General features: G+C 40.6%; 2 protein-coding genes and 1 non-coding gene across 3 annotated transcripts in view; all 3 read right to left on the bottom strand.

The window, feature by feature from the left end:
- LOC124721187 (adiponectin receptor protein) overlaps window positions 1–27,842 on the bottom strand; it is an 82,434-nt gene extending 54,592 nt beyond the window's left edge. The window contains exon 1 of the mRNA XM_047246027.1: window positions 27,654–27,842. Coding sequence (XP_047101983.1) covers window positions 27,654–27,677 — 24 coding nt within the window. The 5' untranslated portion in view covers window positions 27,678–27,842. The remainder of the gene's footprint in view (window positions 1–27,653) is intronic.
- Window positions 27,843–28,240: 398 nt separating this feature from the next.
- LOC124723942 lies at window positions 28,241–28,347 on the bottom strand. Its single transcript, XR_007006589.1, has one exon. It is a non-coding gene; the product is annotated as a U6 spliceosomal RNA (small nuclear RNA).
- A 96,047-nt stretch (window positions 28,348–124,394) lies between these two features.
- LOC124721883 (myotubularin-related protein 14) lies at window positions 124,395–272,768 on the bottom strand. Its single transcript, XM_047247033.1, has 10 exons — window positions 272,605–272,768; window positions 237,245–237,301; window positions 211,612–211,853; window positions 206,517–206,762; window positions 193,626–193,848; window positions 192,434–192,969; window positions 178,010–178,171; window positions 161,829–161,933; window positions 153,062–153,148; window positions 124,395–125,107 (listed from the first exon to the last, which is right to left on the bottom strand). Exons 1-10 carry the CDS (start codon window positions 272,689–272,691, stop codon window positions 124,945–124,947), a joined length of 1,908 nt encoding a protein of 635 aa, XP_047102989.1. The 5' UTR covers window positions 272,692–272,768; the 3' UTR covers window positions 124,395–124,944.
- Window positions 272,769–288,358: the final 15,590 nt, after the last annotated feature.

Here is a 288,358-nt window from a genome sequence, read left to right as displayed (position 1 = left end):
TTCATGTTGCAAAATTATCACTTCAGGCATTTGTGGTATCATCTTGTATGTATCTGTTTCTGCTTGTATCCACCGTGCATGCCTGTTATGTTTGGTGGATTGTCTATTTTAATGTGTGTGTTATCTATTGTCTGGTAAAATTTCTTTTGGTTTGTGTTGAATGTTTGGTTTTGTTTCCTTCTATTTTCACTTTTTTTGTATCTTCTAAGTCGTTTGGCCAATGCTTGTAATTTCTGCTTCTTTTCATCTAATTGCTCTATCACTTCTTGTTGTGAGATTTTACCTAACCTTTTTCGTTTTTTTTCTGACATTTCATTTCTTATAAATTGTGTTAGCTGTCCGATGTCTTTTCTCAGTTTTTCTATTCTGATCTGTAGCCTGTGTTGCCATGCTGGTTTTGTGGGTTTCTTCTGTGTGTTGGTCGGTTCTGATCTCTGCCTAGTGTGTATATTTAGTGTAGTGAGTGCTCCTATATAAACCAGTAGTTGTAACCCTTCCATAGTTGTATTTTCATTTATTTTGTTGTGTATGATTCTGTTGATTGCTGTTGTTGTTGTTGTTGTTGTTGTTTCGACTTGTGGTTATTTGGTGGTCTATGCAAGAATGGTCTAATGTCTGTCTGTGTGTCTTTATATTCTATATATGTCAGCTGAAATTTTTCTTCTATATCTAACGTTTGTCACTTCGTGTTCTATTTGCGCTTGTTCTGGTGGCTGTCTTAAGATATCGTTTTCCTCTGATTGTTTAATTGATGTGTGTTGTTCTTTGTTCGTTCACTCTGGGATGTTTGAGTCCATTACTGTATTCTCTTCTTCTTCTTCTTCTTCTTGCACATTATTTTGTTCCAGTATTTGTTGGACTTGTTGTTTCATGTTTTCTAATTCTGACTGGGGTATCCTGTTATTTTTGATTATTACACGAATCTGATCAGCTAGTCGTTGTTCTGTTAAAAATTTTAATTCTGGGTATCTGGTAATAAATGTTGTGTATACTTGTGATCTGTATCCAGTTGTGTTGGTTCCTAAGTTTGTTGCTTGGAAATCACAGAACATGAGGTGTCTGTTAACTTCATCTGACCATCTCATCCTCTGTCTCTGTTTTTCTTCTAGAGTGGTTGCAGGAAGCATATCCTGCAAAACACCTCTATTTGGATTTAAATCATTTTCCGTGTGGCTAGCACTGTCATTACCATTGTGGACAGGCATACGGTTCAAGCATCGTCCCCAACCATGACAGCGCTTGTCCGAGACTTCATTAGTTCTGTCCTGAACCAACTAATCACACTAAAAGGGGGGTTAGCCCTATTAGTAGTTTGTTCTTTTCATTGCCTTTTATGACTGGCAGAACGTACCGGAGGCCTATTCTTTTCCTGGGCCTCCACGGGGTTTATTATTATTATTATTATTATTATTATTATTATTATTATTATTATTATTATTATTGAGAAATGTAAATAAAATTTGGTGTTCTAGTTTCTGTAATGGGCTGGAATGAAACCAATTGTAAATTTCCCTGAACCCGAAATCTAGGTTTTACAGGAAGCACTTCAGCTGCCTGTGATGCAGCATTGTAAGCTAAAAGACAAATGCACCAAGTTAGTTGGATTTTATTATTGTCTTTTCTGCATACAGCAGAAACTGAATTCCATATCCCACATAAATTGCTACCACTGTTCGTTCCCATCACCAGCATTTTATTTACATCTGTTGACAACTTTTGCGATTACAACTTAAGTGCTTCATACAAAATCACAGCCATTGATTTCTCGACCTCTAGTAACCCAAAAAAGTCTACATTTATTGTCTCTTTTCCCATGCTGGACTATCTCTCACAAATACATAGATAATCTGTGTCCTCCACAGTGGTGCTCTCATCTGTAATTAATGAGTGGGGCTCATTACCAATGTCATGCAATAAAACATGAAGCAAATATGGTGCAATAACGTTTGATGAGAGCACAGCATTTGGGTTTGAATTCTTGGTGTTTTCTTTAGTCACTTGATTAAGACTCCTAGACGATAAACTGTTTTTATCGATGAGTGCACTGGTATATGAACAGCTACTAGTAACACTTTTTCTTCCCAGCTTCATTAATGACTTATACAAAATTATTTAATTTCTGCTGTTCCTTTTGAGGGTACTGGGCTTTCATTTTTGAGACTTAAGATTTCCTGGTTGCATGCTTCTGCAGATCCGTCTTGAGGGAGCATGGATGTTTCCTACAAACTCTGCGATAGGCTTCTTTGAAGCTGTTGGCATCTTTTGAACTATCTGTGAGCCAGCCAAATGATACAATACTATATATTATAGATGAAATTGATACTTAGTAGTAAAGTTGTTTACTTTAACTATAATTATGTAAGGAAGAACCGCAATTGAAGAATTGATGAAATATGCAATCTTCTGCTTCCCATCCTTGGCAATATTTTCTGAGGACCATTGTTGCATGAATTTGAAAGTGCACTAATCATAACCCTCAGTCCACAATTTCTTTGCTTCTCTTTATCAGCACATACAATTTTTAATTAGTATGTCAGTCCAGTAACAACAGGTGACGACAGTGAGATCTGGAGTTAACTTTTGCTGTGCCAAGAAATAATACAAGACCAGTGCAAGTAAGAAGGGAGTACTGTTATTTTGGTAGCAGAGTGTCAGTTTTTTTCAGTCATGAAATAAGGCAACATCACCCATGACGACGACATATGTTCAATCAGTACTGTTAACAATGATGTCCCAAGAGGGAATGTTTTACATTTGCCTTATTTATATTCAAGTAAAAGAAAATAATCATCAGCCACCAAGTAATTCTTTTACTAACCAAATATAATCACAAGTCACCAGAAAGTTGCAGTGATTACTATTCTAAAAAGAATATAGCCAAAACCACACAAAAATCGCCAACCCTAGCATTATATATGAAACAATCAGCCTGCCGGCTCCAAATAGGTAATACATGCAACACTAGATCGCACCATCACATAGATTTGTGACTTTCAAATCTGTCGACTCAGCGCAAGAAATTTATATGTGGGACACACGTCCCGCCTGCCATGAAAGGATTTATTTAGTACTGATTGGGTTGGTGTATAAGTTCATAGTGTTTTCCTGTAAGTTTAATAAACACAACGGATTCAATTAACAGAGACTTTGGTCATCATCAATAATATATTCTCCTCCACTATTTACAGCAGTTTCGCAATGCTGGGTGTATGGTGACTTGTGGGGTATGTATAGGGCAGTTTGTTGACATTAGACATTTAAGTGAGTTATGAGTCTCCTGTGCTGAGTATGAAGTAGGCTTATTTGTTGAGCCATAACACTCAAAATAGTGGGCTCATGGCTCACTTTTATCCGATGTTAAGCAATTGTCCTTCAATGCCTTATTTCCAGTACTTGTGAACTTGATGATACTCTATGACAAATTACTCCAAAATAAAAGATATAACAGGCTTTGGCAGTTTGAAAATGTCATTCGTGAATTATATCACCACCTTTCTCTCATACAGAAATAAAAAGAAATTCTCTTTAGATAAAGGTAATATAAACCATACACCAAAGTATTCCCCCTCCTTTTTTACCATACTTTAAACATTCTATGAAATATTAAGAACACCCTTACTGCGGGAGAGTCATGTGTAATATGTATGTGACAAGCAATTATCTTAATAGTCAAAAGAATAAATGAAAGCTCACAATTTATTCCTTGAAAATGGCAAACCCTCCAACCCCCCTCCCCCCCAAAAACGTGACAGTGAGTGGCTAGTGGACAAAAACCACCGGCTATTTACTAAATAAAATCTGAACACTCCAAACAAGCAAATTTTGATGGCTGTCTTAGAACAAAAGACCTATGAGAAACTAGTGAAGATGATATTGTTATTATAGCAAGGTTTCCTGCTTACCATTCAACAATTAGTAAATATTGTTACTAATAAACTTTCAAATACAGGTATTTTGTTTGTACAAATGGACCTCCTTGCCAGCAGCAGCCAAATTAAAAATCTGAAGTTTCCTTCCCCACCAATATTGTGAATCACCAGTGTGAGAGATGGCAGTTTTCCCCACTTTCTCATCCACTAAAAGAACACAACCTCCCTATTTTGTGTGTGCTTCAAAATTGCTGCTGAACCTTTCATTGCATGATTTTCAGAGTACAGTCTTTGCCCTTTGGAGTCCTCTTTTGGGTACTGCAGAAGCAGTGGCATGAGGTTAGGCCTGAGGCATACAAGAAATCAAAGTATAGCAATGCCTTTCATGATGAAATTGTTTAATAGCTGTCACCAAGTGAGGTTGCACTTTGAAGGAGCTTCCACTGGTGACTTTTTTTTAGGTTACAGTTTATCTGTTATTTAGTTCTAAACAAATTGGTCATAATGTTATCATTGGATTTGAGAGCTTTCTTGTACAGCTTTCCATAAAACAAAAAATGTTGGCAGCAAACTGTAGTTTGACGAATTTTTTAAATAATGCTTTGTCACACAAGATCTTCCAAAAATTTGGGCTATTGCTTTGTAACACCCTAACCCTCGACCCCCCCCCCCCCAAAAAAAAAAAAAAAATCATTATCTGTTACCGAAAATGGAAGGAAAGGCATTACAAAATTCTAGAAATGCTGTCCTATCAAAAAAGGACAGTTGAATACAACGAGTTGTGCCAATAATTCCCCACCGTAATTAACATATGATACTGCATTTTTCTGCCACAATCGATGTCCTGTGTGATGCATAGTAATAGTAAGGTTTTTTAATCTATGTGTGGAAAGAGGTCTACTGTAGCCTAACCATTAGCTTCATCAACTTTAGTTAATTATTCTGTCTCTCCAGGCTTATTTCTACATTCTACTAGACCACACCGCAACACCGCACCGCAACGCAAAACGCAACACCGCAACGCAACACCGCAACGCAACACCGCAACGCAACACCGCAACGCAACACCGCAACGCAACACCGCAACGCAACACCGCAACGCAACACCGCAAAACGCAACACAAAACGCAACACCGCAAAACGCAACACAAAACGCAACACCGCAATGCAAAACGCAATCTACAGCTCTTTGACAGTGATCAGCAGATGAGAAACTTTCCTGGAATACTTTCTCAACTGCTCCAGAGTACTCTCAATGGTATTCAGCTCTCAATTATATATGCTGCATGTAACTGTAAGTGTCTTCAGAACATCAAATTTTGTAGAACCCCTTAAAAATCTGTATACATTTTGAAAAATAGTTATGTTAATGTTCTGAAATATTATTGCACACACATTCAAAACAAGTTAAGTGTGATATTTATTCTACAAACTCCCATACTGAGCCTTCTAAAGTGGCCACAGTGATTATCTACTCCAGACCTACATAATAATATTTATACACTTTCCAGTCACAATGTGACCACCTGTCAAGAGCTTGCATACCACCTTTCGCAGTGCAGATGAGCAGGAAGAGAGCGATTATGGTTGTGGCAGATACTGACAGGGATGTAGAGCCATGCCAACTCCAGTGCTGAGGACAGCTGCTCTAAGTTTCTGAATTGGAGGTCAATGGCATAAACAGCCCAACTGATGTGGTCCCACGGTTTCTTGACTGGATTTAAACCTGGATAGTTTTAGTGATCAAGCGAGTACAATCAACTCATCCTAGTACTCTTTGAACCATCATGTACACTGTGAGCTGTGTGAAATGTTGTATTATCCTGCTAGCAGATGCCATCGTGCTGAGAAAAACAAACTGAACAAACTGTACGTAGAGGTAGAATGAACTTCAAGGATAGATGGATACTTATTGATACATTGTACCTTTCAGGATGACGATATCAAAGACTGAATGGCACAAAAACATTCCTCAGTCCATAATGCTTCCACCCATTGCTTTACAGTGTTTGCTATCAGACGTTTCATGCTGTACACAACAATGTCCATCTGTTCAATAGAGCATAAAATGCGAATCATCTGAAAAGGCACCTGCTGCCACACAGTGGATGTCCAGCTGCAGTACTGGAATGCAAATTCCAGCCATTATCGCAGAAGAACAGCAGTCAGCATGAGTACATGAGCCAGCTGAGTGCTGCAGAAGCCCATGCACATCAACGTTTGCTGAACAGTCATTGAGAAGACACTGTTAGTAGCCCTTGTTTGATCTGGGCAGTCAGTTTCACAACAGCTGCAGGTCCATTCACCCATACACCTTTCTGCACTCGTCGTTACCCCTGTTATCTATGGCTCATGGTGCACCACAGATGCCTCGACGCCGGTTTTGGATAGCGCCATTTTGCCATGCACGGCATTTTTTAACCACGGCAACATGCAAACAGTTTACAAACTTAGCCTTTTTGGAAATGCTCCCACAATCGGTTCGAAAGCGAATGATAATGCTCTTTCGGACGTCAGATAAATGCTCTGTTTCCACATTATGTCTACGATTGCACTCTTTTTTTTGCACTGCGCATGCACGCACGCACGCTCTCTCTCTCTCTCTCTCTCTCTCTCTCTCTCTCTCTCTCTCTCTCTCTACGCACTTCACTGGTACCGCCACCTGCTGTCCGAGTGATTATTGCACACTGACATCTAACACAAGCAGTAGTCACATTGTGATTGTACTGTATATTTACCATAATCAGTTAGAAAATTTACTATTTTTCTCAAATTCAGTTTTGTGGATGTAAGACAGTTAGCAACCTTAAGAAACTTCTAAAATGTCCCTGCAAGTGAGCCAGTGTATTAGGGAAAGAAACTTTCAAGCTTGCTACATAAACAGCATTTGACACTAACAGGCATGACATGACACCTCACCAGCTTCATCAGTTTACTCTGCTGTGTGTTGCAGAGTGGCTGCCTTTTTATATTATTGTGGTCAGCCAGCCACATCCATCCGCTATATTGTTTTAGCTCCCTCATGATGAACTTTCAGTATTTTCAAATAGGATGTCTTGATGAAGCTCAAACTGTATAGCAAGTCAGTTTCAGCTCTAACAAGTGCCTCAGAGAGAGAGAGAGAGAGAGAGAGAGAGAGAGAGAGAGAGAGAGAGAGAGAGAGAGAGGGGGGGGGGGGGGGAGGGGGTGGAACAAAAAACACCTGCCCTGTGACATGTTGGTATGGGCACACGACAGCAAGGTCTTTAGCACCCATGCCCCCACCCAAAAACGGATTGAGACAAGTATCAGTAAAATACACAAAACAGGGAGATAAAACAGCACGCAAAACACAGGAAACAAAAGTTGGACAACTGTGAGTGTACCCGCACAGAACCACGGAACAAAGTATTGCGTCAGTAATAAAAGTGGTATAAGGAGCTAAAACAATATAGCAGATGGATGTGGCTGGCTGACCACAATAATATAAAATGGAGAAGCCAGCCACTCTGCAACACACTAAAACCTCTAGCCTAAAAGTTTAGGCCAGAGTCCAGGCACATCACAAAACTTTAAAATCTTACACTCGTCTGATCATCAGCTAAATTAGAGGGCCAATCCCCACCAATATTTACTTCTGCCTTTGCATCATGATATAAAGTGCACTCTGTTAAAATATGGCGAATAGAGATGTGCATGCCACAAGCATCACAAAACATAGCCTCTCGCCATAGTAAAAACCTATCTATGTATTAGAGGGCAGTGCCCAATTCTAAGACGTGTGAGGGTCACTTCATCCCGCCTGAGCAACTGGCAGAAGGAACGCCACGGCCTGGTTGTTGACTTCACCAACTACAGCTTATTGGCTGTCACCACCACCCATTCCTCATCCCACAGCTGCATGCACTTCCTGTGTAGTGCAGAAATGGCAGCCTGCAAGGGAATAGGGCACTGTGCCACATCCTGTCCTCTGCAAGCCTTCTCAGCAGTCCGATCAGCCTGTTCATTTCCCCATATCCCTACATGACCTGGCACCAAGCAGAATGACACCTGCTTACCCTGCTGTTGGAGCAAGTACAGTTGGTCATATCTCAGCTAGACCAACTCCTCAGCTGGGTACAAGTTCTGTAACTCTTGTAAGGCACAAAGGGAATCTGAACAAACGACAAACCGTTTCCCCGAATACGGCTCATCGGCTCCAGTGCCTTCAGGATAGTGCGGAGCTCTGCTGAGAAAACAGTATACTTGTCAGGAAGGCGAATCCTGGTGACATGGTCTGGGAACATGTCAGAGCAGCCAAGGGAAATCCCTTGCTTGGAGCCATCAGTGCACACTATTGAATTCATCTAGTCTAAAACAAGTCTAGCCCTTTGGAGAAGCCAAGTTCGAAATCTGCTCCCACCGCAATGTAAAACATGAAGACCGGCCACACCCATCTCTAGAAGTAATCCTGTGCACGAATCCCAAAGGGCTTCGTTGCCTGTTACGAGAAAGCTTTTCCAGTGGGGCTGAGCAACAGTATGGTAGGTAGGTGTGTATGGTGTGGACAGTGTTTTATACGCCTGTCGCCTGATGTTAAAAGACGGTTCACCAGCTTCTGCACAGAGGCTGGGTATGTGGCTTGTTCTGAATGCCCTAGTGGCCAATCGAATCCCTTCATGCTGCACCAAGACCAACATCTTTAAATAAGAGGGTCTCGCAGATCCACATACCGTGCACCCATAATTGAGCCAAGATCGTACAAATGACCTGTAAACTGGAACAGACAAGTCCTGTCTGCTCCCCATGTACTGTAACTAAGACATTTTAAAATACTTAAAGCCTTAAGTGATTTTTTTTCCATCTCCAAGATGTGGTAACCACATAAGCTTAGAGTCAAATATGAGACCCAGAAGCCTCACTGTGTCTTTCCAAGTAAGGACAGTGTCCCTCATCCTTAACTCAGGAAAGTTTACAATGGAACGAGAACAGTTAAAAAGAACAAACAGACTTCTCGGTGGAAAATTTAAAACCACTCTTCTGCACTCATTCATTCATGCAAACGTCGCAGAGAGAGTTGCAACTGACATGTTGTCATTGCAAGGCTTGAAGAAGAGCAAAACAGAGAGAAATATCCACAAACAAACAACACAGGACAGGACTTTTCACTACAGACGTAATTCTATTAATAGCTATGGCAAAGACAGTTAAAACGCTACTTTGAGGGACACCACCGACTTGGTATCTAAAATATAGTGGCGAAAGGAAAGACTGAATAAAAATGGGAAAAAAAACTGCAAAAACCAAATTCGTGAAGCTGCTCCAGCATAAAATGCCGCCACGTAGTATCGTAGGCCTTCTCGATGTCAAAAAATATACCTAGAAGTTGATGCTGGCATAGGACAGCCTGTCGTGTAGCCGCCTCTGGGACGGCAAGGTTATCAAAGATGGAGCGATATCTCCTGAGCCCACATTGAAAGCTATGGAGTTGTCTGGATATTAAGATCCAGACAAGGTGGTAGCTGACCATCCACTTCAAGGTCTTCCACATGCTGCTAGTGAGGGCAACACTATGGGAACTACTTGGGCATGTACGGCCTTTCCCAGGTGTTAAAAGAGAAATTCACACCACGAGTCAGGAAAGTGACCTGATGCCCAAATGGGATCAAAAAGTGCGAGGAGGATATCTTTGTTTCGCTTTATGAGGCACCACAGCACACTAATGGATCCTGTCATGACCAGGGGCTGCATCACGAGCCACAGACACTGAAGAATCCAGCTTCCACACGGAAAATGGGCAGTTCTAACCTTTATCAGAGGTGGACCGGACGTCCAACAACCCCATCTCGGCAACTACTCTATGGTGCTGGAAACCTGGATCCTGACTGGCTGTTGCAGTAACTGTAGCAAAATACACCGCCATAGTATGGGCAATGATTGGTTGGTTCGTTGGTTTAAAAGTGGTGGGGGGTGGTGGGGGCGGAGGGAACAAACTACAAGGTCATTGGTCCCTTGTTCTGATGGAAACAATGCCACAAGGGTGAGAATGAGACTTACAACACAAAACAGAATGAAAGGAAAAACCACAACAACGACTGAAGGGCAACAAACACTTAAATAGACAAAACGGGACAAGAAAACCACGAAGATGCAAGAAACAGGTAAAGCGGTTAAAACAAGAAAGCAGGTTACCATGGCTGGCTGACCATGAGGATAAAAAGGAAAAGCCAGCCATTCTGCAACATATTAAAACCTCCACCCTGAAAGCACTAGGGTGGAGAACACACAGAGACAAATGGCATGTGCTACAACTTAGAGCAAACGATAAAACTCACTTTCACGAATAAAACGTGAAACTAAAGATGCTGTTGAGGCACTCTCACCCAACACTGAAGGTAGGGTGCTGGAAAAGTTAAAAGTCCATCGCAGAGCGACTAAATGTGAGCAGTCCAGCAATAGATGGACGACCATCATTTGTGAGCCACAGTGACATCAAGGTGGGACCTCACGACGGAGGAGGTAACCATGTGTCAGCCACGTATGGCCAATGCCGAGCCGACAGAGAACCACAGACTCCCCGCGAGAGGCACGCAGGGAGGTGAACCACACAGTCATAGTTTCCTTAATGGCACGCAGCTTCTTGTGCGTACTGAGGTTATGCCATTCTGTCACCCAAAGCCGAAAAACATTGCAGCCTAATACTGAACACAGGTCAGTGTCAGAGAAGCTGATTTCCATAAGCGGTTACTGCGTAGCCTGTTTGGCCAGCCTGTCGGCAAGTTTGTTGCCTGGGATTCCAACGTGACCTGGGGTCCAGACAAACACTACTGAATGACTGGACTGTTCCAGAGCATAGATTGACTCCTGGATGGTCGCCCTCCTGGGCAGGAGGGGACACACTCAAGAGCACGAGATATGGCTGCCAGCTCTGCAGGGAAAACACTGCAGCCATCTGTCAAGGAGTGCTGTTCTGTATGTCCTCCATGAACATAGGCAAAGCCAATGTGACCAGCAGCCACCAATGTAAACCACTTCATGGAACTGGTATACGTCAAGAATCCAGAGGAAGTGACAGCAGAGGGTTGCAGCGTTAACAGAGTCCTTAGGGCCATGTTAAAGGTCCAGGCGAAGCCGCGGTTTAGGTGTACACCATGGAGGTGTTCGTGAATGAACTTCATGTATAGGTGGTAAAGACAAGGACTCTAGTTCAGAGAGAAGAGATCAGACACAAACTGCAATTGTTGGTTGGTTGGATTAAAAGAGAGGGAAAGGGAGCAAAGTACGAGGTCATCAGTCCCTTGTTCTAAATAAAACAATGCCACAAGTGTGAGAATGAAACAAACGAGACTGACAACTCAAACCGGAATTAAAGGAAAAATCACAAGAACGATTAAAGGGCAACAAACATGTGGAGGACACAGGCATGAAGGACATGCGCTAAAACTTAGATCAAATGATAGAACCTGCCCCATGAATAAAACTTAAAACTAAATCAGCCGATGAGAAGTTGTCAGATAAAATTAGCAGCAACGAGTTCGTCGCTGGGCAGTCAAACTGGGACAGTGCACCAGAATATAGGCCACTGTCAACCGGGTGCCACACTGACAGACGGGTCTTCATGGCGCAGGAGGTAACCATGGATCACCCAAGTGTGGCCAATGTGGAGCCGGCAGAGGACAACTGATTCCCTGCAAAAGGCCTGCATGGAAGTCTTCCACACATTCGTGGTCTCCTTAATGACACACAGTTTGTTGTGTGTACTATTATGCCATTACGTCTCCCAAAGTCAAAAAAACCCTATGGCGTAAATCAGAACGCAGGTCAGATTCAGAGATGCCCATCTCCAGAAGCGGTTTCCGTGTAGCCTGTTTGGCCAGCCTGTCAGCAAGTACGTTGACTGGGATGCTGACGTGTCCTGGGGTCCACACAAACACTCAACGATGGGACCAGTCCAAGGTGTAGATGGACCCCCGGATGGACACTACCAAAGGATGGCGACGGCAGCAATGGTCGATAGCTTTTAGGCTGCTCAAGGAGTCAGTACACAGAAGAAACGATTCCCCAGGGCATGAATGGACATACTGAAGTGCAGAAGAGATGGCCACCAGTTCTGCATTGAATACACTGCAGCCATTGGGCACTGGATGTTGTTCAAAATGGCCTCTGTGGATGTAGGCAAAGCCATCTTGGCCATCAGTCATTAAGCCGTCAGTGTAAACCACTTCAGAGCCCTGGAACACGTCAAGAAAGGAGAGGAAGTGACAGCTGAGAGCAGCAGGATTAACTGAGTCATTAGGGTCATGCGAAAGGTCCAGACAAATCTGCAGCCTGGATGTACACCATGGAGGTGTATCTGGAGGGATCTGGATGGGTGATGGCAAAGGGAAGTACTCCAGTTCAGACAGAAGGGATCGCACGCGAATCGTCGTTAGCCCTGACCTGGGCCGCCGATACGGGAGATGAACTGCCGTGGGTGGAAAAAGGAGACGGTAATTCGGATGCTCAGGAGAACTACAAATGTGTACAACGTAACTGGCAAGCAGTTGTGTACGTCAGATCCGCAATGGAGAGACTCCAGCCTCCACCAGGACACTCGTCACCAGACACTCTAAAAGATCCGTTGCTAGGTGAACGCTACAGTTGTGCACTGGGTTGAGTACATGCAACACTGAGGGTGCTGCTGAACCATAAATCAGACTCCCATAGTGAAGGTGGGATGGAACAAGGGCTTTGTAGAGCTGCAGCAGAGTAGAGCGATCTGCACCCCAGTTGGTGTTGCTCCGGCAGCAGAGGGCATTGAGGTTCTGCAAGAAGCACTTCCACGTAAGCTGACAAAGGTGAGATAGCCAAGTCAATTGGGTGGCGAAAACCAGTCCTAAGAATCGATATGTCTCCACTACAGTGAGTGGACCATCATAAAGGTAAAGTTCTGGTTCCGGATGAATGGTACAATGGCAACAGAAGTGCATGACTTCTGACTTAGCGGCCGAAAACTGGAAACCGTAGGCGGGAGCCCATGACTGCACCTTGTGGATGACTCCCTGTAGATGCTGCTCAGCAATGCCAGTACTGGTGGAGCAGTACAAAATGCAGAAGTTGTCTGCATACAAAGAGGGTAAGATGGATGGGCCTACACCTGCTGCTAGACTGTTAATGGCCACTAAACATAGTAATATACTCAATACAGAGCCCTGCAGGACCCCATTCTCCTGGATATGGAGGGAAATATGGCAGGCACCAACTTGGACATGAAAGTATGGAGTGCCAGGAAATTCTGGATAAAAATTGGGAGCGGGCCTCTGAGACCCCACCAGTATAATGTGGCAAGGATATGATGTTGCAAGGTGGTGTCATACGCTTTGCATAGATCAAAAAAGACCACAACAAGGTGTTGGCATCTGGAAAAGGCTGTTTGGATGGCAGACTCTAGGGACACAAGGTTATCAGTGGTAGAGCGACCCTGGCGGAAGTCGGCCTGACATGGAGCCAGTAGGCCACATGACTTCAGGACCCAACCCAACCACTGACACACCATACATTCCAGCACCTTACAAAGAATGTTGTTGAGGCTGATGGGCCAATAGCTATCCACTTCAAGCGGGTTTTTACCAGGACAATGTTGCTCTCCTGCCATTGCAATAGAAAGACGCCGCAACACCAGATCTGGTTGAGGACGACGAGGAGATGGTGCTTGTAGTCAGACGAGACATGTTTAATCGTCTGACTGTGGATCCGATTCAGCCCAGGAGCTGTGTCTGGGCAATGTGCAAGTGCGCTGAGGAGCTCCCACTCTGTAAATGGAGCGTTACAGGGTCCACTGTGGCGTGTAGTGCACGAGAGGAATTTCCGTTCCATCCACCGTTTGTGGGTGTGAATGCCTGGGAGGGGGGTAGTTCTCCGATGCATAGGCTTCAGCATAGTGCTCAGCAATCACGTTTGCGTCAGTACATAACTCACCATTTATGGTAACGCGAGGGACACCTGTTGGGGTCTGGTACCCAAAAAGACATTGATCTTTGTTCAGACTTGGGAAAGTGACATATGGTACCCAATGGTTGACACGTACCTCTCCCAACACTCCTGCTTCCATCACTTTATAAGCTGGCGTACACGGGCACGGAGCCGCTTAAAGGCTATCAGATGCTCTAGGGAAGGGTGCTGCTTCTGTCACTGCAGAGTTCACCGACACTAATTGCCACAGTGACTTCCAGCAACCACCAAAGGACTGTCTTTTGCCGGGTGCACCCTAAAGAGTGAGGGAACGTGTTTCCTGCTGCAGAAATGATTGTGGTAGTCACCTGCTCAACTGTCACATTGATGTTACCATGTGGGGGAGAATCAATGGTGACATCAGAGGTGAAAGTTTCCCAGTCCGCCTTGTTTAAAGCCCATCTGGGCAGGTGCCCATGGGCCTGACGCCGGGGCCATGACAGGAAGACGTGGAAGTGGTCACTACCACACAGGTCGTCATGAGCTCTCCAGTGGCTAGATGGGAGAAGTCCTGGGCCGCAAATTGATAGATCAATGGATGAGTAACTACCTTAAGCCACACTGAAATATGTGGTGGCCCCAGTATTTAAGAGACAGAGATTGAGATGTGACAGTAAATTTTCGACATCTCTTCCTCAGCCAGTAAGCACGGTACCACCCCACAAGGGGGTTATGGGCATTAAAATCTCCCAAAAGTAGGAAAAGTTTAGGGAGTTGATCAATCCGTGCAGCTAATATATTGAGGGATACTGCACCATCTGGAGGAAGATATACACTGCAGACCGTTATTTCCCGTGTCGTCTATTCTGACAGCCACAGCTTCAAGAGGGGTTCGAAGGGGCACGGTTCACTACAGACTGTGTTAGGACATAAACGCAAACTCCACCTGACACTATTATAGTTGCTACAGTTCCTGTAATACCCCTTATAGCTGCAGAAGACAGGTGTCCGCATTGCCGGGAACCAGGTTTCCTGGAGGGCAATGCAGAAAGCAGGTGTGAAGCTTAACAGCTGCCGTAACTCAACCAGGTGGTGTAAAAAAACACCGCAATTCCACTGGAGGATGACATCATTGTGAAACTGGGAAGGCATGGAACATTCAATGAGGCAGTTTACACCTCTGGTTCACCTGCTGCCACCAACTTTTTGCCTAAGCAACCTATATCCATTGTGTTTGAGGGTCCACCGAGATACAGGTCCTCAGCGGACGCCAGAATTTCCACCCCATCCTCAGATGCAGAGCTTGTAGGTAGCAGTGATGTGGGTGCCCTGCAAGTTCCTTGTTCTTGGGGGTCTTCTTTTTCGCTTTCTCGCACTGTTCCTTGGGTTTCCCTGGCTGGGTGGACATCATTGAATCAGTCTCTGGAACTGAGGATGATTGTGAAGCCCTACGACCAGCCGCTTTTGGGCACTTGAGCCACTGGCAGGCGTCATCTTTCCCATTAGCAGAAATCTGGGGAGTGACCAAAGGGACCCCTTTTTGGTGAGAGAAGCTGAAGAAGCCTTACACTTCTCTGGCTGAGGAGTGGGGACGAGTGTCCCCAATGGTTGGGGGGGGGGGGGTGCAGTGCTCCAGAGGTAGGTCGTGCAGGAGCAACAGCAGGGGGGGGGGGGGGGGGGATGGCCCCCACCATGAAGGGGGCAGGTGTAGCCTTCTGGCTCTGAGAGCTGACTGGACTTCAACGAACTGATGGGGCTACAACTGTTCTCGTAGCAGTGGCATATCGTGAGGTCACAGCCACAGGATGTAGGCACTCACATTTTCTCTTAACCTCAGTGTAGGTCAGACGGTCCAGGGTCTTGTATTCCACACTTTTCCTCTCTTTCTGTAAAATCCTGCAGTCTGCCGAGCAAGGTGAATGATGCTCTCCACAGTTGACACAGATGAGAGGTGGGGCACATGGAATATTGGGATGTGATAGATGTCCACAATCTCGACATGTGACGCTCTAAGTACAGCAGGAAGACATATGGCCGAACTTACAGCACTTTAAGCACTGCATTGGGCGAGGGATATAGGGCTTTAAATCACAGTAGTAGACCATCACCTTGACATTCTCAGGTAAGGTTTCACCTTTAAGGCCAAGATGAAGGCACCAGTGGCAACCCGATTATCCCTTGGATCCTGACGAACGCACCGCATGAAATGATCACCTCACTGCTCTAAATTGGCATGCAGCGCGTTATCAGACTGCAAAAGAAGGTCCCTGTGGAATATAATACCCTGGACGATATTTAAGCTCTTATGTGGCATGATGGTAACAGAAACATCTCCCAACTTGCTACAAGCGAGTGAAGTCAGTGACTGGGCCGAGGATGCTGTTTTTATCAAGACTGACCCAGATCACATTTTGGACCAGCCCTCCACCTCCCCATACTTGTCCTCTAAATGCTCAACAAAAAACTGTCGCTCCATCAAAACAAAGGAGTCCCCATCAGTTCTTGTACATGTGAGGTATCGGGGCGAATACGTTTCACTGCCATCCTTAGCCTGGCGTTCCTCCCATGGTGTGTGGCCAGGGAGGGTAACGATTTAGGATCACACTTCCTTGCATTGTACTGAGACTGAACGCTTAGAGACTTCTGGTGTCACCAGCAAGTGATGACATGGTACACTTCATCGCGTGTCATCCGCCCTGATGCTACCCACTCTGACCAGGGGTCCTTCCCACGGGTGCCACCCAGCCGCAGCAAAGGCCACCTGGCAGGATGGCCATTGCCGGGAGTCCCGATGCCCCAGGGTGACAGGCATCTACTCCTTGGCATACATGGGGAATTAACGGCGCAGGCATCAACAGAGTAATCCCTGTTTTGTCAGGGGGTTACAACCAACAGGGTACATGGTGGTGCCACCATAACGAACTGGCTACCATGCTGGATATGAGGTGCAAAAAAGTCCATGGTCATCGTCAGTGCAAAAAGTGACACCGCATAGTGCACAGTGGAAAATGCACCGAGGAATGCGTCCTCATCCAAGAGATGGAGAATGAGCTGGACTGGAGTGCGACGACGAGAAAGTGGGCGAAAGATCAAGGCACCGTGGACATGATGCACTATACAAGGCGCCCTTCCCCAATTTGCTCACTCTTCGGGGAAAAAATTGAAAAATGGAGGTCAAAACCAACAGGGGACCATCACAAAGGCCAAGTGAGACTCCTTTTAGTCGCCTCTTATGACAGGCAGGAATACCTGGGCCTATTCTAATCCAGGGACTCGCAGGGGGTTATGGACAATGTCTCAGGGATTGGTTTGGAGAGTGCTGTTCCCCATTAAAGCAGCCATGGGTGACCCACCTCCTCTCTCAGAAATTATCCTGATGCTCTCCCACACAATGGAACTTTTGGTGGAACGATTAATGGTTTTCATAAACTGTTGTCATGACCTCTTCTTGCTCTCTTGAATAATTCTGCAACACTTTGCCCTCGACACCCAAAAGGCTGCAAGATTCTCTGTAGTTGACCAACACATGAACCTACACAGAGCCGCATGCCTGGTCCTGAATGCAGAGTGGCATTCGGCACTCCACCAAGGGACAAGTTGCCTCTTCTGTTGTCCCATGGACTGTGGAATAGATGCTGCAGTGGCATGGTGGGTCACTTGGTAGTATGACCCACCCATGCCTCGACATTTGCACAATGTTCAAACTGGGCCAACTGGCTACAACGTCTCCCGTTGACTCTTCCGAGCACCCATCGCAGCAGTTTCCTTTAGGGTTCCACACCATCTGGCAGGTAAATCCAGACCGAGAAGTGATCACTTCCGTGCAAGTCATCAACCACTTCCCATTGAGCGATGAGAGCAAGATTGGGACAGCGAAGTGAGAAATTAATGGCAGAACGACCCAGTTGCTGTGTAGGAGTGAGTGCTCTGTCCTGCATTTACCAAGTATGTACATGATGACCTGAGTAGCCTCTCAACTGCTCTACCCCTGGGGCAGGTAGTTACGGAGCCCCTAGGCACACTTGTCCATTAAAATCACCACAGAGGATGAAGGAGCAGGGGAGCTGTGTGACAAGGTCCATTAGGGCCTCTTCATCAAGTGCATCATGTGGGGGCAAGTAAAGGGAACACTGTCAATGAATGACGCACATGCACTGATACAGCAACTGCTTGTGAAGTCTGTCTTAAGTAAGAGGCGATTAGTGGTAGTCAGTACTAATGAAAATACCTATGCCTCCTCTAGCTATCTCTCCACTCAGCTCATCCTTTTTGTGGAGTACATAGCCTCGTAGCTCAGGGGTGTATGATTAATGGAAATGATTCTCCAGGAGACACAGACACAGTTTTCTACCCTGAGAAGAGAGAGTTCCTCCACAAGCATCCTGAACCCCTGAAAGTTCCACTGTAGGATGGGAGCCATTTCATAGATGTAATTTTAATTTACCCCTTTCTTTGCACTGTGGAAGTGAAACACTTGTAGAGCGAGGGAGAGTGGAGGGGCTGTCTGGGCCCAAGGCATCTAACTCCACTAACTCGATCATGTCCTCATCAGTCAGACGTGAAAGAATGACATCTGATGGCACTCTGAACAGCTTTTGACCCAAATGTTGTGAATCTTTCCCTGCATCCTGTCCCTTCAAGAATGAGGGGAAATAGGGGTGTTAGAGGCTCTCTGCTTGTTGTACGCCTTCTTGACAGTCACTACGGAACTCTTGCTGGTCTTTCCTGTGGCAGCTGCTTGGATTGGCTTATCCTTACCTGTTTTGCCTTGGCATGTACACATGGAAGTACAGCTGGTGGGGGTGGTGGATAGTTGTACACTGGATGATATCTGCGTCGAGGTGTTGACCTTAGGAACAGGTTACTGGACCATGGAAGCATAAAATGGTAAAGATGGGAGGTTTCGTCGCCTTATATTCCGTTTTGGCTTCAGCATAGGGGATGTGCTTGGTGACTTAGTTCCTGAATTTTTCGTTCCTCTGCAAAAACAGGGCACTCTCGGCTCCAGACTGGGTGGCTCCCAGAGCAGTTAACGCAGACTGCTGGAGATGGACAGTCAATCCCAGATCCATGGGCTGCCTTTCCACATTTCCCACAGGTCACTTCATCCCTGAAACTCATCATTGTGAGACCAAAACACTGGCATTTGCAGCACCGCATTGGGTTAGGTACGTAAGGCCTAACTCTACATCGAAGGAAACCTGCAATGACGTGGTCAGGCAATGCTGGAGAATTAAAGGTCACAATGAAGGTGGCAATCTTCTCAATTTCTCCATTATTCCTATGCATCCTTTGATCTATGTCCAACTATCCCCTGTAATGCCTATTCCTGTTTAAGTTCAGCTATGTCAATATCCACAATGCCACAGCATGTGACCACACCCTTGTTAGAGTTAAGGGAGTATGCAGTTCAACAGTTACATCATATTCATCCAATTTTTTGGTCTTCGTAAGTCATTCCACCTGCTTTCCCCTGTTAGTCTCGATCAGTAGGGAAACATTCCACAGCTGCTTCATAGACTTCAGGTTTTGGCAAGTCCTTCCAACCATCTAAGAATATAGAAGGGGGACACTTTTTCAAACATCCCCTCCTTCCTCTTGATGACCAAAAACACATTTTGATTTATGACTCCTTGAGCCCTGTTACTATAATTCAACTTATGCAAGTTACCAGGAGGTCCAGCCTCCCTCATTTGTTTGGAGGATTGAGTGTGAATACTCCCAGGCAGTACACCCTTCCCACTGGGAGGAGAAAATGATGATTTCAAGGGTTCCATCTCAGTCCCATGAGCAGCTAGGGAAAGAACGATCCACTCAGATGGGGGCCCGTGTGCCTCAATAAGCCTTATATAACTGAGGTGCAGCTGGTTCCCAGAGGTTGCCTGCTAACGACTGTTCCACCAAAACAGCCATGCATCAGTTTGCAGCACACCTTGAGACAGAGCTTTTTTATGGAGGGCTTTACCATATGTGTGATCCGGGAGGTCAAATGAAGATCCCCATTCCATGCAACACACAACATTCCACTGCCGCACCATACAGTGGTCGCTGAAGCATTCCCCGAGCTTACGGTAACAGGAGACGGGCAGCGCTTACCAGTCCCCAGCTCAGGAACCCCAGAGTCACCAAGCCCGTACTGAGCAAATGAATGCTGATACCCTGAGGGCTATTTCCTAATGGTACACTTATCTTGGAAGGGAAAAAAACAACTAGATAACTCATTTTAGAGTAAAAAATGTGAGTTTTGTGAGGAAGGATCACAACAGCGTGGATATCTTCCCCCAAGGACCCACTCGTGGAGTTTGCAGTTTGCATTAAATTTATCATGAGGTGATAATCTAAAACTTTTTAGAATAAAAATACTGCCATCAGTTGGCACTTATGCAATAATAAGTTCTTTTATGGATGCTTCCAACACGGTCAAGTTCCAAAGGGTTAGACCATTATTACACTGAGGTTTCAAAATTGAATATTTTCAGGAGAGCAACCATTACTGCTTCTTCCTATAAATACAGTTCTACATTTTACTTGAATCAAGGATGATCCCTTAGACTGGTGACATTGTCACTTCGTGCTGCAGTGGAAAATATCATGCCATGGTGCATAATTTTTTACTTGCCAGGCCACTGTTCACCTCCACACATTAAGGACAGTTGTCCACCTCAGAACTCTAAAATTTCAACAAATGGGATATTTTACAAGTTCAGACGGCTTTGCAGAGAATGCATTCGAATAGCTGCCTTTTTGTTACAATGCTCAGAGTGAGATAGATCCATGCAATCAAATTATTTTTTGAGTGTGTAGCGGCCACCTCCAATCAAATAACACACAAGAGGGCAAAAGAGCAGAAAGAGCAATCACAGATGGTGACTGTTACTGTGCTGAGACAAATGAATTGACCACAATCATTTGTCTGTTGTCTGACTCAGTTCCTAGGGTAGGTGTGCAAAGAATTCCAAGTACATTATGTATACTGAACTATCCTTGGCATAGAAATGGGTGGGGACCTACCTTTATCATTTCCATGGTACCCCTTATGATAAATACTTGACAGCTGGCAGAAAAAACTTGGTAAACAGCAACACTATGTGGGCCATAGATTGGAACAACAACAACTGCTCTAAGTTCAGTACAAGAAGTACAAACATGTGGTAACAGGCCCTAACCGTTGTTCCACCCACATAACCAATGAGGTGGTCATTTATGTAAAAATGTTAGCTTCTTCATGCAAATCATAGCATCCGAAATGTGTTTGCTGTCTAAGCACACTAAAGGGTCTACATCTGCATCCATACTCCACAAGCCATCATACAGTGTGTGGCGGAGTGTACCCTGTACCACAACTAGTCATTTTGTTTTCTGTTCCACTCACAGATAGAGTGGGGAAAAAAATGGCTATCTATATGCCTCTGTACAAGCCCTAATTTCTATGATCTTCATGGTCCCTACGCAAAATGTATGTTGGCAGCAATAGTATCATTCTGCAGTGTTCTCTAAACTTTCTCAGTAGTGTTCTTCGAAATGAACATCATCTTCACTCCAGGGATTCCCACTTGAGCTCCTGAAGCATATCCGTAACACTGCATGCTGATCAAACCTACTGTTAACAAATCTAGCAGCTCGCCTATGAATTGCTTCAATGTCTTCTATCAGTCCAACCCGGTGCAGATCCCAAACACTTCAGCAGTACTCAAGATAGGTTACACTAGCATCCTCTATGCTGTCTCCTTTAAAGAAGAACCACACTTTCCTAAAATTCTCCCAATAAACTGAAGTCAGCCATTCACCTTCCCTACCACAATCCTGAAGTGCTCGTTTCATTTCATATCGCTTTGAAATGTTACACCCAGATACTTAAACAACATGCGTTAAGTAGGACGATACTAATGCTGTATCCGAACATTATGTGTGTGTTTTTCCTACTCATCTGCATTAACTTACATTTTTCTACATTAAGAGTCAGCTGCCATTTATCACACAAACTAGAAATTTTTTTCTAGGTCATCTTGTATCAACCTACAGTCACTTATCTCTAACACCTCCCTGTACACCACAGCATCAGCTAACAACCAGACTGCTGCCCACCCTATCTGCCACATCACTTATGTATACAGAAAATAGCAACGGTCCTATCACACTTCCCTGGGCACTCCTGATGTTATCCCTGTCTCCAATGAACACTCATTGTTGAGGACAACATATTTGGTTCTATTACTTAAGAAATCTTCAAGCCAGTCACATATCTGGGAGCCTACTCTGTATTCACATACCTCTGTTAACCATCTGCAGTGGGTACCATGTCTCATGCTTTTCAGAAATCTAGAAATATGGAATTAGCCTGTTGCCTTTCATCCATAGTCTTTCCTGCAACTCTATAATTACAAAAATCTACACTTTTTGAAGATGCCTAACACTTCTGTAAATTAAAGCACGAGACCTTGGCAAAAGAAACCACTTTAACCATTAAAATCATTCTTTATTACTCTTTACAAACAACCAGTCATTTCCAGTCAGCACAATTATTTTCAGTTCTTTTATAATTAATTTTTTTTACATGCTCATTCTGACAAAGACACTAGAAAATGACCCTCCTAGCTCAAACTGTGTAAAGATTAATATGTGAGGAATATGTATATGGACACAGCCTTTTGGACAAGGTGCTGCGTGTTTTTAAATTTTTTAAATATTTTAGCAAAGACAAACATTTATAATATGCTGAGTTTTATCTACTTGACATCTTGTGCATGAGGTTCAGCATAAAATGAACGTTTTACAACAACAAAAATGTTTCAAGACCTGAAGATGACAGCTAAGACTGGTTAAACCTGTTGTCTTTAATTAAAAAATTGTGTGAGCTTGGTGTTTGCACACAAAGGTACTCTCATACAGAAAATTTATGCAGTGATGCATAAATAAAGCAAGGTTTCTACCACCTCTGTGTCCCAAGTAGTTATGCTAACAATCTCACTCTCATAAAAGAATGATGCATCACTGCCAAACTAGCCGTTGCCCAGGAACTGTGCCTGAGTTTGCCAAGTCTGCCCCTAGTCATTACAGGCCAAAGTCAACTGGGGGCGATTTAAAGACCTCTGACTAATAACTCATATTGTACCTATCTCTCTGCCCCCACTTCATTTCATATGTACATTTCCACCACACACTGTATTGGCAGAATTGAAAGCAACAGACTTAACATTTTAATACTTCTAACAATGTGATTAGCGAGAGCAATGTTAATAACCCTGTGCAAGTATGCTAGTTCCTCACTTGAAATTTAACTGTGTTTCAAGTTTATTTCTACGTGATAAAAGTGTAATGCTTACAGAGTCTCCTCAGAAAACAAAGTAAATTTTATTCTGAAGATAATTATTGGTTCCCTTAATGTAAAAAAATTCCAGTTTATCACAATTCTGTTTGAACTGAAAATCAACTCTCCAAGAATGTTGGCACTATTAGTGAAGCAGAATTCACAGGACAGTGTAGGCGAAACCTCCTGTGGATGCTAACTTCAGCTAGCTTTATCATTAGAATATTGTTGAGTCATCAGTAGTTAAATACTCTAACTTGTCAATTCCACATACTTCAATTCCTTGATGTGTAATGGGATAATATTTTGAGTCAAACCAGTTAAGGTATAAAAATATTTTTTAGTCAAAAATGACTGGTCATCAAAGCTGTACATGTTAATTCACAAACCTATGCACACCTAATTAAGAAGTTAATTCTTCAACTGGCCTAACAGGATCTACCAGCTAATGATAGTTGCGGATGACAATATGAACTTCCTCAAAAAGAAAGGTAGAGTCAATCCTGTAAACACCAGACTGTGCCTGGAGCAGTAAGATCTGAATACATCTAACAACTCTTCAACTACCTACGTAAACTTTAAAGCGTACATTTTCAATAGACTTCCACAAAAGGCTACGTATGTTACTGACAAAACACAAGTTTTCAAACCCTATTTGACAGTTATTCTGACAGCAAACACCTATTCCCAGCAAAAATGCTTAAAATCCACTTACTTGCTTATGAATAAATAATTACTGAATAGCAGAATAGCTGACAACAGTGTACTACCCAAATGCTTCAAGTTCAGTGTTATAACTAAACTTAGTGAAATAAATGCACAAATAAATACAAGGCATTGAAAATCATGAATATTGTTTGTTAAATAGTATTCAGCGTTGTATAACTGGTCCAGACATATAAATTTGGGTTTTGTAAGCTGCTCCAATAAATGGCTGAATGGTTCCCACACAGACCGTGGGCAGTATACCTCTTCCTTGGCCATCGCTAAGATTTGTACAATGAAGTAAACTGGAACATTGGGATTGTTATATTCTGACACTGATCCTGGAATTTCATAGTTAAAAATTTTATGATTTTTCTCTTGAAAAGTTCTGTATATGTTTTCTGTAACTTTATACCATTGACAGATGCCTCATCAAGTAAAAATAAAATATGAAAGTGGGGAGTAGTTTTTGTACTATGTACATTATCCCTGAAGACAGGCAAAGTATCAGCAGTACAAAGAAATTTCTCCACTTTGTTTCTAAGACAGTACTACTGTATGATCAACAACAAATGTGTTCACACTTTAGTTTATCTAACCAATCATAATTAAGGTACTTTGTGAGTATATTACCTAATGAAATTTAAACTGAAGGCAATGGCAAGGTCTACTGTGCAACATGAAAAGGTCTTCCATGAAAATGAAACAAAGAAACTTTTTTTAAAGACTAAATGAAATTCTCTCAGCAAGACAATCCACAATTACTTTGTTCATTATTAAGTCATAGACTTAACGTTTCAATTGTGGAATAAATGGGTAAACATAAAGCAGTCACATTATGAGACCAATAAGAGCAGGCCTACATGATGATAGGTGTGTTTTTGACTACAGGGCAATGAGAAATTCACAGATACAATGAGACTGCATTTCTTCTGATAAAACCAAACACTGTTCCCACAGAGTGTTACCACAAATTTCACAAAACAAATCAGGAAAGGTAGCATGTGCTTAGAAACAACACTGTGTAAAATAAAAACTAAACTTCCTAATGCGATGTCATTATACACAAGACCACTGTATTAACATATTTAGCTGATTGCAAGTCAAAGTATCATTACAACAAAAACAGGTGGCAACGTAAGCATAAAAGCTTTCATGATATTCCATATATTTTAAGACTGTCTTAAAGTAACAATGAATAATAATGATTGCTACAGTAAGAACATTGTTCTATCAAATCCTTAAGCAATGTCCATGGAACATATTTTCTTCTATGTACAAGACATCTCTGCAATAAGCATTTCCCAAAGCTTAGTTTCACTATTTCTTGTTTGCACTCCTTAAGGTGGTACTTTGAATACTTTTCTGTTACCACTGATAACTTGGGTCACACAATACTGTATGTGACTTATCTATAGCTGATACATTATAGTGAATTTGCTCTAATTTTGGAACGTTCAATTAACCATAGTACTACTATTCACGTAGTCCAAGCTGACGCTTAGCAAAGCAGCTGATGGTAGCCTTCACAATTGCTCGTATTGCCCACTACGTCAAGCTACAGTTTGAATTACACCAGTAATTCTAGCAATGTAGCATAATCCAGATACCTACACAAACCAACAGCTGTTGAACTTTATATCTCAGACAGAAAACTAAACTGCAAAAGAACTTTTCAGGCAACACACACATTTATGCAATAGTCATAGTTGGTTCCCCCTCCCCTGCCCCCTTGTGGAAATGTTGCTTGCAGTGACAGTTACCTGCAGCATAACCCGAGTTCTACTTTAGGTTGTGAAATGACAATGTACGTTCATGAAGCCAACAAATATGAACGCAAAATTTTTGTTAAAATATTGATTTTAGTGTAGCCCGATGTCTACGTTCACACAGTATGATTACACTGAGTTATAAAAATTTGAACTGATTTTTTAAAGCCTGTATTAGTTCATAGACACATTTCCATACTAATACTTTTGGGCGTATCACACATACGTTGTATGTATGCTCTGATATACACTAGGAGTGGAGGGGGGGGGGACGGCTAACATCCTTCCTTACGTAGGCTGCATGATAAAATTAACCAAAGGTATTTATGTACTCTAAAAATTTACTGTACCCTTCGAAATAAATCCACTGTACTCTTAGAAATAAATGCTCTCTCTGATGTCTGTCTTCACATGTCTATATAGATGTCCGAACCTTCTTATGGCTGTCATTTTTACTATGCTTTGACACTTTTCCCCAAAGAAGCAACCTATTTCAGAGAGAGAAAGACAGATGGTATGTTGGGCCACTGTCATTTGATGACTATACTGCATGCACACACTATTACACTATTTTCTGTCTATTACATCTGTATGTATTACATTACATGCCTCGAGTATGTGCACGTGGCTGAGCATAATTTAATATCAATTTGTTTCTTATTCTTCCTTAATTAAGCAGTCATTTTTAATTTCATTAGTACCGTGTGTTCAGCTGTATGCATAATTGTAAGCACAGTACTGTGTAAATTTCTTATGTTTTGTAAGTTTTCTTGATAAATCGTGTATCAGTGTCTTGGTATCACCAATGCTCCAATGGGAAGCATCATACTTTACTTACATTATATGTACTTAGCATGCATCAAAATACTCAGATCATTATGTAATACACATGCTTGGAATGTACCTCAGAGTTTTAGTTTCTATGGTGGAAAGTATTAAACACAGCATGAATGTAGACATCAGGCTACATTACAGATCAGTGTTACCACAACCTTTATTCCATATTAAAATCACATCCAAGCGATCATCTTCCAACATAACTTACTCAGGCTGCATTAAAAATTAATGTCACCAAACCCAAGATTTCGGGTGGGGGGAAGATGGTGTACACTATCATACTTTCGCCAATGAGTCATTTACACTGACATATGCATACACATAGTTATTTAATGAGGATAGGGCAAGTACAAATACCCCCTATTACACATCTCATGCTGTAAGTGGAAAGGTGCCAAGTAACTTGACAAGTATTAGCAGGGTGCAGTCAATTAGCAGGGTGCAGTCAATAACACAGAACACAGACACTGTATGACACACATAACGAAAACACACACACACACACACACACACACACACACACACACACACACACACACACACACACACACACACACACACACAACTCTGAAAACTTGTTGCACATTTTTAGTGCAGTAGACATAACTGTTTCCATTCGACAAGGTAACACTAACCAACGCGCACATTCTTTCTAGATCTGATGCAAAGTGAAACCATAACTAACCATCTCTCAAGATGTTCAGTTGTAGAATTCGAGCACACGGAATGGTTTATGTAAGGTATGGTAACTAAATCAGTTAACCATACCAATTTTCCATATGACATTATGACTCTTTCTGTAATAAAGGCAGAAAAAAATTCAAACCTAACATACGTTTCCCGTGTGTTATTCGCCCAAGTTAACATATAATTTCATCCTCGAGGAGTACATATGGGTTTCACATAGTTGACAGCTAAACACTTCCGTAACTAGAACAGGAACCTGACAGGAAACTCTACCTCCTCAAGAATTTGAATACTGCATATATTTGTAAAGAGAAATATGAAACAACTGGGACACACTATTTGTGTGTATACGCACATCATAATCTGACAATAGCATTTAAAATCGAACACTTGGAAATTATTTACGACTACTAATTTTTTTGTCCGCCGAAGAAAAAACAGAATTAATTAGTTTGGAAAAACTTAAAAACAGTTAACACTGTCACCTGAAATTACATAACTTACGGAATTAAAGAATAACGTGAGCGCTCACGGAAAAATACGTAAACTACGGGAAAAACAATCGCAGGCAAATGATTTTTGACACCATACCTTATTTTCTTTGCCATCGGGCATTTTGATTACTTTTGCTCACCACTACCCAACTTAATAGTTACAATTTCCAAAATGTCAATTGGAATCACTGAACAGAACTACATCACAGACAATTACTTCAAAAACAGCAGCGTATCTGCGATGAGATGGCCTCTGCCCTTCAACAAATTTCAAGCTTCGACATGTGATGCGCTCTTCCGTGTCAGAGGTGAACATCTGTGAAGCGTATTAAAGTAGCACTATTTTTAGCACTTTTCAAGTAATTAGTATTCTTTCATGTAATCTCAAATACTCGTATTCTTATTTTAAAATGGTAATCCATTGCCTAAAAAGGTTTTCATGAAAAATATATTAAGTAAGACGGGGCATTATGGCAGTTTTGGTAAAATCGGATATTCCCACATAGTTTTATTATAAAAACTGTGGGTCAAGTACGATCAGTAGGTATGTATGCTACAACGTATATAATACAATATTTAAATGAGAACAATTTATCCTTAGGAATATAGATTTGAATACGACGTGAACCCCTCACAAGAGGTACCTGTAACTTTATGAGTGGATCCAGAAATTTCCCAAGTTTCATTGCATGCAAGCATTTTTTTTTTTTTTTGGACTTCCTTGCGCAAGAGTCATGCTAATCACCTCTACATTGTTCATATTTTAGTGTGTATACCGCCGAAGCGAGCACTGAATAAATACTAGTCACAGTTCCTGTTTTGATTGATTGATTGATTTTTTTATTGGTCCAGTCTTATCATATAGCACAAAGTGGACAAATGATACTCTACAATTCAAAGAAAAGTTGCAATAATGCATAGCATCCGTACATAGTAGGCAAATTAAAAGTAGGTATCTATTTTTAAATTTTAATTTTTAGCAACTTTTTTGTCACATATTCAGAAATTATTTTACGCCCTGAAATCAGCGCTTTATTAGAAACGCCATTAATTTAATTTTAAATATTGGATATGTAACAATTTTAATTTTCTCTGGTATCTTATTGTGTAGTATTACACCAATACCAATTACGCTTCTCTGATAGGCTATTGTTCTGTGATGATTCGGTGTATGTTTGATTTCTCTCTGGTACGATAGATGTGTAGATCTTCGTTCTGTAGTAGTTGCTTGTTTTCAATAGGTAGTCTCTAGTGAAAAAGTTTCGTAAATGAATAAACTTGGAACATTCAGAACACCAAACTCAGTAAAATGAGATCTACAGGACTTCATCTTTTTAAGGCCACGAATTCTTTTTACAGTTATTTTTTGCATTCTAAAAACATATATGCTGTGAATTGAGTGTCCCCAGAAAATGATCCCATATTGCACCAGTAAGTGGAAATGCGCATTGTATCCCTGCAGTACTCTCGTTTTACTTGTTGTAGACTTTAATATTCTTAGACCATGGCACGTGGATGAGAATTTCGTAGATAAGTTATTTATATGTGCGTCCTACCTTAAGTCTTGCTGAACCTACAGACCCATAACATTTGTGACACATTTTGTAAGGGATTATTTTTTTAATCGTGCTTGAATAGACATTTGATTAGCTGAAGGAAATAAATGAGAGTTCACGCACACAGCTCTTTCATTATTTACAATGAGCTTGATTTTATCGAACCACTCAGAAACGCTTGTCATGGAACTTACTGCCGTTGACTTCAAAGGACCTGGGCTGGATCCAGTAAGCAATATGCTGGTGTTATTGGCAAATAGAATATTTTTTTGGGGACTCGTATATTCAACAAATTCGTACACAAAACTCAAGAACAGTAGTTGACCTGAGCATGATCCCTGCAGTAAACCACATTTTACTGGTAATTCGATAGAAAGGAAGAAGTTATTTCTTGTTTTTTCCTTAGTATTGAATTCATACTGATGTAATACCTTCTGCTTGCAGTTTTTTTTAGGAAGGAAGGAAAAAAAGAAATGAGCAGAATAAAACCATATGTCCAAATTAATTTGCAAGGTGAATTTGAACTAACTCATTCCACATCATTACAATCTGTCATACAGAATGATCTATGGAACATATAACCAAATAACTAATAACTGTGTGCTACACCTCTTACTCCTCGTCTTTCTAATTTTTCGAGTAGAATGTTATGGCTCAGGATGTTGAAGGCTTTTGACAGTGCAGCTAATTTATGTTGATCAAGGGATTTTAACGCACAGTCTGAGAATTCAACTGACAACTTAAAAACTGGCCATGGCATGGAGGAATTTCGGAATAGGCACTTCAAAGTGGTAATGGAACGATTTGAGACCACTAGTCAACATCTACATCTACATTTATACTCCGCAAGCCACCCAACGGTGTGTGGCGGAGGGCACTTTACGTGCCACTGTCATTACCTCCCTTCCCTGTTCCAGTCGCGTATGGTTCGCGGGAAGAACGACTGTCTGAAAGCCTCCGTGCGCGGTCAAATCTCTCTAATTTTACATTCGGGATCTCCTCGGGAGGTATAAGTAGTGGGAAGCAATATATTCGATACCTCGTCCAGAAACGAACCCTCTCGAAACCTGGCGAGCAAGCTACGCCGCGATGCAGAGCGCCTCTCTTGCAGAGTCTGCCACTTGAGTTTGTTAAACATCTCCGTAACGCTATCACGCTTACCAAATAACACTGTGACGAAACGCGCCGCTCTTCTTTGGATCTTCTCTATCTCCTCCGTCAACCCGATCTGGTACGGATCCCACACTGATGAGCAATACTCAAGTGTAGGTCGAACGAGTGTTTTGTAAGCCACCTCCTTTGTTGGTGGACTACATTTTCCAAGGACTCTCCCAATGAATCTCAACCTGGTACCCGCCTTACCAACAATTAATTTTATATGATCATTCCACTTCAAATCTTTCCGCACGCATACTCCCAGATATTTTACAGAAGTAACTGCTACCAGTGTTTGTTCCGCTATCATATAATCATACAATAAAGGATCCTTCGTTCCATGTATTCGCAATACATTACATTTGTCTATGTTAAGGGTCAGTTGCCACTCCCTGCACCAAGTGCCTATCCGCTGCAGATCTTCCTGCATTTCGCTACAATTTTCTAATGCTGCAACTTCTCTGTATACTACAGCATGGAAAGCCGCATGGAACTTCCGACACTATCTACTAGGTCATTTATATATATTGTGAATAGCAATGGTCCCATAACACTCCCCTGTGGCACGCCAGAAGTTACTTTAACGTCTGTAGACGTCTCTCCATTGATAACAACATGCTTTGTTCTGTTTGCTAAAAACTCTTCAATCCAGCCACACAGCTGGTCTGATATTCCGTAGGCTCTTACTTTGTTTATCAGGCGACAGTGCGGAACTGTATCGAACGCCTTCCGGAAGTCAAGAAAAATAGCATCTACCTGGGAGCCTGTATCTAATATTTTCTGGGTCTCATGAACAAATAAAGCGAGTTGGGTCTCACACGATCGCTGTTTCCGGAATCCATGTTGATTCCTACAGAGTAGATTCTGGGTATCCAAAAACGACATGATACTCGAGCAAAAAACATGTTCTAAAATTCTACAACAGATCGACGTCAGAGATATAGGTCTATAGTTTTGCGCATCTGCTCGACGACCCTTCTTGAAGACTGGGACTACCTGTGCTCCTTTCCAATCATTTGGAACCTTCCGTTCCTCTAGAGACTTGCGGTACACGGCTGTTAGAAGGGGGGCAAGTTCTTTCGTGTACTCTGTGTAGAATCGAATTGGTATCCCGTCAAGTCCAGTGGACTTTCCTCTGTTGAGTGATTCCAGTTGCTTTTCTATTCCTTGGACACTTATTTCGATGTTAGCCATTTTTTCAGTTGTGCTAGGATTTAGAGAAGGAACTGCAGTGCGGTCTTCCTCTGTGAAACAGCTTTGGAAAAAGGTGTTTAGTATTTCAGCTTTACGCGTGTCATCTTCTGTTTCAATGCCATCATCATCCCAGAGTGTCTGGATATGCTGTTTCGAGCCACTTACTGATTTAACGTAAGACCAGAACTTCCTAGGATTTTCTGTCAAGTTAGTACATAGAATTTTACTTTCGAATTCACTGAACGCTTCACGCATAGCCCTTCTTACGCTAACTTTGACATCGTTTAGCTTCTGTTTGTCTGAGAGGTTTTGGCTGCGTTTAAACTTGGAGAGAAGCTCTCTTTGCTTCCACAGTAGTTTCCTAACTTTCACAGTTTTACTCGGCACGTACCTGTCTAAAACGCATTTTACGATTGCCTTGAACTTTTTCCATGAACACTCAACATTGTCAGTGTCAGAACAGAAATTTTCGTTTTGATCTGTTAGGTAGTCTGAAATCTGCCTTCTATTACTCTTGCTAAACAGATAAACCTTCCTCCCTCTTTTTATATTCCTATTAACTTCCATATTCAGAGATGCTGCAACGGCCTTATGATCACTGATTCCCTGTTCTGCACATACAGAGTCGAAAAGTTCGGGTCTGTTTGTTATCAGTAGGTCCAAGATGTAATCTCCACGAGTCGGTTCTCCGTTTAATTGCTCGAGGTAATTTTCGGATAGTGCACTCAGTATAATGTCACTCGATGCTCTGTCCCTACCACCCGTCCTAAACATCTGAGTGTCCCAGTCTATATCTGGTAAATTGAAATCTCCACCTAAGACTATAACATGCTGAGAAAATTTATGTGAAATGTATTCCAAATTTTCTCTCAGTTGTTCTGCCACTAATGCTGCTGAGTCGGGAGGTCGGTAAAAGGAGCCAATTATTAACCTAGCTCGGTTGTTGTGTGTAACCTCCACCCATAATAATTCACAGGAACTATCCACTTCTACTTCACTACAGGATAAACTACTACTAACAGCGACGAACACTCCACCACTGGTTGCATGCAATCTATCCTTTCTAAACACCGTCTGTACCTTTGTAAAAATTTCGGCAGAATTTATGTCTGGCTTCAGCCAGCTTTCTGTACCTATAAAGATTTCAGCTTCGGTGCTTTCTATCAGTGCTTGAAGTTCCGGTACTTTACCAACGCAGCTTCGACAGTTTGCAATTACAATACCGATTGCTGCTTGGTCCCCGCATGTCCTGACTTTGCCCCACACCCGTTGAGGCTGTTGCCCTTTCTGTACTTGCCCAAGGCCATCTAACCAAAAAAACCGCCCAGTCCACGCCACACAACCCCTGCTACCCGTGTAGCCGCTTGCTGTGTGTAGTGGACTCCTGACCTATCCAGCGGAACCCGAACCCCCACCACCCTATGACGCAAGTCGAGGAATCTGCAGTCCACACGGTCGCAGAACCGTCTCAGCCTCTGATTCAGACCCTCCACTCGGCTCTGTACCAAAGGTCCATAGTCAGTCCTGTCGACGATGCTGCAGATGGTGAGCTCTGCTTTCATCCCGCTAGCGAGACTGGCAGTCTTCACCAAATCAGATAGCCGCCGGAAGCCAGAGAGGATTTCCTCCGATCCATAGCGACACACATCATTGGTGCCGACATGAGCGACCACCTGCAGATGGGTGCACCCTGTACCCTTCATGGCATCCGGAAGGACCCTTTCCACATCTGGAATGACTCCCCCCGGTATGCACACGGAGTGCACATTGGTTTTCTTCCCCTCTCGTGCTGCCATATCCCTAAGGGGCCCCATTACGCACCTGACGTTGGAGCTTCCAACTACCAGTAAGCCCACCCTCTGCAACCGCCCGGATCTTGCAGGCTGAGGGGCAACCTCTGGAACAGGACAAGCAGGCCGAAGATCAGTATCAGCCTGAGACAGAGCCTGAAACTGGTTCGTCAGACAAACTGGAGAGGCCTTCCGTTCAGCCCTCCGGAATGTCTTTCGCCCCCTGCCACACCTTGATACGACCTCCCACTCTACCACAGGTGAGGGATCAGCCTCAATGCGGGCAGTATCCCGGGCAACCACAGTCGTAGTCCGATCAGGGGATGCGTGGGACGAGTTGGCCGTCCCCGACAAACCCCCATCCGGACCCCCACAGTGATGCCCATTGGCAACAGCCTCAAGCTGTGTGACCGAAGCCAACACTGCCTGAAGCTGGGAGCTTTGAAAGCTAGTATTGTTGAACGGTTGAACAGGATGATCAAAACTGGGTGTGAAAGCAACTGAATCTTCAAGGGTCATATTGATAGCTAAACGTTCTACCACAAGTCATCGACGAGTATGATCACAATAACCATCATACAATTAAGAAGAAACCTATTGCTGTTCATGATAATGGGCCTCTAACTACAGCATACAATCATATTAAGGTGGTGCATTCACACAAGCAAAAGTTCAACATAGGGGATTCGAAAAGTATTTCTAAATGCAAAACTGCATTTGAGAAGTCCTACCTACCAAACTAGTCAACGGGGATATTTACAGCTTTCAAGGGACTAAGTGCAGCTTTCAAGCTCAACAACTTACATCTTAAAGGACAGTGATGGTCAAGAAACTGCAGAGAGTTCTTACGCAGAGGAATTACAGAAAATCTCTGAAATGGACATGTTCCTCAAAGAGTGGGTCATAAAAGTCAAGAGAACACGGCATTAGTGAAATGGCTCGGCTTCCCATCATGGCACAACAGATGGGTGAATGCTTGCAGTTTTCTATATTATAAGACACGGAAACCTCAAACCAAACAGTAGCACAGCATGGGTGCTAGGAAGTGCATAACACAGGTGAGGATGGTGTTCTCGAGAACATATCAGTCAAATTTCATATCCTTGGATATAATCTTTGTCGACCTGGAGCGAAGCTGAAAAAGTGTTTAGCTTGTGGCGATAAGGGAATTAATATCCTCGATGACACATGGAAGGAGCATGATATCACTTGTGGTACAAATAAAGTTCGTCACACTGCAAGCTGGATATTATATGATAAAGCTTGACAGGTGTGCCAAAGAAAGGACATTGGTACAGGACAACATACTGCTGCATTTGATAAGCCATTGTGTGTAAAATTTAAATTGGGCACTGGAATAACTTTCCAGAAAATTATGCACACAGCTAATGGTACACTAAATAAAGAGAAAAAAATACTATGGGGTGTTTAAAAATAGCATCCAATCAGCAGTGGTAGCGGAGAAAGGTGCCTTGAGGCAGAAAGGAAGAAGAAAAAGATGCGTTGAAATGCCTAGCATTCTGCCAATATCTGATCTGTGTATTTGCTGGGCTGTCAGCCGTTGGCTCATTAGCAGTGGTAGCTGCTACCATAACTGAAGCAGTAAAACTAAACTAAACTCTGCCGGAACAGGTCATGAAGGCCCCATGGTACCAACTGGCCACGGTGTCATCCTCAGCCCACAGACATCATTGGATGCGGATATGGAGGGGCATGTGCTCAGCACACCACACTCCCAGCCACATGTCAGTTTACGAGACCAGAGTTGATACTTCTCAATCAAGTAGCTCCTCAGTTTGCCTCACAAGGGCTGAGTGCACTCCACTTGCCAACAGCGCTCAGCAGACTGGATGGTCATCCATCAAAGTGCCAGCCTGGCCCGACATTGGTTAACTTCGGTGATCTGATAGGAACCGGTGTTACCACTAACTGAAGCAGTAAAAAATGCAGGAAATGCAGGGAACCAATTACAGGAGCCTACAAGACATAATATGTCAATTGACCCCATCGATATCGTTAAAGGACTACATTTAAAACCATACAGGAAAGGTCTTGGACTGTACACAATAAAAGCTTGTAATGATACTACTGGACAGACCAGTTACAAGTATACACTATATGACAAAAAGTATCCGGACATCCCAAAAAACATACGTTTTTCATATTAGGTGCATTGTGCTGCCACCTACTACCAGGTACTCCATATCAGCGACATTGGTAGTCATTAGACATCGTGAGAGAGCAGAATGGGCTGCTCCATGGAACTCACGGACTTTGAATATGGTCAGGTGATTGGGTGCCACTTGTGTCATACGTCTGTACGCGAGATTTCTACAATCCTAAACATCCCTTGGTCCATTGTTTCCGATGTGATAGTGAAGAGGAAACCTGAAGGGACACGTACAGCACAACAGCATACAGGCTGACCTCGTCTGTTGACTAATAGACACTGCCAACAGTTGAAGAGGGTCGTAATGTGTAATAGGCAGACATCTATCCAGACCTTCACACAGGACTTCCAAACTGCATCAGCATCCACTGCAAGTACTATGACAGTTAGACGATAGGTGAGAAAACTTGGATTTCATGGTTGAGTGGCTGCTCATAAGCCACACATCATGCTAGAAAATGCCAAATGACGCCTCGCTTGGTGTAAGGAGTGTAAACATTGAACTATTAAACAGCAGAGAAACGTTGTGTGGAGTGACGAATCACGGTACGCAATGTGACGTCCGATGGCAGAGTGTGGGTATGGCAAATGCCCCGTGAACGTCATCTGCCAGCGTGTGTAGTAGCAGCAGTAAAATTCGGAGGCGGTGGTGTTATGGCGTGGTCATGTTTTTCATTGAGGGGGCTTGCACCCCTTGTTGTTTTGCGTGGCACTATCACATCACAGGCCTACATTAATGTATTAAGCACCTTCTTGCTTCCCACTGTTGAAGAGCAATTCGGGGATGGCGATTGCATCTTTCAACACGATCAAGCACCTGTTCATAATACAATGACCTGAATCCTATAGAACATCTTTGGGATGTTTTGGAACGCCGACTTTCTCGCCAGGACTCACTGACTGACATCGATACCTCTCCTCCGTGCAGCACTCCGTGAAGAATGGGCTGCCATTCTCCAAGAAACCTTCCAGCACCTGATTGAACGTATGACTGCGAGAGTGGAAGCTGTCATCAAGGCTAAGGGTGGGCCAACACCAAATTGAATACCTGCATTACCGATGGAGGGCGCCACGAACTTGTAAGTCACTTTTAGCCAGGTGTCCGGATACTTTTGATCACATAGTGTATGAGGAACGTTCAGTAAGTAATGTAACATTTTTTTCTCGACTAATTTCTGTTAAAATAATCGGAATTTATTGTAGGACATCGTGGAATATTCCCGCTTCAGCTCCAACATTTCATCAAATTTCTGTTGGTGACAGCGCTATATGCAGCCTTCTCAATTTTATCTGTAATGGAGATGCGTCCCAAGCAGAGAGCTGTCATTGATTTTCTTTTGGCGGAAAACCAAGGCACTACAGATACTCATAGGTGCTTGCAGAACTTCTATGGAGGTCTGTCAGTGAACAAAATCGTGGTGAGTCATTGGGTGAAGCATCTGTCATCCTGACAACAAGATCTTGTAAACCTGGCTGATCTCCTGCGTGCCAGCCAGTCCAACACAGCTGTGAGTTCTGCAATGTTGGAACGTGAGGACACACTCATTCGAGGTGACTTGCAGATCACAATCAAACATGTCGCTGAACTGGACATCTTTGTTGGTAGTGATGACACACTCGTCCACCAGTCACTGGACTATTCTTCCTCAGCCACTCTACAGCCTAGTTCTCTCCTTTTCCGTCTTCCACCTGTTTGGTCCAATCAAGGATGCACTTCACGGGAAGCAGTACATGGAGCTTATTCATCCAGCAAGACATTGGCTATGATGTCGACTAGTAGAGTGGTACCATGTAGGCACACAGGCCCTCCCAGTAAGGTGGTGTAAGGCCGTCACATTAAACAAAGATTATATTGAGAAACAGAGTTTTGTAGCTGAAAGAGTGGGGAATAATATGGTAGATTGGAATCCTGAATAAAACCAACCTCAAACCTGCTTCAAGAAAAAAAAAGTATTGCAGTACTTACTGAATGCCCCTCATAGATCTACTCAAACTCTTCAGAAAGCTCAAAATCTCAAGATTTCATGGTATGCTTATTTGGGATACATTGCCAAAGACGATGTAGAAACACCAGAGAATGTGAGGTCGTCAATCTAGATCTTGCAGGCGGAAATGGAACTCACTGGGTTTTGTATGCTAAAAAAAACCACCTACTAGTTTGATTCATTTGGCGATTTTAGACCACCAGGAGAAACGTATCGTCACTTCACCGACGAGAACCAGGTGTTCTACAATATTCGGTAATACAAAGACTACAATTCATATCTCTGTGATCGTCTACACCTAGTGTTTTCCTGAAGATTGCATAACAACAAGCAGTATGCATTTCAATGTATCAGTTGAGGTCTTGATGTGATGTGTTGTACTCTAACTTTAAAAGAACATTCGACTGTATTAAAAGCGAACTAGTTTTCTTCAATAGATCTAAGCAAGGGAGAGTTAAGTATTGAACTGAACAGTCTGGATATGTCACCGAGGCAAACAATAAACTGTATCTAGCAAGTTGGGAAGTTGTGGTAATACTTCCTGGCTCCTATTACACTGACAATTTAAATTCTTGTATAAAACTATTTGTAAAACGATTAGAGTCATATACAAATGTTAATACGTTTAAAGCAGAGATAAAAACAGTAGAAGAGACAGTGGACCTTATCCATGAAGGTTCAATAGGATCGCTACTTGGTTTCTCAAGGGGCCAAATGCTGGAGCACAATATTGATAAAATTTTTGAGTCAGATCAGTCAGTGGATATACTGCCAATCAATAAAATTCATGCTGAGTGTAATATCACGATGAATTTGAACCTTAATGACAGATTAGTCCATACTGTATACTCATTTTTTCCTGCAGTGGATCCAGGTTATAAGACTGCAGAGGTTCCCAGCAATCCAGTATACCTCCCAGTTACTGTTCAGACATTAGACCATTTCAAGCCCAATATCATAGATCAGAACGTGAATATAATCCATTTTCATGCTGAGGTAACTATAATATGTCTTCTATGAAGCAGAATTTTGGGTACAAAATATAAATACTGCTCACACAGCCACCAAAGGACCACTTTGCAGCGGAAGCAAAACGTGATAACAAGTGAGAATTACGAATTTCTTATATTGCTAGGATTGAAACTTCACAATAACATCACTCGATGTAACAACACTAGTTCAGTATGACGAGCATATCATTAGACAGGAGTATTTTTCGCACAAACTGTTTGCCTCAGCAGTGTTTTATAATAATGATGAGATACGAATTATTATTCAACATCAAAATGGTTAGACACTTCCAAGCATGAGCTTTCTATATTTGAAAGGGAGATTTATACCTAGGAAGATTCCAGCAACAATGGTAACATCACACCTTAGCTGTAATTCATTCTCCTTTCTGTTTCAAGAAATAAGATACAAACTTAATGGCGTTCAAATGGGCAGCATCAGAAATGTTGAAATCACATCGACTCTTCACATCGACTCTCAAGACGTATGTCTCTGCATCTACATCTGATCATTGGATATGAATGCCCTACAAAACGCTGGATGGTCCATAGATGGATCGATAGATGGCTCCTTTAGTGAGTCTATTTATTTTTTATTTTGTTTTATTAATTAACAGTACAGAGTCATCCACCATCTTGTTAACTATAGTGGATCGTTTGCTACAACAAAGTAGACAATTTTCAGAATTTTAGTATTTTTCTTGTTGGTTGCATAATTAAATTGTTAATTAAAAAAGAAAAAACAAATTATAAAAGAACACATGATACGTACAGTACATTTGGGAAAGGAAGGGAAAAACAAATTTTACTGTATTATTAAGTAAAAAATAATACACGAAACGAAAGATTTAGATAGCAAAAGGGGTCCCTTTACTCAGGTATTTCAAGTTGGAGGGCTTCAGTAAACACTTCTAGCCTGTCTCACCCGAATTAGCATATTCTGTTCCACTATAGCTAATACTATGTTTATGTATGGTGTGGTATTAACTGTACATGACCTGTGTATAAAGTATGACAGCACTATTTGTTACAATTGCTTCCTATACTTAACCACACTATAAGCGGGAGAGGAGCCTCGAGAGGGGACATCGTGCCTCGTCTCCATGGAGGGCGCTTCTTATCTACATGTGTTGTGCACTTGTGTTTGTGTATTTACGTCTTATTATAATGCATTGTAGGTATATACACAGTTTTATAAATTTCACATGTTTTACAGTTTGCATCTTAGACATTTCACAAATTACAGAATCATATGTTTGAAAATAATGATCCAGAAAACTACATCATCCGTTGTTTTACTTACACAAACAGTAAAATTCGTTGTTTTATTTCTATTACTAATTTATTTCTAAATTCCATGTATGTATCACTTGTAGTATTGTCGCAATCTTGTGATCTGCAACTTTACTCTATATGTATCTGGTGATATTGGAGTGTTCATGTCATCATCTGTGTCTACATGTTCATTAGATTAGATTAGATTAGATTAGATTAATACTAGTTCCATGGATCATGAATACGATATTTCGTAATGATGTGGAACGAGTCGAATTTTCCAATACATTACTAGGTTAATTTAACAACATACTTAAGTTAATATAACAACTTTATTTTTTTGTGTTTTTTCTTTATTTTTTATTTTTTTTTATTTTTTTTATATTTTTGTTTTGTTTTTTTTCTTTTTTTTCTTAATTTATATCTAAAAATTCCTCTATGGAGTAGAAGGAGTTGTCATTCAGAAATTCTTTTAATTTCTTCTTAAATACTTGTTGGTTATCTGTCAGACTTTTGATACTATTTGGTAAGTGACCAAAGACTTTAGTGCCAGTATAATTCACCCCTTTCTGTGCCAAAGTTAGATTTAATCTTGAATAGTGAAGATCGTCCTTTCTCCTAGTATTGTAGTTATGCACACTGCTATTACTTTTGAATTGGGTTTGGTTGTTAATAACAAATTTCATAAGAGAGTATATATACTGAGAAGCTACTGTGAATATCCCTAGATCCTTAAATATATGTCTGCAGGATGATCTTGGGTGGACTCCAGCTATTATTCTGATTACACGCTTTTGTGCAATAAATACTTTATTCCTCAGTGATGAATTACCCCAAAATATGATGCCATATGAAAGCAATGAGTGAAAATAGGCGTAGTAAGCTAATTTACTAAGATGTTTATCACCAAAATTTGCAATGACCCTTATTGCATAAGTAGCTGAACTCAAACGTTTCAGCAGATCATCAATGTGTTTCTTCCAATTTAATCTCTCATCAATGGACATACCTAAAATTTGGAATATTCTACCTTAGCTATATACTTCTGATTCAGGTCTATATTTATTAATGGCGTCACACCATTCACTTTACGGAACTGTATGTACTGTGTCTTATCAAAATTCAGTGAGAGTCCATTTACAAGGAACCACTTCGTAATTTTCTGAAAGACAGTATTGACAATTTCATCAGTTAATTCTTGTTTCTCAGGTGTGATTACTATACTTGTATCATCAGCAAAGAGAACTAACTTTGCCTCTTCATGAATATAGAATGGCAAGTCATTAATATATAATAAGAACAACAAAGGACCCAAGACTGACCCTTGTGGAACCCCATTCTTGATAGTTCCCCAGTTTGAGGAATGTGCTGATCTTTGCATGTTACGAGAACTACTTATTTCAACTTTCTGCACTCTTCCAGTTAGGTACGAATTATACCATTTGTGCACTGTCCCACTCATGCCACAATACTTGAGCTTGTCTAGCAGAATTTCATGATTTACGCAATCAAAAGCCTTTGAGAGATCACAAAAAATCCCAATGGGTGGTGTTCGGTTATTCAGATCATTCAAAATTTGACTGGTGAAAGCATATATGGCATTTTCTGTTGAAAAACCTTTCTGGAAACCAAACTGACATTTTGTTAGTACTTCATTTTTACAGATATGTGAAGCTACTCTTGAATACATTACTTTCTCAAAAATTTTGGATAAAGCTGTTAGAAGGGAGATTGGACAGTAATTGTTGACATCAGATCTATCCCCCTTTTTATGCAAAGGTATAACAATAGCATATTTCAGTCTATCAGGGAAAATGCCCTGTTCCAGAGAGCTATTACACAGGTGGCTGAGAATCTTACCTATCTGTTGAGAACAAGCTTTTAGTATTTTGCTGGAAATGCCATCAATTCCATGTGAGTTTTTGCTTTTAAGCAAGTTTATTATTTTCCTAATTTCAGAGGGAGAAGTGGGTGAGATTTCAATTGTATCAAATTGCATAGGTATGGCCTCTTCCATTAACAGCCTAGCATCTTCTAATGAACACCTGGATCCTACTATATCCACAACATTTAGAAAATGATTATTAAAAATATTTTCAACTTCTGACTTTTTGTTCGTAAAGCTTTCATTCAATTTGATGGTAATACTGTCTTCCTCTGCTCTTGGTTGACCTGTTTCTCTTTTAATAATATTCCAAATTGTTTTAATTTTATTATCAGAGTTGCTGATTTCAGACATGATACACATACTCCTGGATTTTTTAATAACTTTTCTTAATATAACACAGTAGTTTTTATAATTTTTGATAGTTTCTGGGTCACTACTCTTTCTTGCTGTCAGATACATTTCCCTTTTCCGGTTACAAGATATTTTTATACCCTTAGTAAACCATGGTTTGTTACAAGGTTTCTTACGAGTATATTTAACTATTTTCTTGGGGAAGCAGTTTTCAAATGCATTTACAAAAATGTCATGAAATAAATTATATTTTAAATTGGCATCAGGTTCACGGTACACCTCATCCCAGTCTAACTGCTGTAGGCTTTCCCTGAAATTTGCAATTGTTAAATCGTTGACCGAACGTACTACTTTGGAGGACTGTTTAGTATTGCTGAATGGAGCTATATCATATATTGTAACTAGCTGTGCACCATGTGCATCAGAAAGACCATTCTCAACAGGCTGAGCATTTATCTGGTTAAACTTATCTTGGTCTATAAAGAAGTTATCTATCAGTGAGCTGCTATCCTTTACCACCCGAGTAGGAAAATCAATAACGGGTGTCAAATTGAAAGAACCGAGTAATACTTCAAGGTCATTTTTCCTATTACCCTCTTTCAGAGAATCTACATTGAAGTCCCCACAAATAATAATTTGCTTCCCCCTGTCTGACAGATAGCACAACAAGGAGTCCAAATTTTTCAGAAATAGATGAAAATTTCCTGATGGGGACCTATATACAGTTACAATTATAAATGTGCCTTTATTTAATTTAAGCTCGCAGGCACATGCTTCTATATGTTTCTCTACACAAAACTTTTTTGTTTCTATACTTTTTGCACAATGATAACTTTTGACATATATAGCAACTCCTCCTTTCTCCATATTTTCTCTCATTACATGTGCAGAGAGCTTATAACCACTTACATTTACCTTATCCGTATCGGTAACAATGTGATGCTCAGACAGGCATAGTATATCTATTTCATTCTCAGCTTCTAAATCTTCTAAACAAACCAGAAGCTCATCTACTTTATTCTTTAAACTCCCAATATTTTGATGAAATATACTTACATTATTTTTAATTATACTTTTATGAGAACCTTTCCTTATTTTAACATTTGCAGTACTCTCCTGTCTGAGTTTCTCATTGTGCTTAGGCCTAGTTCCTATACCAGTGGTCACATGGTGTTCAGAGAGGCAGATTATGTCAACTGGGTTGGGTGACTTTAATTCATCAATGCAATTACCTAGGACTGAGATACAACTTGGTGGAGATAAAATTTCTGGTGATTGGTGAAAATTTATAATTGGTAGCTGTGATTGGTGATCCAATGTGCTAGAATTGTGCTGTTTAATTTCTTTCCTAAACTGAAGATTTGTTTCAATCCTGACCTCTCGTAGAACTTGACATCTTTCTGTCTTACCTACCCTAAAAAAGGTGCTGCTCCAACACCTGTAACCACTGGTATTTTGCCATTCATGGCAGTGCCTCCCCCCCTTAAATTTCCTGCTATTACCCCAGCCAGTTTCCCCTTCCCTTTCCTGTTGAGATGTAGGCCGTGCCTGGTATAGTCCCACCTACTGAGATAATCAACAGGAACCACACCAATATGAGCCCCCGCACCCGACCCAAGCATCCGTTCCAACTCCAAATTAACTCTCCCAACAGAAGAGTTCTAATGAGGCCGGTCATGGCGTCTCAGGACAGATACAAATTCAACATTGGTGTGTCTCGATGCCGACGCAATCTTTACCAGGTCACACTCTATACTGTACCCAGGATCTCTGTCGATGCTGTTCCCTGGCCCTCCCACAATAACCACGGTCTCTTCCCTGGTAAATCCTTTACAGAGTGAACCTAAATCCTCTGTCACCTGATCCAGACTAGCACTTGGTTTGAAAAAATTTGTGACCTGGTATTCTGGTCCTAATTCCTCCTGCAGAAGTTGGCCTACACCTCTGGCATGAGAACTGCCTAACAACAAAACTTTCTTCCTTTTCGATGACTTTCCTACATTCTTTTTCAATTTCCTATTGAAAGTTTGTTGTGTCCTGTCTACACCTACCTCTGCTTGAGGCTCATCAGTTTCTAACTGAAGCAACAGGTCAAACTTATTTTTGACATTCACCACAAAACTGTCAGACTTAGTTCTAGGCCTGTTCCTTCTGCTACCTGTTGCCACTTCCCACCTCTCTTTGCCCTTCTCCCTCCTTAACCTGTCCAGATCTTCCCTAGCCTGATTTAGCTCAGCCTGAAGGGCAGCAATTTTCCCCTCCTGTTCCACTATCTGTTTCCATATCAGTGTTTGAATCTCTGTTGTCTCGTGCACCCTACTGTGGTACAGGGTGTGATTCGGGTCGTGATCTTGTATATGGTCGTTGCTACTTATAAGTCTTGCGTAGTGCTTTTGATATTTCATCAGAGATGTGGTTATGGATGGTCTCTTAATGCTTGCTCGATGTCGACCTTACGTGTGTGTGTGTATGTGTGTGCCACATTTTAGTCTTATGTGTTTGGGGTATCCATGTTGACCACATTCACACATATCACTTTGGCTAAGGCCAAAGTAGTGCATGTGCGTAGAATAAGGACCATGGCCTGGCAGGTAATGTACCACACTGAGACTTGGGTCAATGTGTCTGAGCCTCAAACGTTCCTGGATGTTTGGGAATAAGGAAAAAACCCGACGGCCCTTGTCAGATGTTTCCCATTCTCTTTGTCATGTCTCGCCTTCCAAAGATTTAATTGGCGTTTTTCTTTAATATTTTCCCCTGTTATCTCATATACCTTATCCAGTCTCCCCGTTTTGATTCAGTATGCTGCTGGTCTGTGTCTAATGGTTATGCCAATTGGGTTTGTTGCAAGTGCAATGCATAGGACTTCCGTGGACGTGGTGCCAAATGCCCCTGATATTCTGAGCAACATACCTCTTTGTCCACACCTCACAATCGTTTTTTGGGTCATGAGTGACAGTCGATGTGCCTGGGCACTTGCTGTGAAACACATTATAGATTCAAAGAGTGCTGTATGATACATTCACAGTGTCTGCAATGGTAGGCTGTAGTGAGTTGAGTTTAGCATGGCGAGTTTGTTCATTACACTTGCCTCTTTTTCAGCTGTAAGCCTTATGTGCTCGTTGAATGTCAGTCGTTCATCGAGGTGTATCCCTAGGTATCTTGCTGTTATTTTCCTCTGTTTGCTAGTGTTGTTCAGTCTAATGGTGGGGTTTCTCTTCAAGGCCCCTTTGATCAGTAAATATACTGTCTTTTGTGGCTGCACCAGTCACTTATTTTTATAAGGAGATGTGTAGCCTTCCTTTCGAGTAGCACGCTCGAGTTTGCAGTTATTATTACTAGCAAGTCGCCAACATAGGATACTACACCCATCACCTTATCATCTTCGTCCAGATTGTTTAGGAACAGTTCTATGGCAATGGCCCACATATTGAGCCTTGTAGGCAGCCTTTTGTTATTTTCTTGATAACCTTTTGTGTTCCAGCTATCCATTGCAGCGCCCTATCTTTGCAGTAGTTGAGTAAGCTATTGTATAAGACCGATGGTGTCTGCATCTCTCGTAGCCTTGAGAACAAGGCAGGCCACCAGAGATTATCGAAGATGCCTGTTATATCTACTGCTATTGCCACTGCATATTTTTCTTGTTTGCCCTGTATCATTTCCAGCTCGCAGTTAATTGCTTCGTCTATTGAGCTTTTCGGTCTAAAACCATACTGATGTGCACTGGGGCCGAAGAGCGTCCTGTGTGACTGCAGTCGATTACCTTTCTTGCACCTTAGCCAAAGTGTTCAATAGGCAGATGGGCCTATAAGTCTTTGGGTCTGCTGGATCCTGATACTCTGATTTTTTGATGAATACTACGTTCATTGTTTTCCACATGGCAGGGACCCTACCTTGCAGCACTGCTTCAGTCAGTAACTCTGTTACAAAAGGGGTGACCTGTACAACAGTATTTTTTAGTGTTTCTGAGTGAATGCCATCTGGACTGGGAGTCTTCTTATTCTTTAATTGTTTTATTGCTATCGCTACTTCTTGGGCAAATGGGACAGTAATTAAGCCATTTGTGTAGGTGTCATCCATTTGTCTTTGTAAGTCTGTGTGATGTTGCTGGTCATTCGCCTTTTCGTCATCAGGGAGAAGCTTGTTCAGCAGGCACTCTGCTGAACATCTCCAGCCCCTTGTAGTGGTGCTGTCTGCGTGTGTAAGAGTTGACAGTACTGTCTGCGTCTGTTTTTGCTGAATTTTGATAAAATTGTTCCAGTGACCCTGTTTGGTCTTGTATAATTTGTTTTTATATTTTTGCTTTGCATCACGGTATAGTTCCAATCTTAAATCCCTCTCTTGTGCTGTTTTTGCTTTTCAGTTTTTTTAAATTCGTGTCAGAAGCAAACTAAAACATTGTGGCATGCATTACTGCATTACATTACTACATACAGTATGGTTTATAAATTAAACCAGTCAAAGAATTATATATATATATATATATATATATATATATATATATATATATATATATATATAGATAGATAGATAGATTATATTAACAAACATTGGTTAATTTAACTATACAATGGATGCCCAAAAATTAGCAATGTCCAGTGCACTTTGTGTAGCATTTACAAGATCTTCCATAGTGCACACAGTTGGAGGTAATGTACATTGTAGCAGATGTAATGATGTCTGCATGTGAGCACCACAGTAGCACTTGAGAGATTCCACCTGGAAGCCCCACCCACCTCTGCAGGTTGCTATTCGATATTGTGACACAGGACAGTAGGTAATTGCGTGATTTCCGTGTGGACCATTTCTCTGTGTGGCCTTGTAGAAGAACTTCTTGTGGAATCAGCCACTCCTCCAGATGTTGGCATCTGGTTGCCATCTCTTCTCCCGGTGTTGGTGTGGAGTGTCAGCGAGTGCTTCTGTGCTGTGAAGAATTATCTTTCTAGACAGAAGTCTTAGCTGTGCCGGTTGATGGCCAGGTAGTGGGTAGGCTTTGGATGTTAATGCCTTTTTCATTTCATTTTGTCCTGGTGTATCCCATCGGATATCCAGGGGGACTATGCCAGATAAGCAGTGCTGTTTTTCCACGAGTGTGGCTCTCAGACAATCCGTGATGATACGACATGTCTTACTCAGAGCAACATCAACTTTCTTGGTATGTGTGGATCTGCACCATACTGGGCAAGCGTACTCAACTGCAGAGTAGCATAGGGCTAATGCGGATGTCTGCACTATATTTGGCTGTGTTCCCCATGTTGTTCCTGTCAACATCCTAACAACATTGTTCCTGGCAGCCACTTTTTGCTTTGTTTTGAAGCAGTGCTCCTTGTAATGGAGAGCACGGTCCAGAGTGACCCTGAGATATTTTGGTGTCTTGCAATGTTCTAGAGATGTTCCTTCCCAATCTATCTGTAAGGTTCTGCTAACCTGTTTGTTTCTAAGATGGAAAGCGCAGGTATGGGTTTTAGATGGATTTGGTTTCAGCTGATTGTCCCTGTAATAGACATACAATTTTTTCAAAGCATCGGTGAGCTTCTGCTCCACACTCTCAACGCTATATCCTTGAGCTGCGATTGCACAGTCATCTGCATATATGAAGCTTTGTGTTCCTTCTAGTAACGGCTGGTCGTTAGTGTATATATTAAACAGAGTGGGTGCCAACACACTGCTCTCTGGCAACCCGTTTTTCACAAAATATGTTCGATTCTGCAGTAGATTTCTAATCGTACAGGTTAGTTAGTAGTCCTTGGTGACGTTGTATAACTTCAGCAACGAGAGTCTATGGTTGACAGTGTCGTAGCCTGCTGAGAGATCTGTAAACACAGCTCCGGTATTTCACAATCGTTGCTTCATCGAAATATGCTATCCTATCATGTACACATGCAGATATATGCGTATTGTACAGACACTGGCGCCACCCTTAGGCATGCTAATGGTGTGTGGTGTGCAGCATTGGTGGATCTGATTGCTGAAGACTACTTGAAGCCCATGTGCAGCGGTATTGGTGATGCTCTGTCTCCCGCCCCACATATGGTATAGCATTCAGTATTCAGCTGCGAAGCCATGAGGTGCACACTGTATCATAACTGAGAATCAGGGTGTCATGACATGATGATAAGTGTGCCATTTGTACTGATAGGATCGAAATGCTACTGAATGCACACTAGGCTAAACACGGTTGGCGGAGGCTTGTTTGTTGCTGCCAGAAGTAGTTTGACTTGTCGCGAAATTGAAGTAGATACTTCCTGTGAGTTAGTATGGGCAGAGGTCATTGTTGGCAACCGGAATAAAACAATAATTGGATCCTTTTACCGACCTCCCAATTCAGATGATACAGTTGCTGAAAGGTTCAAAGAAAACTTGAGTTTGATTTCAAACTCGTACCCGACTCATACGCTAATAGTTGGTGGTGACTTTAATTTACCCTTGATATGTTGGCGAAAATACATGTTTAATTCCGGAGGTACGCACAAAATATCATCCAAAATTGTGCTAAACGCATTATCTGAAAATTATTTCGAGCAGTTAGTTCATGAGCCCACGCGAATAGTAAACGGTTGTGAAAACACACTTGACTTCTTAACAAGAAATAATCCTGAGTTAATAACGAGCATCAAAACCGATTCAGGGATTAGTGAACACAGGGCTGTCGTAGCGATATTGAATATGGTAATTCCCAAATACTCGAAAAATAAGCGAAAATATACCTATTCAGAAAAGCAGATAAAATTCACTTGACGCCTTCTAAAGAGATAATCTCCACTCATTCCAAATTAATAATACAAGTGTAGACCAGATGTGGCTTAAATTCAAAGAAATAGTTCGCCAGCGATTGAGAGATTTATACCAAATAAATTAACAAACGACCGAGCTGATCCTCCTTGGTACACAAAACGGGTTAGAACACTGTTGCAGAAACAACGAAACAAAGATGCCAAATTTAAACAGACGCAAAATCTCCAGAATTGGCGTTCTTTTACAGAAGCTAGAAATTTAGCGCGGACTTCAATGAGAGATGCTTATGACAGTTTCGACAACGAAACTTTGTCTCGAAACCTGGCAGAAAATCCAAATAGATTCTGGTCGTATGTGAAGTATGTTAGCGGCAAGAAACAATCAACGCCTTCTCTGCGCGATAGCAATGGAGATACTACCGAAGACAGTGCTGCCAAAGCAGAGTTACTAATAAACACAGCCTTCCGAAATGCCTCCACAAAAGAAGACGAAGTAAATATTCCAAAATTCGAATCCAGAACAGCTGCCAACATGAGTAACCTAGAAGTAAGTATCCTCGGAGTAGTGAAACAACTTAAATCACTTAATAAAAGCAAGTCTTCTGGTCCAGACTGTATACCAATTAGGTTCCTTTCGGAGTATGCTGATGCATTAGCTCCACACTTAACAATCATATACAACCGTTCGCTCGACGAAAGATCCGTACCCAAAGACTGGAAAGTTGCACAGGACACACCAATATTCAAGAAACGTAGTAGGATTAATCCACTAAATTACAGGCCCATATCGTTAACGTCGATATGCAGCAGGATTTTGGAACATATATTGTGTTCGAACATTATGAATTACCTCGAAGAAAACGGTCTATTGACACACAGTCAACATGGGTTTAGAAAATATCGTTCCTGTGAAACACAACTAGCTCTTTATTCACATGAAGTGTTGAGTGCTATTGATAAGGGATTTCAGGTCAATTCCGTATTTCTGGATTTCCAGAAGGCTTTTGACACTGTAGCACACAAGCGGCTCGTAGTGAAATTGGGTGCTTATGGAATATCGTCTCAGTTATGTGACTGGATTTGTGATTTCCTGTCAGATAGGTCACAGTTCGCAGTAATTGACGGAAAGTCATCGAGTAAAACGGAAATGATTTCTGGCGTTCCCCTAGGTAGTGTTACAGGCCCTTTGCTGTTCCTTATCTATATAAACGATTTGGGAGACAATCTGAGCAGTCGTCTTCGGTTTTTTGCAGATGACGCTGTCGTTTATCGACTAATGCAGTCATCAGAAGATCAAAACAAACTGCAAAACGATTTAGAAACGATATCTGAATGGTGCGAAAAGTGGCAGTTGACCCTAAATAACGAAAAGTGTGAGGTCATCCACATGAGTGCTTAAAGGAACTCGTTAAACTTCGATTACACGATAAATCAGTCTAATATAAAAGCCGTAAATTCAACTAAATACATAGGTATTACAATCACGAACAACTTAAATTGGAAGGAACACACAGAAAATGTTGTGGGGAAGGCTAACCAAAGACTGCGTTCTATTGGCACGACACTTAGAAAATGTAACAGACCTACTAAGGAGACTGCCTACACTACGCTTGTCCGTCCTCTTTTAGAATACTACTGCGCGGTGTGGGATCCTTATCAAATAGGACTGACGGAGTACATCGAAAAAGTTCAAAGAAAGGCAGCACGTTTTGTATTATCGCGAAATATGGGAGAGGGTGTCACAGAAATGATACATGATTTGGAATGGAAATCATTAAAAGAAAGGCGTTTTTCGTTGCGACGGAATCTTATCACGAAATTCCAATCACCAGCTTTCTCCTCCGAATGCGAAAATATTTTGTTGACACCGACCTACATAGGGAGGAACGATCACCATGATAAAATAAGGGAAATCAGAGCTCGTACGGAAAGATATAGGTGTTCATTCTTCCCGCGCGCTATACGAGATTGGAATAATGGAGAATTGTGAAGGTGGTTCGATGAACCCTCTGCCAGGAACTTAAATGTGATTTGCAGAGTATCCATGCAGATGTAGAGGTAGACTAACTTGAGCGATAGTGTGTGTGCATATGTGTATGTATTTAGTACACAATATGGCCATTTCCAATCGTAAAGCTACAAGTATGCAACTCTGCACAATTGGAAGATTATGGAATGACAGTGTCAGCTAGAACTGTAAGGAGAGTCCTGCGTAACACAGATCCTCCAACTCGTTGACCCCATCCTAAGCCCAAGATCACCCCAGGAATTGCCTTAAAAAGGTTAAACTGGGGAAAATCCCTACAGCAGTGGACTGTTGAGGACTGGAGAAAGGTATTTGCAAAAAGAATGTGCATCAGTACAAATTTCATTAAATGAACTCATGCCCAAACGTTGCTCTTGAAAAATTTGTGGATATGGTCAAAATGGCAAGCAAAATTTGCCCATGAATATCACTAAATTTTTTAGTAATACTAGCATAGCCTTCAGCTAAGTCAATTGCTACGACCTAGCAAGGCGCCGTATTCAATTGATATTTATTATATGAAGCATGTATCATCAAGAGCGATGTTCTACAATTATGGATTAAAGTTAAGTATTCCAGAAGCTACGTACTTTTCTTTATAGCATTCATTACGTATCCTGTTTCAGACCTCACGCCAGCCTGTGTGAGTTTAAGCGTGTGCCTTTCGGCTTCCTCTCATTGTGTCTAGGCTGTCTTGTCTAGACACAACAAATACTATGTGTGGTGGCTTAATATTTACTTCCAGGTGTGTTTCAGTGATATATCAATGTTCTATGTCACAGAAGAAAGTAGCCAGTATGCGTGGAAGAGGGAATCGGAGGAGTTTCATCACGATTGTGTACGCCATACTGTGAAGCATCCCACTTCAGTTATGGACTGGAGCGTTTTTTCCTGTAAGAGTACAGGAAATCTGTACATTATTGATGGTTCTATGAATCAAGGCCAATATTTCAAAGTGCTAAAAGAGATACTTCTGCCTCAGACCAGGCGATGTTTTAAAGGTGAAGATTATGTTTTCAATCATGATGGAGCATCCTGTGATATGGCTAAGAGTGTGGGAAAGTTTTTGGATGAAAATCGTGTTACTGTGCTTCGATGGCCTGGCCAGTCATGAATCTGTGAGCAAGAATTAAGAAAAAAATTAAAACACGTAAGGCCACAACAAAGAATGGTTTGATAGACTTGCTGACACAAACATGGCTCTATGACCCAGATATTCAAAACAGTAGTAGAAAACTCCACCCCATGAACCATGGACCTTGCCGTTGGTGGGGAAGCTTGCGTGCCTCAGCGATACAGATGGTCGTACCGCAGGTGCAACCACAACGGAGGGGTATCTGTTGAGAGGCCAGACAAACGTGTCGTTCCTGAAGAGGGGCAGCAGCCTTTTCAGTAGTTGTAGGGGTAACAGAGTGGATGATTGACTGATCTGGTCTTGAACACTAACCAAAACAGCCTTGCTGTGCTGGTACTGCGAACGGCTGGAAGCAAGGGGAAACTACAGCCGTAGTTTTTCCCGAGGGCATGCAGCTTTACTGTATGGTTAAATGATGATGGCGTCCTCTTGGGTAAAATATTCCGGAGGTAAAATAGTCCCCCATTCGGATCTCCGGGCGGGGACTACTCAAGAGGACGTCGTTATAAGGAGAAAGAAAACTGGCGTTCTGCGGATCGGAGTGTGGAATGTCAGATCCCTTAATCGGGCAGGTAGGTTAGAAAATTTAACAAGGGAAATGGATAGGTTGAAGTTAGATATAGTGGGAATTAGTGATGTTCGGTGGCAGGAGGAACAAGACTTTTGGTCAGGTGAATACAGGGTTATAAACACAAAATCAAATAGGGGTAATGCAGGAGTAGGTTTAATAATGAATAGGAAAATAGGAATGCGGGTAAGCTACTACAAACAGCATAGTGAACGCATTATTGTGGCCAAGATAGATACGAAGCCCACGCCGACCACAGTAGTACAAGTTTATACGCCAACTAGCTCTGCAAATGACGAAGATATTGAAGAAATGTATGATGAAATATAAGAAATTATTGAGATAGTGAAGGGAGACGAAAATTTAATAGTCATGGGTAACTGGAATTCGAGAGTAGGAAAAGGAAGAGAAGGAAACATAGTAGGGGGAAAGAAATGAAAGAGGAAGCCGTCTGGCAGAATTTTGCACAGAGCATAACTTAATCATAGCTAAGACTTGGTTCAAGAACCATAAAAGAAGGTTGTACACATGGAAGAATCCTGGAAATACTAGAAGGTATCAGATAGATTATATAATGGTAAAACAGAGATTTAGGAACTAGGTATTAAATTGTAAGACATTTCCAGGGGCAGATGTGGACTCTGACCACAATCTATTGGTTATGAACTGTAGATTAAAATTGAAGAAACTGCAAAAAGGTGGGAATTTAAGGAGATGGGACCTGGACAAACTGATTAAACCAGACGTTGTACAGAGTTTCATGGAGAGCATAAGGGAACAGTTGTCACAAATGGGGGAAAGAAATACAGTAGAAGAAGAATTGGTAGCTCTGAGGGATGAAGTAGTGAAGGCAGCAGAGGATCAAGTAGATAAAAAGACGAGGGCTAGTAGAAATCCTTGGGTAACAGAAGAAATATTGAATTTAATTGATGAAAGGAGAGAATATAAAAATGCGGTAAATGAAGCAGGCAAAAAGGAATACAAACGTCTCAAAAATGAGATCGACAGGAAGTGCAAAATGGCTAAGCAGGGATGGCTAGAGGACAAATGTAAGGATGTAGAGGCTTATCTCACTAGGGGTAAGATAGATACTGCCTACAGGAAAATTAAAGAGACCTTTGGAGAAAAGAGAACCGCTTGTATGAATATCAAGAGCTCAGATGGAAACCCAGTTCTAAGCAAAGAAGGGAAAGCATAAAGGTGGAAGGAGTATATAGAGGGTCTATACAAGAGCGACGTACTTGAGGACAATATTCTGGAAATGGAAGACAATGTAGATGAAGACGAAATGGGAGATACTATACTGCGTGAAGAGTTTGACAGAGCACTGAAAGACCTGAGTCGAAACAAGGCCCGGGAGTAGACAACATTCCATTAGAACTACTGACGGCCTTGGGAGAGCCAGTCCTGACAAAACTCTACCATCTGGTGAGCGAGATGTATGAGACGGGTGAAAATACCCTCAGACTTCAAGAAGAATATAATAATTCCAATCCCAAAGAAAGCAGGTGTTGACAGATGTGAAAATTACCGAACAATCAGTTTAATAAGCCACAGCTGCAAGATACTAACGCGAATTCCTTACAGACAAATGGAAAAACTAGTAGAAGCTGACCTGGGGGAAGATCAGTTTGGATTCCGTAGAAATATTGGAACACGTGAGGCAATACTGACCTTACGACTTACCTTAAAAGAAAGATTAAGGAAAGGCAAACTTACGTTTCTAGCATTTGTACACTTAGAGAAGACTTTTGACAATGTTGACAGGAATACTCTCTTTCAAATTATAAAGGTGGCAGGGGTAAAATACAGGGAGCGAAGTGCTATTTACAATTTGTACAGAAACCAGATGGCAGTTATAAGAGTCGAGGGACACGAAAGAGAAGCAGTGGTTGGGAAGGGAGTGAGACAGGGTTGTTGCCTATCCCCGATGTTGTTCAATCTGCATATTAAGCAAGCGGTAAAGGAAACAAAAGAAAAATTCGAAGTAGGAATTAAAATCCATGGAGAAGAAATAAAAACTTTGAGGTTCGCCGATGACGTTGTAATTCTGTCAGAGACAGCAAAGGACTTGGAAGAGCAGTTGAATGGAATGGATAGCGTCTTGAAAGGAGGATATAAGATGAACATCAACAAAAGCAAAACGAGGATAATGGAATGTAGTCGAATTAAGTCGGGTGATGCTGAGGGAATTAGATTAGGAAATGAGACACTTAAAGTAGTAAGGGAGTTTTGCTATTTGGGGAGCAAAATAACTGATGATGGTCGAAGTAGAGAGGATATAAAACGTGGACTGGCAATGGCAAGGAAAGCGTTTCTGAAGAAGGGAAATTTGTTAACATCGAGTATAGATTTAAGTGTCAGTAAGTCGTTTCTGAAAGTATTTGCATGGAGTGTAGCCATGTATGGAAGTGAAACATGGACGATAAATAGTTTGGTCAAGAAGAGAATAGAAGCTTTCGAAATGTGGTGCTACAGAAGAATGCTGAAGATTAGATGGGTAGATCACATAACTAATGAGGAGGTATTGAATAGAATTGGGGAGAAGAGGAGTTTGTGGCACAACTTGACAAGAAGAAGTGATCAGTTGGTAGGACATGTTCTGAGGCATCAAGGGATCACAAATTTAGCATTGGAGGGTAGCGTGGAGGGTAAAAAATCGTAGAGGGAGACCAAGAGATGAATACACTAAGCAGATTCAGAAGGATATAGGTTGCAGTAAATACTGGGAGATGAAGAAGCTTGCACAGGACAGGGTAGCATGGAGAGCTGCAACAAAGCAGTCTCAGGACTGAATACCACAACAACAGTAGAAAACTATTAGAAACTATGCCTAAAAGAACAGAGATGTTAATAAAAGCTAAGGGAATGCAAACAAAGTATTAAAACATTTGTAATCTTACACTGTCATGTAGTTACCTAAATTTTCAATAAAAATGAGTTTAAAGCAGTTTTACCATAATAATTTGGCCTCCTCTGTATGCAAAATACACACACACACACACACACACACACACACAGACACACACACACACACAGACACACACACACAGTCACACAAGTTAATAGTCTGAATAATGTAGTTTTCGGTCCCATCAGCACAAATGACTCACTTATAATCATGTCATGACAGGCTGATTCTCAGCTGCAATACGCTGTGCTCCTCATATCTTCACAACTGAATACTAAACTGCTATAGTATATGTAAAGTGGGAGACAGAGCACTGCCAACACAACTGCACAGACACTTCAAGTAGTCTTAAACCATGAGAGCCATTGATGCCAAATACCACACACCTCTAGCACGTCTAAGGGTGGCAGCTGTGTCTGTATGGTAGGCATACATTTTGGTGTGGAGACCAACAAATTCCACAATCAGTGACCCATTCGCCTCGTATTTCACCAGGCCAATAACCTCATTGTCGGCAGACATTTCAGGTGTGTTGGGGTGGCACCTTATTACTTCATATGGATTGCAGCCCTTCACCCAGTAGATGAAGCACTCGGTATCCATATAAAGTAACTTTTGATTTGCAAAATGAGTTTTTGCAAACTCATAATGGAAGTGATACTTGTGCAGTTGGGATAGGTCTAATGTACACATGCCTACTTTGTGTTTTGATGGTTTAACTACTATGTGTTTATAGAGATTTCATGAACTCTATGGAAACCTCAGCCACCTCCAAGGCAACGAAATCTTTGTTGAAGATTGTGGCTCATTTAAAACTTCGCCTGGTGATATAATCTGATGCACGTGAACGCCCCTTCCAAGTAAGTGATTTCGTGATGCTCTGATATTTTGCATACTTTGGCCGAAAATTGCGTTATTCATAAGTTGTAAAAAATCTGTCTTGTTCTTCACAAAGTTGCCGCTTCCATATCAACAAGTATTGATAGGCAGATGTGGGGAAGATGTCGAGGGATTCAGAGGAATTTAATGTCAGCTAGAATTTGTGCTAAATGAGGAGCAGGCAGGCATCAATAGACGTAGCGCGAGGCAACCTTTGCGTACCCGCGAAATTACAATAACCAGGGCAATTTCAAGAAGTCAGACAGACGTTGACTGTGGATATTGTATCACAGACAGTCCCTTTGACTGTTCAGAGATGTCAGTAAACCTGCCCAAAGACATAAACAATCTTCCATGAGCAGCGCATATTAGACGGAGGGGGTCTGACAGCCGATCAGTTCCAGTCATTCCAACAGGAAGGAGGTACACGGCTCGTGTTGTCTGTAGTTCAACCATGCCTAGACGGTCAATACCACGGTTCGATCGCGTCCGCATTGTTACTTTGTGCCGGGAAGGGCTCTCAACAAGAGAAGTGTCCAGGCTTCTCGGAGTGAACCAAAACGATGTTGTTCGGACATGGAGGAGATACAGAGAGACAGGAACTGTCGATGACATGCCTCGCTCAGGCCGTCCAAGGGCTACTACTGCAGTGGATGACCGCTACCTACAGATTATGGTTCGGAGGAACCCTGACAGCAATGCCACCATGTTCAATAATGCTTTTCGTGCAGCCGCAGGACGTCTTCCGACGTCCACTGCGAGGTCCATCTTTGCAACCAGACAGCATGCAGCGCGGTACAGATGGGCCCAACAACATGGACCGCTCAGGATTGGCATCACATTCTCTCCACCGATGAGTGTCGCATATGCCTTCAACCAGACAACCGCCGGAAACGTGTTTGGAGGCAACCCGGTCAGGCCGAACGCCTTAGACACACTGTCCAGCGAGCGCAGCAAACTGGAGGTTTCCTGCTGTTTTGGTGTCGCATTATGTGGGGCCGACGTACGCCGCTGGTGGTCATGAAAGGCGGCGTAACGGCTGTGCGACACGTGAGTGCCATCCTCCGACCGATAGTGCAACCATATCGGCAGCATATTGGTAAGGCATTCGTCTTCATGGGCGACAATTCGCGCCCCCAGTGTGCACATCTTGTGAATGACTTCCTTCAGGATTACGACATCGCTCGATTAGAGTGGCTAGCATGTTCTCCAGACATGAACCCTACCGAACATGCCTGGGATAGATTGGAAAGTGCTGTTTGTGGGCGACGTACCCACCAACCACTCTGAGGGATCTACGCCGAATCGCCGTTGAAGGGTGGGACAATCTGGACCAACAGTGCCTTGATGAGTTTGTGGACAGTATCCCACGACGAATACAGGCATGCATCAATCTAAGAGGACGTGCTACTGGGTATCTGAGATACCGGTGTGTACAGCAATCTGGACCACCACCTCTGAAGGTTTCGCTGTATGGTGGTACAACATGCAATGTGTGGTTTTCATGTACAAGTTCCGGAATTCTCGGAACCGAGGTGATGCGAAACTTTTTTTGATGTGTGTATAACGCATATTCAAAGAATATGAACATGCCCACATTAAAGGTTCAGAGAACCAAAATGTCTGGCATAATATTAGGATAATATATTGAGATCAGTAGGCATATTAGATTGGAATTTATAAAGGGCACAGACTAGAAGCAATCTTCTTCGTGGAACGTAAATTAGCCACAGGGATTATTATAGGAATGGACTTCTTGAGTTAAAAAAAGCAATAATGAACATTGGATGTGGCCAGGACACATTAGGGGAGAAGGGCAATATCAATATTTGATTTGAGGAGCAAGCTACGAAAGGAGAGCTCGAGCTGTATCAAATTGTAGATCGAGAACACAGTTAAAGCCTCAGTCGACTAACATCTGAGATATAACGGAACGAGTGACGGGGACAATAGATATGAAATTAGCCTGGCTTGCCAGGATCGCAGAGACAAAGAAGGCGGAACTGGAGGTTATACTGTGGCGCAACGCCGAATATTCTGGCCAAAACCTGGCTCTGTTAAGTATGTCTGGTACTGGTTTAAGATAAAACCCCACAGACCTATCCGAGTGCCGCATACGCATTTCCACTAGCTTACAGAAAGAAGGTTTTTCTGGAGCTGCACAAGATGATAGATGATGGAGTAACCGAGCAAGCCACATCTGCGTACCACAGTCCATTCCTAGTAGTGGCCAAAAAGGACTATAGTATCCGGTTAGTCCGTGACTCACGACAGATTAATACAGTAGTTGTTGAGGAAATCGACAGACTAGAAGAGCTTGAGGAACCCACAAAATTTTCATGGCCTATTAATATTTTCTTCGATCGATCTGAGATCAAGTTTCTGACAAATAGAATTGTTGCCGGAATGCTGTCAGTACACTGCCTTCATAGCTTTCAGCAGGTGTTTTCAGTTGAAAAGGCTACCCTTCGGGCCTGTATCTACCTAGCGGCATTAACTGGAGGTTTAGGCACAATACTGGACGATAAACAGAAAGAAAGAAGCACATGTTTCGAGGGTGACACTCTAATGGGGGAGATTTCGTATGCACAACACAATGATGTGTTAGGATAGCTGTTAGACAAACTGAGACAGCACAGCATCACAGCAAATATCAATAAATCTTATGTCAGGACGAAGGAGGTTCACTTCTTTGGGCATGTTATTTCTGCAGAGGGAATAACTTCCAACCCAGAAAAACTATATGCCACATTGCAATTTGATATGCCGCACACATGTAAGCCACTGCGTGGGTTCTTAGGAATTTCTGTAAGCGATTCATTTACATTGACAACCTGGCCACACCAAGGCTCTGCACAGTGATGGGGAAGAATACTCCATGTGTTAGGGATGAGGTATCAGATCGGGAGTTTCACAGTTTAAAGGCCGCACTGCTCGCGGCACCGATTCTATCACAGTCAAACCTCTCTGAAGACTTCAACGAATAACGCCAAACGGGTCTTGGCGTGTTGGTATTTCAGGAATATGAAGAAAATGGGCAAATGACTCATAAAACAATAGCATTTGGGAGTCGCATTCTCTCTGGTAGTTGTCTGAGGCTTCCAGAGTTTTCGTTATTTCCTCTATGGGCGCAAAAAGAGGGCAAACATGGACCGTAAAGTTTCTCGACAGCTAAACTCACGCGCGGGTGACTCGGGCAATGAGTTTCATTGGTTCAAGAATGCAATTTCACAACTGTCTATGTACCAGAATACACAAATGTGATCGTCGACGTGTTGTCCCACTCACCTTTAGCAGGGACAGACTATAGTGGGAAAGAGTTCGAAGAGGAACATTTCTCAATATACTATATAAAGAAGGTGGCATTTGAGAACTTCATTACGACCTCAATGAAGGACATAAGAACGGAGCAAGATAAGGATCCACATATTCTCTCAATCAAAATGAACTGCAAAGACAAAACCTAGGCACATATCCGAGATCACTACGTTTTGTGGATGGGCGTCCTATTTTCCAGAAGAAATGTGGGCGGCTCCTTGTGGGTAGTGTGTTTGTGTCAGAAGTACTAATAAACAATGTGATATAGTAGACACATCTTAGCCAAGCACATTTCGGTGTGAAGAAGTGTTTCTTTAAGTTAACGAGCCTATGTCACTTCGGAGATATGGAGAATCGTATCCGAAACGTACTGACTACCTGTAAGGACTCTTAGAGGGCACAACCGACCACAGTTGGAAAACATGCACCCACATACCCTACTGTGCCAACTGAGGCAAAAAGCGGCATCTGACCTGATCGGCCCATTACAAAAAACATCAAGAGGTTTTAACTACATAATGGTAGTGATTGAGTTAACCTCTAAATACTCTACCTTCTCGCTACTACATAAGGTACTAGTGTCGTCTCTGTGCAGAGATTTTTTCACACAAGTGAGTTGAGTTGATCGAATATTTTTAGGTAACGGACCACAATATAGGTCACAGGAGTGGCAGGACATACTGAGAAAATATAGGATAAAACCTATGTACAATTAACAGCAAAAAAGTGGGCCACTGCTGAATGCAACAACATAACATAGCTGTGTCGCAGGTCCTCTAAACGCCGAAACCCCGTAGTGTACAGTCGCTTGATTACACACTATGGTTAGCACAAGAGACCACTAGAGAATACTGCTCTAGATGTAAACTAATACCGCGGTACAACAAATATCAGAAAACCAGTTATTAGATATGAGACAGTTTTTAACGCTTGTAAATTAAACTTCGCTACAATAAGTGACACTGCAGAAGTTTTACGACACGCATTAAATGACATGACAAGTTGTTCGTGATCCGTATTCGAACCCACTCTTAACCAAACAGAACTTGCGTGTCTGATAAAGACTCGACTAGGCATAAAGAGACGTAAAATATCGAAGTGTTCACCAGTACCAGTTTACAAGATCGAATGTCAGCCTCCAGAAATAAATGACGATACGTTTAGCACTACACTAGGAACCCTGTAAAGATTATATTGCAGTGAGAAGTAACCACTAAAGGTATGTAATAAAGTGCAACGCCCAAGTAAAGTTGTGGTGATGGACAGGAAGTAGAACCCAGTATCTATATGAATTGTTAACCAAGTACAATCAGATATCAGACATTAAATACACTACTGGCCATTAAAATTGATACACCACGAAGATGACGTGCTACAGACGGGAAATTTAACCGACAGGAAGAAGATGCTATGATATGCAAATGATTAGCTTTTCAGAGCATTCACACAAGGTTGGCGCCGGTGGCACACCTACAACGTGCTGAACGAGGAAAGTTTCCAACCGATTTCTCATACACAAACAGCAGTTGACCGGCGTTGCCTGGTGAAACGTTGTTGTGATGCCTCGTGTAAGGAGGAGAAATGCGTACTATCACGTTTCCGACTTTGATAAAGGTCGGATTGTAGCCTATCGCGATTGCGGTTTATCGTATCGCGACATTGCTGCTCGCGTTGGTCGAGATCCAATGACTGTTAGCAGTATATGGGATCTGTGGGTTCAGGATGGTAATACGGAACGCCGTGCTGGATCCCAACGGCCTCGTATCACTAGCAGTCGAGACGACAGGTATCTTAAACCGCATGGCTGTAACGGATCGTGCAGCCACGTCTCGATCCCTGAGTCAACAGATGGGGACGTTTGCAAGACAACAACCATCTGCACGAACAGTTCGACGACGTTTGCAGCAGCATGGACTATCAGCTCGGAGACCATGGCTGCGGTTACCCTTGACGCTGCATCACAGACAGAAGCACCTGCGATGGTGTACTCAAGGACGAACCTGGGTGCAGGAATGGCAAAACATCATTTTTTTCGGATGAATCCAGGTTCTGTTTACAGCATCATGACGGTCGCATCCGTGTTTGGCGACATCGCGGTGAACGCACATTGGACGCGTGTATTCGTCATCGCCATACTGGCGTATCACCTGGTGTGATGGAATGGGGTGCCATTGGTTACACGTCTCGGTCACCTCTTGTTCGCACTGCCGCCCTGGCCAGCACAGTCTCCAGATCTCTGTCTCACCAATTGAAAACGTCTGGTCAATGGTGGCCGAGCAACTGGCTCATCACAATACGCCAGTCACTACTCTTGATGAACTGTGGTATCGTGTTGAAGTTGTATGGGCAGCTGTACCTGTACACGCCATCCAAGCTCTGTTTGACTCAACGCCCAATCGCATCAAGGCCATTATTACGGCCAGAGGTGGTCGTTCTGGGTACTGATTTCTCAGGATCTATGCATCCAAATTGCGTGAAAATGTAATCACATGTCAGTTCTAGTATAATATATTTGTCCAATGAATACCCGTTCATCATCTGCATTTCTTCTTGGTGTAGCAATTTTAATGGCCAATAGTGTATGTTCACGAACAGTGTTATATTGGAACCTGAAACGACGTACAAATGATTTTTGTCTGGCGAGGATTCGAACCCGGTACCTTCCGGTATTGTCTAATAGCTACGAATAAATATAAAATATTTATTGTTTCTTCACTAGTAGCGAGATGTGCACATGTTCGGCTAGAGGTAACGCAACGGATAGTGCTGTGGTGCTTGGGATTTCAACCCCGCGCGTATCATTGTTGTTGACCCCACACAAAGAGGTCTCAACTATCAAATTATCTTTCACTAGTAGGTAGGATTACGCCGTTCGTAGAGGTCTGGAGGAATTTGGCATCGTAAGGAGATAACGAAATGATGGGGCAGTGTAATCTCGAAGGGTTCAAATCCAGAGAAAAATTGGAATCGAAGTTCGAATCCCAGTCCAGTGCCAATCTTTTCAACATCTCAAGGTCACTTAAAATAAGAAATGTACATCCCATGACCTCATATGATGACTGATTCGTGAACAAAAAAAAAAATTGCTAGTGTAAGAAAGCTTACTAGAGACAATTTCTGCAAGCAGCGATTTCCGCCTCTGACAGCCAAAAGTAATCCAAATCTGTTCCGGTCAGTAGCGAATGGACATGTTTAATGTTGATTTGGAACCACAGCACAGACCTGCATTCTTTACTTGGCGTTACTGGAGGTAAAGAGGGTATGTTTGTGGCTGTTAAAAATTGGTACCTCGAGCGGGACTTGAGACCACACCTTAGCCATTACAAGCTAGCCTCAGTGCAACGAGCCAGAGAATTTCACATGTGTTAGCATTCTGTTTCTGTCATAATGGGGTATGCAGCACACGGTATGAGAAGTGTTGACTTCCATTTGAGCTGATACTGTGAATAAGCTATTCGTGGTCTAGTAGTCAACAGCATGCAGAGCGAACACAAAGCCGTGATATCAAACCCATCCTTTTCGTTTCATTTTTTGAGCGGTATTCCATCTGTCTGTTAAGAGCATCAGTCTGAGAGAAGGCCAGAGACAATTTCGTTCATTTTCTAACCATCCAGTAATAGAAGTGTCTTGCAGAAACATATTTGTGAAAAACCTTGTGGGTGGCTGCCATGGTAAGATCAATTTCAGAGCCATCAGCCAGCGGCCGCTTGATACAGACTGGCGTCCGCCCAAATGACTGCGGCGCACTGGACATAGATCTCCAGCCGACTTTTCTGCGCTCAAATTAGCAAGTATAACATTACTTAGCGTTGCGTATGATATAATACTATGCTCCGTGAGCAGTTTTGAAACAGTGAGAATATTAGCCAATGCAAAACCGCCGAAGAGTAATATAACTGTGGGTGAGAGAAGAGCTTTAAAACTCCTGAATGACGACGATAATATTTCGATTCTCCCAGCTGACAAAGGAATCGCAACGGTGGTTATGGATGTGGCCGACTATCAGAGTAAAATTACTGGATCCGCAAGCATATAGGAAGCTGAATAAGGACCCCACTAGCAACGTTCTTAGAAATGTGTCGCGGTTGATATAAAAGTCCTCCATTGAGGAGAGTGTACAGAAAGGTCTCTGAAATTCGGTTACGCTACCACCGAGGTTTTAAGGATTGCCCAAAATTCATAAAGAAAATGTATCGTTAAGACCGATACTAAGTGCCATTGGTTCGCCCACCTACTCGTTAGCCAAGTTTTTGACTACGCTGTTAAAACCACATGTGGGCCGTTCGGGCTCTTATATAAAGAATTCGACACATTTCATCAGCAGATTGAATGGCATAGTGGTCCAGCCGGAGGACATATTGGTCGGCTTCGATGTGGTATCGCTGTTTACCATGGTTCCACTTAATGATGTATTGGAACAGCTGGATCGAATTTTTCCTGCCGCTATTTCAGAACTGTTTAAGTGTTGTTTGACGATCACATACTTCAAGTGGAATGAACAGTTTTATGAGCAAACGGATGGCGTGGCTATGGGAAGCCCCCTAAGTCACGTAATTGCAAACTTCTTAATGGAGAAATTCGAAGAACAGGCCTTAGGTACTGCCAGCAAAAAACCAAATGTATGGTTCCGATACGTGGATGACACGTTTGTGCTGTGGAGACATGGCAGGGAGGAACTAAGCCGGTTCCACGAACATCGGAATAGTATAAACTCGAGAATTCAGTTTACAATGGAGGAGGAGGTAGACGGCAAATTACATTTCCTCGATGTGCTGGTTTTTAGAAACGAAAATGGTAGTTTGGGTCACTCAGTATACCGCAAACCCACGCATACGGACCATTATTTGCACCGGGATTCGAACCACCACCCACAACAGAAGCGGGGTGTTATCAAGACGTTAGCGGACAGAGCTAGAAATATTTGTGAACCTGAGTTGCTCGACGCGGGGATGGAACATCTCCACAATGCACTAACGAAGAACGGATATTCGTCCGCCGAAATAAAACGTGCGTTGAGACAGCCACTCAGAAATCATAGTGACATACAGGCTACTGCAAAATCTAATGTTTTCCTGCCGTTTGTTAAAAATGTAACGGAAAGAATAGGGAAGATCTTGACGAAGCGGAATATTACCGTAATTTACAAGCCCACCAGGAAGATACAGGAATACCTTAAGCCTGCCAAGGACTCTCGCAAACCATTGGAAAAAGCTGGAGTGTATAGGATCCCGTGCAGCTGTGGAGATGTTTATGTGGGTACCACTAAAAGAACTGTTTCAAAGCGTTTGGAAGAGCACAAGGTCAATTGTAGAAGAGGAGAAACGGAACGATCAGCTGTTGCGGAGCATGCTTTCCAGCCGGGGAACCACCATATTCGTTTCGAGGAGACGCAAGTGCTAGCTGCCACAAGCGGATATTACGAAAGTCTCTACAGGAAGGCAATCGAAATCGCTAAACACCCTAATAATTTCAACCGAAATGAGGAGGGCGTGAAATTAAACGGTATATGGATGCCGGTGTTAAAGAAGATGTGTACAACGGCATTCGACGGCAGCGGACAGCGGCCAATTGCACTGACGTTTTCAAAACACGTGACGTCACGCCGCGGCGCGGGAGCACGCGGAACGGAATTCAGAGGCAGTCAGTAGCGAGCCAGCGGGTTTGTTGGACCTTCCATCGAGCTACAGACCCCCTTGAAGATATCTCCCGTAGACGGGGACGAAACGTTGGGAATTCAGACAAAATTCATCAACCGAGCATGGCATGGGATGTGTCCTACTCAGTTGACACTTGTTGCCAAAAAATGAGATGCCCTGCAGTCGCAGAGTAACAAATGTGACCTGGAAGACGGCACCAAGGAGCTTGGTTGTCAAACGTCTTCTAAAATGCCACCCGCATGTGTTTACCTTTCTCGCCCCCTATAGATCAACCACCGCGAAAGTTAGTTTTTGTTTTCTTCTGTTTGTTTTTGTTTGTTTTGTTTTGACGACTGCGTGTTAAACATGGCTTAACTCGGAATCAGTAAGTCGCTACATGCGTGGGATCGAAAAACTACCTGCACATCATCAGACGGTTTTCGATAACGAGGAGGAATACATTGTTGACAACATTTTTGATATTTGTGTCTATTTTGTTTAATAACCTAACAGGAAACGCTATTAATAAGCGCTACACTAATACAACTGGTGTCCCATCGTAACATCAAACAACGAACGGCTATCATAACTAAATGTGACGTCTTTTGTCATACTCAGGTAGCTTTATCGGACTACGACGTAAATACGACAATGTGGCTGTGAGAGTAGTTGCTGAGTGGAACACGGTTAACACAGAGTATTCAGCGATACGATTTAACAGATTTGTGTATTTTCAGTACCAGTTCTGCAGTATTTTATGTTTCTTACCCCTATATCTACATGTTACTGAACGTAGCGAGACATCTTATGACGCCAAAATTTCTAAGGAGGTCGTTTGGAGTTCGATATTGTTGTTTTCAGCTCTCTCTCAGAGGAGGTAAAATGTTACTGTCACGCTAGTTTGGAACTGAGAGCTACTGCCTCTTACTCTTTACAGTGCGTCGACATTTTCATGGAGAAAGCGACCAACTGCAACGTTTATCGCCCCCTCATTGCCCTTGCGATGGCTGATACAGATAATTCGCAGCGTAGACAACGAGATTAATTGTAGTTGTTGCGTGAAAGTAATCTCCCGCGTCTGTAAACACATACACTACTGGCCATTAAAATTGCTACACCAAGAAGAAATGCAGATGATAAACGGGTATTCATTGGACAAATATATTATACTAGAACTAACATGTGATTACATTTTCACGCAATTTGGATGCATAGATCCTGAGAAATCAGTACCCAGAACAACCACCTCTGGCCATAATAACGGCCTTGATACGCCTGGGCATTGAGCCAAACAGAGCTTGGATGGCGTGTACAGGTACAGCTGCCCATGCATCTTCAGCACAATACCACAGTTCATCAAGAGTAGTGACTGACGTATTGTGACGAGCCAGTTGCTCGGCCACCATTGCCAGATGTTTTCAATTGGTGAGAGAGAGATCTGGAGAATGTGCTGGCCAGGGCGGCAGTCGAACATTTTCTGTATCCAGAAAGGCCCGTATAGGACCTGCAACATGCGGTCGTGCATTATCCTGCTGAAATGTAGGGTTTTGCAGGGACTGAATGAAGGGTAGAGCCACGGGTCGTAACACATCTGAAATGTAACGTCCACTGTTCAAAGTGCCGTCAATGCGAACAAGAGGTGATCGAGACGTGTAACCAATGGCACCCCATACCATCACACCGGTGATACGCCAGTATGGCGATGACGAATACATGCTTCCAATGTGCGTTCACCGCGATGTCGCCAAACATGGATGCGACCATCATGATGCTGTAAACAGAACCTGGATTCATCCGAAAAAAATGACGTTTTGCCATTCGTGCACCCAGATTCGTCCTTGAGTACACCATCGCAGGCGCCCCTGTCTGTGATACAGCATCAAGGGTAACCGCAGCCACGGTCTCCGAGCTGATAGTCCATGCTGCTGCAAACGTCGTCGAACTGTTCGTGCAGATGGTTGTTGTCTTGCAAACGTCCCCATCTGTTGACTCAGGGATCAAGACGTGGCTGCACGATCCGTTACAGCCATGCGGATAAGATGCCTGTCATCTCGACTGCTAGTGAGTGACACGAGGCCGTTGGGATCCAGCACGGCGTTCCGTATTACCCTCCTGAACCCACCGATTCCATGTTCTGCTAACAGTCATTGGATCTCGACCAACGCGAGCAGCAATGTCGCGATACGATTAACCGCAATCGTGGTAGGCTACAATCCGACCTTTATCAAAGTCGGAAACGTGATGGTACGTATTTCACCTCCTTACACGAGGCATCACAACAACGTTTCAGCAGGCAACGCTGGTCAACTGCTGTTTGTGTATGAGAAATCGGTTGGAAACTTTCCTCATGTCAGCACGTTGTAGATGTCGCCACCGGCGCCAACCTTGTGTGAATGCTCCGAAAAGCTAATCATTTGCATATCAGGGCATCTTCTTCCTGTCGGTTAAATTTCGTGTCTGTAGCACGTCATCTTCGTGGTGTAGCAATTTTAATTGCCAGTAGTGTACACATGAAGCCGTCTGTTGCAACGGCTCATGGAAGAGATCAACTCGAGACAGAGTCGGCGCTCTTATTGAAGAAGGTGGACATCAAAGACGCTGACAAAGATATTGCGCGCCACTTACCACTGCAGCGAGATAGTGGAGGAACTGCCTCGAAAGAGGCAATACCGACAGAGCTCTTGACTCAGGCAAGAAGAGTGTGAGCTCACAGTAAAAGGACAGGGAGCTAGTGTGTAAGAGTAGAGAAAATCACTTTTTGAACGTGAAGCAGTTGCGGCGGCAGACCAACTCCACTGACTCCAGCGACATGATTTGCCGACGGCTGCACTGTACCCACGATGATCCGTCGTGAAACAAGAGCTCAGGAAGGAGAAGGTTCTATAGCGGCTGGCTTTTGCGGAGATCTACCTGAGTGCGTCATGGGAAAATGTCACTTTCATTGACGAGAAGGTGTTTTCCACCAGTAACGACTGTCCAAGAGTCGTTTACAGGCCACAAGGGACTCGCCATCGACCCAAATATGTAACCAAGGCGAGAATAAGTGGGTGGCCATCTGTTTCCTGCTGGGGATGGATTTCTGAAAGAGAGCAGGAATTCTGCACGGGATAGATGGAACTCTCGACAGCGAGCAGTACACCCACATATTCGAAAATGTGATGCTGTACAGAGAAGGACATCAGACACATCCATGCCCCTGGCAGGATTCGAACTTGCGACCGTAGCAGCCGCGTGGTTCCGGAATGAAGCTCCTAGAACCGCTCCGTCACCGCGGCCGGCGGCTGTTACGTCCGACGGCTTATAGATTCTCTGCCAAGGCGCATGATAAAAGTGTAAAATAATGTGAGAGTCTGAATAAAACATTGGAGTCCTTAAACCGTTTTCTTATGTTGTCTTCTTCTTTATTTTTCCTCACTGAGAGCCAGTGGAAAATCACTTGCCAACAGTTAAAATAGAATTTGAGTTAGTTTTCCTTTGAGATTCCTTCTTAATTGAAGTTAGTTTATTTTGCGTATACAGTTTGTTAAATATCCTATTTTTATTTCATTTATTCCCTGTCTAGATACTTACACACTAATCAGTTTAGATGGACACTTTAAAAGTATTTTGTGTTATTTCAAATACATCTCTCTCTTCTCTTCATTCATTAATACACTCTACGTCCTCCAAAAATGGTGGAAACGATTTCGTCTCACATTCATTCAGTGTTAATTTCTCCTCCGTTCTCTCTCTCTCTCTCACGCCTCTCTTACATTAGCATCTCAATCGCCCTTCTACTCCATTGTCCAAAACGTTACAAACAAATATAGCGGTTTCCATTGAAACTACTAGTTCTCGTTTAGTTTCTGCTTAGTTTACTGTCCTCTGTCATTCCTTCTAAAACCTATGAAACTGTATTCTTTTATATCCCCTTACCTACAACCCAGTCTTCGTTCTGAAAACATTCCTTCTTTTTCTCTCTGTCCCAAGATAAAACAAACTGTAGCATATGTCAGAGTAAGGAGTATTCTGCAAGCTTTTCACTCTTTTATTTTGCTCTTTTGCACTCTAGATCCCTCCCTCCTTTCTGCTACCCCTCCGTTGACATCTTCATCCACATCTACATGAATACTCTGCAATTCACAATTAAGTGCGTTTCAGTAGGTTCTTTGAACCACAGACACATTATTTCTCTACCGTTACATGTTACTGCGTAAAGTCAGCGCCGGCACGCCAGTCAGGAACGACAGTGAAGAGACAGCTGTGAAAAGAGGTCAGCCAATCGCACGCTGACCGACATCTCTCCAGGACGACAACGCTACAGCAGCGGCCCTTAGGTGAAGAGGACATAAGCGCCGTGCCCGACTGGTTCAGAATGGTTCAAATGGCTCTGAGCACTATAGGACTTAACTTCCGAGGTCGTCAGTCCCCTAGAACTTAGAACTACTTAAACCTAACTAACCTAAGGACATCACACGCATCCATGCCCGAAGCAGGATTCGAACCTGCGACTGTAGCGGTCGCAGGGTTCCAGACTGTAGCGCCTAGAACCGCACGGCCACTCCGGCCGGCTACTTCCTTTGTTTTCGGATTGCATTTCCTTAGGATTCTTCCAATGAATCTTAGTCTGGCATCTGCTTTACCGACGATTAATTTTATATGCTCATTCCATTTAAATCACTGCTAATGCCTACTCCCATATAATTTATGGAATTAATTGCTTCCAGTTGCTGACCTGCTATACTATAGCTAAATGATAAAGGATCTTTCTTTCTGTGTATTCGCTATGGTCATGTCTCCTCTGTATGTCGCGGTAAACAAAATATTATGGAATTCAGCGGAGGAGGTTGGCGATTGGAATTTATCGAAAAAACCTTGCCGCAATGTAAAACGCCTACGTTTCGATATTTCCATCATGTCTCGTTTGCCATATCTGTGACACAATCTCCCTTATTTCGTGATAATACAAAACACACTGTCCTTCTTTGAACTTTTTCGATGGCTTCCATCTGTCCTACCTCATAGGAATCCCATACCACGCAAGAGTACTCATGAAGAGGACGGACAAGTGTGCTGCAGGTGGTCAGTTTTAATTGATTTGTTGCATCTTATAAGTGTTCTACCAATAAAACGCGGTCTTTGGATTCCCTTCCCCATAATATTTTCCATACGACGGTTGCAATTTAAGTTGGTCGTGATCATATCGCTTAGATAATTAGTGGAATTGACAATCTTTCAATGCGACTGAGCTGGAGGAGAGAGACGCTGTTGGATTTTCATAGTTACGTCGATCCTGGCGGGGGTTCGAGTCCTCCCTCGGGCATGGGTGTATTTGTTTGTCCTTAGGATAATTTAGGTTAAGAAGTTGTAAGCTTAGGGACTGATGACCTTAGCAATTAAGTCCCATAAGATTTCACACACACAGTTACGTCAGACTACAGTCATCGATAATAATAAAAGGCTACTTGGATGGGTACAAGGGAATCTTACGACGTGACATTGTTGCAGATGTAGAGCTGGTCTCTTTCTCACCTAGGTCTTGCAGCCAAACACAATGATGCAAAGGCAGGAACATCTGTACTTGGGGAGTAACCCTCCACATCGGACAGTGCCACCCTGAAACCAAATATGGTCCCCAAAACAAGAAAAGAAGATTTATAAGATTCCAGTAAGGAGATTTGAAGGCAGGAGAGAAGAAGAAATTCAAGGACGCAATCCCAAAACGCAAGGAATCAAGAGATCAAGAAAAGAAAGACATCAAGGTGAAGAAGGGGTCCTATTCTATATCACCACTTGACATACACGGAGAGTTCTGTCACAGAACCTTAAGCAGCCACGACTTATAAACGTAATAGAAGAGGTCTGTGCAATGCATACACAATCAAGAAGCGCTTAGTACACAAAGAGCAGCGGTTAGTCCTCTACATATGAGGCTGTTCAGGCGCAGTCACATACTTCCTTCTGCCACAGTACCATGGGGTCTGATCAACATGTCATCCAGGTGTCAAAACTGATGATAACCATGACTTCGAGAATCTACAGCTCCGCCAGCAGTTGATCAACTGCCATACCAGGGTCTTCGAGAATTGGTATGTACTTAAATTAGTGCATTAGCTCCTCTTTCAGTTGGGAGAATGCATGCACCACAGCAGCGCGATAGTATGAAGACCTATCTGATTGTAGTGTCATGTCCTGCCAAACTAAAACAATGGTCCTTCACGCAGAAAGTGTCTTACCTTAGCGAATAAGTGTGAATGTTGTATGTGATGGGACTAGTGTATCCATTACCCACAACGTCAATAAGAAACAACTGTCTTCTGAACATGGCAAGTATTTTCCCCTCTTTAGCCGACAGCAGCTTCTGATGAGCGCATCGCCCACTTCACCCTTTCTGTCAGTGCTCAGCTCTAATTAACTCCCAGACCTGTTTTGCAGTACTACAGAAATTGTTAGTACATGGTGCCAGCCAGTATCAGCCAATGAAATGGTTAATCCAATTGTGCATCGTATACAGTGGTCTAATAGAAATATACTGAGGTGCCAAAGAAACAGGTATAGCCAAGCGTATTCAGATAGAGAGATATCTAAGCAGACAGAATACGGCGCTGAGGTCGGCAACGCCTATATAAGACAAGTGTCCGGTGCAGTTTTTAGATCAGTTACTTTTGCTGTAATGTCAGGTTATCAAAATTTAAGTGAGCTTGAACGTGGTTTTACAGTCGGCGCACGAGCGATGGGACACAGCATCTCCGAGGTGGCGATTAAGTGGGGATTTTCACGTGCGACCATTTCACGAGTGTACCGTAAATATCAGGAATCCGGTAAAACATCAAATCTCCAACATCGCTGCGGCCGGAACAAGATACTGCAAGAACGGGACAAACGACGACTGAAGAGAATCGTTCAACGTGACAGAACTGCAACCCTTCCACAAATTGCTGCAGATTTAAATGTTGGACCATCAACAAGTGTCAGCACGCAAACCATTCGACGAAACATCATCGATATGGGCGTTCGGAGCCGAAGGCCCACTCGTGTACCCTTGATGACTGCACGACACAATCCTTTGCGCCTCGCCTGAGCCCGTCAACACTGACATTGGACTGTTGATGACTGGAAATATGTTGGTTGGTCGCACGAGTCTCGTTTCAAATTGTATCGAGCAGATGGACGTGTACGAGTATGGAGACAACTTCATGAATCTGTGGACCCTGCATGTCACCAGGCTACTGTTCAAGCTGGTGGAGACTCTGTAACGGTGTGGGACATGTGCAGTTTGAGTGATATGGGATCCCTGATACGTCTAGAAACAACTCTGACAGGTCACACGTACGTAAGCATCCTGTCTGATCACCTGCATCCATTCATGTCCATTGTACATTCTGACGGACATGGGCAATTCCAGCAGGACAATGCGACATCGCAAACGTCCAGAATTGCTACAGAGTGGCTCCAGGAACACTCTTCTGAGTTTAAACACTCCACTGGCCACCAAATTCCCCAGACATTAACGTGATTGAGCATAGCTGGGATGATTTGAAACGTGCTGTTCAGAAGAGATCTTGACCCCCTCGTACTCTTACGGATTTATGGACAGCCCTGCAGGATTCGTGGTGTCAATTCCCTTCAGCACTTTTTCAGACATTAGTAGAGTCCATACCACGTCGTGTTGCGGCACTTCAGCGTGCTGGCGGGGACCCTACACGACGTTAGACTGGTGTATCAGTTTCTTTGGCTCATCAGTGTATAATGACAACTGGAACTACCTTCTTCAGTTCCTTTGAACTGAGCGGGCATCTCTCGTTCTCTTCACTCTCAAGGTACGCAGTACTAAACCTTAGATACATATCATAAAGCAGGCTGTATACATCATTACACCAATCTTGTTGTTAGTTGTCATAAGGGTAAAATTCAGCATTTAAGTATACTCAAGCATTTGTTAAATTGTAATTGCCAAATTCACTCGAATCACGTTTGAGCTCCCTGCCACAAATAGCTGTGTGCATGGTTCATCTGTTCCTATTTTAATTCCGATCTGTTGGATACATATAATTCCAGTTATATATGAGTGTGATTCGTCATGCATGTTTGTTCTTCTCTAAAGTGTGTAACGGCCTTCATCGTCTTGGTAGGATGATAATTCCAACTGATGAACGCTTTGAAATGTGTGTGGTACATTTAACAGCGATCAGTGTGGCAGATTCTTTATGTTCATTTCTGTCAAGACTGAAAAACCATTTCTTCTACTTGGGGTGGCAATGCGATAGCAGGAGGAATACTGGGTTAACTGACAAGAAAGCGTCTAAAAGGCCAACTATCTTCCCACATAAATTGGAGTTGCTAATGTTAAATTGATCTTACATTTCAATTGGTTCTTCTACACGTTGTTTAGTATAATACTTTCCCTACAGCCTATGCTTATTGTTCTTAGAATTTCAAACATCTTTTCGCTACCTCTTCGGAAATTTAGCTTCTTACTGTCGAATGTTGCAGACTGTTCCCACCACTGCAGGAATATGACAGGAAAATACCCGGTAATGATCATAAGTTGGATAAACGGCGAGATGCTGTACCAGAAAATCTAGCTCTTGGACCTCTCGTTTCATGACAGCACATATACAGTGACGTCTTGGGTATTATTTATCAGAATACTTGAAGATTTATTCTGCAGCATTACAAGGTGTACTTGGGGGCAGTGCTGATCTAACTCAGTAGTTAAAGTGCACTTGGCGGAGACTGACTTATGCTGTCATTACAGTGGAACTATGACACTTTGAGGGAACGGGTCCGTGCAGGTTATTCCTGTATGGTAATATAATAGAAATACCATTACCCTGCTTAGTGGTTTATTGTGTTACACTCCAGGAGAGTGAAAAACGTGTCTGTAGACTTGAAATGGTAGGCCTATTAGCGCTGGACGAGACAGCTTCCAATAAGCGGTAGAATGTGAGTCTGGTTTAGACACGCTCACGCTGGTTACTACCTGTAGAGTAACGATGTAGGGGAATGCAGACTAGAAAAAGCATGTTTCGTCAAAACAACGTCTGAGAACAATCTATATGTCCTGCTCCATTCTATCTTAAGGCTCGTCTACAACCAGTTCTGTGTGCTACTCTAATATATCAGACGTTGCATCTGCTGTTTTATTTTACTTTTTTAGTTATTCTTCCTATATCACGAGCCCCAGGAACTATGTACGTTGCCATAACACTAGATACAGTACTTCTACACGCTTCTAGTAAATCCGTGACCTTTTGTTCCTATTTTACCCTTGTTTAAGTCTGTTAGTTCTGATATTACGGGTGGCAACATTCGTAACAACAGTTGCAGGATCAAGTGTATGCCTAACTGGTGATCTGAAATTTTACGGCAGAAAAGAGGTCGACTATAGCCAGCTGTTGTAACTAGAGGCCGGATTTTCATGTAAATGCATATTTTTCTATTGTTCAAGATAATATCTACTAATTACTTTTTTTCTTACGTTTTAGGCATGGTTTTGTAGTGCATGTAAATGAACTTTTGCCTGTTCTCTGAATAAGCATAATGTTTTCGAAAATATTTAACTGTGCTGCACATTTTGCGTGTTTTTTAATTAAAATATGGAAATTTTAAATTGTGTGTTCACTTGTTCAGTTGTTGTGAAGGCTTATCTTTATGTGATTATTAATGATTTTCTTTTCTTCCCGATTCGCTGCTAGGAGCTACCCTTCACCATTGCCCACGTAGTACGCGGCCTGGGTTGCAGAACTTCCCCGGTCTCCCTGCAGAGTTGCACCAACATGGGTATTAATGGATTAGTTTTAACAGCGTCTTTTGGAGCTGCTTGCAATGTAACACCAAGCAACAGTTTTAACGTTATTATTTGTCTACGATTTTTTAAAATGTTGTTGTAGTCTTCAGTCCAAAGATAGGTTTGATGCAGCCTTCCATGCTACTCTAGCCTATGCAAGTCTCTTCATCTCCGAGTAACTGCTGCAAACTACATCTTTCTGAATCTGCTTCTGTATTCATCTCTTGGTATCCATCTACGATTTTTATCCTCCATGCTTCCCTCCAATACTAACAAGGGAACCTCCCCATCGCACCCCCCCCTCAGATTTAGTTATAAGTTGGCACAGTGGATAGGCCTTGAAAAACTGAACACAGATCAATCAAGAAAACACGAAGAAGTTGTGTGGAACTATGAAAAAATAAGCAAAATATACAAACTGAATAGTCTATGTGCAACATATGCAACATCAAGGACAATGTGTAATCAGGAGCGCCGTGGTCCCGTGGTTGGCGTGAGCAGCAGTGGTACGAGAGATCCTTGGTTCTAGTCCTCCGTCGAGTGAAAAATTTAATTTCTTTATTTTCGCAGTTATGATCTGTCCGTTCGTTCATTGACGTCTTTGTTCACTGTAATAAGTTTAGTGTCTGTGTTTTGCGGCCGCACCGCAAAACCGTGCGATTAGTAGACGAAAGGACGTGCCTCTCCAATGGGAACCGAAAACATTTGATCGCAAGGTCATAAGTCAACCGATTCCTCCACAGGAAAATACGTCTGATATATTCTATACGACACTGGTGACGGCATGTGCGTCACATGACAGGAATATGTTGTCGACCCACCTAACTTGTACACTTGGCGAATAGGTAAAAAGATTCTTCTACCTTGCCCGATTTAGATTTTCTTGTGGATGTGATAATCACTCCCAAAAAAGTGATGAAAACATAAGAGTTTGTCACATAAACTGCAACAAATGACTGCAACAGTCGTACAGTTTTCCCTGTGCTCTGTCAAAACATATGTTTTTAACGTTTTCAATTTTTTTCGTGTGTAGACCGTCAAATCCTGCATATGTCCAAGAAAATATGAACATGGCCTGGAATTTTGGAGAACGAAGTTGATTGTGTGAGTGTGTGCCTGAACTTTGATAATTGTCTGAAAATAAAAAATTAAAATTTTCACTCTTTGATAATTGTCTGAAAATAAAAAATTAAAATTTTCACTCGGGGGAAGAATCGAACCAACGACCTTTTTTTATTTATTTCCAAAATAAAGAAAATAAATTTTTGACTCGAGGGAAACTTTTTTTTTTTTTTAAGGTGGTGGGGGAGGGCGGGGAAGGCAGAGCGATCAGGGGTCGTAACCCGAGGCCTGGTCACAGTGTCCCCCTCGTCCGTCAAGGAATCAGGGATGGGAAGGGGAATCTTTTGTGGGAATTATTATTTATTTATTTATTTTTATTTACTGTTTTTAATACATTCTTAATGTGGTTTTACTTTATACCACAACAAAAATAAATGTATCTAGCACCGCATCGTGCTCTGAGAAAAAGAAAAAAATATCTCGGCACGTTCCTACACCGAGGTAATGTATATGGGGAAAACGAAAAAAAAGTGCTTCATACAGGATGCAGAAGGGTGTGTCGCTACTCTCCTTACGCTTCATCATCCAGGTACGTCTTCACGTATATCATGTTGTTCCACCGAGAATCGAACTTAGTCATGTCAGCTCACTCAATGGGTATCTTCTCCTACCTGTTGATGATCCAGCTGCGTGGAGGGTCGCGTAGGACACTCCCTAAGTAATTAGAAAAATACTGTCTGTATTTTGGGTTCCGTACGATCTTGCAATGACGTTCTTGTAGGTAGTTCCAAAAGTCTAATACATCTTTAGGTCCATCGTGAAATAAGTAGTGTACCGCATGCGCACGGATCCACGTGACAGCGTTGGTCTTGGCGCGCGGGAAATACTGTTGATCCGGAAATAGTAGAAACTGAGATGTAATGTGTTCCGGAGTCACTCGTTGAAAATACGACAAAATTTGTCGCACCAAGCGCCATACGTCTTCTGCCGCGCCACATGTGAGACGGTGTTCGTCCGTGTCTGGTCTCCCGCAGTCTACGCAGAGGCGATTCCGCCATGTTTATCTTGTGGAGGCGTGATCGGGTGATCTGTTTACCATTGACTGTGATGTACCATGTGGATCGGACGGCTGTGTCCAGTGGAATCGCGTGAATCGTCTTCCACACCACCTTCCAATTAACCTGAGGGCTTTTGGTCTCCACGATGTTTGGTGGGCGCCTCTGCTGTAGGACATGATATATATATCCCGCGCCGACGCCTGTTTCGTCGGTGGTACTGCGATACGGACATAGCTGTGTTCAATGTAAAAGTTCCCGAAGTAGTAGAATGGTGGGGGTATGTCTTGCGTCGTCAGTGGGGGCATAATGGAGGGCGGAGCTAAGGACTCCAACAGCAAACCTGTCAAACTTTCCGGGTGGTGGCGCCACAGCTTCATGTGTGAGCTGACATACAGGGCCACAGCTCTGTCGTGGACATGGACTAGACCAAGACCTCCCCTTTCTGGGGGATGGGTCAGTGACTCATAACTGACTTTGAAGAGCATGCTTGTACTGACGTAGGCTCCGAATGCCGCTAATAGACGTCGAGCCATCAGTAACGGTATTGGGAGAACACGCGCTATGTGTGGAAGGCGCGATGCGAGGTAAACATTGACGAAGTGTGTCCTTTGGAGAATGTCGAGGGTCCGCAGACGAAGGTTGAAGATCTCGACCCGAATTTGTTATAATAAGCGGCGGTAGTTAAGAGCCGCGGTGCGCCGTATGTCGTCGTGAAACTCTATTCCGAGACATTTGATAGTGCCACGAAGCTGTAGGGGTTCGACACACGCTGGGGTCAACCCGTCTCCTATGGCCATGGCGACCGATTTGGCGACGTTGAGACAGCTGCCGGAAGCTACACCGTACGTGGTAATCCATTCTAGTGCTCTGTTGACATCGTCGCGATTGCGGAACACGAGAACCAGGTCGTCTGCATATGCTGTACAGCGAAATGTGACGTCACGTAGGGTAAGACCGGTGAGGCGTTGACGGAGAGCACAGAGGAGCGGTTCCAGTGCCAGAGCATATAGTAGCGTCGACAAGGGGCAGCCTTGACGCACGGAGCGGAAAATCGGGAGGGACTGCGAGAGACGCCCGTTGACGAGCACTTTGGAAGTCGCCCCTCGGAGGAGGCGCATCACGACGTCTGTGTTGCTGTGGGTACTGCATGTGCTGGAGAACGGACGTTAGGTACGCGTGATCCACTCGATCAAAAGCTTGGCTAAAATCTAGTGATGCCAGCGCTCCCAGGATGCGGCGTGCCCTGGCTAGGGCTATTAAGTCACGGTATCGACACAGTGCTGTGTGGATGTTGTTGATACCCCCTGGGGAAGTCTGATCTGGCGAGATGACGTAAGGTAGGGTCGGTCGTAGACGGTTTGCTAATAGTCTGGTGAATATCTTCATGTCGCAGTTGACGAGTGTTAGCGGGCGGTAATCTTGTATTCGAGCCCCACCTTTAGGCTTGTGAACCGGTATATTTATTCCTTCTACGAAGGTCGCAGGGAGCGGCACCGGGGGGACATAAGCTCCCGACAGATGTCTGTTAACTTGGGAGCCAGTAAATACTGGAAAGTTCTATAAAACTCCACAGGGACCCCGTCGGGGCCAGGAGACTTATTCGTCGCTCCTTTACCGATGGCGTCGATAACTTCGTCTTCCGTAATGTCGTTCAATAATTCAGTTTGTAAATCCTGTGGGACAATGCCGTAAACCAGTTGTGAGACTGCTGTCACCGTCGTCGGGTCGGAACATTGAGCAGAATAAAGTCGTGCGTAATGGTCGAAGAAGGCTGCAGCAATATCGCGTTGTGTGGTGTGATGATGGCCGTCCTCAGTGGTGATGGCATGTATCAGCGCCCGCCCTCGCAATGTACGTTCTCGGATGACGTGGTACATGGTGGGTCGTTCCGTTGCGAGTCTGTCTTGTGTCCGCGCTCGGACGATCGTCCCTTCGAGGTGTCGGCGCTTATGGGCTACGATCTATGCTTTCGCACGCTGAACTGTCAGCTGTCGTTCCGGTGTGGGTGGCAAGGAGGCGCATTCGCGAAGGACGGTGAAATAAAAATCAAGGGTCTGCCGCCTCCAAGCAGCAGTCTCACGACCATACGTAATAAAGGTTCGCCGTAGGGCCGGCTTGGCGCAGGTTAACCACCAACTAATCGACGTAGGATACGTTGGGAGGCGGCGGACGCACAAACTCCACGTGTCTTCGATGGCGCGTCGAGAATCCGGAGAAGCGAGATGAGCAAGGTTTAATTTCCAGGGATGTCGGCTGCGCCACACCCGTTGGCGACGAAGGGTGACGGCACATATATAGGCCTCGTGATCAGAAAAGGCTACTGGCCACACCTCCGCGTCACTCACCGTTGCCGCGAGAGAACGGGAGACGTAAATCCTACCGATGCGACTAGACGAGTGACTCGTGAAATGGGTGTACCCCGGTCTATTTCCTCGGACATGTTCCCATGTATCTACTAGCTGGAGATCGCCGATGAGTGTCCCAAGTTCGGGGCACGGTGAATGGCGTGGCAGCTGATCTTTAGGTGCGTGGGTGCAATTGAAATCGCCCCCTAATATCAAGTCATCGTGCCTGCCCTGAAAAAGCGGTGCTATTCCTTCTGCGAAGAAGAGCGATCGGTCACGACGGCGATTCGTTCCGGAAGGGGCGTACACATTGATAAACCGGACGCCTTGCACCGTTACGGCCATTCCTCTAGCGTCGGGGAGATATCGAACTTCGTCCGCCTCGAGGCCCTCTCTGAGGAGAATGACGACTCCACTGTTAGTTGGCGAGGCGTGGGACACATGAGCCGTATAACCATACATACCCGGGGAATCGGCGACGAAGACTTCTTGGAGAAAGACAATGTCAACGTCTGCTGCATTGAGCATGTCTTGGAGCAGCAACAACTTCGTACGTGTCCGAATGGTGTTAATGTTGATGGTCGTTAAGCGATAGGTTTGTAGATCGTCTCCTCAGGTGGGGGCTGCCGTCAGTGTCGCCGTAAAAGGTGGGGCCTGTGTTCTGCTGGCCGCGTCCGCGCCGTCATCTGTTGCTACTCGGGAGGGGCCGAGGTGTGGGAGGAGAGACCCCTCTCCTCATCCACCACAGCGGCCGTAGAATCGTCTTCAATGTCATCCGCCCAAGGTCCGTAAGTTAACGGTGGCTGCGGTAGAACACTTGTGGGCTGAGTGACTAAGGGTGAATCCGCAGTTGTTTCCGGTTGTGTACCAACGGCGGGCGCTGTGCTGGCCATCCGTTTGTCCGAGGGAGCGGAATCGGGTTTGTCAAAATAAGACAAAGTGACAGGTGAGGGTGATCTCGTGTCATCCATTCTCCTCGTCGTTTCGTCGGCCTTCCGGTCGTCAACTGGAGAAGACGTCCGCCGGAGGCAATCGTCTGAGGGTGTGCGACGTCGCTTTTTATGTTTTCTCGGTGACCTTTGTTTGCGGACGTGGGTTTCTGTGTCCGAAAGAGTTTGTGGTTCCCGTATAGCATCCCCCTCAGGGAGAAAGGCAGAGGTCGGTACAACCTAGCGTCGAGTTCCATTCTCTCGTCCGAATCTTCATGTGGAGTCGATGGGCGGCGTTCTTCAACCTCTGCAGACACCGTAATGGTGTTGGTCAATCCAGGACCGGCGACAGGTGCGCATTCTAACGCTTCCTGTCTTCTGGGGGGGTTGTCGTCTGTCATGGCGGTCGATCGTGTCACCTCTGCGTAATTGAGGGGGAGGGCAGTGAGCGTAGGAGGTGGTGTCGTGTCATGCAATGGAAGTTGTGTAACCCGACGTTGAATACACGCCGAGCGCACATGACCCTCCTGGCCGCAACCAGAACAAGTACGAGGTTGGCCGTCGTACATTATTATTGCTCGACAGCCACCAATGACCAAGTAGGACGGCACATGCTTCTTTAATTCAATTTTCACTTGTCGGACGCCGTTGAGGACTTGGTACGTCTCGAAGGTGTTCCATTTTTCGGCCACGTGGCTAATTACCGTCCCATAAGGGCGGAAAGCTGAGGTAACGACGTCCGGTGGTACTTCGAAAGGGAGTTCGAAGACTCTTAGTGTGCGTAATCCTAGTCCAGCATGGTCAACAGTAACCTCTCCGATGTGACCATCGGAGTGTTTGAACTTGAGAGTGTTCGCGCATCTGTTCACAACTGCGTGACATAACTCGTCATCGACCATCTTGACGTAAACGACGCTGCTTGTGATGGATAGGTGGATACCGATGATGTGCTGTGTTGGTATTTGAACTTCGTCACGGATGAATCGTTCGACTTCAAAGGCTCGTGGTCGTGCGTAGTCGGGCTGGAAGCTGATCTTGATGGTAGCTTTTCTGTACGAATGAGCCATGGCGACTCAGTGTTAACGGACGCGAGTATTAGCTGCGGCGAGGAAGTAAACAAACTACGCGCGCTCGCGACTCTGCGGACGGGACGTAAACAAGACGTCCTCGCCGCTCACCGGCCGAAAGCAGACTGACCTTTCGTTCCACAGCTGTTCACGCTAACCACAGGACCACGGCGCTACTGAGGTAATGTTATCCGTAATGTTACATATCTTGAGCATGGACTACTCAGTTTGTATATTTTGCTTATTTTTTTCATAGTTCCACACAACTTCTTCCTGTTTTCTCGATTGATCTGTGTTCAGTTTTTCAAGGCCTATCCACTGTGCCAACTTATAACTAAATCTGAGGGGGGTGCGATGGGGAGGTTCCCTTGTAAGCTGGTGATCCCTCGATGCATCAGAATGTATCCACCAACTGATCCCTTCTTCTAGACGGGTTTTACCACAAATTTCTCTTCTCCACAGTTCTATTCAGTGCCTCCTCATTATTTATGTGATCTACCCATCTAATCTTCAGCATTCTTCTCTAGCACCACATTTCAAAAGCTTCTATTCTCTTTTCGTCTAAACCGTTATCGTCCATGTTTCACTTTATATTGTGGCTATGTTCTGTGCATCGTTGGTCACTCTCGTGTTTCCGACAGACATTTTATCTCGATGGAGATGTGCCTCTGAACTGTATGTCTTCTCCTATTGTAAACCTATGACACTTATCCCTGTTTATCTAGTATGAAACAAGGTATGAATTTCACCAATAAGAAAGCCTAATCTATCACATCTACAGCTATTTGCAACACATAAGTACGAGGCTTTATGCTTCTGCTAAGCTACTACCTATGACCTTAGAAAAGCGAGTGTATGGACTGTTATAGGTGATTGTATCCCACCTAAAGTGAACAACTGGAAAACCTTTTCGAACGTTAAATTCCTTGAGTTTCAACACAAAATTGGAAAATCAAATTGCATTTCCTGCTGAAGTTAGAGTCTGCCAAGTGAAAAAACGAATGGGGGGATATAAAATGTACCATTTCTCTATCACATCAGGTATACTTGCACAGCGTTGAGGAAGTCCACACATATGATCGTTTGGCATCGCATCTCCTGAGGCTCATACCACTGAAACTACAGAGAAAATACAATAAAATTTCGTAAATGTGTAGTAAAATTCGCTGCATGTGCTATAATGTGTACGGCCATTGAGGTATGACTGGAGTCACTCCTACAGGTGGTGTCTTTGTTCCACCCTGATATTCACATCGTCTTACCCATCATAGTTTTTGAGAGCTAAATTGTCATTCTTCCATGGAATTCGATTTAAGTTCCTGGAACATATCTCTCACACTTTCATATGAGGTCGTGTTATAGCCAATATCATACAATTTATCCTTTGTTTTCTGAAATTCCTTACGATCTTCCTATGATTCTACTTCCCTCTACACAACAGCTTTGTCACTGAACATATTTTAGTGCTATTTGTCATGTATGCTAAATCATTTATGAGTAGTGAGATGTGTGGCATTCGCCATTCAGTATAGTGCATTGTGTTCTATTATTTAAACATCAATGGACTAAAGACGTCAATTCTTCAGATAAGGTAGTTTTATAATGCCTGAAACTCATTCCATACACTGCACACCAAAGGAAATTTGAATAGGTGTTTCAGATAACACCATAAGATTTTTTCACCTGACTTAAGGGTTACCCGGCGAGATTCTGTTTTGGTGACATGTATGACAACCAATCTTTGTACACTACTTGCCATTAAAATTGCTACACCAAGAAGAAATGCAGATGATAAACGGGTATTCATTGGACAAATATATTATACTAGAACTGACATGCAATTACATTTTCACGCAATTTGGGTGCATAGATCCTGAGAAATCAGTACCCAGAACAACCACCTCTGGCCGTAATAACGGCCTTGATCCGCCTGGGCATTGAGTCAAACAGAGCTTGGATGGCGTGTACAGGTACGGCTGCCATGCAGCTTCAACACGATACCACAGTTCATCAAGAGTAGTGACTGGCGTATTGTGACGAGCCAGTTGCTCGGCCACCATTGACCAGACGTTTTCAATTGGTGAGAGATCTGGAGAATGTGCTGGCCAGGGCGGCAGTCGAACATTTTCTGTATCCAGAAAGGCCCGTACAGGACCTGCAACATGCGGTTGTGCATTATCCTCTGAAGCGTAGGGTTTCGCAGGGATCGAATGAAGGGTAGAGCCACGGGTCGTAACACATTTGTAGTGTAACGTCCACTGTTCAAAGTGCCGTCAATGCGAACAAGAGGTGACCGAGACGTGTAACCAATGGCACCTCATACCATCACGCCGGGTGATAGGCCAGTATGGCGACGACGAATACACGCTTCCAATGTGCGTTCACTGCGATGTCGCCAAACTCGGATGGGACCATCATGATGCTGTAAACAGAACCTGGATTCATCCGAAAAAATGACGTTTTGCCATTCGTGTACCCAGGTTCGTCGTTGAGTATACCATCGCAGGCGCTCCTGTCTGTGATGAAGCGTCAAGGGTAACCGCAGCCATGGTCCTCGAACTGATAGTCCATGCTGCTGCAAACGCCGTCGAACTGTTCGTGCAGATGGTTGTTGTAGTGCGAACGTCCTCATCTGTTGACTCAGGGATCGAGATGTGGCTGCACGATCCGTTACAGCCATGCGGAGAAGATGCCTGTCAACTCGACTGCTAGTGATATGAGGCCGTTGGGATCCAGCACGGCGTTCCGTATTACCCTCCTGAACCCACGATTCCATATTCTGCTGACAGTCATTGGATCTCGACCAACGCGAGCAGCATTGTCGCGATACGATAAACCGCAATCGCGATAGGCTACAATCCGACCTTTATCGAAGTCGGAAACGTGTTGGTACGCATTTCTCCTCCTTACACGAGGCATCACAACAACGTTTCACCAGGTAACGCCGGTCAACTGCTGTTTGTGTATGAGAAATCGGTTGGAAAGTTTCCTCATGTCAGCACGTTGCAGGTGTCACCACCGGCGCCAACCTTGTGTGAAAGCTCTGAAAAGCTATTCATTTGCATATCACAGTATCTTCTTCCTGTCGATTAAATCATCTTCTTGGTGTAGTAATTTTAATGGCCAACAGTGTATTAATAGTGGGTAGCATTCCGAACATGAAAATTGTTCAGACGGTCATGGCAATAGAAAGTTTGTGCACTATAAATAGCGTTAGCTAAATATATATTGCTGGAAATAGCTACTGCAACAACTACATCGTATTCACTCCAGCATAGAGGACCGTCGTCCAATACTGCTTCTGTGTTATGACCTGATTTCAGACTAAGGCGCCGCGGTTTATAGATGAATTTATAAAGTACTATAACCAAAGGAACATATTATTAAGGTGCCATCTGCAGCTCCACGGTGCTGCTAGGTATTTTTCACACTAAGAAGCAGTATTTGTAATTCTTCCTATGTAATATGCTTCTGTATGGCGTAGACTGTGTAACAGTGTTCTGTGGCGTGTCCACTGGGTTATGAGAAGACCACATTGTGCATCTAGAAGCTGGGAATCAGATTGCAGAGATTTTATAACTGGCGGAATAGCTATATTTAACAAGAATTCGTTTGATATAGTGGTTAAGTTGTATGCAGACTACGTGGAAATCGATTACAAAGACTCCAACACTAATTATGATTCTATAGCCATCTTATCGAATTTATTAACTACCTCGACTAAACAACGTAGTATTAAGCTGATGTTTACAGCTGCTTGGTATTTATTAGACATAGGATCGGTATTTATAATGCATCCCACGCCACATGCTTCGATGTGATGTAGACTGAATGACGTCTGCCGGTTTGTCGTGCAACAGCGGAGAGGACGTCTGTGGAGGCACTCCAAGTTAGCTTTCCTATGGCCGCAAGCATTCGACGCACGATCGCGGCGATCTCGTGTCTGTACATTAAAGGCTGCTGCGGACAGCTGACGTCCTCTCCAGTTGTTTAAATATATAAAAAATCCTTTTATACACAAATGACAAAATAACTTGGGCTGTGTAGCAGGACTTTGCAGTAGCCAGCGTAGATGGTGTAGCGATCTTGACACATGGTGCCTGTTTAGAGAAATAAACGTTCCATCCCTGTTCTACCCTACAACAAACACACACACACTGATAAGTACGTATTCTGTAAACGAATATGCTACTACGACCAGTTATAGACAGCATGACAGTAGATATCAAACGTAATCATAGACATCCTGCTAGGATAATAACAAATATACATAGTTCAGACGAATGGGTAGCGGTATGAAGCAAAATTCACTTTTATGTACAATTTTCATCGACTTAAGCACAAAGTTGGGCAATTTGGCTTGGCAGTGTGCTGGATGAGTGAAAGAGTGTGTTGCGAGCTGTGTGCTTAGTTCTCCCTTCCTGCATCTATGTTATTGCTCAACTTGTAATCCATACATATGTGAGATAGCATTACTTGTGTGCAACCGTCGATTGTGCCTTTTTGCGTCCCTATTCACTATCTAATCGTTTTCAATAATGTCTCGTGAAAAGAACATCTGCAGAATTCCAAATTGTTTCGATGTCTTCCTAACTGATATGAAGTGAGGTGCTGTGGTGCACTATAAAGGGAATAGCCCAGAAGACTCTTAGTATAATCCGTTCTAAAGGTGTGTTTGGAGTGATTGAGAAGCAGTCATGATATCCGGGGGCGATCGAAAACAGAGGCATCCTAATTTTATGACATGTTTTCGTTGTACATACGCACTATTTTGCGTGTATCTCCCACATTGCTAATAGAAGCACCCACTCCAGGCCATTCACTTATGAGCACAATTCATAACTATGGCTGGAAGGGTGTGAGCTGTCAGCAGTTGCCAGTTGTGTGAATCACATAACTGTTATATTTTTATAGAGGTGCCCAGCATCCACTTGTCCTGGAATGCGTCATCCTCGACTGCATATTATGCCCAGTAGATTGTGACCCCCAATGAACCATGGACCTTGCCGTTGGTGGGGAGGCTTGCGTACCTCAGCAATACAGATAGCCGTACCGTAAGTGCAACCACAACAAAGGGGTATCTGTTGCGAGGCCAGACGTGTGTTTCCTGAAGAGGGGCAGCAGCCTTTTCAGTAGCTGCAGGGGCAACAGCCTGGATGATTGACTGGTCTGGCCTTGTGACATTAACGAAAACGGTCTTGCTGTGGTGGTACTGTGAATGGCTGAAAGCGAGGGGAAACTACAGCCGTAATTTTTCCCGAGGGCATGCAGCTTTACTGTATGGTTAAACGAGGATGGCGTCCTCTTGGGTAAAATAGTCCCCCATTCGGATCTCTGAGCCGGGACTACTTAGGAGGACGTCGTTATCAGGAGAAAGAAAACTGGCGTTCTACGGATCGGAGCGTGGAACATCAGATCCCTTAATTGGGTAGGTAGGTTATAAAATTTAAAAAGGGAAATGGATAGGTTAAAGTTAGATATAGTGGGAATTAGTGAAGTTCGGTGGCAGGATGAACAAGACTTCTGGTCAGATGAACGCAGGGTTATAAATACAAAATCAAATTGGGGTAATGCTGGAGTAGGTTTAATAATGAATAAAAAATAGGAGCATGGGTAAGCTATTATGAACAGCATACTGAACGCATTATTGTAGCCAAGATAGACACGAAGCCCACGCCTACCACAGTAGTACACGTTTATATGCCAATTAACTCCGCAGATGAGGAAGAGATTGAAGAAATGTAGGATGACATAAAAGGAATTATTCAGATAGTGAAGGGAGACGAAAATTTAATAATCATGGGGGACTGGAATTCGATAGCAGGAAAAGGAAGAGAAGGAAAAGTAGTAACTGAATATGGAATGGGGGTAAGGAATGAAAGAGGAAGCCCCCTGGAGGAATTTTGCCCAGAGAATAACTTAATCATAGCTAACACTTAGTTTAAGAATAATGACAGAAGGTTGTGAACGTGGAAGTGGCCTGGAGACATTGGAAGGTTTCAGATAGATTATATAATGGTAAGACAGAGATTTTGGAACCAGGTTTTAAATTGTAACACATTTACAGGGGTAGATGTAGGCTCTGACCACAATCTATTGGTTATGAACTGCAGATTACAACTGAAGAGCCGGCTGGGGTGGCCGAGCGGTTCTACACGCTACAGTCTGCAACCTCGCTACCGCTGCGGCCGCAGGTTCGAATCCTACCTCGGGCATGGATGTGTGTGATGTCCTTAGGTTAGTTAGCTTTAAGTAGTTCTAAGTTCTAGGGGACTGATGACCTCAGAAGTTAAGTCCCATAGTGCTCTGAGCCATTTGAACTATTTTGAACCAAAACTGAAGAAACTGCAAAAAGGTGGGAATTTAAAGAGAAGGGATCTGGATGAATTGAAAGAACCAGAGGTTGTAGGGAGTTTTAGAGAGAGCATTAGGGAACGATTGACAAGAAATGGGCAAAGAAATACAGTAGAAGATGAATAGGTAGCTTGGAGAGATGAAAAGTGAAGGAGCAGAGGATCAAGTAGGTAAAAAGATGAGGGCTATTAGAAATCCTTGGGCAACAGAAAAAATAATGAATTTAATTGATGAAAGGAGAAAATATAAAAATGCAGTAAATGAAGCAGGCAAAAAGGAATACAAACGTCTCAAAAATGAGGTCGACAGGAAGTGAAAATGGCTAAGCAGGGATGGCTAGAGGACAAATGTAAGGATGTAGAGGCATATAGCACTAGGGGTAAGATAGATACTACCTACAGGAAAATTAAGAGACATTTGGAGAAAAGAGAACCACTTGTATGAATATCAAGAGCTCAGATGGAAACCCAGTTCTAAGGAAAGAAGGGAAAGCAGAAAGGTGGAAGGAGTATATGGAGGGTCTATACAAGGGCGATGTACTTGAGGGCAATGTTATGGAAAGGGAAGAGGATGTAGATGAAGATGAAATGGGAGATATGATACTGCGTGAAGAATTTGACAGAGCACTGAAAGACCTAAGTCGAAACAAGGCCCCAGGAGTAGACAGCATTACGTTAGAACTACTAAGAGCCTGGGGAGAGCCAGCCCTGACAAAAGTCCATCATCTGGTGAGCAAGATATATGAGACAGGTGAAATACCCTCAGAATTCAAGAAGAATATAATAATTCCAATCCCAAAGAAAGCAAGTGTTGACAGGTGTGAAAATTACCGAACTATCTGTTTAATATGTCACGGCTGCAAATACTAGCACGAATTTTTTACAGACAAATGGAAAAACTGGTAGAAGCCGACTTTGGGGAAGATCAGTTTGGATTCTGGAGAAATGTTGGAACACATGAGGCAATACAGACCCTACGAATTATATTAGCAAATAGATTAAGGAAAGGCAAACCTACGTTTCTAGCGTTTGTAGACTTAGAGAAAGCTTTTGAGAATATTGACTGGAATACTCTCTTTCAAATTCTGAAGGTGGCAGGGATAAAATACAGGCAGCGAAAGGCTATTTACAATTCGTACAGATATCAGACGGCAGTTGTAAGAGTCGAGGGACATGATAGGGAAGCAGTGGTTGGGAAGGGAGTGAGACGGGGTTGTAGCCTCTCCCCGATGTTATTCAATTTGTATATTGAGCAAGCAGTAAAGGAAACAAAAGAAAAATTCGGAGTAGGAATTAAAATCCATGGAGAAGAAATTAAAACTTTGAGGTTCGCCGATGACATTGTAATTCTGTCAGAGACAGCAAAGGATTTGGAAGAGCAGTTGAATGGAACGGACATGTCTTGAAAGGAGGATATAAGATGAACATCAACAAAAGCAAAACGAAGATAATGGGATGTAGTCAAATTAAATCAGGTGGTTCTGAGGGAATTAGATAAGGAAATGAGACACTTACAGTGGTAAATGAGTTTTGCTATTTGGAAAGCAAAATAACTGATGATGGTCGACGTAGGGAGGATATAAAATGTAGACTGGCAATGGCAAGGGAAGAGTTTCTGAAGAAGAGAAATTTGTTAACATCGAGTATAGATTTAAGTGTCAGGAAGTCATTTCTGAATGTATTTGTATGGAGTGTAGCGATGTATGGAAGTGTAACATGGACGATAACAGTTTAGACAAGAAGAGAATAGAAGCTTTTGAAATGTGGTGCTAGAGAAGAATGCTGAAGATTAGATGGGTAGATCACATAAATAATGAGGGCGCACGTAATAAAATTGTGGAGAAGAGGAATTTGTGGCACAACTTGACTAGAAGAAGGTTGGTAGTACATGTTCTGAGGCATCAAGGTATCACCGATTCAGCATTGGAGGGCAGCGTGTAGGGTAAAAATCGTAGAGGGAGACCAAGAGATGAATGCACTAAGCAGATTCAGAAGGATGTAGGTTGCAGTAGTTGCTTGGAGATGAAGAAGCTTGCACAGGATAGAGCAGTATGGAGAGCTGCATCAAACCAGTCTCCGGACTGAAGACCACAACAACAACAACAACAGATGGTGGTGGGCTTCGTTGCTGATGGCAGTTCAGTTCTTTCTTCTTAAAATGGGGTGTACAATTAGAGTATTTCCCACAACTCACGTATTTCTCATCACATGTATTTGTCACATTTTTTATGATTACTATTCGACTTGTAAATAAGTATAAGTGCATTTCATTGTCAAATGTTGGTTTGATATCTGGTTGTATATAATAACAATGAGTTCATAGCAGTACTGGGTGTTTGCTACAAACGGTGCATAGACCAATTACTGCTTGTTTCAATAGCTAGCACCTATCCCACACAATCTTTTTTGTGGTGAATTTTGAAAGCATTTTATCTGAACATACAGTGCACGACATTGCCCAAGTCACACCAAGAAGACAAGTGCGCATCACCTCTCAGATTTTTAAATTTCTCCAGCAGAAAATGTGTGTGACCTACACATCATTTTGAACTTGCCATTGTTTTCAGTAAAGTTCAAAGCATATGTGTGATGCTTCTATTGACAAATGTCCCTGCCATTTTAACTTAGATCACATCAGGCTGTGGCTGCAGCAGCCTCACAAACAGTATACAAGTGGTGTAGGAATTATGTGGTCATACCGTAATTTCTGAACCACAATCCAACGTGGATTTTGCAAGTGGGTGGTGTTACATTCCTCCAGAAACCTGTAAATGATTTGCGCCAGGCTGAATCGATTTTTTTTTTATGTGTTGGGTAGTAGTTTTACTGCCTTAAAGTTTGCAACCATTGTGGTTGGATCTCTGTACAAGAGAAACTTCCTAGGTGAATGTATGTCAGGACTTGGAACTAGATCTCCTACTATAGAGCACGCAGATTGTGGCAGGGATACATAGCCTGTATTGGACAACAGGCGAGCATTTGCTTGCATTCAAACTGTATAGGAGAATGCAGGTAGTCACAACTGGAGACAGAGTGCACTTCATGTCAGACACCTGTAGTGTTAAGTACAATGCCAGCGGGCCTGTCGAGTCATAATACGGTGCGGTTTGTTGCATACATGGAACCACATGACTTCATGCAGAGCTCCAAGCAGGCTGCTATGCTACTCCAGCTATGTAATGTCAGAACTGTTCCATTGCCTTCCTGAAACATAACAGGGTGCCATCCTGTTCTAAAATTAGACTACGTTTAATTGTAAAAGCATGTAGTCTTGGCATATGCCAGAAAGCACACAAAGTGTGGTGTGAGCACACTGCCTTGATGGAAAACATGCGAGTATCTGTCTGCATTCCTAACTGATGACATGGTGCTAGCATAGTGTAGATAGAATCTGGACCACTTGGCCATGGCGTCTTGGTGAAGGTGGGGGGGGGGGGGAGGGGGGGAGTGTAATATGCAGTCGTGCCCAGATCATCCGCATGACACACCAGGCATTCGGCATGGTGAGTCGTGTGGTAGCACCCAGCTGCAACCTGGCCACTGCGTAACGGCTCCGGCCTCCAGTGGGTGGTCAGCATACGTGGACTGCTCACTTCGGCGGCAACATGGCGCCTGTGCCTGTGTGGCATGGGGGTGGTGTGGGACAGAGAGGGCTTTTTCTCTCCTGGCGTTTGTTTAAATACTCAATTGGTTCTAGTACACAGCATACAGTTTGGACTTTAACTTAGGGGTACAAGCGAGTTTAGATTGGTGAATGACAACTAAAACAATTAATTAAATAGCGATGTCAGAGGGAAATTGTTTAACTTAGGACAGGCAGTGTGGAATTCCGTATTTAGAACAAGTGATTTGACTGTTATAAATAGCCTTCCAAGTTACTTCCCTTTGTTCTAGGATCTCGGTTTCCGCCGTCATAGAGCTGCGCCAGTATGCCCTGGTCGCCATGTTGGATAGCTAGGTTGGATTCTGATGCCATAGTATGTCTGCACCAGTATCCTAGGTCCATCATCTTGGATTCTGACCCCATACAGCTACACCAGTATTCTAGGTGAACCATCTTGGATCGCCCTCTTGGATTTGAATATCATAGTAGAGCTGAACCTGTATTCCAGTGGATTCTATACTTAGCGTAAGTGACCTGCTTCCACCAGCATGAAAGTGTGTCATCTTCGATTTTTGAATTTCCCACCATCTTATGCTTCGAACTAGCTCCACTTGCACAGTGACATCATGAGAGTGAGGGAAAACCCCTGTTATATTTTAAATTCCAGCCAATTTTTGAATTTCCTGCCACTTTATAAATAGGACAATTGACTTTGTCGGAGGGGTGGAAGGAGAAGCGTTGGTGAAATCCGTTGATTCATTGATAATCTTCTCTGGACCAGAACTCTTCTAGCTGACCTTCTATCGCACACTAATTATGTTTCACTGACAAACTGACTGCTGAGGTCGCTACATCAGCCCCTTCCCTGGAGCACCAGGAATGTCAGGGAACTAGTGGTTAACAGTTCTTTCAGCCCTTGAGACTACCGCTGCTAGCGGTGGGGATGTTGTCTGTATCTGTTGGTAGACCTTAGTAGATGCCAAAGCGTCCTGTGAATTCTGCCTTGTGAGGCAGAAAGGAAATCTTGTTTTCAGTTTCTGTGTGTGTAGACGCGTGACCGATGGCTGCTGGGCCATTGTGTCATCTTCTAAGTGGGTCAGTTGGAGGTACTCAATGGAAATAGTCTCGTCCTATCTTTCCACTCAACATTGAGCGTGTTGATGCCTCGTTGGACGTAGTAAAGATGGATGTATACCATCGTCCTTCAGCCAGAAGTCTGTTGTAGTCAGAAGACGCTTGTGGATGAAGACTGATTTGTCTCTTCGTATTTTTGCTGCTGTTGAACGAATTTGAGCGATTCTCCTCTGCAGAAGTTGGCTGAATTTCGGTGTAGATTCTCCACTCAGAAAATGTCTTGGTTTGTCGGAAATGAGCTCAGCCGAAAGATGTAGTTGTTCTCCATACACTAGTTGTGCTGCAGAACAGTCCAGACCCTCTTTAACAGTTGTTTTCATCCTTAACACAACCAGTGGTAATGAAACCGTCCACTGCTCTCTTCTGCATGTTATAGCTGCCCTCATAACTGTGGAACCTTTCTACCATCTCATTGCTTGCAGGATGGTAGCTGGTGGTTCTGATATGCGAGGAGCCTCGCAGGCTTAGAAGCTTATGGAACAAAAGTGACTCGAATTGCCTCCAAAGATCTGTTGTTATCGCCTGAGACACCCCAGATCTTGCGATCCAGTCACTGACAAAATCTCTGGCCACTGTTTGTGTTGCTATGTCTGTGATGGGGATGGCTTCCGGCCAGTGAATAAATTTTTCACTGTCAACAAGTAATCATACTATCTGGAACACGGTAAAGGTCCCATGAGGATCAAGTGTACATACATGAAACGCATTGTAGGCATGTTGATGGTGCCTAATGGCGCCAATATGTGCCTGCCAATCTTGTACTGCCGGCATTTCTCGTATGACTCAGCCTAGTTTCAGTAATCTTTTATGATACTCGGCCAAATCACCTTCATTGTGAACAGCCTGACAGTAGCTCTCACTTCCAGATACACTAAATTGTGGAATGCCTCAAATACCTAGAACCAGAACTGTTTGGGTATATATGCATTCTGCAAGTTATGGGATGCATCACGCCACAATAAATTTTGTTACTCTGACACATAAACCTGTGACAGATTGAGGCTGGACGTTTGCTGTGCAAAGGTATAAGACGCTCTCATCCTGTTGTTGCTCCACTATAAGTTTCTGAGGAATAGCCTTAATGCTTGCACCGCAGCATGAGGAGACGCCAGCCACAACGTTTGTATTGTCGCTGATATGCTGGCGGTGAACTGAAAGATGCAGTCTGCCTGCCGACATTGTCTAGCTGAGCCATGTGCTACGACGTATGAAAAGAAAGCGGTCAAAGGAGCCAGAGGCTGCCAGGCTCCGTTTCCCAATTCTTGTAATGTTGTTCCTGTGGTTATCTGGCTGGCGCTCACCATTAATGCTAGTGGTGCATCATGCGAGGGATGCGTGAGAAGCTTGATTTTATCCAAGGTTATCAACTGCTCTCGAGTCCACTTCATTCTCTGTCTGCCTGACGTATACTTTTGCCCTTTTAAATGCCAATGAGTGGAGCTTTTAATTTTTTGCCTTTGGATATATGCCGTCTATGGTAATTAAGCATTTGTAAAAAACGCCTCAGGTCGTTGTAGGTTTGTGACACCAGCGTGTTACTTTTGTTTGATACTTTTTCTGGTGTAGGAGTGATGCCCACTGCAGACGCAATAAAGCTGAGAAAGTTCACGTCATTTCTACCCAAAATGGATTTGTCCTCGCTGATGACTGTACTTACTGTCGTAGTCGTTAGAAAAGCTGCCTGAGAGGAGTATTGTGTTGTTCTGATGAAGCAGAGAACACCAAAATATAATCCATGGCACAGAATACAAAATCGAAACCACAAAGGGCTTTAGGGATGAATCATTGCCAGGTTTTCACTGAGTTCTTCAGACTGAAAGGCATGTATTAATATTTGAACATGCTAAACAGGTTAGTGACAGCTGTCTTTTTGAGATCTTCTGGAGCTATTAGTACTTGTGAGTAAGCTTTCTCATAATCAATAAAGCCAGATACCTCTGCCTTCTCGATAGCACTGCTGAACTCCATCACATGCCAAAAGGGATATCTGTTGGGCCCCGTCCTTGTATTTAGAGTTCTGTAATCGCCACACAAACGCTGTATGTTGCTTTTCTTCACAACCATTTATACCAGCCGGAATTTGCCTGATTATGTCCTCCTTTGCTGCCAAAAATTTCTCCAGAGCTAGTCAGCGAGGTTTAGCAGCACCTGGTGGTCCAGAGAATCTCTGAAAATAATGCATTGAATTATGTTTGCACATTCTCTGTGAAGTGATCTATAGAAATTCCTGTACAATCCAGTCGAAAGGTACGAGTGTGCACTGAAACTATGTCTGCTAATGACAGAGGTCTCCTATAGTAGAATGGAAAATTATGGAGGAAGTCAGTCTCAATGAATCCAATTTTAGATATTTCCTACCATAAGTATGAATATGCGAGTTGTTAGCAGCTGTCAGTAACTGTGTATTAGAAGTATCTTAAACTTCGAAAATGTGCTGCAAAAGTACGCTGAGGTCCAATCAAGTGTCCACTAGGAATGTGGCTCCTGATAATTTGTCCTTCACATACAATTGTCTAGAGTCGTTCCCAGCAGTATGCTTGAAAAAATTCTCTGCAATCTATCTGCCGACTTGGGCTGAGATTTTACCAAAGTACTGATGTCTTCAAAAGACAATTCGTTGAAGCTTATGTTCTCAAACCCACCCATAAATGTGAGGTAATGGCGTTTTGTATCGATCTTTTCGGTTATTCCAAACTCTACAATGGCATCAGAACCTAGGCAGTGTGTGAACTTCACCTTCGGACTTACAGTAGAAGTAGCATAACTGTCAAAACTTGAACAGAACATTACGTCACTCACCTCCGCGGCTTGTAGAAAACTACCATGTTGAGAATGCCAATCAGCCTCTTTCTCACAGTGTTCACTGATAAATCAATGTCCCTACATTTGATTCTTGAAAATTTCTTGAAACAGTTGAAACTGTAGCCATCTTGTCTTCTGGCGTCTTGACATGAGTGCAGATGGGGTGTCATTACAACGAATTTATCGCAGACATCTTCTTAAGTGGTGTCCTAGTTGCACTCCACAGACATGAGTGGAAACACATGTCTCCTGAAAACCCAATGTTGTAGCTGCAGGTGGAGGTTAGACTGGAGGATAACTGCGGTTCGATGTCTGTGATGGCCACTGCACCACTTGGTTGCCATCTGCTGCATTTTGGTGACTGCAGGATGCAACACATGTTTGAACTTTACTGCCAAATATTTGCTAACACCAGAAGCAGTTGCTACTATAGACCAGTTCCCTGTCATACTGTTCTTGAAGGAAAGTTTTGGTACACCACTTGGGATGTAGTCTGGCATCTGCGTGTTTAAGTACTGGTATTTGGGCACTCGGCTCCCACATGCTAGCCATCAGCAGATTAGTTTATGCCACAGGCATGCCAGAGGTAATGTGCAGTCCAGGACCAATGGGTAGCCCCCCCCCCCCCCCAATAATATGGATAATCCGTGGCCATCTACTATTTGTCATTTGCCTCCACACTGAAAACTTTGTATTGCAACTGTTTGCTATGGCTTCCATATTTTCCGCCAGAACATCGAGAGGCATCTCCAGGTGACCTGCTAAAACAGTCAGAATTTAAGGTTTCGCCTAATCAAAAAATGTCGCTTTTCCTGACAATGAAGAGTGCTGAGACCAGAAACACATCAAAGAATGGACATGTATACAAAGAGCAATACATGTCCATTGCAAAGGTCAAGGTGTGATACAAGTGATTCAAGAAAGGACAAATGTCGTTGGTCGATGACGCACAATCTGAATTCTACATTACATTGCCGATTTTTTGGATATATAACACACAATGGTAAAAAAATAGGACATTTCACAAATATTTGGACATTATTGGTCAATCCAAATATAATTTAAAGTTATAATTCAAATGCTATCTATTTACACCCACATGCAATATATATAATTTTAAGGTTATATATACAGGGTGTTACAAAAACATACGGCCAAACTTTCAGGAAACATTCGCCATATACAAAGAAAGAAAATATGTTATGTGGACATGTGTCCGGAAACGCTTACTTTCCACGTTAGAGCTCATTTTATTACTTCTCTTCAGATCACTTTAATCATGGAATGGAAACACACAGCAACAGAACGTACCAGCGTGACTTCAAACACTTTGTTACAGGAAATGTTCAAAATGTCCTCTGTTAGCGAGGATACATGCATCCACCCTCCGTCACATGGAATCCCTGATGCGCTGATGCAGCCCTAGAGAATGGCGTATTGTATCACAGCCGCCCACAATACGAGCACGAAGAGTCTCTACATTTGGTACCGGGGTTGCGTAGACAAGAGCTTTCAAATGCCTCCATAAATGAAAGTCAAGAGGGTTGAGGTCAGGAGAGCGTGGAGGCCATGGAATTGGTCCGCCTCTACCAATCCATCGGTCACCGAATCTGTTGTTGAGAAGTGTACGAACACTTCGACTGAAATGTGGAGAAGCTCCATCGTGCATGAACCACATGTTGTGTCGTACTTGTAAAGGCACATGTTCTAGCAGCACAGGTAGACTATCCCGTATGAAATCATGATAACGTGCTCCATTGAGTGTAGGTGGAAGAACATACTGACGAAACTAAAATGAGCTCTAACATGGAAATTAAGCGTTTCCGGACACATGTCCACATAACATCTTTTCTTTATTTGTGTGTGAGGAATGTTTCCTGAAAGTTTGGCCGTACCTTTTTGTAACACCCTGTATATATATATATATATATATATATATATATATATATATATATATATATATATATATATATAAATATGATAAATGAAATGTGAAATACAGCATACTACATGTTACATAAGCTACTTGATAAAATCTGCTATATTTAGCAGTCTGTTAGAGGGTAGATATACCTTTGACTGAACCAATAGAGAATCTGTTCCTTTACACTATGCACTGCACTCTTATTACAGAAAATACTCTTTCAACATTAGCATTGTGAGCAGGAATATAAAAAAATGCTGAACCAGTTTCAGCAGTTCAGAATGGCAGTCCTCACGCTTGCTGGCACTAAAATATCTAACCCACTTATCATTACAGGGCAATTTCCCAAGTTCAGAGCTATGCTGCTGCAAAAACTGGTTCGCATTGCATATCTTATCACAAAGGCTATATATAGCATGCGGGAGCCGAGCGCCAAAATAGCAGTACTTAAACACACAGATGCCAAACTACATCCCATGTGGTATACCAAAACTTTCCTTCAAGGGATGGCCACAGCCGTCCTAGCTCTCAGAGAAAGGAAAAAATGTAGCAAATTGGTCAATTGTTTTTCTTTAAAGAAAATGATTTAAAAGTAGGTATTGCGTAGGTTTTTAACAGGGATGTAGCTGGAACTTTTTATGGCTACTTACAAGCCACCATTCAACTTCCAAAGCATTAAAAACTCTCCATACTCCCAGGTCTAGCCTCCCTGCAAACTACTGTAACAGCACCCTTGCTTCATGACAACACTTTACATCATCTGTCACAAAGCCTTTGTCACTCAGGAACTGTACACATTTTTATGCATCATCCATACACATTTTATCATTTAAGTTTAACCAACTAAAATCTTTGAGTTCTGAAAGTGACACACACAATTTATCTATATAGCACAGACATCCTCCACACAACAAAACAGCCTCCTGCTCAAAACTCTAATTATCTCCAATCTGTTCCTAAGAAGAGAACACACATTACCTAATACTACAGTCCTCTCACCAACAGATGTTTATTCACTTTCAAGCTGTTTTATGTTCTTATAGAACACAGGCATCATTTATCATAAGCGATATAAATAAACCTTATTCAAAATGTTTACAAGGAACATCTTTAGAACTTAAGGAGCATTGGATATAGACAAAAAGTAATATTTTAAAGCCTCGTACATTTCAATTATTGTGTCAGGTAAATGGAACAGAGATAACCACCTGATTTTACTGTGATGAAGAAGCCGTTTGTAACTAAATTCTACAAATTCAGAATAACACTTGAGTTCCTCATTTCTTACTGTATATATAGAAAAGTAATTGTACATCTTGAAAACAACACTCTCTATATCTACACTTAAACTATCTGTCTCATGCTGAAGGGCATTGTTAGGAAAGTGGATTGGGCAATCCACTTCAACTAAATTTTCGCCGGTCGCGGTGGTCTCGCGGTTCGAGGCGCACAGTCCTGAACCGCGCGACTGCTACGGACGCAGGTTCGAATCCTGCCTCGGGCATGGATGTGTGTGATGTCCTTAGGTTAGTTAGGTTTAAGTAGTTCTAAGTTCTAGGGGACTGATGACCACAGCTGTTAAGTCCCATAGTGCTCAGAGCCATTTTCTTTTCTAAATTTTCATTAATATATGACTTTAGTTTGGTGAATCCATTTTTATCCTCTGGTTGACTTATGTCACCAAAAGTTGTGTTTGTACAGTCAGCTCCAAATGGTACATATTTCTTTTCTATTCCTAACTCAACTAAAGTATCTCAAACATATCATGGTATTGTTTCAGTATTTTCATTAGGAGTAGTTTCAATTTCGATTGCCTTTGTGTGCATACCACCAGATTTAGGGTCAAAATATTGTATTAAAAAGGAAATACTTTCTGGGAACCATTATTACTACTTTTGGTGCTAGCCCCAAAACATGAAATTTCGTCAAGACATTGTATTGTCACATGAAGAGAATTTGGTGCAAGCACTTGGTTAATAATCACTGCAGCCTTTGATCTTGTGGCCAAAACTTTCTTCACACTATCAGAATCGCAGTATAGTTTTGCGTTTAGTTAAGGTGTGCAGTCCACAGATTTCTATGATGCATTGTGATGAACAATGTGAAACGCAAATGTTGCCTCTGCTGTACTAACACGATATGCTGACTGTGGGGGTGAGCAAATAAACCTTCAATATCGGAATTACCGGCAGAATTTTGTGTAGCTTTATCTTTCTTAGAAGACAGACGTACTTCCAAATCTTGTACACATATAAGAGGAAAGCTCATTGTATTTAAATAATGATAATCTACCAAAATTGTCGACTATAACCTTCGCTTCATGTGTAACAGAAACATATGTTGCTGGAGGACAAATAAGGCATTGTGCTTTGTGTTCGCTTCTTCCTGCCGTGAGACACTTTAACAACAATGATCACTAAATTTGCATTTTCTTTTCAGCATTTTGGTTTGTAAGAAATGCACTATGAATTAACTGTTAACTTCCCACTCCTATTCTTCGACAACCAAATTACAAATAAAAGGTTGAGAGTAAAAGCATCGCTTTGCTTTGGCTCAGAGGCCAAATGCAACGTTGCCACATCTCTCGTTCAATGTTATTAATGCACGAATATTTGATTGTAGCCGTCTAGCCACATCGAGTTGCAGTTGCGGCTAATAAGCAATTATTCATTTCTATTTTTCAGCTGCAAATTCATTTTCTAATGATCACTACTTGTTTCTGAAAATGTAGGACGTTACGGACTTTTCAGAAATTATCCCCGGACGCTGGACAAATGATTAAACTGTATGTCATGTCCGGTAATTTCCTGATGTCTGTTGACCCTATGGACATTCAGTGCCTGCGCCATTCTTAAACGAATTTGGGTTCCCCACACTCCTTTCACTGTAGAAAGCACCCTTTACATTGAAGCGATCATAAGTGAACACAGGCGAATTAGAGTATGTACGAACATTGTGCAAGGATTCGCACGTGTGTACCATCCATACTTGTACAATATTGCAGTGCCTGTGTTGTTAAGGACGATACAATGTTCCTTTGGACACGTATGGACATCTGCAGCAAGAATGACTGCGGCAACTATAGCTGTTATGAAATGCATTCACAGGTGTGAATACCAACAACCACCAGGTGTATTAGGGCATGAGGACCTTGAAAGTTTGTGTAGAATGGGACGCAAATCTGGATTTCCTGCTTTATATGAGCAGTCACCTTAGCTACTTTGGCTATCCGTGAATTTTCATTGCCATCATTTCCTTATATAGCTGATGGTTGCTCGTAGTCACAAGTGTTAATACATTTCACGTATTTCATAACTGCTGTAGTCTCTACAGCCCCTCTTCCTTCGGATGTGCATGCATATCTGAAGGAACATTACATCGTTCTTCTTGACAACAGAGCCACTGCAATATCATATTTATCTGTTGATACTGGGTAACAACTTTCAATTGAAATTTTCTCCCTCGTACAGGAATTACATAACGTGGTACGAGTATAGGCTGTGACGCAGAAACGACGACATATGGAAGTTTGGGTCTGGCCATGAGTCATGCATGGCTAGCCAAAGTATTTCAGGTGACTACTTGCATAAAGTGGGCAATCCAGGTTCGAGTCCCGGTCGGGCACAAATTTTCATTGTCGTCATTTCCTTAGATAGGTGATGGTAGTTTGTATTTGCGCTGCTATTGCATTTGGTGTATCCATACTTTTATTGGTGAATAAGCATTTACACTGGAGCCAATGGAAGAGAACATGAGATAACTGAGTTCCCACCAAGTTGCTTTCACAGTTTGCAAAGCGAATGTGCTTTATTTGGTGCTTTTCATATTTACAGTGGCGTATTACGAAAATGTGCAGTTTTAATGATACGCAGTATTAAAGATCAATCGAAAATGCATTGTTTTTAGTGTGGTTCGTTCTGCTGAAGTGTTTGGATATGTATGTAAACGTAAGTGCGTGAAGGTAGCACATTTAACACTGAACTGGAGTTCCAGGTTTCCTTCGCATTAGTCCAAAACACTGCACGTATACTGAGGTGACAAAAATCATGGGATACGTCCTAATATCACGTCAAACCTCATTGTGCCAGCTCTTAGTGCAGCAGCTCCATGTAACATAGACTCAACAAGTCGTTGGAAGTCCCCTGCAGAAATATTGATCCATGCTGCCTCTACAGCCACGCATAATTCCGAAAGTGTTGCCAGTGCAGTATTTTGCGCACGAACTGACCTCTCGAATATGTCTCATAAATGTTCGATGGGACTCGCGTCGGGCAATCTGGGTGGCCAAATCATTCAGTCAACTTGTCCAGAATGTTCTTCTAATTGCGAACAACTATGGCCCGGTGACATGGCACATTTTCACCCATAAAAATTCTATCACTGTGTGGGAACATGAAGTCCATGATTGGCTGCAAATGGCTTCCAAATAGCCAAACATAACCATTTCCAGTCAATGATCAGTCTACTCCATGTAAACACAGCCCCCACCATTATGGAGCCACCACCAGCTTGCACAGTGCCTTGTTGACAACCTGGGTCCATAGTTTCATGGTGTCTGCGCCACACTCACGCCATACCATCAGATCTTACCAGCTGAAATCGGGCCATGGTTTTCCAATCATCTGGGGTCCCACCAATATGATCTCGAGCCCAGAAGAGGCGCTGCAGGCAATGTCTTTTTGTTAGCAACGGCACTGGCGTCAGTCTTCTGCTGTCATAGTCCATTAATGTCAAACTTCATTACACAGTCTTGGTGGATACATTTATCGTATTCTGAGGTTATTTCATACAGTGTTGCTTGTCTGTTAGCATTGACAACTCTACGCAAATGCCGTTGCTCTCGATTGTTAAGTGAAGGCCATTGGCCACTGCGTTATCCGTGGTGAGAGGTAATGGTTGACATCTGAGATCCTCGGCACACTCTTGACACCGTGATCTTGTAATATTGAATTCCCTAACGATTTCTGAAATGGAATGTCCCATGTGTCTAGCTCCTACTACTATTCTGCGTTCAAGGTCTATTAATTCCCAGAGTGCAGACATAATGACATGGGTAACCTTTTCACTTGAATCACCTGAGTACAAATGACAGATCTGCCAATGCTTTGCCCTTTTATACCTCGTCTAAGCGATGCAACTGTCTTCTATAATTGTGCATATCACTATCCCGTGATTTTTGTCACCTCAGTTTAAGTTGGTTGATGGTTTTGGTTGGTTTCTCATTACATCTGAGGAGGAAATTTAAAAGCAGAACACGGATTATGGACAACATAACCGGAATAAAGGCTAGTATTTACACTTTGGTTATTAGCAACTGGAGACATTTACATTCGTGATTGTTCCACATTTCAGTAGCTGCTATATATCAGATGGTTTTTAGTGTCTGCAATTATTGAAGTCTAAGGAAGATAATGCCAATAAAATATGATTAATGAAATGTGAAATACAGCATACTACATGTTACATAAGCTACTTGATAAAATCTGCTATATTTAGCAGTTTGTTAGAGGGTAGATAGAGTGACCCTGGGTAAACTGTTTTTATTTATCGTCAGACATCTCCAATATAATAGTGATACTTCAGTCATGTAATTACCGATATCGAGAACGTAAGCAACGAGAATAATCATGTTTTTCATGTATTTGTAATTTTAATCAGCACAATAGTTACACATTTGCACTTGTTTACTTTAGAGGATATTTACTGGGATTTTCCTGTATGAAGCTTGTGCTTATTGTCTCCATTACCACCTAATAAATTTATCATCTTTCTCACGTACTGGACCTTTCAGTGCTTAGGCAATTTTCTGCCAAATCACATTTCCTTTCCTTTGGCACTTGCGTTGTAGGTCTCTTCATCCACAGAAACACATATGATGCACTGGTGGCTGATTAGAGGAGGCAAGGGAGGCCAGACCACCTCATTTTCTGTAGTAGTAGTAGTACTAGTAGCCGTAGCAGCAATAATTATTTATACACTAACTTTTATGCAACTTTGTCAGCAAGTGCAAAAGATGTTGGCTTGTGTTATTTCATCTAAACTGCCAGCACTAAAGAGTAAGTCAAAGCTTAATCCTAACCTAAGGCAGAGAGGTGCGAAGCATATGGCAAGGAGACCATCCAACTTAATCGAAGGTGTCACTCAAGCAATAGATAATAAAGAACATGTATGTGGCATCTTTCTGGACTTACAAAAAGCATCTGATTGTGTTGATACAACCATATTGCTGGGCAAACTGTGGAACTATGGCATTCGAGGCACAGCCCATAATCTGATGAAGTCCTACTTGACAAATAGGAAGCAGTTTGCGTCTATTAGCACTACAAAGGGAGCATACAAATCAAACACCACTGACATAAATTTTGGTATTCCACAGGGGTCAATGTTAGGACCACTTCTTTTTATTATTTATGTTAATGATATTCAGTCCATAACAAACCATGCAACAGCTATCTTATATGCAGATGATACCATGTTAATATGCTGCAATCCAAGCTATTCACAGCTCGAAGTGTAATACAATACTGCAGCAGGCTTAATTCTGCAGTATTTTAATGAAAACAAACTAAAATTAAACACAAATAAATCTGTATGCATTGAATTTGATCTTGGGAGGCAAAAACTCATGAAAACCAAATCTTAATGGGTGACAAATATATAAAAAAAACTTTACTCAACCAAATTTCTTGGCCTGACACTTGATGCAGAGTTAAACTGGTCTGATCATGTGAATGATATTTGCAAAAACCTATGTACTACCATATATGTCCTAAGAAAACTGACACCTTTTTGTAACATCAACATTCTGAGGCTAATATATTTTGCACTATTTGAATCCCATCTGAGCTATGGGATAGAGGTATGGGGATCCAGAAGTAAAGGTAAAGAAGTAAGGCACATAGAATTATGGGAAAAAAATGTGCCAGTGAGTCCTGCAGAAATTTGTTTAAAGAATTTAAAATACTAACTGTTCATAACCTGTATGTACTGAAGATAATCATTATGGCAGTAAACAGTAACAAAACACCTAATTAAGAAATACACGATCACAACACTAGAGGTAGAGAGAGACCCCACATCATATCTCATAGAACAACACTTTATGAGAAAAGCCCTCACTATGCAGGCATAAAACTACTGAATTGCTTCCATCCTAATATCTCCAAATTGCCCATTACAAAACTAAAAACGAAATTAAAATTATGGCTCCTAAACAATCCTGTATATTCAATAGATGAGTTTCTAGATTTAGTACACTCGTACTCAGATCTCAGACTGTGTCACAAACTGTAAATATTTGAATGTAAGATATGAATACTCTGTCACAAACTGTAGATTCCTTAATCTAAGTATGGCAATAACAATTTTTTTAATGTATAGTTCATATATGTAACTCTGTTCTCTCAACTAAATTTAGAAAAAGTTGTGTAGATAAAAGTGCCACACAATAATATGCAACCCTAGTAAGTAAGGCTCTGACTTATCCAGAAGACTGGAACAAAACAAACTTTTTTGGGATTCAGTTGATGTTGGTTCAAAATAAGTAAATAAATAAATAGACCACATGAAAACCTCGGTTGCTGTGGTAACCATGACGTCACTACTAGGAACACTAGGCCCACGAGGGGCTGTCATTGCTTTGTTGACGTGCACTTCCCTGGCAAGGGAGGCCCGTAGCTGCGATGTCGCCTCTCTAGTTATATCTTACGTTAGTTGTCCCATGTGCACCGAATGTTGATAAAGCCCTGCCTTGCGGCAGTACTGAAGTAATGCTTTAGAGTGAGGATATCATTACTTTCTTGCAAGACCTTTCGTTTTGAAGGAGATGTGGAACTGAAAAATATTAATCTTTGAAGAAAGTATGTCCAACATTGGCGCTACATCTTCTTCAGAAATTTAAGTTCAAAATACATGCATTCCAAAGCTTGTGTTATGAGCAGCACAAGTGGTTATGTGCTAGCCATAGAAAAAGAAAATTATTCTGCCGGCCATGTTTGCTATTAAGCAGAAGAAAATTGTATGGTTCACTGAGGGTTTCAACAATCTGAAGAATCTGTTTAGAGGTTGAGCATGGCATACTTCTTCTAACCATCATCTGAGTAGTTTTATTTCGTATAATGAACTATTCAAACAAGCGTTTAGTATTTAAGAGCTATTTAATGAGTTCACAAACTGATGAAAATTAGGAACAACGATGAAGTGAAAGCTAATAGAGACATCTTGACAGTTGTAATTGATGTCACAAGTCTTTTGTGTAAGCAGGAACTAGCTTTCAGAGGTGATTATGAAACAGAATATTCCCTGAATCCCGGAAATTTCAGAGCCATTTTTAAACTTGTGCTAAACAGAAAAGATTTAAAAGCACACTGGGAAAAAATGGGCTATTTTGAACAATGTTGCGCAGTTTTGCAACAATGCTGTCTCAGAATGCACAGCTTATATGAAAAACTTAAGAAATGAAGATAAATTGATCGACTTTTTAATTTGCACGAAACGCTCGACTAATTCGCAAACCGAAGCTTCTATGAATAGAGCTGAAATGAGGGATGAATAAACTGGCAATCCATTAATGTCAAAACACAAACAGGTGTACTTCAAGGTATTCGATAATATTGTAACACAAATGGAAACAAAATTTTCACATTGTACCAAATTACTCTTCCTTGGAATAGGGGATACGACTCAGTTCGCCAATTACGCTCAGCATTTCCATTCAGACGGTGTGGATTCATTATTACAAATTTACAGTGCGTCCTCAGCCGCTTGCAGTCGCGTGTGCAACTGGAGACTGTATTTTCTTCCCTGCGGAAAGAATATTACGCTCTGTCAGCTTGGGAGACGGAATCAAAAGATTGACTGAGAATGGAATGGTCCAAATTCTTCCATAAGCTTTCTAACTATTTTGTGTAATTGCTACCATTAGTGCAAAAAGTGCTTCAGTTGAAAGGAGTTGTTCTTCACTTAAACGCGTAAAAACTTATTTGAAGAACAGTACGTCCCAGAACCCCCCCATCAGCGCTTTCGGTTGAAAAACTAGTAGTGCGATTACTTGAAAAAAATGAGATTAATTGTACGACGTAATCGAACATTTCGGAAAGTTGGATCGTCGAGTTAACTTATTTTACAAGTAACAAGCTTGAACGCCCAATCTACCAGTTAATGTTAAGGAACATACAGGTACTAAAGTGAAAAATGAAATATCCAGGTATTAATTTCTGTAACCACCTTTCTAAATAAATAAAAACAATCGTAAATCTTCTCTCAAAAAGCAGCGCAAAACATACGATGCTTTGGATAGTCTTTCTGTAACCACCTTTCTAAATAAATAAAAACAAACGTAAATCTTCTCTCAAAAGGCAGCGCAAAACATACGATGCTTTGGACAGTCTTTCTTGCTTGACAGTGCTATGTGACTGCTGTATTCCCCACATTTTTACATTGTGGTGGCTGACTTTCCCACTTGAATGGAATGTATCCTCAGTACAGGAAAGGAATTGGTTCTTTTCCATCTCCACATGCAGAATGCATTCACGAAAGTTTACACTTCATTCACCTTCATACTGAAGGATTTGTATGAATTAAATGATCTATAGTCTGAAACACAAATGTTACCACAAAACAAAACTGATAGATGCCCGAACAGATGCCTCTCAGATGTCAAGATAGACAGACTTCCGTGGTCTATGTGCAAAAAACTGGTGAATGTGCTCTATATTCTACGTCTTGAATGACACAGGGAGACGACCTGTGGATCTCCCTTCATATAAACAAGTGCCTTGAAAGTTACTGGTGTCATCATTAAATGTTTTGAGCTGGAGGAGGTGCAGTGCCATACTCTCGACAAAAAACACACTGCACAGTTTTAACTCAGTTGAACCTGTTGAAATATAGAATGCAAAGCGCCTTTTGTTGCTGCATTATCTCTCTCTTGCACTTCAGATAATGAGCAAGGGTCAAGTGAGTGAGCTAGCTACAGCAGGGAGAGCACTACCAGCAGCCACATGAACCACAATTTTCAATTGGGTGATTTTAGTTTCAATGTGTATGTTAAAATCAAATTCAAGCTTGTATTTTCATTTATGTAGAAGGCAGAGTCTTGTGAAATTGGATGAATCTTTCTGAAACACCCTCTATAAGAAGTCGTAAACCAACTTTCCAAAAAAATCACATCTCCCTCTGGTACAGGCCTTCCATGTAGCTCAAAACCATAGTTAAGTCAAGAACCAATGTTACAGACTGGGAGTTTCATCAAAATACCAATAGAAAGACTGGCCAGTGTAATATTCTCTGTCACTGCTCAAAAGGATCAAAATATTTCCTCAGAGTCTAGAAGAAAGAGCTCATGTCCCAATGCCGGCCGTAAGGTGCAACTGGTTGGGTGACAACGAGATTACTGGAGACAGAACACATGAATGGATTGGACGGTGAAAGGAAACCGGCTATGTCTTTGTCAGAGGAAGCTTTCAGGCATTCACCTTCATCTGTGTACAGAAACCACATAAAACATAGATGTGGATGGCAACATGGGGATTTGAACCTGATTCCCCCAAATGTGGGTCAACTGCCTTATCCAGTTCACCACCTCAGTCCGTATCAGTTGAATAAGTCCTCAAACCATACAAACTGTGTGCACATTGTATTTATTTATTCTTTCATTCACAGATAAATTTATTTGTATGGATGTTGTCTTTACACACACACACATATATGCATTATTTATAACAGAACTACGTAAGATAATTCATAACAATATATACACACACAAAAAAAAAAAATCACAATTTAGCACTGCATTATGTAAGGCAGAAGAGCCTGCTTCAAACGAGAGAAATGAACCCTAAGACTGCTCTGATAATATACCTTGGTTTTGTATTGCATGGACTAAATTACAAACTAGAATATATTATGATGCTTACAAGCATACTCCATCATTTCTGTCTATTTTTGCTTATTTATTTGTACTAATTTTATGTAGCATGAACTCTTTAATGGAGTAAAAACTATTTTTTCATAAATATTTAAGATAAGTTTTAAATTTATAGAATTCCTTAATGTTTTTGATCTCTTTTGGCAGTTGATTATATATCTTGTTTCCTCAGTAAAACATAGTGACTTCGTTCTTTGCTCTGCTCATTCTCTCCAGATATAAGAAATCACTGTATCAGGTTTGATGATCATGTATGGAGATGTTTCCTGCATATTGCTCTTTTTTTGTGTAAAAACTGAAGTTAGAAATATGTATTCACTTGGAACTGTCAGAATACCCCATAGCTTTTACTTCTAACATTTCTGGTGTCCTATCTGTAATTATTATATTGCTGTTATAAGCAAATAACACGGTTTCTCCTTTTGTGACCCACTGTGGGAGGTCATTAAAATAATGAGAAACCATGTTTGGCCTAACATGCTCCCCTTGAGTCCTTGAGGGACTCCAACATTCAAACAAATATTCTGGGTCTGAAACATGTTTCACCATATAGTTGGAGCACTTAAAATTTGGGATGTATCTACCCTCTGCACTCTTGTCTGCTAGGTCATACCTAAAATATTTATTTACCATCCCCCTTATCCCTAGTGCTTCACGTTTACCTAAAAGTATTTCATGATCAACTGTGTCAAATGCTTCACTGCAGTCTAGGAAAATGCCTATTACTTGCTCTCCTTCATCTAGAGCTTATAAAACTAATTTTGTAAATTTTGCTATAGCAGCTTCTGTTGCCTTTCTAAAACTGCAGCCAAATTGTTCTTTGCACAGAAGCTGATATTTATTTAAATAATCAATCTATTTTTCATAATAGTTTCATTATTTTTGGAAAGGAATACAGTAATGAAACAGGTCTGTAATTTTCTATATTTTCTGTCACCTTTTTTATTTATGGAAAGTATTTTTGCCTGCTTTAGGTAATCAGGGAAGCAACCTGATGAGAATGACTCAATGTCTGTCTAGGGTACTTTTATGCTGCTGGAGGAAATGAAATGGCTTACTTCTGTAGTAAAAAGGTGTTACTACTTCAGTTACAACTAAAGAGGTAAACAGAAACGAAACTTTCCAAGTTACTACAAGAGTATACTACTACAGAAGTAATTTACTAAAGTAGTCCCGACTAAGGAAGTAAGAGTTACTACAAGAGTAATTTATACTAGTTTGGTGCTCGCCTCCCCAAGTATTTATAAATAAAGAACATGCTCAGGTTGGAAAGGAATGGAGCAGGAGCTCAGTCCTGACCTTTTATGAGGAACCAAACCTCAAGTAACTCAAGGAGACCACTGACAACATAACTTTAAATGGCTAGCCAGAGATTTAAATCTCGCTCCTTTTGAACATTAATTCACTGTCCTAAGCATTGTGCTAATCTGCTTTATCAAAGTAGTAAGGACTGTGCATAATGAATTTCTGAAAATACACTGGAGCTATAAAAAAATATTTACATGGCAGTTCTCCTGCCTGTAACACACACACACACACACACACACACACACACAGAGAGAGAGAGAGAGAGAGAGAGAGAGAGAGAGAGAGAGAGAGAGAGAGAGAGAGAGAGAGAATGTGATCAATATTTATACCGCCACATAATTCTAAACTTGCACAGATTTAATTAGCTGTTAAAATAACTGCTGGCCACGTTTAGTTGAATTTTATTTGTTAAGGATGCTAAATTCCATTAAAGATTTTCCTTTAAATAAAAATATTTGAATCCATGCTTACTTGTGCATAGCAACCATTACAAACAAACAAGATTCAACAAAATAATTTTTCCCCTCATTGTTGTGCAAACTACAAAAGTCAGAATACTGCATTCAAACAAACAGTTTAGTGTATCTTGTATTTCATGGAAACATAATATGGCATATTTTAATAATGTATACATTTATTTATAAATGATTTTGTTTGTTATCAACTACTCAAACTGTTCAGTATAGCTCTTTGAAACAATTACATAATAAAATGTATTTCCACTACACTACTTGCTTTTTTAATGTAACTTTTGAAACTGTGTGTTTAATGCAGTTTTGGTTGCAGGGACAGCAATCTTTCTCCAATGTTACCTTCTTTTCTTGCTAGTGTATGCTGAAGGAGTAACACACTTTTTGATAAGATGGCAACCACACAGTTGTTCTTTCACATTTTACAATATTTTTGTTGAACTCAATAATGGACACCTATTTGGTTGCTAGCTAGTATGGTGTGTGGCTATTTAACAACGTTGTTCTAGGTTTAATAGGTATTTCGTTGCACTCAAACTCTTTCATGGAAATGAATAGTATGAGCTCATTTGATCAGATATTGAACTCCACTACAACTATTATACGGACACTATATTGGACAGTTTTAGGCGGGAAGTGTTTTGAACTATGGTTGCGTAAGATAGCAGTAGAGGTCAGGCCTGAACTACCACTGCCAACCGCAGCAAACAATTGCACTGTAGACACTAACAAATGCTTTATTACTCCATTTTGCCTTGTGTTACATATTTCTTATTTTGAAATGAGTGAAGAGACTAATCCTGTTGCATAAATAGATTCAAATTGCGACTTTCACCACAACAACAGGAATCAGAGAGCCCCATGAGCATTATCTCAGTTCTGATTTCATGGAAGCACAAATTGTGGCTGTAGGATGGCAGCCCTTCAAGAGGGAGGCAGGGCTTATTTCAGCGCGCCACTCCTCTCCCCTCGGGCAGTCCGAGTTCTTGTTTGTTTAGAGTCGTGCCCAACTGCCACAATATACTGTCCGCATAATACTTGTTTTGCCATTATTCTTCCCCCAGCTTTCCCTATCACCATTTCATCCCCGTCCTTGCTGGGGAGTGTGAATACATATCTCAGCTTTCCACTTCAAGGCAATAATTTGCAACTGGCTCTTCAACAGTAATGTTCTCTATCTTGAGATTCACATTCATAACTTCTCTTAGTAAATATTCTGTCTTTCTTTTAATTATCCCCCGAAAAAGGAACCCTTTTATTTAATAATCGAGTACAATACTAGCTGGAACCTCAACTCTCATTTTCCACATTCACTGTGAAATTCCAAGGGCATTCAATACTATGTCATAACTTCATAATTTTTTTACTCCATACTTGAGTGTTTTGTTTGAAATATATTGCTTTATGTGTAGCTGATCTTGGAATGGGGGTCAGAGATTACTCTATGAACTTAATGTCTTCTCGCACCAACACTAAGCTATAGGTTTCCTCCAGTTTTTAAATTATTCAGTTTCTGGTGCTTCACTAATCACAAATTGCCATTCTTAAGCAGAAGTTTGAATTGACTCCCTCATATCATTAGAAGGAAGATTTTTTTCCTACAGAAACTACATGCTCCAATAACACATAATATATGGTAACAGGACTAGTTCCATCAAACAATGACTGAAAAACTGCAAAATTTTTACTCAATTTATGGAACTCCTAGAGTTCAGACTACCAAGTGGCTCGGCAGTTTCCTTTTGAGTGCTGTATGGCCTGGCCAGTTCTGCATAAGAATTTGTTTTGACAACCATCAGATAAAGTAAATGAAAAATATCTAAGGACACAGAACAACGAAACTAACTTAGTGGGCAACTTCAATACATGTGAAAAATACTTTATTTCTATCTTGTAAAACTGAACAAACTGAGGCACATTTGCAAGTGACAGAATCATCCAATGATTATTTTGGAACAATGTTTGCTTATATAGATGGTTCACCAATACAATATTATATAACAATACACAATGCCACTTTCTCCTGACATTTGATCCTTTTTGGGGAGGTCTGTCCTCATCTATGTAACTGTCAGCATGTACACTGTGGGTTGTCTTAGAAATTATTCCAGGTGTAATAACAGCTCAAAAGCTGTATAAAAAATAAAGTTAACGTATCATATAATAATGAACTACAAACTGTAATATTCAAATAACATAATAATAATTTGTTTGCAGTGAACATAACATAATAAAAAATTAAGCACACTAACTGTGTGGTTTTCCATGTCCTTGAAACAGACACATTAGAGAAAGTTACCCGATATCATAACATTTAAAGCATACACACCAATGCTGCTACATAAGGGAAACGATTAGAGTCATTGGCCATTGGTTAAGAGCCACGTGTAGACTGGCTAAAGTCTCACATTTCCTTTTTTTTAAATATCACTGTTGGGAACCTTTCTCTGGTGGCCTGAGAACCACTCAGGAGGTAATACACATTACCAGCCAGCCACAAGCCATCTGTTGAATTTTCATTTTTAAATGAACAACAATATACCGTACACACCACACCTTTGCTACATTCTCTTTCATGACACTCATAATTGTAACCTACAACAAGGACATAAAAATCTGATCCATTTGTAAATTTTATTAATTTTTATCAGTGATTCAATGCCACTTACAAGGGAACCTCCCCATCGCACCCCCCTCAGATTTAGTTATAAGTTGGCACAGTGGATAGGCCTTGAAAAACTGAACACAGATCAATCGAGAAAACAGGAAGAAGTTGTGTGGAACTATGAAAAAAAATAAGCAAAATATACAAACTGAGTAGTCCATGGCAAGATAGGCAACATCATGGGTAGTGTGAGCTCAGGAGCGCCGTGGTCCCGTGGTTAGCGTGAGCAGCTGCGGAACAAGAGGTCCTTGGTTCAAGTCTTCCCTCGAATGAAAAGTCTAATTTTTTATTTTCAGACAGTTGTTATCTGACAAACTCTTATGTTTTCATCACTTTTTTGGGAGTGATTATCACATCCACAAGAAAACCTAAATCGGGCAAAGTAGAAGCAGCTTCTTACCCATTCGTCAAGTGTGCAAGTTAGGTGGGTCGACAACATATTCCTGTCTTGTGACGCACATGCCATCATCAGTGTCGTATAGAATATATCAGAGGTGTTTACCTGTGTAGGAATCAGTTGACCTATGACCTTGCGATCAAATGTTTTCGGTTCCCATTGGAGAGGCACGTCCTTTCGCCTACTAATTGCACGGTTTTGCGGTGCGGTCGCAAAACACAGACACTAAACTTATTACAGTGAACAGAGACTTCAATGAACGAACGGACAGATCATAATTTTGCAAAAATAAAAAAAGTAAAATTTTCACTCGAGGGAAGACTTGAACCAAGGAACTCTAATTCTGCAGGTGCTCACGCTAACCACGGCACTCCTGAGCTCATATTATTCATGATGTTAACTATCTTGCGCATGGACTACTCAGTTTGTATATTTTGCTTATTTTTTTTCATAGTTCCACACAACTTCTTCCTGTTTTCTCGACTGATCTGTGTTCAGTTTTTCATGGCCTATCCACTGTGCCAACTTATAACTAAATCTGAGGGGGGGTGCGGTGGGGAGGTTCCCTTGTTAGTATGTTCACCAAGTAGTGTCATCAAACCACAAGTTCACAGAATCACCACCTGTGTGTCATTTGGTGTCACTGCTCACGTTTTTCAGTAAGTGCCTTTTCTTATTTGGCTAACAGAAGAATATGTATGTCCTACTTATAATGTCAGCAATATACCATACGTAGCTCACCTTGTGTTTATACAAAACTGTGCAGTGTATCATGGCACAGAAACAATTTATCTAAACAACAAAAATGACAAAAATAATTACATTTATTTAGGAATAATTTTACAATTGACAAGTTCTTTATTTATAATTTTTTCACAGGATTCAAAACAATAAGAGAGTAGATATTAGCCAATGCTTGGAATAAGCTGCCCATAAGAACTTTTAAAATTAAGTACAGATTTTCTGTAAAAATTTAAGTACGGATTTGGCTGACAAGATAAAAAAGTTCTTAAAAAAATAATATATATAACTTGTGCTTTATTTAAATTTATCATATTTATATCACAAATGATGATTATATTTGTGTGTCTCTATGTCATTCATGTTTACTTTGATGCCACTGACATTTTATAAAAACACCTGACTCATGAAAAGAATAAAACAGAAAAAAAGCCAATAATCCAACAGTGTGGAAAATGGCATAGTGACAAATAAACCTTGGGGCACCAAAGTTTTAAATTCTGAACAATGTAATATTCTCTGTGAAGAAAATATTTTATACTCTTACATGACAATAATAATGATGGTGGTGGTGGTGATTTTCCCTATCTGGTCATCAGATTTCACACAAAAGACAAATACATTTTATTCAAGACTCTCCTATACAGAGATGAATGACTCAAAAACAACTGTTAAGGCGTGCAGTGGGATGATTGTAATTAACTTGTTTAGAGAAACAATAAAATAATATGCAGTCTTATTTGAAATGCAATGCACCTGCAACTGCAGGTAATTAAATTACTATGAAGATGTAAAAATCTCTCTAATGTTTATTAGTTTCACAATGGTCAGATTATATATATAGTCACCACCTTCAGATAAAAATTCTAATTGGAACTAAATCCTCCCAAAAAAAAAAATAAATAAAAAATGCCAAAACAATTATTCATACTAAATCTCAACTAAAACACTTTGCTGCTTATTAGGTATCAAAAGCTTAATATAAGTAAATTTGAGCAAGTTATCTGAAAGAAAACCAACTTGGTACAAAGGTGAAGAGGTCTTCAGCTCATGCACAATAATCAATTTAGTCAGACACTTTAATGCCATGGTTTAGCACTTTACCTAATACACATCTTCACATACAATATTGTACAAAAACATACAATAAACCTACAGAAAAGGGAGGAATATATTAAGGCACAAAGTTTTTGTTCCAGATGATAAAATACAAAACACCCACAGTTATCAGGATACTAAAATAAAGTATCTGAAACAAATACATGTTTCATCACATTCAAAAGTGGTTATTCTGTTCTAAATTAATTACTTATTTGTTAAAAAATTTCAGGGCTGAAACATTTATATTTCATACCAAAGTTGTATAAGACATTAAATTTGATAGTGTAAAATGTTTATGGCATAATTCATAACAGCAGATTTGTCATTCCATGTGTATGTTTAAGTCAAAATAGTTCATTCATAGACAAACAAGGTACTACTTTTTCATGTCTTAGTTACAAATTCATTTACATGGTATTCTGACACTGTAATACAGGCATCTTTTTAGTTTTAACTGAACATAGATTAATATATGAAAAAAATGTATATCACTGCAGATAAGACCTACCATTTTTGTAATGGTTGATTCAGGGCACACACTGATAATTGCCTAAGAGAATTGTAAGTATGAAGTTGGTTTTCACTGGGTGGAAAAATATCTATTGCCACACAGGTAGTGAAGTGAGATACTGGCACTTTTTGGACACATTGTTGTTTAGCATCAGCTGCACTTCAGAAGTATTTATTTGCCAGACCAGTATTCAGGTAGACAGCCCATGAAGAGTGGTAGCTGATTTAGAGGATAAACAACAAATCTATATATACCAATGTTAATAACACAAGCACAATTGGCATACACTACCATGAAAAAATAAGATTACTGACACACTGTGAAGGTCTACCTCAAACGACACACTTGTCAAGTGTAAAATCTTTGTGATTATATTAATGATGCCAATCTAAAGTCAGAGAAACCACATGAATGTTTAAAAATATAATCATAACCCTTTGCATAACTCTGCACACATGACCACAGTAGGGTAAATTATCTCACAGTAAAAACAAAGTGTCTTACCTCTGTGGCACATGGATCAATACACATACATGTTACAAAACTGTAAAATGCTAAACAGAGCAAGAGTGGGCATATCTTTAAGATAGATGTAAACATTATCACCAGACAATTTCTCCTTAAAGGTGTTCGAGGAGTAAAATGTAACCTGGTAGAAGAAATTGTTGGTGACCTTTCTAAAGTGTATTTTAAAGACATGATTATTCCAACTCCTTTTAATATTTTACAGTTTCAAAGCATTTCTACAGAATGATCTATGTACTGCAGATATAAGACACTGTTTTTACCATGAGGAAACATACACTAATGTGATCATGTATGCATAGGTATTTACTGCATTACAATTACGTTTTTCAGTACCCACAGGGTTTCTCTTTCTCTAAAGCAACATCATTTATACAGTCATAATGATTTCACATCTGACAGGCATGTCATTTGATGTAGACCTTCACAATATGTAAGTAACCTTATTTTTTTCTACTTTCGTGTACAAAAAGAGTTCCTGTGTTATCAACATATTGTATGAATACATTTGTTGTTTGCTCTTTGTATCAGATTTCACTGATAATGGGCAGTATTCCCAAATACTGACCTGCCAAACAAATACTTCTGAGGTGCAACTCAAGATGAACAACAAGCTGTCCTCTATGAAATACATAAAGCTGAGGAACATTGAAACAAACAATATTTCCACTGCCCCTTTCAATCCACAAAGACCATTAACTGAAGTATCTTTTCATCATGAATTGATCATTCATAGGCAGGCACTTTATATAATCATTGTTAAAATATGTATTGCTTTAATAAAGATTGGAAAGTTTCTGAAGCTCCAGAAATTTTGTCCTACACAGGAACAGTTTGTTTTATTCTTAATCACAGGTAATATTTTAATTCATAAGACCAGAAAAGAAACTGAAATGACTACACGTGAATGACAGAAACTTGTTAAACACATTTTTGCATAACTTTTTTTTCATCAAAGAAATTAATAAATCATACGGAGAAAATTCTAAACTAGTTTGAAATATTAAAGAAGGAAATACGTAACACTTTTTGTATGTGCTATCATATGAAGCTTATAATGAAGAACACAAAATCAAACTAGATATGCTGATTTTAGGCCAATGGCAAACTATAAATTTTACCAATGAGGCAGTGAGAGTGATAAATAGTAAAACTCAGTGCTTCCATTAGTAACAGAATTCAACTGAGCATTTTTGCTCATATATCAAAGAACACATTTCTAATAACTTCTCCAGAAACAACACTAAAGCATTCTACACAATAAAAGCATTCTTTGTATCTGCACGATTATAAAACTGGATTGCATGTGCGCTTAATATTGGATTACTGACATTTTCAGTAACTTCACTCACTTTTATGCACAATCACAGAATTCACATCACACAATATCAGAAATGTTAGTTATGAAGTATTATGTTCAACCACTTTGATAGACAACACTCATCACAACCAAAATGGCAGCACCCATGTACCGAAAAAATAAAATCACATCTGCACTACTACAAAGAAGCAACCCACATTTATGTCCAAGGCAATTTACATGAGATTTATTATAATGTGATATTGTAAAATCAATGTTCTTACACTAGATGAGGTTAGAGAGAATGCATAACACTGTCTACTACATATGTTTTTAGTCTTTAGAGACCCCTGTCACATGTAACATCCCGCAAATGGTGACTCTACATCTATGTCAACAGAGCTAACATTCTTGTACAACAGACAAACAGTTATCTGACATTCTGTACTTGCATAGAACTAATTTTGTACTAAATGAAGAAGAGTCGCTTAACCTATTGCATGTGAGCAACCATTTCCAAGAAGCTGCTGAGCATTTAGCTCAATAATTGACAATGTCTCTTGTTATTATAGAAGAAAAGAAACACGATTTCATCCAATGTTTTAGACTACATTTCACAAGAAAATCACTTAATAATACAAAATTTGGGAAGACTATATATAGTAACACACTAAATTTTACACAAAGTAAAGAATAAATTTGTGTCAGTAACTAAGTACATATAAAACAATTAAATGGTTCACTAATATTTTTGGAGTTAGCATTCTATTCAACAAAATGATTCCATGTGATTTTCTTGTATAGCTCATATACACACAGTGAGATTTGTGCTATGATTTATTGTTGGAAATAGGGTTTCCTATTAATTCATTAATAACAAATGAAACAATGAAATACTGTTAAATGCATTCATAACTTAACAACAGGACATTTGACTTGGGGACTGAGATGATGCAGTAATGAAGCCAGGATAGATGCCTTCAACTACTACTACAGTCCAATTAAAATTACTTTGTGACTGACAGACTGCAGTGGCAGAGGCAGTGTTGCTGGTGAGCAGCCAGCTGTTGTATGTACCTACAAAATAGGCAGCACAAGAGTGCTCAAGAAAGAACTAATGTTGGACGGCGGTCCCTACCACTCAACTCGCTGAAATGTCAACTGGAAAGTAATTTTAATCTGAGTATACCTGCACTGATGTTTAACCTGAATCATCCCATCCTGGAAGTCTCAAATCATTGCTTCTATTGGTCACTCTTTATTACTCTAGGCCAGGATATTTCCATCTGTCATGTAATCAACACACTACCAGTGATATTTTGTACATTACTCTTTAAAACACTTCTTTCACTTTTTTGTAAGCACATTATTAGTGACATCCCTTATTTGCTCATATAATGCTGTCTAGTGCATACAGTTCTGCTTCTGTTACCTTTCATCGGTGTAATTATCCAGTCTTCTTTTGGGTCAGTTCTTATATTCTCTAATAAAGACTTACTTTTTCGCGTTTCCGCATTAATTAGAATCTGTTACACTCCTCTTCATCAGTTTTTCAAGTCCGCTTTCTTTACTTCAGTTTCCTTTTCTGTTCTCTTGCCATTCTCTGCCACCTTACATTGTGTTGGTCCATCCATTTCAACTGCTGTTGTCTTCCAAATTTCTGTATCCTTTTCAAGTGCTTTGCACTCTATTCATTAAATTCTAACAACATTTTATTTGCTTCTCCTTGTGGCAGTCATTATAAGGAAAAAAGAACAGTAACCTTCATTATTATTGTCAACATGGACAGCTTCTTTACTTTTTTAGGCAATCACCATGGTATTCCCACAAGAGCAATTAGAGAAGCAGACATGGTAAAGTCAGCTGTTACAGAGATATCATATTTTGAAATGTGTTGTCTAGTGACTTCAGCTAAATATTTTTATGTAATAAACAAAATTTAATTTAATGTACATGTATACATCTCTGTACAAGTATTCTTGTGAAAATTGTATATGTGTGGACCAATACAGCAGCATTTTCACTCCACTTAGAGTGATGTTATCCCTCAGACACACCCAACTTTATTAACGTACGAAGATGAACCGTGCCATCACAGGCTATCCACATTTTCTTATAAGTTTCAATACATTTTCAAAGTGAAATTTCTGATCATTCCCTCCTTTGTAGGCCTTTCCTCCAATCTCAAATTTCCTTGCCTCTTATAAGTTTATGAACTACTTTTAATTTGATGAACATTTTACTGTAGCATCACCAATGGAAATTCTGTCTTGTAATTAGACCACTGCTCAGCTGCAATGATTCAAATTCATAAAAAAACAAAGTTAAATGACAATATGATGTACTGCACAATGACCTCAGGCACTCAGCTACACACTTTATACTGCTAATATTACTATGTAACAACCATATGAATTTATCTTTTTACAATAACTGCAGAACTTCCTTTGCAGTAACACTGTGAAATTTTAAAATACTGTAGTACAACTGTAAATTCAGAGTATTTCCCACAAAGTTAAATAAATGTGGTATACAATAGGATATTTACATTCACGACTGCATTATCGCATTGATGTATCAAAACATACAAGTTTTCTTGTGTAGCTTATCTTATTTCAAACAGTTTCCTACGACAACCATTTATACAATTATATAACCCATTATACTGGGCAAACATTCATTAATAGAGTCAATTTATCTGTGGAAATACAGAAAAGAACACAAAAAGACATAACACCTGGCAAAAGCACAATTGGTGAGATCCAGAGGCAAAAGTGTTTTTAGTATTTACATCACAGATTACAGTTTACTAACATTAAAGCTTGAACTTGTCATAGCGATCTATACTTCTTTTCTCAATGCCGAATGATGAACAACAAATATCCAATCTGTTATAGAATAGTTTACCTTTTAAAATTAATGATGGCCAGTAAATGTAATTAAAACAATCACAATAAATAGTAGAACATTTTAGGATTATTTGCCATGTGTGATGCATTAATTTGAATTCATTCCAATTTGAAGAATGATGATGAAATTTCTGGAACACAAAAGCGGTATGGAAACATTTGAAGATCGTTCAAATGACTATGAATGGGATTCATTTCCATACTAGGAAATTTATGAGCAGGATATCCACTTCCACAAAAATAGTGGACATATTGGATGTATGGTAACAAATACAATACAATTTTGAGTTTGTATACAACTCATTTCCAGTATATGTGGAGCAGTTGAGAACCCAAATAGAGTCTACAATTCCTTCTATAAAATAGCAATCACATCAAAGATGTCAAGAGATATTTAGTACAATGGGCAATGATGATGCACTAAAATCAAAGATCCCAATAAATTTCCAAACACTAGCTCTGCATAAGTAGTAGTAGTAGTAGCAGCAAACTGGCAACTCAGTACAAAATTGAAAACCTAACAAACTCTCATGTTTAGGTGACAGGAATAGATTATAGAATCAATCAGAATATGAAATTAACATACACAGATGTTGTATGGCATAGAATTAAAAATTCAATTTTTAACTGTCTTATAATATCCCTTATTGAGAGGAGCATTCAGAGTGAACAAAACTTTCTCATAATGAAGAAATCTTTGAGCAAAATTGATTCTGGTTTGAAATGTAAACAACAATACAATGTACAAGGAACATACTCTTTCAGTGGAACAGAAACTACCAACAGCAGAGCTTGTCTACAAATCTTTGTGTGTTAATTTGCATACTTTCAGATGCAAATCGTAAAATTGTAAATACACACAGAGCAAAGAACAATGACGTATGCATACATGCATTAAAAGTACAAAAAGAGGCAATTATAACAATTTTTTCTAGTTGCATTGTTTTCCATGTAAATAACTATTGTTTGTTAGACAGTTAAATCAAAATATTTAAGCATCATTATATGTAACAGAATTTAACATTTTATGTAAACAATAGACTATAATCAGTGTTATCATATAACAAATTCTATTTACAGAGAAAAAAGATAGCACACACTGCAACTGATGCAACCTATGTTTGTAACCAGTACATTTGTTTATCACATAAATGTCAGAGAGAAATCCCAAAATTAATGTTCTTTTCCCTTGCAACTTATTCTATACTTCCACCTGTGACGTCCGCTAGCTGACTAATGTAATATTTTCTTGTACGTCTCATAAGAAGAAATGAACAGAACTTTATAAAATAAATTTGAAATCATATTGTAAATTAGAGTATTTGAACACTAGTTTCAGGAGGCACATATCCATTAGAAGGCCTTGATTCTAGAAAATCTTTTGAAGTAATGAAAAAAATTTTAAAATATTCAATACATATTAATTCTGGTGTCCTGCAGTATTAACACCAATTCTCACAATAATAAAATTTAAAGTTTCCCCTTACAGAAGCAATCTACTTAGTAAGTCATAGTTTTAAAAATTGAAATTTCAGTTGATTTCACTATCAATAAATGAATATTTACTTAAAAGTACATCACTTATCCGCAGACACAGCCAGAGGAATACAAAATAACTGTCCCATACAATCAGCATATGCAACAACAAAACCAACAATATTTATACAGGCAATTGGCATTAACCTCCTTCCAAATGCTTTCTCATACATGCAGTTATCATTTATCACTGTAATATGTTCTACTAGTGAACCTTTTGGCTTCATCATTTAATAGTGTGATGTTGAAATCATTCTATAGCAATTTCTGACTATTTTTATGCCCATTTTCCATGAATATTAAAAGAAAAAATGTTGGAAAGCACACTAGTGTACACAGCTATATAGATACATCTTTCATGAATGTTTAACTGAAATAGGAAATTTTTTGTCATCTTAACTGTAACTTATTTTCTGTTTTTATATTCTGACCATCTGTGCAAGCAATTACCTCAATTTCTTTAAATTCATTTTTCTTTTCTCTCTTCTTCACAGCACAAAGTTCAAGGTACTGGTAATAAAGCAATTTTCTTCTTTCACATTTGTTATAATAAATAAATAACAAAAATTATCTGCCGCATTAACCTTCAGATTTTCTGAATAAATTACACCATCAGTTGATGCTATGAAAGGAACAGTTTTGGATTCCCACAATTTTATCAAGTCAAATATATTTTTTCCTACATTTTCTGGATCTATAATGCATTCTCTTGATAATCTCCAATGCTGATTTTTAGTATCTACCAAAACCAGTTGACAACATTGTGGAAACCAAACATGTCTATTTCTAGACCACACATTCTGTTGCTGTAGGTGTTACCACGAAAGGAAACTGCTGTTATATGTGTGCTTCATGTTTGCTAATATAATGCACTGAACATTGGTGAAGTTCAAATCACATTATTCCTACTGTAAAAATCTAATATTCATCATACAATATGACAGATTAATGAGTGTTTGAGAGAGACATTTCACAATACATCCTCTGTCTCAATAAAGGTACACTGTGAGTTGGGGCACTGTTGCTTTCATAGCCTCAATTAACAACATACAAAGCACCATTAATTTTAAGTATATACATTAAAATACTTTTGTGCAGTGACACTTTGAATATGCACATTCACTAATTAGTGTTTGGTTTGAATAATGCAATGCAAAACATGAAGATTACATTGCAAATACAATACATCCATAGCAACTTATTAAAAGTTGCTATCGACTCACTTCCCACAAAGTATATTCATTGCAAGGACCTACATTTAGGAAAAAACTAAGATAAAGGATGAAATCTTATGTAATATAAGGCAAAGAAAAAAAATTAACTTAACACATTGTGCCAATAACTATTTATTTTTTTACTTCCAAATCCTGCTGAATGTTTGCTAATATAATTTTCCTAATAAGAAGCAGGAGTCTTAAGATGGGTGAAGTTTCATGCCATGACTAAAACTTCCTCTAGACCATTCCCTATACACACAGCTGCAAATTTAAAGATCACTTACTAGAAAGTCAACAGAAAGATGAAGGACTATAGAGAAGTAAGATGGTTTCACATCTACAGTAAAACCTTACGAGATTAAACAAAATGATCAGCCTTATAATAATATTTTATTGTTTGGCTTATCATAGGGTCTAAGTAGTAAAAACTACGTCAGTATATGCACACTGCAAAATGTTAACCTTCTGTTTCCTGGCAATAGAAATAAAATGAAACGTGAAGTTAAACCAACAGTTATAACTAGTTACTAAAAACAATTCAATGTATACACTGTACATATAGGCATCAGACTGATAATGAAAGGTTATATTTTTAAATATAAATGACAAAAGTAACGTTTAACTTTTGTCTTGTACTTCAATACTTGACTGAAAGTTGTGAATGAAAATTCTGGTATACCAAGTTCAATTTTTTTACATAATGCATTGCAAGCAGACTAACACGAAATGTGACGTACCCTCAGCAGAAATTGATCAATATTTTCACAACTGTGATAGGTGCTGTTTTTTACTACAGGATTTGATAAAAGCAAGCCAAGAGATTAAAGCCACACGATGGGAGCCCAAAAACTCACTGTCCTATCCAATAGTGAATGAGTCACAGTGTTGGGATCTGATCTGCATCTGAAGAAAGGGATTTATTTTATTTATTTATTTATTTATTTTGGGGGGGGGGGAGGGAGGGAGTTGAGGTAGAGAAAGGGCATTAAGTATATAGAACTAACTACTCTTCAGCTTAAATATATCCAGACAACTAATGAGTGAACATCTTTACCCATCAAAATATTATACAAAAGTAAAGAGACAGCTTTTAAAACTGTACTAGTAAAAACACAAAATTTTCAGATGGTGCATTGTAAGTCACAGACTATGGTTAATGTGCCAATTTAGATATTATAATTTAAAATGAGGTATAATAATGCACAATTTAATACAGTTTACTTTAAATAAACTCTTGTAATAACAACAAATCTTATTGTGAGTGTACATTTAGTTGCTTATTGTTCATTAGGAACTATGTCCAATGTTAACTGTTTGGGATACTGACAGTCTTAACACAACTAATTAATTGATTTCTTATAATGCGGTGAAAAAAAAAAAAAAAAGTTCATATTGCTCCTTTTGCTAAGTCCAGGATTAATAATTTGTGTTTCTTTTGTTGGTATCATAAAGCACAAAAACAAATGTGAATAAAATTCTGCTTAAGGTACTTAACTAATATAAATCTTGACATACCAATTTAAAGCTTTTATTTTATCATTGGCAACAGTTCTAATTGTGTGTTCTTATAATCGATTCACTCCATGAAAAGAAAAATAATAATAATAATAATAATAATAATAATAATAATTATGGCAGTATCTGTGAACACCAATTATGTTACGTAAAAATACACAACATTGAAATATAAAATACATACTAATATCACTTGAAGACCTAAACGACCTGTATATGATCACAGTTTGTCATACATGACAAGTCAGATGTGTGACTCAATCATATCGAAACAGAAAGAGACAACACAGTGAAGGAGTGAAAAAGGACTGCTATATTTCAGCAAAGGTCTTCATAGAGTAAATGCATAAAACATTCAAAATTTAATCTCTGGTTTCTGATGGTCATGTGAGTAAATGAGATGCACAACCCCTCTGGTGTCATATGAATTTCCCATAACAATTTTTTTGTTGAGAAAATCATACCACATTTCCATTTTAGAATGTGTACTCTACCCGCACAACAAATATAAAAATATATAATATATATGTCTATGTATACAAATGTATATTATCACTTGTTGCAGTCTCACATTGAATAATGTCTCTTCTTTCAGACTTTATTTATTAAACAAATTGAAAACAAAAATATAATCACCATCAGAGTGACGTCCTTTGTGCAGATAAAATCCCCACCTTTTCAGCAATGTTACCTAAAAGACTTCCAAGTCCAGAATCTGAACCATTCTTGAATTTAAACCCAATTGTTGAACAGTAAGCAGTGTAGAACAAGCTGCGCACTGTCTGTAACTTCTCTCGTCTCCTGAAAATAAACATTACCAGAAATCACCAAGGTATAGAGGAAAGTGTAAACTATGCTTATTAGGAAGAAGAAAAATAATATTTAGACGGTAATCAGGTCCTCAGTAGGGCTAGACAAATAAATATTTTCACAATTCTCCTTTTCTTTGCAGTCCTCAGTGCTTTTTCACTAACCTCCAACAATGAAAGCCAGCACCTTTAACAATGTGCATTATAATTTCTAGTCCTCTCTTTCTGTTGCCCTTTCAATTAAAAAATTACTATCCACAGAGACTTTCAGGTTGCAAAATCTTTTCTGTGTAATAAAGTTTTCCAAAGGTATTGTTCATTACTCTGTTACAAAAAAATCTCGCTATTCCAAATTTTATTGGTCAATTTGTTTTTCAAATCCTCTTGCAATATCAGTTTTTAATTCTAAGAGTCAGCAATGCTCTCACATTCTCAAAATTTTCCTCCTCATTTGCCGGTATGTCTGTGTGTTCATTCCATGTCAACTGACACTCAGTATTCATCCCTAAGAACTTTGTGTTCATTTCATCTATACTTAATGTGATAGTGATTTACCCTCTACATGATGCAGTTCATACTGTTTATTTTCTTTCTGCTCAAAGTTAATTTATTATATAATGTCCACCTGCAAAAACATCTTTGAGGGTATCATTTGCCTTTCTATTAGGAGTTTTGGTGCTTTATCACAGACTATGGTGTTGCCGCCATCAGCAAAGACAACTTTTTCTGTATGTAGTATGCTCTCTGGAAAGTTGGTTTGTGTGTGTGTGTGTGTGTGTGTGTGTGTGTGTGTGTGTGTGTGTGTGTGTGTCAGGCTAAATACACTACCCTGAAGCACACCTATGTTTATGTGTGTTTTGTCTGACAACTGTTTTACTAAAAATTTATAGTCATTAAATGTGTTAACTATCTCTACCTTTTGTACCCTATGTTCCAGGTAGGACTGCAACCACTCATTTTCTATTAGATTAGATTTCCTTTCCAATAGATCCACAGTGAGGAGATCTTCCAGGATGTAGAAGGTATAAAAAGAAGAATACACAATAAATAGTTACAATGAATAACAAATATGCTCATATACATTATATAGAGCCTAAGGAAGCAGTCCTCACTTATGTGGAATAAGTTGATAAAAATCATAAATACATTTCTACTTAAAAGCTAATAGATAACTTGTCACAAAACATGCAAATGTTCAATATGCCGAGGTGTTTATGATCACTGTTAAATTATTTTAGTAGCCAGGCATCATCAAATAAAAAAATAGTTTTGCAACACTTATTTACAACCATTGCATTACTGCACTGAATCTGTAATGAAGTCAGGTGGTATTAATAATTGCATTTTTTGATATTATTAGTAACACACAAACATCAGTTGATTCTACTAAGAAATTAATCAATGGAGTAGGAGTTGGTCACAAATGAATACTTTAGACTCCTCTATAATGGCTTTTATTACAAGTGACACTTTTTATGGCTGATGACAAGATATTGAAAATGATTGTTCCTGAATAATTGACACCTTTCTGGAGCAAAGAAAGTGACTTTTAATTTGAAGATTATTCTTATTTCTAGTACCGATTCCATGAACTGAGCTGTTGGTCTGAAAACAAGACATATTTTTAATGAAAAAATTCATTACAGGAAGAAAGAAAAAACAATTACAACGCCACATAAAATGAAGTTTGCAGGCGTGTTTCTATATCTGAGAGATGGTTTCTATTGAAATTTGACACCAATGGTATAAAATTGGTGCTAGTAGTGCCACTATGATGATACAAATCAACACACACACACACACACACACACACACACACACACACACACACTTCCTTCGTTGTTCCGATCATATCCAATGGTGTAAATGAAACACGGAAGCAAAAGTCTTTTGCGAAACCACATTAAAATAATATTCGTCCTCTAATGTGAGACTTATAACTGATAATCATTATAAAACTTGTGACACAATATTAGTAAAAATACTAAAGCTGGCGCTCTTCGTAAACAGAGAACAATAGGCATGAAATCTACAGCTTGTTGCCTACAAGGAACTGTTCAGGGATGTCCTGGGTGAGAAAGAGGGTGGAGATCATCGTCATACTACAGAGCATCTTGAGGAGGAACGTTTATGCCTGACGTCAGGTCATACAACGTAAAACCGCGCACCTAGTACAGACTAGTGTATTTTACATGGAAGTAACAATGATTAGTGGAAGCCTATTATAGAGACAGCTGTCTTCAAAGGCAGTGTTTATTTGTATAAATGACTATGAAATTAAATTAAAGTAGTTGTAATACAATGCAATGAGCAGAATGTTGGTTGTTACCCGTCATTACCATCACATCATTTAAGATGGCGCAAATGAAAACAGAAGACATTCGACAGGGGATGTTCCAAATCGTGCCAACATGTCATGACAAGAATTAGGCAAGAAATAATCTTGTTGCTAAAAGATAAAAATGGGTACTGCATCTTTAATTACGAATTCTGGTCAAAATGCACTATTTGATTAAATTTCACTAACAGTAGGAGGTAAAATTTACAATGAGGAGGCAAAACATTATGACCCCGTCCACTGCACAGCTGAAAGCGTTCCAGTGGTGCCTCAGGCACACGATACAGTAAGAAAAGACTGTAAGCAGCAGAAAGACAAATGGGCAGTTATTGCAGTGAAAATAGTAGTATAAGCGGTTTTGATACAGGGCACATTGTTGTGGCGCTCTGCCTGGAAATGAGAATCTCTGCAACAGCGAAGCTGGTTACCTGTCAGCATATTACTGTCGTGAGCACCTATGGAAAGTAATTGAAGGATAGTGAAATAACAAATAGGCCATATGGTGTTGAACGACCACATCTCATCACAAAACATAGAGGTAAATGCAGTGGTAAATGTGTAATCCTGGATAGGCAGCAATCAGTGGCAGATCTGATAACAGAGTACAACGCTGGTGCAGGCATAAGTGTTTTAGAACACACTGTTCAAAGGCCACTGTTGAACATGGAGGTCCACATCACACGACCCCTGTATGTTCCTGTGTTGACCCGACATCATCATCAGTTATGGTAGCAGTGGGCACAGCATCACCGAGTTTTCACCGTGAATCAATAGAAATGTATTGTCTGTCAAATGAATCACATTTGTTGTTACACCAGATCGATGGTTGGGTCCTTACACACCTTCATCCAGGCAAACGGCTGCATGAAACATGCACTTCACCACAGATGCAGGCCGGTGAGAGCAGAATTATGCTACAGGGTACAATGAGTTGGACTTCCATGGGATCTGTGGTGGTAACTGAAGGCATCATAACAGCAGTGAACTGTGTGAACATTACAGTGGAACACCTGCATCACACTTCATGCTTGAAGTCTCCCCCTAAGGCAATGACATCTTCCAGCAGGGTAACTGTCCGTGTTGCAAGGTCAGAATTGTGCACAGTAGTTCGAGGGGTATTACAGTGAATTCACATTGATGTCTTGGCCAGTAGATTTGTCTGATATGTATTCTTTGGAACACTTATCAGATATCAACTGCATGCCCGTAAACCACCATCTCGTAATCTGCGGGAATTGCTTGATGCTTGACATGTGCACAGACATGTGGTGCCACATACTTCTGGAATCCTGTCAAGGACTTGAAGAATCCATGCCAAGCAAAATCCCTGTTTTACTGTGTTCGTAAAGGTCGCACTCTGGAGTAACTTTAATCGGTGCCTACAAGTGAAATGATAAGAAAAGATAGAAAAAGTATTTCTGAGGAAGGAAAAAAAAAAAAAAATGACGATTCTACAACATGCAGAATTGCATGCTGCATTGTGAGTTCAGTTATGGAAGGACCTAGGACTTCCCACTTCTACCCTGAATATGATTGTGAGAAATTGGCCCAACACTGAAGCCAATGCGAGACAGTCAAGTTCTATGGCATAAAAGCATAAATACATTTGGTCATCGGCACATGATTGTTTGGGTAAATTCATTGAAGAGTTATCTGTTAGCATGGAAGCATTGGGAATTCCACTTCATGGTAACACTTTGAGAGAAACGACACTTTATGTGCTGCAAAAATGGGGATCACTAACTTTGCAGTATAAAATCGTTGGATTGATTAATTTAAAACTTCTTGTGACATTGTTTATAATCAATTGTGTTGTGAAAGTATGCTGATAGTGACAGTGTGGATCAATGGAAAAAAAGAATTGCAAAAATCTTCAAAAAGTACGATCCAAAAATATTTTTAAAGTTAATAAAACTGGTCTTCTCTATAACATATTAGCAAGTAAGATATTATGTTTTACAGGTGATAAATGCCACAATGGGAAACTGAGTAATCAGAGGATAATTATTTTACTTATGGTTAATGCTGATGGGTCTGAAAATTACCTCCTTTGGTAATTGGTAAATTTAAAAAGCCAATGTGTTTCAAAAATGTGAGGACTCTGCCCACAAATTAGGATTTTAACAGCACTGCATGGATGACCAATTCCATCTTCACATTCAACATGCATGCACTGGATGCTGAAATGTGGGCATAAAATATGAAAATAATTCTGCTATATAACAGATCTCCAGCACAGCCTGACAATCTGCAGCTCAGTTATTATTATTATATATTAAGTTAGTGTTCCTGCCTCTTAACTGTGCGAGTGAGCTTCAAACGTTACATCTGGGAATCATCCACTCATTTTAATGGAAACCTAGAAAATTGCTTCTCCAGAAGGCTGTATTTATGCATGATAATGGCACGGACTCAAAATCTATGACCATATCGCTTTTGGATGCTATGTATTATGTAGCAAATCATGGACAGATGCGACTCCTATAACTCTATTGAATTGTTTCATGAAAGAAGGATCTAAGTTCCCAGAAAACACACAGGAACCACCGGAAGAGCCTAAAGATTTTTCTGTGATAGGCACATCATCTACATTTGAAGAGTAGGCTAGTGTTGAGGCTTCAGTCATACTTCAGAGGTGTCAAAAGTAGACAGCATAATTACCAAACATTTTGAAGAAGGGAAGAGAGAGGTGATTGATGAAGAGGAGGATGATGATTGTGATGAAGAACCAGTCGCGCCAAGCAGTAGAGAAGCTATGGAAGCTATTTACATTTTGAGGCACTATATTGGTAGTGCATTAGGATTTGATAATGTGTTTCATGCTTTATATACTGTGGGGAGACAATTATAGCTAATTGCTGCAAGAAAGAAACAAACACAATCAATTATTTCAGATTTTTTTTAAATAGGCAAAATTTGATTTGTTTTAATTTCAAACTCTGAACACTATAATGAGAATGACAGTAAGAGTAATTTATTCATTTTTGCTTGTCGTATTTCCTATGCTTTCCTGTATTTTACATTTTCCTGCATTTTACACTTTTTTGGTTCAGTCCATGGAAAAGTGTAAAAGGGAGGTTTCATGATATACGGGACATTTTCAAACAGGAGACAGGGTAGCCCTTCAGTGTGCAAGATTCCATAACAATTAAACTAAACGATAACGTTGTGACTGATAATTCACATGTTGGAAGTCCTTTTAACAATCACTTTCTAAATGTAGCATCAAACATAGGATTAAATGGTTCAGTTGAAGAAGCATGGGAATATATAAAAAATGTCATTTCACAATGAGATTAATAGAATTATAACTTTTTTTTTTTAAAAGAAAGCTCATGTGGATTGATGGAATTTCAGACAGAATTCTGAAAAGTTGTTCCAACTTAATACATAATGTCCTTTGTGATATATGCAATGCATCACTGGCACAGACAATTTTTCCAGACAGGTTGAAATATGCAACTGTTAAATCCCTTCATAAGAAAGGTGACAAGACAGACTTAAACAATTATTGTCCAATTTCCTTACTGACATATTTTTCCAAAATATTTGAGAAACTGATGTACTCAAGAGCAGTGTCACAATTAAGTGGAAACAATTTGCTTGGAATATCACAGCTTGATTTCAGAAATGTTACTCAACTGAAAATGCTCTTTATACATCCACTCATCAAATAGTACAAGCCTTAAATAAGAAAATATCACCAAGTGGCACTTTTTGTGATCTTTCCAAGGCATTTGATTGTGTAGATCATGTTACTCCCTTAGAAAAACTGAAGTCTTACGGAACTGATGGCTTTATGCACAGCTGGTTTGAATCATACTTAAGAAAAGGAATGCAAAAGATTATGTTGACTAATTCAGAAAAAGTTGGAAAGGTAGAATTATTATTATTACAATTTTTATTTATTTATTTATTTTTTTTGGGAAGAGGGGGGGGGGGGGGGGAAGGGAGGGGGGGCGGAAGAGATCACAAATGGAGTCAATGGGGTTCAATTTTGGGTCCACTCCTATTTATGATATACGTGAATGACCTTCCACTTAACATTCAAACAAAATTGGTACTTTTTGCTGACAATACTAGTTTTATAATAAATCCCATTGGAGAGAAAGTAACAGAAGGGATGGTAAATGATGTTTTCCAAAAAATTATTACATGGTTCCATGAAAATGGAATTGCGGTGTTCACCCATGGATGTCGCATTGTAACCGAACTGTGACAATACACATATTCACTAATTAAATTCATCATAAATAATACATCACAATTTCAAAAGAACAGTGATGTCCATGCCTACAACACTAGACAGAAAAATTATTACCCATTATTAAAGCTGTCAGAGGCTCAGAAAGGAGTTCAATGCACAGCAACAAAAATGTTTTTATTATTTGGTCAATAACAAAGTGTGTGACAGGTAATGAAGCAAATTTTAAATGTAATTTAAAACCATTTCTCCTGCACAACTCCTCCTATTCCAGTGATGAATTTCTACTTAAAAATTGGTTGCCAGCATGTGTTCATTAATGCTCACATGAATCACGTATAAATATCCTGTAAACTGATTAGTTCCACATCATTTCAAATGATCTATGGAACATATAACTAACTATAATAATGGCACAACTCGTGTATGCTTTAGGTACAATCGAAAAATACTGGATCCAAAGGACGTATTTATTATGTTTCTTACGGTGGGTTTGTATGCTGCCTGTTTCAGCTGAATATAACAACAGCAACAACAGTAAAACAACATAAATCCCAAGCAAAATACAAAAATATTAGAAGTAAGATTAATTCCTTGAATTATATCCTGAACAAACCATCATCAGTTCTCAAATTTATGTTAAACTCTACCATCCAAAGTTCTGCAATGACCTGAATAAAATACGTCACCTGTTCATGATTTCTGTTTTATAAAATATGCCCTGTGGGTTTGTGACACTGTAGAACTTGAGCTGTTGCACCCCATGTGGACTACCAGTTGTCCCTTTTCTGTAACGACTTGCAGCAGCTTTGTACCTGATGAGTATACTGGGACTGAACTCTAAGACAAATATACTTGTTTCGATTTTGTCTTTTGTGCCTTCTGTGGTGAAGTCAGTAGTGAACTGTACTACGAAGGTACAGTCCATTTGCTTACAGAATTTTAGTATCTGCAATGGAACTGAAATGGTGCTGAAAGGCAACAGATCTAATAAAGAGCAAGAATACGTTGATTTATCATAGAGTATCATGAGTATGTATGCTAGTAATCTCTTGTAATAATAATAATAATAATAATAATAATAATAATAACGATGATAATAGCTGTGACTATGCACCCTGAATGATTCATGTGATAGAATTACAGGCACATCCATCTCTGCTACTTTAGCATATCATAACCGGAGTAGTAACATATTTGAAATGTCAATAAGGCTGCAGTCACAATAGCACCAACATCAGGAGATTTGGCAATGAACAGCTTCAACTGAAGACGGCCAATATTTTCAAAATCAGTATGCCAGAATGTGCATTGTCTCGGTGCAACCCATTTTGATGCTCTAACATACAGGCTTTAGACAACAGTTGGCAGAATATAAATCAGTTCGTTTTCTTCAGTCAAATCATGCAATGTTCACACAGGCAAAACGTGGATTGTGAGAAACTCTCAAGTTTGGTATGTGAAGAAAGATTTTATAGTGTCCTGAGCATGAGAAATATAACAACAGGGATATGTCTCAAAATCTATGGTCTGAAATCGCAACTTTACTGGAAAGCGAAAATTTCAAATAACTTAAAAATTTAATAATAATTTTCAAAATTAATTGCACATTACCTTATATTACACTACACATACTCTATGGCTGCCACACCATCTCAGTCTCATGTTTATAATTAAAATGCAGCATGTCATCCGCAACATAGGTGAAATCTGAGAAGGCAAATTTTAAGCCTAGATCGTAACCACAAAAAATACGTGTTGAAGTGAGAAGGGTGGTGTATGTCAATTTCAATGCTTGAATTTGCGCAAATGTGATGTACTTCTTTTCACTTTTCAGTGCTCTAGATGTTCAGAGTATCTTGTTAAAAAAAATCTATATTTGTGTTTCACACATATACTGCATGACAGACATTGAAGGTTAAGTTTGTTTTGCTGGGTTTATTTGAAGTTTTGCTGAATGTTTGTAATCTTGGATTTCAATGTTTTCATAAATCATCTCTGGTATATAATAGGAAATCTTTCTTTGTCTCATATTTATAAAACTCATCTCGTTACTCCAATAACGGAAAAAAAGAGTATAGGACTCACTATATTAAAATAGATTCTAACCTTCTTGACAGAATAGGTTGTAATCACCTCTTCCCTGGCAAAAATTGACAAAGGAGATCAGATGCACTATGACTAAGCTGTCAGCTGATGTTACTGGGTAATCTCTGGGAATGATGTTTAGTGACCGTCATCGGTGACACTGTGACTGAAGCCTAAGCATATGAAAATTGATTTTGCAAGTGTTAAGGACTGCCTCATCACTAATAACATGTTTCCTGATAACATGTTTCCCGATAACTGCAAAACAAACAAAAAATTAATTATAATTATTATTATTATTACTGGTGAATTCTCCCCAGAAATGGAAGACGTTAAGCAAATAATTCAATCAATTATTCTCTGAAGTCTTCTTGTTCTTCCAGTACGCTTTCATTCTTTCCAAAAAGTCTTGTTTATACTCATCTGACCACTTTGGTATGTACTGTTTTTCTTTTGGTTGCTCTGATATAACTTTCCATTTGTCTACTTTCTTTCTGAAGGTGTCTCTTTATAGAATGTCAGTTGGTCTTATCTTTGCATTATTTAGGCCCTTTCGAATTTCGTCTAGCCAAGGTGTGGGATTCTTAAGTGAGGTTACGTAATCTATTATTCTCTTCATCAATCACTCTTCTGGTAGTTAGCTGATATGACCAAAGAATTTCATTCGCCTTTTCCTGATATCAGTTTCGATGTTTGAAAACTTTTCTGTTGTTTTAACTGATTGTAGCTTATAACCATCTTGGTTAGGTCTTCGTCCTAGAATTTTCCTGATGATCTTCCTCACTTCTTTCTTGATGTCTTAAAGTTGTTTTCTGTTAAGGGTTAGTGTTTCACTTGCATCGAGGGTTGCTGGTTTTATACCAGTACTGTAGTGTCGAATTTTTGCCCCTCTTGATATGGATTTTTTGTTGTAGAGGTTTTGCCTTAAATGTGATCCTTCTTTAATTTTTTGGAGGTAATGTAGCTGCAAGATTTTTTCAATACCTGTCAGTTCGATGAATTCTCCAAGGTATTTAAACTATGGAACCCTATCAATTTTAACATATTTTGTTTTCAAGCTTTTATTTTCTGTTTTTGAACAAAAAAATTCAGTTTTCTCAAATGAAATTTGTAAACACACTTTTTCTGCACATTCTTTGAATATTTCTAGCTGTTTGATTGCAGTCTGCTCATCCTCTGTTAGCATCGCTAGGTTATCCGCAAAAGCAAGATATGGTATGTAGAGGTTATTTTTGGCAACGCCCAGTCAGACTGGCATGCAAACCTCACATTTCTTGAGTTCTTTCTCCCATACTTCCATAACGTTGCCTATAACTATTTTGAACAGAATAGGAGAGAGTCCATCACCTTGTCTCACACTTGTTTGAATGTCGAAGGTTTCTGAGACCTCCACCACAAATTTTACTTTAAATTTTGTGTTAATTAGTGTTTGTTTTATGATTTCTCTTGTTTTGGGATCTAATCCCCTCTCTTCTAAAATTTGGAATAGTGAGGGCGTGTCTATTATTAATTATTATGAAAAGGATGGCTTGCTATTCACCATACAGCGGAGATATTGAGTCACACATAGACTATCAAGTAAATAACCTTCTGGCCAAAAAGACCTTCATCAGAATAAAACAAAACAAAACAAAACAAAACACACACACACACACACACACACACACACACACACACACACACACACACACACACACAAAGGCCTTTTTGGCTGAAAGCTTTCTTGTTTAACAGTCTTTCTGTTGTGTCTATCTGTGACACAACATCTCTGCTATATGATGAGTAGCAATCTATCCTTTTCATAATAATGTCATTATTCCAGCCAGGATTTTCTATTGTTTGAAAAAATAATTAAAACTTTATGACTAACCACTGAATAGACCACTTCACTGGCATGTATTATGCAAGTGGTGGAGGGTCTATGACCACCTGGTATCAGTTATAGACCATCTACAGCATTCCAAAGCGACCTGTGTTCTCTTTAAAGTTGGTGAAAAATATTTAGTTCACTGAGCTTATAAAGAAATGAAAGTGATTAGAAAGATCTGGAAAACTGCATGGAAGCTCACCAAAGTACTAGGATGAAAAAATAAAATAGAAGTAGTTGGTTTCATAACAAGAATAAACTTAGTCAGAAACATATGTCGTTTGCGAAAGTATAAGAACATTCTAATTTTAGATAGTCCAGTTCAGTTAAAATTTTTCATATTACTTGTGAGAACATGCATACACCCCTACATGGTGCCAGCTGGACAAACAGTACCAAACTGTGTGGACTAGGTTATGGTGGGGGTAGCGTTGGGTAGGGTGGTAAGGGGGAAAGAGGTAGGAGGCAGGGAGTGGGACTGATGATGGGTGGCTAGTGGCTTGCAGGGATGCAGCTGGTTCACCGGCCAGGAATACGAAAGGGAGAGGAGGCAGGCAGGTGGGGTGCACAGTTGTTGGAGCCAGTGGGGAGCACTGCACACTGAAGATGACATGGGGACACGAACTGGAAGGGGGTTACAGGGCAAAGCAAGGGGAAGCTTGGAGGGACAGCAAGTTACTGCATACTGAAGTCAGGATGATAACAAGAGCAGAGGGTGTGTTGTAAAGATAATTCCCATTTGTGTAATTCAGAAACACTGGTGGCAGAGGCACAAATTCAGATGGCCCAGTTTCTGACATAGTATTGAAATTGAGCATGTTACGCTCAGCTGCATGTTGAGCCAACAGGTGGTCAACTTTGTTCTTGGCGACAGTTTGGCAATGGCCACTCATCCCAGTGGACAGCTGGTTGGTAGTCATACTAACATAAAAAGCTGTGCATGTATTTGCTGCAGAGTTTGTATATGACAAGGTTGCTTTCACAAGTGGCCTGGCCTCTGATGGTATAGGATAAGCCTGTGAAAGGATGGGAGTAGGAGGCACTGGGGGGCCAGAAGGTAGGGTGGGGTGGGGTGGGGTGGGGTGGGGTGGGGTGGGGTGGGGTGGGGTGGGGGGGGGAGGGGTGGATGGGCCAAGTCTTGTATCTTGGTTTACCGAATGGGTATGATCCCTGTAGCAAGGGATGGGGAGTAGGAATGACATAGGGATGGACTATGATGATGTGTAGATGACGTGGGTGACATAACACCACTTTGGGTGTTGTTGGAAGGTTAGGTAGAATGTCCTTCATTTCAGGGCAGAATAAGAGAATCAAAGACCTGACAAATGATATGGTTCAGTTGTTCCAGTCCAGGTTGATACTAGGTGACAAGGGGGAGGTCCTGCACTTCAACTGATTCTTTGGGGTGGTGTGGGGATTGGGGATGTGTGAGGATATGGTACAGGCAATCTGTCTGTGGACTACATGTGGAGGGCAGGGGAGGGAAGGCTAGTGCCTGCCTGTGAAGGTCATTGTGAGACCTTCAGCATACTGGGCTGTGAGTCAGGATATAGTTGGTAAGGTGTGTAAGGAATGAGGTGGTGTGTTTGGAGCCTGAAAGACATTGGACGAGATAGTATTTGATAGTGGCAAGGCTATGGGCACAAGGGATTTTAATGTATAGGGATGTGGCATCAACTGTGATGAATATGAAGGTAGTAGTTAGTATCTTTGATGTGGGAGGCTAGGTTTCACGCAGTTGGTTGGAGGTGTTGGTCAACAAGAGTGGAAATTCTTTCAGTGGGAACACAATAAGCATTTACAATGGGGCGTCCAGGAAGGGCCTATGGATTTTAGTACAGATTGAAGGTTATATTCGACTTCTGGGATGGGATCAGCATGGCAAAAGTTATAAGCAGAGGCTGTGACTCGTGGATGATTAGGTCATGAACTTTTTTCACTGTGTGTATAGCTGGCCTCCCCCCCATGAACAATGGACCTTGCCGTTGGTGGGGAGGCTTGCGTGCCTCAGCGATACAGATAGCCGTACCGTAGGTGCAACCACAACGGAGGGGTATCTGTTGAGAGGCCAGACAAACGTGTGGTTCCTGAAGAGGGGCAGCAGCCTTTTCAGTAGTTGCAAGGGCAACAGTCTGGATGATTGACTGATGTGGCCTTGTAACAATAACCAAAATGGCCTTGCTGTGCTGGTACTGCGAACGGTTGAAAGCAAGGGGAAACTACAGCCGTAATTTTTCCCGAGGGCATGCAGCTTTACTGTATGATTAAATGATGATGGCGTCCTCTAGGGTAAAATATTCCGGAGGTAAAATAGTCCCCCATTCGGATCTCCGGGCGGGGAGTACTCAAGAGAATGTCGTTATCAGGAGAAAGAAAACTGGTGTTCTACGGATCAGAGCGTGGAATGTCAGATCCCTTAATCGGGCAGGTAGATTAGAAAATTTAAAAAGGGAAATGGATAGGTTGAAGTTAGATATAGTGGGAATTAGTGAAGTTCGGTGGCAGGAGGAACAAGACTTCTGGTCAGGTGACTACAAGGTTATAAACACAAAATCAAATAGGGGTAATGCAGGAGTAGGTTTAATAATGAATAAAAAAATAGGAGTGCGGTAAGCTACTACAAACAGCATAGTGAACGCATTACTGTGGCCAAGATAGATACGAAGCCCACACCTACTACAGTATTACAAATTTATATGCCAACTAGCTCTGCAGATGACGAAGAAATTGAACAAATGTATGATGAAATAAAAGAAATTATTCAGATTGTGAAGGGAGACGAAAATTTAATAGTGATGGGTGACTGGAATTCGAGTGTAGGAAAAGGGAGAGAAGGAAACATAGTAGGTGAATATGGATTGGGCCTAAGAAATGAAAGAGGAAGCCGCCTGGTAGAATTTTGCATAGAGCACAACATAACCATAGCTAACACTTGGTTTAAGAATCATGAAAGAAGGTTGTATACATGGAAGAACCCTGGAGATACTAAAAGGTATCAGATAGATTATATAATGGTAAGACAGAGATTTAGGAACCAGGTTTTAAATTGTAAGACATTTCCAGGGGCAGATGTGGACTCTGACCACAATCTATTAGTTATGACCTGTAGATTAAAACTGAAGAAACTGCAAAAAGGTGGGAATTTAAGGAGATGGGACCTGGATAAACTGACTAAACCAGAAGTTATACAGAGTTTCAGGGAGAGCATAAGGGAACAATTGACAGGAATGGGGGAAAGAACTACAGTAGAAGAAGAATGGGTAGCTTTGAGGGATGAAGTAGCGAAGGCAGCAGAGGATCAAGTAGGTAAAAAGACGAGGGCTAGTAGAAATCCTTTGGTAACAGAAGAAATATTGAATTTAATTGATGAAAGGAGAAAATATAAAAATGCAGTAAATGAAGCAGGCAAAAAGGAATACAAACGTCTCAAAAATGAGATCGACAGGAAGTGCAAAATGGCTAAGCAGGAATGGCTAGAGGACAAATGTAAGGATGTACAGGCCTATCTCACTAGGGGCAAGATAGATACTGCCTACAGGAAAATTAAAGAGACCTTTGGAGATAAGAGAACCACTTCTATGAATATCAAGAGCTCAGATGTAAACCCAGTTCTAAGCAAAGAAGGGAAAGCAGAAAGGTGGAAGGAGTATATAGAGGGTCTATACAAGGGCGATGTACTTGAGGACAATATTATGGAAATGGAAGAGGATGTAGATGAAGATGAAATGGGAGATATGATACTGCGTGAAGAGTTTGACAGAGCACCGAAAGATCTGAGTCGAAACAAGGCCCCCGGAGTAGACAACATTCCATTGGAACTACTGACAGCCTTGGGAGAGCCAGTCCTGACAAAACTCTACCATCTGGTGAGCAAGATGTATGAAACAGGTGAAATACCCTCAGACTTCAAGAAGAATATAATAATTCCAATCCCAAAGAAAGCAGGTGTTGACAGATGTGAAAATTACCGAACTATCAGTTTAATAAGTCACAGCTGCAAAATACTAACACGAATACTTTACAGACAAATGGAAAAACTAGTAGAAGCCAACCTCGGGGAAGATCAGTTTGGATTCCGTAGAAACACTGGAACACGTGAGGCAATACTGAACTTACGATTTATCTTAGAAGAAAGATTAAGGAAAGCCAAACCTACGTTTCTAGCATTTGTAGACTTAGAGAAAGTTTTGACAATGTTGACTGGAATACTCTCTTTCAAATTCTAAAGGTGGCAGGGGCAAAATACAGGGAGCGAAAGGCTATTTACAATTTGTACAGAAACCAGATGGCAGTTATAAGAGTCGAGGGGCATGAAAGGGAAGCAGCGGTTGGGAAGGGAGTAAGACAGGGTTGTAGCCTCTCCCCGATGTTGTTCAATCTGTATATTGAGCAAGCAGTAAAGGAAACAAAAGAAAAATTCGGAGTAGGTATTAAAATTCATGGAGAAGAAATAAAAACTTTGAGGTTCGCCGATGACATTGTAATTCTGTCAGAGACAGCAAAGGATTTGGAAGAGCAGTTGAATGGAATGGACAGTCTCTTGAAAGGAGGATATAAGATGAACATCAACAAAAGCAAAACAAGGATAATGGAATGTAGTCTAATTAAGTCGGGTGATGCTGAAGGAATTAGATTAGGAAATGAGACACTTAAAGTAGTAAAGGAGTTTTGCTATTTGGGGAGCAAAATAACTGATGATGGTCGAAGTAGAGAGAATATAAAATATAGACTGGCAATGGCAAGGAAAGCGTTTCTGAAGAAGAGAAATTTGTTAACATCGAGTATAGATTTAAGTGTCAGGAAGTCATTTCTGAAAGTATTTGTATGGAGTGTAGCCATGTATGGCAGTGAAACATGGACGATAAATAGTTTGGACAAGAAGAGAATAGAAGCTTTCGAAATGTGGTGCTACAGAAGAATGCTGAAGATTAGATGGGTAGATCACATAACTAATGAGGAAGTATTGAATAGGATTGGGGAGAAGAGAAGTTTGTGGCACAACTTGACCAGAAGAAGGGATCGGTTGGTAGGACATGTTCTGAGGCATCAAGGGATCACCAATTTAGTATTGGAGGGCAGCGTGGAGGGTAAAAATCGTAGAGGGAGACCAAGAGATGAATACACTAAGCAGATTCAGAAGGATGTAGGTTGCAGTAGGTACTGGGAGATGAAAAAGCTTGCACAGGATAGAGTAGCATGGAGAGCTGCATCAAACCAGTCTCAGGACTGAAGACCACAACAAACAACAATGGCTGTCCTTTCTTCTGCTGAAAGGCTAGTGTTGTTAGGAAAGGACCTGGGGTAGGATGGTAAGGCCAAGATGCAGGTAAGAAAATCCTGAGAGGTGACCAGGGGGTGATTAGGTGGGAGGTGGAAAGAACGCTGTTGGATGATGATGTGAACTGGGAGTGGCAAGGTTCAGTGTTGGGACTAGGTTAGCTTTGGTTGGAGGGACTTTTAGCATTGAAGTGTTTCCACTACAGGAATACGGAGAAGAAGAGCAGGTCTTTGAAGGGTCCAGCATGGTTGAAATTAGGTGTGGGTCTGAAGGCGAGGCCTCTGGATAAGACAAACTTCTGTGGGACTGAGGTTTATGGTGGAAAGGTTAGCACCAATGTTTTGAGTTCTGGGTTTTGTGGGGTGTTAGGAGTAAGTTTTTGAGGATGTGCTAAATTGAAACTGTCAGCTACACAGGGTCTGTATATTATGGGGGGGTTGAGGAAAAGGTTCACTGTGATTAGGATGGGTGCTGATGGATAGTGGTGCCCCAAGGCGAGAGAAGGATGTCACCAGGTTTGACAATTTGTGGAGGTGATGTCTGGAATGCTCTTCTAGGTGTTGGACTGCAAAGTAACAGTACCTTGTGGAGGGAGTAGATGTGGTTCTCGGATGACTGAGCCATTAACAGGGGTTCTTGCAGTTGCTATAATGACACCATGATCACTAATTCCTGACTATATACTGATGCTGCCAATAAGGTCTATGCTGTTTATAGCTACAACACCTAAGATATTTCCATTGTGTGTGGGTGGCCTAACTAGCTGCTCAAGAAAGTTTACAGAAAATGTGTTTAAAAGTGCTTTAGAAGACTGACTGAATGAATGTAGTCCCCGCAATGAATTCACAGACATCTCTGTCTGTACTCGGTAGGTAAAGTCACCTCCAACTACTATTGCATGATCTGGGTATTTACGCAATACTGACTGTAGACTTTCTTTCAATGACTCTAGAACTGTCACAGCGGAATCAGGTGGCCAGTAAAAACACCCGAAAATTAACATGATTTCCTCTAGACTTGTTATACGCAACCAATTAACATCACAGTCACACTCAACTTCGACTTCACTAGAGACAATACTTCTGTCAACTGTAATGAATACTCCCCCTCGTATGGCGTCTAATCTGTCTTTCCAATATATGTTCCATGATTTGCTAAATCTCTTAGAGCTTTCTATTTCAGGTTTCGGCCAGCTCTCGATCCCAATAATAATTTGAGCATGAGAGCTTTTCCAGAGGGCTGTAAATTTGGGAACTTTGTTACAAATACTTCGACATGTTACTGATAAAATTTTGGCAATAAGTATCTTTACTGTGAATGCGGTCTAACTTCCATTTCCGCATATCGACTGACGAGTTCATTTGAATACCTCAAACTACTGACTAACCAAAAAACTCTGCTTGCACCTAGCGCATGAGGCCAGCAGCCTTCACCACCTCTGCCAGCAGCCTTTGTGAACTAAGGATGGTCTCAGAATGCACGTGACAGGTGTTTTTGGTACTGATGTGAGCCACAACTTGCAGAGGACTGCACAATGCACACGTCATAGTCACAGGCAAGGCCACCTTTACACCTCTGATGAAGATCTCCGGCAGATGCACCAAGTGCACATTGGCCTTCTTTCCAGCTATGAACACTATCTTCCTCAGGGGCTTCCTAATGCACTAAACACTGGAGCTCCCGATGACTAGATACCCTATGCCCATGTGTGTCAGCTTGGATCTTGCTGAAGAGTGAATAGGTGATGTCAGATGGTCAGCCTCCACGTTGACCCTCTGCCTTGAGTGACACAATCGCATTAACGACCAATCATTCACCCTGCTGTGAGGGTGGATCCACCATGCAGGGTACACCAGTAGGAGCCTTGGCAGCAGCATCAGAAAAACCATCATAAAATCAAGAATAAAATAGCAGTACAGGCACAGTTCAAAAGGGGATAGATGACAGGTGGGATAACTACTTAGAAATAATGGGTGACCAAGCCACTCTATGACATATTACAATCTATCATCCAATATTTTGTGAAGAATTCTGGACATCACACAAAAGCTTAAAACACAAACCACGCTTGTCTCATTATCAGTTAAAATAGAGGGCAGCCTATGGGAAACCCAAATAAATCCCGACATTCAGTTAAAACATATTGTATTCACAGCTGTGTCCCACACCTGTGACACTCTGGGGTCTCCTCATGACATAAATGAATGCCATGTATAAATGGACAATGTCCCACTCTAAGCTGCATTAGGGCTACTTCTTAAATTAATTGTGATTGGATGGAAGTAAGCCACAGTCGTACTGGAGGTTTTACGGAACATAATTCATTATTCCTCACTTCTAGCCACTGAGCCTCCCACAAACACATGGTCTTCTTAGGCACAAAAATGAGGTGATAGCCAGCAGGGGGACTGAACAGTGAGCAGGAGGTGGAAGGGAGAAAGCCCAGCTGGCAGCCGTATCAGCAAGTTCGTTTCCCTGAATCCCTATGTGCCCTGGAATCCAGTAGAAAAGTATTTTGTCATCCTGCTTTGCAAGAGAAGGAGTGTGTCCTGTACTTCTTACATCCCCCAATCTGTTGGCTATATCTGACTAATAGCAAGAAGGGCACTTTGTAAATCTGAGCATATGAGGAATTTCTTGTCATGGTGCCATCTCAACAGCTCCAGTGCCCTCAGGATTGCAAACAGTTCTGTGTAATAAAGTGAAAACTGCTCCGAGGACAATGTTGGGGAACATGACAGAGCAGCCGAAAAGATCTCCCTGCTTACACACATTTATGTAAACGCTAATAAAATCTGGATGCTGATGTAAAATCTAATTAAATTTAATTTTAAAAATATATTCTGGGGTAAAATTCTTCCTGTAAGCAGTTAACTCTAAAAGTCTCTTTAATAGCCAGGGGGATGCCCTACTCCAACCCTGGGGTTGGGCCTTAATGCTCCTCACATATGTTAATTTGAGGCTCTCTCTCACACAGATTTTGGCCTCATTGCCTGTGTAAGACGACTGAATAGCCATTCAAGTGGCAGCTGTGCAACAAAGCTGGATGCTAGTGATCTGGGAATGGACAAAGCTCCATATGGTTGGGGTACCATGAAGAGAAGACGTCGAATAGACAGCACAGGTTCACCAGCCTCTGCACACAGGCTAGCAACTGGACTCATGTTATGAGCTCCTACTGACAGCCCACTAACCTCATGGTGAACAGCATCAAGCATTTTGAGGCATGAAGGCTTTCCTGATCCATAAAACCGGCATCTGTATTGAAGTTGGGGTTTCACGGAGAACTTATAAAGTTGGAGCAGATGTGGCCTGTTGGCTCTCCAAGACCTATGACATTTGTGTTTAAGGATGTTTAAGGCCTTGAGATATCTCAGTTTCAGTTCTTTAAAGTGTGGCAGCCATGTTAGCTTCTAGTCAAAAGTGAGGGCCAGATACTTCACCTTTTCCTTAAAAGTGAGAACTGCATCCCCCCCCCCCCCCCCCCCCCCGTTTTAAAATTCTCCAAAGAGAATTTAAAAATGGTATAAGACCATTCCTCCACTTGCCTGACCCACAAATGCCAACTGCTGAGTGACCTTTGCAAGGATGGAGGACTCGCAGAAGATGGAGAAGTCATCTGCATACAAAGAACATGGTATTGGATGCTGCATTGCCCCATATTTATTGCAATGGCAAATGCTATGACACTTAAAACACTCCCTTGAGAGACACCATTCTTCTGTTTAAAAGTGGTCATGCAAGACATTCTCAACCTTGTATCTAAAATGTCCAAGACAAAGGACTGTGTGAAGGTGGGTAGACATCTATGGAACCTCCACTGATAGGGCTGCAACAAAGTATTACACCACCAGGTAGTATCATAGGCCGTTTCCAAATCACAGAAGACATCAATAAGGTGTTGCTTATGGAGGAAACCATATTAAATTGCTGCTTTGAGCAAAGTCAGGTTATTGAGTGAGATGTGATACCTCCTGAACCCTCACTAGATGCTTGACCACACACTCCACTGCCTTTCATATGCAGCTTGTCAGGCTAATGTTACGATAACTACTGGGGTTCATCTGATCCTTCCCTAGTTTTCAAATTTAGGTTAAAATAGATTCTTTCCATAAGTTGGCAAAGTCTCCGTCATCCAAATTTCATCCAAAAGCTGAAGGAGGACCTGTTTCGACCATGGATACAACTGTTTCAATATGCTGTAAGTTATCAGGTTGAGTCTGGGTATAGCATCACGAGCTACTGTCAATGCAGAATCCATTTCCCACAGACAAAAAGGCAGGTTGTATTCCTCAGTGTTAGAGGAATGGTAATCAAAATCAGCCTTCTCCTGTCTCTCCCAATATTAACGGAAAGCTGAATCCCAGCTAGATTCGGCCATAAGGGACTTATAAAATACAGCCATTGTCTTCAAAATGGCACTCAGTGATGTTAGGAGAGACCCATGCTCTTGTACAGCTGTTACTGGTAGTCATGAGTTGCACCTTGAGGTCCTCCTGATGGCTTCCCATACTTTACTTGTAGATGCGAACATTTTAATGGAGTTCAGAACTTTTGAAAAGACCTTTGCTTAGTCTCCTGCATTATTCTCTTCACCTTTGCCCACTTCATTTGAAAAGTTGCAAGATTCACATCTGTGGAGCACTGACTGAATCTGTGCACAGTAGCCCTCCTGTTCCTGATTGCAGAACGGCAATCATCATTCCACCAAGGGACACACTGCCCCCTAGGTGCTCCTGCTGACTTTGGGATGGCTGCATTAGTGGCACGGTGAATCACAACTGTAATGTGATCCACCCAGTCCTGGATGCCATCACACTGCTTGAATATAGCTAACTGCCTGTAAAGCATCCATTTAGCCTTTCTGAACAGCTCTGTCTATGGCTTCCTTTCGGGATCTGCTCCATTGGCAGATGGATCCAGATAGTGTACTAGTCACTACCATTAAGGCCATCATTCAGTCCCAACTGAGCAGTGTTTGTAAGGGCAGGCATGCAGGAGGAGATGCCTATGGCCATAAATGAATCCAGTAGCAGTGCTAAAATGTGTAGCTTGACGCACATTCACCAATGTGAAGTCTGTTGTGCGTGTCAGATCCTCAAGTGTTCAATCCTTGGGGCATATGGTGTTAGAAACCCACAGTGCACTACGTGCATTAAAGTTTTTGCTTTTGCAAGTACAGGTGTAAGCACAGGTGCTGTTGGTGAATAGTGGTATGCCAGACACCATGTGTGTTCACCTTGGGAACACGTTTTTGCAGTATGGAAGCATAAGAAGTGGCAAGGAAAGGTGGTTTCGTTACCTTGTATTCCTGTTTGGCTTCTCTTAAGGGATCTGCTCGGTCACTTTTGTTCCCGGATTTTGCATTCCTCAGCAAAAACAGGGCATTCTTGGCTCCACAGTGTGTGGCTCCCTGACTTCATGGACTGCCTTTCCACATTTCCTGCAGGTTGCTTTACCTCCACAACTCTGCGTTAAATGACCAAAACCCTGGCATTTGTAGCGGTACATAGGGCTAGGTACGTGTCCGAAACCTACCATGATTTGTTCAGGCAGCAATGAAGAATTTAAGGTCACAATGAAGGTGGCAGCCTTCTCAATTTCTCCACTATTCCTTCACAACCTTTGCTCCACATTCAATAAACCCTAGGATTCCCATTCTTGTTGAAGCTCTGCAATGTCATCATCCATAATATCACAGCATGTGACAACACCCTTGCTGGAGTTAAGGAAGTAATGCAACACAACAATTACATCATAGTCACCCAATTTTTATGACTTACTAAGTAGTTCCAATTGCTTTGTCCTCTTAAGTCTTGACCAGTAAGGAACCATTTTGTTACTGCTTCATAGACTTTGAGGTACCAGCAAACCCTTCTACACCTTTATGAATATAGAAGGGGGACACTTTTCAAAATGTTACCACTTTCCTCTTGATAAGTTCACACACATTCTGATTTATGACTCCTTGAGCTCAGTTACTAAACAAAACTTGGTTATATGGATAACTAGCTTCCCTCATTTGTTTGGGTGAGTGGCCGCAAGTATTCTCAGATGGTACACACATCAGGCTAGGAGTTGATATGTCTGAGTTCCAGGGTTCCAGCTCGGTTCCACAAGCAGCTAGGGAACTAAGGGACCTACCAAACAAAGCCCCACTTGCCTCAGTAAGCCTTTTACAACTGAGGTGTGGCAGTTGCCCCAGAATTTACCCACTAATGACTACTCTACCTCAACAGCCACACACCTCATTGGTGCACAGCACACCTTGAGACTGAGGATAGATTGTTCCCACTAGTGAAAGCAGCCTTGTCACATACCAACCTTGCTGTGAACACTGCACAGTCTTTTATGTCAGTATGACAACTACAACAGTGGCACAACATGCAGCTGAGCACAACATGCTCAATTTCAATACTGCTTCACAACCTAGGCCATTTGGATCCATGTCTCGATCACCAGTTTCTCTGAATACTTATATGGGAGTTATCCTTATGACACACACTCTGCTTCCGTAATCATCCTGTCCTCCATGCCCGGTAACCCGCTGTCCCCCAGGTTCCCCTTCCTCTGTCCTGTAACCTTTCCCCAATTCAGCTTCCCACATGGCCTTCAGTGTGCACCGCTCCCTACTGGCTCCGACAATTGTGCATCACATTCGTAACCCGCCTATCTCCCACCCCTGCCTTCCGTCTTTGTAGCTGGCAAACCAGCTGCCTCCATCCGAGACACTAGCCACCCACCCCAAAATCCCCTCCTTGCATTCCACCTCCGCCCCCCCCCCCTCTCTCTCAACCCACCCCACCCGATATTATCCCCAGCACAACCTACTCCACCTGCGGAAATGCAGCATGGTATTGTTTGTCCAGCTGGCTCTGTGTGTGTGTGTGTGTGTGTGTGTGTGTGTGTGTGTGTGTGTGTGTGTGTGTGTGTGGGTGTGTGTGTGTGCGTGTGTGTTTCCTTCTCTATCTCAAAAAAGAATTAGTCCAAAAGCTAGCAGATTTCTTTCTTTCATATGTGCTATCATTGACACAACACTTCTGCTTTTTGGTGAGTGATCCCTTTTAATCCAAAAATGTTTGCATAGTTACATTTTGTAGACAAGAAGATAAAATCATTAAAACTTGTAAAATTCGCTAAATCCAACTCTGAATGTGACAAAAGTATTGGAGAGGACCTGTCAATCATCTCCAAGTTTCAATCAGAATCAAGTCTTGAGATGTTTGCCTTCTTAATCTAATTTCTGTAGTTGAAAGGAATTGAAAGTAATATAATGTAAATCTTCTACGTGGTTTGAAATGTAAATTTTCACCATGATCCTAAATGTAAATGATGCCACTCAATAACTGAATGTCTGGGCTCCATACAATCTCAGTCCCATTAGTTTTTTTCACAGAAGTGATTAATAGCAGTCATTACCTACCTTTGGGTTGAATATCAGTGACTAGTGTGTCTTGTAAAGATTAGGTTATATGTATGTTTTCTTCCAAGGATTCTTAGTGAACAGATCCTCCAAGGGTGTGGAACCCATTGTAACCAAAGTACACACAATACATATTTAAAAAAGAACTGCTAGTGTTTTTTCTACAGATTGTAAGTGAAATTGGGTGTGAGATATTTTAGACATATACTGGGAGGAAATCTCTGACTTCTGAACTGCATGTCTTTTCAAAGTTTAGTGACAAAGAATTGTCTAGTAGCCATTTATTAACGCCTATGAAAATTTCAATCTCTCCAAAACTATTCTTAATTTAGTAGTAGTAGTAGTAGTAGTAGTAGTAGTATCAGCAGCAGCAGCAGCTTTATTCATCTGTAGATCTCTTTTTACAAGGATGTAGGACATGTCAAATTATTTACAAGTTTAGACCAATTTAAAATAAGCTAATTTGTATACATATATATATATTTACAGGCTTCTAGTTAGAGACAATCATTAGATTTACTCCTGGTATACAATACTTTTTTTTTTACAAATAACTTATTTAATAACGTAATGCCACACTGTTCACTAATATCTCACCATCAGTCACTGCACACACACACACACACACACACACACACACACACACACACACACTGGTGATCTCTGGGCCATTTTCTGTACCGCAACTTCCCATTTGCTATCCTGAAAAACTGAGTTAGAATTCCTTCATAATGAGTGAGATGTTGAGCTCAGAAAGAGGAAGAGGTGTTAGTATTGTGCTATTCATAGAAAGGAAAAATGAAGGAAAAAAACAAAGTGAAGGTGTTATGTGGAATGTTGGATGTTTTAACATTTTTTTATCAAACCCCTACTCTGTTTTATCTAAGTAATCCTTCAATGTATAAAATGGATTGCATAACATGTACTTTTTAACTGCCTTTTTAAATAAGTGTATTTTTGGAATTTCTTTAATCTCTTTTGGTAATTTATTGTACAGTTTTATTCCTTGGTAAATGTAAGTTGAGTACATCTCTTGTAGCATGGTTATAGACAGTGCTCTTTGTGCAGTAATTACCAATGTTATTTTTGATGCGTACAACTGACTGGTAAATGTATTCACACAGAGCAGTTAAAATCCCCAGTGTTTTGAACATATCTTTACAATAAGCTCGACTAGTATTTTTGGTTATTATTCTTATGGCTCTTTTCTGGAGTTTGAAAATTGTGTTCGGATTTTGTGTGTTTGTTCCCCAAAAAAGAATGCCATAACTAAGAATTGAGTGTACATATAGATAATATGTAACTAAAAGACACTGCATGTTACACACTGACTATAGGATCCAAGGGCATAACATGCTGATGACATTCTGTTTGCAAGTACCTTTGTGTGTTCACACCACTTCAATTGAGAATCAATATTCATTCCTAGAAATTTTGCATTTGTTACACAGTCTATAGAGGTGCCATCTACATTTAATTTAACATCGTTATTTTTCCTCTTCAAACTGAAATTCATGGCATTAGTTTTCTTCATGTTCAATGTCACTTTATTGCTTATTGACCAATCATAAACTTCTTTGAAAGTTTCATTTGCTTTCTCGGCAAGGAGTTCTCTTGTTTTCTCAGTGACTATAATACTGCTGTCATCAGTGAAGGGAATTTTTTCACCATGAGTAACACTACTGGGAAAGTCAATTATGTATATCAGGTACAGTATTGGTCCTAATATGCTACCTTGCGGAACCCCTATATTAATGTCTTTGGATTCTGATAAGTGTGTTACTAAGTGTTTAGATATATTTGAAGTGTGTGTTATCTCCGCTCTTTGTACCCTATCTGTTAGGTATGATCGAAACCAGTCATTAGCTACCCCTCTAATTCCTAATGCTTCTAATTTATTTAATAGATTCTTGTGGTTGACTGTATCAAAGGCCTTATAAAGATTCAAAAATATGCCTGACACACTCATCTTTATCAAGAGCATCAAGTACAACTTTTGTGAATTCTACTACTGCTGACTCTGTATTTTTTGCTACTTCGGAAACCAAACTGTGAGTTGCTTAAATGATTGTATTTATTCAGGTAATTCATTAATCTGTCTTTCATAATTGCTTCTATTATTTTTGAGAATGCTGACAGCAGGGAAATGGGCCGGTAATTTTCTATGTCTTCTGCATTACCTTTCTTAAGCAAAGGTACAACTCTGGCCTGTTTTAATTGCTCTGGAAATGTCCCCGATGTGAAGAATTCATGTATTATATTTGTTAAGGGGTCTTGTATAATCCCTCTGCATTGTTTCATTTCACACATTGGTACTTCATCTAAGCCTACTAGCTTTTTATTTTTTAGTTTTTGAACAGTTTTATTGACTTCATTCTCTGTGGTTGGAAGTAACATCATTGTATTAAGTGCAACGTTATTTACAGGTGTTACATTTGTTTTGGGGAATTTTTGTTGTAACTTCTCTGCAATACTTGAAAAATGCTCATTTACATAGTTTGCGAAGTGTTGTGGATCATTTATTACCTTTTCTCCCTCCCTTAGCAATGTGTTATTCTGTGTGTATTTGCCTATCCAGATTTCCTTTTTTATAACATCCCAGACTGCTTTGCTTTTATTCTCTGCATTATATATTATTTTGTCATTAAATGACTTTTTTGCAACAATCAGCACCTTCCTATAGATCTTTTTGTATCTATGATAGAAATTTAAGAATTTTGGATCATTGCGAATCTTTTTCATGGAATTGAGGTGTTTAAGTGTTTGGGAGGACTTCTTAATACCCGCTGTTATCCATCTGTTTTTGTGAGATGTTGATACAGACACACATACCGGGTGATCAAAAAGTCAGTATAAATTTGAAAACTTAATAAACCATGGAATAATGTAGATAGAGGGGTAAAAATTGACACACATGCTTAGAATGACATGGGGTTTTATTACGGGGGGGGGGGGGGGGGGGGGGGGGGGGTAGACGCGTGAAAGATCTCTTGCGCGCGCCGTTTGGTGATGATCGTGTGCTCAGCTGCCACTTTTGTCATGCTTGGCCTCCCAGGTCCCCAGACCTCAGTCCGTGTGATTATTGGCTTTGGGATTACCTGAAATCGCAAGTGTATCGTGATCGACTGACATCTCTAGGGATGCTGAAAGACAACATCCGATGCCAATGCCTCACCCTAACTCCGGACATGCTTTACAGTGCTGTGCACAACATTATGCCTCGACTACAGCTATTGCTGAGGAATGATGGTGGACATATTGAGCATTTTCCGTAAAGAACATCATCTTTGCTTTGTCTTACTTTGCTATGCTAATTATTACTATTCTGATCAGATGAAGCGGCATCTTTCGGACATTTTTTGAACTTTTGTATTTTTTTGGTTCTAATAAAACCTCATGTCATTCCAAGCATGTGTGTCAATTTGTACCTCTCTATCTACATTATTCCTTGATTTATTCAGTTTTCAAATTTATACAGACTTTTTGATCACCCTGTACTTCTGGAAATGCCTTTTCAAAGCTCACTACTACTACTACTACTACTACTACTACTACTACTACTAATTTGCAAATTATTGCAATGACTGCATCATCTGAAAACAAAACAAACTTGGCATAAAAGTTATTGACGGAAGTTCATCAATATATGCAAGAAAAAGTAAGGGCCCTCCGATGGAAATTTTTGAGATACCACATGTAATTAATTCCCAGTTCAACGAAGACTGATAGCTTAACACAGGACTCTTTCCTACTGACACATTTACTTTCCCATCAGAGAGATGCAATTTGAACCATTTTGTGACTTTTCTGTACAGTGTAATATTCTAAGTTACTAAAATGGATAATTTGATTTACACAGTCAAATGCCTCTGACAGGTCATAAAATGTGCCATTATGGATAATGGAAAGATGAAGCGTTGTGGGAAGCTGCCGGGGGAGGGGTTTGTTCCATGACAATGTTTCAGCTCATTCTGCACAAAGCACAGCCTCACACATGCAGCTCCTTTGGAGTATCAAATTTTACCTCATCTCCCACATTTTCCTAGCATGGCACCCAGTGATTTCATCATCATTCCTGAGATGCACAAATCATTTTGAGGTAGGCATTTCCAGAATGATGACCAAGTATTTTCCAGGTGCAACATTTCTCAAAACAGCCAATATACAGAACTCTAAAGGTAGGGTCTTTAACTTTTTGCCCAATATACTTGTATGTTCTTGAAGTCGAGTAGTTCACAAACTCAAAATATACATAAATAGTGTGAAGAATAATACTGCAAGCAAGGACCAAAAACTAACTGAAGACTATTTCCACACTATAACACCAAAGAAACAACCCCTGATAACACAGTATTTTCATGAAAGGAATGGTTAGCACACCTTGTCGCACCGTTCATTGCAACTTGTCTACTGTATGCGACGGTATATTTATTACTATTTGAATTATTTGCTACAGTTGTTCCACGCATGCATATATAACTATATTCAGTCACTTATGAATGCAAAAGGTTTGAAAACTGACCCAAGTTCAAAACCAGTCACTATCAATAAATAAAGGAGACTTCTTAATGCAACTTGCAATGGTATTCCAACCATTTCTTTCATTGAAGATAAAGTTGTGGATCCAATTCACCCCCCTGAATGCTGGAGATTGGTATACTATGCTTTTTTACATTTTATTTATAGAGCCATTCTGAATTTGTATGATTTTTTAAAAATATATAGCATTAAACAGTTCAAACACTTACAGTGAAGTATCAGAAGACACACTGACAGAGAAACAATCATCATCAATAATAGTTGTACTGGAATCAGCAGATGTCGTTTCTTCATACCTAAACAGAAACACAAAAATTTCATGAGATTTAGGTCAACAGTTTATGAACAACATTTTTTTATTTTTTTAATGTCACAATATACGAGTATGTGACTAATGTAAGTATGTACATACGGCTAAGAAAAGATTTTTTCAGACAGTTGCATTTATTTTACTTTTCAAATGTAATGTCTATTATACATAATGGATCTCTTTTTACATAACAATTATTGTTTAGTTGTTTTTCCCCCATCTAATGTGAATTGAAATTTATGAGAGTGGTGCACTACACACATTTTTCTCTTTTCAACAAAGCATCTTCAGTGATGGTGTGCTGTGTATTTTTCTTTTCTTTTCGCATGTATAATACATAATAGAAAATCAAAAAGACAGGACCCTGATAAGTTAAGAGAAACAAAGGTTGTTGAGAGTTTTCAAATGAAGCAAGCAAAATGGAATACAGAACTAAAAAACTTTAAGACAATATTATGAAAATGGAAGAGGAAGTATATGAAGATGAGGTATGAGGCATGATACTGCGAGAAGAATTTGACATAGCACTGAAAGATCTAAGTTGCAAACAAGGCACCTGGAATAGATGGCATTACTTGAGGAAACCAACTGTGACAAATCTATTTCACATGGGGTGCAATACATACCAGACTGCAGTATTTGAGGAGAATGAAATAATTTTAATTCCAAAGAAAGCTTAATAAGTCACTACTAAATGCTAACTAAAATTATTTGTAGAAGATTGCAAAAACTGGTAGAATCCAACCTTGGAGAAGATCAGTTTGGGTTCTAGAGCAATGCAGAATCATGTGAAGCAATATTGGCCCTGCAAGTTATCTTAGAAGATAGGTAGAAGAGAGACAGGTCTATATTTACAAAATTTGTAAATTTAGAGAAATCTTTTGAGAATGTTGACTCAAAAACACAGGGAGTGATAGGCATTCTGGTATTCTACAACTTGTACAGAATGCAGAATGTGAAGACAGGAAGGGGGGGCAGAGGGGGGAGGGGGCAATAGTTGAGAAAGGAGTGAGTCAGGGTTCTGGCAGGTACAATGAATATCTGTACACTGAGCAAGCAGTAAAGGAAATGAAGGAGAAATTCGGGAAGTTGTAGTTTGCAGGTGACACTGTAATTCTGTCAGAGACAGCAAAGGCCTTTAACATCAGTTGAGCAGAATGGAGATTCTCTTCATAAGATGTAATGACATGAATATCAACAAGAGTGAATTAAGGGTAATGGATGTAGTGTGATTAAATCAAGCAATTCTGAGTGAATTAGAAGAAGCAGTTGTCAATTACACATTAAAAGTAGCAGCTAGGCATTACTATTAGGGCAAAAATAATAAATTTTGATGGCTTAATGTAGAAAAGATATCAAATTCAGATTGGCAATAGCAAGAAAACATTTTTGAAGGAGAGAAAGTGGTTAACATCAATTATAAATTTAAGTGTTGGGGAGTATTTTTCTGAAGGTATTTGTATGGAATGTAACCTTGTACGGAAGTGAAATGTGGACAGCAGACAGCTCAGACAAGAAAAGAAAACAAGCTTTTGAAATATGCTACAGAACAGTGCCGAAGATTAGCTGGGGAGATCAGATAACTAATGAAGAGATAATGAATCTAACCGAGAAAGAAATTTATGGTGAAACTTCGCTAAAATAAGAGATCAGTAGATAGGACACATCCTGAGGCATCAAGGAATTTTCAGTTTGGTAATGGAGGAAGTGTGAGGGGTATACATTTTACAGGGGGCCCAGTCTTGACTACAGTAAGCAAGTTCAAATGGATGCACGTTGCAGTAGTTATTTAGCAATGAATAAGGTTGCAAAGTATAACTAACGTGTAGAATCTCGTTAAACCAGTCTCTGGACTGTAACCCACAACATCATGTGTGTCTCATTTTGATTCTTATACTAGGGTTGGAACTTTAGTAGTGGCAACTATTTATTTACAGCTCATACAAAACAGATACGTGTTTCAAAGTTTTACTGACCTTCAAAGTAGTCCTCAGCATTGTTTATAACCCACTGCCAGTCGTAGGATACTCTTAGTAGTGCCAGCTTGCACTGTACGTGCTTGAGCATTGTCCTGCAACATGATGGTCAGAGCCTGCAGAAAGTGTCATTACTTCTGCCTCTAAGCTGGTCGTAGGATGTGTTCCAAAAATGAACAGCATAGAGACAGAAGTGATGACACTTTCTACAGGACTTTAACATCATTTTGCAGGACAATGTTCAAGCATGTAAAGTGCAAGTTGTTACTGATTTGTATGACTGATGGGGCTGCTAAGTGCTATACCACCTACTGCACTCCCCTGACTTAAGCCCTCGTGAGTTCAACTCTATTTCTAAACTGAAGGGAACACTTTACAGCATTCGCTTCAGAACTGCTACAAATTCGTCAGGCAATAGACCACGCCACTCGAACTGTCAACACAACTGGCACTGCTAAGAGTATTCTACGACTTCCACATCACTGGCAATGGGTTGTACACAATGCTGGTGACTACTTGGAATGTCAGTAAAACTTTGAAACACTTATCTATTTTGTACGAGCTGTAAATAAATAGTTGCCATTATTAAAGTTCCAATCCTCGTGTAACTAAAAACATTTTTTTGAAATGCGAATTAAGAAAACAGAGAAAAATGCTGACATTCCAGGTGAGGCAGTCTTCACTTACAGTACCGAGGCCATGTTATATGGGGGCAAGGTCAAGTTTATAGGGAGGTTAAAAATATCTTTGGTACAACTTCAGCTGGTCAGCCTGCATTCCTCATTAATATCTTGGATTGGTGGTGTGATGAAACACCAAATTATTGTATCTCCATTTCTGAGATACTATTCACACATCAGAAAAAGTTGGAACTTAAAGACAATGGTACTGCACATACAGTGCTTTATGAGAACCAATTCTGACACTGTGTTTAAGGAAATGAAGGAAACAGTAACCACACACTTCTCAACAGCCTGTGACCACTGGACTGTGACATCTTCACTTAGATCTTCAAACAATCACACTTAGTTTTGGAACTTAGTTGGAACACTGCAGTAATAAAGCCAGGTTTAAATGCCTATAACGATGATGTTTAAATAACAAGACTCATTACTTTTGAATTTGGAGAGCACATCTTTGCATCATAGGACATAACACGCCATTTGCTCCTCTATCAAGGGGAAAGGAGTGTGTAGTCTCTCTCTCTCTCTTTCTTTCTCCCCCCCCCCCTCTCCCCCCCCCCCCCCCCCTGTTTTTCTGTATTGGAGCTATATTTATGCAATGGCATATAGGCAAGGTCAACTTAACTGTGGAATGCCTTTAAGACTGAGGTTATTCCTCTGAAACATATTAACTATGGTACAATGATGTAGATGGGGGAAATACACTATGTGATCAAAAGCATCTGGACACCCCCAAAACCATACATTTTTCATATTAAGTGCACTGTGCTGCCACCTACCACCAGGTACTCCATATCAGCAACCTCAGTAGTCATTAGACATTGTGAGAGAGCAGAATGGGGCACTCCGTGGAACTCCAAACGTGATCAGGTGATTGGGTGTCACTTGATTTCCACACTCCTAAACATCCCTAGGTCCACTGTTTCCAATGTGATAGTGAAGTGGAAATGTGAAGGGGCACGTACAGCACAACAGTGTGCAGGCTGATCTCGTCTGTTGACTGATAAAGACTGCCGACAGTTGAAGAGGGTGGCAATGTGTAATAGGCAGATATCTATCCAGATCCTCTCACAGGAATTCCAAACTGCATCAGGATCCACTACAAGTACTGTGACAGTTAGGCAGGAGGTGGGAAAACTTGGATTTCATGGTTGAGCGGCTGCTCATAAGCCACACATCACGCCGGTAAATGCCAAACGACACCTGGCTTGATGCAAGGAGCGTAAACATTGGATGGTTAAACAGTGGAAAACGTTGTGTAGAGTGAAAAATCATGGTATACAATGTGGCGATCCGATGGCAGGGTGTGGGTATGGCGAATGCCCACAGTGAACATCATCTGCTAGCGTGTGTAGTGTCAACAGTAAAATTCAGAGGCAGTGATGTTATGGTGTGGTGTTGTGTGGTCATGTTTTTCATGGAGGGGTTTGCACTCCTTGTTGTTTTGCGTTTCACTATCGCAGCACAGGCCTACCTGGACGTTTTAAGCTCCTTCTTGCTTCCCACTGTTGAAGAGCAATTTGGGGATGGCAACTGCATCTATCAGCACAATCGAGCACCTGTTCATAATGCACAGTCTGTAGCGGAGTGGTTACATGACAATAACATCTCTGTAATGGACTGGCCTGCACAGAGTCCTGACCTGAATCCTACAGAACACCTTTGGGATGTTTTGGAATGCCGACTTCGTGCCAGGCCTCACCAACTGACATCGACACCTCTCCTCAGTGCAGCACTCTGTGAAGAATGGGCTGTCATTCCCCAAGAAACCTTCCAGCACCTGGTTGAACGTATGCCTGTGAGAGTGGAAGCTGTCATCAAGGCTAAGGGTGGGCCAACACCATATTGAATTCCAGCATTACCGATGTAGGGCACCACGAACTTTTAAGTCATTTTCAGCCAGGTGTCCGGATAGTTTTTGTCACAGTTTCTTTTTCCCCATCTTCAGAGTTTACACGAAATTAAATACTACAAGGCAAATTACAACTGTGTATCAGATGGAAACTTGAATATCGGTTACTAACTTTCTAACCAATGCATTTCCTTTTAAAATATCAGTGCCGTCCTAGAAGATTCACTAGTAACTCCAGTTGCCACACGTCACTTGGTCCAGATTTCAGAGGAGATTCCGAACATGAAATGAGACTAGTGCTCGCTTTTGCTAGATGTTCTTATCCAATAGCAGGATGGGTCCTCTGAGAATTTTGGGACATAGGGAAATAATCAGTTTCAAATTGAAATCCTTGGGGCATGTGGAGATAGCTTACTTGGATGGTCCCCATCTGAAAAAGACAGGCAACTAGTTTTGACACATTCTTAGGTTGTCACAAATGTTTTACCCACACAGTAGTCAAAACATTGCAAACATTTCCTTGAAGCACTGAATAACAGTTGATTTCCAATAAAAGGTGCACCGTAACATGCATTATCATTCTTCTTTCTTTGACTGTGAGATAGTTTGACATACTGATTAATCACTAATGTATTAGGTTGGTTCATAAGTTCGTAGTGTTTTTCATAAGTCTTATAAACACAACAGACACACATAACAGAGACTTTAGTCATAAATAATAGTGTCCCCTTTCCCAATTACAACAGTCTGCCAATACTGAAGTAACTTTTGATTCTGTGACTGTAGAAATCAAGTGGTTCCGAGATGATGAACTCATTGAGCCATGTTCAGAGCACATTTTTATCCAGAAAGAAAGTTCCTTGATGGTTGTCTGATAGAGAGAGGAAAAGCTGAAAATCAGAAGGCACAAGATCGGGTGAAGAAGGTGAGTGCGGAATGATTTCGCAAATATTGTAAAAATACATCTACATAAACTCATGAAAAGTTGTTTTTGAGTGTTTCAGAGAATGATAAGATGTGTAAAATGTGGTTGCACTGCAATGGAAAATTGACAGCACATCAACACACAAGTTCACTAACTTAGGTTGCTGGTCTGAATCAAAGCTGAAAGAACATTTTAACTCATTTGTAAAATGAGTAAACAGTCCTCTCATATGAAAACAAAATCACAATCACAAAACTTCACCACACCGATCAGAAACAGAATAATATTCACTTTTCCTTGCTGCTTTCATGCACTTACTTTTGCAATCATTGTTCACAAACATCGCGTTCAAAAAGATGTTTTCTAGTTAATGTGACCACACACTTTTTAATATATTAGAAACTACCTTTTTTAACATTGCACTGTCTAATTAGGACCCTTATTGTTTAAACTTTTCCAGTTTCATCATCTTACATGAAGTAAGTCTGCTTCAGATGCTAACGTTAGTTTACACTCACAAACATCACAGCCCTTACATTTGCGTCACCTGAATGTTGCACAGGCTTCGTATCTCACTGTATAACCTTATCAACCTACACCTCATTGTATTGTGGACACATGTTTACATTTTCACTAATAGCATTGTCTTATAAAAAAGTGAATTGTTTGTTCACAAAGTAAATGCATTTATCCTCTGTCGCCTGTTTCTCACACTTAGTCTAACGTGAAGCTATGAATAATACATACCACAATCAACAAAACTGCTAAAATCAATTCTTGCTAACACTACTTTTGTATTTCGTGTAAAACTTTTAAAAATATTTGACCATACCAGGATTCGAACTTGGGACCTCTTGCCCTACAGTTGAATGCACTGTCCGTTGTGCCATGGAACACCTAATTGATGCACTATCTCTGCCGAGTGGCTTCTGCATAGGCAACGAGCACCAAGTTTTACTAAGAATAATTTGTGCTTTGGATCCTAGCTCATGACTGATAGTTGACAATCTAGTTATAATATATAGACCCATTTCAAAAGTTCTACAATTCCTTAGTTTTGAGTGAGTTTAATGATGTTGCAGGAAGCAGGGAAAAGAATGTCCATCGTTGTACATATCCCTGCTCTAAATGGGTGAAGCATAAATGCATCAACTTTTGCAAGACTTCCACTATCAGCATTCACAAAAATCCTTTCTATTGTTACAGGAATCTCATTTTTGTTCTTTTCCTGACACAATATTACTGTTTTGAGGAACTGATCATGACCATCTTTGTCTCATCTAGAAGGTGCTATCTGAGATCAAATCTGGAATGAGCACTGCTGATATAAAACCTTCAATGAGATTCAGATCCATGGTGTTGTAATTAGCATTGAAGAGATCTTTTGTTTTCTCAGGAGGAGGCGCAATACTGCAGGCTACATTTTGCTCAGCGCATTGCAGCAATTACTCACAACTGTCACAAAGGATCCAAGTGAGACTCACTCTTTGATAATACTTTTAATTCAACATTTGTGGATTCAGCACAAATCTATAAATAAACAGTGGATTATTCTAGAAACTTTGTATCAATTACTTTTATATAAATTTTGTGTATCTTTGAACTACGAGGGCTATCCACAAAGTACATTACGTTTTCGTTTGTGTCCGTTAGGGGCGATGCTAGCGCGGCCATCTTGGTGTCATGGCATTCCGCCGCTCAGTCGGCACCCTGCCGTGCTCGTGAGAGGTTCGTGCTGTACTCCGTTGACTTACTGTGACAGTTTGAAATGTCAGCATTAATTGAAAATGCCGCGAAGTGTGAAGTGCGTGCTGTAATAAGGTTTCTGACTGCAAAAAACTGTACACCGATAGAAATCTATCGGCAGCTTTGTGAAGTGTATGGGGACAACATAATCACTGAAGGTGGAGTGCATCAATGGGTCATAAAATTTAAAAATTTCCGATCTAATGTTCACGACGAAGAGCGAAGTGGAAGACCCAGCATAGTGGCTGCCGCACTTGTCGGGAAAAAGTCGATGCCGCGGTCCTTGAAAACGGTAATTTCACAATAACTGAACTCTCTATGAGTTTTCCACAAATTTCACAAAGTTTGTTGCACGAAATCATTACCGAAAAGCTTAGTTACCACAAGTTTTGTGCAAGATGGATACCAAAAATCTTGACAGAGATTCACAAAAATCAGCGAATGGCTGCAGCGTTAACGTTTTTGGACGTTTACGAGAAAGATGGCAAGTCATTACTCGATCACATCGTTACTGCTGACGAAACATGGGTTAAGCATGTGAACTGCGAGACAAAATTGCAGTCAATGCAGTGGGGGCACACAAATTCCCCCCAAAAACCCAAGAAATGTATGCAGACAATGTCGGCAAGGAAGGTGATGGCGACTTTTGAGACAAAAAAGATGTGATTTTTGTGGATTTCCAGGAAAGAGGCACTACAATAAACTCTTAAAGGCATTGCCAAACTCTGCACAATCTCAGAAGAGCAATACAAAACAAGCGCAGGAGAAAGTTGGGCTCAAAGATCTTGCTGATTCACGACAACACCTGGGCCCACACGGCAAATGCAACTCGTGAAGTTCTTGAATCTTTTAAGTGGGCGTTGCTTCCTCATCCCCCGTACAGTCCCGACCTGGCACCAAGCGACTTCCACTTATTCCCAGCAATGAAGAAGTGGTTGGCTATGCAGCGTTTTGATGACGACGCACAGCTTCAAGAAGAGGTAACCACGTGGTTGAAGGCGCAGGCGGCTGAATTTTACGACGAAGGAATTTCCAAGCTCGTCCATCGCTACGATAAGTGCCTTAATTTAAATCGCAACAATGTAGAAAAGTAGTATTTAAGTGTGGCTTTCATCTGTATATAATAAAAAAATTTTCCAATACTTTATTTATTTTTTATTCCAAAACGTAATGTACTTTGTGGATAGCCCTTGTATAACACATTTTCATTTCCATTGCTGATAACTATTAACACACAGATGATAACAGTGAACAATAAGAAACCAGGTGCAATAACCAGATATACGTGTGCGCGCGCACACGCACACGCGCACGCGGGCACACACACACAAAAAAATCCTGAGCTTAATATTTAAGCCAATAGCCATTTTTAAAAATTGTTCCTTCCACTACTTATTCCAAAGTTTAATCATGTACATAAATGATAATATTTTGAACAATTTATTCATGATGAGTAATGTTCTTTTAAGGACAGTCTTGCTTACAATGGTGGTTGGTTGCCTGTTTGTGGTGCCGCCAGAAGAGATGAAGTATCAACTGTGGATGTTGCCGATCCACGCAGACTTCCTGTGCCTGAGATGAGTTGCCAACTGTAACACACAGAACAAAAATTTCAATTGATACAGCACATATGCATTTAATTACACAATACTCCACAATCGAGCACATTAACCACAAGGTGGGGGGGGTGGGGCAGGGGGGACGGGGCACGCGCGGGGGGGACGGGGCACGCGCGGGGGGGGACGGGGCACGCGCGGGGGGGGACGGGGCACGCGCGGGGGGGACGGGGCACGCGCGGGGGGGACGGGGCACGCGCGGGGGGGACGGGGCACGCGCGGGGGGGACGGGGCACGCGCGGGGGGGGACGGGGCACGCGCGGGGGGGACGGGGCACGCGCGGGGGGGGGGGGGGGGGGTCGCCACCGAACCGTAATGAAGGTATTTGGGACAATGGCCACTGCTGGGGGTCCTGGTGCCCCAAGATGATGTGCACCTCCTTCACATGTATGGCGAGCTAGAAGCTCAGCAATGAAAATGTGATCCCTATGTTTTCATGGGACTCTTTGAAGTGGGTACATAATGATCCCACGACATCAGGCTGTTTACAGTGCTGGCTTGTATGTACATATTCAAGTTTACACAGCTATTGCGCACATAGGATCTTTTACGCAGTAGGCAGTTTGAGCTATTTAACATGTTCTTCTCTGATCTGACCATATTACTGGAAGATATTTAGAAACATGGTGGTCAAATCCAAAATGGGGCCAAAACTGTCTCCAACCACAAAAAACTGATGGAAAACAAATGTATAAAGATGTAAATGAAAGAAAACAGAGAGTATGAGAAGTAGGACAGTCAGAGAGAGGAGACTGCAGCACCAGAAAGGAAGCAGGTGCTGAAATAGCCCTGTGCTTGCCATGTGCATACAGATGAGTTGTTAGCCCCCAGAGGGTAAAGGATAAACATAGAGAAAGAAACTGACCATAGATTTGCTGAAAGCATCATCTCAGTATTTGTACGAAGTGGATTAGGCACATACAGAAGCAGCTAAATCAGTATGGTTGAATGTATTCGAAATTTCCTCCTCCTTACAAGTTAACAGTCTTTCCATTGGAAAAATAAAGCTAGATTTCTAGTTGCATCTACAGTAATACTTCACAAACCACACACGGTGACTCAAGGAGGGTACTTCATATTAGCATCATTTTATTCTTTTACAATTTCTTCTTCAATACTTTACAGGAAAACAATATTTGTAAGTTTCTGTACATGCCTAAATACTGTTGCCACACGTTTCGCCTAGTGAAATTCCCTGATTTCCAGACAAGTTTTAGGATTTTTCCCTAACAAATTTTGAGATCTTAAGGATAAGTAAAGTCACAAGTTGACAAAAATGTAAGGACTTCTGTATTTCTTCCCCATGTCCGCAAAAATCTCAAGTATTAACATCAACATCTTTTGTAACGAACTGTTTTTAGGTGGAGAAAACAAGCCAAATGGTATGTGTTTCATTAGACCACTGTTATTTTATTTCAATAAAACAAAACACATTTGGTGACAAAAATATGCATTTCATGGAGTTGCAAGGCAGATTTAAAATATCTTCACTGATTTCATAAATCACCTCAGAAAAAAGTAGGCCTCTTGAAAGACGTGTGTAAGGCAGGGAAGAGTTGTGTAAACCAACACTATAGGTGACCAGCAATAAAATGTTGGTTCTACTCTATTCATTATTGTCGGTTATTAGCTACTGTTTTATGTCTAGTATTTTACACGTATTGTGAGATTTTTCTTTCAGGAAATATATGAGTACACAGTGCACAAACCGTCAACAACTGCCACAATTTTCTTCTTCTTATCATCTATACTTGTGGTAAGACAGTCACAATTCCTGAAATCCATTGCCCATGGCCTCTGGCCTGCCGAGGAGCACCACAGTCCTGGGACCGTGGATAAACCACGAAAATCCACTGCATTATGCCACACACAAACAGACCCCGCCTGCGGGCAGATCGGTGAGACTAGATCCGGTGGGCAGGGCTTGTACATTAGTGGGAAATGATGGGATTCCATTGGAGATACCTGCAGAAATGGCCTGTGGTTTTGGTCTGTTGTGGAAATCCATTCATGTGGTCAGCTATTCACGTGTAAAAATGATCACTGAGCCACAGACAAGCACGTAGAAAAGACAATCGCACTCTCACAACTAAATTTTTGGCCATAGCCTTTGCCAGAAAATGAGAGCATACACACACATTAACGCTATCACTCAGACACAACTCTTTCACACATGACCACCATCTCCAGCCACTGCATCAACAGCCTCTGAGAATCAGATATAAAGAAACCATTCCTCATGCCTCCCTGCCTCTTGTCGGCAGCTGCTAGGCTAGTGGCAAGAAGGGGTGGCAGCACTGACTGCAAGCTGAAGGGGGTGGTAGAAAGGGAAGAAGCAGTAAGAATGAGGGAGTAGGAACATATACTCAGCTGCGCCCAGCCAGCAACAGCATTTCAGTACACAAATCATTTCATCTACTGAGACAAAAATAAGATTTTTCCAGTGTTTTGTTCAAATTTCCCTGACACCTCTGAAATTCCCTGATATTTTCTGATTTCCAGAACTTGTGGCAAACCTGTACTAGAATAGTCATTTTTCATAATTTGAAGTTACATATATATAATATACTTGTGATAGCAGGTTGTCAAAAAATTTAAAAGCAGTTCTTCTAACAAAACACTGTTTTTCTGTACATTATCCCAGTTGTAATAATCACAAACTTTATATAAATTGCACAACCCTTATTTAAATTCTTCCGGCATCATCAGTGTACAGTACTTGATATGGATTTATAACGGACAAATTTTCTCATGTGTTATATGTGTTTATGAGCCACACATCATTCTATTATTGTAATATTAGGGTCATTTAACACAGGTATGAGACTGTAATTCATTGGAACAACAAGAATAGCACACAAAACTACTCGTACGAATACATTCAGTCCATTTAATGCATCTATGGTAGTTGCAACACACTAAAATGAAATGACACATACAGATGCTGTTCATGTACAGATAATTCAAATTTGTATAGCTGTTTTGGCTATGCCAGGGTTTTTTCAAGTTTCCTGAAAAATACCAGGTGAATGACCTTATTTTGCTGACACAACCACCTGACTGAATTATAGTAATAATTAATAAAATAATAATAAACTAAATCCATAAATACTACACTGTCATAGCAGGGGAAGAGGTGACACCCCAATGACTGAAATGAAGAAATTCATTTACCCCATTTGAAGTTCAAGTAAATTTTGAAAGCATGGTCAAAATCTATCAGGAAAGAACTATTCCAGGAAGTGTTCTGTCGGTTTAGACAATGCAACTGAGCCTATGGACTCTGCAAAGACTAAATCAGGATGCAAGAATGAGTCTGAACATTCAGAAAAACCCAACAAAATTCAGACCCAAAATGAAATACTTTCTTAGAATATTGAACACCAATTCCCTTTTAAAACTAGAAAAATAAAACTACCAAAAGCTTTAAATGAACAAAGACTTTATATTTTAGTATTAAGGGAAACACGGTTCAGATGACAATACTATGGAATGTAAGAACTATCGCACCTTTCAGGGAGAAGTCACAAATGAGGTATTCCACATCAAGAAACAGCATTTGATATCAATTTTAAAGTGATAGAATCTGTGAAATATTTTTATTCTATATCAGAAAGACTTTTTCTTCCACCACTATGAGCTGGAAACAGAAACTAGAACCTGATTAATATTTTTGGGAAACCTCAGAAAATGAAGTATGCAAAATCCCAAATGAAAATTTCAAAATACTGCTAGGAGATTTTAACATCCAAATTGGAAAAGAGAAGGCCCTTTCCAAGATCGTTTGTGACTGCCCATCACACAAAAGAACCAGCAGAAACTGTGAAAGATTACTCAGTCTGAGCAAAGCTTTCAACTTAGAACTGATGTCCATATATTTAAAAAAAAAATCCAGAGAACACTAATAACTCTGAGATCATCAAATCCAAATTTACGATAGTTCCAAATTGATCCTGCTGTGATTTCAAGTACGAAAATTAAAGAAATAATGAACATCAAGGTGAAGACAGGAGCAAACAATGGAACAGGCCATTATGTACCTACAATTAAAATAAAATTTATTCCAATGCCAGACCAGAAGCCACAGGAATAATATATTTAAGACTGATGCAGAGAAATTATGAACAAATTCAAGAACTTATAAACTGGTGATTAGAAAAGCATTAGCACCAAAATATAAGGTACAATCAAATGAAAACAAGACAGATGGAAAAAAGTAAGAAAACTATTTGTAATTTCACAAGTAATCAGCAGAAATGTTAATACATTTATCCCATTGTGAAATGAGACAGTCAATGTCTTCATAAAAAGTTGTTTGCAGCTGTCTGCAGAACGACGATGGAACCCAGGCACGCACCCCTGCGTCTGAAGCAAATTGACAGCCACGAACGTCTTTCTTCAGGGCTCCAAGAAATATGTAAATAGCATGGGGAGGGATTGGGACTGTATGGAGGATGTGTAATGGCATCCCAGCGAAACTTCTACAGCATAGTCTATACAACGCTGGCAAATTGTGGGCAAGCATTATCTTACAACAGGATGACGCTATCAGTCAATATTCTTGGGCATTTGGACTTTATGGCATGCTTCAATTTTTGCAAAGTGTCCATTATTGCTGTGGGTTAACTATGACGCATGTTACAGGAAATAAATGTACAGCAGGCAATTGTAGTCAAAGAAAAAAAGGTTATAGGTTATCATGACTTGCTTGGTATTCTTCATTATGATATCATTCTGTGTACTGCAATGCTGTCAACAGTCTGTTGAACTTCCACTCCTCCGTCAAGTGCTGGGGAATCCACTGAGCACACATTATCCAGAATTTCAGATGCTCTGTCATGATGGCATGAGCGGTATCTTAACTGATGCCCAACATGAAGTGAATGTCTTCTACCGTCCATCATCCATCATTTCTGATGGCAGCATCCACTGCAGCAATGACAGAAGTGAAAATGACATGATGAGCCTGTCCTGGCCAATTGCTGTCTTTCAATGACACCCAATGTTCTTGAAAGCATTTAGCCCATGCACACATGTGACGTACTGTGTTCGCCACATACAAAAACATATGGACATCAATTTCATTTCCTGACACTCCTTCTGCAGTCATAAACAGCATTACCCCATGCTTTTCCTCTTTCCTGGCCTCTGTAGTGAAGTTGGACACACATTCAACTCACTGACCTCAAGTGAAACATATCTAACAGACAAATGCCACACTGGTGAATGTTTGCACTGTTCCTTCTTGATTCCCTACAGTGGGCACTTCTATACAACACCTACCTGTGCCACCAATGTCTGCACCATGCTCGTAATATAGTCTGTCTCATTTTCATTATACTGCCCTTATAATAGACACTGCCAAGGAAACAGCTCCACTGGAAAAGAACAAGAAACACAGACAGTGGAATCAAGACGTTGAAGACACTATAGAGGAAATATTGAGAGTGTGGAGAGATGGTTTTCTACAATGAAAGAAGCTGATTATATGGAATTTATAAACTAAATAAAGTGAATGGCAAAAAATTTTGGGTTCTGCTAAGAGAGATTTTGAAAAGTCTCTTCTACATGATATTGATGGCAACTTCCATAAAAACAACCCAAGAAATTTTTATACAACTTCCAAAACTAAATTAACAGAGTATCAACTGCCAAGCCAACATTTTAAAAGAGGAAACAGCGAACTAGTCATCAAGAATGAAGAAAACTGAATTATCAGCAGAGTACTTTAAAAAGCTCCTCAATTCTCAGGCACCAGTGACATCTTTTTAAAAAGTAGAATATGAAAATGTTTTTTCTTAATTCAAAACAACCAAATAAAACTGAAATTCAGATTATAATCAAAGAACTCAAAAATAACTACACTTCTGGATAGGATTCAACTGTCACAGGAATGTCAAAAAACTTCTGGAGGGAATTTGGATAACAGAGAAAAACCAAAAGAATAGAAATGCTTCATTTGTGTGGCCGTATTGTCCATAGTTGATTTACAATTCCTGAGTCCATTTTTGTTCCATCATTACAGCTACAAGAAAACATGTTCCCCCCACCAGACGTGTTTCACTTTATTGAGGTAAAGCATCATCAGTGGACAGTAATTAAAGATATTTATAATTAGATTTGTTTTTAAGATAAAAAACAGTTTGTTAACAATGTGTTGGTTTTTACTAATGGTGATTTCTGCTTGGTTTCTCTCCTACATCAGGAAATTCTGTCTGCTAGTACGTCTTTGGTATTTTTCTTCATTAGACACTAATACATTTAGTCTAATTTTTCATCGCTCTGCAGAACTATGTACTTCTTACATTTTATACAGTACACTTTTTCGCACACCACTGTTTACTGTTTATTTTTATGCTTCTAAGTGTATATTGTGTTCTGTAGTATTGGCAACATAACATTGCCACTAGGATGTCTTTGACCTATACTTTTTTAGTTAAGTGTATGTGTGTTGTTCCATTTACTTATTTTGCTGTGTATTTATATACTATGTACAAGTAAGGAAGGAATAATGATGGAGATTTTCTTTATTAAGTTGGGGGAGGGAGAAGCAATAACGAGTGGGCATAAATGTATATTAGTGTGATGGAGAGTGAGTTGGAGGAAAAGGTGACGAGCAAGAAGTGATTGTTTCTCAATTATTTTATATAGTGTCTTGTTACACTATTTATTTGGTCATTGAGCAGCTGTTTATTTTGTGTTAATGCTTTCTGTATGTGAAAATTTTCTTGGAAAGGGAGGAGGTGTCGGGCTTTACTGATTCTTATGATGTTCATATATTTTTCAATAATGCTTGGTATGTGGTATTCTTGTTTTAGATGATTTGCAAATGCTGAATGGTTTGCACTTTATTTCAATGCTCCAATGTGTTCTTTATATCTTGTGTTGAACATATAACACATTCAAACTTAAAAACAAATCAGTTTGTAAATATCTTTAATTACAGCCCACTGATGATGCTGGAAGTGAAGTGGAAGGAAAAAGAATCAAAACCATGCATTTTCTTGTAGTAGTAACAACAGAACGAAAATATCCTCAGGAATGGAAATGCACTGTCATACACCCTTTACACAAGAAATGAAATAAGACAGTTGTGAACAACAACTGTAGAGGAACTTCTTTGGTAGCTGTTACATACATAATCCTATCCAATGTCCTACAAAATCATTTGGAGTAGCAATTCAACCATCAGTTCGGTGAATACCAAAGGGATTTAGTTAGATATGGTCAATACTGTGTAGAACAGTTTGTGAATATGAAACTAATCATAAGGAGCTACTGTCCAAGAGGCAAAATTCTTGTCATCACCTTTACACTTATCAAGAAAGCCTATGATTCCATAGATAGAGAAACACTCTTCAATACACTAGAAGAATTTGGCACGGACAATGAAAACTTTGGCTTAATCACAGAAACACTGTGTCCCAAAGAAAATTTCATGGAGAAATTTTGGAACTGTTTGAAATAATAATTTGTGTAAGCAAGATGATGGCCTTCTCTCCCCAGAGATCTTCAATTGCATTTTGGAAAAGGTAATTATGGAACTGTATCTTAGACATCAAGAGAAAAGGAATCCAAGAAATCAGACTGGGATGTAAAAACTCTAACATCAAACTCAGTAGCCTAGCCTCTGAAATGATTTAGCAATATTTTCCAAAACAATTAATACAAAAACTGAGCTAATCAACCTGTTGGAAGCGACACCAGAAAAGGCTGGATTACAAATTTCTTTTGAGAAGACTGAATTCATAACATACTTTAAAAATGCTGCAAAATTTCTAATCACAAGATAAGTAAGAATCAACAGAGAGAGAGTGACTGAGTGCGGCGGTGCAGTGATTAGCTCAACTGACTTGCATTTGGGAGGATGACTGTTTAAATCCACATCCAACCAGCCTGATTTAGGTTTTCTGTGATTTTCTTACATCACTCCTTGCAAATGCTAGGAAGGCTCTTTTGAAAGAGCACAGAGAATTTCCTTCCCCACCCTTGAATCGTTCGAAGTTTATGCTCCATCTCTAATGACTTTCACAGCCATGGGACATTAAATCCCAATCTTCCCATCTTCCTTCCTTCCGCAGCGTGAATAAATTTAAGTACTGAGGGGAAATAACACGGACAAATGGTATAAAGAAGCAAACAAAAATACAGCCCAGGAAATGAAAATGGTTTTCAGTTAACAAAGAAAAAATACAATGAAAAATCACTTTCAGAAAAAAACTTAACTGCAACGCTACAACACTATCATAAAGATCAAGTGCCTTTCTGGGATGTTTAGTCCGCAACAGATAAGGAGAAACTGAGGAATTGGAGAAACAAGAAAGGAAGCTGCTACACAAAATACTCAGGCCACGAAAAGTTAAGAGTACATGGACAAGAAGTGGTAATGGAGAAATCTACATCCAAACTAAAAAACTATCTAATGCTCTCAGGAAAAGGAGAATTTCTTTTATGATCACTTGCTTTGAATCAGCCCGGAAAGACTGACTCAAAAAGAAACTGGTACACCAGCCTAATATCGTGTAGAGCCCCCACGAGCATGCAGAAGTGCTGCAACACAACATGGCATGGACTCAACTAATGTGGGAAGGAGTGCTGGAGGGAATTGACATCATGAATCCTGCAGGGCTGTCCATAAATTTGTAAGAGTATGAGGGAGTGGAGATCTCTTCTGAACAGCACGTTGCAAAGCATCCCAGACATGCTCAATAAGGTTCATGTCTGGGGAGTTTGATGGCCAGCGGAAGCATTTAAACTCAGAAGAGTGTTCCTGGAGCCACTCTGTAGCAACTCCAGACATGTGGAGTGTCACACTGTCCTGCTGGAATTGTCCAAGTCCATCAGAATGCACGATAGACACCAATGGATGCAGGCGATCAGACAGGATGTTTACATACATGTCACCTGTCACAGTCATATCTAGGTGTATCAAGTGTCCCATATCACTCCAACTGCATACGTCAAACACCATTTCAATCTCTCCACCAGCTTGAACAGTCCCCTGCTGACGTGCAAGGTCCACGGGTTCATGAGGTTGTCTCCATAACTGTACATGTCCATCTGCTCGATACAATTTGAAGTGAGACTTGTCCGTCCAGGCAGCATGATTCCAGTCATCAACAGACCAATGTTAGTTTTGATGGGCACAGGCGAGGCGCAATGCTTTGTGTCGTGCAGTCATTAAGGGTACATGAGTGGGCCTTTGGCTCCGAAAGCCCATATCAATGGTGTTTTGTTGAATGGTTCGCACACTGACACTTGCTGATGGCCCAGCATTGAAATCTGCAGCAATGTGCTGAAGGGTTATGCTTCTGTCACATTGAATGATTCTCTTCAGACGTCACTGGTCCTGTTCTTGCAGGATCTTTTTCCGGCCACAGCAATGTCGGAGGTTAAATGTTCCACCAGATTCCTGATATTCATGGTACACTCATGAAATGGTCGTATGGGAAAATCCCCACTTCTTCGCTACCTTGGAGATACTGTGTCTCATCGTTCATGCACCAACTGTAACACCATGTTCAAACTCACTTAAATCTTGATAACCTGTCATTGTAGCAGCAGTAACCAATTTAACAACTATGCCAGACTCTTGTTGTCTTATAGGCATTGCCGACCACAGTGCTGTGCTCTGCTTGTTTACATATCTCTGTATTTGAATACGCCTGCCTATACCAGTTTCTTTGGTGCTTCAGTGTACATGAAAATTATATATGACTTAGAAGATACACAATCACAGAACACATTTAATGAATCACCAGCTATCATTTACCTTTCCTATATTTATACCCTGCAAATCACCTTATGATGTGTGGCATAGGGAACTTCTGGTATGATTATCATTTCTACATTCTTTGTTCCATTCATGAACAGTGCACTGGAAGACCGAATTTATATATAACTCCAAATGAACTTCAATTTTCTCCTCCTAGTTATTTCGAGAGACATACATGAAAGTAATATTTTGTCTGACTTCTTGGAATGGTTGCCTTTAGACTTTCAACAGTAAAGCTCTCTGTGATACAAAAAGACACTCTTGAATCAGCTACCTCATGGGTTTGTTGAGCATTCCTGTAAATCTCCCACGCTTACTAGAAGACTCTGTAACAAAACATGCTGTTCTTCATTGGAGCCTCTCTACCTCTTCTATTAGTTCAACTTTGTGAAGGTCCCAGACTGATGAGTAATACTCAAGACTTGGTCAAGTAAATGTTTTGGAAGCCACTTCTTTCAAAATGGAATTACATTTTGGAGACCGACCACTTACAAGAATACCAGGGCTAGGAAGCTAGCCATTTATGCTGTTATTTAAAGCATTACTGGCACATATGTAATCTATGTATCTTCAAGAGTAATACATATTAAAAAATATCATGCTTCAGGTTTCATTTTTCATATTTACTTTAGTTCTTTGAGAAATTACAAACATTAAAATAATGATTATATATCTTAAAAAGAAGTGCAAGGTGAGTTACTGAACTGTACCTGTAGCAGACTTGTACACGGACAAAATTCCGTCAATGCATTCATATTGGCCAAACCATTCGCAACAGCAGCTGTTACATTTGCTAATGTTTCTTTCAAAATAATTCCACAAATTGACAACAGAAGGCAGCACAAGTCAAGTGGTAGGTAGTGATGCACCCATACATTGTTCTCATATGAAACAAGTCCAGTTTTTGAGAGAGAGATGGATGGATGACACATTGAGAAAATCGCGGCCAAACCTATACTCTGGTGTGGTCTTTCTAACACCAAGTTGTGGCCCGAGCTATGCTTCGGCTTGGTCTACAAAATGTGTTAAGATTCTTCTAACAAATCTCTGCCTGTCATCGACTTTTCCTACAGTCAGTTTTATGTCGTCATTCAATTTCAGGTAGTTTTGTATGGTTACTCCTAAGTATTTTATGGTTGTAACTGTTTCTGGCGGTATTTCATCAACAGGGTAATCAAATCATGATTGTCTAATTAACCTATTTATATGCAATACATTCTGTTTGTTGGTTTATATTCATGGGTGCTGACTACAAGTCACTGCATCAATCGTTTCTCCCCTGCTCTCATCCTTCATTTTGCTATCACCTGCTCACATTACAACCTTCTGACAGATATCACCTCAGGAAGCTTCCGATATTATCCATTAGATCATTTATAGATACTATGAACAGTAAGAGCTTGATAGCACACTTTTGGGGCTACTCAAGAAATTACCTTTACATCTGTCAATTTTGTACTATGAACATAGTGCTGAATTCTATTTGCTAAGTAGTTCTGAATTCACTCTCAAATCAGGTCTGATCTTTTGTAAGCTCTCGTTTTGTTCACTAAATGGAGGCGAGGAACTGTATCTAATGCATTCCAGATGTCAAGGAACAAGGGATCAACCAGGGCCTTTTGTCTACAGCACTCGGTATTCAATTTATATAACTACAGTTTCAGACATGTATAGAGGAACAGACACCACATTTAAATGGAATAATAACATCCATTCAAAGTAACAACCAACACTGTAGGAATATGCATTGTTTTATGAGGCAAATTTTGCCATTGCCACAGTATAACATAGCAATCTAACAAAAACTGTCTACCTAAATCAAACAATGGAAAATCCTGGATGATTTTGTCTACCTAGTTATATGGACTCCTGTGTTTGCAAGGTACAAGGGCCTGGTGCACTTCATATACTTATAGCTAGTTTTACTACAGGGGACGAGTAAGTACAGGATTTTTGAGAATGCAATAGCGATCCGCATCAGTATTCAAAGTAACAACCTTTTGCTACTTATGCACCTCACAGATAGAGAACTACGCAGATAATGCTGGTTTACGATCATGTTTTACAAATAAGCTGCAGCTATGGCAACATCCTCTCATACAACAACAAAGTGATTCTAGTAGACCATGCAGACACTAGATGGCATCTGTAAACAGTGTCATAGTGAAAGGCTAGTACTTGTTTGTTGTCAAGTAGGCAAAGCTGTGGACAAGACTGAAGCCAACTGTCATGGACAAAGATGGACAGCATCATTTTTGTGGAAGGAAGGGGATATTCATAAACCGTTTAACTGAGGAGTATGTCAAGAAGCTCCTACGTAAAAGACTGTTTACAACCGGATCGCAGGGTCCACTAGTGGAATGAAGTTTGCATACAACAATGTGAGTACTTGTTGTCTGTCAACATTGCGGACTCTGGGGAACACTGAGGTTGTGTTTCAATTTATTATGGCTGATAGATGTATAACTTTTGATGAACTGAAATGACAGACATACCTCGGTCGCACAACTCTGCACTCCATTATTAATGACGATTTGGGTATGAAAGAAGTGCGCACATTGGGTTCTATGAGACTTGACAGAGGTCCAAAAGGAGAATAGAATTGAAGTCTGTAATCGATTACTGTAATGAAGAATGAAGATATAAATTGTTTGGTAAACTAGTGACTGGTGACAACTCATGGTATCACTACCATACACCTGAGAAGAAAGTCTAATCTAGGCAACAGAAACAGCCAGGAGTCCCTGGTCCAAGAAATTTTGTGTTGCTCTATCTACAGGTTAACAGACGATCTTTGTCTTTAGACATTTGTGGCATATTGCTGATGGACTGGCTTCCACAACTATCAACAGCAGAGAGTAATATGACACCCGGATCTCGCTCCATCTGATTTCCTCAACAAAATGAAAGGCACACTGTGAGATAAGAGGTTTCGCAACAACAAAGAGCTGCATGCAGCTCTCCATGAGTGTGTGCATAGTACCCCCAAACAATGGCTCTATGATGCAATAATGGAATTGTCAGGAAGGTGGCAGCAGTGTACTGATATTGGTGGGGAGTATACTGAGAGATCCCAAGTATACTGATTCACTGTTCATTAATAAATAAGGTACAAAAAAAACTACTACTGTAAATAATTTTCAAATGCCCTCATATAAAAAAAGAAGTCATAACCTACAAATCATGTCATCTTTATTGCCATTTGGTTATGAAATTCTATAATAAAATTATTTATAGTGTAATTGTATAATAACCTATCAGCATCAATCAGTTGATAACTTATATATTGACACAAGAAGATATGCCACAGAAGCAGCAGAAACTTAGTGATCAGTTTCACACCTGTCTGTGAGTGCCTCTTAAATTTCAAAAGCTATTATTTACTCAATAATATTTCTACAGCAGACCAAACACATCTTTAAAAAATATCCATCCAACTCTATCTTCCTTAACAATGATTTCTTTCCCAGTATGTCAAACTACATAACACACCATGCAGCAATCCACACTTCCTCATGAAAATCTAGTTTCACTTAATTCTTAAACCACTAACACACACTTGAACTTGAGGCTACCCAGAACAGAAAAAGCCAGCTACACTATAGACTTACAAATCTGCCCCTGTATGCCCTCCCTCATGTTAGATTGTCTGTATTATTGGAAGAGCTCACTTTTAACCTTACAAATGTTTACCAAAGTGCACTCACTTTCTTTTACTCACAATGAACTGAGAGTTTGATTTTGTCTGCCAACCTCAATATTTGTATTATATAAACCTCACACTGAGCCAGTCTTCAAAGAGTCATTCATTATCCCAAATACTCTACCACAACTCCAACCAAACCACCCCTTACAAGCATTCCACGAATTTCTTACACGAAGTATTACTTCACAATCATTTCTTAGATGCCTTCAACACTGTTTTAAATTAACCACTGACAAGTCAGTGGCTCTTTGTTCCCCAAAGTCAATGACTACAGTATGAATTTTAAGCATTTTAATGTGGACAGCTACATCTGCATACCAAAGAATATGCTACCAGCCTCCAGTTTTACTTAGGTCATAGTACACTGAGGGCATAGCACAACATGCCATATTGCCTTTGAAAATTAGCATTCTGACCATATTCTATGCCCCCATCCTCAACCTGTTTCCTCACCTTATGATTCACGTTTTTCAGTATCTCCTACGAAATCAGTGTAAGCTGTTTCCAGACGTACATTGATCAGCCAGAACATTACCACCACTGACCTACTATCAATATAAACCTGTCCTGGCAATAGCAACATTACCTTGTGAGCAATGACTGCTAGTCACACACACACACACACACACACACACACACACACACACACACACACACGGTGCACATAGTATCAGGGTGCATGCTGGCTGTGTGTAAAAGGGGAAGGTGCGCGAGCTATCTAAGTCTGACAGAGGGCAGATTGTGATGGCCCAGAGGTTTGGCACGAGCACTGCGGAAACTGCACAACCAAGATGAAACCATGTCATAACATCATGGGACTGGGCAGCCACACCTAATTACAGATGTCGGATGTCACAGGTTGGGCAGACTGGTGAAACAGTACGGGCATCTAACTGTGGTGGAACTAACATCAACGTTAATGCTGGCAGAGTAAAAGTGCGCCTGAACACACAGTACACCGAACATTTAACGATGGGCCTCCACTGCCGATGACCCAAGCATGTGCCAATGTTAACAACACAATATCAGCAACTACAACTGAAATGGCCACATGACCACTGGCACTGGATGTTGGCGCAGTGGCAGAGTATTGCGTGGACTGATGAATCTGATGGGAGGGCGTGAATCTGTAATCTTCCAGAGGAACAGCTCCTTAACACCTATACTGCGGGATGGAGAAAAGCTGGCATCGGCTCCGTTATGCTCAGGAGAGCATTCGCATGGTTATCCATGGGTGCAAGGCACCATTATGGTAAATGATTTTTGTACACTGGTTGAAGGTCACGTACACCTCCTCATGATGACCATTTTTTCCCAATGGTAGTGGCATTTTTCAACAAAATAATGGACCATGTCACAAGCCAGGAGTTTACTGGAGTGGTTCAAGGAATACGGTGGTGAGTTCCAACATATGTGCTGCCCTCCCCCTCCCCCCAACTCGCCAGATCTGGCCCCGTTCGAACACATCTGGGATGCGATTGATCGAAAATGACACCAGAGCTCAGTAGGTGGTCATAAATGTTCTGGGTGATTAATGCATCTTCAAAAGATATTGGCAAGTGATTTTATGTCGAGGAGAAGATTCTCAAAAACATATCAGTTGAGAGACAATGCTGTATTTCAAGAGGTGATTCAAAAAACACTCATGTTGCTTCATGTGTACGGTGCAGAAATGATAGTGACACTGGAAATGGCATCAAACTTAATCATCGTGAATTTCTTTTTCTATAAGCAGTGTTCAGATAATTCTTTTCCAAATCAATAAAGTTTATTTGCATTTATGATTGTTGACTGAATCCGTTAATAACTATATCTTAAGTACGACATAATGGTGATACTGAAACATTAAATAAGTAAATAAGGTATTAAAGTGCCATTTTTCAGTTGTCGAATATTTCTCTCTATATAGCAAACTTCTTTTATCGACTTTAATAGATTTTGAATCTTCATGTCATTATACAGTTGCCCGCCATTGTTATATAGTAGGCTTTATTCCACTAATAGGCATGTTGCATGCAAATCTGAGAAGGCAATGTCATTATGATTGTATTAATAGCTTGATGGCTCACAATGGTGATGTAATATATATTCAGCTGGAAGCTTTTACACTGACTGAACACAGAACTCATTCAAATATGCCTTGTTGAGCATTTACTTAGGTAGTTTTAATTTTGAAGCAAATGTCTCATTTTGTAGCTACGTCGGGTGAGAGAAAGTACAAATTTATGTTAAAAGCATTCGTTTTTTAAGACTTTTGTGTATATCAGTATTTTTGTGATGTTTTGTTAAGTCTTTCTGAATGTTAAGTATACGATAAATGTAAAAATATCTCACTTCTCTTTTCACAGTCCAACATAAATTCACAGAAGCACCAAATGCCCTGTTAATTAATTACTCATTGTTAGTACATTACCTTTTTGTGGAGTACATGTTAGTGTCAACTGTGGTATACCTGCCCACATGATAATATGAATGGTTTAACATTATGAATCCTTATTTAAATACTCTACTTCATGATATTCATCAACTTAATGCATTAGGGGGGAAAATTCAAAGTTTGCCTGTTACCTTCCAGTACTGAGTGAGCTGCTAGAATCATTTCTCTGTCTGAAGCGGCTGGAAACAGGGACAGCAACTGGGCTTGTCCTGCTCTGGTGTGGTGAACGAGGCGGCTGCTCAGGCATTTGGGACACGTGATATTGTGCCTGTGGCCACTGTGGCTGTGACATGCTGTATAAAAAGTTTTCACACACATAATATTAATATTCTAAATAGTAAGTACCATTAATCAGAGCTTCACTATTATAATATACAGAAAGCAGGAGCTGCTAAATTGTATTAATTAAGAATGAACAATTAATATGAATGAACAATTAATTAATTCTTCAGAAAAATATGAGCATCAGGTACAATGTCCAAAGCAAAACTATGTACAGGGCTGAAAAGTAGTATGCTCTGCTAGAACCTGTTCACAGCATGAAAGCTGAAGAGTATGAGGGGAAGTTAATACTCTCTAGTGCTTTTGGAATTTAGGGTTGCTTTATCAGACCTTTTTAATAATATTTTTCAAGATGCCAAGACAACAAATGAAGTAGATTCCATTTTGAAAGGGAGAAAAAAATAGGCTCAGATTTTAGGAAGGGAAGGGAGAGATTGGTGGGAACTGGTGAATTTGGAACAGTGAGGACCTTCCATGCCTGATGCAATATGAGGAGCTGTACTCAGATGGAGTAAGTGGCAGCTCCCTAGCCTCAGCACAGAGAGAGGGTGTGGAGTTGGCCCTGTAAGCACCTATGGCCAGCCTGACCCCCCATAGTTGATAGCATCAATGATCTCAAGGTACTCAGGTCTCAATGGTCCATATACGTTATTCACACAATTGTAAGATGAGGTTTTTTCCCAAATTTGTCATTTTATATTCAAAGACTAAACTTCTGCTGCCGAGGTTAACATTTTTACATTGTTTAGTACAGTACATAGGAACAGTCTTACATTTATAGGGGCCATCTTACATTTAGAGAGGAAGCTTTGACTATTGAGGTTAATGCAGATTTATTTTGAAGAATTTGGAAGGGCGGGGCTCAGCAAACAATAATCGCATTCCAACAGGCTCGAGATTTCCTGATAAGCCGAAGTGCTTGATACAGTATCGATGTTTCTCGAACAATCATTTGACACTGACTAACGTGGCACGAGTGCAGGCATATGTGAGAAACTATCAACTAGCCACTACAACAGTCTATTGCTCTGATTAAAATTGGACAATTTTGTGAAACACAAGAGGAAATAGCATTAAATTCTACAATATTACAAACTTTTGCTATAATTAAACAGGTTTGCAATAACTGTTCTCATACATGTACGAATACTGTATAAAACATTAATGCTGCTTTTTAAGTTCAGGTGACATTGAAAAATGGAAATCTTGTCCTTCAAAAGACATTAGTTGATTCAGAACCCAGACCAATATTTGATTTGGTAATGAGAGACAGTAAATTGTTACAAAGTGAATTACAAATGAGAAATTCAGTTGCTGTTCACGTATTAGAATACCGAGTTAAAGCGTTACCAGCTTTTAGTCAGCTTGAGAACATGGTGGTGACATTCCGTTGAAACAAGAAGGAAAATTAATCCAAAATGAATGTCTAACAAAGAAAATAAATCATACTCAACTGACAGTAATTGTTATTGCAAGAATAAATTACAGCAGTAAGACCCATCATGGAGACGCTGCTAGATAGTGGGATGAGCGAAACTTCGAGAATGGGACTGAATCGTATTTGTGATCTTTTATTTATGTATTCGGTTCTGTTCTAAGGTCCTGCTGCAATGGCAGCCTCAGGAATACAAACATATTTGGAAGAAACATCATCATCAAAAATAGTGATATCAAAGACTAAAGGGTTGGTAAGCAAAGAGGGTAGAAAAGAAAATGGCATGAAAATTAATGTAAACTATTTTGTTTCATTTATTTTATTTCCCCAACTATTATCAAAATGTACATAATCAATAAATCACACAAGTTTAGAGTAGGTATAATGTTAACTTTTTGGCAGGTAGTCTATGTCAATAAAACAGTTTGTAATTTTGATTAGTCAGAATATGTTAAAAACAAATTTTTCTCAAGGAGCCTCTTAAAAAAGGGGAGGTGGGGGGGGGGGGGGTTGCCTTAAATCCAGGGTCATCTTATACTTGGGTAAATACAGTACTATGTACCTATAGTCAGTCTATCTGGAGCCTCTGAAAAGCCATACAAAACTAGTACACATGCACTTTGTCAGCTCCCCAAGCCCTGTGGCTAAGACACTTTAAGATGTTCAGTATTTTCAGATGTGGTAAAACTGACAGTTTTGAATAAACTATGGAGCCCTTAATTCTCACTGAATCTTTAGAATGACACCCCTCATTTGTAAATTGGGTAAATAAAAAATGCAACAAGAGCAATTAAAATTAACATGCATACACTTATCTGATGAAAATTTAAAACCTATCTCCATTGTCCACTCCTCCAACTTCTAACCAAGAACTGTAACAAACAAATTGCTGTTTCAGGGCTGGGAAAAAATCTGCAAACTCATCCTCATAAGGAGCAATGCATAGGACCCCAATTGTAGACATTATACTGTTTATTGCTATGGAAAAGAGGATAACAAAACACTTCCCTCTAAAAAATCATTAGCCTACTCAGAAGCATTAAACAGCACTTCAACTAGGTACTTAAAAAAGGTGTTTACACACAGGAATGAATGAATGAATTAATAAATACATAAATGTATACAAAAACGTGGATGGATGCCAACAGAAGCCTCATTAATGGAGCTGTCCTACAATATTATGCCTCCAAGCAGTTTTGTATTTCTTATTTATTTAAAAAAATAGCCAATTACGATGCTGCTTATGTAAGAAAGCCTGCCATATAGCTGCCTCTAGCAAGGTCAAATTGTTGATAGTGCATCGACACCACCTGACCCTACTCCGAGAGCAGCTAAAGAAATGCCTGATCTCTAATGTCTGGACTAGAAAACGGCTGACCATTCACTCCTGTGTTTCTCCTACACAACTCATTAATGGAACAATGCTCTAACTGCTGGAGTACATTTGGTCCTTCTCTGGTTTGAACACACACATCAAAATTCCCCTCCTTCCACGGTGCGGGAAATTACCCTGTGTGTCATACTGAATTAAAACATTCTAGGAGGATTTATGTTGATTCTGTTTACAGGATTCACAGCACGCTGGACTGGATGTGATTGTGAATAAGGTGCCGTATCAGAAGCCTGAAATAGTGGCAAATCCACCTCCCATATGGAGAAAGGGTATTTTGTCGGATCTGAAGTCCAATCCACCCCTCTCCATGTTTGCACAGTAGCAGTGGAATGCTGGATCCTGGCTCACAGTGGCAGCAGCCATTGCAATGTGCCCTGCCACTATCTTGGTGATGATCATCAGTGTTGTTTGGAGACACCACTGCTGCAGCATCGTTGCTACAGGTGGCCGGTTGCATTTACCATAAATCTTACTGATGGCTTCCCAAACTTCTGCAGAACAAGTGGAAGGGTCCAGAGACACTTGTCATAAATTTTTTTGCTCTCTGGAACTGTACATCGGAGCTTCAGCCCTCACTACCCAAAAGGTTGCATAGTTTTCTGCTGTCGATCAGTATTTAATCTGTTACAGAGCTGCATGATCGAGCCAGATTGCTGAGCATCACTCATCATTCAATGTTACTGGCTGCCTCCTAATATTACCTGAGGATTTTGAGATTGATAAATTAACAGTGATGTTGTTTACTTGTGATATGGTCCACCAATACCTGAACACTGCCTCCATGCTCAAAAAACAGTCAGAAGGCAGTGCAGTGTCCAGTTTGCTTTACTTATCATGGGTTCCTTTTAGGATTTTATTTATCTGGTAAATGGCTGAGAATGATCCAGGTAACATTGGTGATGTGTGTGACTGCTCATGTTGAGAAGAGACAGCTCCTGAAATTCTTGAAGCTCTCTGAAACTCAATTGCTGGGTAAGTAGTGGAAGAACCTTATATGAGTATGTTAACTGAAGTCTCCCTGTATAGGATACGGTCAGCGGAGTTGTATTATGAGAGAGCCCTGTAATCCAATGTCTCTTGAGGTGGAAGGCAATCCTTTAACCGACATCAATTTCAAAAGCAGCTGCTTGTAGGTCAGTAACCAGAATATAGCAGAGAAGTGGAATGTGTTACTGACAAACAAAGCTAGTCCTCCCCTGGTCCTTTCTGCAGGAAGGTCACCCTTGCAGTGAAGCAGAGAGGCATCAGTAGATTTATAATGTGTGTTTTGCAAACACAGGGGACCTCCCTGCGCTAGGAGTTTCACTTCCACCACATGTTCTGAACCCGTTTATGTTCTACTGTAGGACAGGAGCTTAGTGGCGTGGTTTTTCTTATTTACATTTGTCGTTTCTCTGTGGTTGGGATTTGCAGTGGCAGGAAAGGAAGAATGGGGAGCGGGGATGCTTGAGGGACTTGCTGCCAGTTCCTCTGGCAGTTATCAATGTCCTTACTACTGTAAGCATGGTCATCGTCTGACTCATCAAGCAGGACCAAGATTGGTTAGTCTGATGGTTTTGGACCTGTCTTTTTGACTGATTGTTTTTTCATGCCAAACTTGGATTCTGTGGTTGCTGGTAAGGCTGCTTTAACAGAAACATTTCTTTTAGTTCTATTATTCTCTCTGCAGTGAGAGAGTATTATTATTATTATTATTATTATTATTATTATTATTATTATTATTATTAATTAATTAATTAATTAATTTTTTTTGCAAAATGCATTATGCACCACCAATGTCTGTGCTGTATGCATGCCTGTTGGTTTAATCTGTGACGCAAGGTTGCAGCTATACTTACAGGTACATGCTGTGTTCTGTTCAGCTGTCAATGTCACTAGTCTCTGGTACAGGCTGCTTCAATGCTGAGGTGACTGACTCCACAAAAGTAGGTGGCTGTGTGGCCTTAAATGCCTTCTTTACGTAAGAGATTCATTGCATAACCAGTATGACCTGTATTTTCTTCCATTTGTGAATAATGGACACACTTTATTCCACATTGCATTGTTACAGAGCAACTGATGCACAGAAGTGAGACAGTGTATCGAGTGCCTTAACTGCTTCATCTGCAGATAGTATGTTCTTTGCAAACCATAGCTGTGTGACTGAAGTTTGACACCTAAAATTAGACTCTACATACCTAACTCTGTATGTTGTTTTAAGGCAGATAAAGCCTGCTGCTGTGTACTTGAGCAGCCTTAGAAAGCCTAGTGTCTAAACTATGGTGTCTTCCAAATTCACTACTTTCCCTTTTCATGAAATTCTTTTACTACTGTGACACCTTCACTTTCCTATACGTGTTGTAGTCCTTGGGCATCAATATTAGTGATATCCCAGCAGGTTACAACTCCTTTACAACAGTTTGACACTGTGTGTAACTCACTGTCTACAGCTAATTCTCTACGAGATTTAGTACTTCCCAATGTGTTTACTTGCATACTCTTCACTGCCTTGACGAGTAGGGTGTTGTTACACAGCCTCTAAATAGATATTCTGCTTTCTACTCAGTAAAAATGCTGCTGAAACTGTTTTGACATTGAAGAAAGCTTACCAAGGTGACACTATAGGAAAAATTCAAGTGTATAAGTGGTTTGCTCAATTTAAAGATGGCGGCATGTTGATTGATAACAAACCTCGTTCTGGACATCCATCAACTGCCTGACTCGACAAAAATATTGAACAAATTCAAAAGCCTGTGCTCAGAGAACTGTCAGATTAGTGGGTTATCTTGGAGCTCAGTTCATCGAATTTTAACAGAATGAAAAAGGTTGCTGTCAAGTTTATTCCTCGAGCTCTGACTGACAATCAAAAGAAACGTCAATTTGAAACATGTCATGTTTTGAAACAACAGCTTCAAACTAATCCAAATTTTCTGTCAAAGGTCATTAGTGATGATGAGTCATGGCGCTATGGTTATGACCCAGATACAAAGCAACAGTCAAACCAATGGACGATACCATTGTCATCTCGCCCCCCCCCCTCCCCCCCACCAAAAAAAAACACCATCAAGTCCAATGAGACATCAAAACAATAACAATAACAATTTGCTTTTTTGATGATGCCAAGGGCATAGTTCATTCAGAGTTTGTTCCCCCAGGTCAGACCATCAATCAAGCCTTTTTTTAAGAAGATTGCACAACAGTGTTCTTCAAAATGACTTCATTTGTGGCAGACAGGAGATTGGTTCTTCCACCATGACAATGCACCTGCACACACAGCCATCTCTGTTGGAGAGTTTTTAGCTACAAATGCCATGGTTCCGTTGTCCCCACGCACCTTACTCGCCTAGCCTGGCTCTGAGTGATCGTTTCTTCTTTCCACCCATGAAAATGTATATGAAAGGACATCAATTTGAAAGCGCTGAAGAAATTGAGAAAAAAGTTAGGGAGGAGGTGTCAGTCATTTGTAAAGTTGACTACAAAAAATTTTTCAAACAGTGGAAGCACCAGTGGGACAAAAGTGTTAGTTGTAACGGGGAGTATTGAGAAGGGGAGATGGTCGTTTTATAAACAATTTGAAAATATATAGCTTTTAAAAATAATTCCTTTTTTTTTTGTATCACCTCACAGACTGTTACTATTACTGCCGTTTCTGATATTGGGAGCCTTCTAAAGTGGAACAGCTCCATAAGGTCTCTTTGGGGTTGGATGTTAATACTGACCAATGGCCCATCTAAACTGCTGGGAATGTTTTGGATAAAGGTTTGTAACATTCTCGTGATCTAGGCAGTTAAGCCAAAACCCCTTGTTTTTAGCACACAACTTACTACTGCCATACCACATGCTCACTGCTAGGAACATGAAAAAATATGGATTTGTAATAAAAGTGAATCTAGATATAAATTTGGCTTCACAATGCAAAAATGCAAAATTGGCTAATACACAATATCCACAGTGAATTATATCTGGATGAACTAGTTTATCAGATATAGTTAGAAATATCTTTATGTTCTGTACACAAAAGTAACCAATTTTCAGTTACTGGTAAGAATACGTGTGCAAAATAAAAAGCACATATTTGCACGAATGCAACGATGTATCACTATGCTTGTTAGTTATGCTTTGGTGCCAAGTCAGTTGTGGATGCTGAATGGATCCTGTACGATACATGCTCTGTATGGCAACATAGGACTCAGCCATGGCACCTAGTAGCTTGGGAGGGGGAAATGAATGTATGTATGTATGTATGTCTGCTAGCTGATGTTCAAAGGTTGTTTAATGTGGGAGGTTTAATTGTCAGGTGTTTTGAACTAGGGTTGTGTAAGATACCAGCAGAGACTGGGACTGATCAGCTTTGTTTTCAGCACTGCCAATCTCAGCAACCATTTGTGGGGAGCTGTTACGGATTACTTTGTATACTCGGCTTTGCTACATATTGTGTGTTGCTCATTGTACTCTTTTCTTAGTTTGAAATGAGAAGAGGCACTAATCCTGATGTATGACAGAGAATCTAAACTCACTCTACAACAGAAGGGATTGGCAATACCTATGACCCTGTGTCAGTTCTGCTTCTGCAGAAATGCAGAACACACATCTTGTCGGAGTGTCTATAATTACTTTATACTCTCCCCACCCGGTAAAGTTCTAGAGGAATGACCAGTTGAATGGGACACGAGATTATGGACCCTTCAGAAGTTTGTCAGGTTACAGTTCGTATTTTCCCATCTCTTCCCTCATGAAGATCTACAATCTGTGCCTTCCGCCACAAGTGTCATGGACAAACATCCTTCTGTAGAAGAATGGTATCACTCTGCTGGAGCCTTCGTGAACCTGTCCTCGGTTGACGAGCTTCATGGGAGTTTTCGAGCAGAATCAGGTACCCTTTCTTCCATCTGTTCCAAACGTGTCCTACCATCTTATGTTGTCATTTAAACTTCTTAGACAAATCCTTTTTAACTGGCGGTTCTGGACCTGTGGATAGTGTTGAGAGTCAGTCACCTCCAAGGAAATGTGCAGGTGTCAGTAGCTCAGATTCCTCACCCCGTTGCATAACTGGCCAAAAATTTAATGCTATACCACATAGCTGTTAAAATTAGGAGTGGTGTTTTTACCATGAAGACTTGATCTGTTGATTTCTTCTTGTCTGGCACGGCATGATCATTTGTCGGCATAAATTGTGGTCAAAGTGGTCGATTCTTCATTAACCAAGCAGCCCCCTGGATCCATACACCAGTGTGCTGAAGTAGTTGTTCTGTGTTATCTCTGGAGATCAGATCAACTGTGTTTTCCTCACCAGGGCACCACTGATTCCAATCAGTGGGCTTGAATTTGTGGCCCACTTTGCCACTGGCAGACTGATATGTCCCATGAGTGATGTAAGCTCATAACACAAGTAAATCATGGCATTGACATCTTCAGCATCCACTACAAAATCAGTCCGCTAAATGTTATTTTCAACACACAAGTCAGCTCAAGGAATATTTGTTTTGTGCATTGTAGCACATTCTTCCAGTGTGGCTGCAAGAAGAAATGGGCTGCAAGTAAGACTGAAAGGTAGGTGGGTGAAGCGGTATGTAATAACTTCGTCAGATCTAATATAGTTTCATTACTGATTTACGATTACTTTGTACCAAAAATCCTGTCTTTCCTGAAAAGAACTAACTGTGGAAATGCTTGCTTTACATCAGCAATTAAGACTAATGGATACAGATGGAATCTCAGTAATATTGAAAGAATATCAGGGTGAAAATCAGGACCCATTTCTAAAGCGTCATTTAATGAATGTGTATTCTTAAAGGAAGGGAGGGAGAAAGATTAGATTTAACATACCACTGACATCGAAGTTATTGAACACTAGCTCGGAATGTTTCACACATGGGGAAGGAAATCGGCCGTGCCCTTTCATAGGAACTATCCCGGCATTTGCCTGGGACAAATCAAGGAATCACAGAAAACGTAAATCCAGATGGCCAGATACAGATTTGAACCATCGTCCTCCCAAATACTAGTCCAGTGTGCTCGATAATGTGCATTCTTCTTGTGCGACAAACCATCGAATAAAATCCTCCATTTGATGACACCTTACTTTTCTTTGTTAACTGCATGATGTGGCAGATAAAATGTCTCACAGGATGTCTGTCCAGAAACGATGATTTCCACATGTCTCTTTTTGATGTGGTCTATCATTTGCACCTTGTAAATGTGTTCCTAGGTGCTGTCATTTGTAAATGTCTTCTCCACTGCAATAAATCTTTTCTCAGTTTGCTGAAGATTATGAGGCACCATAACACTGGGTTTTCTTCTTCTGTCTTCAATGCATTAGGATTTTGAGAAATCTTGTAATAAGGCCAATTCCTTCGGATTCAGGGTTCTCACTTGGTCTTCTGTGATCACCATTATTTCTAAAATCCAGAAAGATCATAGAATATCATCCGTTGTTGTCACCGTCTCTAAACTGATGTAGTTTGCAATCACAAAGTTTGTCGTGGTGCAGGATTTATTCCTGCTAAGAATCCAACCTAGAATGGAAGGTGCCAATATAATGGATGGTGTTAGTAAAATCAGAGGGGAATCTTTAACAGTTTTCCAATAGTAATCTGCCTGGATAAGAATCTTGATGAGAAGACCATCTGTATCATCTTTTGGATTCACTAACTGAAGTCCCCAGGTGCAAAATAGCTTTCTTATATTGAAAGGTACAGTTGGGTGCACAGCAAATGAGTATGCACTGTCAAGCAAAGTTACAGAAGTCTAGGAATTTGTCCAGATTCTCTTTAGCCTGAATTCAACGACTATACAACACCTTGAAGTTGCAGATGACATTTCAAAGGTGCTGACAGATAGGTCACAGTGTTCTATAGTTCTTAAACGTAATTCATCAATGAGGAACTTGGAAATGAAACTTGACTGACTACCACTATCCAAAACATAGCATGTATGTATGCTTGACCCTCCAGGTCCACTGATCCAAACTCAGGTTGTCTGAAGGTAAGTAAAATTTGCTGAAGATACATCAATTTGCCCTAAGGAAGTTGCTGCTGTCACCACAGGCTGCAGCGGCAACACCGCTGACAGACCAGCGATGTGGGTTGCCAGCTCCACTGTGAAGTCTGGCCGACGCAACAGTGTTTACCAGCAAGTACCACAGTTGACAACAAACAAGTAGGTGTGGCCACCGTCCATCAGAGGGCATCAACCAATAGCAGAGGAAAGGGGCGTGACGATCAATGAACTATTTCCGGGCAATCGTGTGTGCAAATAGTCCCGGAAATATCCTTCTGCCCAGGGCTAGATAAACTGTCACCTGGCCATTCAATAGTCAGTTCTTGATTCGCTGAGTGTGGAGAAGATCGGTCAGTTCTGTGGTGTGCCACCTCAACCATCCTCTCTTCTGCAACGATTATGATACATTGCTTCCGTCGTGTTACACTATCTACCAGCTGCTAACAGCTGACTTTGATGTGGAACAGTTGTACGGGTATATAGTCAAAGGGAACTCTGATTGTAGGAATTAATTGTTATTTGCTTGATCTGCAAAAGGAATCCTTATTGTCTAGTTGGTTTTAAAGTGTGTGTTGTGGTTGGTTTATTGTAGTTTCCTTAATAAATAAGTTGGCAAAATGAGTTGGTTCTTGCTCTGTAGATTTAGCAGAAGTTGATAACTTGCTGAGAAAAGAAAGTGCTATCATGCTTTAATGTCTTGGTATGCTGTTGGCTGTCAGTTACTATGTTGCAGCCTTGGGCCCTGTGAGTACAAGCTTTGCAAAACACGTAATAGGGTTGTACTTCTCATTTAAGTTTTAGTGAGTTTTTAGCTTGTTTTGAATTTATATGAAGTGTTGCTGCAGTGCACATGAAGTTAGGGAATGGCAGATATCCTGAATGAATCTTTTGCACAGTAAGGGCACCATGAACTACTACTTCCTAGAAGTTCAGTAATTGTAATACATCTCTATCCAATACTTTAGTTCTTCTAGCACCAATAATCCACATCTGACACATTTCAGAAGGAAATGATCACAGAATTTTTGCAGTGAGATCTTTAATATATGCTACACATCATCTCCTAGGGCAGTGCTTGAATATGACAGTTACATTCCAGGAATGTACTGTTCGGCATTTCAGGGGTCACTGAGTACAGGCTAAAATGGTCCAAATAATAGAGGGGCGCCTGTGTAATACGACTGGTATCTCCATACCGGTTCAATAAAATTTTCTTTGTTCCTTTGTACGCCTTAGCTGTTACAGGTATTCCACTACTACCAGCTTCGGTTTGCCTGACAGATACTCTCGTAGGAAAACATTTGTTTTCTATAGAAAGTGATGGGTGTTTAACAATGATTGATTCAAACTGTTCCCAAAAGCGAGTCCACATTTTGACATATTCACAAAATAGCTCAAGCTTAATTGCTGGTATCTTGACAGAGCGGAATATAATGGGGTGTGTGGACACTGTAGGTGACATGATATTAATCTGTGACATTAAGGCCGAAAGCTTGTAATTAAGGCTTGTAGCCTTCTGCACAGCGTGTTTAGTTTGTCTATACATTCCTCACAGCTTGAAACATGTGCGTAATATTCATAGTCACAGAGAAAATAATGAATAGTGTTAGCTAATGAAACAAGCCTCTCTAAAGTGTCTTTAAGGCATTCCCTGTAGTGTTGACAATCATCAAACGGGCTTTTCGTAGCAAGTCCACCAACAGTTGTACAAAACTACATAGCATTAGTTCTCTCCACAGCTCGCTTTCTTTTGAAATTTATTAGCTGTTTTTCAAATTTGTCCAGCATTATGTCTTACTAAAGATGGCTAATGCAAAATTGTTTACGAGTGCATCTGTGAATCGCTTAGATGTCGGACAGACAGTATGCACACAAATAAAATGAAACAAACTTTTGTTACCAAATTAGCTACTCAGATCAAAAGTTTCAGATTTGCAAAGCAAACTTCCTGAATCATGCTGCAAATATTGTTCTGAAGCAAGCAGTTTAAGTGATTATATTATATTGGAATGGACTTGTCTTGTGATGTGGTTCAATGTTGTCTCATTTCTTGCAGTGCGAGTTGAAATATTGCAGGAAATCTTAATTTGTACCAAGTTTCGGCATCAGTATGTTACGGACACACAGCACAGTGATTCCAATACAATGATTTATTTCACATAAAGGAACATGCATCATGGAATATACAAGTTATGTATAACCAATATTGTCAAGAGTGTCTATAATTGCAAATATCAACCCACAACAGCTTCTTTCGATAGGTTTTATTTATATTCTTTGTTATGAAAAACAAATGTATTAAGTTTGCTTTGTCATTTATGTGGCTACTCACTCTACATCAAGAAAAAATTTAGTCTTTCTGAATAAACCAGAACAGTTAAAATGCTAGGGACTTTGCACTCTCAAGAACCCAATGAAGACCGTGAAGCAAGACTTGCCGAGGCTTGAAAACGGCACACTTTAACTTGCACTTTGGAAACTACTACCGAAAGTAAGATGCAACATAACTCCAATCAAGAGTATCATGCATTGTCTTGCTCCCAAGAACCCTTCACTCACAAAGGCTTGAAGTTACTTCTCTCCAATGTATCATAATATAAATGGAAATTTTGATGAGTAGTGAGTTTTCATCCCCAAATCTCACTCATTTCCAACAATTTACCATTTCGCTTTAAATGTGCACAGTTCTTGGTGAGGTCATGTTATGCTGTGATCATGAACAAAGCACAAGGCTAGGTGCTTCATGTTGCAGGCATGGACTTTTGTCCTAGTTGGTTTTCGCATGGGCATCTCAGTGTGGTTCTATCTTGTGTTAGTGAAGCAAAGGAGCTCTTTGTTCATGTCCCCAATCACACTACTTCAAACTTTGTATAAATTGAAGTTCTGTAAGTCAGAAATAAATTCCACGAATACCAAGGCTTGAGCACAGCTATAAGTAAATACCTAAGCAATGCTGGGTTTCTCAGCTAATTAAGTGGTACAATGACCTATTCCTTTAAGAGGTCACTTCTAAATAAAAAGTTCACACTACCCATTGCAGTGACAAACTTTCTACTTACAAATACTCATGACCACATACCACATTTTTGAAAATAAAATTGATTTTGTTCAAGCTATTTATGTAAGAATGCATAAAGATTCTCTCAAAAATGTAAGAAATTTTGAATTGTGTGCTAGAACTACTGTGATATAAGAGGAACTATGTAAAAGGAACTACACAATGTATAAATCTATGTAACACACTTCTTGCCATTTAATTACTGCAGAACACTGAAGTCACGCACAATGTTGGCCGCATGTTGTGGAAGCCTATTAAAGAAAACCTCTTATCAAGAATTTCAACTGTAGTTTCACCTGTAACAGCATGTACAATTTCCAGTCATCTCTACAATACCCATAAGAGCAAAAAGAAGCTCTTTCTACTGCAATGAGACCATTAACCGAACAACCACTCTGTGCCCAATACTAGCAACCATTTGGTCCAATCAATGTGTTTTCATCAAAAACAAAGATTGTATATTGCTACAGCAATTGTGCATACTTAGAATAATTATGCAGGATTTAAAGCTCCATCTCAGATGCTGCAGATTGTAGAGCAGATGAAATGCAATGATCATTTACAACAATGGCAATTTATCGTGGGGCAGCCTGGCCGAATTAGGTAGTGAAAACAAGTTCATGTTGCCAACTGACAATGCAGGAGTAAGCCATTTCAGTCTCAACTGCTTAATTAATAACTTACACTGGACCAATTAAAAGGTACAAAGGTGGTAAGATGTTGCTTTACACAGCATCACAGAAACTGTGTGGTATGTGAAGCCATAGACTGACATGATTGCCAATTATTTGAGATGGTGTGGGAACATTGTAAGCATAACATAACATAAAGGTGAACACATTTATTAGGTGAGAAATAAATGTTTTTCACATCATTCCATAGCTATTAGACAGTTACTGTATAGTCAGTTCAGGTGCTGAGTGATTTCTCAATTTGGTGATTGCTGACAAGACTACCAACTTCAATTTTTATTACCAAAAGTTCTGAGCCTCAAGTATACAGTGAGTTGTTACCTTTACTCCTCCCGTTATTTATATTCCACCCTTGCCACATGTATAGGATGTACGAGCACAAAGACTGAATTAATGTTCGATGAAAAATTTAAGGCTGTGTACAATGTTTAATTAGAACTATTGCTGGTAAGTAATACAATGGTGAATGTGAATTACAAAGCTCATGATATATGCACTGATATTTCAGTCAGTATCCAAGAATGTCACACCAATGATAACGTCATTTGTATGCCGACAAACTCCAAAATCTTTACTTCTCAACAGTAAATATTTGTCATGGGTGTGAGGCTTGATGCACAAAAAATTTCTTTTGGTGTTGATATAAAAACAAAATAGTTTAACGTATTACCACAACATGAGAAAATTTTATGAATTTTTGATGTAGGACTTGCTTACCCACTGGATGAATCTTCACTGCTGTCTGGAAGTGTATGGAAGTACACAGGTGGGTTATCTTGACTCTTGCTGCTTTGCGAACTGCATGAACTGTTCAGACTTATATTTGATCCCTGACAACTAACTGGACACTCAGCTTCAAACAAGACACCATCCAGATGAAGATCAGAGTCATTGCGCATAACAATGTTCTTGATCTTAGGCTTAGATGACAAAACACTGAACTCTTCACTAAGCATGTGTTTCAGGAAATGAAAGCAGAAGAAAAAGATTTCTTCTCCTTTACTAAGTCTGTCTTCGAGGTTGTGCCCAAACAGCATCCAGTCATAAGCAATTGTCAGATACAATATTTGGTATGGATTCAAAGACTGATGGATGACCCCATCAGCCCAAAGTGAGAGACGGAGAAGCGATACAAACAGAGGAGTGCGATCCCAACCACTGATGCAGTGGATCAGTAGGCCTGTGTTATTATCTTGCAGGTAGCGCAACAGCAGCTTCAGATAATTCTGAGTAAGTCGTACCAAGTCCCACTCCTATAAGAACATCAAACAAGAATGTTAATGACTGAAAACTGTGGTACCTACTACAAAAAATGAATTACATTTACATCTTGCCAATTTTTAAAACATGCCATTCAATGATACATATAACATACTTTTTTTTCCCCCCCAAAATAGTGTCATGAACCTAAGATTCAGAATAATTCATTTAATCGAATTTTCTCAAGTAACTGAACTTTCTTGCATTATGTCAAAATAACAACAATTAAACTGTTATTTTCAAGTCACCAGAATTTGAGACTGGTAATTGTACAAAAATGACACTGTATACTGACACATTATTGATCTATCTCCTAGTTAATATTTCCAGAAAATTATTATAGTAAGTGACTATCAAATGATGTTGAAGATCAACAAAATGGCTATATTCAACAAACTCTCATGCTTTTTCTTTTTTTAAAAAAGAAGCAGAACAAGAAGAAAGGAAATATGTTAATAATAATATATACCCAGAGGTTTCTCCCTCAAACACTAAGAAGAAAGAACTAAAGTCACTACCACAACAATCTAGTAAAGGTGTTAAGAGAAGGCCAAGTCATTCAAAATGCTAGTCAAGAGGCACAGTCAAAGAATAGGTTTATGAATGCAATTTAAGTATAATAATGACAACACCATGCTTTAGCATTTACCTTGTAGTTGTTCCACTCTACTTTGAGTTGTGATGAAACTTGATCATCTGGTACACCAATACTCGCATCTACATGAGCCTGGCTCCAGTCAAAGACTAGTCCTTTAGCAACGTAATTATTATCTCTATATTCTTTAAAAAATTCACATCCTGGATATGGCAGTGAAATAATCGTAAAATCCGAGTATCTGTTTTCTTTGTCCACTTTTTCTGATGATGTGACACTGAAACAATTAGCAAAATAATATTAACTAAGGGGAAGAGTAAAACCACATTTCTAAGCATAGGCAGCAACTTCTCTTCAATTAATAAAATCAAATCTATGAATGCATTAAACATGAACAATGCAACAGAAAATAAAGAAAGAGGAAGGTAATAGCCATAAATTACATGGCATTTAATTCCTCATAACACAATACATTTCCATTTCTGAAAATGGTTGCTTCTAAGGACGTTTCTCCTTTAGACTTAAATATTATTTAAGAAATCAATACCAAATTACTGACATTGTTTCTCTAGGTGTCAGATTATCTCCAGGATCAAACAATTTGTAATAATGTTCCTGAACTGCCAAGGGCAATTCTGTGTTTGAGACAAAAGTTATTGCTAGAACATACCAGACAATAAGGCTTGTGAATTCCTTTTTTAATTTTTGTTTAATGGAGGGCATGTCTTTGGACAAATAAAGAAGTCTTTAAGTGTGTGTCAAATATATAATTTTCTTAACAATTTTTACATTTGTATTTATTTGGAATTTACATTTTCTTTGTTTCCAGATTGCAACTAACTTTAGCAATAGATAAATTACACCACATTTTGGTGTAACAGAGAAAAATAGGATTTCTAGCATGCCAACAGGAATTAGCAAAAGGATTTAACAGATTACTGGATCAGGCAATTCAGATGTTTCACTGGTGATTCAAAGGCCCCAAAATTTAATTCCAGTTAACATTAATGAAATCTAATGAAAGTTAATGGAGTTTCTTATATGGCAAGCTCAAAACATGTGAGAAATACCAGTGATGACTGTGGACAGCAATGTTTGACGTTTATCAGTGCTGTCTGATGCAAGAAAGATACGAAATTATAGAAAGTGAAGGAAATGCAACATCTTGCAGGACAACCATATTATACTAGTCGGTGGACAACAATGTGGCACACTGTTTTCACAGATCAAGACTGGGGCCACAAGGAGATTCTATCAGGCCTGGAACAGCAGAAACAACAAAACTTCAGCCCCTATTATAACAGAAATGCTCCTTCTTAGTATGGCAACAAACTATTAAGATATTGATTTTATAATGTAACCAACTCTGCAACTATTTAGGTTGTGGATAACTACCTGTGCAATGAACCTATTAGCATGTGGCAATTACAGCCAGATGGCTAAAGAAGAGATTATGAATGAGATTCTTATTTTTGGGAATTGTTAATATATTTACAAGTTGCTATACAACTCTTGACTAATACTGTCATTCTAGTCTTCCGTAAGCATTATTCACTGATCATAATTAGGTCAGTACTGGGACAATATGAAAATAAAAGCTAAGAGGAGTAAGTGGAAGCAATAGTCATAATTTATTTCACCTTTAAAGCTACATTCAATAGAAGCACTAGTGTTGATGGAAGTTAAATTTACAGTCCAACATTTAAAATCAAACCATTAACAATCATATGGGTGGCTCAAAATACAACTTACAATGCTTATTTTGAGATCAACAAAAGTGCTACCTTTACACAAAGTTTATGAATGTTGGTGGATGCAATGCTAGCGATGGTACGGCTAAAAGAACCTCTGACTGTATTTATAAACTTGGACCTTTCGAAGTCTTCTCCTCCAAGTTTGTAAGCCATGCCATCTCTAATGACATCATTGTCGTTGGAACGTTAAATCCTACTCTTCCTTCATACACGAAATAACTTAGATCCAACTCTGATCCTCTGTCCTGTCATATTAATTTCTCCATAATCAGTCTCACATTTCTTAATTTCAGTTTAATTCTATTGAAGATCTGGTAGTAGTATCATTACAGCTCTTACTGAGAGAAATTTCATTGTCACTTGGCTTTAAGTTTCACACAAACTGTTTCAAATATAATATTCCCGAAGTTCCCGTAACATCCTTCATCTGCACTGTACAAAAACTATAACATCGCTTCTGCCCCCCATATCCCCCCCCCCCCACCCCCCCCCCCCACACACACACACAACACGTGCACACATGCTCACATTCCCATGCACTCAGTGTGTCCTACATGAAATCAGGTGTATCCTTTCAGTCCAATGTATTTCAACTCTAAGTGCCTTTTCTGTTCTTCCAGAAGCAAATTCTCATATGTATAGCAGTCTTCTTGACAAGCTAGTCATAGTAAAATAAATTCCATAATAAATCAGAAAAAAAACAAAGTGCCCAGCAAAGGGCTAAAGCTTGCCACCTATTACATATGTTGGGCAAATGGTGCCACTACGGTAGTTGCTACTTCCACTATATTACAAATTAAGAACTTGTTAGCGATTTTCTAGAAAATACAGCACCTGAAAGTTGTAATAAGGAATAACAAGTGTGAACTTTAAGGCAAATTGATTTCAACGGATGCTGATATCATCATTTTAGGTGAAATACAAAACATCAGAAGGGCACAGATAGTCATGGCATTACAAGATCTTCCGTCTGTTAAATAATCATAGCTATCGTAGGGATCACTTATTCATGGATCTGTGCTACATGCATTAAAAATGTAACTTTTCAACATAAAATTGCTGAATATGTAGCAACAACTGAAAATTTGTGGCAGACCAGGACTCAAATCTGGATTTCCAGATTATCATGACCAGTAACCTTCTCCCTTGGGCTATCTGATCGTTCTTTCAGGCTCAACACAATCATTGACACTGATGTTTCCACCAATCATTATGTAATAAACAATGGTAAAAATGAGGAGAAAATTATGTATTTTGAGTATGTCTCAGTTTAGGTGATGTAGAAGAAGTATTATACTCAACCACATGGCAAACCAATACCAATTCTGGTCTGGATATCCACAGAATATCCTTCTGAACCACTACTCAAAGATTTTAAATGATTTCTCAAATAGTTATCATCCCTCAACAATTTTTGACATCTGAAGCAACAGACATTGGTGATGATCTAGCAACTGTACTAAATTTATGAAATTTATTCACAATTGCGCAATCTTTCTGACATTAGCTGCATAGGTTGATGAAACATGAATATTTGTGACCACACTCCAACACAGACTTACTGTTTGTCATGAATGGCTGCCTTAACCATTTCCGCTATATGAGCACACAACCTGGACCAATCCAAACTTCCGTATGTCATAGATGTAGACAGTGGGACATACGGAAGTTTGGGTCAGTCTTGGAAGCATGCTTGGACAGCTGAAGTGATTAAGGTGACAGTTCACGACAAACAAGAAATCCAGGTTTGAGTACCGGCCCGGCACAAATTTTCATTTGTCATCAATAGGTAATACCTTCATACCCAATGTCAAGAAGACTCCGAAATTCTGAATAAATTTCATAAACAAAATAATGGCAAATGAAGGAAACTAACTTCTCTGGTAAAATATGTTGCACTGTTATAGTGATGTCAGATGCACTGCATTCCTGATGCTCTTCAAAACACAGGAAAAAGCCATGGGGAATGCCTTACACAAAGTGGAGCTCAAATGATTTTACCCCTTTCTGTAAGTGCCACAGTCATATAGAATTGTTTACATGCAACATATCCACCAAAACAACTGAATTATTTGTTTTGCCTCTATTCGCTAATATTGGCATTATACCATTTTCAAGTAGACACTGCAACATACACAACAACAACAACAACAACAACAACATACATCTAATGCTAGAGAATATATGTACAACATGCAAGTACAAAGTTTAGAACATCATGTATGTAATCATTATATAACAAATTAATAATATATATTTAAAAACAAAGATGATGTGACTTACCATACGAAAGCGCTGGCAGGTCGATATAAACACAAACAAACACATACATACATACACACAAAATTCTAGCTTTCGCAACCAATGGTTGCTTCGTCAGGAAAGAGGGAAGGAGAGGGAAAGACGAAAGGATGTGGGTTTTAAGGGAGAGGGTAAGGAGTCATTCCAATCCCGGGAGCGGAAAGACTTACCTTAGGGGGAAAAAAGGACAGGTATACACACACACACACACACACACACACACACACACACACACACACACACACAGACACAAGCAGACATTTGTCTGCTAATATAGTTGTACAGCATAAATTATGCAACTACTTTGGCATGGTATGTTCAATTTACACTGGTGGCTAGTAGAATTGCAACACCCGGAAGGATAGCAAATAATGAAGTTTTACTTTTTGGTGCATCTACAGTAGTACAGTAAGAAGTACAGAAATTCATATTTGTAGGTGATTTGGGGTTTGCAGGAAGCAAAATTTCATATACTGTCCTGCCACCTCTGGCAGCAACATCAGCTCTATCTCAGCTGGGCGCAGAGTCAAAATGAGCTTAGATGACAGACACAGATGTGTCATTCCATCGTGTTTCAACACTATGCCATAGTTTAACCGACCTGGCTAATGAGAGATCGCATACCAGTCTCTCAGCAGCCCACAACCAGATGTTTTCAATTGATGAAAGATACGAAGAAGGTGCTGACAAGGGCAACAATCAAACATTCTCTGCATCAAGGTAGGTCATAATAGCATAGGAAACACGCAGTATTGTGTAATCTTGTTGAGCAATAGTTGCCATGATGTCCCCCCTGTGGTGCTCCAGACATCTTTACATTGCCAATATGGATACCTGCCTTGCCGCAAAAACAAGATGATTTCCTCACTCAAGGTACATGAAGTGGTTGTTGGATCTTGCACGGTCATATGAAAAACACGTCGGTCCCCTCAGGCACTAGTCATGTACGGCTGTTCAGAACTTGCATGTAAAATGATAGCCCTCAGTGCTATGCACACGAGAGTAAGTGCAAGTGTGGCTGCTCGACCAAGAAGAGGAATACCTGCATTTGTGAGAGTCTTATAGACAGGTGGTGCAAGTGGCAAAAATTAGGAGGTATCCCAGATGAGGGATTGCAGGTGATAGGGACCAATCAAGTGACAAGGTCAAAAGCAACCAGAAGTGATTCACACGGCCATTGATCCATGCCAAACATGCACCCAGGCCAGGCGAGCTCCCACACAAACAGACGAGCACTACTCACAAATTCTTAGGAAACTTTCAACAATTTTTGAGTGCTAATATTAAAAAACCATTTAAGGTGCGTATAGTAGTCATTGTGATAATTTTGTGAACTAAGGTGAATCCTGAAATGTTCAAATACAAAATTAATAGTGTGCTGCTTTACACAGTCACACCGATTACATATATAGGCATAACACTGCAAAGCTATATGAAATAAAACGAGCACATCAGGTTGGTAGTACAGAAGCCGAATGGTCGACATTGTTTAATTGGAGGAATTTTGGCAGGGATCCCCACCAGTTCATACTGAAGGGAGACATTGAAGCTGCAACAGTCACAAGATGTGCTTTGTTGGTGCTGCAGCTTATAGCGATTTTGACTGGGATAAACTCATGCTGCAGTATTCTTCGGCATTCCAGTGTAGAAGTTGGCACAGAAATGGCTAAGTGAAAAATCTGTTCAATTCGTGCATTTAATTATATATAAGAGAATTTTCCTCTGTGTGAGACTAGCTGTACAAGATTCATGTACCAATTTGAAATTCTAGATCCACATATTTTACTGTTCGCATCACTTCTGTTTGTACTGTGAAATTTCAAACATTCACGAGTGCCGCAATAAACTCTTACTGTTATCGTCAATAGTGGGCTTAAACTTATTTGTGCCCTCTTAAATTTTTTAAGAACAGTAGGCCCATCCTCATTCAGAACAATCATTATCTAATTTCATTGTCTCAATACATGAGAAATAGGTAATTTTGAGAATTTTTGAACACACAGAAAATTATATTTTCGTAAGTTGCCGGTATGAGTGTTTCGGATACATAACTTATTCCATAGTAAATCAGCATTTGTGGTTCACAGTAGCTGCCAAAGAACAGATCACCTCTGAATTGGCTTGTATATCAGTGCAAATACTGTGCAGTTTTGAGAATTTTCGGAAGCTACCATTGTCCTGCCCGAAATCTAATTTGTAGTAAATCGTTATTTGTGATTTAGTTACTATAGTAGATATGCTAACTAACATATGGTGTTACATCTAGTTTTCCCTTAAAGAGGAGTAGCCCTATATATTATCTACATTTATCACAAATTAACACTGTTTTAGAGTTTGCTAAGAACTATAATTAACCTCAAAAAGTTTTAGGAAACTAATAATTTTTACCACAAGTTTTTCTATTACCTTAATAGAAATCTTGTTTTGTCTATTTGCTTCAGTTCTTATACGAAATTAGCAACCTTTTAGCTCAACCGATTAAAATCTAATCAGAGAGCATAATTTAAAGTTATCTGTTCACTATCCTGCAGTACATCACACCAGTTAAAATGCAGCCCCACTGTGTGTGTCATTCTTGAACTCGGAATGAGTTGGTTAACATTTGTAAGCAGTTGGAAATCCCCTGACTACTGTCAAACATTTGGTAGCTGCTGCGAGCTCATGAGAGTCATGTTCCTGTGGTAACAGTACCACGGGTAACTCAAGTACTGTCTGCTCCTGTCTCCTCGGCAGACAAGTATGGCACCTGTTGTTACTTGTCCATTTGACTGAGTGGCGTTTCAATGGTAGAGCTGTGTGTCCTCTACAAGGTGGATAGGGACCAGGGAGGACTCAGAGTGTTGTACCAAGCCCTAAACCAACAACTTTGAGGTTCTGTCTTTCACTGAAACTGAGCCAGTGGGACTCACTTCATCTGTTTTGGGGAAACCTGTTTTGTCTGGTGTCAGGAGGCAAATGCAAAAGGATAGGGTCTATTAATCGATGGCAGTTCAAACGTACAGCAAATGATGGTACTCCTTAGGGAAATGGCAGCAAGGGAGAGGGAAGGACAGCAGGTGCACTCAGTGTGTATGCGCAGGAGCCTCATTCAACATGTTGAGGAGGTATTCTGGCAGCCTTTGAGGGAACAGGGTACAGTCAACTGCAGATTGTGGCGCATGTTGGAACAAATGCCTCTTATCTGGGGTCCGATGTCGTACTTGGGTCATTCTAGCAACTGGTACAGAAGGTTGAGAAGATCAGCCTTGTGCAAGGAGTTTCAACAAAGCTCACAATTTGCAGCATTGTCCCCACAACTGATCATGGTCCTTTAGTTCTGAGTCGAGTGGAAGGACTGAACGAGACACTCCAAAGGTTCCGTGACAAGGTACGCTGTGACTTCCTGGACCTGTGCCACAGGTTTGAGAATTGTAGGGTCTCCTTAGATGGGTCAAGTGTGCACTACACATCAGAGGCCACTACTCTGGTAGCTGACTGTGTGAGATTTTTAGATTAGTTGACACACTATGCAATCCAGTTAGCAATAGCTGTAGGAAACCCAGAAGTATCAGTGTAATATTGAAAGAAACTTTGGCTGTATGTAAAGGCTGTTAGTGGCATCAAAATTTATGGTCCAGTCACTAGCAAATGAGAGAGGAACTGAAATTGAGGGTAGCAAAGAAAAACCTGAAATGCTTAACTCCATTTTCAAATGTTCCTTTACTAATGAAAACCTAGGAACATTGCCCCAATTTAATCCTAGTACCACTGAAAAAGTGAGTGAAACAAGTATTAGTGTCATTGGTGTTAAGAAACAGCTGAAATAGTTAAAACTGAACAAAGCTCCAGGGCCCAATGGAATCCATATCAGATTCTATACTGAATTTGTGGCTGAGTTAGTCCCTCTTCTAACTGTAACTATCATACATCCCTCAATCAAAAAAACCATGCCCAATTCTTGGAAAAAAAGCACAGGTCACACCCACCTACAAGAAGTGTAGTAGAAGTGGTCTACAAAACTACCGTCCAGTATCACTGACATCGATTTGTTCTCAGAACATATTCTGAGCTCAAACATACCAAGGTTTTTACAACAGAATGATCTCCTCCATGTCAACTAGTGTGGATTTCAAAAACCTCAACCATGTGAAACCCAACTTGCACTTTTGTCACATGACTTACTGAAGGCTTTGAATCGAGGTAGGCAGGTAGATGCAATATTTCTTGATTTCCGAAAAGTGGCTCAGTACCACACCTTCATTTTTTTGTCAAAAGTACAATCATATGGGTAACCTAGTGCAGTTTGTAATTAGACTGAGACCTTTTTGTTAGGGAGGACACAGCATGTTATCTTGGATGGAGAATCATCATCAGATGTAGAGGTAACTTCGGGGATGCCCCAAGGAAGTGTGTCAGGACCCTTGCTGTTCATATTGCATATTCATGACCTCGCAGACAATATCAATAGTAACCTCAGACTTTTTGCAAATGTTGCAGTTACCTATAGTGAAGTACTGCCTGAAAGAAGCTGCATAAATATTCAGCCAGACCTTGATAAGATTTCAAAGCAGTGCCAAGACTGCCAACTTGCTTTAAATGTCCCAATATGTAAAATTGTGCACTTTACAAAATGAAAAAACATAGTATCCCATGATTATACTATCCATAAGTCACTGCAGCCCGCATTCAATAGAAATATCTTAGATCTTGAAGTGACAAATAGGCTGGACCATATCGACAATGTCAGTATGGAAACAGGGATTAGCGATCATGATGTCATTATAGCAACTATGAGATAACGAAAGTTAGAAATTAGTCAAGAAGGCTAGGAGAGTGTTTCTGCTAGATTGGACAGATAAGGAGATGTTATCACTTAGGCAGTGAACTGACATCACTTAGAGTTACATGTCTAGTAAGTGGATAAAGGACAGAAAAGGCTCAGCATGGTTTAATAACAAAATTTGGAAGATGATGATGATGCAGAGGCTGTTGTACTCTCAGTTCAAAAGGAGTGCACAAATGATGACAAGCAAAGGTTAGTAGAGATTCATGCATCGGTGAAAAGATCTATGCATGAAGTATAGAACTACCACCGTCACACTTTAGCAAAAGATCTGGCAGAGAACCCGAGGATATTTTGGTTTTATGTAAAATTGCTAAGTGAGTCTAAGGCTTACATTCAGTCACAAGTTGACCAATCTGGTGTGGTAATTGAAGATAACGAAAGCCGAAGTTTTTAAATTTCACGTTCAAGAAATCGTTCACATAGGAGAATCATATAAACATACCGCCATTTGATCATCGGACAGACTTATGTATGGATGACATAGTAATAAGCATCCCTGGCGTAGAGAAACAACTGAAAGATTTGAAAGCAAATAAATCATCAGGTACAGATTCCCAGTTCAATTTTACAGAGATTGGCATTGGCCCCTTACCTAGCTTGCATTTAGCGTGAATCTCTCGCCCAGCACAAAGTCCCTAGTGACTGGAAAAAAATGCTGGTGGCTCCAGTATATAAGAAAAATGAAAGAACAGATCTGCAAAATTACAGACCAATATCCCTAACTTCCATTTGCTGCAGGTCCTTGAACATATTCTCAGTTCGAAGATAATAAACTTTCTCAAGACTGAGAAGCTTATGTCCTCAGCATAGTTTTAGAAAGCATTGCTCATGTGAAACTCAGCTTGCCCTTTTCTCACATGATATAATGCGAACTATGAATGAAAGGCAGGCAGATTCCATACTTCTATATTTCTGAAAAGCATTTGACACAGTGCCCCATTTCAGGCTGTTAATGAAGGTACGAGCATAGAGAATAAGTTCACAGATATGTGAGTGGCTTTAAGACTCCTTGTGTAACAGATCCCAGTATATTGTCCTCAATGGTGAGTGTTCGTCAGAGACAAGGGTATCATCCAGAGTGCTCCAGGGAAGTGCGATAGGACTACTGCTGTTCTCTATATACATCAACGATTTGGTGGACAGGGTGGGTAACAATCTGCAGTTGTTTGATGATGATGATGTGGTGTACATAAGGTGTCAAAGTTAAGTGATTGTAGGTAGATACAAGACGACTTGGACAAAATTTCCAGTTGGTGTGATGAATGGAAGCTAGCCCCGAATGTGGAAAAATGTAAGTTAATACAGATGAGTAGGAAGAACAAACCTGTAATGTTCAGATACAGTATTACTAGTGTCCTGCTTGACACAGTCAAGTTGTTTAAATATCTGGGTGTAATGTTGCAAAGGGATATGAAATGGAATGAGCATGTGATAACTGTGGCAGGCAAGGTGAATGGTCGACTTTGGTTTATTGGGAGTATTTTAGGAAACAGTGGTTCACCTGTAAAGGAGACTGCATACGGAGTACTGGTGCAACCTATTCTTGAGTACTGCATTAGTGTTTGGGTTCTGTATCAGGTTGGATTAAAGGCAGACATCGAAGCAATTCAAAGGCAGCCTGCTAGATTTGTTACTGATAGGTTTTAACAACATGTAAGTGTTACAGTGATGCTTCAGGCACTCAAATGGGAATCCCTGGAGGGAAGGCAATGGTCTTTTCAAGAAACACTATTGAGAAAATTTGGAGAACCATCACCTGAAGCTGACTGCCAAATGATTCTACTGCTGCCAACATATACTGTGCATAAGGACCACGAAGATAAGATATGAGAAATTAGGGCTCATAGGAAGACATATAGACCGTCGTTTTTCCCTTGCTCTATTTGCGAGTGGAACAGGAAAGGAAATGACTAGTAGTAGTACAGGGTACCCTCCTCCATGCACTGTATGGTGGCTTGCGGGAACCACGCTGTTGAGGGGCCAAAAGGTTCCACAATTTGACCCAACACAATCTTTGGGCTACCATAACTTCAAAGGAATTTTCAGAGCAGGTCAATGAGGCTAATCACTTGGTAGCTGTCAACGGGAATCAAGTTTTTACCCAATTTACAAATAAGGATGATAATACTATCTCACCATTGCAAAAGGAAAACACCCAGTTGAATATCATTAAAGACCCTGGGTAGACTACATAAATTGTGGCCAAGAAGTCAATATTTTAGACAATATTCATTGTAACGAGAAACACGTTAGATCAATTCCATGATATGATCATTAGCAGCACTTATTCACTGTCTCAATTGCACACAATACTGTATTTCAACAGCAGCCTCATTGCACGAGCATCAATAAATGGTTCACACAGCTATGCATAATTTGCAAACATTCTTGGAATTCTTTCTGACTTATTCATCTCTGATGGAACTTCAGGGCGTAAAGTCTACAGAAAGCCCAATCACACACGTACATTACAAAAATTCCAATCACCATCACAAGCATGAAAGAGGAATGATCAAAACATTTATTGATGGGACTAAAAGAATCTGTGACCAGAGTACTTGGAGGATGAGCTCAATTATTATTTAAGAACGGCTTTCAGAAGAAATGGTTACTCTGACAAAGAGATAAATAGGGTGCTATGTCCTAAAAAGTCTAGAGTTCCTAATGAAAAAGGAGCAATTAAAGGGAAAGTTTTTCTTCTACTTGTAAAGACTATCAGAGTTTGCAATCAGCAAAGTACTCAGAAAACACAGAATTTATACAGTGTTTAAACCAACAAGGAAGGTGTACAACCAGTTGGACACTGCAAAAGACCAATGCCCGACTCTTTAAGTAGAATATAAAATTGTATACACTTGTGGCCAAGTATACATAGAAACTACAAACAGAAGCATTAACACCCACCTCAAGGGGCACAAGAACAACTGTTGCCTGGGAAAGACACAAATCAACAATAGCAGATCATGCACTAGGACCAGGAAACACCCAAATTCATTTCTACAACACTGTGGTTGTAGCAAGATCTAATGACTGTGCTAGGATGTACAGAGGGGTCACAAAGAATCAATGGCACAAAAACAATTTCAACAGAAAAGGAGGAGGATTGAAATTAGACAAGTTGTGGGCCCTAGTGTTAGTGGGCACAACTTCGTGGTATTAAGCAGCAATCAAAGGATGTCATGAACCAACCATCACATGCATACATGTAAATAGTTTGGCTTGTTCAGCTTGTCTTCAGTTTGCAACAACTTTCAGAGTCAAAGCCTCTGAGGAAACCTGCAGCACTGGAAGATGAAATGTTAGGCAGAGAATTACGCCCGTTAATCAAATATCAGCAATATTCCATATACGAGCTGTGAAAGCTACATTCTGTAAAATAATTGCCTCACAAACTGAAACCTGAAATACACCATTAGGGATACGTGAAAATGTTTTTCATACACTGATAAAGTGAAATTAGATACAGGACATAATAGAATAACTATCCATACCAAATAACTTAAATAGCTTACAATTCTTGTTTCACAAATTCCTGGATTTTCTCAAAGAATTTTGTTAACTACTAGTATTCCACAAACTCAAACATCAGGTCACAAAACAAATGAATGATAATTGGCACTAACAAAAGACTATTGGAAGTATCATAGATTTACTAAAGTGATTTTTATTATCAGTCTACAGTAGAGAATAATCTATCAAAATTCCACATGCAAAACCAAATTCAACTGCAGATAGCCTGTTATAGCAGCATTCAAAGTCAGTGCTTGTTTTTAAATGTTTAAAGTGTGAATGAAGTGGTACATAAATCTCTGAAAGTAAATTAATCATCCACTGCTTTCTGTTTACTCACTGTTTCTGAGGTTTTTTTTCCCCTATAGGGCATTTCTGACTTTTCCTTCTACAACTCTAAAATGTCCACCTCACATTTCATTCTCTTGTATCAGAGGAAAACTCAGTCTACCTCCTGAGGAATTGTGTGCAAGAGAAATAGTAGATATCACCCGACATATAAACAGTTGATTGGTATAACATATAACTTTAGAAATATAAGATGAAAACACTCACTTTACTCCAAATTTTACTTTTTTCTTTTCAACCATGAAATCCACAATTGTTCCAACATTTAATGCTCTCAGTAGGCGTATATCTTGACTACGCACTCTGTCAAACAACTGCCAGTCACTTTGTGACTGCGGTGGCTGATCAACTTCATCATAAGTAAAGTCATCTCCAGCATTTTCACTTCCGGAGAAAAGATAGTCAAGTCCGGATCTACCGTATATTTCTGGTCCTCCTGACAAAGTTGCTGACCTAAAAATGTGGCGTAAAGAATCATCAGAATTCAAATCACAAGAGGATGTGGCAAGTAAGTATATTGACTATGTTTTTAAGAAACAAACAATGGAAAATCCAGGATGGAATGTAACAATACCAGAGAAGGAAAGTTGCTTCTCACCATATAGCAGAGACGCTGAGTCCTGATAGGCACAATAAAAAGATTAACACACTCATAGCTTTCAGCCATTAAGGCCTTTGTCAGCAGTAGACACAAATACACACACGCACACACACTCACTCAAGCAAATGCAAATTGCACACACATCTGCAGTCTCAGAGAGCTGAAACTGAATATGGTGAGTAGCAACTGTCCTTCTCTGGTATCGTTTAAGAAACAATGTATACAGGGATGCATTCATTAAGTTACATCCATATGCTAGATAACACAAATTTAAGAAAGAACATTTTTGATGTTTTTGCGGGCACTTGTTAGTGTCCTGCTTGTTGGCCTTTTGTCTCAGGATCTTGCTGGCCACAGATCCAGGGACAAAAGCCAACAGACACCACATAAACGAGAAACTACACTTCTTTGCTGCATGTGGTCTGTCGATTCCTTTCTTGATGGTAACAATTTTGAGTCATAATTTCAGTATCAACATTATGTACAACAAGTATATACAATTACTGCTATGTCAAACTTTTTTACCTTTATTGGGAAAGTATACCTAGTGAAAATTTTGCGACAAACACATGATGCAATATTTCAGTTTTGTTTTTTGAACTGGCTCTACTGCACTGTTATAGTTATTAATACCTATCATATCACATAGTTCATCCTTTCCTTTTATGAGTGTTTACCTTGGTACGGCGGTGGAGTTGATACATACGAAATTTAGTTTTTCTTGGTAATTGTTGCACACTGCCTAAAGTCAAGTAGCAGCTTGGTAAAGAAGTCATGCTCACAGTTTTCTAAACTTGTCATACTGTGTGTACTTTCTCAACGAGACCAACTGAAATATAATGCAATCAAAAACTACTTTATTTGCCATGAGTTTTTAACCAAATGCAAAGCTGGTGAAGTCTTGTGTTATATGCTGTGGAATATATAACTGTATCAATTGGTTTTAATTGTTACCTATTCACATTGAATATGACTGTACTGTTAAAAGCCAAAATATCAGAAGATGAAATTTCACTGTTCTGGACGTATGCCCAAAAGATGTCAGAATATAGATTTGTGGTTTGGGACAAGACACAGGTAAGTTTTGGACTTACTTGGATCTTACACCAAAGTGACGTGCATCTAGAAGTGAATATATGACCATGCATAGGTGTCAATAGTTGCAGAATATAGCAATGAGAACACTGTGTTCACCAAGGAAATGTTAGATGATGCCTAAGAAAGTGACGTACTGTACACAACTAATAGTGCATACTTTGCATTGAAATGACAATGTCTATGCTGATTTTAATACTATGTATCTACACTGTTACCTTATTTGGGTTTGGGAGTAATTTAATCTCTGGACAGAATTTATGTGATACTCAAAATTTACATTTTTAGTGCAAGAACCATAAAAGTAAAACTTATTTTTCAATTTTCTGAGACTGTGTGATTACCGACTTTGCTGCTTTTCGTGGAAAGGCCCTCAAATGCTGAGGGGTACACATGGTAAAAACTTCCACAGACTATTTAACAGGACTGTGGGGCTGAGGGGCATGAATACAGAGTTATCCAGTAAAAGAAAATCCTCCCTAGAGTTCTGTATGTCACGACCACCTTGGTACAGTATCTCTCCCATTCCAGTGGAAAAACTGACAGCTTCCAATGGTCTTGATCCAACTAAAAACACAACAGCAATCTGCCATTAATGAAAGCTTGACAAATGTTTCATCTTGTCTACATTTGGCTACTGCTGATGTGAGTAATGCTTACGACTGCATGTGTGACTAAATTAATAATTCTGTCAGATAAAACAAAGAATATCATTCTGGCAAAAAGCCAACAGTTTAAATGAATGTAACATTTAATGTGTCTCAGTGAATTCACAAATGTTGATTACGTGCAAGGTGGACGGGGCTGGTGAGTGAGTGGGTGGAAGGGTGGGGTGAGATTATTAAAAATCTACACATAGAAGCATGTCCAACAAACACCGGTGCTGAAATTAATATTCTGTTAAAAATAATTGCTACCCCTGAAATTAGTCATTTTTCAGCTACATTTTGCCTTCACTTCATGGAAGCACCCACTGATCAAGTGTGATTCTACTGTAATGAAGTATTAATATTGTTTGCTTATCTCTTATCTAATACAAACTTTGTCATTGTTCTAGGCATTTTAAGACCGACTTCACATGTGAGTAATGCTTGCACAGTTATGTCAAATACTCAAAAATCTTTTCAATATTATCTGCACAGTTTACACTATCTACAATACATTCAGTGTAAGAGATTATGTCACCGAACGTCCTATAATGGATGGGCACGAGAAATGATTCTGGCACCCAACCTACAATACAAATGAGAATGTAGATCATGAATATAACAAAACTGCCATCACAATGCACATCACAGTGATTTGAGGAGTATATTGTAAGAAAAGAAACAATTATTGAATAAACTGTTGTAAAAACTGGAAAATTGTGATAATGAGCTCCACAATCAGTGCTACTGAACTTCCTAAATACAGCTCAATATTAATATTCATACAATCAACAGCAACATAAATTAAGTACAAAGGATAGTCATATGGTTTTTATCATCATCTCAAGAAAATAAAGTTATGTAATTTATACTTTGTTTGCAGGTACATGTCTGCATCCCTGGTACACGGTGAAACCACTGTGCCACAGTAGCATAGAATGTTGCTAGAGGAGCCAAAACTATTTAGTATAGCCCACTGATAAACTGCAGTACCGTGTGGTAAATCATTTTCTGCAGCTGAGGGGAAATAATGCTGCAGAAATCTGTAGTGAGTTGGTGGAAGTGTACACAACGATGCATCAATGCATGAAACAGGGGTTAGGTGGTGCAGATGTTTTCAGTATTGTCAAACAAGGTTGAGTGACGAAAAATGTAATCGTAGTCTATCTCTGCAATGAGCCACAGACCGCAAGAGAAGTGGAGGCCCTGGTGCTCTAAGACCAGTGTTTCACAACTGAGGTGATAGGAGAAAAAAGTGAAAAATTTGTCAAGGATCAATTTTCAACATCTCATACAATATTTTGAACATGATTAAGGTACCCATGTGGTGGTTTCATGGCTGCTCACATCCATTCAAAAATGTCCTTTAACAGAAGCAGCAGCAAAAATGTTGCAGCTGCATTAGGTCAATCCAGACAACTACTTTAGCTGCCTAATCACCACAGACAAGTGCTGGGGGCATCATGATAAGAGAGACAAAGACAGAAAGCAAAGCAATGGAAACATGTATTCACCACTGTCAAGAAGGACAAAGCTCCAAATATCAGCAGCCAATGTGATGCATAGTGATTTTGGAATTGGCATGCTGTGGTGTTAACAGATTATGCTCAGAAAGAGCAAATTGTCACAGATGCATACTATTGAAATATCCTGATGACATTACTGGAGGCAGCCACAATGAATCACTGTGGGAAGCTGTCCAAGGGGAGTGATTTTTCTCCACAGCAACACTCCAGCTCATTCTGCACAAATGCTGCTGTTTTGGGCTACCAGCAAATATCTGCCCCACCCCGAATAGTCTCCTGACATGGAAACCACTGACTTTTCTTTTTCCTAAAATGAAAAAAAACCATTGTGCAGCAGGCATTTCCAGAATGGTGAAGCATGATTTTTGGATGCGGAATGTTTCTTTAACAGCCAACATGCAGACTTCGCAACTAAAGTCATAAATGGCTGGGGTATGTTTTGCATAGCAGGGTGAACTGTAGAGGAGAACTAATACCATTACCAGGTTTCATGGTTACAGTTTTATTTATTTATTTTTTGAGGTATTAATTTAAAGCTTTAACACCATCCCTTGAATTTAGATTTGGGAAAAGACAGTTATTAAGCAACTACCAGAGGGGACCAACCTGTAGGTAATCATTTGGATAGAATAAAGAAAAATAAATTAAATTAATTGGTTTGGGATATTCCAGCTACAGAACCTGCATCACCATGCTCTATGTGACTGACAAGAAAAAATGGAAACTGTGAACAGACAATCTATACTAAACACTTAGGGGGAATCATGCAGAGTAATCACTGAGACTACACAGAGTATTATTAACCTCTGATGTTGCCACTGTCTCATTACTCTTATGGTTTTACCCATGTTTTTCTAACCTCTCTTTTTGGTTTTACCTTTCACAATATCATCTCTTTCATCAAACTTGTCTTCACCTTCTGATGAAGACTGCACTTTAAACAATTTGTCTTTTCTTCTTAATGTTACTGTTAACATTATTTCATCCACTTAAGTTTTGATGACCAGAAGTATTTTCTTCTTCTTGTTTAATATAATATAATATGTTTGCCGAGTGTGAATTCACCTACACAACATCAATTACATATCTGAACTCCATTTCAAGAAACAGTACATACACTAAGCTGAAATGCACTTGGCAACAACTCCAAAGGTGAAATTATATTTCTCTGAAACTATTACTCTTCAACATCCCCAAATACAAAACATTTTTCTGCAGGCCATTTATTTTCTATCACAATACCAATGAAAGCAAAAACCTCTGGTACAGCCACACGCATACGATTTCCACATGTTATTCTCACTGATGATTAGCTTCTCCACAACCCACTTAATTGTAACTTGAGGCCATTCTTTGAACAAGTATATTACTGTACATGGCAAATAAATGACGAGCTGTGAAGAAGAAAAATTTTAATGTTTTATAAGACTGACCTACAAATGTTTTTGCCATGATAGAGGATGACAGGTAGTGGGAAACGTGCCCTGCAGCGTGCAAAACGTGCCTTCCCTATCAGGTCACGCAGTTTGGCACTGTCATACAGACTTTCATATATAGTGGAGTTTTGGGTCACACCATTTGCTGATGTGCTGCAGCTCTGAGAATGTTCATATTCCAATATTATCAACTGGCTTGGGTAGTGAGCACTCAGTTCACCTCCAGCATTGCTGATAACCTGTGAAAGCACAATTTGACAAAGAAAAATAAGCAAATAAACCTTAAGTTCCAGAGAATGTGTAAGGGTCTGCTAAAAAGATGAATTTATGATACTGAGAATTAACACAGATGTCATTCAGCAAACATCCCAATTTTTCTTTTTCTTCTAACATCAATTACTCAAATAACTTGCATGAATACTTGCATATATATACAAAAAGGCATGTTATTCTAACAGCAAATGATATGTAAAAACATGAGATGACTTACAGTTATAACAGATGAATACACTTAAAAAGTGTTACATAGCTTACATGCACATAAATTACAAACATAAAATTTTCTTCTAAAGTGTTATAAATGAACAAAGTGGCAATTTTTCTTGCAATCAATTATGAGAAAGTGTTATCTAAAAATGAAGAATCTGAAGAATTACTTAGATTTTCACTATGAATAGCAATCTATAGTATGGGTGTATGAGCATTATTTTTTGTGACATTTAAATTAAGCACTTCCAGTAACTCACATCCATCACAGGTAGCTCATTAGTGCAGATGGATTCATCTTAAAACTGAATAGATAAAAACTCACTCTCGAATTAGTTCTGTTGGTAAAAAAGCAATATCAGTTTCCCATCAGTTAATCACACAGCAATTAAATGTAAAAAGCTAATTCTGACATTTTGTACATGAAAGTTGTGTTTAAGGTACAGAATTTTCATGTACGTGAAAACATAAGACTAGTTTAATAAATATGAAATACTTATACATTTGCTGAATTTCTATGGCAAACTTATCACAAATCAATGAATTCTCATGCCATACTGCACCAGAGGTGAACCTCTTCCCTGTCTATAGTCAGACACATCACTTTTATGTATTTTTTACTTAGAATTTTGTGCTCATTTTCTATTTCTGAAAGGTATTGGATAACTTTGCACAAAAACATCTGCATTGCCTCCTTAATGGAGCAGGTATGCACTGCACAGGAAGCATCTACGTCGGTAGTTGAGTAAGCTAAGCATGAGCATATGAGTTTTTTTAGATAGGAGAAACCCCTGTACATGTCTGACAACAAATTACGTATCATAATTGCAGGGAGAAATGGATCAGCCACATCACTTCTATACTTTGAGAATAAGTTAAGCGTGTGTCAGAGGGTTCTTTTTTATTCTACTCTATACAGAGGTTGGACAAAAAATTTGGAAACACTGTGAGAAAGGCATGCTTTAACACAAATATGTGTGGTAGCTAAGGCTGCAGGCTGCACTGTTGTATTTGACCACAAACAGAATCTGTGCAATATCCTCAATAAATCGCAACTGTCAGACATGGTCAGAGCAGTGCTCTGTGTAGTTGTGAGTGCATTATGTTGGAGCTAAGTGAATTCTAATGTGAGAAAATTGTTGCCACTCATACGACAGGTGCTTCCGTGACCAAGGTAACCGAAGTGTTTGGTGTTTTCGAGAGGCACCACATTGAAGACATACCGCATAAAAGGAAAGCAGAAAATCATCATTCACTAATTCACAATGTGCGTGTTAAGTGATTCTGATGGCCACTGAAGAGGAGAGTGCCAAAAAATAAGATGATGACAGCTGCAAAAGTCAATACAGAACAGAGTTGCACTTGTGAGCTGCAGCACCAAAACAACACAAAGGAAGCTCCATAAGCAGGGAATTACAGGGCTATCTTGGATTCCAACGCACCCCATCAGTAATGCAAATGTCCATAACAGGAAAACCTTAGTATCCGAGGGCGATTTGGATTCCTCGCCTAGCCCGAGTGCTGATAGGCAGAACACGACAGATATACTTAAGCTCCAGGTGACAGCTGCAGCTCACACCTATGTGGAGTGCAGCACCCACAACAAGCATGTGAGGTGGTGTCACCTTCTGATGAGTGTTTACCGATTTAATGCAGCCCAGTGATTACAACCAGCCTCTTGCTAGTTCTGACACCTTACGTATGTACCGTTGGAGAGCAGAGTATTTTGACCTTGCATGATTAACATTTTGGGATTTGGACTTTTCCCTGGATTGTGGTATATGCTTAGACGACTCAGATACACTCTGGTCTTGCGTTAGTTATTAATTCATTTCACCATCTCCACTGTCAGTGACCGTTAGAACTGCCGTTTCTTTACACCAGTCTCCTCGTTACCCTAGTTAGAGTAATTGTAAACTGTTGTTCTATCTACAGAGAGAAGGATAGAAAATTGATGATGACAACTTTCTCAACGTGCAACTCTTCCAGTATTGCACGGCTGCAAAGGCAACAACAGAGACAGCACCTGCAGCAACAGCAAAAAAGGCAGTGGGAACTCCACCAGCAACAGCAGACACAGTTGTAACAGCTTCTGCAAAACTGACAGAAGTTGGCAGGCTTACGATGGCTTGCTTCCCCACCGCCCTTCACTTGTTTTGACGAGGCTTACAAGACCTGGGAGGTCTATTTACATCATTTTGTTCTTCACTGGAGCGCAACTGAAATATCAGTGAGTGCTCTTACTGTCTTCTAGTAATAAACTGTATGAAGAGGTGGAAAACTTCTGCCCATATTTGGATCATAGTAGTTTGACTTTTTTTGATATATGTAGTTTGCTGACTGACTATTATAGCCATCAAATTCATGTTTAACTGTTGTATCCACATTGCCAATTTTTCAGGTTTACTGGAACTAGTGTATACAAGCCTCATGTTATTCCTCATTTGCATGTTCATATATACCATAATAAAAGCAAAAGTTAAATATTTTCAAAGAAGAGCGTTTAAATGGGAAGGAACATAATGCATTCTAATCTATATTTGGGTTATCCAGGTAATCACGTATCTCCATTAGAACAGGTGTGAAGTTCATAAATAAAAAACTATATTTTATATAATATTTTAATAGTTTTATTAATTTTTAGATAACAGAGTAGTAACACAACAGGTATAGTCATAAATATGTGCAAAATATATGAATTTTTTACTATATATGACAGAGTAAATTACTTAATGTTATACAGCTATGAAATTTTGCTGTTCATTATACTGGGAAGACAAACTTGGAATTATGATTTATTCACAAAGTCCACACGCTGTTGTAATGCAATGCTCATCACATATTGGTTTTCTTACAACTTTTTCTTGTTTTGCTCTTCTTTTTGTTTGATTGAGGTTTGCATACAACACAGTCACCAACGATTTTCAGCCATCCACAAGCACCTTGTTTTGGCTGAGCCTCCACTTGTTCAGGAACCAGAATTCGAGGTCCTCCTATCACACACTCAATACCCGATTTCACAGAAAATTCTCTCAAGCAACTAGGATCTGATCTAGAGACAATGGAAGACATTGCCAAATGTTTTCCCAGATCCAACAGAAACAGTCTACGTCTATGAGTCAATTTTTTTTCTTGAGGATTGTTTTCCGTATAAATAATGTATGCTGCTGAGCAAACATATCCAGAGCATTGTGAAAAAAAATGCTAGTGGCCATCTGTTTGTTGTTCTTTTTACACTGTAATGAGAGCACAACTTGCCCATATTATCAATGTCACGTTTGTGTAGTTATATTGATGTGTAAAATCTGGCTTTGAGAGTGGGCCAGAAGTGGATGCATCATAATGCATGGTGGATAAAATTAGAACTGCTTTCTTCTTCTCCTCCTCCTCCTCCTCCTCCTTCTTCTTCTTCTTTGGAATGTACGAACACAGAGAAATGTTATCTTCACTGAATCCAAATACAGATGACAGTTCTTAAGGTGATGAGGAAGGCTGCATTTCTGGTGGTATATAGTGCTTGTTTCTTTTCACAGTACCAACTATGGACAAATCCCAAGTCATCAACAGCCTTGCTCAGGGTAGAGTTGTGAAAAAATTGTCAGTGACTACATTTTTGCCAGTACCTTCGAAATGGTAACATAAATCTTTTACTGCCCTCTTCCCTTCATTAGTTTCTGTTCTGGAGGCAGATTTACCTGTATAAATTTGGCCAGTTATTGGATAAGAATTTCATGAATCACAAACCCACCAAACCTTTGAGCCATATCTAGGTGGCTTTCAGACCATCTATTGGATAAATCTTGTCTTTCCTCTGTAAGGAAAAAGCAGCTCATCAACAGTGAGGCTATCAGAAGATATTTAGTGTTTTTATGAAGATTTGAATTTAGTATTTCAAATATGTCACACACTGCAGCAGCTTTGTCACTTTTCACACACTCAGCCCTAGTGCTCACCTCATCAAATCTTATAAATCTGCCAATCTGCGAAAACTTGTTGAGGGATAAGCTTGCTTGATACAATGGGAATGCATTTGTTTCCCACATTTTCTTTGTGTGTTCAGTGTTAGAGAATCTTACTCCAGCTGCAATCAGTATACCAAGATACGCATAAAATTCTTAAGTTGTCAATGGCTTCCACTTTCGTTGCTCCTTCTGAATTGACATTATAGTTTATGAATACCTGATTGGTCATCCTTCCTCACATGACCTTTTCCCTTTTTACTGTTTTTATCCCTCTGTCAGTTGATTTGACCAGAGCAGACTTACTCCAGCTTATTGGGCAGCTACCTTACCCCTTTCTGCTGCTCAGTGACTTTAATGTGCACCATCCCCATTGGGGTTCTCCCATAATCTGTCCGAGAGGTGCCCTCTTGGCTGACTTTCTCAGTCAACTTACCCTCATCTTCCTTAACAGGGGAGCACCGACATTCCTTTCAGACTCCATGCACACCTATTCCCATTTGGACCTGTCATTCTGCACTGCCCAGCCTGCCCATCATCTTGAGTGGTCCAGTCTTTCTGATACATACTTGGGCGACCATTTCTCATGTGCTATCAGTTTGCTGACTCCTACCCTATGCCCGTGCACACCCAAATGGCAGCTTTCCTAGGCCAACTGGAGGCTTTACTTCTCCCTGATGATCTTCAACGAACATTATTTTGTCATCCTGTTGGTTTCACATACTATTATATCACACATATATTCTGTAAAAATACTCTCAAAGTGTCTCTTGTAGAAAGAAGTTTTGTTGTACATTTGTTTTGTTTTAGGGTGTAAGAACAATTATGGCATATGCGCCCATGTCAGTATTGTAGAACACGAAGAAAAAGAGAGGAATTAAAAATGAATACACGTTAATCCCAATCGATGGAAGAGAAACAGGTATAAACAGGGACACTGAGAAAGGTCTATAAAACACACCATAGAGGAACGAAGGTATTTAACTAAAGATTAAATGTCCTTCGGCATGTTGCTATGATGGATAAAAAGTTAAACGTGGTCAACAGCCCACGCGTCGTTCGCTAAAATGGCCGATAACTCGGACAGCACACACAAATGAGAACATAGGTGGTTAAAAAAACAAAGGACATTCCGTGAGGACTTGGCAGACTGTTAAAGGTTAAGGGCAATGAGCACAAAGTGGTGATGGTGCTCCACTTAACGAATGGCGATGGCTAAAAAGACAGTGCTTGATATGCAACCGCTAAAATTATCTTCTCCTGGCGAGAGGGTGGAGAGGAGGTCGTCCAGGCCACTGGCAGAGGCTTAGTAACGTGGAGTTTGTTCCATGAAGGGAAGACCAGAGGTGATGCCTAAGTGATACCACCACTGGCAACGGCAAGAAAGAGATAATCGGAGGGAATGTAAGAACTAGCGGGTTGAGGTACGAGGATGGCAGCCTTGGCAGCAGCGTCAGCAGCCTAGTTTCCTGGCAAACCAAAGTGACCAGGAACCCACATAAACATCACAGTGGCTCCATCACGAATGAGCAAGTGACAGCTTTCCCAGACCTGTTGCACTAAGGGGTGGGTGGTGTACAGCACCCACAGGCTTCAAAGGGCAATGAAGGGTGTCGGAGCAGATGACGCAATTGAAAAAACCCATGTTACCAGATGTACTGTGTGGCCTGATACAGGGTGAAGAGCTCTGCTGTAAATACTGAGCAGTGTTTTGGAAGCCGATACCGAAAAACATCTGTCCCAATGACGAAGGCACATCCAACACTATGGTCAGTCCGAGAGCCATCAGTGTACACAAAGGTACTATGCAAAGTTCCGTGCGAAGGTTGTGAAACTGAAGGTGATAAAGCAAGATAGGAGTAGTGTCCTTAGGAAGCGAATGACAGTCAAGGTGAACATGGGCTGCCCCACAAAGTCACAGTGGTGAATGGTTCACACTCATTGGGAAAGTGGCAGGTAGTGTAAAGTTAAGCTGCTGGAACAAGAGCCGAAAGCAAACTTGAGGGGGTAACAGAGAAGAGGGACACGCCCCATACTGGTAATCAAAGGAGTCATCGAAGGAGGTGGCATAGGACAGCTGCCCATGAATGGCAGACAAACGGCATGCATAATTGCTGAGGAGAAAGTCACAGCAGTAGGATAGCAGTAGTTCGGCAGTTTCTGCATACAGACTCTCAACTCAGCTAGTGTAAAAGATGCCAGTGGCCAAACGGATGTCATGATGGTGGATAGTATTGAGACGGCATATGAAGGATGAACGAACAGATGCCTAAATGAAACATCCATAGTCTAGTTTTGAATGGACAAGGGACCGGTACAAACAGAGGAGTGTGGTTCGATCTGCTCCCCAGGAAGTACCACTGACGACACGTATCACATTGACAGACCGCACACAGTGGGCTGCCAGGTAAGAAATGTGAGAGGACCAAGAAAGTTTCCTGTCGAGCATGAGCCCCAGGAATTTCATGGTTTCAACAAATGGAAGAGCAACAGGCCCAAAATGTATAGATGTTGGAAGAAGCCAATTGCGCCACCAGAAATTCATACAAATGGTTTTGTCAGTGGAAAAACGAAAGCCACTGTCAATGTTCCAAGAGTAAAGGTGATAGAGACATCGCTGAAGATGCTGCTCAATGAGACAAGTCCGTAGACAACTGCAATAGATGGCAAAATCATCAACAAAATGGGAGCTGGAGATGCCTGGTGGGAGACAGGCCATTCATTATAGGGTTAATGGCGATAGCAAAGAGGATGACGCTCAGAACGGAACCCTGAGGCTCACCTTATTCCTGGATAAAGGGATCTGACAAGGCAGAACCCACACGTACCTTGAAAACATGGTCTTTTAAAAATTCCTGAAGGAAACAAGGCATACGGCCTCAGAAGCCCCACGTGTAGAGTGTATGGAGGATACCAGTCCTCCAGTAGGCGACATAGGTTTTCTCCAAACCGAAAAACACAGCCACAGTCTGGGATTTTTGCAGAAAACCATTCACGACATGAGTGGGCAAAGTGACAAGATGGACAACTGCAGAATGGCACACTCGAAATCCACACTGTGCAGTGGTTAGTAAATTGCGAGACTCGAGCCACCATAGCAGCCAGGAATGAATCATACATTCCATCACCTTGCAAACACAGCTGGTGAGAGAAATGGGGTGGTAGCTAGAAGGAAGGTATTTGTCCTTATCGGGCTTAGGTATGGGTATGTCAGTGGCTTCACACCAGCATTTGGGAAACGTGTCCTCCACCCATATGCAGTTATATGTTTGAAGGAGAAAGTGCTTGCTCACAAGAGAAAGGTGCTGCAACATCTGAATGTTATCATCATCTAGCCCTGGGGTGGAGGACTGGGATCAAGTGAGAGCATGATCTAGCTCCCTCACAGTATAGGCGGCATTGTAGCACTCACTATTCTGAAAAGAGAAGGGTATCGCCTGAGCCTCGTCTGCTCATTTCCGATGGAGGAAGGCAGGGTGATAGTAGGAGCAGCTCGAAATCTCTGCAAAATGGCAGCCCAAGGTGTTGGAGATAGCAACACTATGACACTGTTTGCTACGGTCAGGTTGGAAATTGGGGAATGGACCTTGGTCCCAGAGAGCCATTCAAGGTTGGTCCACACAACGAAAGAGGGAGTGGAACTGTTAAAAGAACTAATAAATGAAATGCAGCTAGCTTTTCTGCTATCCCAAAGAACATTACGACACTGTGCATGCGACTATTTAAACTGAATGCAGTTTGCCACCATAGGATGATGGTTAAAATGGCAGAGTGCACATCTCTGTGTGCGAATTACATCGTGGCATGCCTCAGTCAACAAACGGACTGGGACACAGCGCGGTAAAGAGGAAGTGCGAGGAATGGAACATTCTGCCGTGGTAAGGATAATGTTTGCAAGATATTCTAACTGGTCCCTAGTCACCACAAGTGGGGAAATAATGCTCGTTGAAGATCACCAGGAAGGAGTAAAGCCTCCAGTTGGCCTAGGAAAGCTGCCATTTGGGTGTGCACGGACGTAGGGTAGGAGTCAGCAAACTGATAGCACGTGGGAAATGGTCGCCCACGTATGTGTCAGAAAAAACGGACCACTCACTCACTCAAGATAATGGGGAAGCTGGGCAGTGCAGAATGACAGGTCCAAATGGGAATAGGTGTGCATGGAGTCTGAAAGGAACGTCGGTGCTCCCATGTTAAGGAAGATGAGGGTAAGTTGACTGAGAAAGTCAGTCAAGAGGGCACCTCTCAGACAGATTATGGGATAACCCCAATGGGGATGGTGCACATTAAAGTCATCGAGCAGGAGAAAGGGGTAAGGTAGCTCCGCAATAAGCTGGAGTAAGTCTGCTCTGGTCAAATCAACTGACAGAGGGATGTAAACGGTACAAAGGGTAAAGGTCATGTGAGGAAGGAAAATGCAGACTGCAATAGCTTGGAGTCAGGTAGTCAGGGAGAGGGGTTGACTGTGATCATTGTCCCAGATGAGCAGCACGAATCCCCCATGAGATGGAATGCTGTCCTCAGGGGAAAGGTCAAAGCTGACTGGAAAGAAATGTGACAGCTCAAAGTGGTCGTAAGAATGCAATTTTGTTTCCTGGAGGCAGAGTACAAGGGGATGCTGCAATTCTAAGAGCAGCCATACGTCCTCTTTGGTGGATCGAAGCCCTTGAACATTCCATTGGAAGACACACACAACGACAAAAAAATGAAGAGGTGTCACTGCGGCGGCTGGCAAGTGGGAGCCTCAGAAAACTTACTGCTACAGGGCACAGAGGCTGCAGGATCCTGCTTCATGAGATCTATAGATGCATCAGTGTTCTCCTTCTGCCAGTCTGCGGAGTCCAGGGCAGAAAAACGGTTGGTGGCATATACTGGCGACACAGAGGTCGGCCGGGAGAGGGTATTACATTGGTTAGCAGAGGACGACTCAGATGTTTGTTGGCAGGAGGGACATAAGACGTCTTTGTGGGAGTATTCCTTCTGTCCTTTCCGTCCTGCCAGTTGTGTAGCAGGTGACTTCACTCCGTGTGGCGGAAGTTTGGTGGCTTGTTGCACAGCTGGAGGAGAAGACGGGGACACTACCATGACGCTGTGTGATTTCACAACTGTGGTGCTAAATCTGAGGTTGCATGTCTGCTTGGCCATGTTCGTGGAGCGAGATGTAGCAAGAACAGTACTGTAGGTGCCAGATGGTAGAAAGCACGTTTTCCGACTAGCCAACAACTTGCAAGCAACCGGGTAAGGCACTTTTTCCTTCACCTGGATCTCCTGGACAGCCTGCTCATGAGATAAATGGGACAATCTCGGGAGAAGGCATCATTGCAGTTGATACAGTGGGGAGAAGGAAGAAAACAATTGTCCTCATGAGCACCCCTACCACAGGTTACACATTCAGCCGGGTGTTGACAGGACTCTCAAGTGTGGTTGTAACGATGGCACTGGTAGCAGTGCATCGGGTTCTGAATGTACAGTTGTACTGTGATAACTTCATAGTCTGCTTTGATCTTTGACGGAAGCACCTCTCTATCAAAAGTGAGAAAAAAACGTGCGTGTTGGCACTAAGGAGGCATCTATCTTTTTCACCACCCAATGGACTTTAATGATACCTTGATCAGAAAGGTGTGTTTGGATTTCTGCCTCAGTCAGACCATCAAGAAGCCTAGCATAAATAACATTTCAGGGAGAATACAGTGTTAGATGGCCCTCGACACAAACAGGATAGCCACGGAGGAGTGAAGCTGCAAGCAGTTGAGCTTGAGATTCAGAAGTAGTCTCCAAAAGCAAAGTGCCATTTTGTGAATAAGAGCAGGATTTCACATGGCCAGCAACTGCATCAACACCTTTCTGAATAGTAAATGGATTTACAGTAGTAAAGGACTGACCATCTTCAGTATGTGAAACGAGGAACTGTGGTGCAGCTGGGAGGGTGTTTGAATTGGGAGCTTCATTCCATTTAAGTTTGGTAGACATGGACTACGAAGAAGATGACTGGCTTATTGTGAGAAAATCCCCCATGATTGCCAGCGTCTCTGATGGCGTGCTCCTTCCGACGGCACACCTGACAAAGGAACCAATCGGTAATTTAGGAAGGTAGCAGCTCAGGCAATCACCTCTCCTTGGGAGTGGCCTTTACAAGGCGGTACATACAAACCCTACCGGTCAATCCAGGGCTGGAAATTGCGCGTTGCCCAGTCTGTCAAACACATGGGCTGGCCTTCAGGAGCGCACAGGGAGGAAGAAGAAAAAGAGGAACGTCAAATGCCGAAGTGGAGGAAGAATAGGAAAACGGGAACGAAAAAAAGAAAGAAGGAATGAAAGACAGTGGTGAGACTGGTCTGATATTGGCGACTGAATATGCAGAACGCATTTCCAACAACAACGCAGACATGTTCCCCAAGGGAGGGTAAAAGGAATAACAAGAGGACAGACTTCCAGCACGGAAGGGAAAAGATGCTGCAAAGGGTGGGGTCCCGTGGTAACCAAGCATGAACCCGTCAGAGAGAGAGGCAAGACCCGGGAGGGGGTGGTGATTGTACTTGTCGCACCAGCCCTTTCCTGTACAATATTATACTTCAGCAACTTTCTTGTCCCAAAATGTTCCTCATGCCATTTAGTTCCATCTTCACCATGTACAATGTAATCAGAAAACACAATCACTTCACTGTTTTCATCAGCTCTGTCATTTTCATCACTTCTTTGACTTTCAACTTCAATATCACTACAAGCACCAATAGCATCTTCAATATCTGAAGTAGCAGCATCTTCCTCACTTGTAATCCATTCGTCTGAAGAATCTTCAGCACTGAAATCTGTAGTGTCAGCCTCTTCTGTATCAACAATAGACAATAACTTTCTTATATACTCTTCTTTCGCTTCATAGCTTAATCTGCTGTATTCAGTTTTTGAGAGTTCCAGTTTATTATCCATGAGAATCCAGAACTGAGGTTTACAGTAGCAAAGCTTACACAATAATGAACAGTTCATAATGTTGTGCAACAGCAGCCAGCAACAATTAGAATGCCTTGTTGCGATGATTTCGTATATACCCACAGCTGAGTGTTGCCAACTGTGACCGTACAACAACAAATTCACTGGTTTACCCCAGTAACCTGGTTATAGAACAAAATACACAGCTCTACAAAATAAAATTTTTTTTTCGTTGCCAGGGAAGTTTGAACGAAAATGGGATATTGTTATGATACTCATTCCGAGTATATTTGTACTTTTTCCAAATTGGCTCTGGTTTTTGAGATATAGGTTATTTGTGGAAATGAGAGTTTCATGTGGATAATATCGACTGCAGGGTCCATATATGGTGTAATGTATTTGCTACCTGTTTTTTAATTAGTGATATTGTACTATTTTTATTAAACAATTCTGCTCAGGGAGTGCATCTGTGTGGTTGAGGATTACATCATGCAAACATCACACTGTCAGCATGTGTTCAGTCCTGTTGTGCGGTGCGTGTGTTGAAGATATTGAGGGTTGTGCAGATTTGAATTCGGCGGTACTCGACATTCATTTGTTGGCCGAGGTAATCCCCGCAACAGCCGATAGGTAGCGTTCAGTGTAAACAAGAAAAATGGTGATGGTCGAAAGTCACACACATGTGCAGTGCAGCTTCAAGGAGATAGAACCTTTTCATCGTGACATAGCAAATAAGAGGTGAGTATTCATTTCACACAAAACAATTAATGATGTTTGTTGGATGTGATTGACATGCAAATACAAGAAAGTTCTGCATAATATGTAGTATTTGTGCAATTTTGTTTTAGGAAAACATGAGTTCTTCACGCCGTCTTTGCGTGAACCATCCAGATGAGTTTTGCTACATTTGTGGTGAATACGTTCTTCAAAAGAACAAGAAGAATATCACTCCTTTTGTGAAGGAAGCGTATCTGGCATATTTCGGAATTAAACTTGGAGATCAAGACAAGGCGTGGGCACCCCATAAAGTTTGTAAATGCTGTGTGGAGTGCTTACAGCAGTGGACAAAATGAAAAAGGAAAAGCTTAAACTTCGGAGTGCCTATGGTATGGCGAGAGCAGAAGAACCATACAGATGATTGCTATTTTTGCATTGTTAATGTGAAAGGTTTTAATAGGTTCAAAAAACGAAAGTGGGAATATCCCAATTTGGAGTCGGCAAGAAGACCGGTGGTGCACAGCAACGATGTTCCTGTACCAACCTTCACAACATTACCCACGCTAACATCATCAGATGACGATGTGCATGGCGAGGAATGTACAAGTAGTGGTTCGGAATACGAAGGACGTGAGAGACAACCCCAGCAGTTCGACCAGAAGGAGCTCAGTGACTTCATACGAGAACTCAATCTTTCAAAGCAAGCATCAGAACTCTTAGCATCCAGGCTTAAGGAAAAGAACTGTCTTCATCCAAGTGTTAAAATAACAGCTTACCGGACGAGAGAAGAAAACCTTCTTCCATACTTCAACCAAGAAGAGGTTATAGTGTATTGCAGCAATATACCTGGACTTTTACTTGAATTGGGGCTGCCGGAATATAGACCAGAGGACTGGCGTCTCTTCATAGACAGTTCCACTAGAAGTTTAAAATGTGTTCTCCTACACAATGGCAATCGTTACGCATCTATTCCAATTGCCCACTCAACAAAACTTTGTGAAGCATATGCTAACATCAAGATGGTTCTGCAGAAAATTCAGTATATGCAGCACCAGTGGTTGATTTGTGTTGATTTGAAAATGGTGAACTTCTTGCTTGGACAACAAAGTGGATACACAAAGCACCCATGTTTTATCTGCATGTGGGATAGTAGGGCAAAGCACGAACATTGGAAGCAGAAAACATGGCCTCCAAGGAAACGTATGGCTGTTGGTGAAGCAAACATCATTAATGAACCTCTGGTTAGTAGGGACAAGATTGTTCTTCCACCATTACATATTAAGTTAGGACTAATGAAGCAATTCACCAAAGCTTTAGACAGAAATGGTAATTGCTTCACATACATCTGCAATACGTTCCCTGGACTCAGTAGTGAAAAACTTAAGGCAGGAATATTTGATGGTCCTCAAATTCGCAGGCTCATCAACGATACCAATTTTACAAGTGTCATGACTGTCACTGAAGCATCGGCCTGGAACAGTTTTGTCGCTGTTGTAAAATGTTTTTTGGGCAATCATAAAGCTCCCAGTTACGAGTAACTGGTCAAAAACATGCTCACTAACTTTCAAAACTTAGGAGCTAACATGAGCATAAAATTGCACTTCCTTCACAGCCACTTGGATCGATTTCCTCGTAATCTAGGTGATTTCAGTGAGGAACAAGGAGAGCGGTTCCATCAAGATATGAAAGGAATAGAGGAAAGATATAAAGGAAGGTGGGACAGGCATATGATGGCAGATTATTGCTGGAATCTGCAACGTGACTGTTCTGAAGAGACCTATAAAAGGAAAGCGTGCAGGAAGCGGTTCGTCATGGACGGATGGTTGGTTGGTTGTTTGAGGTTAAAGGGACCAAACAGCAAGGTCATCAGTCCCTTATTTCAAATAGACTCCATTCTGCTAACGGGACATCTCAGTATAGTCAGAAAAATAAAACGGATAAAGGGGAAACGTAAAAGGGCAGTCACGTTGTCATTAGTAAAAACAAATGAGGGAAGTTGCAAGAGAACGAACCCAACACTATGCTGAAACAGCATAGGCAAGACCACCTGTGACTTAAAAGGTACAACTGCTATAATGCAGAAAGTACGTATGGGAATAGAAAAACTAACCAAGCCTTAAAAAGAAGGGGTAAAAACAGAGTAAAAGGGAAAGAAAAGAGGATTCCGGTCAGGGAGGTGAATCGGGAATCTCTGAACACTGCCTACAGTGGGAGACATCCAAACACTCACCGCCCTGCCCCAACACCAGAGGGAGATTAAAAACTTTAAAACTGAGAATAAAAACCACTCTCCCGGAGGAAACCTAGAACCAGAGAGACCATCCGGGAATCGTCAGCCAACATCAAAGGTAAAGTGTGGGGGAGTCTGTACTTCGCACGCAGAGCCAAAAGAAGGGGGCATTCAACCAAAATGTGGGCCACTGACTGGAAGGCTCCACAACCACATAGCGGGGGTGGCTCATCACGCAAAAGGAAACCATGGGTCAGCCTGGTATGGCCAATGCGGAGACGACACAGCGTGGTCGAGTCCTTGCGGGAGAGGCTAAAGGAAGATCGCCATGGGCCTGTATTCACCTTAATGGCACGAAGTTTATTAGACAGTGGAGTAGCCTCCCAAGAATTGGCCCATGACTGTGCAAAGTGGGATTTGATGTGAAGCCGTAAATCCGCTGCAGGAGGGGTTACAGAAAACGGGGGGTAAGTAACTGCTCCCCCAGCCAAACGATCAGCGAGCTCATTACCCGGGATACCCACATGGCCCGGGACCCATAGGAAGTCAATGGAACAAGCAGCACGGTGAAGATCAGCGAGATGGTCATGGATGGCAGAGACCAAGGGATGGCGCGAAAAACACCGGTCAATAGCAAGAAGGCCACTCATCGAGTCCGTACATAACAAAACGCGGTTGTGTTGGGATTGTTTAATAAAGGTAAGGGCCCGGGAAATTGCCATCAATTCCGCAGTAAACACCCCACATGAGGGTGGCAATAGATGATTTTCCGTTCCAACAAAGGACGTGAAGGCATACCCAACATGATCAGCAGATTTAGAGCCATCAGTGTAAAAAAACAACAGCATCCCGAAACTCCCATAAAATTTGGCGGAAAAAGGAACGGAACACCACCGGGGGGGATGGAATCTTTCGGACCGCGGCGGAGATCCATCCGAATTCGAGGCCGAGGAACTAACCAAGGAGGGGTGGAGGGGACGGAGCGAGGAAGACAGGACAAAGAAGGAAGCCGAAAATCACGGGTAAGAGACGCAAGGCGCAGCCCAACCGGTAAACCCGCCCGAGGGCGGGAGTCAGGCGGGCGACGTCCATGGTCTGGGAATAGGATAGAATAGGAAGGATGAGCGGGAGAAGAACGGATAGTAAGGGCATAAGACACCAGAAGCTGGGACCGCCGAACAGAAAGGGGGGGGGGATCCCAGCTTCAACCAGGAGACTATCAACAGGGCTAGTAGGGAAGGCACCGGTGGCCAAACGGATACCACGATGGTGGACTGGATCCAGCACGTGCAGCGTGGAAGGAGCAGCTGAACCATAAACTTGACAACCATAGTCCAAACGTGACAGAACTAGAGCACGATAAAGACGGAGGAGGAGGGAACGGTCCGCACCCCAGGAGGAGTGGGCAAGGAAGCGAAGGACATTGAGTTTACGGAAACATCCTACCTTCAGGAGTCTGATATGGGGCAGCCAAGTGAGCTTGTTGTCGAAAAGAAGACCTAGGAAACGAAACTGTGGAACCACAGGCAATCTTTGTGCAGCGAGATAGAGCTCTGGATCAGGGTGGACCGTAGTACGGCGACAGAAGTGGACCACCCGCGATTTTAAAGGAGAGAATTGAAACCCGTGGGAGAGGGTCCATGCAGAGGCACGCCGTATAGCCACCTGGAGCTGCCGTTCTGCAGATGGCATCGAGGAGGAACTAACCCAAATGCAGAAATCATCCACATACAGGGCAGGGGCGACCAAGGGACCGACAGAGGCCACAAGTCCATCGATAGCAATGAGGAAAAGAAGGACACTCAAGACAGAACCCTGTGGGATGCCCGTCTCCTGGGTCCGTGGAGAACTAAAAGCAGTACCAACTCGAACTCTGAATGACCGATGGATCAGGAACTGGCGGATGAAAATCGGGAGGGGGCCCCGAAGACCCCACTGATGAAGGGTTAGTAAGATGTGATGGCGCCAGGCCGTGTCATAGGCCTTGCGAAGGTCAAAAAACACTGCAACCAAATGGCGGCGCTGGGAAAAAGCCTGCCGAACTGCGGATTCCAAGCGAAGCAAATGATCGATTGGAGATCGTCCCTCTCGAAAGCCACACTGGTAAGGGGACAATAGATCCCGAGATTCGAGGACCCAAGTGAGCCGACGGGCTACCAGCCGTTCAAGTAACTTACAACCAACATTGGTCAAACTAATTGGCCGATAGCTGTCAACAGATAGGGGGTTCTGACCAGGCTTAAGGACAGGAACCACAATGCTATCCCTCCACTGAGAAGGGAAGTCACCCTGGAGCCAGATACGGTTAAACACCCGAAGAAGATGGTGCCGTTGTGGAGCACTGAGATGTTGAAGCAGCTGGTTATGAATGGAATCTGGGCCAGGAGCCGTATCATGAGAAGCAGATAGAGCAGAAAGAAATTCCCATTCAGTGAAAGGTTCGTTGTAAGATTCTGACTCACAAGTGGTGAAACATAAGGCGACAGCTTCAGCCTGCTGTTTTTGATGAAGGAAAGCAGCTGGATAGGAGGCCGACGCTGATGCCACTGCAAAATGGGTCGCAAGATGTTCTGCGAGAACTAATGGGTCCGTACAAATGCCATCCGGGAGGTGAAGGCCTGGGAGGGTGGACAGCCGATGGCAACCTTGGAGAGAGCGAAGTGTAGCCCATACCCGTGACAGAGGGACAGTGGAACCAAGGGAAGAAACGAATCGTTCCCAACATATCCGCTTGCTCTGTTTGATTAAATAACGGGCTTTAGCGCGAAGGCGCTTAAAGGTAGAAAGGCTGGCTACAGATGGGTGCCTCTTAAAGTGTTGCAAAGCTCGACGGCGATCACGGATGGCAATGGCAATGGCCGTACTCCACCACGGGACTTGCCGACGACGAAATTGTCCAGATGAGCGCGGGACAGCAAGGTTAGCAGCGCGAACAATCGCGTCAGACACGTCACGTAGGACGTCATCAATACAACCCGACAAAGAGGGAGAAAACTCGACCTGTGCAGTATATAGAGGCCAATCGGCACGGTGGAAAGACCAACGAGGTAACCTCTCCATCGGGGAGCGGGAAGGGAGCGTGATAATCAACGGGAAATGGTCACTATCACAAAGGTCGTCGTGTGGCGACCAGTGTAATGAAGGGAGGAGAGAGGGAGAAGAAAGAGAAAGATCAATGGCAGAAAAGGTACCATGACCAGCACTGAAATGAGTAGGGGAGCCATCATTAAGAAGGCACAGGTCGTGGTCTGCAATAAATTGGTCGATAAGAAGACCTCGTCTAGATGGAAAGGCACTGCCCCACAAAGGATGATGAGCATTAAAATCCCCAAGGAGGAGGAAGCGAGGAGGAAGTTGCTGAAGAAGGGTGGTTAAGGCAGCAGGTGTAAGAGTCCTGTCAGGAGGGAGATAAAGATTGCATACTGTGACTGCAGAGTCTAAGTGGACCCTAATAGCAACTGCTTCCAATGTAGTTTGGAGAGGAATCCACGTACTAGCAATGTCTGTACGGACCAACGTACAAACGCCACCAGAAGCCCGCAAGGGTCCGACCCGATTTCGACAGAAAACACGGAACCCACGGAGGGTCGGTGAGTGGGCATCAGTAAAATGAGATTCCTGGAGAACCACACAAGCTGCTGAGTAGGACGAAAGAAGGGATTTCAATTCCGGAAGGTGACGATAGTAGCCATTACAATTCCATTGGAGAACCACAGAACGATGGTTTAAATGAGGGCTGAACACGCTAAATCCAGTCATACCGCCGGGTCCCCACCCGTCACCGACAAGGAGGGGGCGACATCCATAAACGACAGGTCAGAATCCGGTTGTGAAGCCGGGGAAGGGACCTCCGGTGACACCAGAGGCTCTTTGTCCCGGGACTTATGTTTCTTCTTCTTTTCAGGTTGAGATCGAGGAGGGCTGTGTGGCATAATGGAGCCAGCTGCAGCAAGATCAGGAACAGAAAGAGACCGGGCGACCTGGGGGCCGATAGGCCGCGGCTCTCGCGGTCGCCGCGCTGCAGCAGGCCTTTGACCTGGAAGGTGCCGGGAAGGGGCATCCCGGGAGAGGCGCCCTTGACCGGCAGACGCCGAAGGAGTGGGACACTTCTCCGGCTGGGGAGGGGGAGCGGCGCCCAGAGGAGAAGGTGTGGGAGCCGCAGGGGAGGGGGGAAGGAGAGGGGTCCGGGAGGGGGGTAAGGAAGGGGGAGGAAGGGATGAAGATGTAACCAAGGCGTAACTAGATGTCATGGACACAGGGTGCAATCGTGCATATTTCTTACGGGCCTCTGTGTAGCTTAAACGATCAAGAGACTTATACTCCTGTATCTTTTTTTCTTTCTTATAGACTGGGCAATCTGCTGAACGTGGAGAATGACTACCATGACAATTTACACATACAGGAGGGGGAACACAGGGACTCCCCTCATGGAGTGGACGTCCACAGTCACCACAGAGAGGGTCCTGGGTACAGCGAGAAGACATGTGGCCAAAACGCAAGCACTTAAAACACCGCATAGGAGGTGGGATGTACGGCTTCACATCACAGCGATAGACCATAATCTTAACTTTCTCAGGAAGGGTATCCCCTTCAAAGGCCAGGATAAAGGCACCAGTATCAATACGATTATCTTTAGGACCCTTCTGAACACGCCGAACAAAGTGAACACCCCGCCGTCCGAGATTGTCCCGAAGTTCCTCATCAGTTTGAAGGATGAGGTCTCTGTGAAAAATCACACCTTGTACCATATTTAGAGACTGGTGAGGGGTAATGGACACGGGAATTGTGCCAAGATGGGTACAGGCACGAAGGGCCGCAGATTGGGCAGCCGAAACAGTTTTTATCAGTAATGAACCCGACCGCATCTTGCTCAGGGAGTCCACTTCGCCGAACTTGTCTTCAATGTGTTCCACAAAGAATAAAGGTTTGACACTGGTGAAAGTATCTCCATCAGTCCTGGTGCAAACTAGATAACGGGGGAAAGGTTTTGTCCCTAGACGACGGGCCTGACCCTCCTCCCAGGGGGTAGCCACGGTAGGGAAGGCCGAAGGGGCAAGAGAAGCAGCACTTGAGGAATCAGTACCACGCAGAGAGACGGCCGCAGAAGAGCGGCCAGAGGTTTGGACCCTTATGCGTTTCATCGGCATAGCGTCCGCCCTGATACCACCCACTCCGATCAGGGGCTCTCCTCACGGGCGCCACCCAGCCACAGCAAGGGCCGTCTGGCACGGCGGCCATTGCCGGGAGTTCCGATGCTCCAGGATGACGAGCAACCACTCCAAGGCATGCATGAGGAGGTCACAGCTCAGGTATCAGAAGTGTGATCCCTGTGTGTTCAGGGGGCTCAACCAAAAGGGTACATAGCGACCCCACAACACGGGCTGGCTACCGTGCTGGCTATGCACCCTAGCATCAGACAACGACGTAGAAGAAAAGGTGGAATATACTAGGAGGGCACACGTCGGAGACACTAGGTAAGGTGCTCTTCCCCAAATGGCTCACACTACGGAAGAGAAATTTTGGAATGGAGGTCAAACCCCAGAGGGGGACCAAGGAATGCCAAAAGGAGGAGATGATTACGCAACAAAGCCAGAGTGTAAAACCAACAGAACCAGGAGGATAGCGGGGGCCAACATAAGCAAGGACACCAATAGAGGGAGAGGAGAGGGCGAGGGGAAAGGGGTATGGAGGGGAAAGGAGGGGAAGGGAAAGGAAATGCAGCCCGGGAGAGAAAGAAGGCTGCAATGGCTCGGGGCCCCGTGCTCGCCACGCACGTATCCACGAAAGAGTTGTGGACCCCCTGGGGGAGTCATGGACGGAAAATGATATACTTATAGAGAAACTTTTCAATTATGTTTTATACGTGGACAAATGCCTATCAGGTTTTCATAGAAGCTATTTATAAAGATTATTTTCTTTTTTCATTGTAGTTTGTAGCGCTCGAGTTCAGTATTAGCAATTTTTTCTAATTTTTTGAATAAATCATGCATTATCTCAAAAACTAGAGCCAAACTGCATAAATGGTTGCTATATTCGTCCTCAGCACCACTAACCCATCCTAAAGCCACTCAAATATCCTTGGCAAGAAAATGAGTGTTGACCAGTGTTATAATTTTCTGAGTATAGACACAAGGGTTAACCAATGTGTTGAGCAACGAGAACAACCCTGCACAGCATGAGCTGCTGACTTACAAGGCTTGGCACGCAAGTGTGACTTTCCCTGTGAACAATGTGGTGTGTCATATACAGACTTCTTGATCTGTGACATCATTATCTGCCTTGTTCCGGATCGAGACATTATTGTGAAAGCTCAGAGGTGTCCGATCCCACCTCAAGTGACATGTTAAAAATTGCCAAAGCTCAAGCAGTAACTCGTCAGCACAAGATCTGTTTTACGATTCTGAGCATGTCGGCGCTGTTTGTAGTCTTAGTCGCTGTTGTGCTCCACAATCAACTGATCAGTTCCAATCAATATCAGCATCTGAATTACACAGCACCCACTCATTCAGTAGTATGGCGAAATGGGTTGGTTGGCTTGGAGTATAAAGGGACCAAACTACAGGGTCATCAGTCACTTTTTCCTCAAGCAAACAAGTCTCAAGGAAAAAACAATTAAAAACAAAGGAGTTAGGGGAAGTAAAGGGATGAAAATCTAGCAAGGAACCACACCAAAAGAGAGAACGAAAGTATCGAACCAAAGGGGGAAATGTGCACTAAAAGGAAAGGTAGAGGAAGGTATTAAAATCGTGTAACAGATGGCCTGGGATGGCTGATTACAAGGATTAAAAAAGGATGAGTCAGCCACTCAACAACATATTAAAATCGTCAGCCTAAAACACAAGGCGAGAAGAACACATCTAGGGAAAAGACGAACATCCAGGCAAACAAAATCAAAGAAAGAGTGAGGAAGAGGTAAAAGGGTGGGAGGGTAGAGGCCTGGGAGAGAAGGCCAGACTCCCAATCTTAGATTGTACAATCCCCCCCCTCATGAATAAAACATAAAACTAAATCGGTCATTGAGGCATTGTCACCCAACACTGAAGGTAGGGTGTTGGGAAGGTTAAAAGTCCACCGCAGAGCAGCTAAAATTGGGCAGTCCAACAAGAGGTGGACGACAGTCATACGGGAGCTGGAGCTACAGCAACACTGAGGTGGGTCATCGCGATGGAGGAGGTGACCATGTGTTACCCAAGTATGGCTGATGCGGAGCTGGCAAAGGATAACTGAGGCCCTGTGAGTGGCTCACATGAATGACCTCCACACATTCGTTGTCTCCCTGATAACAAACTGAGGGTGTGCCATTCAGTATCCCAGATCGCGAAAACTTTGCGGCGGAAGACCGATCGGAGATAAGTCTCTGGCATGCCAATCTCTGGAGCTGGCTTACCAGTAGCCTGTTGACCAGGCTGTCAGTAAGTTCATTGGCTGGTATCCTGACATGTCCTGGGATCCGAATGAAGGTCACTGAACATCCACTGTTTCCGAGGGCATAACGAGACTCCGGGATACTCATTACCAATGGATGTCGACAGAAGTACTGGGCAAGAGCTTATAGGCTGTTTAAGGAGTCACTACAGATGATGAAGGACTCACCAGCGCAGGAGTGGATATGCTGAAGGACACGATATATGGCTACCAACTCTGCAGTGTAAACACTGCCACCATCCAGCAAAGAGTGCTGTTCAGTATGGCCAACTTGAGCATAAGGGAAGCCAACAAGACCGTCGACCACTGATCCACCTCTGTAGACTATTTATGAGCCCTCGACCTTCCTGAGAAGGGAGGGATATTGCCAGCAGAGGGCCTCAGGTGGAGCGGAGCCTTTTGGGCCTTGCAATATCTCCAGCCAAAGCTGTGGCTGAGGTATGGACCATGTAGGTGTACTAAGTGGACTCACAGGAAAGGTGGTAGAAGAGAAGCGTCAAGCCCAGTATGAAGCAACTGGACACAGATAGCGAGGGGATTCCCAGTTCTGGGCCGACACTGTAGGAGATGGATCGCCATGTTAAGGAAAAGAAGATGGTAATTTGGATAATGAGGTGAACGATGAATGTGGGCGGTATAATTTGCAAGCAGTAGTTGCCGCCACAGCCACCATGGAGGAATGCCAGATTCCACAAGGTGGCTGTTCACAAGGCTCGTTCGGAAGGCTCCCGTCACGAGCCGACCACAGTGGGGGAGAGGGTACAGCAGATGCAGTGCGATGCTGAACTATACACCAGGCTCCCATAGTCAATACGAGACTGTACGAGGGCTTTGTACAGCTGCAGCAGTGTAGGATGATCAGAACCGCAGTTGGTGTTGCTCAGGCATCGAATAATATTAAGATGCCGTGAATACTTGCCCTTAAACTGACAAAGCTGGGGAAGCCAAGTTAAGCTGGCGTCGAAGACCAGTCCCAAAAAGCAGTAAGTCTCCACTACATCTAGTAGTTGGTCATCAAGCAAAAGTTCTGGATGTGGTTGGACAGTATGACAACAACACAAGTGGATGACACAAGTCTTGGCAGCCAAAAACTGAAAACCGTGAGTGAGGGCCCACGACTGTAGGTTCCCTACAGTTCCCTGCAGCCAGCATTCAGCCACAGCAAAAGAAGAGGAGCAGAAGGAAATACAAAAACTGGCAATTAAAAAGAGTGGGACACACAGGAAACAGCCCTGCAGTACCCCATTCTCTTGTATATGGAGTGCACTGTGGGAAGCACCAACACAAACTCTGAAAGTGTGGAGCGACAAAAAGTTCCACATAAAAATTGGGAGCAGCTCCTGCAGACCCCACGCATGCAGAGTGGCGAGGATGTTGTGTCACCAAGTTTGACAGGTCAAAAAAAATTGGCAATAAGGTGGTGTTGCCAGGAAAAGGCCGATCGAATGGCAGACTCCAAGTGGTCCAAGTTGTTGATGCTGGAGTGCCCTTGGCAAAAACTGCCCTGGGACAGAGCCAGAAGGCCCCCAGACCCCCTCCCCCTCCCCGCTTGCTCACTCTCTCTCTCTCTCTCTCTCTCACTCTCTCACACACACACACACACACACACACACACACACACACACACACAATTTGTAAAATCCAATCACTGTTTTAAGTGAACTGCTCATAAGTTTTACACCACCTACATATCCGCAAATGTGTGGGGGCTTACATTCAAGGGAAACAGGGAATAAAAAAAATAAGCCTTATGAAACAGTAAAATTTAACTTCACTAATAAATAAAAAGAAACAAAACCCAAAACTAACACACAATGTTCGGAACTGCATATCTGTGAAATCAAAATCTGCTTCTGGGTAACATTCAACACCTTGTTCCTCCACCTGTGCATTGTAGCATGTTTGTATCCTCCTTGAAAAACTGTCCAGGTGCTTAAGATATAGCTGTTCGAGCCTGTACCTCTCATCAACAAAAGCTCTCCGGAGATCATTCAGTATGTAAGGAGTGTTCTTGCGATAATGCGCTGGAAGTTCCAACAGGTCAAAGACAAGCTCAATCAGGGTTACATCAACAGATACTGCAGACCATTCCACTAGATCAATATCCAATTTTTGTAGGAAAGTGTTTACGAAGTGTGTGCAGTGCGCTTTTATGTAATGGGTTTCAAATATGAACCCTCACCACAATGTTGAGTTTAGGAGTGGACTATAGGTTGGAAGATTCTATCCTTAATACTGTACAGCTTACAAATTACTCTCTATAGAGATCAGAGTCAACTGACATCCATACACGTTAGTTAGTAGCTTGGTACACTCTTCTACAGCTGTAATGAGGCTTCAGACAAATCCTGCTCTAGTTAGTGAAGTGAACTAGATATCTTCCATTAAGCCACAATTTTCACACACCCCAGTACTAGGGGTATTTGTACCCTTATTTCTAATGGATGCCCGTAAGCCAAACTGAACATGTGGAAACGATTTGATACTGTTGAGTCACCACAGCCTTCACAATTACCTCTAAACATGCAGGGCTCAGTACTGTTGCATTCTCCTTAAGGTGAAGCCACAATTCATATGTAGCGATCATAAGCTGGTGTTGTTGAACCTCTGCGAATAGTCATGAGTGACAGAATGTTGGAATAATGTGGCTGTTGTGTATGCTCATTTGATGGGAAATTTGATGTTTTGGTAACCCCTATTGCAATGAAGTGACAATGCACATATGGCCTAATGACAATGAGTCATGCTGACGTACCGAGTAGTGTATACAAGCTGCATCATGACATTTTTGGTTGGGGACACAGTGTGTGTACTGAATTTCACTGAAAATACAGGTTTACTTTCACCCTTATTATACAAGTAACTGTGGATGGTTATTTTCTGAGGTCATAGGAAACAACTTTCCAATAAAAGGAATACAATCTGTGCAACTTACGAGAGAGATGCCAAATATTATTTGAGAAGTTTATATAGAGCCTTTTACACGTCATTACTGTTAAATGATATAATTTTCATTTCAATGAGCTGCACTTGCATGTCAATTCTAATGTCATGGTCCACACTGAACCCAGTAGGAACTGTTTACACTATACAGACCATAATTTCACATGCATACCATACCAGTTCTAATCCAGTTAATGTCTGTAAGCAATTTCTCTATTTTGTACACACCAAGTGGACAGTGATGGAAAGGAAGAAATGAATTAAACTTTTGTTCAACTGACAAACTTTCATACAGCACATTTATGCATGCCTGAATAATAGTGAACGTAAAGTGACACACGACTTGCCCAATACAATCCAAAAGCATTGTGTACATTTCATAGTTATACTGTGTTGGTAGCAATTGGCAAATAAAACTTCCAACATGAAGTCGACCAGCTCTGGACAGCCCAGAGTAACCAACAGAACAGACAAATGTGAATCAAATGGAAACAAAAAGAACTGACAACTGCTTCAGTCATTTTGACATATCTGGAATGCTGTTAGGAGAAATATGTGTAATGCTGGCACTGTTCTAATTAATCTCAGTAAGGGGTGGGCAGTTATAAAGCAGTCATTGATCAGTACAGCTCCCGAACACTTCTGGTGTCTTGTAGAACACTTGCTATAATGAATCATCATCAGAATGAAAGTGTGTACTTATGAGCTGCTAGAGAGGCTGCTCTATTCCAGTTGCTTACCAGTGTGTATCATACTCCAAATAATTTTATCATTAAATAAAATACCTGTATCCTTAAATTAAAGTATTATTTCAAACAGTAGATCGTACTTCGCCTCTAATATTTCTGCAACATCTGTACATATTTCAGCAAGCCAACATACTGCTGTGAACACATTCATAGTTTAATTCAATTACAATTTTATCATAAATGCATGAAAAACTTACAATGTAATGATAGTCCAACTCTATTAGTTTCAGGCACTTCTGCAAAATTTCTTGGGACTGAAAAAAATGACAAAATTTCATTATGAATAAAACTGACATGGTGATCTATTAAGCACATATGTCACAAAAAAATGTTTATACTAAGCAGTAAAAATAAATGCCAGTAAAATTAGAATCTTGAAAACTCTTTGAAGGGCAACCCCCCCCCCCCCCCTCCAACACACACACACACACACACACACACACACACACACACACACAGAGTCCAAAAACAATTGGTAAGTCTGGAAAACTTCTGACATCTCCAGCATCACATTAATCTTTGCCTCAATTAATTATCAGTATATTACACAACTTCAAGTAACTCCCTGTATGTGTACTAGCACCTAAAACTTAGTAAAAAAAGCATGTTTACCTAAAAGTAGCAGTGAAAATGAATATATACACAAGAAATAAATGAGCTTCAACATGAAACTGACTTAACAAAAATTACTGGGAAATTATTTGATTTACAATACACAAGATAATTAATATGGATTTGCAATAGGAACCCACAGCCAGGGAAAAGGGGTGAATTGTTGTGGGGAGAGTGAGGAGTTAGTTATCTGAACAGAATATTTCAGAGAGAGATTACCACAACATTAAAACTATCGTACAAAGCATGACAGGAAACACAACACAATAGAAAATGTTAGAGAAAAGTTTTGTGTTCGCATACTGGTGAAAGATAAAATGTAATACAAATTTTGGAAACAAAAGCTAAATGTTGCGCCAAGCAAACATCTCCTCTACCATAAATTGCTGCTTTACTTCTCTACATTAATATGGTTTTACTGATAACATATGAAGTTCGAGCTATAGTGAAACTTTATTCCTTTTTTATTGATATAGACTCACATTTACCAGCTGTACAACAAAAGAACTTTGTGAGTGCACTAGTAGGCATTTGTAGCACATTGTCCATTACAAGTGGGCTACATATTACCTTAAAATGCAATGCTGCAAAAAACTAAGGCAGATCTTTGTCTCAACGATCAAAAGAGTCATTTGTGTTTTCATAAATATTTTAAAATATTCATCAATATAACAACATGCTTCACCAAGAAAACATCACTGAAAATTTTTAAGGCTTTCGAAAAAACTTAAAGTACAACTTTCTGCTGACAGTATTCATAATGTAGGTGATACTGGACTATCTATACATCAAGGCAAAATTTCTTATGTAATTTGAAGATAAAGACAATGAGCAGCTCTTCTGAATAAAGATTAGAGTGTGCACCTATGCACAACATCCCTCAAGCATTAAGGCTACGCCACAAAGGGACACACAAAGCTTTGTCTACCAGTATTTTTAAACATGTCTCCAAACTCCACAGATATACTCCTGATTACCTTGTTGAACTAGCAGTAAAGAGAGAAAGGATATAGTGAAGACAGGTTGAGCCACAATCTAAGGTGTCTTTAAAATGTTAGATTTTAACTGTGCAAAAGACTGTAAGGACATATTGAAACCTTTCAGTCAGGTCATCAGGTGCACCTGGATACCTTAGAAAGAACATTACCTGAAAAAGGTAAGATTTTGAGTGAGAGCTTGGACTTGCACACAGTTTTAATTTGTCATGAAGTTAAAGATAGCAGTTTTTCTTTATGTTGATAGAGATGCCATAAAAACTACTTACATTCACGATTGTCTCTGGAGGTCTCATTCTTCCCTCACAAACGTAAGTCAAATGTTAATGAAGAGAGATCTTTGTAGTTCAGTCATCAGAGTCCACCCGTCAGGGAACATGCAAGCTGTCCTAGTCACAGATTGGCTCGCTAATTTGCTGGTGAAGTATTGTTTGAAGGAATGTCAGTCCTGTCGACTTTAGGCAAATATGATATTGTGTTCAGAATGTGGTGGTATTTTTATGGCTAGAGGAATATATTTGATATTATTCCACTTATTCCCATTGATCCCATGCACTTTAACCCTTACATAGGACCTTTGGAGGTAAATTTAAAATACTCTGGAACTGGGAAAATGAGAATATCTACTATATATAACCGTATACAGCAATCTGGAGACAAAGATAGGCATTACCAATGAAGTGCAGATTGGGAAAATCAGTCAACCGGTTTAGAATGACTGGATTATTTCCACAGGCAGGCAGTATCTTTTCTGATAGTGATGCCATAGTTTCTAAGACTGAAGCAGAGAAGCTTCATCTTCAATTCAGACCACCTTTCCACCTCCACAGCATATCCAAACCAAACCACAAAAACAGTTATTTTGAAATCACATCCCTTCTCATAAGTAAAATTATGATCATCATCAGAGTTTTAAGGCTAAAGGTTAACAGGTCTTTGGGTAAACTTCACAATGGGCCGTCCACACTCTCACCTCCAAATTTATGTTTGCAGTGCCTGTTACAAGGGGTCATGGGAAGCCATGATGGCAGAACACCTGATCTGAAAGGACAATAATGTAAATATGTTTACATTTTGATTGTGGAAGCTATATTCTGATTTTGTTGTCTCTAGGCATTTCTGTTATTGATATATACTAATGAGCCAAAACATTATGACATTAATAGTGTATTGGTCCAAGTGTGAAATGCAATACAGTAGTGATTCTACGTGTCATGGATTTGACAAGTCCTTGGTAGTTTTTCACAGTTATCTAACACCAGATGTCTACACACAAGTCATATAATTCACGTAAATTGCCTGCTGGCGTCTCAGATATGTTCCACAGGGTTCACATCAGGCAAAATTGGTGACCACAATATCAACACAAGTTCACTATCATGCTCCTCACATCACTGTAGCACAATTTTAGCCTTTTAACACTGGCAGTTACCATGCTGAAGTATGCCATTGCTGTCAGAGAAGACATCAAGCATGAAGGGACGCAGGTGGTCTGCAATAATGTTCACATGGTCTATGACTGTCATGGAATCTTCATCTACCACCACAGGTCCCATCCCATGGAAGACCATGCGAATGTACCACACAGCTTAATATTGCCCCCACTCGCCTGCATCCGTGAAGTGATATACATTTTGAGCAGCTGTTTGCCTTGATGATGGCAAATTCAGATATGACCTCCAACATAGTATAACAGAAAATGTGATTCGACAAATTTCCATTGATTCGTGGTCCAATCTCTACTATCTGCATCCATTGCAAACGTAACAGATGAAGAACAACATGATGACTTTGAAGAATACAGTGACCCACTGTTTAAGGATTTGTGGGAACCAAGGTCACGACCACCCATCAGTGGGCGTTTCAACTTTCATGGTAGGCAGTAGGTGTTTGGGGTTCTAAAAATTTTCATAAAATTTTGACAAAGTGTTTGGTAAGCATTTATTACAATATGCTTTAAACTGCAGTAGCTCTGTTGCTTGCAGCTGCAGCACAAGCAACTTAAAGGACCTGGCTGCATGCACAATTTACAATTGTTTCTTGCAAAAACATGTTCAGAAAACTAAAATTCTGCTTGAGCTAACAATATGATAAAAATGGAGCTGAAACAACATAATAATATACAGATCATTCTACATCTACACATCTACATTTATACTCCGCAAGCCACCCAACGGTGTGTGGCGGAGAGCACTTTTCATGCCACTGTCATTACCTCCCTTTCCTGTTCCAGTCGCGTATGGTTCGCGGGAAGAATGACTGCCGGAAAGCCTCCGTGCGCACTCGAATCTCTCTAATTTTACATTTGTGATCTGCTCGGGAGGTATAAGTAGGGGGAAGCAATATATTCGATACCTCATCCAGAAACGCACCCTCTCGAAACCTGGACAGCAAGCTACACTGCGATGCAGAGCGCCTCTCTTGCACGGTCTGCCACTTGAGTTTGCGAAACATCTCCGTAACGCTATCACGCTTACCAAATAACCCTGTGACGAAACGCGCCGTTCTTCTTTGGATCTTCTCTATCTCCTCTTTCAACCCAACCTGGTACGGATCCCACACTGATGAGCAATACTCCAGTATAGGTCGAACTAGTGTTTTGTAAGACATATCCTTTGTTGATGGACTAAATTTTCTAAGGACTCTCCCAATGAATCTCAACCTGGCACCTGCCTTACCAACAATTAATTTTATATGATCATTCCACTTCAAATCATCCCGTACGCATACTCCCAGATATTTTACAGGAGTATCCGCTACCAGTGTTTGTTCCACTATTATATAATCATACAATAAAGGATCCTTCTTTCTATGTATTCGCAATACATTACATTTGTCTACGTTAAGGGTCAGTTGCCACTCCCTGCACCAAGTGCCTATCCGCTGCAGATCTTCCTGGATTTCGCTGCAATTTTCTAATGCTGCAACTTCTCTGTATACTATAGCATCATCTGCGAAAAACTGCATGGAACTTCCGACACTATCTACTAGGTCATTTATATATATATTGTGATAAGCAATGGTCCCGTAACACTACCCTGTGGCACGCCAGAGGTTACTTTAACGTCTGTAGACGTCTCTCCATTGAGAACAACATGCTGTGTTCTGTTTGCTAGAAACTCTTCAATCCAGCCACACAGCTGGTCTCATATTCCGTAGGCTCTTTGTTTATCAGGCGACAGTGCGGAACTGTATCAAACGCCTTCCGGAAGTCAAGGAAAATGGCATCTACCTGGGAACCTGTATCTATTATTTTCTGGGTCTCATGAACAAATAAAGCGAGTTGGGTCTCACACGATCGCTGTTTCCGGAATCCATGTTGATTCCTACAGAGTAGATTCTGGGTTCCCAGAAATGACATGATACGCGAGCAAAAAACATGTTCTAAAATTCTACAACAGATCAATGTCAGAGATATAGGCCTACAGTTTTGTGCATCTGCTTGATGACCCTTCTTGAAAACTGGAACTACCTGTGCTCTTTTCCAATCATTTGGAGCCTTCCGTTCCTCTAGAGACTTGCGATACATGGCTGTTAGAAGGGGGGCAAGTTCTTTCGCATACTCTGTGTTGAATCGAACTGGTATCTTGTCAGGTCCAATGGACTTGACTCTGTTGAGTGATTTCCGTTGCTTTTCTGTTCCTTGGACACTTATTTCGATGTCAGCCACTTTTTTTGTTTGTGCGAGGATTTAGAGATGGAACTGTAGTGCAGTCTTCCTCTGTGAAACAGCTTTGGAAAAAGGTGTTTAGTATTTCAGCTTTACGCATGTCATCCTCTGTTTCAATGCCATTATCATCCCAGAGTGTCTGGATATGCTATTTCGTTCCACTTACTGATTTAACATTAAGACCAGAACTTCGTAGGATTTTCCGTCAAGTCGGTACATAGAATTTTACTTTCGAATTCACTGAACGCTTCACCCGTAGCTCTCCTTACGCTAAATTTGACATCAATTTAGCTTCTGTTTGTCTGAGACATTTTGGCTGCATTTAAATTTGCAGTGAAGCTCTCTTTGATTTCGCAGTAGTTTCCTAACTTTGTTGTTGAACCACGGTTGGTTTTTCCCATCCCTAACACTTTTACTCGGCACGTACCTGTCTAAAGGACAGGCACTTTCTCACATTCCATCTAAGATTTGGATGAAACTTGGCTTGCTTGATCCCATTATGGAGCTAACAGATAAGGAACCACACCAAATTTCCTTGTATCTATTTTATGGTACTTCAAAGTTAGGAAGTTATGCTGTTTTTAAAACTGTGATGGCCCAAAATGACACTTACCAATGTTCTGAAAATAAATTATCATTCCTTTATTTATTTATATGGAGTTTGTATATTATATAGTTTAAGGATTGGAGAAAAAAATATCATACCTTTAAATAAAACAATCAAGAATGGAAAAAATACACAGGGTGGTCCATCAATTGTGACCAGGCCAAATAAGCGTCAAACGAAAAAACTACAAAGAACGAAACTTGTCTAGCTTGATGGGGGAAACCAGATGGCGCTACGGTTAGCCTGCTAGATGGTGCTGCCATAGGTCAAACTGATATCAACTGCATTTTTTAAAATAGTAACCCCCATTTTTATTACATATTCATGTAGTACATAACGAAACATGAATGTTTTAGTTGGACCACGTTTTTCACTTTGTGATAGATGGCGCTGTAATAGTCACAAACATATGGCTCACAATTTTAGATGAACAGTTGGCAACAGGTAGGTTTTTTACATTATAATACAGGATGTAGGTACATTTGAACAATTTATTTCAGTTGTTCCAATGTGATACATGTGCCTTTGTGAACTTATCATTTCTCAGAACGCATGCTGTTACAGCACGATTACCTGTAAATACCACATTAATGCAATAAATACTCAAAATGATGTCCGTCAACCTCAATGCATTTGGCAATACGACATTCGTCTCAACAGCGAGTAGTTCACCTTCCGAAATGTTCGCACATGCATTGACAATGCGCCGACGCATGTTGTCAGGCATTGTCGGTGGATCACGATATCAAATATCCTTCAACTTTCCCCACAGAAAGAAATCCAGGGATGTCAGATCCAGTGAACATGCGGGCCATGATATGCTGCTTCGACGACCAATCCACCTGTCATGAAATATGCTATTCAAAACCGCTTCACCCGCAAGCGAGCTATGTGCTGGACATCCATCATGTTGGAAGTACATCGCCATTCTGTCATGTCAGTGAAACATCTTGTAGTAACATTGGTAGAACATTACATAAGAAATCAGCATACATTGTACCATTTAGATAGCTATTGATAAAATGGGGGCCAATTATCCTTCCTCCCATAATGCCACACCATACATTAACCCGCCAACGTCGCTGATGGGGAGATTTTCCAGTTCACGTTTTAGGACGGTGAATAACAGGAAGGATACGAGGAATGGGAATCGGGAAACATTCTCTCATTTTGGCCAACAGAATGGTGGCAAAGTCTTGAAGGATGCATAAACTATTCAGTAACCCCATGTTCTTTTGTATTTAGTGCAATGGTTACCCCAAAGTGCACAAATTGGAATATTTACAAGGTACATATCTTGATGCAATTAAATTTTCATCTCTCTCAAAGGATGCCAATTTACTCCTTGAATCATATTTCAAGTTGCACTCAGTGATCATTCTTCCTCCCGAGATCCCTAAACAGCCTAATCACTTCAAAATTATGGAAACTTATATTTCAAAGAAAGGTTTGAATTCTGCAAAGTGGTCTGCAAGGCCAGAATGTGTCAGACTTACTGACTCTTCTGAAATAAAATACAACTTAACTTTGGCGATATTATCATTACAAAACTGACACAAATTTGATGCAGATAGTACCTGGTTTCCTATGGGTCTTCATAAAATTTCTTTTGCAAATTCTTTTAACTGTCCTTCCTGTGCCCTCACAATCAGTTTTTTCCATGGCTGGTTACAAAGAATTACTTAGCACTGATATTATAATCATTTTGATGAAGTTGTAGGGCAGGGTGTGTAGCAACGTTCTGGCACACAAGGGCAGGGGGTGACAAAGGGAGGACTCCACCTCCACCCCGCATTCATGGGAGCTACCTCTGGTACCCTACAGCAGAAGTTGTACCCACCCATCTGTGTCGGGATTGAGAAGGGTTGCTGTTCCACATACGACTGAGCCGCCGAAGGTGGTGCAGATGTAGTTGATTAGTACGGTGGTGCGCCAAGCCTCTCTGAGTCTCAACCGTAGTAACGCATTGCCCGTGGATGGCAATCCCTGTAGCCTTACATCCATGATGGTTTTGCCCCATATGAGCACGCCCATACTGCTGATGCTGGCAAGTAGCACCTGGCGTGCTGGGTCTGGGCCTCCTTCGGCTGTGGGGCCAGAAGATGGAGGAGAGCACATGGCTACTGCCCACAGAGGAGCGCTTCACCAGGCTATGGTCGTTGGCAGGGTGATCCCGTAGGTGCTCAGAAACACAGTGAGCACAGTTGTGGTAGTGGAAAGTGCCTACTGCCTTTAACATTTGTTGGTTAAATGTACACACCATAAGCTCTGATTTGCCATTTGAGGACAGGTGAAACGGCAGATGAAATAGGTGCTTGATGCCATTGGAGGTGCAAAACTGTTCACAAGATGTCAGTGTAAATTGGGGCCCACTGTCCAACATGATGTTACGGGGAAGTCCTTAAATGTCTAGAATCTGGATGAGGGCACTGAGGATCATGTCATCGGCAGCAGTGGCGGGGCTCGTGGTGGTGGTGGTGGTGGTGGTGGTGGTGGTGGTCGCTATGCTGGCCACATGTGAGCAGTTAGAATAAGTGTCCATGACAATAAGCCACATAGAGCCCAGAAAGGTGCCAGCAAAGTTCAGGTGAATGCAGTACCAGGGACAACAGGGAGGGGGGAATGGTGAAAGATTGTGGAGTAGCAATCTGGTTCCGGGCACAAGCAGAGCAGTTGTGCACCACGGCCACCTCATCTTAGTTTAGTCCCGGACAGTAGACATGTCACCTTGCAAGGGCTTTCATTTGCAACATACCCCAGTGTCCACGATGGAGGAGTTGCAATATCTGAGGGTGCACGGTAGATGGGATGATGACACGATGGGTAGCTAACTCTGTGTCAAACAGGAGAACATTGGAGACATCCGGCAAACAGTGGTAGCGGTGAACCCAGGCCTCAAGTCCCAGATCGGCGGACTTCAAAAAATTTGTGGGCTACCCATGAAGCACATAGTGCAAAATGTGCCATAACACAGGGTAGTGGCGTGTATCTGCAGCCATATGAGTTGCTGTAATGGGAAATCTGCCCAAGGCTTGCTGTTGTTCCACGTAAATGTGGAAACATGAGACTTCCTGTGGATAAAAAGCCAGGGTTGGGCCCCAAGTGCTGACGAGCAATGGCATCTGCATTTGCTTGTTGCACTGTGGATTTGTACTTAATGGTATAATTGTAGGACCTGAGAAAAAACATTAAACACTGGAGCTGTTGTGCTGTCCAGGTTGGAAGCCAGGCCCAAAGAGTGCTTACAATGGTCTGTGGTCCTTAATGAGGGCAAACTTGGTGCCAAATAGGTAAACACGGAACTTCTTATTGGCAAAGAGGATAGCTAAAGCATTTTGTTCAATTTGTGAGTAGTTCTTTGAGCAGATGTCAGCGTCTTTCACACACGGACAATAGGCTGCTCAGTACCATCATCATTTCTATATGCCAGCACTGCGCCAGTGCCATAGGAAGAAGCATCAACTGCCAAAACCAGTGGACATGATGGAGAAAAGAGCATAAAGCAGGGTGTCAAGTGCAGCAGATGCTTCAGCTGTGTGAAAGTATGTTCACAGCCAGCCATTCACCTGTACTGAACGCCCTTCTTTGACTATTGATTGAGCGTCTGCATAATGTGGATAGCTTGTGGGAGTAGGAAGTTAGAATAATAATAATTCTCCTTTCCCAAAAAAGCCTGCAGTTCCTGTAAATCTTGGGGGCAGGGAAAAGAGCCAATAGCATAAATGTTGTCACCAGTGGGCTGGATACTGTATTTGTTGAACAAGTGTACGGAGGTATTCATTCCACTTGCTACTGGAGCGGAAAAAAAAGAAGCTTGCATTTGTGTAAGCAGCACTTGACCGCTGCATCACACAATGCAATAAAAAGGGTACAACAGTTGTGCAGATGGTCCTGATGCATAAGGCTTGTGACAATTACATTGTCTAGATAGCTGGTACAGGCAAGGATGTACATGGTTAAGTGTTCCAAGTACCTCTGAAACATCCCTGGAGTGGAAGAAATCCCAAAGGCCAAGTGTTTGTATTTGTATAGGCCAAAGGGAGTGTTAACGGCCATAAAGCATTGCGAGTCCTCATCTAGTAGGATCTGCAAATGTGTCGGCAAGGTCTGTCTTAGAAAAATATTCACCTCTGACAAGGCTCCTGCGGAGGCCCAATATACATAGTATAGGGTAGGTTTCAACTTGTGCCTGGGCATTGATTGTCGATTTAAAATCTCCAGATATCTGGAGAGAGTCATTGTGTTTCTTGACCCTACTCACTGACTGCTTTTCATATTCTACATTAATTGTCAATGTTGTTCTATTTCTTGTACAGATCTGAAGGTACAGTTAGTTCTTAAATAAGAGACCCACTTATTAACTGATGGGGTCAGAGAGAGATAGTCATAAGCCTTTCTCTCTCTCTCTCAAAATTTAGTTTCTCACTTAATAATGTCCTCTTCAGCTTCTGTTGAAAAAGTTCAGTCTTTCTTCAACAGATGGCAAGAAGTGCAGATTTACCTCCTGCATCTGGTGATATTTTCAAAAGATACAACATATCTCTTGCTATCGGGCTCTGATGTGTATGCAACAAACAGATGTCCAATAGGATACACAGCAGATGAATGGACAGAAACTGTAAAATAATTTATTAGTCCGAGTGATCCATTACATATACATAAATGTGTAAAAATCTACATCTACATCTATACTCTGAAAACCACCATGAGGTGCATGGCAGAGGTACATCCCCACTGAAATAATTATTAGGGTTTCTTCCTGTTCCATTCACATAACAAGCATGGGAAGAATGATTGATTGAATGCATATGTGCATGCAGTAATTATTGTAATCTTATCCTCACAATCCCTATGCAAGTGATACAGTAATCATTTAAAGCCGGTTCTTGAAAATTAGTTAACAGACTTTCTTGAGATAGTTTACATCTGTCTTCAAGAGTCTGCCAGGTCAGTTCTTTCAATACATATCAGTGACATTCTCCCAAGGATTAAACAAACCTGTGAACATTCATGCCACCCTTTTCTGTATACATTCAATATCTCCTGTTAGTCCTATATGGTATGTGTCCCACACACTTGAGCAATATTCTAGGATGAGTCACACGAGTGATTTGTAAGCAATCTCCTTTGTAGACTGATTACACTTCCCCAGTATTCTACCAGTATCTACCACCTGCTTTATCCATGACTGAACCTATAATTATAAATGCTTGTCACTTTTTTAAGTGCATTTCACCATAAATCCTTATCAATTCGTATTCTGAACTGTTTTCCAAGATGCAAGTCATAAGTCACTATTGATTACATCTGAATTAAAATGACTAAAATTAATACTATATTGCACAAAGAGAATTGAGTGTTCTACTACACTCTTTGCAAAGTATTAAACTATCGTTTAGAGAACAAAGAAAGTTTCTATTTTCTTTTAAACATTTGTAGATTTCCATGGAACTTTATAATTGCCATACCTAAAAAACTAATTACATGTGGCTGATGACTACATTCCTCCCTGACTCCAACTATTTGAAAAAAAAGAAAAAAATGTTGTTAATGATTCCTTCTGTTACTGTCTCAGAGTTAATTATATAACAGGTGTTTCATTTATCAAAAAATAGCAATTCTGCTTGGTGTATGTTAAGTTGGTCACTAAGGAGGCAACCCAAAATCTAGCTCTGTATGACTCCATTTGTCATTTTTACCAATCACTAATATTTCCTCCCTTTCCAGAATTATTAATCACCACTTTTTGCAATATTTTGGTTAAACATAGTTCAAACACTAAGTTTGTTACACTATTTGCTCTGTAAAACTTCTATACATGTGTCATAATCTATCAAACAAAATGCCTTTGACATAGTGGAACATATATGTTATTATTAAGGCTTGTAAAATCTGGTGAATAGCCATATAAAAAAGACATTCTCAGCCGAGCAACCCTTCTGGGGCCCAAACTGTGATGTACTGAGTAAACTGTGACACTACTCTTAAATACATTACTTCCTTGAATTTTTGGAAGAAAATGTGAGTAAAATAATTTTACAGTTATTTACATTTCTTCTGTCACTGCTTGTAAAGAGGTTTAACAACAGCATATTTTAATCTTTCTGAAAAAAATCCCTGTGTCTGTGATGCATTACACATTCCATCACTGATGTGACTTGATTAATTAGAACAACTCTTCAAAACCCTGTTCAAAATTCCATTTATACCACGAGAACTTCTACAATCTATTAATTTCAGTGAAGGATACTGGTGTTACAGCATGTGATTCAATTTTTGTGGGTTGAAATTTGCAAAATATGCCCTTGTTTCTGTTACTGAGCAGTTTGACCTAACTTTTGTTGCTACAGTTATGCAGTGGTTATTAACACCAATTGCAATTTGTAAATTATCAGTCACATTATAGTCATTCCGTTTAATTGAACTGCTATACTGGGGAATGTTTGGTGGTTTTTCCTCCTATTTCACAATATTCCACAGTTTTACTATGTCTTGTCATCAGCCACAATTCTGTTCCCTAGGTCTTCCCCTTCTGTACCATTATGGAGAGCAATGTCCAGAAAGGCAGTCACTCATCGAGTTTTGTGCTTCTCACAGAAAAGTGTTTTTTTTTTTTTTTTTTTTGCCAAGAGGCTTAGAACTTTTAGTATCCTAACTGTTTACCCACAATCTCATCACAAACAATTTGAGAAGTCTGTGAAAAGTTGTTGGATTGTTCAAGGTATCATGAAATACTGGTTTTCACATATCTTGTAATCAAGTTTCTGTTCAGGTTCACTGCAGACTATCTATAGCCTGTCACCATGAACAATCACCCTTCCTCTCTTACACAAAACACACCACTAATGTAAAACATCTTCACTGATCACATCTGGTCCACATACAACAAATTTTGCAATAAATGTCAATAGTTTTGAGTTCTTTGCCACTAAAAACCACATTACAGAATACATTTAACATTTGGTGAGATTTTCAATTACAACACTTATTTTCGATGAGTACAGTAGGCCAACCAATAGCAATGTGGCTTCCCTCAATACCGCAGCTTTCAGCACACTGACCTGCAACATGAGTCTATGGAGCAACTGATCAACCATACCCCCTTCCCCTCCCCTTTTCCTACTACCTCCAATGCTACATGAAAATTCATATTTTCTGGATAGCCCATGTACATATTATAATTATACTGTAAAGGATTAGACCTGAGTTTATCTCAGCATATATAATGTTCAAATAATGTACGGGAATGCAGCTAAGTGACATCATTGACAACCGCCGACATTTCTACAGGTGAGCACCCTGTCATTTTCAAGGCCAAACTGTAGAAAGTAAGTACTGTGCAAGGGAATTTAAAACCTTGGTTTGCTGAGAATTTCCTGCAACACAACACAACACACAGTAAACATTTGCACCATCATATGAGCAACAATGACTAACACCAGAAGTTATTGATACTGAAAATTACAACAACAGGTGAGGTAGCACATCAGATGAGGTAGCATTAACTCTGCCCATCTGTTTTTTGACAAGGGGGAGAAAGCAAAATTCCAAGAAGAATTTAAACAAAAAACTCCATTTTTATTTACAAGAATACTTGGTTATTTAACCCTTGAGCATCCGCATACTTTGTACACACATAAGTAATAACTGTCTTCATGTTACTAAAGTAAACATGTAAGAGTGTAATCATAGTCTAATCTTAGTTTAATTAAACAAAATAAACATACATTGTATGAGCTGGAGCACTGTTTAATTAAACAATAACAAAATATACTTTAATTATATCACTCTGTTGCCACTGACAGGTATTACCCCACGGTAACAATGCAGTTGTATCAGATCCCAGCCCATCACTTATTTTGATTGCTCATTATCTTATAGCAACTGCCTTATTGTGGGATTGTGCTGCTAGCTCATAATGTGGGTCATTTTCCTGCACAGATTGTAAATTTTTTTCTGACCTAGATTGTTGTTTGTTCTATATTACTACCACTCATAAGGATGTATGTCAACACCATTTATCACCAAGTTAAATGAAGTAACAATTAATGAATAGGTTTGGGCCCGCAATTGTGAAACAACACTGGAACACTGTAAAACAATTTTCTTTGTGTTTTGTGCACTTCATACATAGGTGTGTGTGCTCGAGGGTTAATCTCAACTTCTTCCCTAATAACACTATCTCAATGTCTGGAAGCACATGCCAGAATCTCCATGTTGTTATATTACACAGGATGATGAGTGCAAGACAATGTTCTGCAATAGCTGATTTGCTCGGTTGTAGTAACCATGTGTGATGCTTGTGGTCAAGTACACTTGTACTCCGTGGCCCTGATAGTCTGACCAATATATGACTCACTACGACCACAAAGAATATGACAGACACCTGCCTTACGCAAACCAAGATCATCCTTAAGGGAACCTAAATGGAAGTCAGAAAAAACATTTCACATCATATTTCCACAAGATACTACCAGTCTTGCAGACCTAGTCACTCAATCGGTGCAAGGTTGATCACTTGCCCAATGCATGTCCAATCTGTCTTTCACTATATCCATTCTGATGGAAGGTGACCTCAAAATGGATTAAATCAGCTGACAACCTCTCAGGATACAAAATGCTGTGGGCCCTGTGAACCAAGGTACAAAGTGCCACTACATGCCAGGCCATTGGTGACATCTGCCTGCAGACCCAAGTCAGTGTGAGTAGGCTTCCTACAAACAGTATGTCCCAATGTACCACCAACCTTCCTCCTGACTGACAAATCAAGGAAGGGAAAGTAGCTGTCTTTTTCCATTTCCACCGTGAAATGTATATTGCTCTGCAAAGCAAGGTTCACTGGCACAGCATTTAACTGCTGCCATTTCGCCTCGAAAATGACAGGACTGTCACCCACCGAAATATCAGTTTTTGTTGATGACATAACCCACTTGCATTCCCATAAGTTCTTCAAGCAGTAAAGGATTACTTCAAAAACAAAGCAAGGATCTGTTATAAAAAGTTGGTGAAAATGAAAAATGTGTGTCATGTATCTTCAGAGAAAAATGCACATTACTATACAATTGTATGTGCGAAGATTGCACTGGACATGCTGACCGCTGTTTGTTTTCCTAAGATTACAAGTTAAATTCCATTACTGGGGAACGCTAACTCAGTTTTTCAGACAGAAAAATGAGAACACACAATGAATGTAATGGTGAATCAAAGGTATCATCATGGCCCTGATGTCAGCTAAAAGGATGTGTGCATAGTGTGTGAGACGAATGCAACAACTTTTAATGTGATGAGAAAAAAATTGTGTAGCATTAGCGCTAGAATTAAATATATCTTCAAGTAATTTTACACCTGCATGTTTGTTATCACAATTATATTTTATTGGTGTGATCAGCTGGTTCACATTATATAACTGCAAAATGATCTGCAAATGAACGAACAACTAATGCTACACATACTTAATTTCATTCTCTTACTTTCAGTCTTGAAACATAATAACTTGGCAACATTAATAAGCCTCATTGCCTATAATAGACATGTAGAAGCTGGTCTTTGCATTATGCTGAGGACTTCCACGATGTGTCACCCAGTGCTGTATGTTGTAGATATCCAACTCCATAAACAGATGTCTACAAGATGATCGTGGGTGAGCACCACGTATTACCATACAGCACATTTTTTAACAATGAAGACTTTCTCTCTTAAAGATGAGTTACCCAGAACATTATTCCATATGACATCATCACTGAATGAAAATATGCAAAATATGTCCACTTACTGACTTGTCTCTTCTCCCTGGATTTGCAATGACTCTACTTGCAAATGAGGCTGAACTAAGATGTTTTAGGAGTTCCAAAATCTGCTTTTAACAGTTTAAATTCTCATCAATACGTAAAACTAAAAATGTTGACATTTCTGCCCTATTTATTATTTCTTCACCATGTGTTACTTTTAACACTGATGTGGCACCTCTGGGTGTGCAGAACTGAATACATTGTCTCTTTTTAAAACTGAGTGTGAGACCATTCACATAAAACCAGTCCATGATACTTTTAAGAACACTGCTTATCATTTCTTCTGTTGCTGTATGCATGCTTGTATTGACAACAATACTAGTGTCATCTGCAAAAAGATTTAATTATGTTTGTTGGGTATTAGACGGAAAATCATTTATATGTATGAGGAACACATACACACATTATTTATTCAGTTGAGCTGCTCGCTACTGCATAAGGTCTTCACTGTGTACTGAAACGAATACCATGATGGTTCTCAGGGAGACTCACTAAAGAAATGACAGTAGTGCATGCCAACAATCTTAGAAAGCTACTGACATCACCAACAATTTGCAAACAATAGAGTTCCAATAATGGCTACTTGTCGTACTATTGATACACTTGTTTTTATTATGACTCTCCATCCCTAACTACATAGCGATAATCTTCAAGCAAATACATTTTTCTCATCAAAAACCTTTCAAAAGTCAGGTAACAGTTCTTATCCAGCAACTTGAATAGTATTTTTTGCAGATTTTGTGAACTATGACACTGCCCTGATTTCAAGAAATGAGGTGTTTAATCCCAACAAATTAAATTTGGACATTTTTGTGTGTTCCAGAATAGTGCAGCAAACTCAAGTGGATGATATATAGATTTTTCATTAGTTTCATAGGCAATTATAATTACATCTTTCAGCTTCACATCCTATAGTCAATAAGCAAGTGAATAGTCATGTTTGTGAACTTTACTGCTTTTATACCTGTAGATATATTTCTACCCTCAGATTTATATGCCCACTCTGAACTAGAGCAAGGGGGGAAAAATGAGCACATGTATGCTTCCATACAAGTCCTAATTTCTCTGACCCTGTCTTGTCTATGCAGTCCTAATGTGAGATGCGCATTGGTGGCAGTAGAATCACTGCAGTCAGCTGCAAATGCCAGTTCTCTAAATATTCTCAACAGTTTTTTGTGAAAAAACACATTGTCTTCCTGCTAGGGATTCCTATTTGAGATCATGTACCATTTCCACAATACTCACAGTACTCACTCTGAACCTACCGGTAGGTAACACGTCTAGCAGCACATCTCTGAATTGCTTCAAGTTTCCTTTAATTTGACCTGGAGGTGACCCGTAACACTCAAGCAGTACTCAAGAATGGATCACACTAGTGTTCCACACACAGTTTACTTTCTAGATGAGTAATATTTCCCGCAAATTCTGCCACGAAACTCAAGTTGGCCATTTGGGTTCCCTAACACAATTATTATATGCTCGTTTCATTTCATACTGCTTTGCAACGTTACACCTAGATATTTAATCAAAGTGTTTGTGGCAAACAGCATGCCACTTACAGTGCATTCAAATAGTGGAAGACTGTTTTTCCTACTTATCTGTATTAACTGACATTTTGTACACTTAGAGCAAGCTGCAATTGATCACACCAAACAGAAATTCTGTCTTAGTCATCCTGTACCTCTCACAATCACTCAGTGATAACATTTCACCGTACACTGTGTTGTGTCTTCGGCAAACAGTCACAGATTTCTGCTCACCCTATTTGTCAGATTGTTTACATATGTCTAGAATAAGAGTGGTCCTATCATACTCCGGACGATACCCTTGTCTCTGATGAACACCCATGACAACATATTGAACTCTATCATTTAAGAAGTCTTCGAGCCTCTCACATATCTGAAGACCTATTCCATATGCTCGGACCTTCGCTGACAGTCAGCAGTGGGGCACTCTGTCAAACTCTGCCTACAAACCTAGAAAACTCCTTATTTATTCAACATATCCATCTAACCTTCAGCATTCTCTATAAGGCTACACTTCATACAAATACTTTCAGAAATGGTTTCCTAACACTTAAATTTATATTCAATGTTAACGAATTTCTCTTTTCAGAAATTCTATTCTTGCTATTACCATCTGCCTTTTTCATACTCTCTACTGAAGGCACTATGAGTTATTTTGCTACCAAATAGCAAAACTCATCAACTACTTTCCACCTATCATGCCATTCTTTCTGCTCCACAGCCATAAGGCTGAAATAGCAATGGATACACTACTTCTTTTAAACCGAATGATACTCAGAATAACTACATTAAACACATCATCACCAAGACCGAAGAATCAAGGCAGCTGGCTCTCATCTGGACCACGGATGTCCAGGACAAATAGCTAAACTCATCTGCTACTCTTAGTTTGTGATTTCCTAATCCAATTCAGTCAGCATCAGCTGATCTGAATAGATCCCATTACCCGTGTTTTACTATAGATGCTATTCATTTTATAATTACTTTCAAAGGCAATACTCATTCTGTTTAACTGCTTTTCCGAGTTCTCTGCTGTCTCCGACAGAATTACAATGTCATCAGTGAACTTCAATGTTCTTATTTCTTCTCCCTAAACTTTAATTTCCTTTCCAAGTAACTCCTTGGTTTCCTTTATTGCATGTTCAATGTATAGAACAACATCTGGGATAGGCTATAACTCTACCTCACACCCTTTTCAACTACAGCTTCCCTTTCTTGTCCCTCGAATCGTAACTGTAGTCTGGTTTCTACACAAGTCATAAATAAACTTTTGGACCCTGCATTTTATTGCTGCTACTTTCAAAATTTCAAAGACTGCAGTCCACTCCACCTCATCAAAAGCTTTCCCTACACCTACAAATGCCATAAACATAGGTTTGTCTAGACTACTGGGCAAATAGCATGTGGCTTTAAATGTTAACAAGCATACCATAAGGTAGCCTAATTCTGCTGTATAAACTAGTGAGCATATATGATGAGTTATGTATGTACACGGATAAGCCAAAACATTATAACCACTGCCCACCACAATGTTGGATGGCGCCTTGGTGGCATTTTGGGCATATGACATGGTAACAAAAGTATGTAAGTGGAGCAGACATGGATGGGGGATCACCCTAGTGAAGATATGGGCCGCAAATGGAGAAATACACTGAGGTAAGCAACTTTGACAAAGTCCATATTATTATTAATACAGAGCCTGTGAATGAGTATCTCAAAAATGGCAAAGCTGGTCAAATGTTCACGTGCTACTTTCATACGCATCTACAGAAAGAGGTAGGATGACAGTGAAACTACCACTAGGCGCAAAATGGTTGGATGTCCACGACTCTTCACAGAAAGTGGGGTTCGGAGGCTTGTCTGCTCTGTAAAGTAGGATAGATGGTGATCTGTCACATCTCTGATGAAATAGCACAATGCTGTTGCATGCACAAGTGTTTCGGAGCACATAGTACACCATACATTGTTGAACATTGAGCTCCACAGCACACCACCGCTAAATGTTCACATCATGACGCAACATCATCAACTAAAATTGCACTGGGCATGGGGCCATCAGGATTTGACCGTTGATCAATAGAAATGTGTCAGCTCTTCGGGTGAATCATAGGTCACTGGTTATCTCCACAAACGCCGTCATCAAGCTGAACGGCGATTCAAAATGTGCAGCGCTACAGAAGCAGAATGGTGGGAGCAGTATTATGCTAAGGGAGACATTCTCCTGCACTTGCATGGGACCTGTGGTAGTAATTGAAGACACACTGATAGCTATGAACCACCTGGGTCCCTTCATGCTTGATGTCTTCCATGATGGCGATGTCATCTTTCAGCAGTATAATTATCCGCGTTTCAGAGCCAGAAGCGTGGTACAGTGGTTTGAGGAGCATTACAGTGATCTCACATTGATGTGTCAGCAATCAAATTTGCCAGGCGCAAATCCTATGGAACCCATGGTCACTATCGGGAGCCATCAACACGTACACAAATCAGCGGTACATTATTTATGCAAATTACATGACCTGAGTATAGAAATCTAATGCCACATTCCTCCACAAACCTACCAACAACCCATCGGATCCCTAATACGCAATCAGTGCTGTATTTCATTCTAAAAGTGGACAAACAAGTTAATAAGCAGGTTGTCACAATGTTTTGGCTCATCAGTGTAACTGCTTCATTCATTTGATGATAACTACACTGCACAATTCAAGACCAGATACCTGCATCATGTTGCTTGATGAGACAGGTCTTATCACCAACAGACCTTCTGTGACAGTATGGCATTGTTGTTACAGAGGAAATGAGTTTTACACTGTTTGAAGTTGTGCCACACATGCAGTTCCTGAGCACACTGCACAGCAACAGATATAACAGTATCAAGAAACTGGAGAATTCACAGGCGTTTGAGTCTGTAACATTGCATCACCAGCTGAAAACTTTAAGAGTTGCTGTCCACACACTAACATCAAAATACAGATTGGTAACACCTGTCACAAACAGTCATGAGAAGATATGATGGTGGAACAACTGATGTGTATAGTCAATGACATCTGATATTTTCCTTTTGAACTCGGGAGAGATCCTCAGTACGCAACAATCTTAACGCACTCGGTACTAGAGTGTCAAACAATTTTTGGACAAAAACACTGTTTGCAGCAGTAAACACTTTGCTGAACCATGACATTTCTGTTTCTGATATGTGTACTGCTGGACTCTGGGCGCAAGTAGACAAAAATACCAGGAAATGGAACTATAGATCTCAAATTGTGAAACATATAAGTCTGTCACCTCAACCAAGATTTTACTTTCACATTCATTGGCTTCAACAACTAATCTGTCACCCTAACAGAGACCTCAAACTACATTAAAGATCAGACTGTCACTATAACATAGATTCCATACTCACATTCACTGGTTTCACCAACTCAAACCAAATTGTCACCTTCCAATCTACCACAGAGTTCAGCCTATAGTAAGGAAAGTCTGTCACCAAAACACAGACTATGCCTTTGAGACAAAATTATGTCATGTCATAACCACCCCGAAGTCCAAATCCAAAAGCAGGGCTGTCAATGAACTACGAAACATAGCACTGGATGCACATTTATAAAAACATAAACGTACAGCCACACAGAGGGAGAGTACTGCTATTTATTCGAACACTGAATATTTCAGAATATACAAGTACAAACATAGAAATTTTGAGAACTTTCCACAAAATATAACAACTAAATAACAAATAATTGCTGGTTGTCAGATTTGAACTGGTGACTGACAGCATGCAAGCCAGAGACACTGACCAATATGCCACGCTGTTCGCCACACAGCTCGCACCACTGTTCCCTCTCTAGGAGAAACAACGAACCACTGTTTCAGAAGTTCTTGTTGGAGCTGACCACAGCACCCTTGATATAAACCTTGTCCATGTTTGGTTGCTTGGTTCATTTAAAAGAGAGAGGGAGGGACCAAACTGCGTTATAAGGTCATCGGTCCCTTATTCCGATTAAAATAATTCCACAGAGGCAGGAGTAAAATAATCGAGACATACAAAACACAGCTGGAAGAAAGGAGAAAAATCACATGAATGACAGAAGGGCAACAAACACTAAATGGACAAAATCGGACAAGAAAACCAGAGATATGCAAGAAACATGTAGAAGAGACCAAAACAAGAGAGCAGATTACCATGGCTGGCTGACCATGAGAATAAAAAGGAGAAGCCAGCCACTCTGCAACAAATTAAAACCTCCATCCTAAAAGCACTAGGGCATAGAACACAGAGCGACAAAGGACACATGCTAAAACTTAGTTCAAATGATAAAACCCACCCTCACGAATAAATCTTAAAACTAAAGCTGCTGTTGAGGCATTGTTGCCCAACACCGAAGGTAGGGTGCTGGGAAAATTTAAAGTCCACCGCAGAGCGGCGGAAAGGGGGCAGTCCAGCAAGAGGTGGACGACCATCGTTTGTGAGCCACCGTGACACCTAGGTGGGTCCTTGCGACAGAGGAGGTAACCATGCGTTAGTCATGTATGGCCAATGCAGAGCCAGCAGAGGACAACTGATTCCCTGCGAGAGGACCACATGGAAGACTTCCACCCATTCATAGTCTCCTTAATGACACGGAGTTTGCATACTGTTATGCCGTTCCATCTCCCGAAGCCGAAAAACCCTGCAGCGTAAGACAGAACGCAGGTCAGTTTCGGAGATGCCCATCTCCAGAAGGGGGGTGGGTCACTTAAAGAATGAGGGATCGCGTTTTCTGACGCAGAAACGATAGTTGTAGTGACCTGCTCAACGACAACAGCGATGGCACCATGTGGGAGAGATTCAGCGGTGACGCTGGAGGTGAAGACTTCCCAGTCTGCCTTGTTTAAAGCCCATCTGGGTAGGCATCCATGGGCATGACACCGTGGGAGTGACAGGAAGATGGGGAAGTGGTCACTACCACACAGGTCATCATGTGCTCTCTAGTGGATAGATGAGAGAAGACCAGGACTGCAAACTGCGAGATCAATGGCCGAATATGTGCCATGTGCCACACTGAAATGTGTGGGGGCACCTGTATTTAAGAGGCAGAGGTCGAGTTGTGACAGTGAATTTTCGACCTCCCTGCCTTGGGCAATAAGCATGGCACCACCCCACACGGGGTTATGCGCGTTAAAATCTCCCAAAAGTAGGAAAGGTTTAGGGGGTTGATAAATCAGTGCAGCTAATACATTCAGGAGTACTGCACCACCTGGAGGAAGATATACACTGCAGACAGTTATTTCCCGTGTCGTCTGTATTCTGACCGCCACAGCTTCAAGAGGGGTTTGAAGGGGTACGGTTCACTACAGACTGAGTTTAGGACATAAACACAAATTCCAGCTGACACTCAATTATAGTCGCTACAGTTCCTGTAATACCCTTATAACTGTGGAAGACAGGTGTCCGCATTGCCGGGAACCAGGTTTCCTGGAGGGCAATGCAGAAAGCAGGTCTAAAGCTTAACAGCTGTCATAGCTCAGCCAGGTGGTGGGAAAAACTGCCACAATTCCATCAGAGGATTACATGATCACAATACTGTGAGGGTGTGGGTGATGTCTGTGCTTTTTCTTCTTGATGAAGGATCATAATCCTTGATTTCATATGTGACATCTGATATACAATGAAGGACATGGTACAGCTCAAAACAGCACTTCAGTAATTTGTCCAACAGTCCCACTTTCCACGCAGGCATAAAAATTCATACCAAGTATCCTGGGCAGTATCCCATTGGCCAATGTTTGACACTGCAGCACTCTCGGTCGTTCGGCTGGGCATTCATGGTCTGTATGCAAGCAAGCTGCCTTCCTTTAGTCTTAGTGATGATGTGGATGTGTTTCACATAGTTATCCTGAGTATCATCTAGTTGAAACGGGAACAGTGTATCTTTTGTCATTTCAGCCTCGCAACTGTGGAGCAGAAAAAATGCAATGAAGCCTGTGGTGTTTTGCCTCACTGTGTTGTACACAAATGTGATGATGTTCAGTATAGTACCCAAATCTCTGTCGAACACCAATGTATGCCGAGAGCATATCTGTCAACATCTTACTTTTCCACAATCAGATATCACCACACAGGGTGCTCAGTGCCTCAAAATGATTTCTTCTTTAGCTAACAATGATAAACATTTAACACTACAAAAAGTTGGCCCAAGTCGGCTACTGCCCGGACAGATTCATCTCTCTGACTTTCGTGCCATGAAGCAGCTAAGGGTGTTCATTTCATTGTAATTTCATTCTAATGAGCTGCATAGTCACCGATGGTATCTGACATGTCCGAAAGAACAGATACCATCTTAGCATATATATGTCTAGGATGGCCACAATGGAAACGCATTGGCGTATTGTCCTCTATCCTCTACATGTCTCTCCTTCTGTGTGGCATTATACTTTGTGGAGTTGATTCAACCTACATGGCTAGGTTCTATGTTGTTGTTTGATGACTGTAACACGAGACAGAGTTAGCCACGTCCAATCTTCCTGGCATGTTCTACTGGTGATAGAGATTGGTGCTAAAGATCGACACACTACTTCTATTACTTCCTGATGTATGGCACTGACAGCTATGGCTGCTACCTCTCGCTTCCTCAGTCCAACAGTTCTAGTTGCCATAAAAGTGTTGTACATTTTCTCTTACAACCTATCGAGTTGATGGTGGTCTACCACAACTGCCACAGGGACCACATTTGTGTGTCAACAATACTTCATTTGTCACTCTTTTCTGTTACAGTTTGCCAATGCACTGGCACCACTTAATCAATTCCTCAGCTGTTATGACATCATTTACCAGAAGAGCTTGGTACATGTCCTCCGCAACCCCTTTCGTCAAGTATGAGACTGTTGGCTTCTCTCACATCTGGATTCACAATGTGGCACAGGGCCAAAATATTCTGTATGTATATCTGTATCATTTTCCTGTAATGTTGAGTCCCATTCTGCAAGTGTTGTTCTGCTACTCTAATTTACTGTTGATTGTCATCACCAAATGTTTTCTTCAGTGTGGCTTGGAACTTGTCCCAGCTAGCTAGATTCCTCTAATCAATGCTGGTATGTGCTGTCCAAGTAAATGCACATATTTTCCAAACACACAGTGCCACTCCACCTATTATACTTGGTGACTCAGTCATATCTTTTTAGCCATTTCGTCGAATCCTGGCCAGTGTCTCTGGAAAACACAGACTGATGCCCGATTTGCAGCTGACTTGTTGCTGTTTCAGAATCCTGTGGTATCCTGAGTATACGGGCTTTGGGAACAATGTACAGTTTGAACACCAGTTCCTGTCCATGTAGGTGACGCCTTTTACATAGCCTAATTGGAGCCACGGTTATGTAGATGTTTTGAAGTACTCAGCAACTCCACAAGACAATGTCATGTCATAACCACACAGAAGTCCAAATACAAAAGCGGGCTCATCAGTGAACTACAACATTTAGTACTAAAAGCACATACAGCCAGAAAAGAACTGAACTCCTGGCGGGAGATTGCTGCTATTTATACAGACTTCAAATATTCCAGAATATAGAAACATCATAAACATAAGAAATTTCAAGAACTTTCCAGACATGATAAATAGCTAAATAACAAATGACTGTTGGTGGTCAGGTTTGAACGGGAACCTCACAGCACACCAGCCAGTGACTAAACCCAAACATCGAAAACGTGTGGAGCTTAAAATACAGCATATCAACCAACCTATGGGAGAAGTTGTCATAGGTAAATTCCTTGGAACAAATATGGAAAAGAACTAAATCAGGGTTACATATGCTGAGTTCCTATCAAATAAATTAAGCAGTTTTGCATTTGGAATGCAGATACCGGCAAATGCTATTGATGTAAGCACACGAAAAATTCCATATCACTGTTACGTTGAATCTTGTCATTAGGTATGGTTTAGTTTTCAGGAGAAGTTCAAATAGTGTCTTGGATAATGGAGCTGTAGGAGAAAATTGTCAGATAGATGTGTACTGCACAGCAAGATGAATTTTGCCAACCATTACTTTGGTAAAAAACAAATCCTAACTATTCCCTCCCTTTTACATTTATGAAATTTTAAGGTTAGTATACACCAGACAAAAATTATTTGATGAGAATCATTTTATGCACACAGACAACAAGAGAATCAAAGAATTTATGCTTCCCGCACAGTGCTTGAAATTATATTCACAGTCTGCCCAGTATGTGGTGATGAAACTACATACTAAATTAACAGGCAAAAGCATACCTTTAAATATAAAGCCTGATCACTTAAAATTAAGGCTGCAAGACATTTTGCGAGAGAAATGCTACTATTTGGTGGAAGAATTAATGGAGGATAAACTGATAATTTCAGCAAAGTGTAAGTTAGTATTAGATTTTTTCCTTTGACAAAACTGTATTGATCATCATCATCATGATACTGTTATTAATGTGAGCTGTTCTCTAGTAGTGGTGAAGTTGTACTACAAATTTGACGAGTCTCCTGCACTTTAATCAAATGATTTAGATTGTGTACGTTATCAGACTACTAAATCACAATTCCCAGCGTCCCCTTGGCTGCCTCCAACTTGAAAAGGAAATGCATTAATAGCATCTGCTCTATATCGCACAGAAGTGCAGCAGTTGGACAGCCCTTTGTGAAGTATAACCATGCCAGCTCAGAATAACAAAGTAGTAAATTTCAGTTAATCATATCCAACATTAGTCCATACAGTGCAACTCCAGTTTCGGGTGGCCAGGTTACAAAGTAAATAGGTGGTCATCAATGAGAGGCTCTGTGATGGGCATGGAGGCTATCAAATACAATTACCCAATGATAGTGTTAATGAAACTGGAAAAAACTTGTTTGCCTAGATTACAGACATAATAATGGAGACTAAATTCCACAAATAGTGTGTTCTCTTAAGGGAATCTAAAACAACTAACACATTCACTCCCATAACACGTTAAGCTTAAATTGCAGTAGCAAGTCATGATTAGAATGCTGGAGCCTGAACAGAAAATAGTAAAATCATTAGTGATAATGAGCAATCAACAGTCCTCCACTGTGAAAAATACATCATCGGTTCCTACAGGTATAGTAAAAAAAGTCAGCAGGATCAGTTACAACCAACACATTTAATGTTAACATTTCAAGCTACATTTCTTTCAAAATGATTCCTCTTTTCGGCCCAATATTTGAACAGTTCTTCAAAACAGTAGCAAATCCATTATCGCAGAACCTTTTACTGCCACACTGCACCCCCCCCCCCCCCCCCACACAGGGTTTATGAAACATTAGCATTTCAATTCCATTTCTAATCACAGAGGCGGGAGGTGGGGGGAGGGAAGGGGGGAAATCAGCAGTTGTGAGGTTGAACAACCATCATTGCCCAACATATTTTTAACTTCATACTTTTTACACAAACTGGCATCTATGGTATAGGTAGATATGCCATTACACTGGTCTTTTACTTTATAAAGCAATTTCAATTACTACTTCAATTACTGCACTTCTCTGGGTGCTGCAGTCTATATGAGAGGTAGAGTATAGTTGCTCCACTCTTCACACTAGCCTCTATTAGGGCTCAAGTGCATGATTAATAAACAATCCTAACACAGACTGCTATAGACAGCCCACTATGATATACTGGGTGGGGTGGAATGTTGTTCATTTGTTGCCAATCTGCTCAACTGATACACTAATTTGAATAAAACGTCCTCAGGCTTCCAACCATGTCAACTGGTTTTCGATTGAGCACTGCTTGACAGTTATGTAGTGGCTGTTGGTATCCCCTTATATACTCAAGCTGCTGTGACATCACAGGTGCTCAAGCCACTTCAACATATGGGCATACTTTGACTCGGCATTCAGTGCACCCATTTCCAACCTGTGATGACTGGATCAGTTCTTGCTGAACAATTCTACCATCTTCTTACTAAATGCTTACCAATGAGCAAATGCCCCACCACCATCATGCTTATTTCTAAATCTGACTCAACTACATATTACACTTTTTAAAAAGTTTCACTTACACATCTTCCTGTTTTCACCCAGAGAGAACAATGACAAATTAATTATCTAAAGGAATAATTTGATGTGTAACGTCTTATGAAGATGGAAAGTCACCATGGAGCCCTACAACAATACTGTGCCTCCTCACACTTTATCTAGTCTGATGAAGAGAACAGTGTTACCAGTGAAGGTAAATATGTTATAGCAACCTAATAGGCAGGCATTTTAAAATTGGTTTCTTGTAAAGTAATATAAAGAAGTCTTCCCTACACCAGCTTCCTCAATTCATCTAGATGTGTTAGTCACACAAGTTTCAATGTAAAACTGGACAAATCTTTCCGAGAGGTCTATCTTTGCCATTCCTGTTCTCCACCCCCTGCCCTCCCACAATTCTTTTTCATCAAGGAGCCCGTATTAGTTGGGCATATATCTTGCACATATCTTGTATCATATTATCTTGCACACAAGGTAGAGCAGTTTTGTCACAGCTGATTTTGAAAACTCTTTCCTACCTTTTGTGAGGGCATGCTGAAAAGTAATGCATACAGTTATTCTATGTGGAAACTCTTAAAGCTTTTTAAATGGAACATCTGTTATTAATATTCTGCATCATTATTCTTCATGCCTTCATATTTATTTCTCACCAGTCGCTCTGGCAATGAATACATTTCTCCCAATGAGAGACCAGTTTGTTGATAATGTCACTTGACTTTGTTGACAGAGCCATAAATTCACCTCTGCCTGCACCATTTCATCACTATCAAAGTGAGGTCCTCGAAGGTGTTCCGTAAGTTTAGGAAACAGATAAAAATTGGATGGGACCAAGTTGGGACTGTGTGGAGGATGATCGATGACAGTTAACCCAAGGCGTCAGATTGTTGTAGAGGTCGCAGTGTTTGCTCGAAGGTGGTCTGGCATTGGTATGCTGGAGGAGAGGATGCTCCATGTGTGAACGAACTGTTAAAATTTGAAACTTGATTACTGCACACTGTTTCTCTTGCACTTACATAGTTAGGTTACACACTGCCATGTTATGTGCCACAATTTGGATATCTCTAGTGGAACGGAACTGCAAATATGTAGACATGAAGAACAGGGACATAGACTATTAATAATGTTTGTTTCATTGAAAAAGTTTTAAAAGTTTTCACATTAAATATTTTGGAAGCACTACTTTTCAGCACACCTTCATATAATAAATTTGAAACTTTCCAGTGTCCCTAGGTCTCCTTCACATATACAACCTTTTTACATTATTCTTACACCAAGTAAAATTCTACTACGTGGCTTCTGCTTTCATTCTTTTCTTGCTGTTCATGTTCGACTACTATTTTTCCAGCTCTTCCTTTTCCTACTACCAAATTCCAATCACCCACCATAATTAAATTTTCATCTCCTTTAAATGGCTGGATAATTTTCTTTACCTCACCATACATTCTGTCAATCTCTTCATCATCTGCGGAGCTATTAGGCTAATAAACGTGTACAACCATAGTGGCTGTTAGCTTTGTGTCTAACTTGGGTACAATAATGCATTCATTATAGTCTCCATAGCAGCTTACGTAAAGTTCTGTTTTCTTACACATTATCAGACTTACTCCTGTATTATCTCTACCTGATTTTGTGTTGATAACCTTGCACTAACCTGACCAGAAGTCATGCCCTTCCAAGGTACCCAATTCACTAATTCTCATTATATCCAACTTCAACCTATCCATCTCCTCTTTAAAATCTCTAACCTATCTACACACATCAAAAAAAGTTTTGAATCACCTAGGTTCCGAGAGTTCCGGAACCCGTACAGAAAATTGGAATAGAGATTAACATAAACATCATTTCCATCATTTTTATTGCTCATGGAAACCACACGTTACATGTTGTATCACCATGTAGTGGGACCTTCCGAGGTGGTGGACCAGATTGCTGTACACACCAGTACCTCTAATACCCAGTAGCACGTCCTCTTGCATTGATGCATGCCTGTACTCGTCGTGGCACACTATCCACATGTTCATCAAAGCTCTGTTGGCCCAGATTGTCCCAATCCTCAACGGTGTACATCACTCAGAGTGGTTGGTGGGTCACGTCATCCATAAACAGCCCTTCTCATTCTATCCTAGGCGTGTTTGATAGAGTTCACGTCTGGAGAAAATGCTGGCCACTCTAGTCGAGCAATGTCATTATCCTGAAGGAAGTCATTCACAAGATGTGCATCATGGGGCCACTATTTGTCATCCACGAGGACAAATGCCTCGCCAATATGCTGCCGATATGGTTGCACTATCGGTCGGAGGATGGCATTCACATAACTTACTGCCGTTACAGTGCCTTCCATGCCAACCAGCGGCATACGTTGGCCCCACATAATGCCACCCCAAAACAGCATATAACCCCCAGCCTGCTGCACTCACTGGACAGTGCGTCTAAGGCATTCTGCATGATCGGGTCTCTGACAATTATCTGGTTGAAGGCATATGTGACACTCACCAGTGAAGAGAACGTGATGCCAATCCTGAACGGTCCATTCAGCTCGTTGTTGGGCCCACCTGTACCACACTGCATGGTGTCGTGGTTGCAAAGATGGACCTTGCCACGAACGTCGGGAGCGAAGTTGCACAAAATGCAGACTATTGCGCACAGTTTTAGTTGTAACACGACGGTCTGTGGCTGCACGAAAAGCAATATTCAACAAGGTGTCATTGCTGTCAGGGTTCTTCCGAGCCATAATCCCTAGGTAGTGGTCATCCACAGAAATACGGAAGCATCCGATCCCGCCCGTCTGCTTTGACCCATGACTTCACAAATATGGCGGAAATGACCATAAACCACAATTCCAATATGGCGCATATAAAGTCGGTACGTACACATTATGAGAACGAAAATACATCGAAAAACAAACACAGACACTTTCCACTAAAAGCCTAATGGCACTAACGGGACAAACGTGGGAAATGGGGTGTTTTTGGGTGGGGGCAAACTAAATATAAACACATTTAGACACCCACCCCCATACAAAACCACACAAAACGACGAAAAAAACCGAAATCACAAAACTCCCCAAATACCACTAAACACAATATCATCTGGAATCTGACACTTCCCTTGACCTATATAGCTCAACAGCAGCTCCCGATCCCATAAATTAGGATCAAACACTTCCCTTGGCCTGCACACTGTTAATTTTATCCGTCATATCCATTCCTGAACAAAAACAACAACTGATTTATTTTACTAAAATTACCACATGATGTATAGCGAACAACACTAAATTAACATTCACAAAAAATCGTTAACTCACTCAAACGAATTCCACTGCAAACACAGCCAACACTCTAACAATTCTGGATAATGAGCAAAAGCAAACTGAGCCCATTACACCACACAAACGAAAACCCTGAACATACCACCAGAGAGCACAACAAACCACAACACGACGACATCTACAAACACACCACACTCACAAACCAAACTCTGCGCCATCATGACGTCACACATGACAACACCCTTACGTCACGGGTCAAAGCCGACGCGTGGGATCGGACGCTTCTGTCGACCCTCATCCACTGCAGTAGTAGTCCTTGGGCGGCCTGAGCGAGGCACGACATTGACAGTTCTTGTCTCTTTGTATTTCCTCCATGTCTGAACAACGTCACTTTGGTTCACTCTGAGACGCATGGACACTTCGCTTGTTGAGAGCCCTTCCTGGCACATAGTAACATTGCAGACGCGATCAAACCATGGTATTGGCTGTCTAGCCATGGTTGAACTACAGACAACATGAGCTTTGTACCTCCTTCCTGGTGGAATTACTGGAACTGATTAGCTGTTGGACCCCCTCGGTCTAATAGGTGCTGCTTATGCATGGTTGTTTACAGCTTTGGGCAGGTTTAGTGACATCTCTGAATAGTCAAAGGGACTGTGTCTGTGATACAATATACACATTCAACATATATCTCCAGGAGTTCTGGGAACCAAAGCAATGCAAAACTTTTTTTTTTGATGTGCGTACATGACTAAGAGGTCTAGCATTCCATGCTCCAAACTGCAAAATGACAGTTTTGTTCTTCTTGATGACAACATCCTCCTGAGTAGTTCCTGTCCTAAGATCCGCATGGGGGACAACTTCACCTGTAGAATATTTTCCTGACAGAATGCCATCATGATTTAACTGTACAGTACAGCAGCATGCCTTCTGGAGGCAAATATGGCAATATCATGTACTAAATAATGTGACAATTCCATCTAATTCTCATCCACATTGTGATGCATAGATGAAATTAAAAAAAATCCTAGAGCTACAATACTGTGCAGATGATAGTTTTAAAGATATGTTACTACTAAAAGTCTTCTACGGTTTCTACCATATACAATCTGAGGACTCCATAAGGTTATACAATCTGAGGACTCCATAAGGTAAGCCTCCATGTGAGTTGAAGTTTTCACTTGTCTCTAATTTGTTAAACCCTCTATTTTGTAAACTACATGTAGAATAAATTAAATTTTGGTGTTAATATGCCATCAATTTCTATTTGCCTCTCAGTGCTAGCAACAGAAATAAAGAGAATCTTTAAGAAAAATTGTTTAGCACTAAAGACATTTCAGTTAAAAAAACAATTAGGCCTAATTGGAAATACTGTGCATGTCATAAAGCACCATTAAAAGAATGGGTAAGGTGTTCTAATGAAAGTTTATGTACAGACACTAGATTCAGTTTCAGATCATAACAGGAAAGAATATTGGTGTAAAAATGTCAAAGCACTGGCGAGAAGCTGATGATCTCTAATATTCCATACACTGACTCACAGTGGACAAGTGGACTTTAACTCTGAGAACACCTTGGACAGACGATATTCTACAAGTGGGACTCAACAACCACTGAATCTAGCAATACTGCTACAGGTACACTACAAATAATACAAATAGATTTTTCAAATCTTATCCTAAACACATAGAGTACACCAGTATTAGCGGATGACATAATACCATGCCAATAGACCAATGACATTTCAATATGGTGACTGACTAGTCTTGTAAATTGGCTCATGGATGATGTCACTAATAACACAAATATCAAAACATTATCAAAATAAAAGACAAAAAATTATAGGGCCTCCACAGGAATAGGTGTGTTTTGGGTGGGGAAGATCTTACAACTCAAGTTTCTGCATTTTGCATTTTGTAACACAGCAATAAAATGTGTATATAGATACAGCCATTGATGTAAAAAATACAAGTAAGGATACTGCAACAACATGTATAAAATAAATAAATAAATAAATAAAAAAACAACCTTGAGGACATGATCTAGTTGTGCATGCGAATAAAACGTGGATGTCTCATGTCATATAATGGGCCTTTTACATCCTTTCATTCTAGGGAGTACAAGAGCTTGAAATAATTTACTCTTAATGATTTAGGTCAATCACGGAAAAACCTATTATCAGGGTGGCCAGATGTAAATATGAGGACTTCCCCTGCCAAACAGCAGTACAATGTATTAACCACAGCTCCACACAGATCTATATTACTGTCTTTAGATTAAATGATTGCTTGTGTAAGAATAGCCGAGGCATCTCACCTGATGTAAAATGCAAACATTTAGGGTCAGTACACATTTAACTTAAATAATCGTCAATGCCAAGTGTAATTAGCCCTCATCTGTTGGCCTCCCTTCCAGTCATCAATGTCTACATCACAATACTTACAACAATAAAGTAAAATATAAATTTAGATTTCAGACTATGGGATAAGTTTTATTTTCTGGACATATTTTATTCATTTACTTTTCATGTCACATAATCTAAATGCTGTGAGAAAACTTCCAGTGGCCTTAATATAAGTACAAAATTCATACAGGCTTAATTATGTTGATCAAACAAAGCAGTTCAAAAACTGTGTGTGGCTGACCCAAACAATCAGAAATATCAGCAATAAGGTAACTCAAATCATATTCTAGACAATGGTGATACCTGAAAACAACACAAAGACTCTATAAGAATTCCATATGTTCAATGAGCATCTTACTAAATGTTTAACTAACTGACTGACAGATTCTCATTCCTTCTGCCCTCTTTATTTATGACTGCAAGTAGCAGCATATTTTGTGTGTAAGCCCATGAGATCATATACAGATAGAACATTTTATGGCACAATCAATCTGATGTGGTGAAACAATTAATGCTCAACAGCACTGTGATACATGAAGTCTACTACCACAATGTGCGTGAAGACCCAAGTTATAAAATTTTCTCCTACACAGTAGCTTTCTATTTTTTCCAGATTCTCAAAGAGGCCTACACAAAATCTAGCATTTTCTGTCTCATTGGTGACTGCAAACACACTGACCGTAGGGAGGTGTCACAATGGTCACACAATGGATTTATCTCCATCTGACAACTCCATCAAGTCTGTGGCCAGTCCTGCAGACAAGGCTGCAGCAGAATGAACTATTGCTGTGCACAGTCTCTTATTAAATCACCACTGCCCACACCAATGAAGACATACAGTGTAGTTACAAAACAAAGATAGGTCCATCCATAAACTGATTTTGTACACTTCAATGTGATACAAACATTCTCATCACACTCAAAGCAATAAATTTCTGTCAACCATTATTGTAAAATCCCATGTGGGACTGAGCATTTAACTTATGGCTTCCACAATGCTGATCAACTAAACATGCACTGATTGTTTGCCAATTTGCACAATATCACAAACACTTCATTCTAAGAATTCAAACTAGCCTAGCTCAAAAATGCAAAGATGTCCAGGCATAGACAATGAAAGGGATGAAGTGGAGGGAAATATCCACACTTCAATTGGAGAGCAAACAATCATGACATTGGTCAGCAAAATGGACAGGGGATTGCAAAAAATGGTTCAAATGGCTCTAAGCACTATGAGACTTAACATCTGAGGTAACCAGTCCCCTAGACTTAGAACTACTTAAGCCTAACTAGCGTAAGGACATCACACACATCCATGTCCAAGGCAGGATGCGAACATGCGACCATAGCAGCCGCAAGGTGCCTAGAACCGCTCAGCCACAGTGGCTGGCTAGGGGATTGCAAATGGCAGTAGTGTTTTGTTACCACAATATTTATTTGGCTTTAATATTCGCTGGCTCCAAAAACTCCCAAACAAACTGTCACTTTTAAACTTAGCATAAACGTTTGATGTACTACAGATAAGTCTGTCACCACAACCAAGACGTCACTGGGGTGGGAGGTAGGGTGTCCAACACCACATTCTAACCCAAAAATGGTTCAATACTATTAATTGCCATGTATGTGTCACACATAATGGTACATTACAGTAAGGCATAACAATGCATCCGTACATTTACACACATACACAAATATATATATTTCACAACTGTAAACTAGTTAATGCAACTATTGAAAAAGTGTTCTGTGGTACTGAGTCAGAGGGAGGAAAAGAAGGGGGGGGGGGGATGGAAGAGACTGAATATATAGGGAAAAAAAGAAAGATATACGAAAAAACAATAGGGGACAATTGTCCATCATCTAGCATGTACCTAGTTATCACTAATCTAGTTACATTAGTACACCACTGATTTTTCCGTCTATGAAATTTAGTAGGCTAAAGGTACAAAGAAATCCTGCATATCCAAACCATACTAAATGCGACTACTTTCGTCCTTCTACGAAAAACAACTTTTGACACATCACGTACCCAAATAAAATTGTACGTTGACATATCATGAACAATAATGAGTTTATTAACAAGCGTTTTGACGAGTTGAATTTTATTTATTTTTACTTCAAGGACCATGAGTTGAGAATGGGAAAGGCCACGTGTTAAGAATCACGAAACTTGTCATAAAAAAGTGTTTTGTGCATTTATGACATTCTGCTCAAATGCTCAAGACGTCTCTCTCAATACGTGGAGAAATAATTGTGTGTTAATAAAAATGGCAGCCACATAGTTTCCACGTCTTTATCTCCTAATATAATTTCAATGAATTGTACAGAATTTTTCTGTCACAATAAGAATAGGGATAACCGGGTTGGTGCTCCCCAACTAATTCTGTTATTCCCTTCACCAGTGCTATCAGATGACGGTCATATCTGCATCCTTCCCCATCTTCCGACAAAACCATCAAGTACACAGTGCAGAAACTTAAGGGAACCATACTGTTTCACACACAGGACACAAAAATAATGCCTACCACGAAAAAATAAATCTTTAGTTACATATACACTCGTACTTTACGGTACGATTCTGTTAGCTCCATCTCAAAAATCACAAAACTCTGCATAGCTCTCTATAATTACCAGATTTTTGCAATACGACAACAAACACAGCCAGTTTGACTAGAAGAAAACTAAATTTTCTCACCTTCGGATCCGATTCCCTTGCACGGTACGTATTTTTAGAAAAGTACTCCAACAATTGCTGCAGTTCTAAAGGTCTAATATAGTCCATTTTAAATTAAACCCCTTGTTTATAGTGTATACAATTTTTTGAAAAAAACATGTGCACAACAAACAAAACACTACACAGGCTACACCAAAGAGGTCTAATGCATTTATACGAAACCAGTCAGCTATACCATAGCTGTCATTTGATGTGTTTTCGATATATTTAAATTGCAAAATCGACTTTAGAAAGAAAGTTAAGATCGGAAGTCTCGAGTTGAGAATGTTGTAGTAATTTATCTCCTGGTAACAGATTCTAAGAAACGACATACAAACTAGATACTAGGTAGCGGCATTTTCACGATAAATGAATACTGTTTAAGAACCGAAATTAAAATTGGAATCTTCTAAAAAATCTTTGTAAACTATTTAAATTTTACTGTCCTGCCGTTATTTTGATGTGTCATCAATCGTCCCTGTTTTTCATGTTTCTTATTATTTTTGAAGTTTATTAATTTGATATCTGACCCATTAAAAACTTCTAGAATATCTTCTAGAATATGTATTAATGGTGTAGGCTATAGAACAACCAGTTTTCAAAGGAGATACGCCTAGTTTGCCGAGTTATCAGTTGAGATTGTCATTTTTTTGTAGCAACAAAACTTAACAACTTTTACACCTTGCATCCTATTGTTTAAACAGATTATACTCTCAATGCATGGAATCCTTGAAACGTACTAAACTGATTTATAGGACATTGACAAAACTTAAAATATACACAAAAATTTTGAAACATTTGGATTGCTAGGGAGAGGAAACCAGACAGCGAGGTCATAGGTCTCATCGGATTAGGGAAGGACGGGAAAGGAAGTCGCCCGTGCCCTTTCAAAGGAACCATCCCAGCATTTGCCTCAAGCGATTTAGGGAAATCGCAGAATACGTAAATCAGGAAGGCCAGACGCGGGATTGAACTGTCGTCCTCCCGAATGCGAGTCCAGTGTGCTAGCCACTGCACCACCTCGCTCAGTGCCAACTACATCTTCTGTAGAAAAATTAGTGCTAATTTTTGTTCCTGTTCATGGAGCATCAACAGAGATAACATAATTTGCTTTTTGTAACATTGTAAGTGGACGAATGTAGGTCGATATTCCATGTATCTCTGCAGAATACCTTACCTCACTGCGAAAAACCCAGGCAACCATGTTCAGTGCGATGAAAATAGGAATAACACACATTTTCCTGTTTTTATCTCTATAAATAATCTGTCTTTTCCTATAATTCATAACATAGTAATTTTTTCAGAAGTATTTTATGTTTCACACTATCACAGACAAGCTTTAGATTACTTTTACTATACTTACAATGACAATCATTACAGATATATTAACTCTAAAACACCATATATCAAAGTGCAAAGAACCCATTGAGTTCATAGATTGTTTCGATATCTGAGTTGTCTCTCACTGTACTAATTCTTTATGAATTACATTATGAACTTCTTAGTAATGCTGAAATGCTAATGCTATGCTAAATGGATCTGCCACAGCGTAATAAACGATCTAAAGTGTAAGAAGAAAGATGATGTGTTATACTGGCCGTTTCAACAATGGCCTACTGTAGAGTTAAGTATGTATTGCGCAAACATAGAGAGTAAAAAAAAAATTCATTACAACATGTGTCTACAAATCCTTGGGCTTTGAGTTATAGCTTTCAAAATAGTGATAGTCACTAGAATGTTTTTCTGCCTGCAGGGACTTAATGCATGACGAAGTTCCACAATGAGCACATATGAGCGTATGAAAGTCCATATGCAATTGTTCTATCTCATCGCCAAGTGGGGTTCTTCCTAAATATCTGGAACAGTGTAACTGATAAGTCAGTTTGTAGGACCCAGTGTACTAGTGAACATCGTTACAGAGCGGCATACACACACGTTCTAGAAAACTCCGTTACATGATTTTGAAAATATTCTACAAATCAACTAAAGAAACACTGGTTTTTTGCTTTGCTTCACGAATTAAAATAATTCCAAAGATTTTTTTGTGAACTACATACCTAGTAAACTGTAAGCAGTGTACAAAATTAACATAAACAAATCAATGATCAGGTTATAAATTTTCAGTCTAGATATGAAACACTCAAGAAAGGTGGAATTAATTAGCTCAATTTTGGCTGTTTGCCCTTCCTTGTGTACATAAGTGAGACAGTCACTTCTCAGCTACCAGTAGGTACCCTATGCAGATGATTTCTCACTGTTATTTGTTTGTAAGCAAAAAGATGAGTTAACACTGGTTGCAACTGAGGGGCTAAATCAAATAAATATTTATTTCCAGGATCAGGTTTCCAAGGTTAATATTAGAAAATCACAGGTATTGCCATTTACACTTGCAAACTGACACTAAACCTCTGACATTAATATAGGTGCACCTGAAGCAGCAGGTATAGAAGGCTGTAAACTTCTTGGTATTTACCTACCTGAAAATCTATGATGGATAAATCGTACCTATTTTATATGTACCAAAATCAGTCGTTCACTGCATGTAAGGCAAATGCAAAATAGCATTACGAGAACACTTTTGCCGAAAATTAATTAAATCACGAATTTTTAACCATATTTATTTGTTAGATATCTGAATACTATTATCCTTAAATGATAAATTTTAACCAAATAACATGAAAAAAATGATTGAACGTCAATTACATCACTGCATATTGTAAATAATAAAATGCTTTCACATGAAAAATTTGATTAAATTTTTTATTTGGTTATTTAACTGATTTCAACAATTGCGAATTATTCTTCATGTTTTTGATTAACAAATATTTAAAATTTACCACCCATAGCTAGTGAGATAAAAAATTTCAGTTTAAAAATTGTATATCATATTTCTACATAATATTCATTAAAATTCATCTAGTAAATTCTATATTGTAAATATCGCTATCTTCATAGTTATTCATTCCTTTATATTTTAGTTTCATATGACCTTCTTCAAGATAATTAAAACCATATCAATTAATAAATTTCATTATCTATTTAGGCAATTAATTTTAGAATCGTTATTAATCTCTATACAAATTTTCTGCCCACATGTAGTATTTAAATATTCACAACCAGTTACGTTATATAAAGATTTAATTCTAACTCATTAATTTTTTGACAGATGTAGACTTCTTGAACTTCTTAACAAATGATTCAACTTATATAAAAGATTTAAAAACTGTAAGCTTAAAAATACAGACCAATAAAAGTTTTTAACTCTGTTTTTCATTATTAAAAATCTAATAAATTTTAATCTTCTAAATTAAGACAAATAAAATCTGAATAATGCATGTGCCAAATTTAAATTTGACACAAAAATTTTTGTTGAAGAACCCAGAGAATAAATTAAATGTAATATTTGCAAAATTGTTTTAAACATTCTATTATTATAGAACATCTGTGAAGTTTAAAACATAATAATAGTATTGTAATAACAAATAGCTTTATGGGGACGAACGTCACGATCTTTAAAATTATGACTGAAAAGAATATTGAATTTACCAAAAGATAATAAAAGATTAGATATATGTTTATACATCATTTTTAAAAGTTTCCCACATGAACACCAAAAATTTTTCTCTTAATTCAGAAATTCTCAGTTAATATTCTGTGCTGAACATCATAAATGAAATTCTTTTTCCCATTAAAAAACTTATAAGCTTAAGTATCATTAAAAGTAGTGCATAACTTCATAGTAGTTTTTTGTAATGATATAACAATTTCTTCGATTTATAGTTATAATATTAATATGATAATCTGCAATAAAACTATATTTATTATATTAAAATGATTTTTAATTGCGTTAATTTTTTGAAACTTCAAAATGAATTACCAGCTTTTGAAAAGCTATTTGGTTGATATAAAGTAAAGATTTCTTGAGGAAAATTCCATTTCCCCAATTTTTTTGATAAATATTTTTTACTTTAACACTATCAAATAATGATGAATTAACTAACTGATAATTTTTCGTTTTTTTAAACAAAAAAATGGAAAGACACATATCAGACTGTAATCAATTAAAACTATTTCTTATATCTAATACAAATTTATTTTTAGTACACAAATCAGTGATTTGCATAATTTTTAATTCATGTGAAACTACTGGTATTTTAGGATTTTTAATCTTTATTGCTCTAATTCAGGTTCGTATTTTGGTTCACATTTAGCAATAGGAACTGGAATTTCCATATTTTCAATAGCAATTGTACTATATTTGCGCAAAGTATCTTTTATTTTGACTCCAAAATTAATTTAATCGAACCATAAAAAATAGCATAATTTGAACTCATACTCTAAATAAAACATATAGCAAGATCTCTCTCCCACATTACTTGCTTATAATCTTTTAAAAAGTCTCATATTTCTAAAGGCTAAGGAACTTAATTATTTGTTTTTCAATTTACAATTATTGTGTATACTTTCTCCCCTAGCTATTTCATCAGCAAGAGATGAAGTCGATCATATAAAAACAAATGAAGAAATAAAGATGTTCTATTAATGATATAATTCGGTTTCATTTTTTATAGGTACAAAAACAAATAATTCTTCCAAATAGTTATCAATTAATCTTTTGTAAGTTTACCAACATATATAGGGTAATCTACGCCATGACTACCTATAATTTCAAAACTTACATGTAAACTCGCATGAGTAAGATGATCCCATCTATCACCAACATTTATATTAATCTCTGCGTCCTTTCAAACACATTGTTTTTGGACTCGCCACTGACTGCAAAGAATAAAGTTGATGGTTCTCAATTTTGTTCATATAGAAAGATTATAATTTATTAAACTTTTATTTTAAACTAATAAATTATTTAATTTAAATTATTATAATACAAATTTATTAAAAGTAATTACACTGTGTGTGTCAACTAAAGCGGGCTGTAATCTGCAACTACTTCATTTCTAAATTAACTGTTACTGTAGCACCATTAAAATCGAACAAGGTACCATTTTCATTACCAATATTTAGTTCCAAATCCTTAATTTGTATGTCATGAACTGGAAGAAATAAGGGATATATTGGTTTATAAATTACAGGATCATTAAATTTTTAATTACGTTTAAAAGCAGTTTCTTGATGAAGATATTTATCTTTCTCTACAAACATCATTTCAGCTAAATTAAATTTTCAACTAGTTAACTGGAACTGAACAAATTTCAGTAAGTTATTGGTGATGGTTTTTCTTAGCTTAAATAATTTGATTGTAAAGCCTAAAACTTCCCTAATACTATCTTTTATATCTATGTATAATTTAACTTCATTATCAATGATAGCTGTGTTTAAAATTTCATCTTCTTATAAATTTTATACACTTTTTAAGCTACATTCACCAATATAAATAATTATAGATTCTCCATTGCAATACAGTTTATTGCGTTTTCCACTAACATTTCAGGTTAAAAAAGTTGAATGAAAACCAACTACTGCAATATTTTTGTAACTACCTCCTGTAGAAACTGATAATCGTTTTTGAGAAATGATAATTACTTTTTAATTGAAGTAAGTAGCTGATTTTATATCAATAAACTTCATTTAATTGTGTGTAAACTGATTGGAAACCAAAAATTAGAATTCCAGAAATGAAATAAAAAATGCACATGGTAAATGTTTACCAAATTGTAGTGGATGTGCTATAATTGCACCAAGTGGCTGTGGGAAAACAACATTAATGATTGATAATTACACTTTAGCTCTGGTATCGTTAAATCAGAATAAAATAATCATTTATTTATACATTGTAAAATTCTAGATCAACCCAAATATCTAGAATTTATAATATTGTATAAAGGAAAAGAAAAAGGGTAATGTAGACAGTTTTCAACATTGTTAATATTATTGAAAATAATGGTGAAACTATACCACTGGAGTAATTTTAAAATTTGCTTTGCTATCTGTCATATAATTTATGTTATTGGACAAATGATTTATGTTGCTACATATTGAGCTCTTTCCTTAGCTACCCACAGGTTTAATAATGGGTAATAAAGGTCATTTTTCTCTCTAGTATTGTAGCTATGGATCTCACTGTTCTGGTCAAATTGTGATGTGTTATTAATGATGAATTTCATTGTCAAAAATATGTATCGTTATATCACAGTAAAATGCCTAGCTTGTTGAAGAGGTAACTGAATGACATTCATGTGTGAACACCACATATTATTCTTACTGCTCGCTGTTGTTCGATCACTACTATCTCGCTAAGTGGTGAGATAACCCCAGAAAATTTTTCCATAAGACTTTATCGAGAGGAAATAAAAAAATATCTCATAAGATTACTTCGTTTGTTTCCATGATTAACAATAATATGAAGAGCATAAGTAGCTGAATTTACTTGTTTGAGAACCTCAGTAAGAAGACATTTCATCAACATGTGCATCCACAAATTTGGACCATTCTACCCTTTTTACTTACACTTACTTATGTGCTGCATGAATTGTTGATATGACTCTATTCTTTGTAGAGAGCTGAGAATAGTGTGTATTCTCAAAATTTAAGAAAGAGTTCATTTTCTGAGAACCATTTAATAACTCTGTGGAAAAGTCATTTACAATTTCTTCTGTTGCTTTCTCTCTAATACAGTTTCCAAAAAGTCCATTTCTGCTTGTTGAATGTTAAGCTTAAGGTCATTCACATTTATGGAAGGAATAGGGGCGAACACAAAATTTAACCCTGTGGGACTCTCTTTGTGATTTCTCTCTAGTCACAAATATTTTCTACTTTTCCAACACTATTTGACTTATTCACTATAACTTTTTGTGTTGTCCTTGTCTAGTATTATTCAAAGCAGGTGCTTGTATATCCATCAGTACCATAAAACGTGAGCTTTTCTAAGAGAGTAACATGGTCTACATATTCAAGTGCCACATGGGATATGGGTCACCCACAATGACATAGATGTAGTTCACAGTTTTCATGGTGCTATGGATTACCACGACAGGTCCCATGAAAGCTTAGGTACATGTCCTCAATAGCAAATTGTTTACATCATCCAGCATCTATGGTGCGGTGCATGCTTTGGCATATCTAGATATGACTATTGACCTGGTGTAACAATAAACTTAATTCTTATGACTGAGGGGCACATTACCTTGATCCATGGTCTTCACGTACAGGAAGTGATGAGTTTTATAGTTAGGAAGTCTTAAATCATTTCATATTTCTAGATTTCCAGAAGGTTTTTTACATTGTTCCATACAAACTGCCTCTCATCATATTGTGTGATTTTCAAGTATCCTCCCAGTTGGATTTGTGGTTTGCTACCAGAAACGTCACAATTGGTAATAATTCACTGGAATAGACAGAAGAGATACCTGGCTTTCCCCAAGGAAGTGTTATCAGTCCACTGCAGTTCGTGTTCTAAATGGTATAAACGATTTAGGAGGCAACTGGAGCAACCCACGCAAGTTGTTTGCAAATCATACTGTGGTTTGTTGTCTATTAAAATCATCAGAAGATCAATACTAATTGTAAAATGAGTAAGTTTAGATATATGTACACCATGTAAAGTTATAATTGACCCTAAACAATAAAATGTGTGTGGTCCACCAGACAAGAATTTAAAGAAATCCTTTCAATTTCGGTTACAGAACAAATCACACGAGTTTTAAGGTTGTCGATTCAACTAAATACCTAGAGATTACAATTACGAACTATATAAACAGGAGCCATCCCACAGCAAACGTTGTAGGGAAGGCACAGAACATGTAGCAGATGCAACAAATCTGCTAAAGAAACTACTTGCATCATGCTTGTGTGTCCTCTTTGGGAGTGTAGCTGCACAGTTCAAAGAAGATCAGCGTGTTTTTTATTATCGTGAAATAAAGGAGAATGTGTCACAGATATGATATGCAAGGTGGCATGGCAGTCATTAAAACAAAGACTTTCTTCGTTGTGGTGAGATCGTTTCACGAAATTTCAATCACCAACTTTCTCTACTGAATGTACAGACATTTTGTTGAGCCCCACCTACACAGGGAGAAATGACAATTGTAATAAAATATGAGAAATCAGAGTTCACACATAAATATTTAGGTGTTCATTTTTCTCATGCTTGTTCAATAGTGGAACAGCTGAGAAATAGTGTGAAAGTGATCCTATGAACCATATGCCACACACTTAGTGTGAACTGTAGAGTAGTCATGCAGATGAAGATGTAGAATGATTTCCCAAGCATCTCTCCTTCGCTGATATACCTTACTTGCTGATCATGTGCCTGCAACACCACATGGTGACAATAAGTCTCACGCTGGGCAGTGGTAATAATGTCTTAGCTCACCATACGAGATATTTACTGACACACAGAGATGTGCTACTGAAAGACTCCTTTAGAAGAAAAGCAGTAAGAAAGATATAACAATTACTGACCAGTCAAACATGCTCCAAAACATCAAAAGGTAGGTGGTATCACCGATCCAGATGTAGCTTGGGTTAAAATTTCAAAATAATGGCAGTATGCGAATCTACAGGTTATAACATCTAACATCATTATTCAATAATGTATATAGCTTATGGGTGATTCTATTTGCTTCGTTGTAACCAACATTCATATCAGTCCCAAAAATGTTTAGCTTGTCTCAGAATTTATGGTTAGTTTGATGTCTAATTTTCCTGCAGACCACACCCGAATTTATAAGTCAGTCAGTTCAGTTTTTGAAATGGTATTGGGACATGTGAGTAATGTTTCTCGTTAAGTTTTCGGTTCAGTGGTGCAAGAATGTGAATATGGATGTTTACAACTGCTTTATAAATTAGGAAAAGATCTTTGTCTATCTCAAGCATGAAAATCTAAGAGAGATTCTTTGACACCACAATGATCTGCACATAATCACTACCCTTTGCTTCAATCAGATAACAGGTGTCAAAACTGACCAATGACCTCATTCATGAAAGATCTTCAAAGTTGTTTATAATATCCTCTTTTGTCCTAAATTTAATCTGAGGCAGTCTTGAAGGAAGTGTTGACAGAATATTTTGGAGGGATCACAATAAATAGAAAGGTTAATAACATCAGATATTCAAACACTACTGATGCCATAGCGGACTTTGTATTTGCCCTTCAGTGGATAGAAAACCACCCAGTTCAGTGCAGTGAAAAGTTCATTCTTTTTACTGACTTCTCCTGGACAAGCACCATGATGTTTTGTAAACAGGAAATCCAAACAAATATGGCAGTGAAAGGTAATACCTTCGAACAAGTGTCCTCCCATAAGTACTTAGGTGCAATTTCGGATCAACAACATGACATCAAGTGAGAAACAAAATCCAGACTTCAACAGGTCAGGAAAAAATCGTCAAAATTAGAAATATCATCAAGAGGGCAGACCTCAATTTTGAACAGAAAACTAAAATGATTCGGCACTAGAAATTTTCCGTTTTTCTTTTTCAGTTTGAAAGTTGGACCTTGGATTCAAGTAATGAAAAACGATTTGAGATTGTTCGATGTATTTCTGTTATCACCTTGTGTGTATCCTCTAGGTAATCGAAATATCAAATTTTTAGGTCTTTGTTTGGACGAAAAAGCAATAGAACTGCTTCATACAATAAAACAAAGAAAAAGCAAACAAGGAAAGATACATGATGAAATGTCGATTGGGGTGAAGAAACTTGTAGCTGAAAGGCGTTTCAAGATTATATGGTTGTTCAACAGAAGAAGCTCTTCATGTATTCTGTCAAGATCAGAGTTAGTTACATGGAACACTTATCTCAACTGGAAAATGACATATTCAGGAAGCAGGAGCCTCATTACTTACCCTCTTTGTCGAAAGTACTGGAAAAGATTTTACATGCAAGAAGAGTGGGACAAACTATGGTTTGAGCCTCTTTTTTGGTTCGGGTTGCAATAATTCCGGGGCAAGCATACTAGATTGATTTATAACCTTAACCTCTTGTTCTGCTGAGAAACTCCCCACCCCCACCCTCTCCTCCTCCCCCTCTACTCTGGGAAATACCTAACCCCCCTCATCAATACAAGCACACTTTTGATATAGTATTAATTGACTATTTAATTAAATCGATCGATTAATTAACCCCTTCCCCTCTGGGAAACCCCCCAGCCCTCCTCTTCCATCTATCAACCCCCTCCCCTCGCCATCTGGAAACTGGTGGGAAAAGCGCTCAGTCTGTGTTGCAGGGGTAGGATCTGATGATACGAAATTGAAATCAATGTCAATTACATATCAGAGATTACACTGCTTATTTATAAATTCAATTTTCAGGTGTTGGATCTTCTTATTTTATGGGAAAAGATCACATCCAGCAACTGCTTGTCCTAATTACATAATTACACTTCTGCAGATTGGAAGTGTTGTCTTGTCAGAAGATTTCCCTGTGTGTCCTCAGCTTGACATGCAGGGATCGACTGAGTTGGTGTACAGTGCCTCCACCAGAGTATATCCCACCACTCACCACTCGTCCCCTCCTGCCACAACCCTCCCAGAAAAAATTGGGGGGAAAAAGAGTCAGTCTGTGTTAGAGAGGAAGGAACTGACGACAAAAAATTCAAATCTGTGTCATTAATATATCGATGCATGTTCTTTTAATCAGTTTGCGGGAGACGGGGCTGCCCCACTTGGGTAGAGCTCGTCTGCACCCTCTCCCCCATTCCCACTTGCCATAACATAATAACTGTAAATACCAGGGAATTGATTGAAGTGCGGTATAATGGCCACCGTTTGGGGTCTCCCGCGCATGTGTCTATGGTTCGGGTGCTGCCACAGAGGTAAAAAACTGTCCAATGTCCTAAGTAGAGATCATGATACTAAATGCCACCGACCATGGAACTGATATTTGGCCTCTTCGTCTCTCGTCAGAATACTGTGTTCCTATTGCTTAATGCTGGGGACAATGGGAGAGTTGATGCAATTTCGATATCAAAAATAGAGGGAAATAGTCCATTTGCACCACCCTAGCAAGTCAATTAGTTAACAATTTACAGATCTTAAATAGAACGCTTAAAACACTCACCACCACCTTACCATGAGCCTTCTTCGTAACAAAAACATGTTTTCAACATTTGATTATCACACACAAACATTATACAAATCGAGTAATTAAATTTCCGCCACATATAGATCGTAGTGCTAAATATCTCTGAGTTCTTGTACGTAATGACATTTGAGAACACAAGCACCCTCGTCCACCGCAATGTTTCCACAAAAAGTATCATGTGAAAAAATCAAACTGCTCACACACTCGCGATCGTGAAGAGCGCGTCGTCCGCTGACTGCTGGGAGCAGCCGCCAGCAGGGACATCGCATCGTTTCGTTGTCCGGTGAGGAGCGAACCGCACATGTATCGACTTGCCGGCAGTTGCCGCCCATTCCCCGGCATTCACACGTCGGCACCTCCGACGTCGGAGAGACACTGTCACCAAGCAGTCAACTGATCAATTTACATGAATCATCGTCCAGCGCAAACACCAGTGGTTTTGAATCTTCTCACGCAACACACATGTCCACTTCTGTCTCCGCTCACCCAGCACACTGGTCACTTCGCTAGCCCGCGCTACCACGGGCAAGAGCACACAGGTCGGCGCATTCTTTGTACCCAACCACCCGTCACAGGCTAAGGTAATCAGTGACTTCCGGTCACCGACTCCTCGTGACCACTCCTGCCACCTGCCGCAGCACGCTGCGAGACAAGTAGCAACTTGGATGTATACAGTAGTTCTAAGCAACCTCACACCTCCATAGACACCCCATTTAAAAAAAAAAAAAACCCTTTTCCAATCCGAGACAAGGATGTCGTTGACCACACGCCTCGAATTCCTCGCGCGAAATGTAGATTTCTCCATTTTGTACGACTTATTTTCGAAGACAAAAGAAATCGGGGCGTACACGCGGTTTCACATCGCTTAAGTATCGTTACTTGTTGTAAAAATACTGTAACAGTATGGCATAGGCTATATTTCCTCTGAGAATTCTCTCATTAGGTAAAAAAAAATCTGTTCTAATTAGCTTGATGCTTGTTACGTCCTGCATCACAGGACTAGAATATTAAACTCATTTTTGGCTCATGGCGGAGTGCTAAGATCTGCCTCTGTCACAGGATGCTCCTCACCTTCGAAATCCTCAAAGTAACCAAATGCTTGGCCACATATGAAGTCTCTTAGGGTAACAACACAGAAGTTGTAAATATGATGTTTATACTACTTACCACTTTATAAATTCGGTAATGAATCTGACTTTATTACGATGGTCATCTCTCCCTGTGCAGGCGCGAGATTGAAATTTCATTCAAAGATATCGCCGCAATGAATAAACTCCTGATTATCGCTTCAATTCTCGAGTCATAAAAAATGGTTCAAATGGCTGTAATCTCTATGGGACTTAACATCTGAGGTCATCAGTCCCCTAGACTTAGAAATACTTAAACCTGACTAACCTAAGGACATCACACACATCCATGCCCGAGGCAGGATTCGAACCTGCGACCGCAACAGCAGCGCGGTTTCGGATTGAAGCGCCTAGAACCGCTCGGTCACAACGGCCGGCCTCGAATCGTATCGTTGGTACCCTAGCCATTGATTCCATCGGCCAGGTGGCACGTCATTGATATCAAACTGATAGGTTAATTAATTACATTGATAATGAGATTCACTTTGCATGAGGAGTAATTTATTTATTTATTTTTAGCACTCGCCAAGTAGCACAAGTGGGAATCCCTGGAGGGAAGACGACGTTCGTTTTGAGGTACACTATTGAGAAGGACATTTGAAGCTGACCTAAAAAGGATTCTGCTGCCGCCAACATACATTTCGCACAGGGACCACGAAGACACGATAAAAGAAACTGGTGCTCATAGGGATGTATATGGGCAGTCTTCTTTCCTCTCTCTGTTTGCGAGTGGAATACGAAATGGGATGATTAATAGTGGTACAGGGTACTTTCCACCACACGCTGTACGATAGCTTACGAAATAAGCATGTAGATGTAAATGTAAATTTAGTCTATCTATTAAGATGTCAGTCCATCCATTTACAGGCACACAAAACTCACAGAAGTATGTTGTCTCTTATTTAACGAGAAAACAAAAGACGGAACTTGTGCTGCTGCTGTCTATCGGTAAAAATCTTCGTATTAGGTCCTAATTTTCTCGTTGCAGTCACTTCGCGAAATGTATGTGAGAGGTTGTGATATTTTTGCCCCCAACACTTAGAAGATGCGGTATAGAGCTCACCGCTCAACTCCCCTTCCGTAAGAGTATCGCTTACCTACCGTATTCTCATGAACCTTCCAGTCTTCGATCCACATCAGTTCCACGAGTAGGACATGTCCCCTTCCAAGTCAAAGACAGCTGCTAATTCTCTCGAAATCCCGTCACGTTTCGACAGCACTGTTTTATTAGTTAGAAGACTGACAGGTAGAAAGCTATTACAGCGCACTAACGTACAGGAGGAAATTGAGGACCATGCTGCCTCTGACTTGACAAAGAAATTCAGAAGCGCAATACCTACAATTCATCGAAGTCGAATGACTGTCTATAAACATCACTCTGTACATGTCCTAATCTCCTTTACTGTGTTTCAGTGATTACGACGCTAGAAATACGACGTGTAATGGTGTCCAAGTCCTCGTTGACAGCACAGTTTCTCTCAGTCTGTCTCTCCTCGTTATTTTTGTAACATCCAACAGAGTAAAATTACAAACTATAAAAACTTCACTATCCTCACCTGGTAGAGAACTCAATAAGATTTTACCCCGTCTCTCTCTTCCGATATATCGGGAAACAAATACCGTCTATGTGTTGACATCGACCATATGTGGTGGTCCCATTAAATATATATGTATTGGTCCATTGGAGCAAACGACCAGTGATCTAAGTCGCTTCCACAGACACGTGTGAAGTTTTTTCCCCATCTGGAGGAAGACCATATCGACTATCAGTGACAAGGACACGGTTCTTATGTTGTCGTTTCATAAGAAGTTTGATACATTGTATTTTGCTGTAACACATCGAAGCAGTGTACAGTTTATATACCTGCGTACGTAGCCATACATTTTTTTCTATCATGAGCTCGAGGTCTGTGTCAGGTGCGAAACTGCCACTAACACGAACAATGCTACTTCCAAAACACACAGGATGGTTGAAATAAAAGTCAGAGGAGTTATTTCTAATTGACAAAAACGTGGAAGGCATCACAACATATGGAAACTGGACGAATTTGCAGCATTGTGGAGCTTTTCCAAACAGGTGTCCAAAGGTCATAACCTCTGCATATAATCTCATCTTCCATAGTGATACGGCAGTAGATATCTTGGGGTCCCGTTTCAAAGAGACCAAGATCATTGATTCCTCATATTGCAGCCATGTACACAATCACTGATTCGGGGCTGGCTGTACCCAGAAGGTGTTGCTCCCATCAAGACTCTCTCCTTCTGAAACAAGTGGCGTCAGTCAATCATTATGTGGTAATCAACAGATGGGTCGATGCACTGTAATAAGCACCACAGCTTATAGTGCGATCAATTTTAGTAATTGTACCATTTTTTCCGTAATTTCAGCGACAACCAATGACATGGCAGCATGCTTCCCAATTTCTGCATCGTCGCCAAACAACCCCTCAACTGCTTTGCGAGTATCATACTAGACTGCGAACGCATATAAATGACTGTACATTACATCCATTCATGGTTATTTATTGGACATATATACCAAAGTATAACAGACAGCGTCCTATGCCGATGCAGTTAAGTAATCTACATATTTCTAGCACTTCGATCATAGTGTGTAATTTACGATTACGTTTGGCCATCTTTCCCTATGTGGATGGAAGTCACAGAGTATTCTCGGATTCTTAGGATAAAGTTGGGGGGATTGAAAGATCTCCCCACACTGTCTTCCACCAACCCTCCCTGCAACAGTGTCGTCAATTTAATTTGCAACTGACCTGAAGCAGGAGGGTATTATACCCACGAGAGATTGGGTTCAATGTCTGTTCCACTTCCTCCCTTATGACCTCTTGAAGCGTCTCGGTTTTTTGCTCTCCGTGCAATCCAAGTGCCTTCTGAACTTCCTGTCTCACTATCTGACGAAGAACACTTGTGAAATCAGTTTCTTCCTCCATCACAGACATCGATACGACCTTTGGAAGCCGTTCAAACTTCTTGCGTGTAATTCTTTTTTGATGCATTGTCTCGATACACTGGCACCACTTTATGAAGTCGTCTGCTGTCGAAACCTCCTTCAGGTGTAGGGCTTGATACATGTCCTCAGCAACACCCTTCCTGAGGTGTGCAACCTTATCTTCCTCCTTCATTCGAGGATCCACTATTTTACATAGCTCCAAGACGTCGTGAATGTAGGATGTTGTCGTTTCTGCTGGACGCTGTGCCCTGCACTTTAATTTATCTTCAGCCTTGCACTTCTGTCGTTGTGTGGCGCCGAAATACTTGCGCATTTCCGCCTGGAATACTTCCCAGCTTGTGAACTTCTCCTCGTTGTTCTCATACCATTGGATGGCAGTGCCCCCAAGTAGAAAAATACGTTAGTCAAACACACAGTATCATCCCATTTGTTAAATTTTGCTGTACGCTCATATAGCGTCAGCCACTTGTTTAGATCTTGGCTATCGTCACAGAGAACCTGGAAGGATATGTCAAGGGGTGGCACTCAGTTGCTGTCATCGTGACGTCCTCTTCTTCTTCCGTCTCCGACGTATTGCGATCTGTTGAATATGGTTCGA

Source organism: Schistocerca piceifrons, chromosome X (assembly GCF_021461385.2).
Source record: "Schistocerca piceifrons isolate TAMUIC-IGC-003096 chromosome X, iqSchPice1.1, whole genome shotgun sequence".
In the NCBI taxonomy this organism is placed as follows: Eukaryota; Metazoa; Arthropoda; class Insecta; order Orthoptera; family Acrididae; genus Schistocerca; species Schistocerca piceifrons.
Note: the sequence above shows the minus strand (reverse complement) of the source record. Positions and strands in the feature narration are given on the sequence as shown.

Coding starts and splice junctions, on each gene's coding strand:
- LOC124721883 (XM_047247033.1), bottom strand. CDS start 272,691: ATGGACTATATTAGACCTTTAGAACTGCAGCAATTGTTGGAGTACTTT. Junction 161,934..178,009: donor AGCTCACTCAGTACTGGAAG/GTAACAGGCAAA, acceptor TGTGTGTTACAG/TTGGCAACTCATCTCAGGCA. Junction 153,149..161,828: donor ACAGGCAACCAACCACCATT/GTAAGCAAGACT, acceptor GTTTCTGTTTAG/GTATGAAGAAACGACATCTG.